The sequence below is a fragment of the Rhinolophus hipposideros genome (genome assembly GCF_964194185.1).
Source record: "Rhinolophus hipposideros genome assembly, chromosome: 11".
Classification (NCBI taxonomy): Eukaryota; Metazoa; Chordata; class Mammalia; order Chiroptera; family Rhinolophidae; genus Rhinolophus; species Rhinolophus hipposideros.
This window is the reverse complement of record NC_138057.1, coordinates 65,831,441-66,085,274: the sequence shown is the minus strand read 5'-3', so window position 1 is coordinate 66,085,274 and position 253,834 is coordinate 65,831,441. Positions and strand designations below refer to the sequence as shown.

Here is a 253,834-nt window from a genome sequence, read left to right as displayed (position 1 = left end):
AAATTCAGTGCTAGAAGGTCATTTCTGATAACCTCAGGGATAATCTCATTAAGCTCTGAGGTTCCAAAACTAAGAGAGGGGAAGTACTTGTCCAGTGTCGCTCAGGCTGGAACCTGGATAGCCACTTCCCAAGCCAGGCTTCCATTGGTTCTTCTGATTCCACTCCTGAAATCCTCGTGTGCCTCCTCTCAGCCCCACACTCCCTGTGGATTTTAACTACATGGGTCAATTCAGCAGCCTGGGCAGGAAGGAGTGGGTGACCTTAGGGTGGGTTTTCATTTTTCTCCCAGGGAAGGGAGATGTCGGGAGCTCAAGGAGAGGCTGAGGACTGAATAACAGCTTTCGACCCCCAGGCCTCCTGAAGTTGCCAGCGCCTGGTTTCCCCCAGGATGGCTGAGAAGGCTATTGGCCCCACGGTACCCTCTGGGCCTCAGGACATTGTATGAAGGAGTGACTGACTGTCCAGGGTTCATCACATCAGCCAGTGATGCCCATCCCGGGCTTGGGCCGTGTCCTGGGCTGTACCACAGACTCTGTTTCCAGTCTGGTTAAGGTACGGGCACTTAGGAGGGACTCAGGAAAGATTGAAGGAGGGAAGGAGGGGATGGCTGAGTGGGTGGGCATTGGAACAGTGGGTGAGAAATGGCCATCGCAGTGTTAGAGCATCATGACCCAGGGGCTGGAGGGAACAAACGGCTGAAGGCTTGCTGGGCTCCTTGGGTAAGGACTGGCAGAGTCGTGCAGACGCAGCCACATATGGGCGTGCTGCTAGTGAAAGTAGCAAGCCCTGGCAGTGGGGGCCAAAGGGCTTTTTTGTTTGTTTTTGCGTTGGGTGACCAGGCACTAATCTCTTCCCCATCTCTGGGCCTCAGTTTCCTCACCTGTATGGTGGAATCAACTCCTGTCCTGCCCACGTCCCAAGGCTCTTCTTCAGCATCTAGTGTTAGGAAGGATGAGAAAGCATTAGAAAACCGAAAGGCTCAATGCAGAACCAGGGCCTCATTAGAAAGTCAGAACATGGGCTTAGTGAATTGCAATTAGTTGGTAATAAACTCCACTCCCGATTTAATTGTGCCCAGGTTATTAATTATCTCCGCAGGCTGCAACAGTGTGAGCACCAAGTGTGGTCATTAAAAGTCAGGTCTTTTGTGTGTTTGAATCTCTACCGGCACTTACCAGCTTTGTGATCATGGGCAAGTGGCTTAGAGTCTCTGGACCTCTGTCCCCCCCCCCCCCCCGTAAAATGAGGATGTCACACCAGCCTCACTGGGTTGTTGCGAGGGTCCACATGCCAGGCGTGGGCAACTGGCTCGACTCAGTAACTCATCCATCGTATGTTACTGTGCTTCTCCTGTGTGTCAGGGCCTGGGCACCGTAATGGTGAGAGCTTAACAGAGCTCCCAATTGTCAGAGGGACAAACCTAACATCTTATTCCAAGAGGCAGTCCCTGAGCAGGACCCATGGGGCCGAGACCTACAGGTTGCCTGGAAGTTAACAGGGAGAAGAAGTAGAGGTGCGTGATGAGGGGGTACACGACGCATTTGTCCCAGGAACAGCAAGGAGCCCTGTGTTGCAGGAGCCGCTGAGGGAGGGTGAGGATGGAGGGAGAAAAGGGGGGAGCAGCGGCCAGGCTATGGACTTTCATCTTTCCAGAGCAATGGGCAGCTTCTTTCTCGGACTGTTTTAAGCAGAAAGGGGCCATGTGTGGATGCCTCTGTTTTCGAAAGATCCCTTTGGTGCAGTGGGGGCAATGTACTGCAGAGACCAAGAGCTTTCCAGAAGAGGCTGTTGTAGGAGGCCATGTGGGATTGCAGAGATGGGGCAGAGTCTGGTGAGATTTAGGAAATAAAATCAACAGGAGTTGGTGAAGGACTGGTTATGTGAGGGAGAGGGAAGTGTCTGGGATGACAATCGGTTCTGGCTTGTGCACCTGGGTGGGTTTGGAGGATGGCCATATAATGAGCCCGGTGTTGGACATGATGCTTCGGTTAAGTAGAATTTGGCCGGTGGGTGGAGATGGTGTTCCAGGAGGGGCAACACACTAGCAGCGGCAGGGAGGAAGGTTGGTAAGGCTTGGGGAAGGCAAAGAGAAGACAGAGTACACGGGAAGCTGTTTTCCTTGGTGTTAGGCAGCTGCCCCTAAGCTGGGTTTGGGGTTATCCAGGGGCCACGGGCATGCCTGGCAGTGGCAGCCACCTGGCATTGATGGCAATGCTGCCTGGTTAACTAGGGAGGAAGAGGGAGGGAGTGACAAGGTGTTCAGGGGAGCCCACCCTGAGCACAATGACCCACATGGTCACCAGAGCTGGCAGGGAGGGCCTATTAGGGTTTGGTTGTGCTCCACCTTAGGCTGGGGGCTGTAGGTAGAGCCTCTCCACCCAGATGTGAGTAAAAGGCAGGGAGAGGTGGAGGGGTGTGGTGATTACAGGGATGAGGGCACCTGGTTCTAACCCTGGCTTTGCCAGATACCCACAGGCTGACCTTGGGAAAATTCATTCATTCATTCATTCATTCATTCATTCATTCATTCATTCATGTTCCAGGCCCTCACTCTGTACTTTGCAGGTGTTACCTCATTGGATCTTGGCAGCAGCCCTGTGCAGTGGTTACTCCTCTTATCCCTGTTTTCCAGATGAAGAAACTGAGGCTTAGAGAGGTGAAAGCTCAAAGGTCACAGAGCTAGCAAGAAGAGGGGCTGAGATTGGAACCCAGGTCTGCACTGACTCTAAGATTCATTTTTCTCTCTTGTACTGGTGGTTCCCAAACCTGGCTGCTCATCAGAGTTACCTGGAGGGCTTTTCGGACAATACAGGGGCCAACTTTTTTCCCTTCTCTTTTTGTTTCCTGAATCAGAATCCCCAGATCTTGAGTAAAGCCAGAGTTGGGAGACACACACGTGTGGGGACTGGACCCTGAGCCTGCCCCTCCACCCCGGCTCCTGCCTGTCCCCCTGGGTTCCCTCTGCTCTGGGTACATAGTCTTGCTGTTCTCAGAGAAAGCACCGCTGGTTCCCACCTTGCCCTTTGCACTTGCCCTTCCAGACTACTCTGCCACCAGCCCTTCCTGTGGCTTGTTCCTGTCCCTCTCATCCTTCCAGTTCCTTGATAGAATGTCATCTTCTCACAGAGACCTTTCTGGTCATCCCTACTCTCTCCCCAGTTTCCACCAGGGCTACACACCCCAGTCACCTGAGACACTTTAAAATCACTGATGCCCAGAGACCGATTCTGTTGGTCTGGGTGAGCCCGAGACATCGGTATGACCAAAAGCAGCCTGGGATATGGATCACTGCACCATCCTACCCTTTCTGTCTTGTTCACGACTCTCTGTGTTTGTTATTTGTGTCTCCACTAGAGTAGAGCCAGGACTTGGCCTGTCTTGTGCCCTGCCATAGTCCCAGCACCTTGAAAAGCACCCAGCACACAACAGGAACTCAGTAAGTACCTGTCAAATGAATGAATGGGATGAGGAGGGCTTGGGAAAAGGCAGCTTGGCCTCTGATGAGCCCTAGGAACAAAAGCGGAAATTTACCCAATCAGCCAATTCCCCACCTCCATGCTGCCAGGAAAATCCCACTGTAGCTACAGGCCCAGCTTACGGCAAAGACAGTGGGTGGTGTGGCAGGAATAGCTGCAACCTTGCTGAGGTCATGGGTTGCATATTGGCAGACAGGATAGTCAGAGCTGGGAGAGTGCCGAGCAAGTGCCATCCATTCTGAGCTCCCATTGTACAGATGGGCACTGAGGCCTTGTGAAAAAGGAGCCTCAGCTAAGGTCACACCCTAGAGGGGAGGGGCTGTGGAAAAAACTCTTAGCGGGTTGAAGCTGCTGGAAGCCTTCCAGGTTCAGCATGCTGAGTGACCCTGGCTAAGCCTCTGACCTTCTCTGGGCTTTAATCTCCTCAATCGTACTTGGGTTGAGATGGTCCCAAGACCTGACATCGGAAGTTTCCATGAGTCCTTTCCTGAGCAGCGCAGACCCGCAGTGGGCCTGCAAGGGGTTAAGCTCCTCCTGCTCACTCTCACTCTGCAGGCAGACAAACCCCCTCCTTCTGACAAACACTTGTAGGAAATAAGGCTGGGCGCTTCCTGCTTAGGCAAGGCGGCCTCAGCGGCAGCAGGGGCGGGGAGAGGTGGGGAGCAATGCTTGTCTGTGAGCAGCAGCTCCAGCGGGCAGAGCCGCCTGGAGGCGGGCCAGGGCGCCATGGAGGCAGGGGGCTCCCCAGGTTTGGAACAAAGACCTCACACGCAGGTCCTCTGAGCCTGAGCCAGCAGGATGGTGGAGCCCCAGAGAGGTAAGGGAGTGAAAGAGGGCGAGGAAGGCGGCCTCCTTCCCTCTGGGCAAGCCAGTCAAAGACACTCTGGGACAGTCCAGGGCGGCTGGACCAGCCCAGCCAGGAAGTTGCAGCTGCGGCAGCTGTATTACTTCTCCCCCAGCTTAGGGGAACCCGGCCCCCAGGCCAAGGGTGGATTTTAGGGGGATTTCCTCAAGCCTCGGGATGGTGGATTCCAGCCTGAACTCTGATTCTCATCTCTGGAACTTGGACAAGTGCTGGTCCCTCTCTGTGCCTGGGTGTCCTCATCTGTACGGGCAGAGTTAGTCCTCCAGGCTGCTAAGGGGCCTCCGACTTGAGGCACAGATGAGGAGCAGGCCAGCAGGCAACAGAGGGTGCCTCTGAAAGAGTGGCTCCTTCTGCCCCATAAGGGCACAGAGAGAAATGGGGGACGATCAGCAGACACAGCCCAGCTCTTCAGGCTGGGGACTAGAGTCCCCAACAGCCAGGGTGCCTTTCCTCTTTCTCCTGGGCCTCGCTGCTGGAGAGAGCTGGGGGCCGGAGGGCGGGGGTACATCTGGAGAGGGGAGTGGCTGGTGCGTCTTCATGGGTCTAGTTTCTACACTGCTGGCAGGAACCTCTCAAAAATAACAGGTCTATGCCCAGCCAACTGGTCAAGGAGGGCAGCCAAGTTTGGGACTCTGACCCCAACAGCCCATCCTTCTTGAAGGAGCCAAGCCACTTGACATAGGGGGTCTCCTTTCCCCTTCCTTCTGCCCTCCTCTCAAGTGCAATGGACTTGGTTTCAGAATCACGGGCCCTGGGTTTGAATCCTGGGGCCGCACATCCTGGCTGCAACGTCTTGTGAGAGCCCACCACCTCTCTGTGGCTCTATTCCCAAATCGGGGAGATGTCAGTGAGGGAGCAGGATGGGCAACCCTCGAAAGCCCTGGCTGGATGGGAAGGGGCTTCAGAAGGCATGGGGAGGGGGAGGGGGGCTGCATGGCTGCCGCTGGCAAAGGAAAACTAGGGAGATGGAGCCATAAAGAGAAGGGTCCTCAGTTTCAGAGTGGCTGTGGGGATAGAGAAGCACTGAGTGGGGGTGGCCGGCCCACTCAGGAACTGGAGCAAGAGACCACAGGCTCTCATAGACCCTTGAGAGAGCCAGGGGTAGGGGTGAGGGGGGAGATGTACAAAAGGAGCAGGGGTGGTATGGGGGGGTTGGTGCTGCCTTGGGGGGCTAGTTTCTGCTGGGCTGGCAGCCCAGACCTTGACAGGACTTGGTGCTAACAGGGCTTTCCTGGACTCAGCCCCCAGCTCACATGGCTGGAGCCTTCACCCGACCCCACTGCCTTTTGGGAGCAGCTCTGCAGCCTTCATGGAGGCTGACTAGAGCAACCCTGCCTTGTGTCGGTGTTCAAGGACCCCTGCCCATAGCTCTTCATCAGGCTCCGTTCATGCTTTTAGACCTTTGCCTGCCTGTCCTGTTCCCTCGCCTGCAGTGCCCTCCCCCATTCTTCTCCCCCCAAACCCTCTTTGTGTCTCAAGCCCAGTTAAGGCTTCTTTCTTCAATAACCCTTCTGTACTATCCTCCTCCTCTTCCCCCACCTTCATTTGAAACTTGGGAATGCTTTTCCTCATTTCTGTATTCTTGTGTCTTATGCAGTGCTTGGCATACAGTAGCAGGTCACAGGTTTTTTTTAAGGTTAATTTGCACCCACTGGGTGCTCAATGTCTTTATTACTCTGAAATGGAAGCCCAGGGAGGAGGAAAGGGTTAGCATTTCTGAGGCTGTTGCCCTCAGAAGCCAATAAGCCAACCAGGAACCTCCAAGTTCATTTAGCCACCTGCCAGCCTGCCCCAACGCGGCAATACCCACTTGCTGTAGCAAGAGCCGGTGGCATTCTCTCCATTTTACAGCGAGGAACTCTTCAGCCCAGCCCGTCACCGCAGAGCAGCAGCACTGGCCCGGAACCTGGTCTCCGGACGCCTAGCCCGCTTCTCTTTCACAGCAGCCCAGTGAGTGCATGTCCTGGCCCAGCCTGAGGTTGGCATGCGGTTGGCACTCATATATGTTGTTGACTGACCAGTCCCACGCTCCGTGGCACCGAGGGCCGTGGCACGCGTGGAAGACAGAGGTCCTGCTCAGGATAGGCTCACAGATTTGGGGGCCTGGTGCGCATGTGCAAAACTCCAACCAGTGACCGCAGCTGCCTCCGACACCCGGCCTCCCTTGGTGAGATTTCTGTGAGGACTGACTCATCCCAGGGGACAGGATGTTCCTCTTTGTGCCCCAGAGGCCTCTGTGATTGGCAGGCTGTTCTATGGCACGGCTAGAAAAAGCCCTTTAAAAAATCACAAAACCACATGCCATCCCTGGCCCCTTCCTCCGGCAGTGGTTTCAGAAATAATGCAACGGCTCTTAGCACCTCTCACACCTGCCATAGTAGCAGGAGCCAGAAGGCCTAGCCAACCTAACGGGCGGGCCTTGCCTGGGGCACTGGTTTAAAATACAGATTCCTGGGTCTTATCCCAGAGTCACTAGGGTCTTATCCCAGAATCACTAATCTGGCTTTCTTAGGGTTGACCTAGGAATCTGAATTCGTAGAGGACTCTTAAGAGCCCTCAAGCTTAAGGCCCACTGGCAGGATTTCCAAGAGAGGTACAGCCCTCTCCCCCATTCCTCCCCAGGGTAGGGAAAAAGGATTAGAGTGGCCCTTCAAAACATTTAGTTTCTATTGTATCTTAAAAATCTTTTTTTGGATATATTGTTTCTAATACACATAATGTGTTAGCATGAGAATACATGTATATAAATTCTAGGAAATATATATTAGGTATGCCAGCAAGTATATATTTTTACTGATGAGTGGTGTGATTAAAACAAAAAAAATGGAGACCTTTGGGCCAGAACTGCCAGTTCTAAATCTTGTTCTGTGACTAAGCAGCTGGGTGATCTTGGCCAAGTCACTATTCCATGTTGAGTTTTGGTGTTCTCATCTGAAAAATAGGTTTCCTGTGACCCATTTAGCTGTTTGGGGTGAGGGCAGGTCGGGAACATGCAGGTGTAGCTTCTTGGGCAGGCTGGCAGGAGCAGGCACAGCATATGGTGCCACCATGGGGATACTCAGCGTAATGTGCAGGAAATTCTGGGCGAGAGAGGAATATGAAGGGAGGAGGATGAACCCCCGTCCAAGGAGCAAGGGTTGCAGCCAGAGTGGGGAGAATGTTCCTCCCTGCCCCAGCCCTTGAGCAGGCTGCAGCCTTTCTCCAGCTACATGGTCCCCGGGGTACTTTCTATGCAGACATAGTTCCCTTTTGACTTTTCTCAACAGTACAAATCAGGCTCTGACCAAGACCCAAGTGCTCCTGAGGCTGCCGGGACAAACAGCTGACTGGCCTCGAGGCCTGGAGTTACACTCCATTGTCTCCACGGCTTAGAGGGAGGAGCCTGGACCTGGGCCAAAAGGGGACCTTGTACCCCAGCCTTATCGTGGCTGACGTGTGGCTTCAGGCGAGGCCCCTCTGCTCTCTGGGCCTCTGTTTTCCCAGGTTTGGATGAGCTTCTGGAAGCCCCTCAAACTCCCTGTGTGGGACCATGTCAGCTTTGTGTTTCCAGAGCTCCGTGTGGTACTGGGCACAGAGGAGGTGCTTTAGGAGTGTGGCCCATAGCAGGAGAATGGGGAAGACGGAGGCAAGAGGAGAAGAGAGGGAGAGAAGGAAAAGAGGGAAAGGAAGTGAGGATAGAGCAGCCAGAGAGGAACTTTGAAGGCCCATCACCATGTGCTCTCCCATGTCTGGGACGCCCTTCAGATGCCTGAACAGGACCTGCAAGGGTCTGGCCACCACCTCTCCTTGCCCACACTCTCTGCCGTCAAAGCGCCCAGCTCCTGCCCCCCCATACCACAGCCTTCAGGAAACCACTTCCATGCCCTCCTCCTGCCGTCAGGCTTTGTACTCGCTGGTCCCCTTGTCTGAAATGCTTTCTTTTTAAAAAAACTGAGGTGAAATTCATATAATATAAAATTAACCATGTTAAAGTGAACAATTCAGTGGTGTCTTATATATTTATAATATTGTACAACCACCACCTCTATGGCTCCAAAACATTTTCATCTCCCCACAAGGAAAGCTGTGCCCGTGAAGCAGTCACTTCCCGGTCCCCTCTCCCTCAGTCCCGAGTGACCACCAATCTGCTTTCTCTCTCATGCATTTACCTATTCTGCATATTTCACATAAATGGACTCATACTGTACACGACCTTCTGTGTCTGGCTTCTTTCACGTAGCATAATGTTTTTGAGGTTCAGCCGTGTTGTAGCACGTGTCAGCACTTTATTGCTTTTTATGGCTGATTAATAGTACATTGTATGTGTACAGCACACATTGTTTACCCATTCATCGTTGATGGACGTTTGGGTTTCCACCTTTTGGCTATTTGGATAGTGCTGCCATGAACGTGTGTGTACATGTGTTTGTTTGAGTGCCTGTTTTCAATTATTTGAGGTACTGGAATGCTCTTTCACCATTGCCCCACTCCTGATCAGGATTCTTACCCAAGGGGGGGTCAGGAAGGTTCTCAGAGGAAGCGGCTTCTAAATGGGACCCTCTCTGACTTCCTAGGCCTGCACTGGACTCTTGCCACCACCCTCTTCCGCCATCATCCTTCCCCATTGCCCTAGGCCGGTGCCCTGCACCCACACACAGAGCCTGGCACAAGGTAACAATTGCTAGCACGCATCCAACCCCTGGCTCCTCACCCTGTATCTCAGGTAATTATACGCACTTTTGATGGAGAGACGAATTATTATCCCAGTTTTACTGATGAAGAAAATGAAAGCAGAGTGACTTGCCCAAGGTCGCAGAGCTTCAGGGGGATGGAGCCAGGAACTGAACCAGGGCTGTCTGATCCCAGAGTTCCTGCTGGTAACTTCTTGTTCTAAAGAAAGGAGGGGACTCAAGGATTAATGCTGTTCTTTGATTGTGTCCCCGACAGGCCTCAGGCAGGATGGCTGGCGCTGAGAGGAGCCAGTGGTGACTCTGGTGCCCATAGTGGCAGCTCCATCTCCTGAAGATGAAGTGGCCCAGGTGAAGCGCAGACCAGGCCTAATGGCCAGCTCAGGGACGGAGGTCCACTGGGCCCAGCCCGGCCTGGGGAAGGGGCCCCAGCGGCGGCGCTGGGCCTGGGCCGAGGAGGGAAAGGATGATGATGGGAGTGGACCACACAGCTGGGGAGAAGACAGACCCTTTCCCAATGCCACCAGCCCTGAGCTCCTGGAGGACTTCCGCCTGGCCCAGCAGCGCCTACAGCCACTGGAGTGGGGCCTGGAGCAACAGCCTGATGGGTGCCAGGATTCCGAATCAGGAGAGTCTACGGAAGAGGGTGAGAGTGACTCCCTCAAACCTCACAGTGCTTTCCCCCCATCATCCCACTTTCTGGTGGGAGGTGGGGAGTGGGAGGGAGTTTTAGCACAAAATTTAATTAAAATCTATGAAGTCAATAAAATTTTTTAAAGATTTAAATTATGTAAGTAATATTCTTCATTGCAGAAAAATCAGAAAGCGTGAGCAAAAAGAGGAAAACTAAAAATTACTTAATATCCAGGTGGCTCTTTTCCATATGTATATAGGCAAAGGTAATATGAATATGGAACAGTATTTTAGAAACTATATTGTAACCTGGGTTGTTTTTTTTTGTAATTTAATAGACATGAACATTTTTTTCAGCTCATGGAATATTCTTGCACAAGTCATTCCTAATGCCTGACTAGGAATTCCATGGTGTTCAGCCAGTCTCTTTCTGCTGGGCATTAGGTAGCTTCTGTTCTATTACAATTATAAATAATGCAGAGACGAATGTTATCAGCATATCTTTGTACATTTGATTTGATAATAACCTGGGTAATTTAAATTGCTTGGTCCAGGGGTTATGCCCATTTTTAAGATTTTGTAAGATCTCAGTTAACAATGGTATTGTTGGCATCCCCTGTTTTCCAAAGTAACTGTTCCCTCTGCATCGAGACCAACTTAGATTAGCCTCCTAGTTTGGCTTGGCAAGTCCCTTCTCCTCTCGGAATCTTGGTTTCCCCATCTGTGAAATGGGAGTAATAATACCATTGAGAATAGGAAGAGCTTGATGCGTGGTACCTATTGCTCTTTGAGTACAAATGAAAAATGCCCGTCTTAGGATTCTGCAATTCAGGCAGGCCCGTGAGTGGTACAAAAGGCATTAGGCTGGTAGTGGGTTGTGCCATGACCCAAAGTTCCTCATGTCAGGCTCGCCCACAGCTACCCTCTCGGGAGCCATTTCTGAGCTCTCCCTCAGGGAGTGGGATGCACTGGGATCAAAGGGCAGGGGCATCTCTTCCTGAGATCACATGGTAACTCCCTGCTATGATGTAACACCCGCTGGCATGTCCTGTGCCCTGTGTGCCACGTGCAGGGCTAGGCAGAGCCTGGGACTTGTCTCCTTCCCTCCTCACTATCCTCTGCCAGGTAGCGGGGACTAGCCTCCATTCTGAGTAAGGACAGCCAGAGAGGTCAGCTCCTTGCCCATGATTCCCAGTGAGGGATCAGAGGAGCCTGGATCGAATTCAGGGCCTCCTGGCTCTAAAGCCCACGCCCTTCATCCCACTGCATGAACCCTAGTAGCAGAAACTATCTTGCCTCCATGGCGGGGACCTGGGTTCTAGGTCCAGGACTGCTCTGAGCCACTGTGTGGTCTTTGGCAAGGTGCTTAACCTCTCTTGACTTCGAGTGTGCTGCTGTAAACCAGAGAGACTTGTTGAAGGAGATTTTAAGGAGTTGAGGGTTCTGGAGGAACCAAGGGCAGGGGAAAGAGCATAAGGGAGCAGGGAGTGATGGTTATGACAACGGTGCGTCTGGGCAGAGCAGGGAGTCTCTGCTTGGCGGTATGCAGACTGTCTCATGTAGCTTTGGCTCCATCCCAGAGGCTGACGGGATCTAGGACTGAGTAGGTGCTCAGTAAACATTGACTGCACGGATGACGCATCACTGGATGGATAAATGGGTCGGTGGGTGATGGATGGATGAGTGGCGGGGTGGATAGGTAGATGGGTGAGTTTGTGGTGGATGAGTGAGTGGATAGGTAAATGGATAGATGGGGTCGGTGGGTAATGGATGGATGAGTGGCTGGGTGGATAGGTAGATGGGTGAGTTTGTGGTGGATGGGTGAGTGGATAGGTAAATGGATAGATGGGGTCGGTGGGTAATGGATGGATGAGTGGCTGGGTGGATAGGTAGATGGGTGAGTTTGTGGTGGATGGGTGAATGGATAGGTAAATGGATAGATGGGGTCGGTGGGTAATGGATGGATGAGTGGCTGGGTGGATAGGTAGATGGGTGAGTTTGTGGTGGATGCGTGAGTGGATGGGTAAATGGATAGATGGGGTTAGTGGGTAATGGATGGATGAGTGGCTGGGTGGATAGGTAGATGGATCGATAGATGGGTGAGTGGGTGATGGATGGGTGAGTGGATGGGTGGGTGGATGGATGAATATTTCTTGAGCACCCACTATGTAATAAGTACAACTATCCATTTTCTGGGAACATTGCATACCTTATTGTCCTCCTTTCCCTTCCTTCTTTCTTTCCTTCCATTTAGTCCACAAGTATTGAGCAGCTACTCTGCAAATACAATAGTAAATGAAAACAGAGAGTGTCCCTACCCTCATGGAGCTTACCGTGTAGTGGGGGAGAAAATTTTTAATGATACAATCACATGAATAAGTGGAAAACTGCAGTTGGGATAAGTATTTCCGAGTAAAGGTATTCAATCCCGCGAAAGCCTATTAAGGGAGAATTGGACCTAGTAAGGAAGATCTGAGACTTCCTCGATGAGGTCAAGATTGAGCTAATGCCTGAAGGACAAATAGGAGTTAACTGGCCAAGGGAGGGAAAGAGGACCCTGGGAGAGGGATCAGCACGTGCGAGGCAGTGTGGTGGGAGAGGATGTGTGTGGCTAGAGCAGGGAGACACTGAGGGCGACCCTGGAGAGAGGTAGATCAGGAGAGCTCATGGGGGCTGGAGGCAGGGACCTTGGAACCATATTAAAGGTTCAGCTGTATCCTGGGAACAACAGGAAAATATTGATGAGTTTTCAGATGGGGGACGAGGAGATGACGAGGTAGCTACTGCAGAGGTCCAGGTGAGAGAGGATGTTGTCTGGGGCAGAGGTGGTGATAGTGGGCTTTAGAGCAGCAGGAGGTGAGTCTGACAGCTCTGTAGGAGGTGATGGTGATGGATTTGATTAAAGGGTTAGGGGGAGACAGATGGCAAAGTGCCTCCCAGATTTCTGGCTTGTGCAGCTGGATGGGATGGTGTTGCTATTTACTGAGACAGGAAACGTGGGGGACATCCAGGTTTGAGGTTTGAGTTTGGAGGACCTTTGAGACAACCAGAGGAGGTGTTAGGTAAGTACGTGGCCATGTGGGGGCTCACTGGGAGGGGTGAAATGACTTAGGCAACATTTCATGGTGAGTCCAGACCTGACATATACTAAGCAATGACCTGTCTTTCCAGAGTTTGAAGCAGAGGATGTGGACAGCCCAGAAAGTTCCAACTTGCCTCTCAGCTGGCTCCCCAAGCAGGATCCTGAACCGGACATGACAGAAGAGGAGCCAGATGTGGCCCTCAGAGATCATGAGGCTGAGGAAGCTGGAAAGAGCTCCCCAAAGTTGGGGGATGAGACTGGTCTCTGCTCTGGAAACAATGGAAGCACCAGCCCTATGGCTCTGGGGTGGGATCAGACCACACCTCGGGTGGCCTCTGACAAACAAGCCAGTGGAAACAAACTTCCAGAACATTCTGAGGTCAACCCAACTGTTGACCTCAGCCCTGCAAGGTCCTGGAGCAGTGGGACTGTCAGCCTCGACCACCCTAGTGAGAGTGTTGATTCTACCTGGGAAGGAGAGGCTGATGACCCCCAGCCCACTGCCCTAACAGAAACTTTACCACAGAGCCCCAGCCACCGCCTCCGACACTCAGATGACACAACTGGAGGGAGCGTCGCTCTGGCAACCCCCACGGAATTCCAGGACTCGTCAGCAACCCCAGCCCAGAGCCGGCAGTGTCCTGCACATAGATGGAGGAGAGAAACTACCAGCTTCTCCTGCCCTCAGCCCGGGGACCAAGCCTGGAAGCGGACACGGATATCACCTAAGGTGCTGCCTTCCCGCTTCACCGGTTCCATCAGCCCCCTGAACCCTCTGCCCAGACCAGCTCAGCAGGACAGGCCGCCACCCAGGCAGGGAGCCACTCTGGCTGGCCACTCATCTTCTGATGCCCCCAAGTACGGCCAGGGGCAGCTGAACTACCCGCTCCCTGATTTCTCCAAGGTGGGACCTCGGGTGAGGTTCCCTAAAGATGAGAGTTACCGCCCCCCGAAGTCTAGGAGCCACAGCAGGCAGCCTAGGGACCCTGTGAGGCCACTGATCTTCAAGTCACCTGCTGAGATTGTGCGGGAGGTGCTGTTGAGCAGTGAAGAAGCCTGTCTGGGAAAGGACCCACCTCCTTCCCACCCCATCACCAGGGTACCTCAAGAATTTCAGACGCCTGAACAAGCCACCAAGCTGGTCCATCAGCTCCAGGTAAGCTGGACTCATTTCTAAAGGTGTGTCACCAAGGCACCTGCTGGCCTGGGTGGTTTGGAAGCTGGTTGGAATGGGGGTGGGGGGGGCTCAGGCTGGGCCAGGAGCCCCAAGCCATGATGAGTCCCTAGCCCTTTGCTCAAAAAGAACAGTGATTGCTCTCATGCTACAAGGATAGTCCGTGTTTGTTTGTTTTTAACTTCTGCTGTGAAAACATTTGAAACATATACAAGAGCGAAAATCGTATAATGAGTCCTCCTGTCTCCGTCACCTGGCTTCCACCTCGATACCCATCATCCAGCCCCTGGCAACTTTCTCATCGATGGCTTCACCCTTTTCCCCACTTACCCTACTGGAGTGTTTTGAAACAAATTTCAGGCATCAGATCATAGGATTCAAAAATGTTTGAGAATGTATGTCTAAAGATAAGGATTCTATCTTAAACGTAACCACAATACCATCGTCATCCCTAAAAGTTAACACCCGTTCCTTAATATTACCCCATATGCAGTCAGTGTTCACATTGCCCTGTGTGTCTCATAAATGGCCTGTTCGTGTCAGTTGGTTTGAATCAGGATCCAAACACAGCTCACATATTGCATTTGGCCAATGTGTCTTTCAAGTCTCTCCCCCATCTTTTTTCTTCTTCATTTTTCTTCCGTGTAATTTATTTGTTGAGGAACCAGTTCTGTCCTGTAGAGTCTCCCATTTGCTAATACATTCTTTGGTGTCTCTTCTTATGTCCCATTGTCCTCTCTTTGTCCTGCATATTGTCAGTTTAGAGCGAGAGGTTTTTCCAGGTTGTAATCACCTGTTTATTTCCCCTGCGGGCCATGAGCACTGCGTGGGTAGGGAATATGGGCAACTGCACATCATGGGCGGTCCCTTCAGGAGGCGGGGGATGCCTGCTGCCCTCTCATCTGATGTGAGCGGCCACTGATGGGCATCGCCTTGATTCTGTCCTTCACGTGGGGTGACCGATGGTAGTATTCAATGCTCTCATTCCTTCTGCATTCTAGTTCCCATGGGACAGACGGGAGAAATGCTTGATGCCATCCTTTTAATTATCAGTTTTCAGAACAATGTGTCAGTTCCCTAGCATCCTTCAAAGCTGACCGGTGACATTTGTTTTTGCTTTTCCCCTGTAATGACTTGTTTTAGTGAAACTCTTCAGTGTTAAGGCAAATAGTGACTGAGTAGATGCAGCTATAATTTTCAAGTCTTCAATTTTTCTACCAAGGAGACCTTTGAGGATTCATTCATTCAGCCATTAAAAATTACCTATGAAGCACATACTACTTAAGCTGGAAATAGGGCAATGGGGAAGACAGATGTGGGCCACAGTGCCGAGAGATGCGCAGGGAATTTGGAAGCAAGTAGTTACAGTCCTCTGTGATGGGGTTTTGGAAGCAAGGTAAAGCAGCCCAGAAGCCCTCCTCCATGACTCACTGTCTGGGTTGGTGGAAGGGGACGGTGAATGAGTTGTCCTGTTACCTCTGACATTCCAGAATTTGACTGTGGAGGTCTGCGTTGCATGTGAGCCTGAAAAGATCTGCTCCGCTCCCATCACTGAGCTCTTTCACTTTGAGGAGCCCAGAAGCCCCTTTTGGCGGGCGGGTTCCCTATGAAGAGCCTCATAGCAAGGAGCCTGGGTGGGTAACTGCTTTGCTCTCCCTCTCCTGCAGGAGGACTACCACAAGCTCCTCACCAAGTATGCGGAGGCCGAGAACACCATTGACCAGCTGCGCCTGGGGGCCAAGGTACCTGGCTGGGCTGGCAGGGAGGTGTGGGCCCTGGCCCTTTGGAGATGACACTTTCCCATCGTCTTCGAGAGGGGCCACTGCCTCCTGCCGCATGAGACCCTAGGGATAGTGAAACTCGGTCCTTCCTTGTTTTATGACAATGTCACTCATTCTGTAACCTTGTGCGGTGGTCTCCTCGCTCAGTCCCCTTTACTGTTGGTGAGCTTTGACAACCTTGAATTCTAGAATCTAGGGTGCCCAGCAATTTTCACCAGAAGCTCTCTCCTTCTAAATGAGCTCTGGGTAAGATCCCCTGGGCTTGATTTCTGAATCCATGACTGATCAGCTCTGTGACCTTAAGGAAGTTACTCGGGCTCTCTGAGCCTCAAGGGAGTAGCACAGAATTTCTGCTCAGCCCCTGGTGCTTATTTCCTGGGCCTGATCCTTCCTGGATCACAACTTTGCCTTTCTTCTTCCCCACCATTCACTACAGCCTCTCCCCTCATCCCCTGACTGAATGGTGAATGAGTTGCCAAGTGTGTGGCAGGGGCAACGTGGAGGGGAAATCCATCCACCCCATAGAGCTGGCTGCCATCCTGCCCAGCCCCCACCCCAACTTGGGCAGAGGCTGTGAATTCTGCATATAAAATCTTCCCCTTTTCTGGGGTCAGGCAGGAAGTGAGACCTGTGGCAGCCCCTTGCGGCTTCCTGCCTTCCTCCCACCCTACTATTGCCCCATCAGGTAGCAGTGGAGGGAGGGGGTGGCAGCTGAGGTGCAGAGATGCAGACCCTTCCTCTCCCGTGCCTCCTCTCGCAGAACCCCCATGTGGGCCTGCCCCTGTAATGCTCCAGGACCCCTTCCCCTGCCACAATGCTGTTCTCAGCCATCTAGAAATGCCTCTGTGAAGTGTGGGCGGAGGCAGCCATGATGAGAAAATGGAAGGGGCCCTGTCCTAGGAACAGTTCTCTGCGTCCCCACGCTGGCCTCACACACACGCAGCTCCCTTCCCATCCCAACCTCCTTGGACACGTCTGCAAAGGGGGTGAACCCAACCTCCCTCCTGGAAGCCAACAGGATCCACCTGGCATCTTAAGTCTCTTTACATCTCTGAACTGCTGAGCAAGACTCAGGGGTAGAAGGGCCAGGGGAGTTGGGGAGGACAGTAGACGGAGCTTGGTGAGGCATCCTCTCCGGGGAAACCACATTCTCTGTGGCTGCAGACTCCTAGAATTTCTGAGGGTAAAGTAACTGTTCATCAGGCCTAAACCCTCAGCTCCCCTTCTTATAGAACGGGGAACTGGGACCCCAAGAGGGGCAGAGCCTGCTAAAGGTCATGGTCAGGGGCAGAGGCTTGAGGCATCTCCTCCCACCCTCCTTCCCTTCCTTCCTCCTTTACTCATTTAAAAGAATGAGTCAGTATGTGGGAAGCACAGACCTGGCACCTGGCAAGTTCTTTCTTAGAGACAGGCAATGTTATTATTATGAATAGTATTAATATAAAGGAGTTCATTGGGTGCCCATGTGCCTGGCATAGTATGGGCATGGGCCGGGGTGGATGGAGCAGAGCCGTAGTACCTCCTCTCATGGGTGCGTTCCCAACCCAGGGGGGACTCGGGTCTCCCGATATGCAGTCGCCTCAGCCAGGGTCCTGGCTGGAGATAGACCCCTGTCTCCTGTGTGAGGGGAGTGCAGAAGGGAAGGTGGGAGAGGCTGGGAGTGGTTCAGTGCCAGCTCACCCACTCCCACTTTCTGGAAAACTGACTCCTTGGCCGCGGCTTCTCCTCAAGAGAAGGGCAAGCACCGGTCATTTGAACTCTTCCAGAAGCAGGACAATACGCTCCTGGACCCCCAGGGTCACAGCCACCCTGGGGAGCAGTAAGGGTAGAGCTCACCATCCCCGCATGCTCAGGAGGACACGAAGCCCAGGTGGGGAGGGGACTCGCCCTGTCCCATGGGGCCTAGGGCTTCCAGCCAGGCTTCTCACTCTGCCCAGGGCTCTGTAGACTCGCAAGACCGTGGAGAGGCTTCCTGCTCAGAGCCCTTGTGAGGGAGGTGGAAGCTCCCTCACAAGAGAAGTTCCTGCTCCCTCAGGCTGAGCTGGTGGGAGTGATCTCCCTGGATCTGCTGAGCCCCTCACTCTGATCAGAGCCCCCTGGGGAGACTGGACCCACTTGGGAGAGGGCCAGGCTGGGGTGTTGCCCTGGGCACCCAGTGGGTAGCCAGCAACAGTGTGGGCCCACGGGAAAGAGACTGGCCTTTGCTGAGCAGTGAAACAGGGCCAGGCCCAGGCTAAGGACATACCATTGATCCTCTTCACAAGAGGAAACTGAGGCTCAACCAGGTGCAGTGGTGGCTCAACGTCCCACAGCTGGTAAGGGATTAAACGCTGAGGATCCAACCTAGGTCTGCTTGATTCTAAAGTGCTTGATTTCCCATGCCTGGGTGAGCCTGACGGGCCCTGGCACCGGGTCTGTGGCAGACACTTAGGGATGGGGCAGAATAATGATGTCATAGTGACAATAACAATACTCATGAGTGATGTTTACTGACCAGTCCTAAGTAATTTACTGTCGGGGAAACTGAGGCACGGAGCGGGTAAGTCATTTGCCCAAGATCACTCAATAAATAGGTGCCAGAGCTGGGGTTGAGCCTGGCAGTCTGGCTCCAAAGCCCACTATTTATACGAGTCTCCAGCACAACCAGACTCTGCAGGTTCTACAGCTGGGGAGTCCCGCTGCCTGGCCTGGGGGCACCACTGTATCCGGACTGGGTGGGGGCAGGGAGCCTGGGCTGGTCAGGAGTCACTTCTGGGCTCTATTCTCTACACCAGCTTAGAGTTTTTGGTGCCCTCACATATTCGCTGTGCTCGTCACCTCCCCCCAGCCTCAGTCCCCCACCTCAACTGCCTCTCAGCTGCTGGGGGATCTGTGAGGCTGAGGAGACTAGAAATTACCCCAGCAAGAACAGGGGGATGACATAAAACTGCCTTTCGTAGAGCGTATGTTCTGATGAGCCCTAGTTGGTCCAGAAAATCCTAGTGGAGGTGGGGAGGGGCGAGGGCGGGGAGACGGTGGGGAAAGGGTGGGGGAGGCAAGAGAGGTTTGTGTGTTCAGAGGAGCTGGGGAAACATTTCCTGTTCTCTCCACTCCCTCCCCCTCCTTGCCCCATTCATAAAGCCCATTAGCATTTTAAAGGCTGTGGGAAACCCATCTGTGCAGAGAAGAGTGAGTTTTTAACCCAAAGTTTCCCACACTCACTGATTAACCCCCTTGAGGGAGCTAGTCCAGCCTCAGGGAGCATCATGGATCATCCCTGCTTAAAAGGGGTACTGTGAAGCCAGGGGTGGGCCCAGGTATGTCAGCGGGGAGACAGCTCAGCAGCTGCCCGAAGCACCCCTCAGCTCCCCTCTTCAGGGCATCTGCACAAGGCTTTGGCCCCCCTGTTTCAAGATCCTCTAATTCCTGAAACAATGGGGGGCCCTCAGTGCTGGAAGCTGCTAGTTCCTGTTGCTCCCTAGGTTGGGCCTTGGTGGGCCTGGCTTGAGGCTGGGGGCAGGGACTGGAGGGGCGGGAAGAACACGGAGGGCTGGGCTTCCCCCAGACCTGGGTCACGTTGTTGGGAGAAGAGGGGTGCTGATGGGCAAGCCCCCACCAGCGGTGGGCCTGAGCAGATGGCTGAGGGGATTATTAAAATCCAGCTTTGTTCTCATCAGAGGCTGGGCCTGAAAGAGGAGGAGGCAGCTGGAGGCAGAGTGGGGGTATGGGGTTGGGGGGGTGTGCCCAAGCAATGCAGGGTCATTGTCCTTCACTTTGGAGCAGATTTTTCTGCCAGGACCAGGACATAAAGAGCAGCTGAAGCAGGGAGAGGCTGCCTGTCGGAGCTAGGGAGCTCCTTTCACCAGGCCCACCCTGAACTGCCCACTCCTAACCTGGGGGCAGCAGCAGGCGGTAAGATAACGCCTGACATCATAAGGAGCAGGGGGCACTAAGGCACCACCCACAGGGGCGTGGCTTTTCCAGGGACCTGACTCTGGGAGTGATGGCGGTGATGAATGCAATAGTGGTGGTGATGGGCATAATGGTGGTGATGGGGATAATGGTGATGATGATGGCGATGGTGATGGCAATGATGGATGTGAGGGTGGTGGCTGCTGTTTACTGAGCACTGCTTTGTATACAGAGCGGTGGTTGGTTAAGTCAGCGGCTCTAGGGCTCACAAGTAGAGGTTAATCCAGGCTCTGCAGCGCTCCCACGCTGAACTAGGGCTCAGCAAACTTTCTGTGCAGAGGGCCAGACAGTGAATATTTTCAGCTTTGTGGACCACACAGTCTCTATGGTAACCGCTCAACGAGGCAGTTGCCAGAAAGCAACTCGTAAACAAACGAGCGTGTCTGTGTTCCCTAAAATCTTATTCACAAAATCAGACCATAGTGTGCCAACGCTGCTCTAAACCACTGCATGGTATGTGGGTCTCTCTAATTCTGAGTGTTGGCCACCGGCCTGACTCCAGACTTCTGTCTCACACACCCGGATATCCACGGGAAACCCATCCTCAGTGATAGGGGTCTGCTACACCTGAGAGTGGTGCATTCACCTGTGGATTTACTCAATTCACTCAAACAGCCATTAATTGCTGATATTATTAATATATAGTTATTATTGGAAATGTTTTTATTGTCGTGGTGTGGAATTAACCCCTGGGCGTTCACAAAAGCTGAAAGCATTCATAGACTCCACAAAGTGGGAAAGCAAAGGAAGTTTTTATTAAAGTTAGGAAGAGAGAAATACTGGTAGACTCCTTTGTCAGGGCAGCCTGATAGCCAGCTGCATGTAACTCCAGGTTAGCTTTCTCTTCTAGAGGAAAGGGGGAGTCAGGCAGGTTTGAGGGCTGACATCCTTTCTGGGGTCTGCTCTGTTTGAAGACGATGTTGTCTTCAGACTCGGACTTGGCCATAGCGGCCTGGGACTTTAATGCATCACTTGTAAACACTGCAAGAAGTTGTAAATCGGATTCCAGTGTCTGGGCGCCTGAGGATTAAGAAATTGCTCTTTCCCAGGTTAGGATGTTGTTAATTTACGAGGTATGAGTTTACTTGAGAAAGGGAACAGAGTTCTTCCGTTAATCAGTGAGGGGAGAACAAAGAGAAAACAGATGAATATCAGGATGGAGCAAACAGCAAACAAACAAAGTCTAATTACAGGTGGCTGAGTAGTGAGCTATGCAGTGAGTTAAACTGCAAACTAGCTAAGTTTAACTGTGTTCTTGATTCCCTGAATTTCACCCTTACATTATTAGCAAATATTAATTATTATACCATTATAATATACTTGTTGTATGTTAAATATTATATTAATTATAATATTATGGTTATATTATAGCAAATATTATTAATACAATTCTTAATATAAAAACTATAGACTTTGAGGTCAAAGCCAAGTTATAATCCCAGGCCAAGGATTTATTGGCTGGAGGTTTTGAGTTAGTGACTTAACCTTTCTAAGTCTCAGCTTTCTCCTCTGTAAAATGGGGATGATAGTCCCTGCCCTGCCTCCCTTTTAGGACTACCATAAAGAGGAAATGAAATGTAAGCCCTTAGCCCAGTGTTTGGTCCCCACCCAAGGGCTCCATTAGAAGGTAGCATTTATGATTGCAGGCATGTTTGTTGAGTGCCTGAGTGATGGTGTCAATGAAGACGAAGCCTGTGGAGTGGGTTTGCCCCACCCCTGACTCGGCTCCGCCCCTGCCTCTTTCCCCGACAGGTGAACCTGTACTCCGACCCACCCCAACCCAGCCACAGCCTCCACACAGGGACCGTGCCCCAGGGGACCAAGGTCTTGTCCTTCACCATCCCACAGCCCCATTCTGTGGAGCGGTGGCCTGGCCCTACCGAGGCTCTACAGGCTTCTGAGGCCTCAGGTGAGTCTGGGACAGGACATGGCTGGAGGGCTCATTCTGCCTGTGATTCTGTTCTGGAGGCACTTGCTTCACCTGAGGTGGCACTGGCTTCAGGCTAGGGGAAGCAGGGAGGTGTGTGAGGCCCCTCTGTGGCCCCTTTGACTTGAAGAGGTCAAATGGAGATGTAAGAAGTGTCCTGCTTTAAGCCAGAGCATTCTGTGGGAAGTCCTCATTCTGCCGCTTAGCAGCTGGGGGATCTTGGGCGAGTATGACAAAGAGCGTTGTCACTGTGGAGCCCATATGGGAGCCAGGCCTTGTGCCCAGCCTAGCCACACATGATTTTAGTTAAGCCCCACGTCAGCCTGGAGCGATATGTGCTCCACTGACAGTTACAGAGACCAAGGCTCAGAGAGGTGAGCACATGCTGAAGGTCACACTGCTATAAGGGAGAGGCTGGGATTTGAACCTGCACCTTTCTGAGTTAGAACTCACTCTGTTGACTGGGGACCCGAGGCCTGGCTTGGCTCCAGCTGTGTGATCCAGGGCAGATCCCGACCTTGGTGTCTCCTGTAAATGGGGACAGCACTGCCCAGCCCAGCCACTCCCATGGGCCTGTGTGAAGACGGCCTGATTGTGAAATGACTGAGCTATAACTTCATGATGGAGGCAGTAGTTTTGAGGTGAGGCATCAGTCTCTCAGTCCCAGCAATGGCTGTTCTTCGCTCCAATGTTCAGTGGTTGTGTATTCCAGGGTGGTTGTCAGCTCGAGGAGACATGAGCCCCTCCTCGCCCACCAGTGCGCCCACCCCAGGGTGGCTTCCGGAGAACCTGGGCATCGCCCAGGACCAGCCCTCAGCAGAGCGGACCCAGGTGCTGACTTCTCAGGCCAGCCGGTTCCTGGCCAAGGTGAGTGGAACCCCAGCTTTGCCAGAAGAGACGTAAGTGACCTGGAGAAAGCAGAGCCTCTGCCTCCTTGGGTGAGAGGCTCTCTGACACTGCCCTGCCAGAGTTAACTTGCTCGTTTCAAAAACAGGAGCCTCTTCCCTGGTTTTAGAGGCCGCAGGGCTCCAGCTTCCTCTTTGTCACCAAGTGCTAGGTTTTACTTCCTTTTTATCATTGTGTCTCATCACACTCTCTCCAGTTGTGCTTGAAAGTGTCTCCTGGATCACTGGCCCCCAGGGGACAATCAGCTCTCTGAGGATTCTGGAAAGGTAATAAAACCTCCACTCAACCTTTCCTCTTCAGGATAAATCACCCCACTTTCTTAGTTTATTTCATTACAGAAACCAATTCTCAGTCAGTTCTCAAAGGGCCTTTATTTTTTCATCAAACAGTCCAAATAACTGTGAATTGTTTGCAGATCTGTTTATAACTACACATTTGGCCTTATTCCAAAAGTGCTTCAAAGTGGCTTTGAAAATACATGCATTATAACCACATTCTGCAGACGGAAGTGAGGAAACTGGGGCAAAGGGGAAGTAAGGGTAGAAAAAAAAATAAAATGAACTTAGGATGAAGTGAGTAAACTAAGTGTTCTGTTGGCCCCTGAACACTACCAGATTCATATTTGGCTTTGAGCTTCCCAGTTGTCAATGCAAAAAGGGAAATGAAGTACTTACATATCGCACCATGTTCAGAAAACAAATTTCCTTCAGAGAAACGCCAGCATTCTTTTCCTTTTTCTTTCTTTCTTTTGTTTTTGTAACAGCTTTATTGAGATGCAATTCATTCATTTAAAGTTATTATTTCAGTGTTTTCACTATATTCCCAGTCATGTACCCATCACCACTTTCTTAGTTCATTAGTTCACTGTCAATTTTAGAACATTTCATTAACCAGTAAGAAACTCCATACCCATTAAGTAGTCACTCCCCATTTCCCTTCCTCCAATCCCTGGAAGTTGCTCATCTACTTTCTGTCTCTATGGGTTTGCCTAGTCTGGACATTTCATATAATACGTATAATAATTGTCCTTTTGTGTCCGGTTTCCTTCACTTAGCGTAATGTTTTCTAGGCTCATCCATGTTGTAATAGCATGAACAAGTACTTCACTCCTTTTTATCACCACCATTCTGGGCCCTGGAGAGACATTTTTCTTTGTCCTGTGTGTTGTTAAATGAAGCAAAGCCAAGGTCATCACCCTGAGCAGGACCTGGGGCACCGACTGACCCCTAATGATCCAGGGCTTCGATATGGGAGCCAGCCACAGATCACACGGCTATTGAATGCTTGACCTATGGCCAGTCCAAATTGAGAGGTTCTCTAAGTGGAAAACACATACTGGATTTCAAGGACTTAGCATGGCAAAAAGAATATAAAATATTTCATTGATAATTTTTTATATTGAATTTATGTCAATAATATTTTAGGTTGATAAAATATATTATTAAAATTAATTCACCTGTTTCTGCATTTTTAACATGACTACTAGAAAATTTAAAATTAGATACGTAGCTTTCATTACATTTTTATTTTATGTTATCTAGATTATATACTATAATTATATAAATTTCTATATTACATTTCAGCACTGATCTAGAGCTTTCCTAGAAATGGTCCCCAAATTATCCTTTCCTTTTTTCTCCTAATTAAAAAAAAATTTTATAAAGGTGGTAGATAGATGTACATGGTAAATACCCTCACGTAGTACTAAGGTATATTCAGCGAAAAGCCTTTCTCCCACCCTTGCCCTTCTGTTCCATGGACAAATGTTCCACATGTACATATGCATTTATAGAAATAGTCACAAAAGTGTGTGTGCTATATAGTACCTTGACTTTTTTAATGTCCCAAATTTGAATATTTCTTTCTGAATAGGCAATAAATTCACCTTATTCAAAGTTCAAAGAGATATATAGTAGAAAATCTCCCTCCCATCCCCATCCCCCACCACCCAGTTCTCTTTCCCGGAAGCAATTAATGTTTCAGTTTCTTGCATCTTTCTAGAGAGTTTATCATATGTAAGCAGATGTATTTATATTTTTTTCTTCTTTATTCTCCACATCGTTTATGCACATGGTAGCATATTAGAAACACTGTCCTGTACCTCGATTTGATGCTGAAAAGCATGCCTTGGAGGCATTTATACACCAGAACATACACATGGGCTTTCCTCTTCTTGATGTCTGCACACTGGTCCACAGATAGGCATTTAAACTGTTACCTCTCCCACCCTACCCCCAATCATGATGTAATAAATATCCTTCCTCATAGGTCTTCATGCACATGAATGAGTGTGCTTTGCTGTCAATAAATTCCTGGAGGTTCCCCTTTAATTTTTCCCAAGGCTACCATGGCCGAGGTCAGTGGTGAAGTCAATTTCTGGCACACGCCTCTTCGTGCTTGGCAGAAAACCCACATCCTGAAGCAGGACCCAGCTCCTTGTGCCAAAGCATGAATGTAGCTGAGTACTTGAGTCTGCAGGACGCATCTTCCAGGGTCTGGATTAATAGAGTCTGTTTCCTTCTCCTCGCAATGTCCAGGTGGAGTCCTTTATGGGCCTGATGCAAGCAGGACGGCTGACGCCCCAGGATCAACTCAAGGTACCGCCCACTTCAGGAGATGACCTTGGAGCTGCCAGATAACTGCTGTCTCCCATCACAGAGTCTCTGAAGCTTCATTTGCTGCAAGGCAGGCCAGAGAATCCCAGACACAGTGTCTCCTTTTAGAACAAACAGCCTCTGCTTAGCTTCCCATGATAATGATTGTTATATCGCAATAGTTACCACTCGTTAAGCAATGGGGATGGCATGCCAGGTACAATGACAAGCTTTTGATGTACGTTATTTCATTTTATCATCTTAAAAACCCAGCAAGGCAGTTACAGTCATCACCCCCATTAAACTGGAATGGATCTGAATCCTGGAGAGGTAACTTGAAGGCCACGCAGCTAATAGGCGGCAGAGCCTGGACTCGGGTCTGTCTGATTCCCAAATCCAGACTCATAATTATTACCCTGCACAGCTTCCCACGGATTAGTCTGCTCTCAGCAACCAGAAAGAGGCCTTTTCTTTTTCATTTTCTCTATTGTCATAGTAATAGCCAAAAAATTAATAACTAGAGGGAAAAGTGGGGAGAGCCCTGAGCTAACATTATCGGCTTATTCCCTGTGGTATTTCTAGATCACTATCATCATATATAAACATGTAGATTTCTGCTGCATCAGCCAGGGTCCCGGGAAGGAGCAGATGGAGCTCCCAAAAGCTGGGAGTGGGGCGGTCAGTGAGGGGGCGGTTAGCAGGGGTGTGGCAGCATCAGGGGCCTGACAAGGAACGTGAAGCCCAGGGACCCACGCCTGCCTAGAGCCATCCCCTCCCCGGTCTCTCTTCTCTTGCCCTGTGACTTCTCAGACGCCATGAGAAGCCAGCTGGTAGGGAGTCCAGCTGACGCTGGAGGGCCTGGAGGGGCAAATACAACACACCTTTTTTATAGAAAATATTATGCTACATTTCCCTCTGTTATTGTATAGACGTCACGTGCATTTTCCAATTACAAACATGTGCTATGGATTATATTATCTCATGGAGCGGATGATTAAGGACTTTGAAAATTAAAACCATTCATTGTCTTTCCCTCTACCTGAATTCCTTCATATCCAGGGAGCAGTTGGAAGATCAAGTTTGCCTGGGGACTAGACTCTAGATTGCCGTTGGCTTGTCATCAGCATAGAGTGAATGAGATGGGATGATACTAAGCCAGGGATAATGATCCCACCTTCTGTAGTTTTAGGTAGTATCACATTTACTATGTGGGCTAAGCGTAATTGTTACGCCCATGAGGTCTGAAGCCACAGGGCCTGGGTTTAAATCTTGCTCACTAACTGTGTGACCACCACCAACTTAAATAGCCTCTCTGTGCCTCAGTTTCCTCCTCTCTAAATGAAGATGATAACATACCCCTCTCATTAGGATTATGTTGAAGGTTAAATGAATAATATAAAGTGCTTTAGCATACAGTCTCAATGTTCATCAATGATAATTATTTTTATCAGTCGTATGATGGTGACGATAACATCATTTGTTGTGATAGTCCAGAAGGATTTGGGAAGAGAATGACTCATGTTCCAAAACCCGCAATGATGCAAATCAAGAATGAGGACCCATGGTCTCTCCAGCACTGGGTCCTTACGGGGACATAGTGATAGCATAGTTGACACTACAACTGCCATGGAACATTGGGGTTCTTTTAGGTCTACCCAGGAAGGACATGGCGCTCTACGCCATGCCTCTGCCATGCCAGTCTGATGGCAGAGAGCTCGACCAGGTCAGGCAGACTTGGTCCCCACCTCAGCCTCCCAGAGACTTGGGGGCACGGAGGCCTCCGCAGACCCAGGATGAGTCACATGTCCTATGCATGGACTGTCTCATTCACTGTGTCTGCAGGGACAGAGTCCACGGGGGCTGGACACTCAGGTCTTCCTGGCCTGCTCTGGTTTCAGGGCTTCCAGCTGCTAAAGGCTGCCCACTCAGCCCTGGAGGAAGAATACCTGAAGGCCTGCAGGGAGCAACACCTGGTTGAGCAGCTTGCCGGCTCCAAAGGGACACCTGGGAAATTTGATCCTGGCAGGTACCTGCTGGGGAGGGAGGCCTGGGAGGACAGATGGGGCAGGCCCAGTTCCCTCAGTCACCAGCAGGGGCACACTTCGTCCTCATAATTTGCATGCTAAGGGAACAGGGAGACGTCCTATCCTAATTAGGCACATATCCAAATGGGGGAATACTAAATGCTGAGATTTGTGCCCCTCTGGACTCACTGCAATGAGAAGTGACTTTGGAGATAAGCGCTCAAACCTCTCATTGGAGAATGGGAAAGCTGAGGCCAGATCGGGAAGGGATTTACTCAAGGTCTCACAGCCTATTGGTGGCAGAGGGGACTTGGGCTGAGGCCTCCTGATTCCCAGTGGAGTCCATTTTCATCTTGTTTATTTCATGTTCTCCACATAATCCAAATGATGGCATTAAGTAGACCCTCCCTGGGCATTCTCGGGGGCCTCTACTCTGAAGCATAGCCTCCCAGACCCGCCTGATGTGGCTGCCATCCCTGTTCCCAGTGCTGATATTTTCCCATTCCAGAGAGCTGGAGGCAGAGATATTCCAGCTAGGAATTCGCCTCGAAGAACTGAAGGACCACATGGATCAGAACCAGCAGGAACCTCAGCGAGCTGGACCAGACTCACCTCTGGACAGCCCCTCGGCCACGCCCTCCCCCCACCAGCCAGCATGTCTGACCTCTCCCTCAGACCAGGCCCCCACGCCTGCCATCCGGACCCTCTGCCCTGAGGTACTTCTTTGCTCAATCATGTTGGTCTGTTCCTTCACTCATTTCTTCATTAATTGACTTCTCTACTACATATTTACGAAGTGCATACCATATACCAGGAATCATGACACATGGTGGGAATTCAGTGAGAAACAAAAAAATAGGCGGCTTCTACCCTCATGGAGTTTTCTGTCTATTTGAACTAATTACGTAGGTATTATAATTTTGGTCAGTGGTCTGAAGGAGAATTATGGCGCTCTATGAGAGGAGATAACAGGCTAACATAACTGAGTTTGGCCGGAACAGTAGGGGTCAGAGAAACTTTCCCGAGGAACTAATGTTTAAATGAGATCTGAAGGTAAGTAAGAATTACCAGGCGCAGAAGAGGGCGAATCGTCCAGCAGGAAAAACAGCCTATGGAAAGGGCTAGACGGTAGGAATGAGGGGCCAGTTGTCTGAGAGATGTGGCTCGAGAGGCAGGCAGGGGCCCCATGAAGCAGGGGCTGGCGGGCAACATTAAGCATTTGGTCTGAAAGTGCTATGTTTGTCAGCAGGACATGGTATAAGATTTTCAGGTAGGCCAGTCAGAGATGGGGAGGTGGCAGGTAGATGGAGAGATGAACGTGGACTTGAGAGAGATTAGAAGGCACATTTGACTGGACTTGGAAGGTTAGTGAGAGGGGAGGGAGCCAAGGATGACCTCCAGGCTTCTAGCTTTTGGTACTGGATGGATGTGGGGACTGTTCACGAAGACCAGAGACCCTGGACAAGGGCTGTCCACGGAGTGGGCTTTGTAGATTTTCTCCATCCCACATCACAGCCCATAAGAGATTATCATGATGTGTTTTGTTTGCAGTGGAGCAAGTACGGTGTAGAGCGGTCACACAGGTGACCCAGGTGGAGTCTCTGTGCCTTGTAGCCGGTGCTCCTTGCCATCTAGGCTGCAAAGATTTGTCTGTTGGGGATTGGAGCAAGAGAAACGGCTGCATATTGGGTGGGGCGGCGGCTGGCGGAGAGCTGGGTGCTGGTAGAATATCCATGACAGCTGACATCTTGGGGCCCAGTGATTAGGGGAAATTCTCTCCCACTGTGCCCTGCACCCCCAGAGGGTAGGAAAACTCTACCAGGCACTAACAGGTGAAAACCTGAGTGTACCATCTTGAGGGGAACCCTTGTTATCACATTTAAGGTGTTTTGGGGGGCTTGGTGTCCATACTGGAATTGAGGAGGTCAGGAGAGGTGCTTCTAGTAGGAAATCTGAGTTCAAATCTCTCCTCTGCTCCTCTCTTCTGTGTGGCTTTGGGCAAATCATTTGTGACTCAGTTACATGTCTGTAAAATGGGTCCTTATAACCGTAGATACTGGTGGCATTGTTGTGAAATGATGTCTGTACAGTGCCTGGCACATAGTAGGTGCTCCATCAGTGGCAGCCAGTATTGGCGATGACATGATCCAATTCCTACATTCTGCATACACATAAAAGAGTGGTAGAGTTGGTCCGTCTAACCTATTTTCTTAGTCTGTGGCTCCCAGCATGGGCCTGATGTGAGGTAGTTCCTTAGAAAGTGATGTTTATGTATCTGCTGACTCTGCCCCTCCTCCTTTCTGGCCCCCAGCCCGATGCCCCCAGCACTGGCCCCTGCGCATTGCACCTGAACGTGGAGGTGAGCCCTGCTGGTAGTGAGTCAGAGGACGGGCTGCTGGGCCTCCCGGTCCCACTCAGCCACAAGGAGCTGCAGGTGGAGCAAGACTTCCATGGGCTCCTGGAGCGGTGAGTGCTCACGAGCAGGGAGCCAGGGTATCTGGCCCAGTGGCTGGGTCTTGGCTGCCCCCACTGGGCAAAGGTCACTCCCCTCTGTGTGTCCTTCTGCAGGTACCTCAGTGTGAAGTCCCTCCCAGAAGCCATGAGGACAGAGGAGGAAGAGCAGGAGGAGGAGGAAGAGGAGCAGGGCCAAGCCATGGAAGTTGATGGGCCGGCTCCAGCTCCAGGGAAGGCAGAGACCACCAGGCTCCGCCCAACACAGCTCCCGGCACAGGCTGAGAGAAGTCGCAGGGTCCCCCTTGAGTATGTCCCTGAGCCTCCCCCACTTGTCCCACACCAACTCTGAAACTGCAAGGGTGGGAATTGTCTTAGTGAGCTAGACAGCTCTTCACAGTGTAGAAATGGCTTTCCTGGCCTGTAGCTCAGCGTCTCTCCAGAATGTGGAACGTATGCCATTGATAGACTTTGGGTTCTGTGGGATGTGATTTTCAGGAGGACAGAAGCAGCATTAAATAACATTATTCTCCTTGTCAGCCTCAGACCTTCTAAGTACATCAAGAAGGGAGTCTCGTTTAAATGCTATTACATCTTCAGTGCCTTTCTTTGTCTGCCTTTAAAGAAACAGAGAGAGAAAGAGAGAGAGAGAACGCAGGCCTCAGGCCCATAGTCTTTAGCAACAGGATCTATCTAGAATAAGAAGATATTGTTTTTGTGTTTCTTATATTTGTTTTCAAAGTTAGTTTCTATTTATAACACAAAATACTGGTCTTCTCTTTATAATAGTGACATAAAGTCTTTTTGAGGAGATTGAAGCTTATGGAAATGGCTGAAATAGGGAAGATGGTATGCAAATTTCTGAAGCTTGGGAAATGATGCTTTCTTTAAATGATGCTTTCTTTAGCTCATTTGTTTCCACACTATTTTTACTGTGGTGTCCTAGGTCAGTTTTGTTGGCATCACATTTTACAGTTGAGAAAAGTGAGGTTCAGAGAAAGGAAGTGCGTTGCCCGAGGTCACAGGGCAGGACCAGGGTGGCTCCCAGGGGTGTGTGACTCAGAGCTTGTGCCCTGGATTGCTTGGCTCCCAGGACAGGGCTGCCCGTCTCATGCCAGGGCTCTACGTGCCTCTCCTTCCCCGCCAGGGAGACTGTGGAGCAGATGGTATCCATGAAACCAGCAGCCTTCCGTGCACCCATGGCCAGAGATGGGCACCTGCGGGGCCTGGGCAAGGCTAAGGCAGCTCCTCCAGGCCCTGGCAGGCCACCCCACTCTCAGGGTATCAAGTCCACAGCATCCCACCAGAGCAGTCTGACCAGCCTGGAGGGAAGCGGCGTGTCTGAGCGCCTTCCACGGAAGTCTCTGCGCCAAGCTGGTGGCCCCCAGGTGGAGGTATGTGTCCGCGGGGGCATGGAATCAGAACCTCAGGGAGCTTTCTGCCTCTGGGCCTTTGTTCATGCCATTCCTTCTTGGAATGCCTACTCCCATCGCTGCCAGTCACAGTCCTGCTAACATACGGGGCTTATGCCCAATGCCACCTCTTTGCCATACCTTCCCCCGCACCCATCCTTCTACCAGCAGCTCTTGTTCCTCCTCTGAGAGCTTGTAGCCCATGGCCTGTCTTTCTCGGAGCCTGCTGAGCACAGCTGCGGCTAGTTCTTGACTCCATGCCCTGTTTGTGCCATTGGAGCAGCGATTTTTAAACTGTTACGGGGATCAAGATCACTATGGAAATGTGACTGAAGCTACGGATCCTCCCATAGGATAAAATGTATATATGCATGTGTACACACACACACACACACACTCACACACACGTAGTCCCAATGAGCTTGTGGTAAGGAATCTGCACTAGACCAGGAACTCTCTGAGGGCAGGTACCGTGTCGCTCGGTTTGTGTTCTTTGTGCTTTGCATGAGACCCGGTGTGCAGGAAGTGTGCACGTTTGATGGATTTCATTTTCCCGATTCACTGGGCATTTCTACAGTCACATAGGACCCCGGTGGCCCAGGCCCAGGCCAGACGACATGTGGAGATGAGCAGCCCCTTCCCGCAGGTGGGACTGCGTTCTTCTCCTCCTATTCCTCCGCTCAAGAAATCTGCAGTCTCGCTCCTTAGGACCCTGGCTCCCACTCTTCAGGGAGAGGGAACTTGCTCAGGGTCCTCTCAGGGTGTGGAGAGCCGGTTCTTATCCCGGTGCTCTGCTGGGGCCTGAGGGCCTGAGGACCCTCACTCCCTGGGCCTGGCGGTGGGGAGCTGAGCCAGCCTCCTAGTCCAGTCTACGAGCCTCTGGAATGTGATGCCAGGGCCAGGACTCTGGGAGATGGTCCCAGTCTGCCTCAGGCACATTCTTCAGACTTAAAGGGACATTGCCTCTTTCAGGAGCCCTGGATGACATCCCCTGAGACAGACAGTGGCTTTGTGGGCTCAGAAACCAGCAGAGCATCACCCCTCACCCAGACCCCAGAGCACCGGCTCGCCCACATCAGGTATCCTGGGGACCTCCCCCCATTTTCCCATCAGAGTCACAGACCTGGCATAGCCTGGGAATTGAAGTGCCTGTGAGCCCAGAACAGGGGTGGATGGTCTGGGCATTCTCAAAGCTCTCATTCATCCCCCCAGCGATGGTTCCTTTTCCCCATCTTATTGATAGAGGGGAACCGCAGCTCAGAGAGGGAAAGTGACTTGCCCAGTGTCATTCAGCCAATGAGCAACAGACTGGGAAATAAATATTTGTTGAGAAAATAAACTAGTGAATGGTGAATGAGTGAAAACTGGGAGGGTGGCGTGAGGTGAGCAGAAGATGAGGACAAAAGGCGGTCAGGGTGGCTACCTGGGGAAGAGGCAGCTGGACCCCAAAGGGAAGAGCAAGGGTGGCGGGGACTCAGGTGCAGCATGGAATGTTGGGACCACCATGAAGAGTGACGGCCTCTAAAGCCAGGTGAAGCCCCCTTGGGAGGCCTACATGGCAGCCCAGCGCTGCATGAGAAGAAATGATTGGAAATGCTATTTCCCTGTATATTTTCTAAAAATGAAATTGAGCTTTATACTTTTGCATGTATGGTGGGCAGGCGTAGATCTCTGCAGTTTATAAAGAAACGCATGCATAATAAGAGTGCATCTTCAGAAATATGGTCCTGTCCAGGTTGCAAAGTCCCAAAGTCAGGAACTCATTGGTCTAGGATGTGGAGAAGCTCGGAGGCTGTGGCTTCTCTTTGTGTGACCTCAGCGTGTCTCTCCCTTTGTGGTCCCCCAGCACCCCAGGGACATTAGCCCAGCCCTTCACTGCCTCTGTGCCCCGAGATGCAGCCTCCTACCCCCAGACCAGGGGTCTTCCGGTCCCCAGAAGAGCCTCTGAACCCAGCACACCCAGGAGCCGAGCCCAGAGGCACCCCTCCAGCCGAGACAGTCCGCTCCGACAGAGGGCACCTAACTTCTGTCTGCAGCGGACGCTGGCAGCTGAGACGGGTGAGTGGATGCGTCTGGGTTGGCTGGAACCTGGGCTGGACAGATTGCCTGGACTAAAAATTCAAACCAATGAAACACTTGTACTTTACCCTTTAGGATACAAAATATCATACAGGCTTGTTATAGACAAATTTGAAATTACAGATAGTGTGGACAAAAGAAAAAAATCATTGAAAACCATCACTGCTGACATTTTGGTGTAGAACCTGTGAGCTGCTTTCTCTGCCTGTGTGTGTGTGTGTGTGTGTGTGTGTGTGTGTGTGTGTGTGTGTGTGTGTGTTTACATAGACTTAAAACAGAAATGGGATCATATTATACATGACTGTTTGATGATCTCCTTATTTTTTCACTAAACATTGTATCATGAACACTTTCCATGTCTATAAAATCTATCTGTAATTTAGTTTTTTACCTTTAAAACAATGCATGTGAGCTTTTTATGGAAAGGAAACACACAGGAAAGAACAGCAACTTGGTCTGAACACAGACCAACAAACTCAACCTGATCACAGCCCCAAAACCCCCTGAAGCCCCTTCCGGTGGCTCCTACCCCTCCCAAAAGTAACCCCTGCTCTGACTTCTAACACCTCAGATTAACTTTGCCTCTTTTTAAGGTTCATTATTCTTGAAAAGTTTTAATTGATCTTTAATTTAAAGTTGTATTAATTATAGATTGGCATGCAGATGTAAGAAATAATACACTGAGCTCTCATGTGCCTGGCCTTCCTCCAGCTTCCTCCAAGGATAACAGCTTGGACAATTACAGTCCAGGGTCGTCACCAAATACTGACATGGACACAGCCAAGATACAGAGCCTTCCACACCACAGGACCCCTCACGTTGCCCCTTTGTAGACACACCCACTTCCCTCCCGCCCTCACCCCCTCCTTAGCTCCTGGCAACCACTCATCTGTTCACCGTTTCTATAATTTGTCATTTCAAGAATGTTATGTAAATGGAGTCATATGATATATAACGTTTGGGGATCGGCTTTTTCACTGCATAATTCTCTGGAGATTCATCTAGATTGTTCCCTGTATCTGTGCTTTGTTCCTTTATACACTGCTGAGTAGGATTCCAAGGGCTCGTTATTTTTAATGCACAGGTCACATTAGGGGTTTTTAAACCTCTGGTCCCCCATCCCTTCTGGAGGCTAAAGTGATAAACGCTCTCCCCCAAAACGCACTCAGGCCAAGGGGTGACTATAATTTCAGGGAGAGGTGCAGGCTCTGAAGCCAGTTCCGGAACATGGAGAGATGGATGACAGAGTCTGAGGGGCCCACGTGAGGAGCAATGAGCTCTTTGCAGGAGGCAGGTCCTGGAGACTTGGGTCTGATGCCAAAGTAGTGGACTGGGGGGGGCGTTCTAATCAGTAGTAGATTGGCAGGCCTAGCCTAGCACCCCAAACTCCCAGCCAAAGCCACATCTTCTGGTTTGGAGGTCAGTGGGTCATTGGCCTCATCAGGAACTTCCTACGTGACCTCAGCTGAGCACTGTCTCTTCACACCCCATCCTCCCACCCATACAAGTTCACACTTTAATGGTCTTCTCCTCATGAACTCACTTTGGTCTCTTTCTGCCTCCCTAGCTGTCCCTGGCTTGGAGTTGGAGGGGCGAAAGCGGACTTGTGAACAGCCTCCTCCCAGCACAAGCGTCAGCCCACACCCCACCCCGGCCCCTGCAGCTGCCGCTCTGCCCTACAGGTCAACAGAGACCATCGCCACCCTCCTCACCAGGACAGGGCGAGAGTAAGTCAGAATGCGTGGGCCCTGCAGTTTGAGGGTCATCATCAAGACGGGAGAGTGATGCCCGAGGCAGGCAGGGGCTTTCTCGGCACTCACGTATATCCAGTGGTGGCCGTGCTGGGGCCAGGCGGACCCAGGTGTCCTGCCAGCCAGTTCGGGGCTGTTTCTGTAGGACCTAATTGTTCTAGACTTTGAGGACACGTCTCCTACTAGTGGGAAATGACCTACAGGTTCACCTTTCTGGTGCTGAAACCTCCCTCCCTGCCCCCAACATTTCCAAGACTGGTCTGCACTTCCCATGTTTTCTACAGTTTATGCAGTTATTGTCTGAACTCAGAAGAGTGTTTTCAATTCTTTTCTTTTTAATCCAAGCACAGTTTTCCTACTAAGAAAGTTGCTCTTTCCTTGGTTGAACAGAAACATGAAAACATGTTGTTCAGCCCTCTTACCTCTCCTCTGAGTTGCTTCTGGCCAATAATCAGTCACGTGCCTTTGTTGGATTGGAACATCTGTCCCAGAATCCTAGAATGCATGGGGGAGACTGCTTTGCATGATCCGCGGACTGTGTGATCATGGGGCCCGTGTGTAAAATCAGGTCCAGCTGCTGGCGTTCGGCTTCCAGGTCTGAGTTTAGTAAGTGCACTCCTGCAGTCTTCCTGCGTCGGCGTAGGAATTAGAGGCTTATTTGCCTACAATATGCCTGGCCCTGGGAATACAATAGTGGACAAGACACAATCCTTAGCCTCATAAAGCTCACCATCTTGTAAGATGGACAAAGAAACAGGCAGTCACACCGCAAGTATAAGTACAGTGATGGCAGAGGCCCAAAGAACTGCTGACATGCAGAGAAGGGGTGTCTAGCCCAATCAGAGGCTTCAGGGAGGGCTCCCTGGAGGAAGCAGTATCTCAGCTGAGACCAGAGGAAGAGACATGGAAAAGTATCCCCAGCAAAGGGAACAGTATGTGCAAAAGACTCAAGGTGAGAGGGTGTCATCACCTTTCAGGAGTCAAATGTTTGTTCTAGCTGGATCCATGACTGTAAGGTGGTAGGTGTTGAGCAATAAAGGCAGGAAGGTCAGTGAGGAGACCTGGGGGAGGTCTTGGAGGGCCTCAAATGCCATGGTTAGAGGTTTGGACTGTGGCTCAACTCAGAGGTGTCACTGAATATTCATGAAGCGTACTCACCTGAGCACAGTGAGGGGGATTTTAAGCAGGGGAATGGTGTGGTCAGCTTTACATTTTAGAAAGAGTTCTCTAGCCACTATGAGGGTGGTAATGGGGGTTGGGAGACTGCTGAAAAGGCTACCTCACCCAGGGAGATGATGAGACCAATGGGGAAGGAATGGGGAATATGAATGCATTTAAGAAGAGATATTTGGGCATTGGGCCCACGGGGTTCAGTAGCCGGTTAACTTTAGGGGGTGCTCAGGGAAGGGAACGGGTCTAGAATGACTCGGATTTTCGGCTGATCATATAGTTGGATCTTGGTATAGAGATGAGGAACCCAAGAGGGGGAGTAAGTTTGCAGGAAAAGATCAATTTTAAGTGCCAGGTTGCAATTAGTCAGTAAAGAATTAAGTCAGGAAGCCTGAGATCCTGAGAGGGCAATTGACACCCAAGTGGGTTTTCCAAGTCCCAGGACCTCATTCAGAGTCCTTTGGCCTGGGACAGGAAGTCAGAGCTGCTCGAGGTCCTTATGCAGCATGGAGCCTCAGCCCTGCCTTCCAGGAGTTAACTGGTGACGGAGCTCTCGCTTTCCTACAGCCACCACTCTCACAGTTTGCCTTGGAAACCCCAACAAGCGTCTCCCTGGGGATTGCCAGGGAAACCAACTGCCCTTGGACGCACGCTGTGCTGGGGCATAGCTAGAGAGAAACCTCCTGCTCCTTCTGGCACACTCACCTGAGAGCTGATGTTTGCAAGAAGTGGTGCCAGGAGACACTCACCCACGAGTCCCAGGGCCACCAGGCAAGAGCTAAACCTGAGGGGAGCCCCCGCCCCAGAAGCTGGCCCCAACACCTACCATACAGCCCGGAGGACAGCCATGCTGAGCCAGACTCTGACGCTCTGTTGGGGTTGGAGTGGGAGGGTTTGTGTACAGGAACATCTGGATAGGACTGCCTGCCACAGTGCCAGCTACGCCCCAGAGGGAGACTAGAGATTCAGGGAGTGGTTGGAGAGAAATGCAAACAGCATTTACCCACTAGATGCTAGCAGCTCATTGAGATACCTTCCACTAAGAGGTTGGGCTGTGGTTGGGCTGTGGTTGGGGTTTTCACAGGGATTCCCAGCAACCTTGCAGATAGAGCCTTGCAGCTTCCGGCCTGCTCACATTCAGTTGGTGACAAGAAACACCAGGTTGTCTCCTTGTCCTCTGTCCATACACAGCCTTTTACTCCGCTCCCTCGTGGAGCCTGGGGTCCTGGTCAGTAACATCCCCTGAGCCTCTGTGAGGTCTAAGGGTCTCCGGGTTTGTGAGATGGGGAGGCCGGCTCCTTGCCTACTGATGGCTGACTATCTGGTTGGAGAGGCATCTTCTGCCAGGATCAGAGAGGTGGGCTTGAACAATGTAGGAAGTGTTTGGAGGAACTCAGGAGGGAAGGGCTGAGTCAGGGCAGAAATACCCCAAGTATTTAGGGGTTTCTACAGTCAGAAGTAGAGGAAGGGAGGGCAGCCCAGGGGCCCAGGCAGGTCAGACTTCAGATTTTAAAGGGGGAAATTAATCCCACTTATTCTGTACCCTCGTCTCTATCTTGAGAATTGGTCACTGGTGGTTCAGAACAGCCCCTCAGAGGCCCTGCATGTTAGGTTGGGTGAATCTCACAGGAAGTTCTGCTTTGTTCATCTAATGTGCAGGGATGTGAACTCAGAGAGGTTCAAGATACATAGTAAGAAAAGCGGACACGCAGGACGTTCTAGAATCAAGAGCTGAGTTGGACCCTGTGCCTGCTGGAAAGGGGCAAAGGCTGCTACTACATTGGGCAGCACTCTGGGGGGACGGAGGGGCGGTAGCTCCATTCTTTGTTTTGGCTCCACCCCACCCCAGCCAGGCCATCCGCGAGCTGCAAGAGGAGGTGTCCCGGCTCCGTCTGCGGCTGGAGGACAGCCTGCAGCAGCCACCCCAGGCCAGCCCGACCCGGCCCGCGTCTGCCTTCAACCGCCCTGCCCGGGCCCGGGACCGGCCAGCAGATTCCCCAGCCACCTGGGGCTCTCACTATGGCAGGTGGGTGACCCCAAAACTCCCCCCCTGTGCCCTGGTGGCAGCCACAGAAGACGGATGTGGCCAGCCGCTGTCTCTCCATGGGGACATAGACAGTCACATCCGTCTCTCACTTATTCACTCTTACATTTCTCTACTGTAATATTTGATGCATAAAAAATATGATACACATATGTGTTAATAATGAAGTATGATACAGTGAGTATCCCTGAACTCACCACCCAACTGAACAACTAGAATATTTTCAGCACTCTCACCCACTCACTCAGCAGACATTCATTCATGGTGATAGCTTATAAAATCAGCTAACTTTGAGGGGTTCTCTGGGAGGGCACTAGGTTAAGGGTTTTATGGACATTGTCTCATTAATCCTTCCAACAACCCTCTGAGGTAATTGCTCTTATTATCCCCATTTGACAGAAGAGGAAACTGAGGGTTAGAGAGGCTCAGAGCCATTTTCTGTGATTCTGACTCCAGGGTCTTTGGGTTGGACTTCCACGCCCTCTTCCTCCCATTAGGTTATAAGCATTTCTCTGGGTTGGCCTTCTCGCTGATTGTATCTAGAGGCTGCATAACACCTTCTCCAATGACATTAGCTCTCTCTCTCTTTTGCTAGTAAATCCACAGAGAGGTTGTCCAGTGAGCCAGGAGGGGCAGTGCAAGCTGTCCCCGTGGGGAGGCGGCGAGCCAGGTCCTCCTCTGTGCCTCGGGAGCTGCCCCGACTCTCCTTGAGTAAGTGACCACCTGCTAGGACTGATTTCTGGAGGCCTCAGTCTGGGTGGTGAGGGACCACAGCAACAGCCTTAGAGGAAACTGGGAGAAGGTTGCGTGTCTGCTTTAGGCAGTTGTGGTGCTGTGTAGCCCAGTGCACCTGTAATACCTACTGCATCTGTAAAGGCCTTGTATATATATATCATCTCACTTAATCGTTACTGCATGATAGGTCCTATTATCCACTGCCTGCAGATAAGGACACACGAGCCCAAAAGCGTAGGGGACTGGCCTAAAGGAACATGGCTCTGGAATCAATGGCCGGGTTCAGCCCTAGCTCATGCCTTCCTGGCTGTGTAACCTTGGCTGAGTTGTTTACTTGTCCTGTGTAGTAAAGGGGCAGCTAACAGTGTAGGAATAATAGTATGTGCCTCGGATTGCTGTGGGGGTGCTGTGACCCCACCCTCGCAGCCGCCTGCCCCTTCTCATGCCCCTCTCTTTCCATCTCAGGTTCCGATTCTGAGCCAACCTCCCCCCAGCTCTTCTCTGAGAAGAGTAGAACTACGAAGGACAGCCCACCAGCAGCTCAGGACAGAATGAAAGGAATGGGTAGTACCGGACGGCCAGACAGGGTCACCTTCCGGGGCCAGTACACAGGTGGGCCGGAAGGAAGGGCTGGGGTGGGCAGTCCCCAGGGGCGTTTCTTCTGTCATGAGAAGCCTTTTGCACTCAGTCATTCAAATGTTAATCATTTTTTGTGAGTTCTGTGATACAAAACAACATCAGGGAACGTTGCCTCTGTGAATGTCGGTGCATTTGTTCATTCATTCAGCAAACAATTTCTGATTGCCTCTCCTTCTCTAGGGCCCATGCTTCATTCTGGGGAAGCCCATTCAGCTAGTCAGTCATACAGAAGTTTACCAAGTCCCTGCTGTTTGCAGGACCTGTAGAGCCCCTCAAAGCACAGGGAGAAAACGCCACTGACCGCATGCACCCTAAGCCATTCGTATCCGAACCAGCAAGTCAGGTCTGGGGATGTGGCAGTGCTCTTTGTCATTGCTTATCATGTCTTCCTGGCCTGCTTCAAATCCTAAGTGAGCTTGGGTTTGCTGATTGCTTCTGTGTGTTGAGAACTAGGCAGCTGGTACCTAAGTAGGATCTGAGATGAAACAGGAGTCTGAGAGAGCTCACAATAAACAGACAGATCAATGTGTCTTTATGTACAAGTGTATAGGTACGTACACACTAATATATACATATTTATGCAGGTGTGTCACGTGCACGTGTGTGCGTGCATGCACAATAGTAAAAAGAGAGAGACTACTGAAACAATTTGGAGGAAGAGGAGAGGGCTCATTATATTAAATTCTCCTCAACTCTGCAGCCAAGCGGAGAGCTGACACTGACTGTTCTGTGTTGTTCCCAGGCCAGGAGTACCATGTTCTCACCCCCAAGTTTGTCCCAAGAGGCAGTGGCACCGTCTCCTGTCCCCACTGCCAGCCTGTTAGGACCGAGGATGCAGGTGAGGGATGGAAGCAGCCACTTCCATCAGCGAGGCTGCAACTTCTTCTCTCCGCAGAGGGTCCAGTCAGGCCAGATGTGGGCCTGCCCTGAGCTCAGGGGTGGGTCAAAACTATGCACAAGGGAATGGGATTTTCCCGGGCCTCTCAGGCCTCCCAAGGTGTCCTGCCCTCACCCCTGTTGCTCCAGGTGCTGCTGCCTAAAGCCACCTCCTTAACCTTGACATGGAGAAACCACGGACATGATTTAAGAAGTTCCTGAAAAGTCCTAATAGGAGGGTGCTGGGCAGCAGGGGGGCCGGAGGCAGTGATTATATCTTATCTCCACTCCACCCTCCCTCTACTCCTTGTCCTTTCCCTGAAACCCAACAGGGAAGAGTAGTGGGGAGAGCAGTGACCAGAGAACGTGGGCACCGCGTTCTAGTCTCAGTTCTACCACTGACTTGCTATGTGACCGGAGACAAGTTCTTTCACTTCCCTGAGCTTCAGTTTTCACGTCCATAAGGAAAGGGTTGGAGATGGTCTCTGAGACCCTTTCAAGCAATGATGATGATAATGATGCCGTCATTTATTAAGCCCCTACTGTATACAGGGCATCATGCTAAGGATTTACAATCTTTGCAACTCTATAAAGTAGGTTTTGCTCATTTTATTATTATGCCTGAGTGAGGAAGCTGAGGCTCAGAGATATTAAGTAACTTGCTCAAGGGCATGTAGCTTATAAGTAGTAGAGCCAGGATTTGAACCCAGGTCTTTGCGACTCCAGAGCCCTGGCACTTCACTATGTCCCTCTGACTTTACTAGAGTTCCAATAGTCCTCTCCATTCATTCATTCATTCATTCATTCACCACCTTTCCATACTGGGCCCTGAGACCTGTCCCCAAGGAACTCTCAGCTAAGTAGACAATGACAAAACAAAGTGGTCACAGCTGGGATGGGGGAGCATAAGGCGGGCTAAGCGGGGCATGTAACTCAGGTTGGTGAGTGGGAGGGTTTCTCAGAGGAAATGATGGCTGAGCTGAGGCCTAATGGAGAAGTAGACTGACCCTGAAAGTGACCCAGTGGTAGCATCGAGCATTTGCATGGGAAGAGAACAAGGGTGGCCACTCCCCTCCTGCTAACTGAGCAAGTTTAGGCCTCCACTGAGCACTCTGGTGCCTGGGGCCATTGTGGGACACTCCCACATGGAGAATGGACCATAGGCACAGGGCTGCAGTCAGGAGAGCTGTGCTTGGAATCAGGCAGAGGACAGCAGCTTCCCAGCTCTGAGACCTTGGTAAAATCTTCAACCTCTTGGGGCCTCGGTTTTCCCATCTGTAAAATGGGGGAGTGATAATGGTAGTTAGATTTGACAAAATAATGCATGAAGGCCCTGAGCAGAGGGCTCGGCTCATTAAATGTGGACTCACTCTCATGGTTGCCATCGATATTGTTGTCACCCAGATGGAGGCAGCTTGTTTCCTCTGCATGTTTCCTGAGGAAAGCTCAGTGCTGCAAGAGGCCTGCTTGGAAGGCTCCAGACCTGATGATTTAGGCATAATCCTCTCCTGATGTCTCTCCCTCTTTTTCCAGGTGGAGCTGTCACCAGGGACCCACTGGGACCGTCTCCCACTGATGCCCTGCGATGCCCCCTGTGTGGTCAAGTTGGGTCCCCCGCAGAGGCGGAAGGCCCAGACTCAGCCACCTCTGGTGAACAGATACTCACTCTCTTCCCTTAGCTCTTCTTGCTGGGGGTTGGGGGCCCGGGCAGTGTTAGCAGGGTAGCTGTTCTCCCGAGTCTGGGATGGAGCACACAGGACAGAGGGTTTGCTTCCCAAATCCAGGCACTCCTAGCATAGCTACCCCAGTGTCCAGCTCTAACAGAGCAGGGCCTTGGCAGACCCTCTGTTCTCTGCTAGATCTTCCCAAGTGGTCACACTGTGTCCCTCTGGCGTCCTTTTCCCTGGCAGGGGCAGAAAAGACCACCACAAGGAGAAGCGCACCTTCCGCTTCCAGCCCCAAGCAGAGGAGCAAGCGAGCGGGGTCGGCCCCCCGGCCGCCGCCTGGACTGTGGTATCTGGCTGTGCCTTCAGTACCAGCCTCTCCTGCGTTTGCCTACGTTTCCTCAGTGCCCGTCATGCCTTACCCATCAGCCACTGTGTAAGAACCTTCCGTCCCCACCCTCCTAGCCTCTGTCTAAATTGCTTAATAATTAGCGTTCGGACCTGTGTCAGGCATCTGAGAACCTGGGTACTGTCTATTCCCTTGTTTTCTCCCTCGTGTACAACTTGCAGAACGAGTTAGACACTCATGGAATCACTCAACAAACCCTGAATGCTCCCTGTGTACCAGGGAGAGTGCGCAGCCCTGGGGACCCAGCAGTGAAGGAGCCTGGCAGAGGGCCCTGCCATCTGAGTGTACAGCCTCGTGGGGGTCTAGAACCCTAACCATCTCCCATTTCCTTGTGGGTCTTCTCAGCAAGCAAGTAATGCACACTCACTTTTTAAAAAATACTCGATTTTCCAAACAGTTTTAGATTTATAGAGAAATCGAGCAGATAGTACAGAGTTCCCATGTAACTCCCCCAATACACGTACATATTCAGTTAACATCTCACATGAATATGGTACATTTGCACAATTAGTGAACCAATGTTAATACATTATTATTAACTACGGTCCATAGTTTATTCAGGCTTCTTTAGCTTTGATCTAAAGTCCTTTTTCTGCTTCAGGAGACCACATACCTTTAGCCGTCGTGTCCCCTTAGGCTTCTCTTGGCTGTGACAGTTTCTCAGACTTCCCTTGTTTCTGACGGCCTTGATAGTTTTGAGGAGGACTGGTCAGGGATATAGTAGGATGAGCACTTACTTTTTATGTGGATTTGGGTGTAACATCAGTCATGACAGAAAAGATACAGCAGTCGAGGAAGAAGTGGTTCTGGTTTTAGAGTCAGAGCTGCACTGTAATAGAATCCTGCCTGCTGCTTACTAGCACTGTGGCCTTTGTCAGGCTACTTCCTCCTGGAGCCTCAATTTCCCCATCTGTTAAATAGGATGATAGTCTCAGTCATGTCCAGTTGCGTGAGGATTAAGTGAGGTGTGGCAAGAAGCACATGAGACGCTGGTGGACTTGGTAGTGCTGGAACATGCTCATTGCTGAGTAAATGCCTGCCTCGTCATCACAGCAAGTGTAATATTGTCATTTGTGGGAAGAAAAGTGAGTAAAAGTGGCTTCAGCATGACTGGATTGTGCGGGGGGGGGGGGGGGAAGCCTGGTGCCTGGAATTAGGCGGTTTGTCTTGTCCCGGCCATTACCCCCAGTTCCATGCCTCAGTTTCCCTCACTATAAAATGAGTCGGTTGGGACACTTCTTCAATGGCGTGTTATCAGAGGCCTGTGTCTGTGGGCACTGAGGGGCCAGAGTCCGTGTGACGGCTGGCATTTGGTGGGAGCAGAAGCTCGAGGCACCAACCAGCCCCAGTCCCCTCTGAGGACTCTGGCCTACCGTCTGGCCTCTTGCCGCCCTCTCAGCTGAGTCGGGCAAGTCGTTGAGGAGTCTCCCCCCGCAGCAACTATGAGAGGTCATACTCACGCTCAGGCCTCTGGCCTATGCTCCGACTTACTGGGTGGGAAAGGTTTTGCCTGGAATTTGGTGACCCAGGATAAACTCTTGAGTGCCTATGGTAACCATGGGGCCTCTTTATTTCTGAGGCCGTTCTGTGTCCTTCTAGGCTCAGACCTGTGGACAGCACTCATCAGGTTGCTGTCCTCAGGCTAGGATGGGCCATGGCGGAGGAGAAGGGCCCTTTAGTGCCAGACAGACGTGGCCAGCAGTAGCTATATAGTCGTGGGCAGGTCACTTTGTTCCTCTGTGCCTCCGTGTTTTCCTCTGTGAAATGGGTTGTGATAGGGATTAAATGAACTAATGTATGGAAAGCCCATAGTACACCGAGGGTGGCCAGTAACCGTAGTGCTTCTAATGCTGCTAGAACTTGGCCTGCTGACGCCCTCAAGTTTCTCCAGCTACAGGTCTGAGCACGCTTAGTGCCTGAGCCTACGTGACCTTTAGAAAACTGAATTGGCCTGTGCCGCCACCTGGTGGTCTGCCCCCTTATAGCCACTGTACCAAAGGCTTTCTAGCCAGAAGGGTTGGTTGCATGGTTTTTGTTTTTGTAGCTTCTGTCCTAGGGGAAGTTTTGGGTAACTCTCAGGCCAAGCTGGTCATCAGATTATCAGAAGGTAGGGGTGGGTGGGAATCCTGTGATTACAACAGATAGTCCCTGAAGGGGGGAATTGGATTCAAGAAGCCCGTTTATTTGTTCATTTGGTTTGGGTGATATCTATCAGCATCTGCTGGGTGCTAATTAGCTCTGATGTAAATCCAGCACTGCCCCTTCCAGCTCTCCTACCCTGGGCCTCTATAGCTGACATTTACAAAGCACTTACCCTGGCCAGGCAGCTTACAGAGCTTTGTACCTGAATTTTCCTATTGGATCTACCCTGGCTGTTTTAGATGAGGAAAGGGAGCTCTTAAAAGGTGGAGAACCTGGCCAGGGTCCTGTGGCTGGCTAAGCAGAGTGACCAGGATTTGGTCATTCTTCTGCCTCACTCAGCTTCTTTGAGCTTCACTTTGCTCGTCTGTGAAATGAGGGTGGTAGTACTGACCGAATAAACGAGATAGTGCTGGTAAAGCACCTATCTCCGAACCTGGCACATGGGTTCCAAGGATGAGGAGCCTGGCCCCAGGCTAGGCACTGTGGTTAACTGTCTTGAGGAACAGCCAGGCGGTCTTCAAATTGCCTGTGCCATTTTACATTCCCACCAGCAGTGTATGAGGCTTCCAATCTCGCCACGTCCCCGCCAACACTCACCATCTGTCCTTTTTACCTTAGCCATCCCCATGGGTGTGAAGGGTGCGAATGGCATCTCCTGGGCTTTTGATTTGCATCTCCCTGGTGGTTCCTGATGCTGAGCCTCCTCTCAGGTGCTGTGTGGACATACGTACATCTCTGGAGGGACGCCTACCTATTCCAATCCTCGCAAAGCCCTGGTTTTCACACTGTACAATAATGCACATTAGAAAGTGAAGGGTCAGGAATAAGTTCAGAGTTTACAGTGTGTTCAGCAAGATGTCACTGAATGAGTCATGCCAAGCCCTCCTCAACTCATTCCTGCTTTATTTAGGTGAAGTGCTGCTTTAACCCCCTCTCTCCCAACACATTTTATTCCACAACACAGGGTCCACACACTTCTCTTGCCCAAGCCTGGTTTCCTTGAACCCTAAACTTAGTAGCCTTGGAAGAAGGCAGTGGTCACTTCTTGGAGAAATCATGCTTCATCTTATGGCTTGTCAACCCATTTCCCCCAGCACTTTAAAACAACACCTCACAGTCCTATAGGACCAGGCTGGGAAGGATACCTTACCACCTGCTGCATGAGATGAGTAAAACCAGATCCTCCAAATCCTGCAGAATCCTAATTATTATGATCCCGTTTCTCTAGTGCTCCCCTATATTACCTCTCCGAAGAAGGAAGTTTGCTACAGAGCTTGGGGTGATCCTAGTCTCCTCAAGCTCCAAGGAGACAGCAGGATCTGTGTTGTTCATTCACTATTGTAACCCCAGGGCCTGGCACTGGCTGGCACATAGTGTATGCTTAATAAATATTTGTGAAATGAATGGGAAGATTGAACTAACCATGTTGAAGCACCTGTTCTGGGTCAGGCACTCCCGTTTATCTTCTTTCATCCTTCTAACACATCTTTCAAAGTGGGTGTTTACTGTTCCCATGTTAGAGGTGAAGAAACAGACCCAGAGAGTAGGGGCCAGTGGCCTAGCTGGGGCTCAAAGTGGGGTTGACTCCAAACCCCACATTCCTTGGCTCCACCCAGCCCTGGCCGTGGTTAACGATGCACTTCCCTCTCTCCTCAGGTTCTATGCGTCTCCGAGAGGACCTACCTCAGCCCCCTCATCCCAGCCCGTTGCTGAGTGGCCCCCCACAGCCTCGTCCCGGCCAGCCAGAGGACACCGGCATTCCATCCAGCTGGACCTAGAGGACCTGGAGGAGCTCGACAAAGCCCTGAGCCGAGCCGTCCAGGCAGCCGAGAGTGTACGCTCCACCACCAAGCACATGAGCCGCTCCCTGTCGGCCAACCGGCGCCAGGTCCACGTCCTGAGGGGCTCCTGCCTCTTCTGACGGCATTTGCGGCTCAGAGACAGATGGCAGGGCATGTGGGCAGGTGTCCCCCAAGCCAGAGGTCTGCTGGAGCGATTCCTGAAGGCCACATAGATCCCTCACAAGGAGCTCTCTCCAGCACAGCCCCTGCCTGCTCAGTCTCAGACGCTCAGTGGAAGCGTCTGGTTTTCAAGAGAAGTAACTTCCTAGGGCACCAGCCCCTGAAGGAGGTTCTGGGACTGAGGCCGCCTCTGTCCAGATACACTCCCTGGGAGTCTCCCAGTCCTGTACTTGTCCACCTCCAGCTAATAATATGTATTTTATATACAGTGGATAAGTAGTGTTTTACACTGAGGCGTTTTCCTGGGCTTAGATCCTCCTTAGGAGGCCAGGTAACGGATGGGGCCAGGGTCTCTGGCACAATCTTGTCCATCTGCCTGTGACCAGCCACTTGGGAGTAGGCATCTCTGGAAGGACATGGCTGGGGACCTTTCTCTTTAGGCTGGTGGTAGGATAGTTTCGGACCACTGGAATATCTTAGGTTGCGAGCCCCAGGATGACACGTGTCCTCTTTTCCCATGGGCCTACTGGCATTGAGATGCCCCATGGAAGACCCAGGAAGCCGTCCACCACGGTCCCTCTCAGTACCTCATCCTAAGACCCCCACTATCTCCTGGGGATCCCTGTGGAATTTGGCTAGTGGCCAGCTACCTGCCAGGCCCGAGACAGCCTGAGGCCAGGCTGTCTCCTGCTCCCCCGCCCCATAGCAGCGTGTACCTCAGCTTTTCTGGAATGTGTGTGCATCAGTGATATGTGTATATCTGAGGCATTTAAAAATTCTATTTTCGTTATGAAAGCAAATGAAGAAGAATTGATCTTAAAAAAAAAAAAAAAGCAAAAAAAAGAAAAGCCATTACCAAAGCGCCCAGGTTTGTGATGACTTCTGGTTTCTAAAGTCAGGTTTCTTGGGTGGGACTTGTTGGGTGCACATTCCCAGACTCTGGTGGCATCTGTTTCTCCAACTTTCCTCCTCTATCCATCTCTGAACCATAAACCTCTCAATTGGAGGTGTCTGCACGGCGAGGCAATCTGGCCAAGCTCATTTTTATAAAGGCCAGAGGAATTACAAGACATACAGCAAACTGATATCTGCAAAAGCACAAGCCTGCAATCCTTCCTTTTAGGAGCAAACAGCAACAACAGTCACCATTTATGGCCGGCTCCACACCATGTACTCAGCAGCCTTCCAGCTTCCCACTGTGTCCCCACTTCATTGCTGAGGAGCCTGAGGTTTTGGCCCAAATTCACTGTGGTCTGACTCCAAAGTCCATACTCTGTTACTGATTTTCTCTGCCTAAATCTCCATGATTCCCCCACCCCACCCCTGACTCCTGCTTGTTCCTGTGGCTTTTTCGTCCATCTTCCCCACCTCTCATCTCACTTGCTTCTCCCTGCTCACCAGGGAGAAAGATGACATTTTAATTACTGTTTCATTTTCCAGCTGATCCTTCTCAGTAGAGTCTCAGTAGAGAAATGGCATCTTGCTGAAAGTAACTCTAAGATGGGTAGATGGCTTGTAAGTTCTAAGCCTCCAGGACTATACCCTTCTGGGTGCCAAGAGGCTGTCCCACAGATATCAAGATGGGAGGAGTCCCAAGGTGGGGGCCGGGACCATGTCCCCAGCCTAAGTGCCCTGGGCTCAGCTGTGGCTCCAGCTTTGAGCAAAGGACACTGAGTCTTGGGTCCCAGGAGCCTGACTCGAGGGCGTCAGCATTGAGCCTTGGGCCTGGGCACCCGGATCTGTGGTTATGGTCCTGTCTCCTGTCTCTTGTTGGCTTAGGCCCTCCCACAGGGAATTTTTCAAACAATTCAGCCCCAACTTTTCTGCCACCTCACATGGCCTGCTTCCCTCATGGGACCGTCAGTCATGAAGCCCTCGGGTCTGGAAGGAGGCCGGCCTAGCTCACTGAACTCCTGGCTTCAGGAGCTCAGTTCTCTCTATTCCACTATGTGAGCCTGCCTCAGATACAGCCGCATCTTGAGGGTTCCAAACACATTCGCGAGATTGCTGGTTTCTAGCGGCCAAGTACGCCCCTAGGTGTCTTAAGCTCCTTTTGCTGATGGACGGGCACCCTGAGAACACTCCATGGAGGCACACAACCCATCGGGGCCCAGGCGCCCTTGTCTTCCCCACCCTGGCCCACTTCCCCACCTCTTGCCAGGATGCTCACAGCAGCCTCTGCACCAGTCTTCCTGCCTCCGGTCTGACCCCTCCCAATCTCACCCTCAGATGGCCGTGGTGATGCCTGCAGTAAGGTCCTTTGTGCCTGGCACCACACACCTGAGTCCTCATTGCCCCTTATCCTCCTGAATTCCTACTTAGGTTTCCTCTGCCTCGATTTTTCTCAAACAGGTCTTCTCAGCTCCTTTGCTTGCAGCGGGAACAGCAGGTGCTTTCAAGCTCCTAATCTTTCTAGACTGGTTCAGATGCCCCTTCCAGGAAGCCTTCCCAGACTTCCCCGCTGCTAAGGAATCTTCCTCAGATGCTGGGCTCAAACACAGCTTAGTGCATACCGTCGTCCCTCCTAGTATGTGTGCTGGGTAATACAGCACAGGCTCTTCCAACCAGGGCAGTGGCTCATCCAGTGGTTGGCCAGGGCTCAACTCAGCATGCTTTTATGTGACTGAATAAATGAGTGTCAAGGGAATGAGCAACTGATAACCTGCCTGTTCCAAATGAGAAGCTTTATGGATGCAACTGAGGTACAAAGGGTGGGTGGGGGGCTGAGAATAGGTCCCAAAAGTTCCCGAACTCCTAACCCAATGCTACGTCTTCTGAGGACCCCTCATTTTCCTCCTTCCTTTGGACCTTTGGGATCCTTTTCCTTCTTCCTTTCCTCATCGTGTTGTTTATCCAGCGGCCCACACTGATCCTAGAAGACAATGGGAGAAGAAAGCACAACGATGGGGTAAGGGTAGGATGAGTTCTGGACTCTGGCACTGGCCCAACCATGGCTCCAACTCAAGCTCTGCCATTTCTGAGCTGGGTGTACTTGGGCAAGTCATTTCCCTCTCTGAGCATCAGCTCAACTCCAAGGGCTCAAACCCTTAAGAACAAGAGGAATTCACTGGGCACTTATGACCTGCCAAGCTCTTATGCTGCTCTGGAGTTCTCAGCACTATTTTCAGGTGATGAACCTAAGGCTCAGAGTGGCCATGTGTCCTGTCCAAGGTCCCCCAGCAGTAGTGGGAGGTGGCAGGCAGCAGCGGGTGACTCCAGTGCCTGTACGCATATTCCTAAGCCCTTTCCCGGAGTTCCTGGGAGCAGCCGGGGGTGGGCCACCTGTGCCACTGGGGATCACAGGAGATGATCTCAGGTGGCAGACACAGGGAGACATTTTTATTTCAATAATCGTGAAAGTATATCATGTATATCCCCACAGGGGTAACCAGCTCATCAGCTCTGTGATTTCAGATGTGGTCGCATAGGAGAAGACCAAGGAAAGCATCCCACTTAACACCGGTAAAGAAAAGTACTGAGATCAACAGGCAACTCTCAGTTACAGCAAAACCGGCACGGCAGGCCTGGACTTGCTGCAGTTTGAGTGACACTGGAAACCCCAATACCAGCTCCCGTCACACGGATGAGAGGCCTGGGTGTGGCAGGCAGCGGTGACTGATAATGCCCCATGAGTGTGTCTTCCCCAATCCCTACCACCTCACCTTGGCTATACTGTTCCCCTCCTGCCGGCTTTCCCAATCCTCCCCGCTTATTCCATACGTCCTCCCTGATTTCCCAATGGTGTCCCCCCTGGGCTCTCGTTCACTCCCTTGGACCTCTGTGAAGCTCAGCTGTCCCTGCACTGAGGTGGGCACATAAAAGCAGGATCTCCTGCCTCACTGTGCAGCCCTGGCTAGCAGCTTTCCTCTCTGGGCCTCTGGGGCTGCCCAAGGGGGGAGCACCCTCAGGTGGGCACTGCCCCGTCCTTGCACTCACCTTTTTCTGATCCACGTACACGATTTCCGACTTGTCCATGCCCATGCATATGACGTGTTCATGAAACTGTCTCTTTTGCTCCTCAGTCACCTCTGGCTTGTCAGCTGCCAGAAGGAGCAAGGGGGCCGGTGAGGATGCCAGAGGGGCCTAATGGGAGGCCAGGGAATGCTGAGGGTCTGAGGGCTCGGCCCAAGGAGCGGGTGGTCCTGGGGAGGAGGCCCGGGTAGGGTGGGAGTTTGGGGGTGGGCTGCCTACCGTAGAAGTTGAGGCCCATGTTCTGCTTGTCTTCTGGCAAAAAAGCAAGCATGAAGACGCTGGGGTCCTTGGTAAATATCAGGATGCCAAAATTTTCTCTTCCCATATCTGGAAGAGAAAGCTTCTAGGGTGAGACAATGGGGACGACCAATGGTTCCCTCCTCACTATGAGGAAACTGGTGTGCCCAGGGCCATACAGCCAACAAGTGAAGGCCAGGGGTTCACCTGGGTCATGTGTCCCTAGGTCTTACTGTGCACAAGGCCAAGTGCTGAACACTTATGTGAGTAGACTCGGAGGAACCTCATGAACTGTGGATGTCAGGGCCTTTCTGCCCATTTTACAGATGAGAAAAATGAGATCTGGAGAGTAGCCACAGGGCTCCTAGGTGGTGTCATTTCAATCATATTGGCATTTGTGTGTTCCTACTATGTACCCTCACTGGTGATGCTGGGGACATGGGGGAAGTCACTGCTAGTCCAACAGTCTGCTAACCTTAGCTCCCAGAGGATAAAGAGTGGTTGAGAGAGGGAGGCAGGACTGGAGCCAACCTTGAATCCTAGATCTAATTGCAAGATGTGTGACCTCAGAGGAACCACGTGACATATCTGTTTCCTCATTCTTCATTTCATCACTTTAATGTCCTCCTAGGGTTGTTTGTAAGTATTAAGTGGGTGAATTTATGTAAAGCAATTCAAACAGTGCCGGGCACACAGGAAGAGCTCCAAAATGTTAGCAGTTATTGATTATTTCAGTGTGTAGGTACTGTGCCCTCAGAGATATAAGAAATGGGCCTGTCCAATATTCTCTGTGCCCAAAACCCTCAGGGCATTAGCCACAGGTCCCCTCCTTTATGTGGCCCACCCACCATCTCACCATTCCACACAGCAGCCCTCCAATTGAGAGCTTACAGTATCTGGACAGGGTCCCATTTTCCTTCTGGATGTTCAGGTGGGTAGAGTTATAGACGCACTGGTCCTTACTAAAGCCAGACAGAAGAGGGGAGAAAACAGTAAGAAGGTCAAAGAGAAGGGGACAATCACAGTCATCGTGGGGTAAAAGTCAGGTGGCAACTTGAGTCAGCCCCTCCCCATTCCATGGATGAGAAAGATGAAGCCAGGAAGATGCAGGGGCTTCTCCAGGCCTCTGGCAGCTGGGAGTAGAAGCCGGAAGCGCAGGATAGGGTAGAGCTGGTGTGTCTGAATCTTACATTGTGGAGTACTGTCTGATCAGGACCGTGTCCTCCGTGTGGTTGGAGTCAAGGTAAAAGAAGGCCGACTGGTACGAGCTAGCCGACTGCTTATACTCGGGGTTGCGGTAAGCCCAGGCGACAAAAAACCACTTGCCAGAGATCTGGGGAGAAGCAGGAGTTGGTGATGCAGGCTGGCAGCTGAATCCTTGAGAGTAGCTTGGAGGACCCCGGGGCAGATCTCTTCCACCATTTGTGAAATGAGACTGAGCCCCCCACTGAGGCCTGGGCATGAGGGAGCTCACACTGAGGGTCAGGCATCACCGCCATGCCGCGGCCACCACCACCATGCCGCGGCCAACCCTTCTTGCCCAGTACAACACTGCCTCTGATGAGGAGCCTCGCAATGGGGCTTCCGAGTTGGGAGGCAGAAGAATGCCTCTGGAGGTTGGCCAGAACTTTACCCCAGGACCCAAGAGAAAAGAGCAGAGTCCCGTGAGGACGTTTTGCATAAGCCAGCAGGGCAAAGGGAAGCCCAGAGAGAGAAACAACTGCCCACAGTGCTCTGGGGCCCAAGCACCCACCTGGTCCAGGGAGGCATTGGTGATAGGCACCATGAAATTGACACACGACAAGCTCTGGGCATGCAGTAGAGGAAGGAGGCTCAGGACTGCCAAGGCCCAGGGCAGTGCCATGCTAAGACTAGGAGGTACCTAGAGCCAGGTGGCACTGGTAGCTGGAGGGTGCAGTGACTTTTATAATGAGCTGTGGGTGGGGCCCTGGAGACCTGCTCTGACACAATCCAGTAAACGATTGTGAAATGACAGGCACAAACCTTCCCTCCTTTCCCCAAAGCCAACTGTAGGTAAAGCCTCCAAGCCCAGACCTAACTTGGGTCCCTGACCTTGGTACAAAGGTCAGAAGTTCTGGCTGTTCAAAGCCAAGCTGGATGAGGGCTGGAGTGATATTAGTTAATGCTTGTAGATTTCAATAGTGGGGTTTCTAGCAAGCACTCAGGTTTCCATCCAACTGCTGTCCCACGGAGCACCAACTTGAGAGGGACCCAGCCATAAATCAAATGCTGAAGGCAACTTAGAGAGTTCCCAGGTTAGCGTGAGGTACAGGGGGTGATGGGTTTGGAAACGGGTGTACTGGTGGGGTCAGGGCAAACGTGGAATCAGTTCCAATTGAGTGTGGTAACAACTGAGAAAGAGCAAAAGTCCAGAATGTCTCCAGCCCATTTCTGGAGTCAGGGACATTTCCAAAAAAAGGGGCCATTATATTGACTGTCTATTTCCAGCAAATGTATTACTTGAACCATCTCCCAACAAGTAAAACAGGAAATTATCTCTGTGTCGTCTTCACTGCCTGCTATTTGAGCAGGGAACGTACCTCTCTTTTCACCAGTGTATCCCCAATCCTGGAACAGTGCGCAGCACATAGTAAGCACTGAGGAAATTCTGTGGAATGAATAATTCCATTGTCCACTTGCATTTCTACATTTCTAAAAATCTTTTTTTTCCATTTATTTTATTTTTTGACATTCAATATAATTTTACATTAGTTTCAGGTGTACATCATACTGGGTAGAAATGCATATAATTTCTACAAAGTGATCCCCCTGACTAGGACCCACCTGGCATATACATAGTTTTTACCACATTATTAAATATGTTCCCTATGTCTTACTGTACATCCCCATGACAATTTTATAAATACCAATTTGTATTTCTTAATCCCTTCACCGTTTTCACCCTGCCCCAACTGCCCTCCTATCTATCACCCCATAGATCTAGTACCCATCTAGTACCCATCTAGTACCCAAGTTGATAGTAACAATCAACTTGTACTTTTTAATCCCTTCCCCTTTGTCACCCACCCCAACCCCCCTTCCATCTGGCAACCATCAAAATGTTCTCTGTATCTCTGAGTTTGTTTCTGTTTCATCTTTTTGCTTTTTTTTTCTTTAAAGTACACTTATAAGTGAAATCATCTGACATTTGTCTTTTGCTGTCTGACTTATCACACTCAGCACAATACCTCTAGGTCCATCCATGTTATCACAGATGGCAAGATTTCATTCTTTGTTAAAGCTGAGTAATATTCCATTATGTTCCACCTCTTCTTTATCCATTCACCCACTCAGGGACACCCAAGTTGCCTGCATATTTTGGCTATTGTAATAATGCTGCATATTTGGCTATTGTAAATAATGCTGCAATGAACATATGATGAGCACGTACCCTCAAAGTAGCATTTTGAGTTTCTTCAGATAAAACCCACAAATTGGATTACTAAGTCCTTCTGCGTCTCTTGTTATAGACTTTGTTTTAAAGTCCATTTTGTCTGGCATTAGTATTGCTGCCCCAACAGTTTTCGTTTGTTCATTTGTTAGTTTCCATTTTCATGAAATATCTTTTTCCATTCTTTTACTGTGTATGTCTGTCGATCTGAAGTGAGTCTCTTGAAGGCAGCATATGCACGGGTCTTCTTTTCTTATCCACTCAACCCTCCTATGTCTTTTGAGTGGAACATTTAATCCATTTACATGAAAGTAATTGTTTTGCTATGTAGTTATTGCTATTTATTATTAATATTCTTTACGTGCTTTTGTTTATGTTTTCCTTTTGTCTTAGAGAGTCTTTCTAAGATTCCTTGTAATACTGGTTTGGTGGTGATGAACTCTTTTAGCTTTTTCACGTCTGGGAAGTTCTTTATCTGTCTTTCAATCTAAATGGTAGCTTTGCTGGGTAGAGTGATCTTTGTTGTAGGTCCTTGGTTTTCATCACTTTGAATATTTCCTGCCAATCCCTTCTGTCCTGCACAGTTTCTGTTGAGAAATCAGCTGACAGTCTTGTGGGAGCTTCCTTGCAGGTAACTAACTGCTTTTCTCTTGCAGCTTTTAAGATTCTCTTTGTCTTCAAAATTTGGCATTTTAATTATGATGTATCTTGGTGTGGCCCCTTTGGTTCATCTAGTTTGGGACTCTCTGCACTTCCTGGGGTTGTATATTTATTTACTTCACCAAGTCAGGGAAGTTTTCTGTCATATTATCAAATAGGTATTCAATTCCTTGCTGTCTCTCTTCTCTTTCTGCTACCCCTATGATGTGTATGTTGGTATGCATAGTGTTGTCCCAGAGACCCCTTAAACTCTCCTCATTTTTTTAGATACTATTTTTGGATACTTTATTTTTATTTTATTTTGTTGGGGAAGGGGAACAGGACTTTGTTGGGGAACAGAACTTTTTTCCTAGACAAGTTGTTGTCCTTTCAATCTTAGTTGTGGAGGCGCTAATCAGCTCCAGATCCAGTTATCGTTGCTAGTTGCAGGGGGCACAGCCCACCATCCTTCGCAGAAGTCAAACCGGCAACCTTCTGGTTGAGAGGACATCCTCTAACCAACTGAGACATCTGGGAGCTCAGCTCAAGGTGCGTTTTCAATCTAAGTTGCAGAAGGTGCTGCCCACTATCCCTTGTGGGATTCGAGGAATCGAACCGGCGACCTTGTGGTTGAGAGCCCATGCTCCAGCCAACTGAGCCATCCAGGAGCTCAGTGGCAGCTCATCTCAAGGTGCCCTGTTCAATCTTAGTTGCAGGGGGCTCTGCCCTCCATCCCTTGCGGCACTCGAGGAGTTGAACCGGCAACCTTGTGGTTGAGAGCCCACTGGCCCATGTGGGAATAGAACCGGCAGCCTTCGGAGTTAGGAGCAAGTAGCTCCAACTGCCTGAGCCACCAGTTAGGCCCCTTGGATACTTTCATTGGATACTGTTCTGATGGCCAGCAGGCTGTCTGGCCAAGCCCCATTTATGGAGGCCATAGGTGTTTCGAGACATACAGCAAAATGGTGTCTACAAAGGCACGAGCCTGCATTCCTTCCTTTTAGGAGCAAACAGCAACAATATCTGCCATTTATGGCCAGCTCCACACCAAGCACTCAGCAGCCCTCCAGGTTCCCCCTGTGTCCCCACTTCATTGCTGAGGAGCCTGAGGTTCCGGCCCAAATTCACTGTGGTCTGACTCCAAAGTCCATACTCTGTTACGGATTTCCTCTACCTAAATTTCCATGATTCCCCCACCCCACCCCTGACCTCTGCTTCTTCCTGTCGCTTTTTTGTCCATCTTCCCCACCTCTCGTCTCACTTGCTTCTCCCTGCTCACCAGGTAGAAAAATGGCATGTTAGTTACTGTTTCATTTTCCAGCTGATCCTTCTCAGGAGTCTCAGTAGAGAAATGGCCTCTTGCTGAAAGTAACACTCAGATGGGTAGATGGCTTGTAAGTTCTAAGCCTCCGGGACTATACCCTTCTGGGTGCCAAGAGGCTGTCCCATAGATATCAAGATGGAAAGGGAGGAGTCCCAGGTGGGGTCCAGGACAGTGTCCCCAGCCTCAGTGCCCTGGGCTGAGCCGTGGCTCCAGTTTTGAGCAAAGGACACTGAGTCTTGGGTCCCTGGAGCCTGATGCGAGGGCGTCAGCATTGAGCCATAGGCCTGGGCACCTGGAGCTGTTGTTATGGTCCTGTCTCCTGTCGTGGGAGGTGGCTTAGGCCACTCCCACAGGGAATTTTTCAAACAATTCAGCCCCAACGTTTCTGCCACCTCACATGGCCTGCTTCCCTCACGTGACCGTCAATCATGAAGCCCTCGATTCTGGAAGGAGGCCGACCTAGCTCGCTGGACTCCTGGCTTCAGGAGCTCAGTTCTCTCTATTCCACTACGTGAGCCTGCCTCAGATACAGCTGCATATTGAGGGCTCCAAACACATTTGCAAGATTGCTGGCTTCTAGCGGCCAAGCTCGCCCTTATGTGTCTTAAGCTCCTTTTGCTGTTGGATGGGCATCCTGAGAACACTCCATGGAGACAAACAGCCTTTCTGGCCCAGGCTCCTTCGTCTTCCCCACCCTGGCCCACTTCCTCACCTCTTGCCAGAATGCTCACAGCAGCCTCTGCACCAGTCTTCCTGCCTCCGGTCTGACCCCTCCCAATCTCCCCCTCAGATGGACGTGGTGATGCCTGCAGTAAGGTCCTTTGTGCCTGGCACCACACACCTGAGTCCTCACTGCCCCTATCCACCTGAATTCCTACTTAGGTTTCCTCTGCCTCGCTGTTTCTCAAACAGGTCTTCTCAGCTCCTTTGCTTGCAGCGGGAACAGCGGGTGCGATCAAGCTCCTAATCTTTCTAGACTGGTTCAGATGCCCCTTCCAGGAAGCCTTCCCAGACTTCCCCCCTGCTAAGGAACCTTCCTCAGATGCTGGGCTCAAACACAGCTCAGTGCATACCGTCGTCCCTCCTAGCATGTGTGCTGGGTAATACAGCAGAGGCTCTTCCAACCAGGGCAGTGGCTCATCCAGTGGTTAGCCAGGGCTCAACTCAGCAGGCTTTAATGTGAATGAATAAATGAGTGTCAAGGGAATGAGCAACTGATAATCCGCCTTTCCAAATGAGAAGCTTTATGGATGCAACTGAGGTACAAAGGGTGGGTGGGGGGCTGAGGATAGTTCCCAAAAATTCCCGAGCTCGTAACCCAATGCTACGTCTTCTGAGGACCCCTCATTTTCCTCCTTCCTTTGGACCTTTGGGATCTTTTTCCTTCTTCCTTTCCTCGTCGTGTTGTTTATGCAGCGGCCCACACTGATCCTAGAAGACAATGGGAGAAGAAAGCACAACGATGGGGTAAGGGTAGGATGAATTCTGGGCTGTGGCACTGGCCCAACCATGGCTCCAACTCAAGCTCTGCCATTATCAGCTGGGTGTCCTTGGGCAAGTCATTTCCCTCTCTGAGCTTCGGCTTAGTCACCTCTACGGCCTCAAACCCTTAAGAACAAGAGGAATTCACTGGGCACTTATGACCTGCCAAGCACTTATGCTGCTCTGGAGTTCCCAGCACTATTTTCAGGTGATGAACCTAAGGCTCAGAGTGGCCATGTGTCCTGTCCAAGGTCCCCCAGCAGTAGTGGGAGGTGGCAGGCAGCAGCGGGTGACTCCAGTGCCTGTACGCATATTCCTAAGCCCTTTCCCGGAGTTCCTGGGAGCAGCCGGGGGTGGGCCACCTGTGCCACTGGGGATCACAGGAGATGATCTCAGGTGGCAGACACAGGGAGACATTTTTATTTCAATAATCGTGAAAGTATATCATGTATATCCCCACAGGGGTAACCAGCTCATCAGCTCTGTGATTTCAGATGTGGTCGCATAGGAGAAGACCAAGGAAAGCATCCCACTTAACACCGGTAAAGAAAAGTACTGAGATCAACAGGCAACTCTCAGTTACAGCAAAACCGGCACGGCAGGCCTGGACTTGCTGCAGTTTGAGTGACACTGGAGACCCCAAAACCAGCTCCCGTCACACGGATGAGAGGCCTGGGTGTGGCAGGCAGCGGTGACTGATAATGCCCCATGAGTGTGTCTTCCCCAATCCCTACCACCTCACCTTGGCTATACTGTTCCCCTCCTGCCGGCTTTCCCAATCCTCCCCGCTTATTCCATACGTGCTCCCTGATTTCCCAATGGTGTCCCCCCTGGGCTCTCGTTCACTCCCTTGGACCTCTGTGAAGCTCAGCTGTCCCTGCACTGAGGTGGGCACATAAAAGCAGGATCTCCTGCCTCACTGTGCAGCCCTGGCTAGCAGCTTTCCTCTCTGGGCCTCTGGGGCTGCCCAAGGGGGGAGCACCCTCAGGTGGGCACTGCCCCGTCCTTGCACTCACCTTTTTCTGATCCACGTACACGATTTCCGACTTGTCCATGCCCATGCATATGACGTGTTCATGAAACTGTCTCTTTTGCTCCTCAGTCACCTCTGGCTTGTCAGCTGCCAGAAGGAGCAAGGGGGCCGGTGAGGATGCCAGAGGGGCCTAATGGGAGGCCAGGGAATGCTGAGGGTCTGAGGGCTCGGCCCAAGGAGCGGGTGGTCCTGGGGAGGAGGCCCGGGTAGGGTGGGAGTTTGGGGGTGGGCTGCCTACCGTAGAAGTTGAGGCCCATGTTCTGCTTGTCTTCTGGCAAAAAAGCAAGCATGAAGACGCTGGGGTCCTTGGTAAATATCAGGATGCCAAAATTTTCTCTTCCCATATCTGGAAGAGAAAGCTTCTAGGGTGAGACAATGGGGACGACCAATGGTTCCCTCCTCACTATGAGGAAACTGGTGTGCCCAGGGCCATACAGCCAACAAGTGAAGGCCAGGGGTTCACCTGGGTCATGTGTCCCTAGGTCTTACTGTGCACAAGGCCAAGTGCTGAACACTTATGTGAGTAGACTCGGAGGAACCTCATGAACTGTGGATGTCAGGGCCTTTCTGCCCATTTTACAGATGAGAAAAATGAGATCTGGAGAGTAGCCACAGGGCTCCTAGGTGGTGTCATTTCAATCATATTGGCATTTGTGTGTTCCTACTATGTACCCTCACTGGTGATGCTGGGGACATGGGGGAAGTCACTGCTAGTCCAACAGTCTGCTAACCTTAGCTCCCAGAGGATAAAGAGTGGTTGAGAGAGGGAGGCAGGACTGGAGCCAACCTTGAATCCTAGATCTAATTGCAAGATGTGTGACCTCAGAGGAACCACGTGACATATCTGTTTCCTCATTCTTCATTTCATCACTTTAATGTCCTCCTAGGGTTGTTTGTAAGTATTAAGTGGGTGAATTTATGTAAAGCAATTCAAACAGTGCCGGGCACACAGGAAGAGCTCCAAAATGTTAGCAGTTATTGATTATTTCAGTGTGTAGGTACTGTGCCCTCAGAGATATAAGAAATGGGCCTGTCCAATATTCTCTGTGCCCAAAACCCTCAGGGCATTAGCCACAGGTCCCCTCCTTTATGTGGCCCACCCACCATCTCACCATTCCACACAGCAGCCCTCCAATTGAGAGCTTACAGTATCTGGACAGGGTCCCATTTTCCTTCTGGATGTTCAGGTGGGTAGAGTTATAGACGCACTGGTCCTTACTAAAGCCAGACAGAAGAGGGGAGAAAACAGTAAGAAGGTCAAAGAGAAGGGGACAATCACAGTCATCGTGGGGTAAAAGTCAGGTGGCAACTTGAGTCAGCCCCTCCCCATTCCATGGATGAGAAAGATGAAGCCAGGAAGATGCAGGGGCTTCTCCAGGCCTCTGGCAGCTGGGAGTAGAAGCCGGAAGCGCAGGATAGGGTAGAGCTGGTGTGTCTGAATCTTACATTGTGGAGTACTGTCTGATCAGGACCGTGTCCTCCGTGTGGTTGGAGTCAAGGTAAAAGAAGGCCGACTGGTACGAGCTAGCCGACTGCTTATACTCGGGGTTGCGGTAAGCCCAGGCGACAAAAAACCACTTGCCAGAGATCTGGGGAGAAGCAGGAGTTGGTGATGCAGGCTGGCAGCTGAATCCTTGAGAGTAGCTTGGAGGACCCCGGGGCAGATCTCTTCCACCATTTGTGAAATGAGACTGAGCCCCCCACTGAGGCCTGGGCATGAGGGAGCTCACACTGAGGGTCAGGCATCACCGCCATGCCGCGGCCACCACCACCATGCCGCGGCCAACCCTTCTTGCCCAGTACAACACTGCCTCTGATGAGGAGCCTCGCAATGGGGCTTCCGAGTTGGGAGGCAGAAGAATGCCTCTGGAGGTTGGCCAGAACTTTACCCCAGGACCCAAGAGAAAAGAGCAGAGTCCCGTGAGGACGTTTTGCATAAGCCAGCAGGGCAAAGGGAAGCCCAGAGAGAGAAACAACTGCCCACAGTGCTCTGGGGCCCAAGCACCCACCTGGTCCAGGGAGGCATTGGTGATAGGCACCATGAAATTGACACACGACAAGCTCTGGGCATGCAGTAGAGGAAGGAGGCTCAGGACTGCCAAGGCCCAGGGCAGTGCCATGCTAAGACTAGGAGGTACCTAGAGCCAGGTGGCACTGGTAGCTGGAGGGTGCAGTGACTTTTATAATGAGCTGTGGGTGGGGCCCTGGAGACCTGCTCTGACACAATCCAGTAAACGATTGTGAAATGACAGGCACAAACCTTCCCTCCTTTCCCCAAAGCCAACTGTAGGTAAAGCCTCCAAGCCCAGACCTAACTTGGGTCCCTGACCTTGGTACAAAGGTCAGAAGTTCTGGCTGTTCAAAGCCAAGCTGGATGAGGGCTGGAGTGATATTAGTTAATGCTTGTAGATTTCAATAGTGGGGTTTCTAGCAAGCACTCAGGTTTCCATCCAACTGCTGTCCCACGGAGCACCAACTTGAGAGGGACCCAGCCATAAATCAAATGCTGAAGGCAACTTAGAGAGTTCCCAGGTTAGCGTGAGGTACAGCGGGTGATGGGTTTGGAAACGGGTGTACTGGTGGGGTCAGGGCAAACGTGGAATCAGTTCCAATTGAGTGTGGTAACAACTGAGAAAGAGCAAAAGTCCAGAATGTCTCCAGCCCATTTCTGGAGTCAGGGACATTTCCAAAAAAAGGGGCCATTATATTGACTGTCTATTTCCAGCAAATGTATTACTTGAACCATCTCCCAACAAGTAAAACAGGAAATTATCTCTGTGTCGTCTTCACTGCCTGCTATTTGAGCAGGGAACGTACCTCTCTTTTCACCAGTGTATCCCCAATCCTGGAACAGTGCGCAGCACATAGTAAGCACTGAGGAAATTCTGTGGAATGAATAATTCCATTGTCCACTTGCATTTCTACATTTCTAAAAATCTTTTTTTTCCATTTATTTTATTTTTTGACATTCAATATAATTTTACATTAGTTTCAGGTGTACATCATACTGGGTAGAAATGCATATAATTTCTACAAAGTGATTCCCCTGACTAGGACCCACCTGGCATATACATAGTTTTTACCACATTATTAAATATGTTCCCTATGTCTTACTGTACATCCCCATGACAATTTTATAAATACCAATTTGTATTTCTTAATCCCTTCACCGTTTTCACCCTGCCCCAACTGCCCTCCTATCTATCACCCCATAGATCTAGTACCCATCTAGTACCCATCTAGTACCCAAGTTGATAGTAACAATCAACTTGTACTTTTTAATCCCTTCCCCTTTGTCACCCACCCCAACCCCCCTTCCATCTGGCAACCATCAAAATGTTCTCTGTATCTCTGAGTTTGTTTCTGTTTCATCTTTTTGCTTTTTTTTTCTTTAAAGTACACTTATAAGTGAAATCATCTGACATTTGTCTTTTGCTGTCTGACTTATCACACTCAGCACAATACCTCTAGGTCCATCCATGTTATCACAGATGGCAAGATTTCATTCTTTGTTAAAGCTGAGTAATATTCCATTATGTTCCACCTCTTCTTTATCCATTCACCCACTCAGGGACACCCAAGTTGCCTGCATATTTTGGCTATTGTAATAATGCTGCATATTTGGCTATTGTAAATAATGCTGCAATGAACATATGATGAGCACGTACCCTCAAAGTAGCATTTTGAGTTTCTTCAGATAAAACCCACAAATTGGATTACTAAGTCCTTCTGCGTCTCTTGTTATAGACTTTGTTTTAAAGTCCATTTTGTCTGGCATTAGTATTGCTGCCCCAACAGTTTTCGTTTGTTCATTTGTTAGTTTCCATTTTCATGAAATATCTTTTTCCATTCTTTTACTGTGTATGTCTGTCGATCTGAAGTGAGTCTCTTGAAGGCAGCATATGCACGGGTCTTCTTTTCTTATCCACTCAACCCTCCTATGTCTTTTGAGTGGAACATTTAATCCATTTACATGAAAGTAATTGTTTTGCTATGTAGTTATTGCTATTTATTATTAATATTCTTTACGTGCTTTTGTTTATGTTTTCCTTTTGTCTTAGAGAGTCTTTCTAAGATTCCTTGTAATACTGGTTTGGTGGTGATGAACTCTTTTAGCTTTTTCACGTCTGGGAAGTTCTTTATCTGTCTTTCAATCTAAATGGTAGCTTTGCTGGGTAGAGTGATCTTTGTTGTAGGTCCTTGGTTTTCATCACTTTGAATATTTCCTGCCAATCCCTTCTGTCCTGCACAGTTTCTGTTGAGAAATCAGCTGACAGTCTTGTGGGAGCTTCCTTGCAGGTAACTAACTGCTTTTCTCTTGCAGCTTTTAAGATTCTCTTTGTCTTCAAAATTTGGCATTTTAATTATGATGTATCTTGGTGTGGCCCCTTTGGTTCATCTAGTTTGGGACTCTCTGCACTTCCTGGGGTTGTATATTTATTTACTTCACCAAGTCAGGGAAGTTTTCTGTCATATTATCAAATAGGTATTCAATTCCTTGCTGTCTCTCTTCTCTTTCTGCTACCCCTATGATGTGTATGTTGGTATGCATAGTGTTGTCCCAGAGACCCCTTAAACTCTCCTCATTTTTTTAGATACTATTTTTGGATACTTTATTTTTATTTTATTTTGTTGGGGAAGGGGAACAGGACTTTGTTGGGGAACAGAACTTTTTTCCTAGACAAGTTGTTGTCCTTTCAATCTTAGTTGTGGAGGCGCTAATCAGCTCCAGATCCAGTTATCGTTGCTAGTTGCAGGGGGCACAGCCCACCATCCTTCGCAGAAGTCAAACCGGCAACCTTCTGGTTGAGAGGACATCCTCTAACCAACTGAGACATCTGGGAGCTCAGCTCAAGGTGCGTTTTCAATCTAAGTTGCAGAAGGTGCTGCCCACTATCCCTTGTGGGATTCGAGGAATCGAACCGGCGACCTTGTGGTTGAGAGCCCATGCTCCAGCCAACTGAGCCATCCAGGAGCTCAGTGGCAGCTCATCTCAAGGTGCCCTGTTCAATCTTAGTTGCAGGGGGCTCTGCCCTCCATCCCTTGCGGCACTCGAGGAGTTGAACCGGCAACCTTGTGGTTGAGAGCCCACTGGCCCATGTGGGAATAGAACCGGCAGCCTTCGGAGTTAGGAGCAAGTAGCTCCAACTGCCTGAGCCACCAGTTAGGCCCCTTGGATACTTTCATTGGATACTGTTCTGATGGCCAGCAGGCTGTCTGGCCAAGCCCCATTTATGGAGGCCATAGGTGTTTCGAGACATACAGCAAAATGGTGTCTACAAAGGCACGAGCCTGCATTCCTTCCTTTTAGGAGCAAACAGCAACAATATCTGCCATTTATGGCCAGCTCCACACCAAGCACTCAGCAGCCCTCCAGGTTCCCCCTGTGTCCCCACTTCATTGCTGAGGAGCCTGAGGTTCCGGCCCAAATTCACTGTGGTCTGACTCCAAAGTCCATACTCTGTTACGGATTTCCTCTACCTAAATTTCCATGATTCCCCCACCCCACCCCTGACCTCTGCTTCTTCCTGTCGCTTTTTTGTCCATCTTCCCCACCTCTCGTCTCACTTGCTTCTCCCTGCTCACCAGGTAGAAAAATGGCATGTTAGTTACTGTTTCATTTTCCAGCTGATCCTTCTCAGGAGTCTCAGTAGAGAAATGGCCTCTTGCTGAAAGTAACACTCAGATGGGTAGATGGCTTGTAAGTTCTAAGCCTCCGGGACTATACCCTTCTGGGTGCCAAGAGGCTGTCCCATAGATATCAAGATGGAAAGGGAGGAGTCCCAGGTGGGGTCCAGGACAGTGTCCCCAGCCTCAGTGCCCTGGGCTGAGCCGTGGCTCCAGTTTTGAGCAAAGGACACTGAGTCTTGGGTCCCTGGAGCCTGATGCGAGGGCGTCAGCATTGAGCCATAGGCCTGGGCACCTGGAGCTGTCGTTATGGTCCTGTCTCCTGTCGTGGGAGGTGGCTTAGGCCACTCCCACAGGGAATTTTTCAAACAATTCAGCCCCAACGTTTCTGCCACCTCACATGGCCTGCTTCCCTCACGTGACCGTCAATCATGAAGCCCTCGATTCTGGAAGGAGGCCGACCTAGCTCGCTGGACTCCTGGCTTCAGGAGCTCAGTTCTCTCTATTCCACTACGTGAGCCTGCCTCAGATACAGCTGCATATTGAGGGCTCCAAACACATTTGCAAGATTGCTGGCTTCTAGCGGCCAAGCTCGCCCTTATGTGTCTTAAGCTCCTTTTGCTGTTGGATGGGCAACCTGAGAACACTCCATGGAGACAAACAGCCTTTCTGGCCCAGGCTCCTTCGTCTTCCCCACCCTGGCCCACTTCCTCACCTCTTGCCAGAATGCTCACAGCAGCCTCTGCACCAGTCTTCCTGCCTCCGGTCTGACCCCTCCCAATCTCCCCCTCAGATGGCCGTGGTGATGCCTGCAGTAAGGTCCTTTGTGCCTGGCACCACACACCTGAGTCCTCACTGCCCCTATCCACCTGAATTCCTACTTAGGTTTCCTCTGCCTCGCTGTTTCTCAAACAGGTCTTCTCAGCTCCTTTGCTTGCAGCGGGAACAGCGGGTGCGATCAAGCTCCTAATCTTTCTAGACTGGTTCAGATGCCCCTTCCAGGAAGCCTTCCCAGACTTCCCCCCTGCTAAGGAACCTTCCTCAGATGCTGGGCTCAAACACAGCTCAGTGCATACCGTCGTCCCTCCTAGTATGTGTGCTGGGTAATACAGCAGAGGCTCTTCCAACCAGGGCAGGGGCTCATCCAGTGGTTGGCCAGGGCTCAACTCAGCATGCTTTTATGTGACTGAATAAATGAGTGTCAAGGGAATGAGCAACTGATAACCTGCCTGTTCCAAATGAGAAGCTTTATGGATGCAACTGAGGTACAAAGGGTGGGTGGGGGGTTGAGGATGGGTCCCAAAAGTTCCCGAACTCCTAACCCAATGCTACGTCTTCTGAGGACCCCTCATTTTCTCCTTCCTTTGGACCTTTGGAATCTTTTTCCTTCTTCCTTTCCTCATCGTGTTGTTTATCCAGCGGCCCACACTGATCCTAGAAGACAATGGGAGAAGAAAGCACAACGATGGGGTAAGGGTAGGATGAGTTCTGGATTCTGGCACTGGCCCAACCATGGCTCCAACTCAAGCTCTGCCATTATCAGCTGGGTGTCCTTGGGCAAGTCATTTCCCTCTCTGAGCTTTGGCTTAGTCACCTCTACGGCCTCAAACCCTTAAGAACAAGAGGAATTCACTGGTCACTTATGACCCGCCAAGCCCTTATGCTGCTCTGGAGTTCCCAGCACTATTTTCAGGTGATGAACCTAAGGCTCAGAGTGGCCATGTGTCCTGTCCAAGGTCCCCCAGCAGTAGTGGGAGGTGGCAGGCAGCAGCGGGTGACTCCAGTGCCTGTACGCATATTCCTAAGCCCTTTCCCGGAGTTCCTGGGAGCAGCCGGGGGTGGGCCACCTGTGCCACTGGGGATCACAGGAGATGATCTCAGGTGGCAGACACAGGGAGACATTTTTATTTCAATAATCGTGAAAGTATATCATGTATATCCCCACAGGGGTAACCAGCTCATCAGCTCTGTGATTTCAGATGTGGTCGCATAGGAGAAGACCAAGGAAAGCATCCCACTTAACACCGGTAAAGAAAAGTACTGAGATCAACAGGCAACTCTCAGTTACAGCAAAACCGGCACGGCAGGCCTGGACTTGCTGCAGTTTGAGTGACACTGGAGACCCCAATACCAGCTCCCGTCACACGGATGAGAGGCCTGGGTGTGGCAGGCAGCGGTGACTGATAATGCCCCATGAGTGTGTCTTCCCCACGTCCCTACCACCTCATCTTGGCTATACTGTTCCCCTCCTGCCGGCTTTCCCAATCCTCCCCGCTTATTCCATACGTCCTCCCTGATTTCCCAATGGTGTCCCCCCTGGGCTCTCGTTCACTCCCTTGGACCTCTGTGAAGCTCAGCTGTCCCTGCACTGAGGTGGGCGCGTAAAGAGGATCTCCTGCCTCACTGTGCAGCCCTGGCTAGCAGCTTTCCCTCTCTGGGCCTCTGGGGCTGCCCAAGGCGTGAGTACCCTCAGGTAGGCACTGCCCCGTCCTCCTTACACTCACCTTTTTCTGATCCATGTAGACGATTTCTGACTTGTCCATGCCCATACATATTACGTGTTCATGAAACTCTCTCATTTGCTCCTGAGTCAGTTCTGGCTTGTCAGCTATAAGAAGGAGCAAGGAGGCTGGTGAGGATGCCAGAGGGGCCTAATGGGAGGCCAGGGAATGCTGAGGGTCTGAGGGCTCGGCCCAAGGAGCGGGTGGTCCTGGGGAGGAGGCCCGGGTAGGGTGGGAGTTTGGGGGTGGGCTGCCTACCGTAGAAGGTGAGGCCCATGTTCTGCTTGTCTTCTGGCAAAAAAGCAAGCATGAAGATGCTGGGGTCCTTGGTTAATATCAGGATGCCAAAATTTTCTTTTCCCATATCTGGAAGAGAAAGCTTCTAGGGTGAGACCATGGGGACGACCAATGGTTCCCTCCTCACTATGAGGAAACTGGTGTGCCCAGGACCATACAGCCAACAAGTGAAGGCCAGGGGTTCAACTGGGTCACGTGTCCCTAGGTCTTACTGTGCACAAGGCCAAGTGCTGAACACTTATGTGAGTAGACTCGGAGGAACCTCATGAACTGTGGATGTCAGGGCCTTTCTGCCCATTTTACAGATGAGAAAAATGAGATCTGGAGAGTAGCCACAGGGCTCCTAGGTGGTGTCATTTCAATCATATTGGCATTTGTGTGTTCCTACTATGTACCCTCTCTGGTGATGGTGGGGACATGGGGGAAGTCACTGCTAGTCCAACAGTCTGCTAACCTTAGCTCCCAGAAGATAAACAGTGGTTGAGAGAGGGAGGCAGGACTGGAGCCAACCTTGAATCCTAGATCTAATTGCAAGATGTGTGACCTCAGAGGAACCACGTGACATCTCTGTTTCCTCATTTCCTCATCTCATCACTGTAATGTCTTCCTAGGGTTGTTTGTAAGTATTAAGTGGGTGAATTTATGTAAAGCAATTCAAACAGTGCCTGGCACACAGGAAGAGCTCCAAAATGCTAGCAGTTATTGATTATTTCAGTGTGTAGATACTGTGCCCTCAGAGATATAAGAAATGGGCCTGTCCAGTGTTCTCTGTGCCCAAAACCCTCAGGGCATTAGCCCCAGGTCCCGTCCTTTATGTGGCCCACCCACCACCTCACCATTCCACACAGCAGCCCTCCCCCTGAGAACTTACAGTATCTGGACAGGGTCCCATTTTCCTTCTGGACGTTCAGGTGGGTAGAGTTATAGACGCACTGGTCCTTACTAAAGCCAGACAGAAGAGGGGAGAAAACAGTAAGAAGGTCAAAGAGAAGGGGACAATCACAGTCATCGTGGGGTAAGAGTCAGGTGGCAACTTGAGTCAGACCCTCCCCATTCCATGGTTGAGAAATATGAAGCCAGGAAGATGCAGGGGCTTCTCCAGGCCTCTGGCAGTTGGGAGTAGAAGCCGGAAGCACAGGATAGGGCAGAGCTGGTGTGTCTGAATCTTACATTGTGGAGTACTCTCTTGTCAGTATCATGTCCTCCGTGTGGTTGGAGTCAAGGTAAAAGAAGGCCGACTGGTACGAGCTAGCCAACTGCTTATACTTGGGGTTGCGGTAAGCCCAGGCGACAAAAAACCACTTGCCAGAGATCTGGGGAGAAGCAGGAGTTGGTGATGGAGGCTGGGAGCTGAATCCTTGAGAGTAGCTTGGAGGACCCTGGGGCAGATCTCTCCCACCATTTGCTACAAGGAGACTGAGCCCCCCACTAAGGAGTGGGCATGTGGGAGCTCACGCTGAGGGTCAGGCATCACCCCCATGCCGCAGCCACCCCTTCTTGCCCAGTACAACATTGCGTCTGATGAGGAGCCTCGCAATGGGGCTTCCGAGTTGGGAGGCAGAAGAATGCCTCTGGAGGTTGGCCAGAACTTTACCCCAGGACCCAAGAGAAAAGAGCAGAGTCAGGTAAGGACGTTCTGCATAAGCCAGCAGGGCAAAGGGAAGCCCAGAGAGAGAAACAACTGCCCACAGTGCTCTGGGGCCCAAACACCCACCTGGTCCAGGGAGGCATTGGTGATAGGCACCGTGAAATTGAGACACGACGAGCTCTGGGCATTCAGTAGAGGAAGGAGACTCAGGACTGCCAAGGCCCAGGGCAGTGCCATGCTAAGACTAGGAGGTACCTAGAGCCAGGTGGCACTGGTAGCTGGAGTGTGCAGTGACTTTTATAATGAGCTGTGGGTGGGGCCCTGGAGACCAGCTCTGACACAATCCAGTAAACGCTTGGGAAATGTCAGGCACAAACCTTCCCTCCTTTCCCCAAAGCTAGCTGTAGGTAAAGCCTCCAAGCCCAGGCCTAACTTGGGTCCCTGACCTTGGTACAAAGGTCAGAAGTTCTGGCTGTTCAAAGCCAAGCTGAATAAGGGCTGTTGTGATATTAGTTAATGCTTGTAGATTTCAATAGTGGGGTTTCTAAGCAAGCACTCAGGTTTTCATCCAACTTCTGTCCCACTGAGCACCGACTTGAGAGGGACCCAGCCATAAATCAAATGCTGAAGGCAACTTAGAGTTCCCAGGTTAGCGTGAGGTACAGGGGGCGATGGGTTTGGGAAGGGGTGTACGGGTGGGGTCAGGGCAAACATGGAATCAGTTCCAATTGAGTGTGGTAACAACTGAGAAAGAGCAAAAGTCCAGAATGTCTCCAGCGCATTCCTGGAGGCAGGGACATTTCTAAAAGATGGGGCCAGTAAATTGACTGTCTATTTCCAGCAAATATATTACTTGAGCCATCTCCCAACATGTAAAACAGGAAATTATCTCTGTGTTGTCTTCACTGCCTGCTATTTGAGCAGGGAACGTACCTCTCTGTTCCCCAGTGTATCCCCAATCCTGGAACAGTGTGCAGCACATAGTAAGCACTGAGGAAATTCTGTGGAAGGAATAATTCCACTGTTCTCTTGCATTTCTACATTTGTAAAAATCTTTTGTTATCATTTTATTTTATTTTTTGACATTCAATCTAATTTTATATTAGTTTCAGCTGTACATCATACTAGTTAGAAAAGTATATAATTTCTACAAAGTGATCCCCCTGACGAGGACCCACCTGGCATATACATAGTTTTTACCATAATATTAAATATGTTCCCTATGCCTTACTGTACATCCCCATGACTATTTTATAAATACCAATTTGTATTTCTTAATCCCTTCACCTTTTTCATCCTGTCCCCAACCGCCCTCCTGTCTATCACCCCATAGATCTAGTACCCATCTGACACCATACATAGTTATTAAAATATCACTGACTATACTCCTTATGCTATACCCTACATTCCCATGACTACTGAGTAACAATCAACTTGTACTTTTTAATCCTTTCCCCTATTTCACCCACCCCAACCCCCCTTCCATCTGGCAACCATCAAAATGTTCTCTGTATCTCTGAGTTTGTTTCTGTTTCATCTTTTTTCTTTTTTTTTCATTAGAGTACACTTATAAGTGAAAAAATCTGACATTTGTCTTTTGCTGTCTGACCTATCACTCTCAGTACAATACCCTCTAGGTCCATCCATGTTGTCACAGATGGCAAGATTCCATTCTTTTTTAAAGCTGAGTAATATTCCATTATGTTCCACCTCTTCTTTATCCATTCACCCACTCAGGGACACCCAAGTTGCCTGCATATCTTGGGTATTGTAAAAAATGCTGCAATGAACATATGATGAGCACGTACACGTACGCTCAAAGTAGCATTTTGAGTTTCTTCAGATAAACCCCACAAATTGGATTACTAAGTCCTTCTGCGTCTTTTTTTAGTCTTTGTTTTAAAGTTCATCTTGTCTGGCATTAGTATTGCTGCCCCAGCGTTTTTCGTTTGTTCATTTGTTTGTTTCCATTTTCATGCAATACCTTTTCCATCCCTTTACTGTGTATGTCTGTTGATCTGAAGTGAGTCTCTTGAAGGCAGCATATGCACGGGTCTTCTTTTCTTATCCACTCAGCCCTCCTATGTCTTTTGAGTGGAACATTTAATCCACTTACATTGAAAGTAATTGTTTTGCTATGTAGTTATTGCTATTTTATTATTCATATTTTTTACGTGCTTTTGTTTTTGTTTTCGTTTTGTCTTAGAGAGATCCCTCTAAGATTCCTTGTAATGCTGGTTTGGTGGTGATGAACTCTTTTAGCTTTTTCATGTCTGGGAAGTTTTTTATCTGTCTTTCTATTCTAAATGATAGCTTTGCTGGGCAGAGTGATCTTTTTTGTAGGTCCTTTCTTTTCATTACTTTGAATATTTCTTGCCAATCCCTTCTGGTCTGCAAAGTTTCTTTGAGAATTCAGCTGACAGTCTTGTGGGAGCTCCCTTCTAGGTAAGTAACTAACTGCTTTTCTCTTGCTGCTTTTAGGATTATCTTTGTCTTCAACCTTGACATTTTAATTATAGTGTATCTTGGTGTGGCACCTTTGGTTCGTCTTGTTTGAGACTCCCTGCACTTCCTGGGCCTGTATATCTATTTCCTTCTCCAAGTCAGGGAAGTTTTCTGTCATTATTTTTTCTAATAGGCTTTGAATTCCTTGCTGTCTCTCTTCTCTTTCTGCTACCCCTATGATGTGTATGTTGGTATGCTTAGTGTTGTCCCAGAGACCTCTTAAACTCTCCTCATTTTTTTGGATACTATTTTTGGATACTTTTATTGGATACTGTTCTGATTGGGTGTTTTATGCTACCTTATCTTCTAAATTGCTCATTTTATCTTCTGCTTCATCTAATCTACTGTTGATTCCCTCTAATGTATATTTTAATTATTGTAGTCTTTATTTCTGACTGGTTCTTTTTCATGTTTTCTATCTCTGTTTTTGTGTTTCCTGTCTCATTGTTGAAGTTCTCCCTGAGATCATTGAACATCCTTGTAACCATCGTTTGGAACTCTGCATCTGGTGAATTGCTTGTCTTCATTTTGTTGAGTTCTTTCTCTGGAGCTTTGTTTTGTTCTGTTATTTGGGAAATGTTTTACCTCTCTGTACCAATGATGATGTATTTGTTTCTATGTATTACATAGAGTTGCTATGTCTCCTGGTCTTAGTAGAATGGCCTTATTTAGTAGGTGTGCTGTGGGGCTCAGTGGTGCAGTCTTCCTGGTCACCTGAGCTACACACTCCAGGTGTGTCCCTCGTGTGGGTTGTGTGAGGCTTGGTTGCTGTTTACACATTAGTGGGAGGGATTGACCCTCAGGCTCATTGGTTGTGAGGACTGGCTGTGGCTACAATGGAGGAGTTTGGTACAGGGGTGACCCTACAGAGCAGGATCTGCCCCAGCAGACTTGTGATGCCTTCCCAATCCACTCCTTGGGTGTGTCATACTTGGAGGGGGCTGGGTGATGTTCCATCTCATTTTGAAGCTGGCCACTGGGCATCCTGCCCCAGGGACTCCTGGTAGGGGACTTGCTGCAGGTCAAGTTCAGCTGCAGTCCATGCTCCACCCAGGGCTACCCAGCAGGAGCCACAAAGCAATCTGCAGATGGCCACTGTTTCTACCATGCTTGAAAACACCTCAAGAGGCCAAGCTGTGAAACAAGGCCAGCTGCCACTAGTGCCAGGCTTAGGGCTGCTCAACCAGAGGTACGGGACATGCTGAAGTCAGATGCCACTTATCTGTGTTCTGCAAACCCTTTTGAGACCCTAGGAAAGTCTGCAGCATGAGCCAAGGCAAGTGGTTTGTGTGAAAAAGTCACTGAAAGTGGTTGGGTGTGCCCAAAAGTTTGGTGGGGTGGGGCCTCAGAATCACCAGGGCGTGGAGAGCAAATGGTGTCAGCCAGCTGGATAGAGACTCAGATATGGCAGCCCCTGCATCTGCACACCAGGGAGGGGGAGGGCTCAACAAAGAATCAATGGCTTCCACCAGCTCCTCTGTCTGGCAGAAAGCTGCCCCTCCAACATCTGTCCTGAAGCCTGACAACTCAGTTCCTCCACCCCCCCCCCGCCCCCGTATGTCCTTGTAGCCTCTCCAGCTGCTGCCCCAGCACTGGAGTTCAGAACCAGTGATTACATTGGTGAGTAAGTCCATACACGGTCCATTTAAGAGGAGGACCTGGGATTCCAGCCACCCTCTATCTCACTCAGCTGACGTCTCCGCTGGTTTTCACAGCCAGAATTTATAGGGGCTTCTCTCCTTGGCACTGGAACTCTGGGCTGGGGAGCCTGGTGTGGTGCTGGAACCCCTTGTTCCTTCAGGGAAGGACTTCCACAGCCAAGATGTCCCTCCCAATTTTTAATGGTCACACTCAGGTGTGGGACCAGCCCGTTCCGCATCTCTGCCCCTCCTACCAGTCTCGAGGTGGATTCTTCTGTATATCTATAGTTGTAGGGCTTTGGTTCAGCAAAATTTTAGGTGATTCTCAGTGATGGTTGTTTTGTAGTTTAGTTGTAATTTCGATGTGGTCATGAGAGAAGGTAAGCACAGCATTTACCTGCTCTGCCATCTTGACTGGAACTTCCTGATGGTGTCAAACCTTTATCCACACAAATAAATATGTTCAAAAAGTATTATTATGGTGTCCTCACAATTTTGTTTTCTTATTCACTTCATATAGTTTGAATAATTTTTCTGGTTTCTGTGCAGTCAGTAGTTGTAATTTTAAAGGGTGTATAACCTTTCATTCAGTTCCTAGGTTATAATTTACTTAATCATGTCTTCTCTTTATATCCATAGCATTTTATCTTATTTTTTCTAGGTTTATTGAGATATAATTGTCTAGCATTTTATATTGTGATTTTTCCTCTGATGATAGGTATCAGGGAATGACCAGATTGCTAAAAATTACCATTTAAGAGAAAGAAAAGCATATGTCATGTGTAAGACTTTAGCATTAGTCCAGATAGCCAAAAACCTAAACAATTCAAGTGTTACTCAACAGGAAAATAGAAAAACAAATTATAGAATTTTCATACAATGAAATATTACTTAACAATTAAAAAGAATGAACTACTGATACATGTAAAACATGAATGAATCTCAAATACATTATGCTGAGCAAAACAAGCCAGACTTAATAAAGCATATGCTGTATGATTCTGTAGGGGTTCAGAACGAGTCACCCCAAGATGTGCTCTTGTAGGGACAGAGTCCCAGAGAGCAGTTTCCAGGCTCTCGACCTCACATGGAAAGGTGCTGGCTTGGGTAGTAGATGGCCGTCAGCTGTTGCTGGTTGGCCATCAGCTGTAGCCAGTTGGCTGTTGGCCACTAAAATAACTGCTGTGGCTGAGCTAGAAGTGCGGATTGCAGCTAGCAAGTGGGTTGGTTGGCAGAGAAGTGGACGGCAGGTTGCAGATTGTGTGGATCCTGCTTCCTGTATCTCCAATCCAGCCCAGTGAGAATATAGTGGTATGACTCCCCTATCCATGGCTCTGTTGGTGTTCCTTTTTGTCCTCACCATATCCTGTGTTCTTGTGCAGGGAGTGGGCGCTGAGATCCTGCATGACACATGATGCAGCGAGCAGGGTATGGTGCTGGCCAGAATCCCCAGAGGGGTAATGAAGTAGTTCATACATATGAAAGCTCAGTTTCACAAGCAGGGTACGGTGTTGGCCAAAGCTCTCCGAAGGACAGTGGAGCAGTTTGTGTATATGAACACTCAGTCTCAGGAAGCCCACGAGGACCAGTGCTGGGAGCAGGAAACGCGATCTGCCTGGGAGAAATGTGACCCCTCGGTGAATTGGTGGTCCTCTAGAGCCTCTGGATGGCATGCTGTCCTATTGGCCATAGCAGGCGTCACCTGGTTTTTGGTGGTCTGCTGCTGCCGTAGGCTCCTAGAGTTGTGGACATCTTACACTGGGGCCACTACCCACTTGGACACCTGGTGTGGCAAGCAAGATTTCAGCCAGGTAAGAATGATGTCTGACTCTGGGCAGGCTGACATATGGCCCCCACACAGTGTGTGGTGCCCGGTGCCACTGTTCTTGGGAGCTGGACCCCCGTGGAGGGGTGGGAAGATGTGGATGGTTCTCCAACCAGCATAGGCTAGAGAAAACGTGGCTGTGTGGGCTGGGAGGTGCTTGCTGGGGTGGCCCAGATGCAGAACTTGTGGTCCCAGGAGGAAACGCTTGCTGAGTCCTCGGTGGAGAATGCGGGTGAGGTCATGGTCATCCCTCAACCCCAGGTTGGGGAGGACTTGGAGTCCTCACCCTGCGGAGAGGGCACACATTGTGAGGCCAATTCACAGCCCTGGTTAACGACTGTGGACTATGGGGAATGGCCTTCCATCCCTGATTTGATGGACCGCTTGACTGTTTGCTTGGGAATGTACTACCATGTAGTAGAACCGGCTGATGTTTGCTTCCTATGTCTGGCCCAGCCACCAGTGAGACTGGTGCAGGAAGACCCCTTGTTGGGTACAGGTGGATGTTTACTTCCTGTGTTTTGCATGGCTGCCAGAGAGACTGTAGTACAGAAAGACACCTTGTTGGGGTGCAGGCAGGTATTTTCTTCCTGTGTCTTGACCGGCCGCCGTCGAGAATATGTAAGTACCTTGGCTGTGAGCCACTGTTGTTCCAGCACAGTACCCTGAGAACCCTGGCTGTGCCCAGGAAGTCTGGCTGTGCCCAGAAAGACTGGTGGTGCCCTGATAAACCCTGGCTGTGCCCAGAAAGTAGGTGGATATTGTGGGACAACCCCTGGGACATTATTTGAACTGGACTGAAACTTCTTCTCATGAGCTGGGTTCCTGACATGGGGCCCCTTGCAGACAACGCTTGTTGCATAGACTGTGAGGCAAGACCCTGTAGGGATTGAGTGTGGGGACAGAGTCCCAGAGAGAAGTTTCCAGGCTCTCGGCCTCACATGGAAAGGTGCTGGCTTGGGTGGTAGATGGCCATCAACTGTGATTGGATGGCCATCAGCTGTGGCTAGTTGGCCATCAGCTGTAGCCAATTGGCCATTGGCCACTAATATAACTGCCATGGCTGAGCTAGCAAGCACGGATTGCAGCTAGCAAGTGGGTTGGTTGGCAGAAAAGTAGACGGTGGATTGCAGATCGTGTGGATCTTGCTTCCTGTGTCTCCAACCCAGCCACCAACAAGAATATAAGTGGTGTGACTCCCCTATCCATGGCTCTGTGGGTGTTCCTTTTTGGCCTCACCATATCCTGCATTCTTGGGGAGCAGAAGCTGTGACCCTGCATGACAGTCCCTCTGGCATGCACATTACTTTGAGCTGAAAACGATCAAGGCCCAGAAAGTTCAGGAAGAAGCTTTGGCCTTCCCCCTAACAACCTAAAAGAATTTAAGATGGAGGACCTGTTCCAGGAAGGGAGCTAGCCTCCTAGATAACTACAATTTAATATGAATCAGGTGTCATAGAGAGGGAGGAACTTACCAAGGTCCATTTGATCATCACTCTCTCTGTCTCATTGTTTCAAGATGGTGCCACAAACATTTGTTTACTAAATGTTAACTTTTTTCACCTCACTGTGAATTGTCTTACTTGCTTTTTTTTTTTTTTTTTTTTTCCCTACCCCCTTTTCCTTAGTCCAGCACGACATATATAACTCATTTTGCCTTACTGTCATTGTACTTTTTATGCTTGTGTGAATTCCCTATGTGCATATATTAATATTTGATCTTCTCCTGTTAATCTGCTGTATGTCATTGGAATTTACTCCACCAGCCAGAAAAACTAAGAGGGGAAAAAGGAAAGTTTCCTCACCCCAATAATTCCATTTATGTGAAGTTATAGAGCAGCTAACACTAATCTATAATGGTAGAAAAATCAGATCAGTGGTGACCTAGGGCAAGAAGGGCAATTTGACTGCAAAAGGGGACTGAGAGAACTTTCTGACGTAGGTGGCAATGTTCTGTATTTTCACTATGCTGATGGTTACACACTTAATATACATTTGTGAAAACTAGTTGAACTATAAACCAAAGATGTGTACATTTTATTGTATGCCAATTATACCACAATTAAGCTGAGTTTTTAAAAATTCTTCCCCCAAAAAGGGGAAACAAAAGCACAACAAATCAAAAAACGCTAACAATTTTAATGCTGACCCAGTTTGGCGATGTACAAATGAGCCTCTTTTCTCCATACCCTTGTCAGGACTGGAATTTCCTATTTTTTTTCTTTCTTTTTTGCCAGCTCAGTGTTTTGAATTTACATTGCTCTAAGGTTAGTCTTGAAAAAATGATTAGAGCTTTTCAGGAGGGAAGCGTGGGAGTGAGAGAGAGTGTGGCTGGAGCATGCAATGGCTTTGGAATGCTGGGGACTGATAGTGGAGAAGCGTGAGAGTCTGAATCTGCAGAGCGGGATTCATGCGAAGTAGTTTGCTGTGGACCCTGGGAATCCTGGGGAGGAACTGAAAGATTTTAAGGTGGGGCGAATAATCAGATTTGCTTTTCAGAAGGATCACTCTGCCTGCAGTGGAAAGGATGTAGGAAGGGCACGAATAGGGGAGTGGACTTGGGGAAGCAGTCAGTCAGAAGCTGTTGCAGTGGTCCAGGTGTGAGATGATGGCGACTGGGGACTGATTTGAGATAGTTTATTTCAAGGACAGGCTGAGTATTGTGTGGGAACAGCACCATCGTTAGACTTGGGATAACACATCCGCACCTCTGTCATGTCAGATTTGGTGCTTGGTACTGGCATAGCGTGACCTAACATCCTCCAGGGAACAAGTCTTTCCATCTTGTAAACGTCCTGAGACTTTGTGGACCATGCTACTGCTGATGTAGGAGATACTACTTCAAAGGTCAGGGAGGACTTAGGCGGGCTCAGAGGTACGAGAACACACAAATTAATTTTCTAATTCTTTCCTCTCAGCCTAAAGGTGTCAACCAAGCAGAAACGAATCAGGAGACTTTCCTGCAATTAAATGACAAACTTTTATTCAAGGGTCTTAAGATTTGCAACTCTGCAAAGACTACTCAGTAACACCTGGAGTGTTCCAAAGAAAACAGTTGAGAGTTCTTACGGTGAAAAGTACTGTATTTGAGAAGAATCAGTCCTGCATTTATAGGCTCTAGATTGGTCCAAGATGGTGATTTTCCAGATGCCAGGGGTAGTCCGGATATGTGAAGATTCTTTCCTGAGTCCTTCAGAGGGTTATCTATAGGATTTGTATCTATCTCCAGCCATTGCTGCACAACTGAAATTTCAAATTTCAAGTCCTCAAGCTAAAGTAAAACAAAATCTCTTCATGTTTCTGCTCATTCTGACTTAAGAAATTTTGTTAACTTGGCTATGGTGATTCCATTTTTGTTCTTTACTTTTTCTTCAAAGGCAATACATTCTTGCAATATCAACTCTTGTTTCCTAATAATACTGAGGCTTCATTTTTTTTTTTTCCTTTCCACAATGTGTGGTTGGGGAGGTCCTCTTGAGATAGAAAAAGGCAAAATTTGCAACAGCTGCACATGGTAGCTGAGAAACATTTTCCAATATTAAATCACTCATATTACTTTTAAATTTGTGTATAGGTAGATGTAATACGTATTAAGGATGAATCTGATTCTTGTTATCAGCAACTAGAGGTTGAATGCTGGCATTGAGAATAACTTTTAATTTAAAAAAAATTTGGAACAAGATTTAATCCAGTAATTAAATTTCCAAAATTAAAAATTTTAAAGTCAGCTTTATTTAAATAATTCTGATTTATAATGTTTAGGTATTTATACCAATGGTCTGTGGGTCTCCATTTATCCATATGCAGAAATGCTAGGGGTGTCTTTCATGGCAGAGGGGTGAACTGGGAAAGCCAAGCAAAGAACCCAGTTTGATCTTTCTTTTGTCCGAGATATTCAGCTCTGGCCTAAACCGCATACCTTTTGAAGCAAAACCACAGACAGTGAGTGTGATATAATAAGAAATATAAATAAATAAGAGGTGGTACATGTGTACAATGGAATATTACTCAGCCATAAAAAAGAACGAAATCTTGCCATGCGCAACAAGATGGATGAACCTAGAGGGTTTTGTACTGAGTGGAGTAAGACAGGCTACAGATAAATAGATACAGAGAACAAACTGATGGTTGCCAGATGGGAGGGGGTTAGAGGGCTGGGTGAATAAGGTGAAGGGATTAAGAAGTACAAATGATAAGTTACAAAATAATCATGGGGGTGTAAAGCATAGCATAAGGAATACAGTCAATAATATTGTAATAACTATGTATAGTGTCAGATGGGTACTAGATTTATCAGGATGATCACTTTATAAGTTACATAAATGTCTAATCATGTTGCACAACTGAAACTAATGTAATACTGTATGTCGACTGTAATTGAAAAATTTAGAAAATATTTGAAAAAAGAAAAAAGTTTCGTCTCTACCTCCATTTTCAGGTACACAACTCCTAAAACCCTTGGAATCTTCACAGTGGTAAGTGTCTCTTTTGTGTGCTAATGAGACGACAGGTGTCTGGGGTGTCCTGTGTAGGCTCATGATGAGGGCTGGTTACTGGGGGAACCAACCTTGTACTTAGAGGGTTGGAACTTTTACCCCGTGACCTTGGGGAGGGAACTGGAGCTGGAGATTGATTTGACCACTAACGAATGACCAATCATTAAGGCAGTCATGCCTACATAAGGAAGCTTTCATAAAACTCCTAAATGACAGGGACTGGAGAGCTTCCAGGTTGGAGAACGTGTGGAGGAGTTGGGTAGGTGGCCTGTTCAGAGAGGGCATGGAAGCTCTGTGCTCCTTCCACAAACCTTGCTCTACGCATCTCCTCTATCTGTTTCTGAGTTGTACCTTTTTATAGTACATTGGTAATCTAGTAAGTAAACTATTTTTTTCTTTCTGAGTCCTGTGAGTTGTTTTCGCAAATTGCCAAACTCAAAGAGAGGGTCATAGGAACCTCTCATTGATAGCAGATTTGTCCGAAGCACAGGGGACACGCTGGACTTGTGATTGGACTGCGCCCTGAACCTGTGGGATCTGATGCCAACTCCCATAAGTGCCATCGCTGAATTGATTTGTGGGACACCCAGTTGATATCTGGAGGGTCAGAGGATCGCTTGGTGTGGGAGAAAGTCCACACATTGGGTGGCCAGACTATTGTGAATAGAGAGAAACAAATTTTTGTCCTTACCGTGAGTAAATAAGTGCTTGTCTTCAGAAGGAGTGAGTGGTCCTCACCAGCCTCACTGTCACCAGGCTGCCCCTTGGGGGGGCCTCACTCTCCTCCCAAGAGGTTATCCAAATAGTTTCTTCAAGCATACCCAGCACTCATCTTGGCACGGTACACTTTTCTTCATCTTCTTAAATTTCAAGGATGCTTTACTACTTCTATGGACTGAGGTTCTGGGCAGTCATCCTTCCACCTGGCCCTGACACAATGTCAACAGAGGTTTAGCAAGAAAAAGAAAAGCCATCAGGGTGGTGGAGGATGGTGGTGAAGAGTTGTCCTGGGTCTATCCCTTGCTAGCTATGTAACCTTGAGCAAGTTACTTAACTTCTCTGTGCCTCAATTTTCCTACCTGTAAAATGGGGATAATAATAGTACACACTTTACTGGACTGTTACGAGGATTAAATCAGTTCACATTTATAAAGTGCTTGTTAAATGAAACAAACTTGCTTCTAAGGGTCTACCTCTTATAACCATCACCATCAGTTTAATGACAAGCTGGGGTGGGGAGGATCGGAAGACAGATTCCTACATTCCATAACGACTTCAGGGATTGCAGGTTACATGCACTTCTAAAGACATTAAAATGCAAAAATATGTCCATAGTAGGTGTAAGAAAATAGGATATTGTCCCCGTTAGATAGATGAGGAGACAGATGGTTCAGCGAGGTAAGGTAACATGGTGAAGAGGTAAGTCTTTGATAACCAGAGAAATACACCCATTTGAAAGGATTCATTTGCTGAGAAAGCCACTTTGTCCATTCTTCTTCATCAAGGCCACGGCTGAGCTCTGAGTCTGACGACTAATTTGTGGTCTTCTGCCTGAACAGTCATAGAAAATACATTGGCAGAGCAAACTGTCCTAATTAGGAACTTTGTGTTTGGCTGAGGAAATAGCCCCAAAGAAGAATTGCTTAAGTTCAGATCCTGTATTGTACTTTGGGGCAATGTATATAACCTCTTTGGATTTCAGTTCTCTCCTCCGAGGAGCCAGGTAATAACACGTCTCAGAGGGTTATGCATGAGCTGAAAACGTATTACATCCACGCAGCTCCCAGTTCGCAGACAGTGTGCAAGAAATTGTGGCCACGATTATTTTGAATGGTGTTCTTATTGTTCTTATAGTTCTCACATGAAACTATGAGTTTTACAGGTCAAAAAGCAGTTGAATATCATTCAGTTTCATACGGTTCACCCCACTGGTTTCGAACAGTAGTCCTATCTGTGGTTGGCAAGCAGGGAAGGACTCATCATCCCCACTTTACTGATAGGGAATGACGTGCCCAAAACCATGTCCCAGTCAGGAGGCTGGGACTTGAATCGCCTGCCAGCCTCTCCCCTTCTTGCTTGCCCCTCCTTCACTTTCCCAGCACCAGGTTGCTGGTCACTGTGACCTGTGACTGTCCATGGCTGGGGATTAATTCATTGTGGACAGAGCAAGCACAGGCTGGCCTGGGCTTCCCCTTGAAGTTGGCCGAGCCTGGGAAGTCCACCCTGGCTGTTTCCTAACACTTGGTTGTGCAACGAAAGATTGGGAACTGAAGGTGCTGCCTGCCTTCTGTCCCCTACCTGCTCCTGCTGGGAACAAGCTGACCCAGCTTCAGTGGCGCCACTGGCCAGATCACAGAGGTCCTCCTGGAATGCGGACTGGCTGAGACTTGCGAGTGTCACAGTTTTAACATAGCCGCTCTTCTCTTTTCCTCTGGTCCTTCTTCCTGCCTCTCTCTTCCCCTCCCATGTCTTCAAAGCCACGCAGATGCTGCTAATAGCTCTGGAGTTCTGACGATGGCTCAGACTTCTTTCCTGTGCTCTCAGGTCAGCCAGCTGCTTCCTGGACAGCTCCCCTCTAGCACCTCATCTCAACCCAAACCCAACTTGGCCAACCCAACCCGTGCTCTCCCGTGCAAGCCTGTGGCTAGTCCTAGTCCTAGCGCAGTGCCCAGGCCTCCCTACAGCACCTGCTGTAGCTCCCTTTGAACTACTTACTGTTCCCCAAGTATGCAGTGCCACCTGCGCTTCCAGGCCTTGGCAGCTGCTGTTCCCCCAGGGCCCTGCCCCATCTGGTAAAACACGCTATTCATTCTCACTCCGCTCAGCTTGTGATGATTAACTTTATGGGACAACTTAACTGGGCAGGGGGGTACCCAGATATTTGGTTAAACCTTCTGGGTGTGTCTGTGCGGGTGTTTTGGATGACATGAAAATTTAAATGGTACACTGCGCAAAGCAGACTGCCCACCCAAGTGTGGGTGGCCTCATCCAATCCATTAAAGACCGGAATGGAATTAAAAGGCTGAGCAAGAGAGAATTCCTCCTTTTCTTGCCTTTGGGCATGAACTGAAACATCATTTCTTGCTGGGTCTCGAGTCTGCCAGCCTTCAGACTAGAACTAGCCCATCAGTTCTCCTGGGTCTTTCCAACTCTCTGCCGATCTTAGGACTTGCCAGCCATCACACTCACGTGAGTCAATTCCTAATAACAAGTTTCTTTACACACACACACACACACACACACACACACACACACACACCCTATTGGTTCTGTTTCTCTGGAGACTGCCCCTGCTGAAATTGCATCAGCTGTGTATTGTTTTTGTTCCCCCACACTTGGCCTCTGGCACCCCACTTTCCTAACCCTAACCACACAAGTTCCAACTCTGCCAGCTGCCTCCACCAGTCTCAAAGCCCCTCAAATACACTGTGTATGAACAGGGCGCAGCACAGAGGAGACGCTGCTGATACATTGAGGCAATGAAGATGAGAGTCCACACGAGTAATAGTTTAACAAGTCTGAGGGCCTTCAGTATGCTGTACACTGTGGCTGCAGCACAGAACTAATAGTTTAACAAGTCTGAGGGCCTTCAGTATGCTGTACACTGTGGCTGCAGCACAGAACAAGGTATATCCTCTGCCTTCACAGAGCTTTCAATGGGAAAACAGACATTTAAGTGACTGAACTTTCCTACCTGTAAAATGGGAAGCATAATCAGACAACTGGGCAAACTCTTTGGGGGTGACAGACCTCAGGAAATGGGCCATTCTGTCTTAAATGCATTTCTAATTAATTGTCAGTCAAAGAACGGAAAAGAAAATCCTGTCTCATTTTCAAGTTTTTTTCCTGTGTTGGAAAACCATTTCCCAGCTTTAGGAAATAGTGCAGAGCCCTGATTTGGGACTTGAGCAGACACTAGAATCTCCAGGGAGGCTGTTAAAACAGATTGCTGGGCCCCACCCTTAGGGTTTGTGATTCAGTAGGTTAGGGCAGGGGCAGAAAATACGCATTATAACCAGCTCCCAGGTGCTGCTGGTTCTGCCAATCCCAGGGGCCACACTGAGAGCCACTGGTCTAATGCACACAACAGGGCCACCAAGTCTTGGGTGTGAATCTCAGCTGTGCCATGGCCTTAACAGGTGACCCAGGCACTTCCCTGCATTCAGCTGCCCTTAATGAAAAATGGGAGGGTGTCATGCAGGGACTCAGCTCCCACTCCCCACACCAGAACGCAGGACATGGTGAGGCCAAATAGGAACACCCACGAAGCCATGGATAAGGGACTCTTTCCACTATATTCTCATTAGCAGCTGGGTTGGAGACATAGGAAGCAGGCTCCACGTGATGCGTAATCCCCCATTCTCTTCTCTGCCAACCAACCAACCAACCCCCTTGCTGGCTGCAATCCGCCTCCTGCTTTTCTGCCAACCAACCAACCTCCTAGCATAGCCACAGCAGTTATATTAGTGGCTAATGGCTAACCAGTAACTGCTGATGGCCATCTGATTACAGCCGATGGCCATCTAATAACTGAGCCAGCACCTTTCCACGTGAGGCCGAGAGCCTGGAAACCGCTCTCTGGGATTCTGTCCCCACAGAGGGTGTACCTGGGATGTGGGAGTCTCCAAGCCCTTCCAGACCACGAATCCTAGGCTCTGTGGACTTGGAGCCACTGAGGAAAGCCGCTCCTGGCGCTCACTGCTTGGGGTAGGTGCCAGGGTGGGAGGGTAGAGAAGACCCAGCTGCATGTAAACTGCTGACCTGGAAACGTACAACTAGTTTTGAAAACATAAAATCCCAGATATGAACTCAGCTGCCTGTGATTTGTTCTTTCTCCTAGATAAGGGCAGAGCAGTTCTGATTGATCCAAGGCCCCTGAAAAGGAAGAACAAGCTAAGGAAGGAAACTCTGAACCAAGGGTCAGGAGATACGCGGTCCAGGTCTGGCAAGTATGAGTATATCCCAAATATTGAAAGGGACACACTTACGCTAAAAACATACTTATTGTTTATCTGAAATTCAAATTGATCTGGGTGTCCTACACTTTTATTTGCTAAATCTGGCTGTCTCCCAGGTGCTCTCTCACTGCTTTCAAGGCAGGTGTTGTTGTGGCCTCTTTCAAGAATCTCACAGGTAACAATTACTCATATTGAAGCACTGTTCACAATTGTCAAAAGCTGAAGCAACCCAAATGTCCATCCATGGATGAATGGATAAACAAAATATGGTCTAGCTGTACAATGGAAAATTAGTCAGTCACAAAAAGGAACGAAGTACTGAGGCATGCTACAACGATGAACCTTGAAAACATTACGCTAAATGAAAGCAGTCAGTCCCAAAAGGTCATTTTCTGTATGAGTCCATTTATATGAAATAGCCACAGTGGGCAAAGCCATAGACAGAAAGCAGATCAGTGGTTTTCCAGTGGGGAGGGGGAAGGAGTGGGGAGTGACTACTTCATGGGTTTCCTTTTGGGATGATGAAAATGTTCTAGAACTAAATAATGGTGATGGTTGCACAACATTGTGAGTAAATATCATTAATGGTAAGCTTTATGTTACATATAATTTTCCACACTAAAAAAAAAATTGCTCATGTTAACCTCAATATACCTACTCGCTGTACGTTATGGGTCGACTTGTGTCTCCCAAAAAGATATGTTGACATCCTAACTAACCACATCACCTGTGAAAGTGGCCTTACTTGGAAATAGTAGATGGCAGATGTAATGAAGTTAGGAGGTCATTAGAGTGGGCCTTCATCCAATATGACTGCTGTCCTTATACGAAGATGTGAATACAGAGACACACAGGGAGAATGTCATGTGACTACAGAAGCAGAGATTGAGGGGCTGACCTGCAAGAAAGGAATGCCTAGGGCCCCAGGAAGCTGCATGCGGTAAGGAACCTCCCTTAGAGGCTTCAGAGGGAGCAGGGCCCTGTCAATACTTTAATTTCAAACTTCTGGCCTCCAGAACTGGAAGAGAATGTATTTCTGTTGTTTTAAGCGACCAGGTTTGTGGTACTGTTACAGCAGTCCTAAGAAACAAAGACATTATGGGACCTGGACTCCCTCACTTTTAGTGCCACCTCCCCACACACTAAGGTGCCATATCTCTCTCCCTGCCCTCCCCACCTCCCTGGGGGATGCAGCAGAAGCAAGGCTCCTCCCCCTGCCCTCCAGCCCTGCCAGAAAGCTCCCTCCGGGCTTTTCAAAGAAGCACACAGCCACAAGTGTGTCATTCCATTGCCTCAGTTTTAAATATTTATTTAAAATCCAGAAGGGAAAAGAAGAAATGGAACCCACTGGGGTTTTAACACACTGACATGTGGACAGAGACATAAACGAGGACAGCAGGAAAAAAATCCAAGAACGAGACAGAGGCCAGGTTGAGACTGGCAGCGTGGGGAAACCGAGTACTGAGATGAGGCCTGAACTGCTACAAAAATGCCCTTCCATGGGGAGCATCGGGCTGGGGCCAGAGGGCTAGGGATAAAGGAAGTGTCTGGTGGGGAGTGTAGGCCAGAGTGAGGTATTAAATAATGAAAATCAAATCCAATTCCCAAAGAGACACGACTTTAGGGGAAAAAAAGACAAAGAGACTTTCACATAAAATTACCCCTTCTATAAAAATAATTCCATAGTTAAAATAACCTCAAAATCCAACTTGGGTGCTGACTGGTTCACTGATATAGGACAATTCAGGTGACACTGAATATCCCTATCATGCTGAATTTCAAGATTCCCATAATTATTCTTTCTCCTCAGTCGACATTTACACTTGGAGCTAACGGTGCTGTTTCTATAGCATTTAATGACAACAAAAAAGCAAGAGTGATGACTCCATCTTGAAAGAGAAGGGAGGACCTTAGTGGATGGCATGTGGTTTCATGAGATGGTTCCATATTTATATTCCACCTGCAAGACCAGCTCTGACCCATTGCCAATCTCGTAACTGGTTTTTTCAAGGTCAAGGCTTCTCCCAGGATTCTCCAGTCTAGATTGCATCCTCCAAGACAAGACTAGCTCCCCTCCAGGACCATGAAAGGCTAAGTCAAATTCCTTCATGCTCAGGCCTCCCCTTGCCTTTAGAGGACAAACATTTCAAAGTCCATAAGTTAAAAGGTACATCTTTCTACTTCTGTTTCTGGTAGGTTTTTTTGTCGTTTTTTTTTTTTTTTTTGCTTTTTTTTTTTTTTTTCCTTTTTCCTTTCCCCACCCTCCTTAGCAGATTACCTGATGAGCACAAGGGTGATGCTAAGAAAAAAATTTTAAATTTCCCAAACTTGGTCATTTGGAGAAGAGAGACAAATGTGGAGGATAGCCCACATCAAACTGTTTCTTCAAAGTCTGTGGCAAAAATGGTAGCACCTTCAGAATCTTAAATAGGGATTTTTTTTTTCCTTAAAAAAAATCACATATACTACGAGACAATTGCGAGCACCAGCGATTTCACAGTGGGAGGTAGCAAACGTGGGCGCCCCCAGCCCCGAGGATCTCTATTGCTTCCCACCCCGGCTGCTCTTTCTCACCCTCTCCCAGGTGAAAAAAATAGTAACGCACCTTCTTTGTGTTTGTTTAAATAAAATATATATACTTCTTTCTTTCCTTTTCTCCTTTTTTTCATGTCTCCTCTCTAATATTGCACATCAAAGCTCCCTGGCAGGGACCAGCTGATGAGATGCCCCTTCCCTCAAGCTGGCTGGAACCGTGGGGCTCTTTGGGCAGGAAGCTGGGGAGGGAAGGAGGTGGCCGCACAGCTGGGAGACAGGCCACGGGGCTCAGGCAGGTTGCAGGCCCAGCTTTCTCTATCTGGCTCTTTGGTTGGTCTTTGGAGCTGTGCTGGGATCAGTTGTTCCCAAGGACACCCCGTTCCCTGCTACCCCCCAGCCACTTCTACTGAAAAGACAACAGCTGGGGCCTGCCCTAGGATCCTTGGGCAGGTAAGCTGCCTCTCCTGGGCCCATCTGCCCCTAAGTACCCTCCCTTTGCCTGCACCTCCTCCTCTTCCCTCCCCCACGAGGCCTAGAGGAGCCAAGGGGTCAGAGGTTAGAGGAAGCATGCAGGTCCAACTTCTAGGCGGTACTGCTTCCCTGATGAGGCAGGAGGGAGGTTGTCCACGCTGACAATGGGCAGCTGCTGGGGGTCCTGGGTGCGGAAGGTGAAGAGCGTCTGACGCCAGCGGCCATCCTGGACCTGAGGGTAGAAGAAAAAGGGGACACATGTATCCATTATGGTCCTCATCATATGTCACGTGCATTTCCCCATCATCTTTGCTCACAGTTTTTAATGGCCACATGGTATTTCGCCATAGCAATGGCCTGTATTTGTCCATTTAGATTGCTTCTACTATTTTTATTCTTATGAGTAATGCTGTAATGAATATCATTATACTAAGCTTTTGTGCACATTCTTAATTATTTTCCTAGAACAAATTCTAGAAATAGATTTGTTGGATCAAAGGATATGTACATTTCACACACACAAACACAAGGTGTGATAAAAAACTACGATGAATGTTTAAATTAAAAAAAAAGTATTATAGTGAAAGACACATTGACATTAATACCCCTCAAAATACTCCCCCTCGCTTTGAATACACTTATCCCATCATTCTTGCCACTTCCTGAGGAAGTTCTGAAGTCCTTTTTTATGAGTGTCTTTAGTTGTGCTGTCGTGGCTGCCTCGATGTCCTGAATCAATTGAAAACGTTTTCCTTTCATGGTCATTTTGACTTTGGGGAAAAGCCAGAAGTCGCACGGTGTCAGATCCAGTGAATAAGGTGGATGAGGACACACCATAATGTTTTTATTTATCAGAAATTGCTGTACCAGAAGTGATGTGTGACATGGAGCATTGTCATGATGGAAGATGAAGTAAAGACACAGAAAAGAACTTCCAGAACCGCTTCAGAAAGTGGCAAGAACGATGGGATAAGTGTGCTTGAAGTGAGGGGGAGTATTTTGAGGGGGATTAATGGCAACGTGTCTTTTACTGTAATAAATGTTTAAAATTTAAATATTCACCATATCTTTTGATCACATCTTGTATCTATCTATCTATCTATCTATCTATCTATCTATCTATCTATCTATCTATAGATATATATCTACTGTCCTGAAAGCCTCTACCAATTAATTTTTTCAAAATAATTTTCTGTAAAAATGTTGCTTTCCCCACATCCTCACTAACATTACCTATTACCAGTCTTGTTTAATCTTGTGAAACTGTTTTGGTTTTTTTTGACAACTTTCTGTCTCCCTATCCCCTGACAACCCACCCTGTTTTAGGCATTTGAAAATAACCAAAAATGTTAAGAAAAGCAATTAGCCTGCCCAGTAGAAATATATCCTCTTATAAGCAGACTTGCAAATAAGTACAGTAGCTATCTGCTTGTAGAATTTTTACCAGCCCAGATCTTCCCTTAGAAGTTTCCCAGAGAGGAAAGTGAATAAAGGCAAGTTTATAAAACTGTTATAATAAAATTATTACACAAAAATAAAAATTATATGTATCATGCTAATATGGCATAAAATTGTTATATACAGTTTTATAATAAAAACGCTTTTTCCACTTGTCTGTGTGCGAGAGGCTCCAAGAGTTACCTTGCAGCCATCCATTGACACTTCCGGCCTGAACTGACCCCCAGCTTCAAAGATCTGCCCGTTCCAGGCCCGGAAGCGCACAGCCCGCTTGGTTGGGGTCTTCCCCGTGCCTTCCTGCCACACTGTCATGTTAAGGCAGTGGATGGTGATGTGCTGTGTCACCTCAGAGCTTAGCAGGTGCAGAAAATTCATCTGGACCCGGCTGATGGCAAACTCGACCTGTGAAGGAGACACAGCAGTGAGGTAGGATCAGGCCTGGCTCCTCAGAGCTCTCAGAATTCCTTACCTCTCTCTGGAGCATTTGCCAGTCATGCTCCCAGATATGCGCACACTTAAAAGACAGGGAAATTGAGGTCTGTGTGAGCTGGTCCACAGCCCAGGACTAACAAGGAAAGGAAGGAGTCAAGGCTCCTGACTCCAGAGCCAGAACTGCATCCGAGGGTCCTGATGCAATCTGAGGCACAACCCCTCTCTCCATTGCAGGGCGGTGGGGTCTGTGGAGCTGAGCTGGGATCTAGAGGCCCAGAGAAGATCTCCCCATCCTTTCTGAGTCCCAAGATCCCCGGGGAATGGAGTGGAGTGGGGTGGGGAAATGGCAGACCGGAGAAACAATCGGACTGGATTTATGGCTTCAGTGGTTGCAGTGTGAGCTCTGAAGGTTGGGTTTTCTCTATTTTTGTAATGCAAGTACCTGACTTAAGCTTTGATCCCATCCACTTCGAAGATGGTCACCTCTGATAAACACATTGCCAGCCACACAACTGCATAAAGAGCCAGACCACTTCCCCTACTGAGGCTCTTTTGTTTCAGAGATCTTGGTGGCTTTCCATAATTGATCATTTGGGCCACTTGTCGTTTCTCCTCCTGAGCTTTAAATTCACCAATAGTGTGAGTCCATAGAACCCCAGGCCTCCGCATATTCTCTCTGTCTCTCTCTCTGTCTCTCTCTCTCTCTCTCTCTCTCTCTCTCTCTCTCTCTCTCCCCCTCTCCTCCATCCTTCCCTCCCTCCTCATGTGGGAAAGCGTGTGTGGCTCCAGGTGTGTTGTGTAATTTCCAGGTCCTGGAAGTAATAAACTTTATTTTTCCAAAGTTTCCTGATGGTCATTGCCAAAAGGCATCTTGAAATCATAAGAACCACAAGGGCTGGTCCAACCACAACACTGGTTATTGATAGACTGAGACTGGTACAAAACAGTGGTTCATTATTCCCAGTGGGGATGGTGACTCAGATGGGAGGTCACACTGCCAACCTAGGTGCCAACTCTAGCTTCATCCCTCTGCCAGATGGATTTGCCATGTGGCCCCCAAATTGCAGAGTCAGAGAGGAAAGGGCCTGCTGGACCATGAGCTCCGGCTGTGGAGCCAGTAGCAAGGCTGCCATGTTTCCTGCGAATCCCAGCGTCTGGCTCAGTGCCTGGCACATGGTAGGGACTCAATTTGGTGACCAGCTGGCTTGCCTAGAGATTCTCAAACTCTGGGTCTGAGATGGTTAGCACAAGACACCCCTGGAACCTTCCCAGGGGGCTGGTGGGATGGGATGCAAGATGCTGTGGGTCCCTGCCTCCCCTGTAGCCATTTCTCACTGTAGCACGGGTCATCCTGTGTATAGGACTTGCTGCAAGTACAGCCCCACAATGCACAAAGGGTACCCAGGGTGGGGGCATGGTCACACCCCATTGCCACCACCTGCGTTGGCTAGTTGTGGAGTCACCCTGAGCCACCCCAAATTCTCATCCCAGAGACAGGCACCTGGGAAGCGGGTAGTGAACATCTACTTAATATGTGCACACACAATTCCGGCCACATGTCTCAGGGGAGCCTCGTGCTGACTTATTTCGTGCTGATGGCTCACGGTTCTCCACACCAGCCCCGCCTGGCCAACTACACTGTTCTAGGTATTTGGCAGGAAGTTCTATTTGAAGAAAGAACCACGAGCATCATACAACTCAAAAGGGTTTGGAAACCACAGATTTAGAACAATTTATACATGAGGAAACTGAGGTTCAGAAAGAGGAGATGACTTTCCCAACACCATGTGGCAAGACCAAAACCTGGTGGGCTGCGGCCCAGGGCAACGTGGGGGTAGAGAGGGCCGGCTGGTGGGGGACAGGGAGCAAGCCAGTACCTTGGAGGCCGTGATGGGCTTGAGACACGTCTGTCCACCATGTGTGAAGTTGCAGGAGACTTCGATGGTGTCGGACGAGCAGCCAAGGTTTGGATCCACCCAGTAGGTACCTGCAGGCAGCAGGGGTGGGGTGGGGTGGGGGTGCACGTATGTGGGGCAGAGCCCAGGGCTCAGCTCTGCAGGTGGGCCCTGCACCCTGTGACCTGACGAGACCCAGTTGTGCATGAAGTCAAGGGAGGTGAAGCAGAAAAGGGATCCTGTGAGTCACAGATCTCTGAGCCGAGCTCACAGCTGGCAGAGCCCCCGGAGCGGCAGACAACTGAACACTTGACCTATTGCTACTGGGAAACTTCCACTTTACAGAGGGGACAACTGAGGTTGAGAGGCTGAGCCGCTTGCCCAAGGGATTTGGGGATTATTTCGTGGGATGGCTTCTCCACCTAGGCTGGTGATCCTCCTAGGGTAGGGAGGGCCAGGAGTCAGGGTTTCCAGCCCATCAGCCAGGACGCTCTGCGGGCATCTGGTTTGCCCATCGGACTTCCAAGGGAGCCAAAGTCCCCATAGCTGAAAGAGTGGAACAATTCACCACTCATCCACTTTCTTGGGCAGCAGAGGAAGAGGGGCAGTGAGGTGGTTTGCCCCAGCTCACAGACTGGTCAGCGGCAGGGCTGACATTCAAACCCAGGTCTGTCTGTCTCCCGAGCTGCGGTCCTTCTGTGGTACCACGTCAACTCACAGGGAGAGAAGAGAGTTGCATGAGGTGCAGAGCACTGCCCCTTTTGGTCCCCATCCTCTCCTAGCCACGGGGGCCTTTTTCTGTCAAAGCTCTTGTCTCATTGCACTGAAATGGCCGCCTCAGCTTGCATATCTGTGGGCTCTGGAAAGGCAGAACCACTCCTTGGTGTTTCCCCCTACATCCCCACGTCCCAGAAAGCACAAGGCCTGGCATATTGGGACTCAGTGACTGTTGAGTGAATGACTACCCATGTACCTATCTCTCCGAGGACAGAAACGGCCAGGGTGAGCGAAGGCTCAAAGGTTCCATCTCCCCCAGCAACCCCTGGAACCCCTCTTGCCCTACCCCACCCTCCTCTGGGGGCAGTAGGCCCTTTTTTCAGACCCACAGACCCTCATACCATCTGCCATTTTCTGCTCACAGTCCATGAGATCCCGGCAGACCCGGGCGGGGTTCTCTTTGGTGCCCAGGGGCGTCTTAATGCTCTGGATGAGGTTGCTGAGGTAGTGTAAGGTTTTAAAGATCTCCCCTCCCTGCTCCAGCACCAGCCGGTCCGGATGGCTGTAAACCTGTCATGAAGATAGAGGGGAGCCATCAGCCCCCTGAGGTCCTGCCCAGGCCCAAGGTCTGAGCCCCCACAGCCTCCGTGTTCTTGATACTTGGGAGACATCTCTGGGTCTGCAGGGCCCTGGTTAGAGCAGGGGTTGGGTCTCCCTCTGCTTAACAGAAACTGGGGGACAGGGACAGACAAGTGTGGTACTACCATGAAGGACTAGAGGCTTGAGAGGAGTGGAGGGTCAGCCTGGTCTCTGGTGTAGGATAGGCGGACCTTCATGAGCGAGGCAGACAAGGTGTGTAGAACACGGGAATGGCCCCAAATGCTTCCAGAAGGCATTGTTGAGAGCTGACAGGGCATCAGCTTTTCTTGGCATCCAGCTCAGGGCACAAGTAGAAATGTCTGAGCTGAGGGCAGGGTAACTTCCCCATCATGGGATGGAGGCAAGGACACTCGCAGCAGGGGCTCGACTAGAGAACACCTGAGGGCCTTCTCAGCCTGGAGTCTTGGAGCTGAGTTGACCACAGGCGAAGGTCTTAGCAGAGCCCTGTGGTATGACCATGAGCTTCCTGCTCCTGGTGGACAGTGGGACTGAACCATAGGCTGCTGTGGGCGCTGGGCCAGGCGAGCATGTCTTCCCGACTCAGGCCAGCAAGAACTCTGATACCCTGAGAGGGCTTTGGAGGAAAGCAAAGGGGCTCAGGGACTGGTCTCGTGACCTTGAACTTGTTGCCATGCACTTGAGCCTCAGCTACAGCCCTACCTCATCTACGGCTGTGATGCCCTCAAGGGCTATGAAACGCTCGGTGCAGGCCATGTGGAGGGCACTGACCACACATGAGCCATTTTTTCCATTTCCTCTTGGCAGTACCTCTGCTCTCAGTGCTCCATTAGTGTCCATCCACGTCTGGAAAGCTGCCCCAAGGTCATCTTGTTGCTGTGCAGGGAGAAGACAGGGTGTGTATCTTGGCCCCCCCAGGCCCACCAAGCAGGAGTGCCAGGGTCTGAACACAAGCTCTCTCACCCCCACCTGCCCTGCGGAAAACATGGCCGAGTCCCATGCCCTCTGTGGAACTCTGTCCCTCCCCCTCTTGCAAACAGAGTCAGAGCTGGTGGCCCTTCCACTCCCTACCTCAAACGTTTCGGTAGCTCTCCAAGGCTCTGTGCACAAGACCCACTACCGTATTTCTAAGCTCCTAAGTGCCATGCTCTATCTAGCCATGGGGTCTTTGCACATGCTGCTCCTATCACCTAGAACACTCTTCCTCCTTCCAGTGCTCCATCTGGCTAGTTCCTCTTCCAGTGGTTCTCCGCCAGGGGCAATGTTGCCTCCCAGAGGACCACGGGTAATATCTGGAGACATTCTTGGCTGTCACAGCCGGAGGAGGGAGTGCTCCTGGAATCTAGTGGGTAGGAGCCAGGGAGGCTGCTAAATAAGCAGCAATACACAGGACAGCCACTCCCAGCAAAGAATCATCTGGTCCCAAAGGTCAGGAGGGCTGCCATTGAGAAACCCGTCCTGCTCATCATCTAGATGTCAGCTGTGGTGGGAACTCCTTCCTGATGCTTCTGGCCCCCGGCTGGGCGCGGCCCCCTTTCTCTATACTCCCACAGCCCCCAGTTTCTCGGTTGGCTTGCATTGTAATATCTACCATCCCTCACAGTAGGCTTCTCAGAAGCATAGCTGTAGTCTCGCCGTGAAAATAGTGAGGGGCCAACTCTGACAGTGAGTAAAACCCAGGATTGGGGTCCAGAGCTGGGACTCTGACGGTGCACTTCTCAAGTTCGAATCCAAGCCTTGCTATGTATTAACTGCATAATCTAGGGCAAGTGGTTTAACTGCTCTGCCTCAGTTCTCTCATCTTGAAAACGGGCTTGAGAATAAAACTGATAATGAACTAGTGAGAGGAATAAATGGAGTTAATATATGAAAAGCAGTTTTCATGGTGTCTAGCATACAATAAGCACTCAATAGATTAAAAAAATTCAAAATCCTCTAATTTTCCTTGCTTTAGCGGGAAAGGGTTTTTTTCCTGGATCTCTTTACTTTTGCTTATCTGGCTTCCTTATTGATGAAAAAGACCAGGGGAAAGGTAGAGGAGAGGCCAGGTTATCCCCTTTTTGTGGACGATGCAGGAGGGCCAGTGAGAAGCTGAGGTGACAAGAGCAGAGATTCCAAGTGGCTCCAAGGGTTCCTGCTACACTCATTCCTTCTCCTTGGCCACTTCCTGGGACGCTGGCAGGGCCTGGTTCTAACAGCCAATCAGCACAGTGATAAAATGAGGAAGGACTCATCATAGGGCTTGGGAGGGGCCATGCTTTCAGACCACAGTACCCACAGGGAGGAACACAGGGGCCCAGTGTCCACCCTCTTTGGACTCAGAATCTGATGTGGAAGAATCCTCAGCAATCAGCTGACCTGCAGCGAGTATATGAACGGGACCCAGGAGCCTGGCTGTTGGGAGTGTATTCCTGGGTTCACAATCCAGGGCACAACCCAGCTCAAACCTGGGTTTCCTGCCTCCTGGCTCAGGGTTCTTTCTGGTGTTTCAGTGTCCAGGGTCCAATGTGGAGTGACAAAAGGACATGGGCATCCCCAGGCCCCGCTTCAGGTTCTAGCCACCATGGCCAGAGAGGGTTCAGCTGCCAAACTACCCCCTCCCCAGGTCTTACCCAACTGGACAAAAGAGAATGTTCTCCAACTTACAAAGTGGATAGGGCTCCCTGGAGGACCCTGCAAAAGAAGAGTGTGGGTCACTATTTGATGGGGACTAGATGCCAGAGTCCTGGGGGCTGCCAGGAGATTAGAGGCGCTCTCGGGGCATGAGAGGACCTTCCAAGCTGGACTCTGCTCTCCTAGAGGCCTGATCCTGCCAGGGTGGGTCTATACCGTGCTAGACGTCTGTATACTACAAGAAGCATATGAGTCCTCTAAGGTCAGGACCAAAACACGTGTCAACAGGCAACGCCTTGGGTCTCCTTCAAAGGAACCCTGCCTCCTGCACAGAGCTCAATGGGCACCAAGCTCACAGTTACCTACCGGTGGGCCAGGTTGCCCTCTGGGGCCGGGAGGACCCTGGAGGAAGAGGAGAACAGTGAGGCCCCGGTCAAAGGCCTTCATCACCCCCCACCCTAGGCCTCCTGGAGCAGACCTAAGACCCAGGGATGATGGTGACCCTGGCATAGATGGGTGCAGATGGGTACAGAGTGCCCGCCTCCCCACTCCCCCTGCCACCAGCCCTCGTACCCCAGCCCACTCACCCTCGGACCTTGCCATCCCTGGAGGAAGACAGAAGCAGGGAGAGAGAGTTAGGGGACCAAGACTGAGCCATGCTCACCCACATGGAATTCTCCTTCCTCCACCCCCTGTAGCACTGCCCCCCAACCCATCCACTTACCAAGTTCCCTTGGCTACCTTTGTCACCCTTCGGACCCTGCAATAAACCATGGCCCAGTGAGAGAGGGCTCAGAAGGAAGCCTCATTTCTCAGATGGGTAAACTGAGGCTCAGGCTAGCCCTGGGTCACAAAGACAATCAGGCGCCAGGAAGGGGAACCAGCAGTCTTTGGCCAACCTCCCGCACATACCGGGCGTCCTGAAGGTCCCAGGATTCCAAGAGGCCCAATGATGCCCTCCTTTCCCTAAAGGAGAGAGAAACATTTGTGTGTCCTTGTCCCAGGGCCTGGGGAATAGTCACAGGGACAGGAGGGTAGAGGGCAGCCTGAGTGTCCCAAGGGAACAGAATGGAGACCTCCCCAGCCCCTCTTATGTTTCTCGGGGTGGGCTACAAGAGTGGAGGGGGGAGAGAGCAGGTGAAAGAGAGGAAGGATGGCAGCCCAGCTGGCAGGAATAGCACAGGCAAAGGTGTGGAAGTGGGAGGGAAGACGATGGGCAGAGGGGGGCTCAGGACTGAAGGAGCAGGAAGAGGAGGAGGACAGGCATCCCCCTGGCAATGGCTGGCCAGCCTTGGACCTGGGCTGACTGTCCCACTGGGACAGAGAGGGCGCAGACTCACCATCAAGCCAGGAGGCCCTCGCGGGCCCTGGATGCCTTTGAAGCCAATGTCTCCAGGAGGGCCCTGCAGGAGGCAGAGGAAGGCTGTCTGTGCCCAGTGGCTACGGGCAGAGGCCCCCGCAGCTCCCTCACTCCTGGGGTCTGGCCAATCTTTGGCCTCCCTGTCAAGAGAGGCCTTGCTGGAGAGGCCCCAGGAACAGTAACAAATGTCCACAATTATTTAGCAGGTACAAGTGTGTAGGTTCTGTGCTATGCGGTGTGTGTCTCTGGTGTTACTTGTGACAACAATCCTCTACTGCTCTTATGCCTATTTTATAGATGAGGAAACTGAGGCCTGGAGAGACCAAGTGACTTGCCTGAGGCACATAGCAGGTAAATGGTGGAACTGGGCTTAGACCCTGGGTTGGCTAGAATGTGGAAAAGATGCTCATGCTTGATTCTGGCTATGTGCCAACCCACACTGTAAGTGCTTGAGAAATATTTGTTGAATAAATAAATTAATAAATGAACAAGTAGCTGGATGGATGGGACCCCAACAGGAACAGTGTGGATGGGAATCTGTACCTTAGGTCCAAAGAGGCCAGCCATTCCTGGGAAGCCCATCTCTCCAGAGTCACCCTGTGGGGAGAACAGGAAGAGATGGGATGAGTGGGGCCAGAACAAGGGTGCCTGGCCAGTCACCCAGGACCCCTGGGCCTGCCTTCTCCCAGGGACATCAGCTACTCTATCACAAGATGATCAAATGAGTATGAACAATTTGATGAACAAACTCGATGCCAGTTCAGCCTGGGCTCTCAGAGGGCAGGAACCTGTGCCCTCTGTCAGATGAGAAAGCACAGACCAGCTCAGGGATTCTGCAAGGAGTACTCTAGAACACTCAGTATCTCCTGTCCCAGGTCTTCAAGGAAAAGAATGAAAGGACCCATAAATCTGCCCAACCCATCTCAAAAGCATTATTAAGGAATGATCCCCTAGAAGTAACCCCATTAGCTGAGGGCCTGCTATGTACCAGGCGCTTTACATGTACTACCCACCACACATGCAGGTTCCCATATCAGTCTGGGGAAGCACAATATGCCCTGCTCACAGATGAGAAACTGAGGCTCAGAGACAGCAGGAACTTGCTCAAAGCCACACAGCCATTCTGTTGCGCAGTGTGCTAGATCCAGATGGGAACGATCCCAGGAGCCTACATACTATGGTAGATGTATGCTTAACTTTTAAAGAAACTGCCCGACTGTTTTCCAAAGTGTTCATACCAATTTTCATTCCTACTAAGAGAGTATGAGAGTTCCAGTTGATCCACATCTTTGCCAACAAAATTTAAAAATTTTCATCAATCTATTAGGTTGGTGCAAAGGTAATTGCGGTTTAAAAGGCTAAAAAAAAAATGCAAAAACCACAATTACTTTTGCACCAACCTAATACTAGGTGTGCAGTAGTTAGTGTCTCATTGTGGTTTCAGTGAGCATTTACCTCATGAGTACTGTATCGATCTTCTTTTCATGTACTTATCTGCCATCTGTATATCTTTTTTGAAGTGTCTACCAAATCTTTTGCCCAATTTTTTTAAAATCGGGCTGCTTTTCTTATTACTGAGTTTTGCAAGTTCTTTATACATTCTAGACATAAGTCCTTTACCAAACATGAGTTGTACTTTCTCCTAGTATGTGACTCGTCTTTTTATTCTCTTAACAGTGTCTTTTGAGGGGCAAAAGTTTCTAATTTTGATGAAGTCCAATTGATCAAATTTTCTTTTATGGGCTATGCTTTTGGTGTGACATGTAAGAAATCTTCGTATAACCCAAGGTCTCAACGATTTTCTTCTACGCTTTTTTTCCTAGAAGTTTTATCACGTTAGGTTTTACATTTGGGATATGATTCATGGTGAGTTAATCATTGTACATGGTATGAGGTATGCAATTGTTCCAGCACCATTTGCTAGAAAAGACTGTTCTGTATTCACTGAATTGCTTTTGCGCCTTTGTCAAAAATCAGTTGTCCATATATGTGTGAATATATTTCTGGACTCTCTATTCTGTTCCTTTGATCTGTTAGTTTGTTTATGGCTCTACCATACCTTGCTGATTACTGTAGCCTTCTAATAAGTCTTGAAATCAACTGCTGTTCATCTCCCAACTTTGCTCTTTTTTTTCCAAGTTGTTTTCATAATTCTAGGTCTTTTGTATTTCCAAATGAACTTCAGAATCGGCTTATTATTTTCTTCAAGAAAAGCCCAATGGGATTTTGACTGGGATTGTACTGAATCCATAAACCAACTTGACAAAAATCGACATCTTAATAATATTGAGTCTTTTGAGCAATGAACACAGTAAATACCTCCATTTATTTAGGTCTTCCTCAATTTATCTCAGCAACGCTTTATAGTTTTCAATGTACATGTCTTGTATCTATCAGATACCTCTAAGTACTTTATATTTTTGTGCTATTGTAAACAGTATTTAGATTTTTAGATTTCAAAATTCCAATTGCTTGTTGCTAGCGTATAGAAATACATTCATCTGTGCATACTGAGCTGGTATCCTGCCGTTTTGCTAAACTCATTTATTCTAGTAGCTTTACTGTAGCTGCCATTGGATTTTTCTACATAGATAATCATTTCATTGACAAATGAAAAGTTTCACTTCTTCCTTTTTGATATGAATGTCTTTTATTTATTTTTCTTTCCTTACTGCATTAGCTAGAACTGCCAATACACTGTTGACTAGAAGTGTTGAGAAGAGATATCTTTGATTTGTTTTTGCTCTTTGGGTGTGGAGGAGAGGCTGTTCCATGACACGACTGCTGCCAGACCCTAAGCTGGACTGGGGTCAGACACGGGGGATTGCTTCCCACAAACCCCCTTTAGAGACTGTCTGATAGTGATTGATGTTCATTCTGACATAAATCAGTACCCCTACCATGCTTCCCACTTCATGCTGGTTCCTGGAATAGGCTGTTGTCCTCACCTGGTCAAGCATGTACAGTAATTTCTCATACCTGGTAGCATTCACGTACTAGTACCTGTGACTATTCCCCTGTTTATCCTATATAACACTTTGGTAGTACAGGTATCCATTTAGACTTGTAGCTGCCCAAAACAGGCCTCATATTAAGTTTCTCTTAAGCAACTCTATTAATCACCAGACTGGAGTGGCTAGCTGCTTTCTTCAGTTTTTCCCTGCCCTCTGCTTACAGAGTTGGATTTCCAATTCCGGGAATTTTCCCTGGGTCTTTGTGTATTAACATTGGGAGAAAACATTCAGTCACTCACTATTAAGTATGATGTTAACTGTAGGTTTTTCATGGATGCCTTTTATTAAGTTGAGAAAGTTCTATACCAAATTTGTTGAGAGTTTTTTTTAATCAGAATGGAATTGCATTTTGTCAAATGCTTTTCCTGCATCTACTGAGATGATTCAATTGTTTTTCTTTTTAGTTTGTTAATATGGTGATTATACTGATTTATTTTCAAATGTTGTACCATCCTTGCATTCTCAGGATAAACGTCACTTAATGTAGATATACTATCCTTTTTACACAGTCTTAAATTAGTTTTTCTAAAATTGTTCTAATAAGTTTTATATCTACTGTATTTCCTTGAAAATAAGACCTAGCTGGACAATCAGCTCTAATGCATCTTTTGAAACAAAAATTAATATAAGACCTGGTCTTATTTTACTATAATTTTTTACTATATTATTTTACTATAAGCCCGGGTCTTTAATATAATATAATATAATGTAATGTAATGTAATGTAACGTAATATAATATATAATAAATATAATATAATAAATATAATAATATAATACAGGGTCTTATTTTAATTTTTGCTCCAAAAGACGCATTAGAGTTGATTGTCTGGCTAGGTCTTATTTCTGGGGAAACATGGTATATTTATGAGGTATATTCGTCTGTAGTTTTCTTTTCTTGTAATGTCTTTGACATCAGGGTAATGCTAGCTTTATAGAATGTGTTGAGAAGTATTCCCTCCTCTTCAATTTTCTGGAAGAGTTTATGTGAGTAGGCATTATTTCTTCCAGAAGTATTTACTAAATTCACCAGGGTTTTCTTTGTGAGAACCTTTTCAACTATAGGTTCAATTTCTCTCGTGGTCATAAGGCTTTTTATCTGGTTGTGACCCAACTCTCCTCATTCTGAGGTGACCACACAGATCTCATTTCTCAGCTTCCTCCCACTCACTCCACTCAGGGGAGGCAGGATGCTATCTGGTGCCCTGAGAGAGTATTGCTCTGCCCTAGTCACAGAGCAGGCAGGTGGCTTCTGGGTCTGTGTGCACACATGTGTGAACACGAGTATCTGTGTGTGCATATGAGCGTGTGAACATGTTTATTTCCTGGGGTTCACTCACCGGCTGGCCTTTGGATCCAGGCTCCCCTTGGTTCCCAGGAAACCCTGTTCCGCCCTCTGTCCCTCGTTTGCCGGGGGGACCCAGCTGCCCAGGTAACCCTCTTTCACCCTTAAAGAAACACACCGAAATGTCCAGTCAAAGGGGGAAATGGTTCTGGGGGAGGGGTGCCTAGGAGAGACAGACAGTGATTCCATAGGTTCAGCTGAGATCTCAGGACGCCAGGTTCAAATAAGACCTGGTGGGGCCTCAAAACTTCAGCCTCCTTAAAAGGAACGCCTCTTTCCTTACTCTGGTATTTAAGATCCCCCTTCTTCACTCTCCCACACTGCCTCTCCTTTTAATTGTTTCTTCCCAACAGACCATGCCGTTCCCAGCTCCACACCTCTACTCATGCTGTTTCTCCTGCTAGAATGCCACCTCCCCTTTCCTCTTGAAATCCTCCGTGGGCCAAGGCCACCTCTCCCTCTGCCTGCTGTCCTGACAGAGGGTTCCAGCCTCTCCCCAACTAAACCTCGAGTTCAGGAATGGCAAGAGCCATGTCTGATTCATTCATCTCAATCTTCCTTCAGTATCTCGCTCTGGGCTCAGACTGACTGATGGTTGCCTCCCCCACCATGTGGCTCAAGAAAGCTTTCTAAAAAGACGCCGTGCAGAGGGTCGCAGTGGCAACCAACATCTACTGTTCCACAAAAGCCCACCAGAGGGCGCCCAAGGACAGCTCAACAATCAATGGAGGGATGAGGGCCTGGTAAGGGGCAGTATTTATGGCACCTGGACAAACTATCCTTTAAGTCAGGTTCAAGCTTGGGACAAGAACCCCTCAGGAAGGTCAACAATATGGACTCCATTTTCACACATGCCCTGGGACATGGGTGCCCACGTCGGCATTGTAGTCAATACCATTCCAGTTAGTACCAAGGCAGAAAGGGTGAAGGGTGGCTAGGTAGATTAACAAGTGTCTGACCTTAAATCCTGGGGGCCCCTGTGCTCCAGGTAAGCCGGCCACACCTGGATTTCCTCTCTTGCCAGCAGGACCCATGAGGCCAGGGTCCCCATCGTCTCCTTGCTCCCCCTGTAAAGAAAGAGAGCAAAGGACGGTCTCTCGTGTTTCAGGAAATGCAGCCAAGGAGGCAGGATGGCTCAAAGCCTGGGTGGACTCTAGATGGAGCTGGAGACCGGGAGGTCTAGCTCCAGGATGGAGGTCATACCGCCTGTGACCAGCCGGCAAGAACAGCCGAGGACTTGCAAATAGGGAAGGGGAGGGATCTTAACAACCAGAAGCTCATCCACCGGGCAGGAGACGACTTTCTGGGTACTACGATGGACCAGAGACAGTCAGGAGGGCCACACGCCGAGGTCCTAAGGATGAGGCGACTGCTCACACAGGGAACTTCTGGGAATGTTGGTTCTGCCCCATTCAAGTTTCCAAACCTGCTCCCTCTGGCCCTTGGCCCATGGCAGCACATCCCTGCCCCCATCTCAAATGGAGACGCCATCTGTTAACCCCGAGTCCTGCTCACCTGCTGGCCTGCTTGACCGTCCCTGCCAGGAAGCCCATCTGGTCCAGCGACACCCTCAGGGCCCTGTCTCCCCACCACGCCCCGGGGCCCTGGCAGCCCCTGCAGGCCCTGGGGATACACAAGAAGCTAGTAAGGACTCCTTGGGAGGGCAGGGTAGTGGGCGGGAGAGGAGCAGCTGCGAGTTACTTACCTGGATCCCCCTCCGTCCTGGCGCCCCAGCCTTGCCTTGCTTTCCCTTTGGTCCCTGAAAAACCAAGGGGCACATGAGAGAGGCTGCCTGGAGAAGGAACCCTAGGAGCTCTAGAATTGAGAGGTATTGAGAAGATCATGGGCCCCTATGCGGCTGGGCCCTGCTCCTCCACCTTTAGGGCCTCAATATCTGAATCTGCCAATGGGCCCAAGCGCCTTGGCCTGGAAGCCCAGGGGCACAGCTGGCCTTGGAACCTACCAGTGTCACTGACCCCGCTCTGGGCTGGTCCCTCACTGGCTCCCCTGCTGCAGAGGCTCTCGGCATTGGCAGTGTCCTTGTGGGAGCTGGAGCCCACGGCTGACTGGTCCATTTGATCCTCCCTGGGGTTCCTTCTCTTTCTCACCCCCCCCCCCAGCTGTGTCTCCCCTTGCTGTGTGCTTGGGCCAGTCTTTCCCCTTCCAGGCCCTCAGTCTCCCTTGTGGACACCCGGCCCTCTTACCTCTTCCCCTTTCGATCCTTTGGGTCCCGGCCGCCCCCGGGGTCCCGGATGCCCCTGCAAACCAAGGTGAGATGACGCAAGGCAGCCCCAGGATTCTCTCCCGGGGAGGGTGGCCAGTCTCCGCCTGGAGGGGGAGGGGTGGGGAGGGGTTTGGGGGTGCAGGCTCTGGGGGTGCCCCCAGGGTCAGGGCAGGAGAAACCAGAGTGGGCTGCCCCAGGCCCTCATGCAGGGAGGGTCTCTTTAAACTCTAAAAGGCCCAGTTCTTTAATTCCCCCACAGCTGCTCCACCCTCTTCAGGGCAGGAGGGGGACAGGACACGAAGTAGCACTCACGGGTCGGCCCTGCTGGCCTGGATTTCCACGGAGGCCTTGTACACCCTCCTGTCCCTAGAAGCCAAGGACAGACTGGTGAGGGGGCCCATCTTGCAGAGGGCTGGGGGCCAGGTCAACGTCCACCCTGGAAGAGCCCTGGGGAGCCCTTGCTCTTTCTAGCCACGTGTCATTGTCCCCAAACCTCAGCTTCCTCATCTGCAAAATGGGTGAAATAATGACCCCACCCGCGAGGACAGAGGGGAGGTAAAGAGCCTGGTGAGGGCCCAGTGCTCATTCAGTGGCTTGTGTCCTGTTTCTGTCCACTGCTTCTGCCAGGAGAGCCATACCGGGCCACAGGTGGGGAGACAGAGGCCTCAGAAGGAAGGGATCTCTCTCTCTCCCAACCTCATCCTCTCCCTGTCGCAGATCCTTCCCCTCTCAGCATGAATTACGCCCTGTTTTACAGGATTGTGCTTCAAGCCTGGACACTAATGGTGGGAGGAAGGGCTGTCTCCCAGTAAAGGCTGTTCTGATTCCAGGTTGCAGGGGCTTGGAGCTGAGGAATGCCCTCTTATAACACTCCCACTGCTGCCAGCAGGTAGGAGCTCTGATACTTACAGGGTATCCCGGGTCCCCTGGTTCCCCACGGTCTCCTCGATCACCCACAGGGCCCTGAATGACAAGGACAACAGCAAATATGGGCCACCAGGTACAGGGGCTATCTGACCTGGGCCTCGCAGGCCACACCCCCTGCAGGGCTCACAGCAACCTCACCCCTGCTCAGCCTCCCCTTCCCCACATAGCAGGAGTCTGGGCTCCACCTTGGCCTTGGTCTAGGGGACGGAATTTGGGGGAGCCTTACCCAATCTCCAGGTGGCCCGGGGGGCCCCTCAGCCTTGCCATCCTCACCCTGCTCCCCCTGTGGATACAGAAGCAGCTTTAGGACAAACCTCGTGTTTTTGGTTAATTTAGAAAATTCCAGACACTCCACACTGAGGCCCAAAGGGCTTTCATCAGAGACGAAGTCCAGCCTCTTTAGGGTTACAGACAGGGAGACTGAAACCAGAGAGGGAAGGGGCATAGGGTCCGAGCCAGACCTGGGTGTGGGACCAGGATTGTGGAACACAGAACAGTGTGATTTACCCTGCCCCAACTGGGCCCCCCCAGGCTGTGAGACCCATGTCACTCCAATAGAGACCCTGGTCACAGCCGGCTTTGCACAGGACCAGGTGCTCAAACCTTCAGTAGGTGACTTCCTGTCTCGGAGCTCTTCTTCTCAGCTATGAGATGGGGATGAAGTGGGGTGAAGGGAACAATGGTGAGACCCGTGAGGGAGTGTGGGGATTCCATGAAACGATGCAGAAGTCCCTGTGTGGCGCTTGGCATGGAGTGACAATAATTCTAACCGCTGGCATACAGGGGTACTGCCACGGGCTGGACGTAGAGACTCACTGAGTCTGCCCAACCACCTATGAAGCAGGCACACTATTATTATCCCCATTCTACAGATGAGGACACTGTGGCAGAGAGCTGATGTGAGATGCTCTGTTATTCAGAGTCCCTTTCTCTGACCCTTCTGGGAGAACGTGGGCCAAGAATCAGCTCGAGGCTGAACCTCCTACTCTTGATTGTAGCCCCAGAGAAGGCCCTGGGCTGCCCCAGGTTACATTCAGCAGGGGGCCAACGCAGGATCTTGTCCATTAGAGAGTTTCCTGCCTGTAAATGAGATTGTAACGCCTCAGCGCTGCTCTGAGGATCCGGGGAGGAAAGACACATTCAGCTCTCAGCCCGCTACTGCACAGAGTAGGGGCTCAGTAGACAGCCGTGAAAATCGCTGTTGGTAATAATAACAGCAGGGATGATGTGTGGCATGGAAGTAGTAAAAGTTTAGAGCAGATGTCCTTGGGCCATGGCAGGCCACCCTGGGCCCTGGTCCACCTGCAGGACAGGTGGCTGAACGTCATGTGCCAGCTGCAAGGAAGATACATGCGGAACTGCACGTGGCAGAACCTCGGGGCCCAGAATGTTCCAGCCCCAGACAATTGACCCCAGACAAATGTACCTCCTGTGGGCGTACCTTCTGGGCAGGGGGCTTAAGCCAGGCTACCCCTGAGCTACCTCACTGTCTGCAGGTATTGCAGGGGAAGCCTGAGAGACAGAAGAGAGGGGAGCCGTGCCTGGGGCTGGAGCCTGTCCCAGGCCCGAATCAGTCCCCAGGGCTGGCGGCTGCAGCACCTTGGCCCAGGGCCTCTGTGGCTCCTGTGGGCAGAGGCTGAAGATGGGAGGGACTTGGCCCCAGGCCTAGAACCAGTTGTATTGAGGAGGGTAGCCCAGGGAGTGGGGATTCCCTCCCTGCTCTATCCACTTTCTGTGGCTCTTTGTCCCGCCATGGAGGGAGGTAACTGGACTAGAGGCTTTGGGGATGGGGGCCGTGTTTACCTAGTATTTTCAATGTGCCACTTCATGAGGTATGCTTCATACATTGTCTCACAGAATCCTTACAGCACCCCTATGCCACTACGACTATTAGCCCCATTTTACAGATAAAGAAACTGAGGCCCAGAGAAAGAAGGTGTCTTAGCCAAGCCCACACAGGAATCAAGGGGCAGTCTGGGCCAAAAGCCGACTGTAGAGATTCCCCCCTCTTTACCCACATTGTGGCTGTGGTTTAAGGATGTATTTTTAGCACCAGAAAGCTGGTGGAGACCCTCCCGTCACCCTTCTCCTTGTTCCCAGAGTCTCATCCCATCTCCTCAATCCCTCTGGTCACCGCTTTTGTAGACACACACCCCACAAGGGATTTTCAAGCTGAACAGTGTATTCGTTCATCTAAGCATCTGTTTCCAGCTAGGGAAGTAGGGCCTGCATCAGACCGAGTCTGAATCCTGGTCCTGCCACCCTCCCACTATTCCTGAGCTAGTTCCTGAGCATCGTGGAGACTCAGTTTCCCCACCTGTCATGTGGGATACTGATACTTCTGTTGGGGTCATGGCGAGGATTAGGGAGAAATCCTAGGGAAAGAGCTTGCACATGATAGCCCTTGTGCTTTGAGGGGTCTCCTGGGAGCCTACTCTCTCCTCTGCCAGTACCACCCAGCTTGTGGTTGGTTATTCATTTGTGTGACTATTTTTATTTTTGTGCTCTTTAGGGCATTATTCCACAGCCTCCCGCTCAGGGCCAAGAACACACTAAATAAATCATTACAAATCCATAAATACCTTTTGCATAGCTGGATAAATGAGCAAACTAATAATACCATGTAAGTCAGAAAATGCATCTGGCTGACATATAGGTAATGTCATGCTTAGCCTTCCCAACGTACCCACCCACTTAACAGATGAGGCAATCGAGGCTCAGGGAATCCTGGGGCCCCACCTGAGGCCCTGGCAGACTTAGGGCAGATTTGGGGTTTGGGTCCCATTCTCAGCAGCCACAGGGACTATTTCTGGGGTTGCCGATGGCCCAGAAAGGAGGCTCCCCCTTTTTTACAGTCTGTGTTAACCCCTCCTGTACCAGTCCTGGCAGACTACAAAGGCCGAGGAGGGACTCTGCATACTGAATGGCACTTTCCGCAGCTTCCTGTGGGATGTCAGAGCCTGTGGCTCACTCTGATGGCAGATCTGTTCTTCTCTAAGAAGGAGAAATGGGCCAGCTGAACAGCAAGCCAGGCTAGGGTGATTCACTCACAGCGGGATGTAGTTAGTGGAGAGCTGACTCCGCAAAAGAAAGAAGGGTTGGGGAGGCCGGGGGCAAGGAGACAGGAGCAGCCGCCTGCAGAGAGATATTTCCAGCTGAGCCATCAGGAGAGGAGGGAGGAAAGGAAGGAGGGACTCAGAACCTCTAATGTAGGACTGAGAGATAAGCCCCGGGGCCAGCTGAGCACTGCCTTGGGATGGGACCCAGGCCTGATGCCTTGGACCTCTGGCCCCCTACATCTCCACCTGTGCAGTGGGGCAGAGTGCAGCAATCAGCAAGGTTCCTTCTAATAGCTCCTCTCCCCTACCGAATCTGGAGCCAAGGGGTGGGGAATGGACATGCCTGCCCTCTGCCTCGGTGGTTGCTTCCTGGCCATGAAATGCTGGTTCTCCTCACGCACCTCCCTAAGGCCTCCCCTGGCTCTGGCTGGGGCATTTCCTTCCCCAGCAAGGCTTCCATTCCCACGTTCATGTAGATGATGGAATTATACAGTGTTAGTCATTAGAAGACTGAAGTCCATTTCCCCTGCTGAACTAGAAACCCCAGGAGAGCAGGAACTGTGTCCGGTTTTGTTTTGGTGCCGGGCACAGAGACGATACCCAATACATCCATGTTGAATGGAAGTCTAATGGTTCCTGTGCCCTTGCTAGCCATGCTATGAGCAGGGGTGAGCCTGCCAGGAACTTTCCACACTGTCCCAGCCACAGTGCCCCAGGGGCTTGCTCCTGCCAGCCTGGATACCAGAGAGCAGCTGCTTCCCACAACTAAACACCCACCTTTTCACCCTTTGGTCCAGGAGGTCCAAGGGGTCCCACGATGCCTTTGTGTCCCTGCAGGAAACAAGAAGACAAGGCAGGAGGTGAGAGCATGGGGGTGCGAGGACTTGGCAGGGCCACGTGATGAAGCATAGGAAACTTGGAGATGGAGACACTGGGCTGTGTAACTGGGTCCTCGCTCTGCCCCGACTCGCTGTGTGACTCTGAGCAGGCCCCGTGCCTCTCTGGGACCTGCCCTCCCAGCTGTGTCATGTGGGTCCCAGATATACCTCTAAGGGGAGGGCCCACTTGGATGGTTGGTTGGGGACTCTACCTGCCCCGCCCTGGGACAAGATCTCAAGAGAGCCAGCTGTGTCCTCCGGGGCAGGGGCAGGGGCGGAATGCTTGCCTCAGCGGACTTTCCCAGGCTGTGGCCTGAACCGCACCAGTGGATTCCTCTGTGGGTTCCAGGCACCCACCCCCTTCCAGTTTCCACCTCTTTAGCCTTCTCTCTCTTCTGTTCTCTCCTCCTCCCCACCTGCCTACTGTATCTCTTTTAGTCATTGGATCCAACCATTAACTTAACAAGCTGTCAGGCCATGCACACACATTCTTTAACCTCCCCAAACCTCAGTTTCCCTTTCTGAGCAAGCCCCCTGCCTCTCTGAGGCCTGGTCTCCCAGATGTGTCATGTGCGTTTGGTTCACCTGCCCCTAATAGGGTGCTAACTTGCATGCAAAATGGGCGAAGGCCCTTCCCTTGCACGGAGGCGAGGACATAGGGCACCCACCACTGGAGGAAGGACTCATGAAGAACACAGAGAGGGGGGACCTCTCTCTGTCCACCCCAAGCCCACCTGGCCACCAGTGGTCCTTGTCCCCTACCCTTTGTGGGACTAGGGCTCCCTGGGGCAGGTGAGACCATGAATCTACAATGGCTCACGGGCTGCCCCCCAGGCTGAGAAGTGGTGGGGGCAGAGGACATAGGCCTGCAGGATAGAGTTTCAGAGAGATGGAGCGGTGAGATCTCCTTACATCGTAACCAGGCAGTCCCGGTTCTCCCTGGGTTCCCATCCGTCCTGGAGCACCCTACGAGAGGAGGAGACTGGCGTTGGTATGCAGTGTGGTTCTCACAGCATGGACTCAAGCTTGGTCTCGCTGCCAGGCTTCAGCCCAGTTCAGCCCAGCCGCGTGGCATGTCCACTCTACCCAGAACCCAGGCCAAAGGGAGAGATGGAGAGCAAGTGACATCATCCCCTCTCCCTTGGAGCTCCCCTCCTCCCCCTGCCCTTCCTTCTCCCGGCTCCAGTGGTTCATGAGAGCCCATGAGAGCCAGTTATTAAACAGAACAGCTATGAAAAATTAAATTACATGAACTGATAGTTAAAACAATTTTATCAAAAACAAAGATGCCAAATATTTAAAACTCACCCCTTCCTAATTATTTTACATTTTCTATGTATTACCTATGCTCAGGAGGTTATCAGGTCTATTCAATCTGTGTAGTAGAAATACGAGATAATGGAATGCTACTGTGTGTCTCCTCCCAACCTCGCATTCAGTGACGTCATGTTGGTAGCTTGAAATCAACCCTGGTGACAGCATTTCCACCACAGAAATGGGCAAGTGCCACAGAACAGCACAGCTGTTTACCAGCACACACTGGTAGCTCGGAGATGCTGAACCATCCTCGTCTGCCCTCTCCCTTGCTTCCCCCTGCAGCTGTCTCATCTCTCAGAGTCCCTCCCTTTAGGGCAGGCCAGCAATGGCCTGGGATCCCCTCTGAGTCACCCAGGAAGCTGCGGCCGAGTCACCATGGTCCTCACGAATCCACTTCCAGTGGGAAAACTTGTTCAATTAAACATAGGCCCAAGGGTCTGGTTCCCTTTCCTCACCCCCACAGCAGGGCTTGTTGACCTGGGTCTGCACGAGACACACAGACCCCTTCAAATAGCAAGCAATACTCCGTGTTGTGTGTGCTTTTCCAGGAGAGGGGCTGCAGCTTCTGCAGGTTCCCAAAGGGACCCATGATTCAGAAGAAGTGGAGGGGCAACGCACACCCAGGTGTTCAGCCAAAAGAGGGAAAGGCGATACCTCCCTTTCTGCCTTTGGGCCCCTCTGCTTCAGGCCTGACCCCACCCCACCCCACCCAGAGAGTTCTCACCGTTGGTCCCAGGCTGCCCCGGGACCCTTTAGGGCCTGGGGTGCCAGGGGGTCCGGGGTCTCCAGGGGTGCCCATCTCACCCAGCTGTCCTTGGTAGCCCTTGGCACCCTGCAGTATGAGGAAAGACAGGCTGTTACCAGGCCCCTGGAGGGAGGTGGGGGAGAGGGAGGAGGACACGGCTGCTCATGGCAGGAGGATCCTACCTTGGCCCCGGTCCGGCCCTTCTCGCCTTGCTTCCCTGGTTTTCCTTCAGGACCCTGGCGGGAGAAGAAGGGAAAGAGAAAGATGAGTAATGAGGGACAATGGAGGCAGGTCCGTGCAGCATTAGAGCCTAGCTCTGGAAGCTGACGGCCTGGGTTCAAAACTGATTCTGCACTGTTACCGGTGTGCCCTTGAGCAGGACCTAACTTCCTGTGATGGGCGTCTTTGTCTGCAAAGTGGGGACAGTGGTCATACTTGCCTCACAGCACTGAGGGTTCAACTTGGTGATACCGTAGCATGCTTACAGGTGCCTGGCCCGTAGGAAGTGCTGGAGAAATGGCGGTTGTCATGGTTACTGCTAGGCACTCAGACTGTCCCAATGGGAGTAGCTCGTCACTGAGCTCTCTCCATGTACCTGCTGTGCCTCGTTCCACCTCCCAGTGGAACAAATCAAACCAGCTCTTTAGTGCCAAGAACATAGATGTTCTTCTGAGCCTTAGGCCCGATTCAGACCCCCTCCTATAGATGGTGTCAGTAGAAGTGCCCAAAGGTGAAATGACTTGCCCAGGACCCCTTCTGGTCCATGGCAGGGCCCTGATTCCATTGCAGATCTGTCTGAGTCCCTGTCCAGGGCTCAGGGTGCCTGTTGGTCATGTGAGGCAGGCAGGATAGGAGCTCTAGGTCATCCCTCATCTCTGACATGCCGGGTGTCACTTCTGACAAGCCTTGAGCTCACATCCCACTGACAGGGTCCGCCTCTCTCAGGGGATGGGGTTGGAGGGGCTCCTCAGAGTGGGGCATTGTCCTGGGAAGGTCAGCTTCCCTCCCTCACTGTCCCATTGCGGTACCCAGGACACTTCCTCCTGCCTAAAAGGCATCCCCAAACACCCGCTCTCCCTGCCCTGCTCCAAGGGGGGCCAATCTGGCTTTGTCTCCACATTTGTCAGGGAAATTCAGGTCAGTGGGGGTGAGTGATGGCAAGTGTGCATGTGTGTATGTAAGAGAGATGAGAGAGCAAGAGAGGGAGAGAAGAGAGTCCCGACTCTCAGCCCCTCTGGGTTGGGATGTGGTAGGTAGGGCAGTCAGCATTTCTGGCTTGGAAAGAACATCCCAACTGCCCCCCAGAGGACAGTCCCTTCAAGGCCCAAACGTCAAAGGAATCTGGGAAGAACATCTATGTTCTTGGCACTAAAGAGCTGGTTTGATTCAATCCCTTTGGCTGCATTAACAGAGGCACATGCTGGAGGATGAAGGAGGTGATGGTTCCATTTTGGAACAGGCATTGTATTCGAAGAGGAGGCACTGACTAATTATGATGGAGGGGCAGGAAGGGCTAACCCAGATGGACTTGATTCCTGTCTGCAGATTTCAGCAGCTTCCCTGAGGATGGCCAGAGGATAGAACTTATAGGGAGGCTGACTTTGATTCAGCACAAGGAAGAAAGTCTGCTCAAAAGACAGAACATGGCAAAAGTGTATTGGAGATAACTATCCCAAAGGGAACTGCTGGTCAGACCACCCTGAGGCCCTCAGGAAGGAGGAGCAGTGGCCCTAGTAGGATCAAGCACAGACTGCCCTATATCCTGGTGCTGAAGTCCTCATGTGACCCTGGGACAAGTTTCTTACCTTCTCTGTGCCTCAGTTTCCCCACCTCTAACACAAAAGTCTTGAACTAACTTTGCACTGTCCAATACAGTGGCCCCTAGCCACACATGGCTGCTGAGCATTTGAAATGTGGCTACTGTGATGGAGGAAATGAATTCTTAATCCACTGCAATTTTAATTCACTTAAAACGAAATTTAAAAATGAACAATTCAGTTACCGCAACTCTTAAGTATGTTTGGAACAACTTGGGGTATGAATCTACATTTGCAACTGCATATTTTATGAAATCTAAATACAGACCAAGTTTTTCTAATGAAAATGTAGTATCTGAATTGAGATGTGCTGGAAGTATAAACTACACACTGGATTTCAAAGACTTAGTACAAAAATGCAAAATATCATATTAATGATTTTTATGTTGATTACATGTTGAAATGTGAGTATTTTGGATACACTGGGCTAAACAAAATGTTACTAAAATGAATTTAACCTGTATCTATTTACCTATTTAAAATATGACTATTAGAAAATTTTAAATGATATGCATAGCTTGTTTCTATTGGACATAGAGAATTTTAAATTATACACATAGCTCACATTCTGTTTTTATTGGACAGCAATGGACTTGACAATTGGTCTCTCAAGTTCTCTTGCTCCTCCAGTAATAAAACACTAACAATCATCACAGCCTCAACATATGGTTATCAACACATGGCCAGGCACTATGTCTACACTCTACTTCATATCTCATTCAATTCTCACTGTAGGGCTGGGGAGGAAGGGATTATTTATCCCATTTCAGAGCTAAAGAAACTGAGACTCAGCAGAGATGAAGTCACCGTCTACAGGCTACCCAGCCAGGTTAGACATGAGACATGGATCCCAGTTTCTGGGTACCCCTGGTCTAGGCTGGCCCTGCTTGGGGAATTGTGAAATCAGGATACAGGGCTGGTAGAATTTGCTGGTGGACTGAGGTGACTGCAATGGCTGATTCCTTGTCAGAAGGAGAAATGAGTCAGTGTCAAAGTATTCAGTACAGAACCAGAGAGACGGAGTCTCCCTCCAGACAGGGCCAGCAGCTGGCCTCTTGTTCTGATAGGCCCTCTGCAGCTGGGAGCGTCCCCCATGGTGTGGGAAATCCTGAGTAAGGGCTGGCACATCCAGTGGGGTGAGGCTATGGGGCCAGAATGAAGACTTTCGCTGGGCCCCCATCCATATAGATGTAATTCTGGAAAGTCCCTGATGGCTCATAAAATTCTATTTTTAAATACTCAACTGTTTCCAGGCCACAGAGTGGGAGATACTAGTTCTGCAGTCCTGATGCCAAAGAGACTCAAATACAGGGTTCTCACCACCTCTGTCACCCGACACACTCAGTCTGGCCCCAGTGAACCTCTTTCTAGTTCCAGTATATGAGAATTGGGAGTGACAGCAAAATATGGACATAACAATGTCCATAACACCACCACCACTAAAACCACCCACATCACCATGTCCTTTGTCACCACCACTGTCACTGCAATCACCACCATCAAGACTACCAGCATCATCACCACCATGGTCATCACTATGACTAACCACCATCACCACCACCACCACCACCACCACCACCGCCACCATCACCACCACCACCACCACCGCCACCATCACCACCATCACCACCACCGTTACCACCACCATCACCACCACCACCACCACCATCACCACCACCGTTACCACCACCATCATCACCATCATTATCACCATCACCACTACCACCACCATCACCACCACCGTTACCACTACCATCACCATCACCACCACCACCACCACCATCACCACCACCGTTACCACCACCATCACCATCACCACCACCACCACCAACAACACCATCATCACCATCATCACCATCACCACTACCACCACCATCACCACCACCGTTACCACCACCATCACCATCACCACCACCACCATCACCACCACCATTACCACCACCATCACCATCACCACCACCACCATCACCACCAACAACACCATCATCACCATCACCACTACCACCACCATCACCACCTTCGTTACCACCACCACCACCATCACCACCACCACCATCACCACCAACAACACCATCACCATCACCACCACCACCATCACCACCACCATCACCACCACCATTACCACCATCATCACCATCACCATCACCACCAATACCACCACCATCATAATCACTACTATCACTACTACCACCATCACCACCATCATCACCATCACCATTAGCTTCTAGTCATTTCCTCCTCCAAATCCATAAAGACAATCTGTTATATTTCTGGTATATTTCATAAAGTGCTTTTTTATCCAAAGTTTCATTGACTCTTCATAGATGAGAAAACCAAGGCTCAGAGAGAGACAGTGATTTTCTCAAGGTCATACAGAAAGTGGGTGCTTGAGCTGACCTCAACATTTGAACTCTGGGCCCAGGGTTATTTCTGCCATATGTTGTTGCCCATTCCATAGTCATGATACTCAAAAGCTCACTAAGAAAGGGTCCCTGGAACATTAAGACTCAAAGTGATCTCAGCACACATTCCTTCCAAATCCTTCATCACACCAAGGGCAGGGGGACCCAGAGAGGGTAAGAGCAAGTGAAAGGTCACACAGCAAGTTACTGATGGAGAATCAGGACCAGTGCCCCTCTTGTTGAATTCTCCCTACTAAATTCAGTGTGGCTGAATGTAGGGATTAGGTAGGATGAGGTCAGAAGGGGCCAAGTTTGTACAGGGCACAGCAGCCAGACTAAGGAGAGGAATGTTACTCAAGAGCCATGGGAGTGTTAGGCAGAGGAGGAGGAGGGACCATAGCACAAGACCCTTTTGTGGCAGCTACCAAAAGTCCTCCCACCGAATTGTCTGAACAGACACAAGTGTTATTTGCCCCCCGGGAGTCTCAAGTGCTGGCATGCAGCCATGCCCACTCACCCGGACACCAGTGATGCCAGGAGGGCCAGCGGGCCCATCCTCGCCCATCAGTCCCTCCTGGCCCTTCTCGCCACGCTCACCGTCAGGCCCTGGGTCACCCCTGTCTCCCTGGGTGGGAAGGGCAGGGGGAGAAGAGAGAGAGAAAGAATAAATTAGTCACCAAGCCTAGCCGAGGGCCAGAATTTCAGGGCTCCATTTAGATGTTCACAGCTGACCAATTCCTGGATTCCTTGACAGCTCTCCCAGCTGCCAAAAGGGTCGGGCTGGCATGGCCCCGCTGGCACGGGGAACAGCCTTGACATGGCGGTTTCTAGTGTCTGAACCTGGGCAGGAAGGGGATGGCTCAGAGAAGAGAGGACCCTGACCACACCCATCCCATGAGTTCATAGGAAGGGAGTACGTTTTGGGAGACTAGGGCTATTTCTTGCCAACGTAGACATATGGGGAGGACAAGAATCATAACAGGTTGAAATAAAGGAGGTTGAAAAGACTTCACCCAATTCTGCCTCCAGAACTAACTTTTTCCATTTTTCTGGGTAGCAGTTTCAACCTTTGCTCACATGAAAACAGTTTACATTAATAATAAGTAAGAAGTAATAGTTTCGATGGCTATGTACCAGGCTTAGAGCCGTGGAACAACAATTCCAAGGCGAGGAAGCTGGTTAGCAGTAAACAAAGCTTCACAGGCATAATCCAACCAGACTGCATGCTTCCATCATTTGTTGTTAATGTCTTACTCTCCTGAGCATGTTCTCCCATTGCTCTGTGTGGTTCTCATTCTCACTGGCTGCAGAACACCCCCTGTCAAGCGGGTGGCAGCTAGCTCTTAGATAGCACTTGCCACATCCGTGGAGGTGCATGGACTGCTGCCCTTGGGCCCTGTGGGCAGAACAAGTTCAAGGGGCATAGATGGCAGCGTCCATCAGGGTTGCCCCAGTGGGACCTGTGGCTGAGCTGCAGGTGGCTCCCCTGTGACTGTTCACAGAGGCCCTTGGGAGAGAGTGTGAAGTCCTGGGTACGAGGCAGGGGTGGGTTGGGGAGTAGGCTTGGAGAAGCAGAGTCTCTGCTAGTTTTGTTTCCCGGCGCCACACTTTACGAGAGACACTGATCAATTGGTGTGTGTCCAGGAGAAAGAGTGGGTTCCGAGGGCATGAAGCCAGAACGTGGGAACAGGACCCCTGAGAGCACGCACTGCAGGCCAGTCATTCTGGGGCCTGGGCTCAGGGGGCTGGTGTGGCAGGTTACTGGGGCACTTTCTAGCTCAGCCAGGGAGGACTTCCCAATAGAGGGGTCCAGAGATGACACAGATGAAAAAGGGAGATCCCAGCTGAGGTGTGGGCCAGTGCAGTGCAGATGTGGGCACCAGGAAAGGACTGGGCAGGTTGACTTCTGAGGTCCCTTCCCAGGGAGACTTTCCAATTCTAAGCATGGCCTGGCATGGAGACAAGGGTCTGGCCCTGATGGCCGTCTCACAGAGCCCCCTGGCTCCAGGATTAACCTTCTGGCCTGCCATTCCTGGCCACCTGGGGAATCCTGACATCCTAGGACATCAGCCAACGTTCTGAAGAGCCTTACAAGTTGTCTAGATCAACACTCTCAATTTACAGATGGGGAAACTGAGGCCCAGAGAGAGGCAGAGACTTCCCAACACCACATGTAAGTCAGTGGCAGAGCACGGGTTCTGGTTCCTTCTAATTTAAAGGTTCTGTGGTCAGGGGACAATACCTCCCTCACCCCCAGGGTTAGGCTGCCTAACTTCAAATCTTGCTCACACTTCTCAGTAGATGTGCGACCGTGGGCAAAGCCCCTCATTTGTAACATAAGCAGCAAGGTGTGACTGTGAGAATTGAAAGAGATGCTCCATGTAAACAGCTTAGCCCAACATCCAGCTCCCTGCTGGATAAAGGTTAGCTGTGACTAAGAGTTACTACCACCTGTTGTCACCATCAGCTAGTTGTCAGCAAACTCAGAGGAGATAATCAGCATAAAAGCACTGTATAAACAAACTAGAAAGTGTGGTATGTCTCCCAGAGGTTGTTTTCACCATGAAGGTTATTCTCCACAGACACGATAAAGAAAACAGGCGTTCAGGTACCACCCGTAGCTAAGAGGAACTGCAGTTTTGAGGAGAAGGGAAGCAGGGAGAAGTGGAGGGTGGGGATTGTCCCCAAAGCTGCCTGAGCAGGGTGGAGAACAGTGGGCGGGGGGGGGATGGGCGCTGGACAGGGCTCACCCTCACCCATCCTGTTCTCAATGGGAATCAGCTGGAAGTCAGCTCTCAGAGCTTTACGGGAACATGGTGCTTCCGGAAGAAAACTTAGGTCTCGGATGAGAGGACAGTCGGGGCACAGGTAGAAGCAGTTCCCAAACGCCCCTTCCTCCCCAGTGCCTGCACCAGAAGAGACTGCACGCTTACCTTCAGCCCATCGGGCCCTGCAGGGCCACTGTCACCTTCAAGGCCTGGCTCTCCCTGGAAAGGATAGTGGGAAAAGAAGAGGAGACGTTACTGGGGAGTGGGCCCCACGTGCTTTGACTTCCTTCCCCTCCCTGGAGCAGGACCCCCAACCTCTGATCTCCAGGCAGTGTGGTGGTCCTGGAGTATCTGTCACACACACAGTGGGTGGCTGAATTAGTGAATGAGCAGGAGAGTTGAGGCACCCACTCAGCTCCCAGAAAGGAGGGGCAGAACCTCAAGCAAAGCCTGCTGTCTGCAGGGCAGGCTGGGGTGGGAGCTGCATGAGGTCTCAAGTTAGAAAGTGTTGGTCATGCAGCCATTCTGGACACCCGTGGTTGGACTAGGCAGTGCAGCCTAGTGGTTGAGAAAGGTTTTGACATCAGGCAGACCTCATGCCCGCACTGGGCTTCCCATTCACTGGTGGTTTGACCACAAGCAAACTACCCAGCCCCCATGGGCATCTGTTTTCTCATCTGAAAATGGGGCTGATCCCACTTCCTATAAGGGGTCCTCCAAAGCACAGTATAAGCACCCACAAATGGTAGTCATTGGAGATATTATTTCTGGAATTAGAGTGAGCCCTCACTGAACTCCTTGGTGGAATCCCATTTTTCAGATGAGGAAAATGAGGCCAGCCTTCAGACTTTCTTACCAGCAAGTTTGGGAAAGATACCCAGACCCTGAGCCCCGTCCTGACCCTCAGCTAGTCTCCCTGCTTGCCCTTCTAGCTTCAGAGATGCCTCTGGGCTCCTCAGTTCTCTCAATGGCTGTCAAATTAAGTTTGGGTCATTCTCTGCTTTTAGAATTCAAAACCATTCAGCATCTGAGCTGGAAGAGGCCTAAGAAGCCATCAGATGCCGGGATGGCAAAGGCCTGACAGGTGTGTAGATTCCACCCATCTTGTGCCCATGGCAGACATCACTAATCGATCCACTAGAATGTGGCTCCATAAGGACAAGGCCTTCTGTTACTGTTGTGTCCCCAGTGTCTTGAGAAAAGTGCCTGGCACACAGTGGGCTCATCATTCTCTTTCCTACTGTGTCTAGATGGAGCCTCAGGATCCTCTTAACATGGTATTTCTAGAAGACTGTACTGACCAATTGTCATTGACACACAAGATTTGCCATCTCAAGGCTTCAAGCTCCGTACTCATCCTCTCTTGCCCTGTGACCTCCCTCTCATTCTGTGTCTTAACTCAATTTGGGGAGTCCCTGTCAACTATGCAGAAGAGGTAGTGTGTGGCATTGGGAAAAAGGAAAGATGAGAAGTGAGGAGACTTTGTTTGGGGGTTTGGTGCCCCCATGAACTGAGAACCACACTAATCCCCCTTATGCTTGGGCCTCACCTGCTCATCTGTAAGGTATTAGAGGATGCCTGCTCTGTATCCCTCACAGCTCCCCAGTGGTCCACATTCAGGCAGGGACCTTATCACTGTGCACAGAGCATAGAGGGGTGGACACAGAGGCATGCCAAGGCTTCTTAGAGAAAGACAAGCTTTGTAGATTTATTTTGGAAAAAGGGATGATAACCTTCTATGGAACAGTTTTCAGGGGTAATAATAGGTATTTTTCAAAAAAAGCACTTAGCTGTCAAATAAGTTTGGAGACCCTGGATTAATCCCAACGAAACCAATTTCTTGTGGAAGGCTTTCCCAGAGCCTTGAAAATGTTACCGTCAATGTGCAAGAGAGAACACTGAGCATTTAGTGAGTCCCGAACATTTTGAAACATTAAATGCTCTCCTTTAAAGAGCACCTCTACATTGTGGAAATTGCTGGCCCACCAAGAGAGACTGGATGAGTCTGTGGAGATCCATGATCTATTTCTGCAGGTGAGGAAACCGAGGTGCAGGGAGATTGAGTAAAGCCCTTCCCCCCACCCAAACACCCTGGGGGTGGCTTTCCAGGGAGAATAAATTTGCTTTGACTTACCCGCTGCCCAATGAGGCCCTGTTCCCCAGGGGTGCCCAGAGGCCCAAGATCACCCTAGGAGAAACCAAACACAAGTCCTTGGGGGTGGGTAGCGCCAACCCCAGCCCTCACCACCAGCTCTGATTTTGTGGCGGGAGCTAGTGAGCTGGGGCAGCTCCTTCCCAAGAACCAAAGAGAAATTATAAAATGCCAACTAGAGCCCCTTTTCCAAGTCAGCCCTGGCCATGTCGGGACCACGACCACCATCATCACAGCTCACACTTACATGGAGCTGTCCTAAAGGCAGCTGATCCTTGAACAATGCAGGGGGGTAGGGGCACAGTCAAAAGCTGCATATAACGACAATCACTAGGCATTCGCGGATTCTCAACCACGGAGCTGACCCTTGAACAACGCCGGTTAGAACTGCACTGGTCAATTGAAAAAAATCCGCATGTGTGAACGTGCATAGTTCTAACCCGTGTTGTTCAAGGGTCAACTGTACCTTTTTATTGCACATGTTTAATTGTCACCACCCAACAGGAAAGGTATCTTCTTTTACAAATGAAGAAACCAAGGGGCTGTGGGGTTAAGTAACTAGCCTGAGCTCATGGCTACTAAGTGATAGGTTCGGGATTCAAACCCGGGTAGTTTGGCTCCAGAGCGTTTCAGATGCAGAGATGGCAACTCTGGCTGGCCACCTCCTTTACTCTCCTTGAAAGTTTAAGCAAGAAACGCAACAAGGAAGAGGACCTAAATGAGCCAGAATCACTATCACCCACGTTCCACATTCCCAAGAGACCCCAAATGGGTCTTTCTCCTATAGGGATTTCCAAGCCACACTCCCTCCCTGCTGCTGTCTGGGGTACAAGGAGGAGGCAGAACTCTGAGGCCCCAGCTCTGCGCCGATCCGCAGCCCCACTTCTATCTGTTTGCTGCATTGTTTCAGCAAAGGATTCTGGAACTAAGCCAAGACTGATAATCCCAGGTCTGGTCCAACTCCCTCGGAATGGCTGGGAGACGCCAATGGGGGGTGATCTGCCTCAAGTCCCACAGCCCCTCCAGGGTTCCCCTAGGCCCTGCCTCAACAATGCCCCAGGCCACCAGCGTTGTTTCTCAGCTCCAGGGCCTATATAGGGAGCAACATCCTCTTCCAACAGTGGAGAGGAGAGGGGGCTCTCCCCAGAGAGCCCCCCGGCGCCTAGGTATCAATGGGCGCCTGTTTCCCAGCAGGTAATGAGGGGCACCACGGGTGCTGAAATGCAGATGGTATCGCGGGAGGCCAGGAGGTACTGCTGACCTAGCAAGGGGCAGGCGCAGGTGCCAGAGAAAACATTACTGGGGAGGGGCGGGGGTGAGGAATCTGGGCCAGCTGGGCCCTCTGCTGTGGCCATCACCAGGACCCACCCGCTCCCCAGCCAGGTGCACAGAGAACCTATTATCCTGGACATAAGAAAGGCTCATTTCTCTTCTGTGCGGAGGACGTGGCCACCAGCTGGGAGCTGGTTTTAGCAAGTCATTTTGCCCTTCTTTCATCCCACCTCACCTTCATCCCGGCTTCCCCAGGAAGGCCCGATTCTCCCACTGCACCCGGCGGCCCCTGAAAGAAAATGCTATTGGTTTTCCCTAGACCAAGGACTGGCCCCTGGTTGTAAGGGAGGAGATAACTGAGGCAGGCTCAGAGAGGGCAAGGGACATGCTGAGGTCACACAGCATGAGAGAGCTATCTCAGAGCTTGGAGCTGGGACTGGGGCGGGGGGGGGGGGGGTGTGACTGGGCCCAGACTGGGATACCCTGAGGCTGCTGAAGCCTTCTCCCTCCCCGAGAGTGTGGTTTACCACATTAGGAGCCCCTTGGCAAGCACAAGAAGGAAAATTTCATGATTTGTATAAGGCCAGGAGAGGAAGCCAGCAGATGCTGTGTCCAGGGCGGAGTGATTCCAGCCCTTCTCTCTGAGCCAGGCCAGGAAGACAAGGGCAGGAAGGGGTCCTACTTATAACCATTGGCATAAACTCTGCAGTTCAGTTTTCTCCTCTGGATAAAACAGAGGTGTCTGAAGCCCCTTCCAAGCTCCTTGCTACATATCCTTAAGAGGGCTGGTTCTGCAGTCAAACCTGGGCTGGGGTGAAGTCCCAGCAGTGTGGGGGCAGGGGCATTGCTGCTTTCCTTGGTGCCAAAAAAGAAGCACTGTCAACTCCCCCTGAAGTTCCTGGGACCCCTGTCTCCCACCTATTGCCCCTGGGACTGGGAGCCCAGCTCCTCACCATATGCCATTAGAGTACATCTACCTTCTCTGCCTTCAGTCTCTGCAGCATACAGGACATGACCACCTGCCCAGGCCAGGCCAGGGTCCCCTAGTCTCAGAGGAGCTGATACCTCCCCAGCAGCACCATGGAACAAATAACAGTCCTTCAGCACTCACCTTGCGACCCATCTCTCCTGGAGGGCCAATTGGTCCCTGGGGTCCCTGAGGGCCCTGGAAGACAGACAGACACACAGACAGTTGGGAGAAGCTAGCCTGGGCCCTATCTGGGGTCTGAGGCTTGATAATGCAGTCTGGAGGGGTGGGTGAGAGTGAGCAGCCACAAACCCTAGGCCTCTGCAGCCCATGCCCCTATCCTGGGCCATGCTGTCCCCTAGTTTCCCCTCCAGTCCATCTGTACACTCTCCTATTCATCTACCTGAAACTCAGTGAGGCCCTCTCCTGCTCAGGAATCTTCCAGCTCTGGAGCCCTGCTCACTCTGTTCCCTCTGCCTGGACACCATTCCACCTCGGATCCACCTCTGGAAACCCCCACCCTCACCCTGGTCAACCCACTGTTCAAAAGAGCATCTCTCCTTGGGCCTCAAGATGTGGGACTGAAGCGTGGCCCAAGGGGCAGGAGCCTCCCGTTGGGCACGTTTCTTCCTGAGCCCCAGGAGATTCTATCCTCTCCTCTCCATCTCCAAGAGCACCACTCCACAGCCTCCTTATGGGGCTCCCCGACACTTGGGCTGTGCCCCCAAACCCAAGCTTCCGGTGAGATCTGAAAGGCCTCCCCGTTTCAAACCCCTCAATGGCTCCCGTTGCCCTTAGGGTAAAATCTCTCTCCGTGGTGGGACCTCCTCCTGCCTGCCCCCTGTCCAGCTCTCTCCCCTCCAGCCACGATGGGCTCTGCAGTTCCCATTCAGTTTGTTAGTTTATTCTCTTTCTCCCTCCCACCAAAAACATCTCCCTTCACTTTTCACTGTGATAAGCACACCAGACATATTTTCTCATTTCATCTTCAGGACCAGATAGCAAGGGAGGGACCATTATTCCCATTTTACTGGCAAGAAAACTTAGGCTGGAGGGCAAGAACTCTTAGACTCAACCCAGAGTTCCAGAGCCCCCCCGCCAGCGTTCCCTCCACCATCCGAGGCCTGTCCCATCAGCCCCAGCACGGTCACTCTCCACCCTCTCTCCTTGTGTGAATACTGGCCCACACCCGCAGACGCACTAAGAGGCAAAGTGGGAGGAAGAGGGCAGTTACCGGTTCTCCTGGGAGGCCCTTGGTGCCTGGCGGGCCGGAAGGACCCGGAATGCCCTGCAGAGTTAAACAAAGGGGAGCTTAGTCCCTCTGTGGCCTTCTCCCCCACCTGTGCCCTTGGCCTCAGTCAAGCCATCACAGCACTGAGTGACGGATGGGGAGACTGAGTTCCAGGGGAAGAGACATTACCCAAGGGTCTTCAGTAAAGGGAGTAGGCAACTAGAACCTTTGGGATTTCCAGAGCAAGATGGGACTTGGCTAGAAGGGCTATTATCTCCCCACACAGCCCCATGGCATTTTAAGAACCAGTGCTACTTACGGGAAAGCCTCGAGCCCCCAAGTGCCCTCGCTCGCCAGCCGCACCCTAGAAGCACATTTGGGTTCATTAATGGCACACGTCACAAAGCAGGAAGTGGGAAGGGAGACTGGCAGCCATGGTGAGACATACCTGCTGCCCAGGCTGGCCCAGTCTGCCCTGCGGTCCTGGAGGTCCCTACAGGAAGCAAAGCCCTTGAAGGTGGGGAGGGTATTTGGGAGGCCCCTTCACAGAGAAGGGACCCACACTCCCATGGGAGATATAAGGAACCAGGGATCATGGCATCCACTCCTCTCCCCAGTATGCAGGTCGGAAAACTAAGACCCAGCAAAGGGAGTGGCTCGCCATAGTCACCAGGTGCTCTGGCAAGGATCAAGGACTCCGTGCTCCTGAGGGCAATAGAAACAGCCTCAGCTCTCAGAGACCCTGGAGGGCTTTGGCGGTCCCTGGAAGGGGCCAGAGGTCATAAGTGATTCCTCCTCACTCTCACACTCCCACCTCTGTTTCATTCACATGCTTTCTCTCACTTTCACTCTCAGTCTCAAAGCTCCTTCTCTCTCCCCTGCCCCCATGCGCAGGGCTGGTGGGGTGGAGTTAGGCAGAGGGCAAGAGGAGTGGCTAGATGAGCTCTCAGGCACTACCCTCCAGCCTCTCAGGGACTCCTGGCTGTCCGCCAGGGGCCTATTGCTGAGGGGATTGTGAGGCCTGGTTCCTGGATTCCTGACCCAGCATGGAAGGAGAGAAGAAAGGTAGGCCATGGGGATTTTACCTTCAGACCCCGGGACCCCTGCTCCCCAGCTGGTCCGTCTGGTCCTCGGGGGCCCTGGAATAGGAAAAAGGGACTAGCACAGTGGACAGCAGGGGTCTCCCTTGAATTGGGAACCAGGAGGCAGGGCTGCCCAGAGCCTTGGGCTCTGCACAAGCTTGGGGCTCCCTCCTCCTCCTACTTACCTGGGAAGGGGCTCCCTCCTCCTCCCACTAACTGTCACCCTGAGACGGGTCACCCCTGTGCAATGTGCCTGCTGAAATGGCTCTGCAGAGGGCTCACATGGGTGGTCTCAGCTACAGGCCCTAGTATTCTGGAATGGGGCCAGTGGTACATCTAAACCCTTTTTAAAGAGACCTTGGGGGACGGGGATCAGCCAGCCAACCCATTTCACAGACACGGAGACTGAGGGCCAGAGTACAGACACATGGGCAAGTCCCTATAGCCAGGTCTTCAGACTCTCCTCTCGCATGCTCTTCCCACTTGGGCAGAAATAGTTGTATGGACCACAGCCCTTGGGAAAACTGACAGAAAAGGACCCAGGGAGGATCTGAATATAGCCAGATGTGTGGAACAGTCCCCTCTCCAGCCAGATGTGCAAGCTAATCTGGTCCAGCTCACATGAGGAGGGGGCAGGAACAGGGCAGGAGTCAAGCAGCTGTTCCCCGGAGTTCTTGGATCAGGTCTGAGCCCTGAGACAGAATTCTTGATCTTTTGAGAGTTGGGAGGCCCCCAGGGCAGATGGAATCCCATCTGCCCCCAAAGATGAGAACATTGAGGCCAAGACAAGGAAAGTGACTCGTCTAGGCCTCTTAGCACATTAGCAGCTGATATCCCCTCCAGGGTTCCACCCAGTGTCCTATGTTTCCCCTCCATAGGATGGGACACAGATGGGATAGGGTCCCCTGGAAGAGGCCCTCATGAACAGTGTGGTGTCTGATCTGGAGGGGGTCAGAGGGGCTGTGTTGGGAAGACAACAAGGACCCCGTGAAGGAGACTGGCCCACACAGCCTGGCAGCAAGGGGACCAGCCACAAAAGGGGTCGGGGAACTGTCTGCGTGGAGGGAGGATGAGGGATGAGAAAACAACAAGGAGAGATCACTTAAAAACTGAATGAGGAAATTTTTAATTAATAATTGAGCCAGAAAAAGCAACACTTCCTCTTATCAGCTGCCTGGGGCTCTGGATACTTCAGCTCCACACTACAGCCTCAAACAGATCATCGCTGATTAAATAAACCAGAGCTGGAGACCAGTGGGCTGCAGCCAGGGCTTCCGCTGGGAGTCTTTGTTCCCAAGTGTCTCCAAGCCCGGAGCCCAGTGGGGATCCAACAGTGTGCACAGTGGTGCTCAGGAAATGTTGTGTCTCAGGGACAGCGACTGTTCCTCACTGAGCCTCAGTCATCTCATCTCAGAAATTCTGCCTCAAGGCAGGAAATCATCCCCGAAATCATCCCCACAAGAGGCTCAGCACCTGGCCTATATAGCAAGTGCTCGAGCAAACCTAGCTCTGCCAGAAGAGGCTGCAGGCTCCCCAGGGGCAGGGACACAGGGATGGCTCTGGGAATCTGGATGCCATTCCTTCCTCAGCACAGGCAGCTCATACTGTGCTGCGTACAACCGGCTGAGAGTTTTCACAGGTTCAAGATGAGGTTTGATTAGACGGGGTGGGTGCAACTTCTGGTTTTGCTGCCAGCTTGCTGTGTGACCCCAGGAAAGTCCCTATCCTTCTCTGGGCTTCAGTTGTAGGTGGATACTGTCAGACCATGGGTTAGACTTACCCCCTCCCCATCCCAATTCATGGACAGGGACCTGGTAGAGAGGGGCCAGACTGGGGTAGGGACATCCCAGGTCCTGGGAGTCAGGACAGAGGCTGAGCTGATCGGTGGGCTTCTGGGCCTTTCTGAGAAATCGCTCTGGCCCCTGGTCTCTGTCTCTAGCTGAGGCATAAACCTCCCTGGAAAGGGAGAGCTTTGGGAGTGGAGCAGAGGCCCAGGGATGTCGAGGGCTTGGTGTGAATCACATAGCACCCTTTTTATCCTAGGAATCACAGCTTTTCTTGGAGAAACGTTATGTGAGCTATAATAGTAACAACAGCAGCAGCAGCAGAGGCAGCAATAGGAGTGAACACTAGTCCCCTCATTTTACACATAAGCAAACTGCATATGGTCACATTGCTAGTAAGTGGAGGAGCCAGAATTTGAACCCGAGTCAGCCAAATGCTGATTTTCCCCCACCACTCCCTGCCATAGTTTAACAGTGTGAGAGTGAGCTCACCGTCACAGCAGTTGTACAGGTCAGGGCCTAGAAAAGCCTGCCAAGAAGGTTCTGCTCTGGGCAGGGTGTTGGAGAAGACAACGTCTAAAATCCCTGTTACTTGGAGGACTCTGCTGTCCCCTGAGAGCACCAGAGAGTTCAGGAAGCTGGGGCTGACTTAGGAGAGACAGTACCAACCTTTCCTGTCTGGAGGGAGGAGGACGCAGCGGGCCCTAGCCACCCTCCTGCCCTAGCTCCACTGTGCAGGGAGATAAGCGAGAGCAGCCACACACCCGCACCCTTGCTCTGGGCCACTCTGCAGCTTGTCCTGTGTCCTGCAGGACCCCCAATCCTGAGCCTTGCTTCCTCAGATGAACACGGACTGACCCACCCCACTGGAAGCAGGCCACTCCCCCAGGAAGTTGTTTGCAGTCATAGCTGGGGCTTGGTGGGGAGGAGACCCTGCCTGGGACAGAAAATCTGGCCAATCACAGCTCCTGTGAAAAATGGATGGGTGATTGAGAAAGCACATCCTACGCATGGCTGCCTATCAGGAGCGGACCATATGTGAGGAGCCAGTGAAGGGTTTTCATCCCCAGGGCCATCCGATGAGGCCGATTCTGTTGTGGGCCCATTTTACAGAGGAAAACGTGGGGAAGCCAGGGTTCGAGGTCATGCTGAGCTCTTAGCACCTCTCACTGGAGCAGAGTTCCACATCAGGCACTTGAATCTCTGAATCCTCCCTATTCCCTCAAAGGGGACAGTGGAGGGAGAGTGGAATGTCCCATGACCTTCGCCAACACCCTGCCCCAGCGTGCAGCCCTCCTGGCAGGCTGCTGTAGGCCCTGAGCAGCACCCCCCCCCTCGTCCTGGGGAGCTCACTCCCACACTGAGGAGCAGTGACTCGTAGGAGTGAAAAGAGTGGGCATCCAGCTGACTTGGCTTCAAATCCTGGCTCCTGACAACTTCCTCCTAAAGTCACTCACAAAACCTTAGAGAGGTTAAGAAACTGGACTGAGGTCCTAGAACTAGTAACTGGGAAGGTGGAGACTTGCTCCTATAACTGTCTGACCCCAGAGCCCTCAGTCTTTCAACTGGGGCCCGTGGACCCAGACCCTGTCAACAGCTCTACCAAGAGCAGAGGGCCTGGGGCCCCATCCGACCTCTGGTCTCAGCAGCTTAGTGCTCGTGCTGCCCAGGGTAGGGAGGTGGAGGAGTTGGCATGGGGGGATAGCAGGGCCCATCTGGGCACGGGCAGAGAAGCAGGCAGGGCCTTGTAGACCTCCAAGCCCCTCCTCCATGGCACATATGGAGAAGCTGAAGCCCACAGAGCAGCGAGGCCTTGCTAAGGTCATAGAGCAAACCAGGAAGTAGGGGGTGTAGCCCAGAAATGAGCTCTTGAGCAGCACAATGGATGCCTCTCTCGGTCCCCCAGCACCCTCAGTTACCCCTTCTGTGAAGTGGCCTTTGGTGGCCTTTTAGGCAGGGGACCCAGAGGGCAGATCCCACCGGTTTTACATTCCTGCCAAACCCAGCGTGGGGAGGGGCTCATGTTCCTGAAGCTTCCCTCCCAGCTCCAGAGACTTTGATGTGGTTGGGAGCCTGGGTTTCCTCAAGCAGGAGATACATTCTTCCAGCCACTGCTGGGAAGGGGTGGTGGAGACAGCTGGGGGGAGCTCAGTGAGTTGAGGGGTTCTTAAGCCTCATATCTGGAGGGGAGAGCCGGGCCTGGGCCCACAGAGCTCACCCTCCAGCTAATCTGACTTCCTGAGGCAGGAGGAAAAGTGCTCAGGGTCAAGGTGGAACCTGGCTGTCAACAGGCCTTGGTCCACGTGCAGAGGCCCAGGGCACAGTGCTGGGAGGGGCCCTCCCCAGCCAGAGGAATGCCTCTTAATCTTCCCTTTCCCAGGCCGACTGTGCAGGCCATCTGGTTCAGGGGAAAATTTTAAACCTCTTGAAATCCAGCCAAGAGGAGCATAACAATAACAGATCCCTGTATGGTGCTTGGATATCAGGCCTGAGCTGTCTGCACTACCTGTGCCTTCTTGTTTCCTTTTTACAAGGCTGCATGGCCTGGCACCTGTATACCAGCTGGGGGCAGGAAACCATTCCATCAGCCCTCTCTAGCTGTGCAACCTGAAGCAAGTGACTTAACTTCTCTGTGTCTCAGTCTCCTTATCTGTAAATAGAAATAAGAATAGCACCTACTTTATAGGGTAGTGCTGAAGATTAAATTAATTAATGTATGTGATAAGACAGTGCCTGGCACATAGTAAGTACTAGTGATTACCTCTGGCTACCGTGCTCAGCCCAGCCCTTGCTTAGAGCTCTGTGTGGGTACCCACTGCCCTTGGAGCATAGCCCCCAGGCCTACCTGTGGTGTTTGAAGTCCTGCTTGGCTTGACACCTGCTAATTCTTGGCCTCATCCTTCTCACCTCATCCCTCTGCTGCACCAATGGGATCCCTAAATATGCCACACCTTCTCTCACCTTAAGGCTTTCCCTCTGCCTGGAACCTAGCCTCAGATCAAGCCCTCTCCCTGAAGCCTTCCCCGGTAACCTGTCCAGGAGGTGCCTCCTCCAGGCTCCCAAGCTGCCTGCCTTCCACCATTAACATGCTGATGACCTTGTGCCGTCTGTTTGACCAACTTAATTGAGCCATAAGGGCAGGCAGGGGTCATGCCTGTCCTATTCTCTGTGATATATCTACAGAGCCTCCAACAGTAGCTGGCATATCATAGGTGCTACATAAAAGCTGACTGAATGGATGAGCAAACACACGAATTGACAAGGCACTAGTACCACAGAGCCTGTCTGTGCCCATTGGATGGCAAGGACTGGTACTCAGAAATGTGCTGGAAAAGATGGGTCGGGGTCCCATGGTGAGCCCGGAACCCTGCCTGGTGAAAGCCAAAGATCCCCGAGCTGGGCAGGGGGCAAGGTACAGGACGTGGCCTCTCTAGCAGGTGACCCCCGCCAGTGTCAGCCCCCAGGGGCTGGGCCCCACTTACCCGGCGTCCCTTTGCTCCCCTCATCCCTGGTGGGCCTCGAGATCCGGGAGGACCCTGTGGGGAGGAGAAAGTTTGGAGAAGCCCCTTTTTAGGGAGTCAGTGCAACACTGAGGGCTAGGAGCAGGGGGCAAAGCTTCCTGCCTGGGCCCCACAGCCCCAATTTCTTCCTCATATTGAAGAAATTGGCCCAATGGGAAAATCCATCCCATTAGGTGAAGCAGGGGATAAGCTGCAAACTTGAGCAGGAGTCTGCCCTGGGTTCGATGCGGATGGGCCTCAAGCCTTCCGAGGAATCAGTAGTGGGGGAGAGGCCTCCCTGGATGAACCACTTCATTCTTTATCTCAAATCAACAATCAGAAGCTCTATGACATTCCTGACAAAAGGTCTTCTCAAATTTCCTCTTTTCTCCTCCCATCAGCAAGGAGAAAGTGGACACTCAAGTCCTGTCCTCCACTCTGTCCCAAAATATCACCCGAAAGCGACCTGAAAGCCATCTAGAAACAGCCCTGGGGTAAGGAGGGAGAACCAGCCCTAAGGTGAGGGACGGGCATGAGGAAGGGAGGCTCTAAGGTTGGGGGAGAGAGGCTGGGCAGAGAAGTGGGGTGAGGGGGAGGCAAAGAGAAGGGAATGGGAAGAAGCCCAGTTTTCTCTGTTTGACGGAGGAATGACAGGAGGGATGACACGAGGCACAAGCGAGTGACAGGAAGGGAGGGAAAGAAAACATAGGGCTGGCTTTGTGCCTTGAATTCTCAGCACCTGGTCTAAGCGCAGGCCTATGACATGGATTTAGAAATCTGTTGAAGGAATGATGACTACACAAACAATTGAAGAGGACAGGAGGTCAGAAAGGAGAGAGAGAGGTGAGGAAAGTAAGCGAGCCATCTCCCTGCCTAGTTCCTCTCCGCGGTTCCAGCCCCAGTGCTACACATCAAGCTGTGCCTGCACCCTTTGGCCAGCCAGGACCCCTCTGACAGCTGCAGGAGCCTCCCAGCTCAGTGGCCGGTCTCAGACAAGGCATGCTCCTTCTACAAGAGGCAGCCTCAGCCCCCTCGGAATACCAGGGAGCGGCCTCAGGAAAAACTCCTGCTGCTCCCATTTCTTTCTCTCTCTATGGCCTTGAGGGGTGCAACCCTCAGACTGCTGCTGCTCAAGGGCTGATGTGAGGGGCTGGGTCCCAATATGACCCCTTGTCAGCAGAGCAAGCGGGGTGTGGACCTGGGCTTGGCCCAATAAAAAGGCAGATCCAACTCCTGGATGGTGGAGAACATGAAGACGGGGTGAGAAAGGGCCATATAATGGAGGGATCTCAGACTTCAGAAGGCATGCGATGCGTCACTGGGAAATTTCAGGAGCCAAGTCTCGACTTAGAGGCAGTAGAAGGGTGTGCTTAAACGAGCCAACTGTTTCACCGGAGACCTAGGTTCAAATCCCAGTCCTGCCACTTACTAATCCAGTGACCTTTGGCCTCTTTGGGCCTCAGTTTCATCATCTATAAAATGCGGACATGAACAGTCCCTGCTCCTAGAGTTGCTGAGAAGACGAAATAACCTGGAAGGTCCTCAGTAAAGGGCAGCTATGAGCTCTCTCCAAGAAGGAGGTCAGCAACCGAAGGTCTCAAGACCTGACTGTCCCCTTCCCCCAAGGCGTGGAGACAATAATCTTGGCTGACCTCAGTGGACTGTAGGAGAACATGGGTGCAAACACGACTGGAAAAGTGGGAAAATGCGTCAGGTGTGAACAGTATCATTAGAAATGTTTTTCTTTAGAGTAATTGTCTGACTAATGACAGTGGTAATTAGTGTATCTCACACACAGTAATAGTAATTTAGCAATTGTTATTACTATTACCATTCATTAAGCACTCGGCTTGAGCCAACCCACTGAACAGAGAGAAGCGCTGAGGAAATGGGGCGGAGGAGGTCTGGGGGGGCCATGGAGGCAGGGAATTCAGAGGAGGCCTGCACTTTCCTTCGGTGTGCTGCCCTGGATGTCCCCACTGTCTCCCATCTCCCACCAGCCTTCCATTTTGTCCCAGCAACTCCTTTCCAGGCTTTCTTCTTCCCACTGGACAGATGGGGAGACTGAGGCTCAAGGAGGCCAACGTCCCGGGGTGCAGGGGCTAGAATTTGATGATGGACCCTAGCACCCTTGAACTTGGGCTTCGGCCCTACCCTGAGCACCTCCCACTCTGACGGACTCCGATCACTCCACTTCCAGGAGCATCTGCTGGGCTCTCCGATACTCAGGTCCTGAGAACACGGGGCAGGGCGGCGGGACAGGAGCCTTTGGGTTGGGTGGCTTGGACCTTGGAATCCAAGCTGGGTACCTCAGCCCTCCAAACAACCCCTCCAGCCCCAGGCCACATGTGGCTTTTCCTCCTAATGAACCAGGAGGAAAAAATGGCACTGGGAGCCCAGAGTGCTGGCTTCTGATCTCAGCTCCGTACTGTGAGTATTTTCTACCTCCTCGAAAGGACTATTTGTGTGTGGGGGGGAGGGGGAGCAGGGAGATGGACAGAGCCTCCTGGTGCCTGACACCTCTGTGTTTGGATGATGGTTACCTGTATCCCCCCTGAGCTAGTCTCTCTGTCTCTCTCCTCAGCACCTAGCACTGCCCGATACATAGTAGGTGCTCAATAAAGTCTGTTAATGAGTGAGAGAATGTTTATACTTGGTACTCCCACTAGACAGTGAGAATTTTAAGAGCAGATCTATTTCTTACCATTTTTGCACCTTCAGGACTGAACCTAGGCCCAGCATGCAGTAGGTACATGGAAAAGTTTTGAAACTGAGTTGGCCTTGCCTCCCTAATTGGCACAGAGAACTGAAATGCGTGCACTTCGACCATCAAAGGCTTCCATACCCGCCTTCACCAGACCCCAGAAAGCCCCTCAGTCTGGCCTTTGGAGGGACCTGGGCAGCCTGAACTCATCATCATCCCCCAGCCCTGACCTGGGATCCTGCCTAGGCTGGTTCCCCTCCCCCAACGCCCATTCCACCTGCCTGAAGCCCACCCCTCCACCTTCCAGAGTGGGCCCCCAGCCCTGAGCCCTGGCCTTGGCTGAAGTGACTGCCCATTCCAGTGTCCATGTCCTCCATCAGCTGACGCAGAGGGGCCAGCCCTGGATGAGAGCCACCCCTCTCACCCCCCACAACACCCTTGGAGTAGTAGAAGGGATCCCTGAAATTGGGTGCTCCTGGCCACACCCCCTCAAGCCCTCCTTCCTCTCATGCCCCTCCCTGCCTTGGGATCCTCTGGAGTACCCTAGGTTCCTCAGTCATTACGAGAAGCCCAGCACCTGTGCCCTCAGCTCTGACCCTCAGCCCCTGTGTCCCCACTATTTCCCATCTTCTTCCCTATTTTCTCCAGAGCAGGTGTTACTTATATGTTGGGTCCTCTCTCTCCCCCATGTCAGAATAGGAACTCCTAAAGGGAGGGACAGCTTTCTGCTTGTGATGACTGCTTCCCCAGTTCCTGGAGCGGCCCCAGGTACGTATCATGCAGGAATGAATGAGCAAAGCCACAATGGTGCTAATGGGACCGAGAGGTTCCCATGTAGTGACATCTCTATGCAATAAACAGATCACATGGTTTCGTTAAACCCAAGCAATCACATTATCATGACCACGATTATTTTCTCTGTTTTTCAGATGAGCAAAATTTAGGCTCAGAGATTGCCTTGAAATGGAGCCAGAATGGTGGAGCTGGGATTCACAGCCAGGTCTGTCTGACTGTGAGGTCTGAGCTCCTCACCCTTACTTGACAGTGAGTTTGAGCTCAGGGAATATGAGGGCTTTGCTTACCTGGGGTCCAGGCTCTCCAGAGGTCCCAACACTACCTGGCGTTCCGGGATGACCCTACCCAGAGAGAAGAAAAAGAAGAAATTGGCGTTGGAAGGTGATTCTTCCTCCTTCGGTCCCACCTTGGCTCGCTCAGCCCCAGCCCAGGGACACCGGACAGCAGCCAGGCCTCTGGAGGGAGAAGGAGCAGAGTGTCCTGAACCCCTGGGGTAGGCAGAGGCAGGCAGAGGAGAGCAGCGTTGTCACCATGGCTGTGACAGGAGAGGGCTCCTTACCATTGACCCCTTGGGTCCAGGTGCGCCTGGGGGTCCCATCATGCCCCGGTCACCCTGTGATGGAGACAGCAATTTAGGGAGGTCGCTCTGTGGGGTGGCTCTGTGGGGAGCGGGCGCAGAGGGCCTCCCACAGGCCAAAGAGGGGCAGAGACTTGCCTGAGGTCTATAGAGTCTCCGCCCTGCTCATGACCACATCACCCAGGGCGGTGACAGGGGAGGGGGAGGGGTCTGGGACTTCACTCAGCAGAAGCCAAGACCCCTGGCAAGTCCTGGGAGGACGGAGCTCCACTGCAGCACGCCAACAGTGTGCTTCCCTCAGGCAAGGATGGTCCTGACCCAGGATGCGCTAATTACATGTGCCCTTTGATCTGGGCGCACATCACGTGGTCCTCATTAGGCCTGGTACCCCCTGGCGGGGCATGCTGAGGCACAGAGAGCAATGGGAGGAATTTCTCTCACTCTCCCCACCCCTGCCTAAACCAGGATGAGATACAGGGAAATCAGAGATGTAACTCATTCTACTCGACCCATCCAGACAGACCGGGCAGAGACAGCGGGGGCAGCAGACAGAGCCAGAAGGCAGGGGCTGTGGGTGTGAATCCTGGCTCTGTTTTTGTGAGGCCCTGTTTCTTGTATCATCCCGGCCAGCACATATTTATTGAGCATCTACTATGTGCCTAGCATGACACGCTAGACCTGGGAAATACATTGGTGAGGAGAAACGATAGACCCTGTTCGTATGAAGGGAGACACACAGAGTGTTGCGAGGAGATGGACACAAGTCAGCAAAACCAGATGCAAATTGGATAAGCGCAGCAAGGGAGTGGGTCTCGGGGCTAAGGCATTTCAACAGGGGCTATGACCCACCTACGTGTAGGGGTGTGGTGGGAAAGGCATCCCTAAGGAAGTCTAGCTTGACCTGAGAACTGAAGGATAATTAAGAGTCACCTAGGCAAAGAGGGCGCAAAGGGCAGGAGTGGGAAGAGGGCACCTGGCCGAAGGAAGGGCATGGGCAATTGTATGTAGGTGAGGAGGGACATGGAACATTTGAGCCATAAGGAAAGGCAGAATCGGCTTTGAGGTTGCACTGTAGTTATGCAAGACGTTGCTCCTGACACAGCAGGATAAAGGGCACGCTGGACCTTTCTGTACTGTTTTTCTTGCAATTTCTTATGAATCTATAAATATTTCAAAATAAAAGTTAAATTTAAAAAAATGATAAAAAGAGGGAGAGGAGGAGGAGGGGAAAGTGGAGGAGAAGGAGAAGGTGGTGGCCAGAGGGTTTGGGACACGGAGTGATGAGGAGGGTGGCACAGGATGAGCCTGGAAAGGCAGGTGGGGTCAGATGAGGGTGAGTGCTCCCTCTCTGTGGTCCTCAGTTTCCCCATCTATCCAATGGGAATAACATCAGCTCCCCCTGAGGGGCTGCCTGGGGATGAGATAAGCCCACACAAAGGAAACCAAGTACTCTCCAGGGCCTACGGTGGGAAACAGGAAGCCACAGCCTGTTGGTGAGCTGGGTGCCAGCACGAGGCACAGTGGCTTAGCAGGCAAAGTGTGGCCTTGGGTAATGAACCTGGTTTGAATCCCAGCTCTGTCACTTCCTATCTGGGTAACTTGAGTAAGTCACCTCCCCTCGTTGAGCCTCGGTTGATTATCTGGTCTATAAAACAAAGCTGCTGGGGGTTAACAAGGCGACCTAGAGAAATGTGCTCCTTTTTAAGAAACATGAATCTTTCACTCCCTTCTGTTGCCCACCCCTGTGCAGTCGTGAGGGGCCCAGACTACATGTGTCAGCTGGTCATCACACTGAAATCTAGCTGCACTTGAGGGTACTGACAGGAGGGCAGAGCCGAAGTCCCAAGGCATTCTGGGAAAGGGGACAAGGGCTCTTCGAAGGTCTGGATGCTAGGGCAGTGAGGAGAGGTCAGGAAAAAGAGGTCTGACACCCTCAGGATAACTGGCCCCTTCATCTTTTTAAACTCAGAAAACATAAGTTCTGTTTGCTTATATATTCCCCTCAACACCACTTACCTTTTCTCCCACGATTCCTGGCTCCCCGACAAGACCAATGAATCCCAGAAGTCCCTGTAAGGAACATTTAGGAAAGCAAGAGAAAGAAGGAAGCAACATGAATTCAGGGATGTGCAGCGTTTCAAAGGCAACTTCCCTGCAGCTTCCTTCCTCTGGAGCTCGTCTCCTGTGTCCCGTGCCCATGTCTGATAACGCAGCCGGCACAGGGCTGCCACTGAGGAGGGCTGCCTCTCTCCCGGCACTGTCCTGACTTCCCTCACTGCACCAGATGGTTCTGATTTTGAAGCCAAGTGGTGGGGCCGCTGCCAGCATCCCTGGGAGCGCCACACACTCTTCCCGTGCCAGAAGCAGGCTGGGAGGAGGCCACGTTTGGAGAGTGGTGGTTGAGGGGAGGCCCGGAAGCTGTGCTGGGAAGAGGCCTGCCTGTGAGAAATCTGTCCCCATCTTTCGGGGCTCTGGGGTTGCTTCAAAGATAGAAACAAACTTGCTGGCCTGGATAAAAATATCGTAACAGCCTTTGCCAAAAGACCTGATTGAAATCTGGGAAGAGGAGGAGGCCTTTTTACTGTCTTGTGAAAGCCTTCCCCTCCTTTCTGAAAGGGTGGACACACACACACACACACACACACACACACACACACACGGTGGTTCCTGTTGCTCATTGGGTGACAACTAGCCTCTGTGTTCCAGGGGTTCTTTTAGGTGGCTGCAGGCCTTGTCCTTGCCCTGAATAGGAAAACACACACACAGGGAGGGTAAAGAGCCTACAGGGGTCACCCGAGAAGGCAGCAATTCCTTGTCCAGACTCCACCTCTTCTCTGCTAAGGAAAATTTGAGTAGAGGGGCGTCTTGTGTGGGTCAGGGATGGGAAAATGCCTTTGGAAGAATCTGGGTTTGCAGCCAAGAGTTTCTGGGAGAATTAGGGAAGACTGAGGGACGAGTAGTTTTGTCCCATAAAGTGTGCTCCCTGTCCCAAACTGTATCCAGAAAGGAGTGAGACCTTGAACCTGATCAGAAACAGATCAGAAGTTGTGCGCTCAGGTAGTGATGCACCAGCCAGTCAATCATCTAAGGTGACAGAATGGCACCCAGTTCCAAAGCGTTAGCTCTGTGGGTCTCAGAGTCAATTCTAAAGTAGCAGCTTGGGCCAGGACCAGGCTGCTGCAGCCTGAGGTTTCAACTCTGGTCTGTGTGTCTCCAAAGCCCACGCACCTGTCCATCCACCCACGGCCTCCAAAACACATGGCTGTGAGCAGAGGACAGATCTCCCTGGAACTTGCCTCCACCACAGCACACAGAGGGTCCTGGCTTCCTGGCCTCAGAGACCCTTCGAGGTTGAAGTATGAGGTCCAAAGTATGAGGTCATGGCTAATAAGTCATAATAACCAAGTATTTGACTTTTGCAACAATTTACTTTAAAAAAAAATTAAAGCACTTTTCAGGTGATAGCAGTATGGATTAACAATGGCTGCCACTTACTTACTATGTGCCAAGCACTTTATCTACATCATTGTCAGTCTTTTGGTTTGTGGACCTAAACTCACAGAGCCTCTATAAGCCCCATCTGCAGAATGGGGACTTTCAGCAAAGGTCCCTGCCTACCTCCCGGAGTTGTTCTGAGTACTGGAGAGAATGCACAGCGCATGTAGGCACTCCATAAATGTTAGTTCCCTCCTATCCCATTCTAATTTATTTTAAAAGGGCACGGGGTTAAGACAGAGGCCTGAGCAACCCACATGGGAGCAGTCAGACATTTAGAGGATGCTGAGTAAAGGGAATAAAAGCTGCTCTGTTAAAAGTCCCCTGTCTGACTGGCCCAGGGAAACAGAAATTTCATAGCTACTTTAAATTTATGAGTTGTTGGGTCCTGGAAGGCAGGCAGGTCATAAACCTCAAACAAGAAGCCTAACAGGATCCTAATGAATAAGGGCCATACAGCAAGTGCCCCATTCCACCGCCCCCCACCCCTGGGACCCCCCTCAGGCACTGTCCTGGAACGTCCTGGCAGGCCTGTCCTGAGGGTGGAGCTGAGGCTGGCTGGGGAAGCCAGTGCCGGAGGCCCAGGGCTTCCACTTGGCAGGCTGGGTGGAGAAGCAGTTCTGACAGCCGTGTACATGGTTGGCTCCTCTCGGGCTGGCAAGAGGGCACGGGGGAGGGGGTGAGGCAGCACTGTCACCTACAGCGGGCATTGCACAGGCAGGATCTGGGTCCCTGATTCTGGGGAGGAGGCTGGCCTGGTCCTCAGTGTCTACAGATAAAGGGCCGCTATCTGCTATGGGAGTTTTTCTCCCTCCCTCCCTCCTCTCATGTGACATTCTGCTAGGCAATGGGAGGCAACTGGGAACAAGATAGTCCTGGGTCCTCTGTTGAACTAGACATCTCAAGGTTAGGTGTTCACATGCCTGGCTTCCTCCTGAACGGAGCTTCGTAAAGGCAAGACCCATGCCTTGAAATCATATCTTTGTGTCCCCAGCACCTAGGACAGGGCCTGGCAAGCTGGCTGCACTCTAACTCGCTCTCAGAAAGCAAGAGGTTCAAGGATTTTCCAGTCCCTCGGAGTAGTTCTGGGGAATCCTGCAGACCTGAGTGTCAGCCTTGGCTCTGACAGTTATGTAACTACCTGGGAGATCTTGGGCAAGTTACTTCACCTCTCAGCACCTTGGTCTCTACCTTTGTGAGACGGGGTAGTACCTACCACCACAGGGCTGCAGGGGAAATTGCAGGCAATGGCGTAGGAAGTGTTTGGCACAGAGCCTGGTACCTAACAGATGCCCAATAAATGTAGCCGATACTGTGATTATAATCTTTCCTGGGGATCCTCTGATTCTACTGTGAACAGGAAATGCCTGCCCCTTCCCACATCAGGAGGAGGCCAAGGGAACAGCTGGCTTGACCCGCCCCCCCCCCCCCCCCCCCCCCGTGTGCTTGGTGGCGGCCACAGGGCTCTAGCGCTGCCCCACAGCTCAGACAGATCTCTCTTTCTTGCTATGGTGCAAGCCGGAGGGTCTGCTGATCCAGTGGGCCTGGGGCTGCTCCAGACAGGCTTCCCACTCCTCCTGGCCCCAGCTCTGTCACCACCCTTCTTGGCAATCAAGCCCATTCTCCGCCATGAATCCCAGATGACCAAGTTGGACTAGGATTCAGGGGTTCTTAACCTTGGGTCCCTGTAAGTCTCTATGGATGGAATTCAGGAGTCCACGAAACTGAATGGAAAAACTACAACTTTTATTTTCATAAACCTCTAATTGAAATCTAGCATTTCCCTCAAATATGAGTGTAGGCAACAAATTCACAATACTTGTAACTGTCATAGATATTGACATGTCACATGACAATCATTGCTGTAGAGACTTCAAAACGTATCAAGGCTTGTCACCACTTTGAAACTGAGGTTATTATTAGACCTGCTGCTAGATCTCATTATTTAATGCATTAACCAAGAAGCATATCTATGAGTAGATCACATGTGAACATATTTTCGTAACTATATTTCGATATAGTTTATTTTCTTTGTAATTTTTTGTTTTGTATTTTCTGCATTTAAATGCTCTATTCTGACAAGGGGGCCCACAGGCTTCACCAGCCTGCCAAAGGGGTCCAAGGCCCCCTAACAAAAAAAGGTTAGGACCCCGGGACAGAGTGATTTCCAAGGACCCTCTGTATCCTGACATCCTAGGATTCCAAGTATCTATTTCCCGAGGGCCCTACCATCAGCATAACTATGAAATTAAATTTGCTGATCATACTGCCTTTTTTTTTTTTTTTTTCCAATCAGGAAATATATCCAGGCCGCAGCAATCCTTCCAAACTCCTGGGCTTCCCACAGAATGCGCTCGAATGACACTGGAAAGTTTTCAAAAATCCAGTCCTCCCCCTGCTTTAATTCCTTTCTTCCCTCCAACAGATGTTGCAGGCTGGTGAGGAAGCCCATCATGCATGACGCTCACGCCATTGATGGCGGGTCTCGATGGAGACAGATTCTTCTGTGTCCCCAGCATCATTCCCCCTTCTAGAGCAGCTCTTCATGGGGTTTGGGGGTTGGGGTCCTTCTATAATGCAGTGGAGGACACTGATAGCTTCCCACCTATCCACCCACCCAGCACTCAGCTGCTTCTCTCCAGCGCTGGGGCCCAAGACCTTGATAATGAAGGCTGTACTCCTCAAACCTCCTTTCTAAGGACTACTTGCAAACTCCTCTCTTCTTCAGACCTCAGCCTGGCTTCCCAACTAGCCAGAGCCACTGCTTTGAATTTCATTTCCTTTATAATTTAGGGGTGCTTGACCAAGAGCCCCTGGCCAGTGGCTATGCTTCTCTGGTCTCTGGCTTCCCCAACTGTAAATCGAGCACAGGCAGCGATTATTAGTTAAGGGCTCTTCCAGTTTTAATGCTCTGGGAGCAAAGCGACGTCACGTCTTTAAGCAAACACCCAGACACATCCGCAGAGCGAGGCAGTGGGGAATGGCCATTGTGACTATGATTCCCGGCTCTATCATTCCGTAACTTCACCTCCCTGACACTCAGTATGCATATCAATGAAAGAGGCAGATGACTGAGCCTACGTCGGGAGCTGGGATGGGAAAGAATGTACGGTACATGTGCAGTGCTTATCAAAGGGCTTGGCGCAGAGTAAAGGGAGCCATTATGCTCAGAGACCAGTGTGGACTTACCTGCTCACCTACAGGCCCCGGCCGTCCAGGATTGCCTGGCTCCCCCTGCAGAGAAACAGAGGGTGATCATTTGGGATGGGTATCAGGAGTCTAGGCCTGCTGGAGAATACCCAGATGACTGGCCTTAGTTCCCATTGGTGGGAATGGATGTGGAACCTCATCGCCAGAGTCTGGCTTTGGAGACTCCAAACCAATGTCAGGGACACCGGGACAGAATCTCTGGCCCTAGAGAGGACCCAAGTCATCCATATCCTCTGAGTGGCCCTTGGCAGATTACTTGGTCCCCTGATGTCTATATCACATGTGGGCCCTTCATCAACCCTTTGCTTTTTGTGGAGATGGAAACTAAAGCTCAGAGAAGTGAAGTGATCTGCTCAAGGTCACACAGCAAGCTAGAGGCGGGGCTAGAATTGGAACTTCAGTCTGACTGATTGAAATCCCCATTTTAGGCCACCTCACTGCAGGATGAGTATGGACCAGAGAGTCAGGACACATGGGTCCTTGATCCCAACACACCAGAGATCTGCCACCAGCTCCCAGGTGCCTTTGGTGAGTCTTGCCTCTGCTCTGGGCTCAGCCTCCTCAGCTTTATACAAGAGATCAGACTCATTTGTCTTCAAGGTTACTTCCAGCTCTCAAGCTTGGTGGTCTCTCGTGGCCCTGTCTGTCAGTTTTATCCCATGATGGAGTGGCTCCTGCTCCTTGGGCAGTCACAGCTGCCCTGGTCTCCCCACAGTGTGAACTGGAGAGAGGCGAACAGAACCGTGGGGTACATCTCCCCAGGCCATGTCACCGCACCCACCACGGAAACCCAACTGGTCGTATCTGAGGGAGAGAGGCCGAGACCTCAGAGGCAGGACATGGGCTCAGACTAGCCAGGACTTTGGCTCACAAATGGATGTGGCTGATTGCAACCCCAGTTCCAGCCTCATCCTCCCCCAGCTCCTCCCTCAGACCTCAGATCATACAACCCAGAGGAGCCCGACAGACACGGGGGCCATTTTTCCAGAGGGGAAGTGATGTGGATGACCTGGGACCCCAGCTCTACCCTAACCCTCTGTAAACTTGCTCATCTGTAAGCTTGGCCCAATAATCCCTGCTCAGGATGGCTAGGAAAATCCAGCCCCTCAAGGGGAGTCCCTGGAAAGCCGTGAAGCGAGGCCGACTCTGTGCTAAGCGTCCTCACTCTCCTACCCAGGTCAGTTCTTTATTCATAACTTAAAAACAAACCAACAAAAACCTGTTAACAAACGTAACACATATTTATTGTACATAATGGGGAAGTATAGGAGCCCAGAGAAGAAAATGGAAATCTCCTAGAATCCCCGCACCCAGAGATACCCCTGTCCACTTTCCAGCCTCTGCTCTGAGTACACAGGAACACACTGCAACCAGCTCCCGTACAGGCTCACACCATAAGGTTTCATTTTATAACCGCTCCCTGCCACCACCTCACACAGACTGTTGGCCCTCTTGTAAAATCTCCCACCAAACCATCTTTGGTGGCGGCATTGTATCCCATTATTTGAGCATGCTCCCCCTGAGGGCCATTTAGGTTAGGTCTATTTTTCTCTATTAACAATACTTGGTGACAAATGGGGACCACTTTTCCCCCATATCACATCTGGCTATGGAGTTCAGGGTTCATCCTGGATCTTCATAAGTTGGGTCCTCCTCTCTCCTCTTTGCCCCAAGTGTTCCTTCCTCCCTTTCCTCAGCCCAGTCACTCCCAGGTCTCCTCACCTTCAAGCCATCTGGGCCGGGCCTCCCGGGAAACCCCTTCCTGCCGGGTTGACCCTGCAACAGAGAGAGGAGTGAGAGGAGCTGGCAGGGCAGCATTGCGGGGTCCTAGGATCTGGCATGGGGGGCAGGGTAACGGGATGGGACACAGAGCTCTGATGTCACCAGGCCATCCTGGGGATGCAGGGAAGGTCTGTAACTGTATGACCTCAAGGGAAGTCACTCCTACCCAGCTGATCTCCTCGTTTGCAAATGGGGATAATGAAACCTGCTTTGAAGGAGTGAGGAAATGGAAGGCACTGGATGGAAGACAAAGTGCACAGTGGAGTGGAGAGTTTCTGCCAGTGGCCCTCCAAGTGTGGTCTTGAGACCATTGCAGGTCCCTGAGACCCTTTCAGGAGATTCATGTAGTCCCCATGACTATTCCCATAATAACACGAAGCTGTCGTTTGCCTGTGCCACTCTCACTCCCATGAATGTAAGTAGAGTTTCCCAGAGGCTACTTGACATGTGGGATGGTCACCAGATTGAATGCACAAGGAGATTGGAAGATCTAACCGACTTTGATTAAGCCAGACATTAAAGAGATTTGCAAAAATGGTAAAACAATGGCACTCTTTTGCATTAGCTTATCTTGCTTTGGAAAAATATAGCTATTGTTCATCAAACTATTGCTTTTGTTAACATGAAATGGGTTCATTATTCATTTTAAATGGATTAATAAATAATTTCCAATTTCTCAGTTTTAATGACTAATATTATGAGATGGAATCCACACAAAGAAAAACATGAGCGGGTCCTCAATCACTTTTAAGCATGTCAAGAAGTCCCTAGACAAAAAAATTCACGATCTGCTGGTTGATGCAATTGCTGGGATGAAGGTGGAGTTGGGAGAAGCACCTTCTGGAAACCCATTTAAGGGCAGTGATGAGGACACAGGAAGAGGTGCAAGGTAGCACGTCTCTGCCTCCTGGCTGTGAGATATTAAGCAAACCCCTCAGTCTATGAGCCTTGTTGGCCTCAAGTGAAACTTAAAAAAGTGCCTCTCACAAGGGAGACTCAAATGAAAAAGTGGAAGCAAAGCACCAGCACATTGTAGGTGGGCAGACAGAGGTGAGTTTCTTGCCTCTTGTCACTCTCCTTTGGGGTCTGTCCTAGTGCCCTCTCTGGCTGGCCCAAGTCCCCACTGATGACTTCTCTCAGAACACCAGCCGGCTGTTGCCGGGCTGCGCACAGATGGCTCTACTCCAACGAATCCCACCTCCCGCAGGCCAGCAACACTCACCTCCAAGCCAGGGGCCCCAGCTGGCCCCATGGGTCCCTCGTCTCCCTAGAGTCGGGAGACATGAGAAAGAATAAAAGAAGAACGTTAATCCAGTGGGACTCTTGGAAACGTGTCTTATAAGGAGGGAAAGGGTGGAAGGAAGAGAGCCCTCCTGGACCCAGGAAATGGCACATGTGGGTGCCCGGCCTGGCCCCACCCAGGGCAGAGGCGCTACCAGTCATGGTCTAGAGGCCAAGCCACACAGGGACTTCCTAATGAATGGGACCCTTGGTGTCAGCTGAATGGGATCAGCCTGGGTTCACGGCAGTGCGGGGCAGGAAAGTGAAACTCCATCATATGCTGTGGAAACAGATCCCAGTCTACGGCTCAGAGATATGGACTCTATTCTGAGCTCTGTCATTTACTCCCTGGCAGAGCTTAGTCTCACTGTGTCTCAGTTTCCCCATGGTGCAGGAGAGGATCATCCTGAAGTATAATGACCGGCTTAAGTTGTGTTCCTGGAGGACAGCAATGATTCACATATTTTTTTTTTTGATTCACGTATTTTTGAAGCCACCCCCCAAATATCACTCAGGATGGGTGTGTGCCCGGTGTCCAGTGGATGTGTGTGAATGAAGGGAGGGAAGAGGGCACGAGAGTGGAGAAATGGAGACATGAATGAATGTATGAGTGGATAAGTGAATCAATGGAGACATGAGCAAGTGGCAGGCATACTGAGGGTTTTCTTGAGCGGTAATGTGAGTGTAGATGGAAGCACATGGTGGGTGCCATTTTTCTCTTCTCTCCCTTCCCTTCTTACTTCTGGCTCATGGGAACTCTTCAGGCCCTCCTGCAGGCGCAGGCAGCTTCCAAACTGGTCCCTCTGGCATGCCAGGCCTGACCAAGGGGCCCCCTCCAGAGCTCCAGCTTCCAGGAAAACAGCCCCACGTGGCAGCTCCCATAGCCAGCATTGGGACCCCGCCAGACCCAGAATCAGCTGGATGTCTGCCTGTGGTCGTGGTAACACTGGGCCTCCTGCACCCTTACTCAGGGCTGTGTGTCATGGGGTCCTGGAGCCAAGGTGGGTGGGAGGGCCTCAATGCACAGGCAAAATCTGGGGCCAGCCCATGGAGTGCCCCACGGGTGCTCCAATAGGCCTGCATGATTTTGCCACTACCCTTCCTCATGTGTGAGTAAATAAGCAGATCAGATCATCTCTAAGCTACTTACTAGCTGTACACACCATGTGATTCTCTGAGGATGTCACACACAGCTCCCAGGAGCACATAAGTTAATAGCATATGTCATGGGCTTCGTGGGCTTTGGGCTCACACAGACCTGGGTTCGAGTCCTGACTCTGCCTGCCACTAACCATGGGACCTGATACAGTCTCTTCATCCATGAGTCTCAGGGCCTCACTTGTAAAATGGAGCTGACAATTCCTACCCTCACATATCCACGCCTGATAAACTGTGCCACTATGAGCAGAAGCAGTGGCAATGGGTCCAAGAAAGAAACCCCGGGGCAGTGGGGTAAAGTGGAGGGAGGGAATGAGCCACCTGCCAGGCCAGGGCGGAGAAGGCTGCTGGAAAGGTCAAGGGGGAGGGCTGTCAGGGATAAGCTGGAGGGTGAGTTTGATGCAGCTTTGGGCTGTGTCCTGACTGAGGCCCCTACCCCCAGCCTAGGCCTCCAGGACCTAGGACAGAGCAGGCTGGGAGTTGGGGGAGGATGGCCAGGGGCAGGGCCAGACGGTCTCACCTCGGGCCCCAGCTGTCCACGGGGTCCCGGCAGGCCTCGCGCTCCAGGCTTACCCTGGTGAAGAGGGAACAAAAAGGGGTCACAGAAGTGGCACCTTCATCTCCATCACAGGCTGGCATGAGCCCCCTTACTTCCCAGCCAATTAGCCAGTCCTGGAGGCCTGTGGCCTCTGCAGAGCTATCAGCTTCCTCAGCTGGAGACTCCCGAGGCAGGGACTCACCTTCACACCTTCGGGGCCGTTGTCCCCAGGGGGGCCGATGTCTCCCGGGAATCCCTAAGGGAAGGCAGAGAACAGGGGTCACCCGTGGGGGCTGTGAAGGGAAGTGCTAAGAGCATAGGTCTTGGGTGGAGGTGAACTGGGTTTCCATCCAATCCTGGGAGGGATGGGACCCTGGGCAGGTCAGTCCACTGCACTGATCCTGATTCTAAAACAGGAATGATGGTACCAGCCCTAAGCCTCAGAATTGCTGAAAAAATTAAATGAAACAATGCAGGAAACTTGCACACCCAAGGTCGTCTAACGCAGAACTTCCCAAGTATGGGGCCCAAAGCAGCCAGGGCCCAGACCTCCTGCTCTGAGAAGTGTCATCCTTTGAGTGCAGGGATCCTCCAAATATGTATGTGTATGTTCTGAGTTTCCTGTGACTTTGAAAGCCGTGAAAACACTGATCTAATTGCTCTCAAGTCCTCCGATTCAGAGCTGAAATCCCCACTCTATCCTGGCCAGGTATGGCCTCTGCCCCCCACCCCCAGTAGGGGCTCACTGCTCCCAGACCAGTCCTTCCCAGATGGGTGACTGGGTGGTGGAAGCTTCTCCCTAAAGTGAAGCAGAATTACCCTCTCTTCCCCATCAAGAACCTTGTGCTGTCTCTCAGAGCCCCACAAAGCACAGGGGGTCGCTCTTTCCACAGTGGTCTATGAACAATTTTAAGACTAGTTACTCCTTCCTCAGAGACCTGCCCTTCTCTGTTCCTTCCACAACTTCTGGTAGTCAGGGGCTAGGGCCCCCTGGATTAACTGCCTCCGAATGGTCATCACCAGGAAAACTATGCTTCTCTGGGTGTGGACTGACTAGCACAGGTAAAGATGGGAACAACCCCCTTCTTTGCTTTAGGTGTAATACCTCTGTTAATTCAGCCTACAACCCCATTCACTTTCGGAGCAGCCTCACGACTCCCTTAGTTTCCTGCGAGCTAGAATCCAAAGCCTTTTTATATGAATCCCTGAGATCAAAATACCCCTTCCCATCTTGCCTTCATAAGGTGGCTTTTTTCCCCCTTCTTCTTTTGACCCTTTGGTAATTCCCACGAAATTCCACCTCCAACATCCTCTCACCCTCTCACTGGCAAAGGCAAGAATGGTCCTGAATTTGGAACTAACACAGGTCGCTGAAGGCCCCTGTCTTTTTGTCCCAAAATGAGTGGCTGGAAATCCCATTCTGCCACCACTCACTGTGTGACCTCAGGAAAGTTCCTGAGCCTCTCTGGGCCACAGCTTCCTCATCTGTAAAATGATGACCATTAACACCCACTATACAGAGCTGTTCTAGGGTTAAAGAGAATACTGTGAGCAAAGCACTTGGCTCAGCGTCGGGTGCCTGGTAAGTGCTCAATAAAAGTCTGCATCCAAAATGATTTTGGGTCCCACGTCCTAGGAACACAAGTCTGCCTGGGATGGGCCCATCTCCAGGGAGAACTTGGCAATCAGGACACTGATCAAATTCTGGTGCTCACAGGATCAGGCCCACTGATGTGTGAAAGAGATAATTGGTGCTGGGGCTGGAAAGTTGGAGCTCCCACCCATGGTCTCTGGGAACAGAGGCAAAGACCCAGGAAGGCGCTGACATGCTCATCAGCTTCTGTCTTCAGCTGAGCAGAGCCATCTTCTGAGTCAGCCAATCCAAACAGCACACAAAGCTGGGAGAGGCAGACCCCAGATGGTTCCAGGGACCCAAGAAAGAGCCAAAGTAGACCTTACTTGCTGCAAGCAACAGTGACACCAAGGAAGTCACTTCCCTGCTCTGTGACTCCCTTTCCTCATGTGTAACCTGGTGGTAGTAATATCCCCCTCACATGGTGGTGGCGAGTTAACAAGTTCTCACCCGAAGCTGCTACACAGTGTCCTGGCACGAGGTGGAGCTTAATAACTGCGAGCGATCATGCTTTCCACCCCCACTGGCCAGGCTGCTGGGAAAACCCGGACTCACAGAAAAGTCTTTTTCCACAGTGACCAGGGTAAGGGATCAGGGCCATGGATGAGAGGCCAACTCCATTTGTCTAAAGATAGGATTGTGTCACGGCCAAAGTCAAAACAGCAGAAAGTCAGAACTTGTAGCTGTCAGGAAACAGTCTTTCATCTATCCGGGCATTACCAGGAGTGATCTTTGGAAGGATCTGGACACTGTAGCAGAGCCAGACTTTTGTCTCTGAGACCTGCAGAGGAGCAAGGCCCCAGGATAGAGTGTTGAGGGTGGATGGGAGCTCTGGCTGGGATGAGCTGAGACCCCCAGAGGGCCTGAGGATCTTAGACAGATAATGGCCCTGGCACTGCTCACTCTATTGTCCAGAGCCAGTGTCCAAATTAGAGAGTGGGGGGCAAAAAGTCGGGGGCAGAAGCTCACTGCCCTGCTCCATTGTTTATGATGCTAGGTGAGGAATATTCAGCATGTCGACGCTAATTCTCACACAGATCAGAAACTCACAGGTTCTACTACTCAATTAGAATTATGACATTAATTGCCATAGCCAGCCTTCATGATTTCTCATTCTCCACTGAAACACCAGAATTTTACATTTGCTTATTGCTTCTCATACTTGGGAGTGCTGAGCCCTGAACTTTTGCAGAGTGGGCGTGAGTGGCTAGAGAAGCCTCAGAGCTCAGAGGGGTTAGATGTCTCAATCCTCAGAGACAGAATGTGGGGAGCTCCCATTAAGGGTCCAGGCAGTAGAGCTCAGCGGCCTCTCCTGATATTTTTTTCTGGAAACTGTAAAGGTGGCCATGAAGCTGGAGAGGGTCTCTGAGGCCAGCATCTGCCTCATTGCCACTGACAGGGGACAGAGACAGAAAAGGAAAGATCGCTGATCAGAATTTCTGTGCTCAGCCCCAACTCTCATTTGCTGGGTGACCTCAGGCAAGTATCTCCCCCTCTCTGGGCCTTGGTTTCCCAGATAACACCCAGTCCCAGGTGCAGCCAGACACAGAGAAATAGGGCATCACCTACCTCGGGTCCCGGAGGCCCAGGAAACCCAAGGGATCCTTTGTCTCCAACTTTGCCCTGTGGAAGAGAAAAGGTTGGGAAGAAGGTAGGGGTAAGTGAGGGCTCACCTTCCACCAACCCTTCATGTTATTCCCCCTGGCTGTGGGTGGTTGGAAGAGCTCAAGGGTATATGAATGAAAGCTGCCTAGATAACTAGAAGGAGCCACTACTGTTCAAACCCTGCCTCTTACAATCACTGGCCATGAGATCCTGACAGTCACTTCACCTCATAGAACCTGTTTCCCCATCTGTAAAATGGGAGCAATAATAATTATCTAACCCCTGGGGTTATTGGCAGCCTTCAAAGAGATATAGTACAAGAAGGATCTGATACACAGTAATATTCAATAAATAAAGGATACCCACCGCTAGAGCCCGGGATTCTTGCCAGAGCTCTGCCAGTGACTGAGGCCTACCAGTGATGCTGGGTAAGTTCCTGCCCCTCTGGGCCTCAGTGTCCTTATCTGTAAAGTGGGTGAATCTCCATTCCTGTCCTGCCCTGCTGGCCAACCCAGGGCTGCTGCAGGAGAAAGTGAGCTCCTGGATGACTGTTTGGAGAGTTTGAGGCTTGGGAATCTCGGAACAGAAGGTACTTACCAGAGGCCCTGGCTTCCCCCGTGCACCTGGGAACCCTGGCAATCCCTGGCTCCCCTGGAAAAGACCCAATGCGGGCTGGTTTAGTGAGGAACAGACTAACCAGATTCACAGCTGCTTGGTCATCCTTGCCAGCCTGAAGCCTGGAGAACACCTGCCTTTGGGGAGGATGGGCTCCCCCTCACTTTACCTGCTTGCAGGGAAAAGCACCAGCTCTGCACCCTGTGGGCTGGGCCCCAAGGATGCAAAGCTGAAAGAGCTGCCCCTGTCCTCACCAGGTCATCCTGGAACCCGGGACCCTGGGGTTCCAACAGGCACTGAAGCACCCTTTATGCCCGGGGAAGTCTGGAGACTGGGGTCCAGCAGAAGCAGCCAGGCCTGCATGGCTGGCAACCCGGAGATACTGAGGCTGGGTCAGGACAGGCCAGCCAGGAGAGAGGGAGAGGAAGAGGGAGAGCTGGCCAACATCTGGGCCTCATTGACGGGTGGGGTGAGGTCCAGATGTGGCCACATGGTGCAGCACACAGGCAAAGAGAAGCCGGCCTCGGCAGGCTGCCTCGGTTCGTCAGTTACTAAGGCCAGTTACTCACTCACTCACTCACTCACTCACTCAAACAAGCCCTAAATGTTCACTCTTCTGTTCAGGACCTTGAGCCAAGCTGGGCCAGGGCAGTCTGGGGCTGGCCATATCCCTAGGGAACATGCTATCTGGCAGGGGGCTGAGCACAAGTCCCCATCAGGGGGACAAAGGTGCTGTCACAGGTGAGGGACACACCGGCTGCTTCAGGCCACTCAGAAAAGGAAATGGCCACGTCCCAAAAGGTGGCAAAAATGGCATCGAAGCAGGGTCCTAAAAGATGGGGCAGGGTTGGGCTGAACAGAGGCTGGGAAAAGGGTTTGCCAGGTGAGGCACCAGTGTGTGCAAAAAGCCTAGAGGGGCAGTGGGCAGTTAAGTGGGGCCGGGCATGAGGGACTGTAAGCATGAGGGACAGGAAAGTGTCAGAGGGGCCTACTCACTGGGGCCCTGGGGTGAGGAGCCAAGACTTCACTCTGGGAGCAATAGGGAGCCCTAGAGAGTTTGTGAGCACAGAACAGAGCTGTGCCCAGGAGAAAAATTTTGTGACAGTGAGGCAGACTGGGAGAAAAGAAGCTGGGGGCCTTGGAATAATTCAGGGGGTCTTTGTAAAGTCCAGGGAAGAGACAAAAGGGTGGACCAAGGACAGAGAAGACAAAAGTGTTTGAAAGGAAGCTATCTCACTGGTGGGTACTGGTCCATATTCAATAAATAAAGGATACCCACCGCTAGAGCGGTGGAAGGAAAGGAAACAAGGGCCAGAGAAGAGCAGAACAGGGGGCAAGGGAGAGTCTGCCGCAATTACCTTGTCTCCTTGGAATCCGGTATCTCCTGACACACCTGGAACCCCTTGTTCACCCTAAACACACACCAGCAAAGAAGGTTACGATGGAGACCAGTAGGTTCCAGAAGCCTCCCCGACCTGCAGACCCACTGGCAAGATACAGCTTTGCTGAGACTGTTCCCAAAGTTGATCTGACAAGCAGCAGCCTTGTTAGAGAAAAGGGCAGGTCCCCCAGGGGAGCCTGGGTGGGGAAGGCAGGCTCTAGCGGGGGGCACCCAGCCAGCCTATCTGAAGATTTGCCTGGGTTTACTCATATGGCTGAAAACTCTTAACAGAATCTAAACTGCCTAATGTCACCTGGCTTCTCCAGCAGAACTGACACTTGTGGATCAAAGGAACTGTTTCTTGACCCTTCAAGCTCTTCTTCATCAGCGGATGTCACACAGGGGCAAGTGTGGCCTGTAGAATGGTCCCACACTTCTGCGGTTTCTGAGAACTTGTATCTGTTACTCGATATTCCTCCCCACCAGACTGTGAGCTGTCATTTCTTCCTTCTGTGGGAGTTCTATGCCAGCAGTCAGCTTCCATCTACTTCTAATTAGCTGCTTTGAATCAGCTATAGCTTAAGAAATGAGAGCGCCTGGCTTGTTAACACTATGTGTAAACAGCAAGTTGACTGGTCTCGAGCTAGGCCTGTGTGTGTCTTTTCTAAGATGACGTATTGCATAGGCTTGTGACATCGATTCTGGCTGTCAGAAGTTCTCTTCTGCTCCCTTTGTTTTCAGGCGCGTCCTGGTAAATGAACTGTCGCAGAATGAGATCAGGAAGTGTTTGTCCTCAGAGCCAGAACCACCACACACAGCCCTCACCCTTTCCAGCTTTCCATCGGGGATGTTACCAACAGTACATTGGCCCCAGGACTCAGAAAACATTTATAGCCTTGGGTGCAGTTACAAGAATGGAGAGAAAAACCCAGGAAGAATGGAGACTCTTAGAGAACCCCCCCCGCGGAGCAGATAAGGCCATGATCTCCTTGGTAGAACAAAAGCCAGAATTAAAAAAAAAAAAAAAAAAATTAAATTTTTTTTAAACGTAATTTGGTTTTTCCAATTTGGAAAGTCCTGTATGACATTCCAGTTTTAGGAAATCAGGAACTTTTTTTTTATAATGTCCAAAGGAGGAGTGTGGGGGTAAAAAATGCTTTAACAGGCACCTAAGAAATCAGGACGATAGATTTGGAGAACGCTAAACCTGGAGCAGGAGTCTTGGTTTCAGAATGTGCCTCCACACAGTGAAAGGAAGCCAAGTGGTTGTAAGTGGGAATGAGGCCAGGCTGGGTTGTGGAAAATCTAATATCTAGGCAGGACGACCATGGAACATGAAGCAATGGCTCCGTCATCCCAGGGAAGGGCCCGGGGTAGGGGGAAGACGGGCTGATCAGAACCCCTCTTCTTGCGACATTAAGACCCCTATGCAGCCAAAGGGGCACAAAAGAGATTTCTTTTTCTTTTCCTTTCTTTTCTTTTTTTTTTCAGCCCTAAATACCTAATTTGATTTTCCTGAAAACTATGGGCAGGAAAATAATTTCTCTGCCTTCTTTTTCTTTTCCAGAGCTTTCACATCTCCAAATGTCCCAGGCACCACCAGTCAGCAAGCCAGCCGAGTTCTACATAACACATTTATTTCCATGTCCCTGAAGAAACAGTGAGCTGGAGGCCAGCTCTGCAGGAGAGCCTATAAAAAGATCACTGCCTAACACTCCCATTTCCCCCACTTTCTTTCTCCTTCGTCCATGACTTCAGCATTTCCAGAGTGCTGATGTCTCCAACCTCAGGGTAAACAGGTAGCTGTGGGGAAGCCCCCACCTCCAACAGAAAGTCCCTCCATCTTGAGGAGGACCGGAAGTGGGGTATCAGCAGCAAGTAGCACAGCATCCGAGGGCAGAGTTGAGGGGAGAGGCAGAGGGGACTGCAGCTGGAGGCTTGGGTGTGACAGTAGGGAATGGAAGAGGTAGAAAGGAACAGATAAAGGAGTGGGGTTAGCATCACACCCCTGGCTACCTACGAGTGAGGGGCAGGGGGCTAAGACAATCCGGGTGTGCCCATTTCAGCCCAGCAGTTCCAATTTTCTAAGAGTCCAGGAGCCCAATATATCATCAAGTGTCCTTTGACAAATCTCTTCTCCTTGTGTCTGCTTCCCCAGGTGTGAAATTCAAGCCCCGGAGGAGGTGGCCGTCAGACCTCAGTTGTGCACCTATTGAGGTGTGTGGAGGTGGGTGCCTGGGTTTGAATCCTGACGTTACTTACCAGCTGGGTGGCCTCAGGCAAGCTTCCTGTCTCCTAGGGGGCTGGAGGATGGACCAGTTAATCCTTACAGGGCACCCAGATGGTGCACAGCACCGGTACCTGACCCTACTTCTCAAGTTTAGGAGGAGTCGAGTTATCTGAAGACAGGTGCAGGAGCCTGGCCTCTCTCATCCCTCAGGCTTATGGCAACTTGGGTGCCACCCGAAAGCCTCCCACATGCCCTTTGGGGTGACTGGTTTATCAAGAGACTAAGGTGGGAGGGAAGGAAGACGGTCATAAGGCAGAGCACACATAGCACTGCCCCTCACCCCCATGTCCCAGTCACTCGGAAGCTACATGACCCAGGCCAGGTGCTGCCCACTCTGGGCCATGGGGACCCACCTACCCACTTTCAGCTCTGCTTTGGTACAGGGTGAGATAGTGGCAGGGCTGTACAGAGGATATGTGGCAACAGTGGCCTCGACGTGGCAGCAGGCAGAAAGCGGGGGGGGGGGGGGGGGCTCAGGGTCTGGTCCTGGCTTTCCTGTTGCATTTTCCGACCGCGTGCTCTCTGGGATGGTTTATACGGATTTGTTTCCTCCCATGCCTGGAGAGGTCTCTGGACCCCACATCATACCTGCCCTGGAGCCCATCACCTGAGCAACGTTCTGCCCTCCGTCCCCCACCTCCACCCTCTTCGTTCTGTGGCTTTGGACTCAAAGCCCAGACACTGGCCTCAGCTTTACTCTCCGAATTCAGACACCTGCCTTACCTTCCACCCTCAACAGTCCTCCATGCTCTATATGCCAAGGTCTGCATTTACCCAGAACCACCTGTCGGAGTGCAACCCAAAGTGACAAGGAAAAAGCTGGGAGCACAGATTTAGGGGGCCAGAGGAGACGGAGGAGGCATGCAGGGGAGTGGCCCTGGCGAGAAGTCAGCAGCAGCACCGAGGCAGAGGGGGGTTGCATGCAGATAAAACACAGTGCAATAAGGGAGTATTCAGATCACCTTATCACCTTTCAGTCCGGGCTCCCCCATGTTTCCCATCAGTCCCTGCAAGACAAAAGCCGGAGTCCATCTGTGAGGGAGGCTCAAAGCCACTGGTGTCAGGAGCCCTGGCTTACACTCACTGACTCGCTATGAGCCCCCATGCTAGATGCTCAAGCCCAAGGCTCAGTTTTCTCATCTATAAAAGGGGCAATGACGCCAGCTCCTAGTGCAATGGTGTGGACTGAAGGAGCATGAGAACAGGCAGTTGACACGTGAACCACAGCAAAGGACACATCCAGGGGGAAAGGGTTGATGGAGAGAGGTGGGCTTAATGAGCAGTATTACACACTCATTGGCCAAAATAGGGTCATCCCCGGAACGTGGTCCTAGCAGTCTTAGCTCATCCTTCTCCTGCAAGCCCATCCCACTCAGGGATGTACTGAGTTCACTGGTTTGCCATTATCGTTTCTATGCCCCTGGTGATGTCCCCACTGGACTTTCAGGGCCCAGAGGTTTAGAACCACATCAGACTCATGCTCAGCTTGAGGGTTGCTGTCTAACAAAGATGTCTGGCGTTAATGACGTAGAGATATGACTGGCTCTCAGGCCTGAGAAGACCCAAGCTCCTGACCTGCCTGCTTTCACCCCAGCATCCATCTGCAAGTCCCCCCACCCTGCCATCCCCCAATATTGTGCCAGGGCACTCTTCTATCTGGGCTGAAATCGGTCATGGGGTGCCTGGCTGGGACGAGGCCTGGGATCGGGGACAGCACTGTTTACCTTCATGCCCTTGGGTCCTGCGTAGCCAATTGGACCCAATGCTCCCATGTCGCCCTGGGAAGAGAAAGAAAAGAGACTGCTGTGAGAGGTGGCCGACAGGAGGCTGGCCTGGTAGGGGTGGTTCCCAAGGTCCCTGGGGTTGGACTTTCAAGGATGTAACCCTCCTGGATGGTTCTTGAAATTAGGAATATTCTTCAGTCTGTTTACTTCCACTGAAGTGCTGGAATAAATATGACATCAGTCTTTTCCCAAGGTCATGTCTTGATTGCTGCCCCTCCCCCACCACTTCTTTCCATCTCACATTAGACATTAGATCTTTCTATCCCACATTAGATTCTTTACATCCCATACTGGCTAAGGGACTCAGGGCTTTTCACTTGACTTCTTTGGACCTCAGTATCTGTAAATATCTATTAAAATAGGGCGATTGATCCTTCTCCCTGGGCAAGCTGCTAGAAGGGTTAAATAAGCATACACAGGGGCTCTGATTCCTCTAGCTTAGTGAGGGGGAGGCACTTTCTGCTGCCCAGAAGCTCAGCCATCTCCTGGGGAGGGCAGCAAGGAAAGAGGGGGCTGTTAATCACAGACACCCCAGAGTTGGAGACAGACCCAGTCAAACGGTAAGATGCTGGACTGCAGGTTGAAGACCTACTTTTAAATCAGCTCAGTCTGTCCCAGGTGAAAACAGCAAAGTTCCTAGAACCCGGAGAGCTGGGAAGCCGTGTAGGTCAAAGCCAGACCACCTGGTTTCATCTCTCCTGTGCCGCTCACTTATTGTGTGATTTTTTTTTGGGGGGGAGGGGAGGTGCGAATCCCTCCATGCCTCAGTTTCCTCATCTAACAAACGGGGGTTAATAGTCCTATGTACTTCCTGGAGTGGTTTTGAAGCGTTATGGACTTACATGTGTAAAGTACTTGGAACTGTCTGGAAGCATTTTGGGTTGTCACAACTGAGGAGGTGTTACTGGCATCTAGTGGCCAGAGGTCAGGGGTGCTAATAAATATTGTACAGTGGGAAGGCCAGCCTCCCACAACAAAGAATTATCTGGCTCGAAGTGTCGGTAGAGCTGAGGTGAGAAACCATGGTTTCTGGAGTGAAGTGACTGGATTTTCTCCGAACAAGCCCACCCTCTTTCTCTCAAATCTCCTCACTTCCTGTCCACCCCTATCACTCCTGCCTGCAGCCGCAGCCATAATATTAAGCCCACGCCCCGAGGAAGGGAGCCCCTGAAAATATTCTTTCTTCCCATTTCCATTCTGTGATGGATCAAGTGTCTGGCTGCTGTGTGAGTCAATCAATGTGTTTGACCTCTCTGGGCCTCAGTTTCCCACGTCCCTGCATCAGGCTCCATGGAGGCCCCGGGACAGTGCTCTGAAGCATTGGAGGAACAAAGAGCTCCCCAGGTAGCCAAGCTCGAGAACGGGTTCTTGTCAGAGCTGCCTGGAGACGTCTCGGAGGGAGGGCGAGCAGAGAATGAAAAATCACATTCCTGCCTGCCTCCTGCAAAAGGGCCAAGGGGCCTGTGCAGTGGAATGCCCCAAGGAGAGAGACAGAAGGAAGGTGCAGTGTTCAAAGATGGGGCATGGCTTGGCTGAGGCAATGCCAATTCTCATCTCCCAACCCACCTTGGAATGACTTCAGCCAGCTGAGGCAGACGCTGGGGTCTGGCCGTGGCCGTGCCATGAATTGGCTGTGTGATCTTGGGCAAAACACTTTCCCTCTCTGGACCTCAGGATCTTTGTATCATTGGATCAAACTAAACCTTCTAGTGGAGACTTTGAGAAGAAAATATGCTTTCAATTCTCATCAGGTTATCTCCTCATTGAGAAAGTGAGGTCTCAGCTTAACAGGTGCTAATAGTAATACAAACGACACTGGTTGCTTATGTTCTGTGCTAAGCGTCTGACATGGCTCAACTCAATTATTCCTCACACCAGTCCTTAAAGATCCGTCCTACTACCATCCCCATTTTACAGATGAGGAAACTGAGGCCTGGAGCAGTTAGGGCTTGAATAATTCAGAGCCGGGCAGAGCTGGAATTCATACCAGGCATTCCATCTCCAGAGCTTCTAGGCAATACTGAAGTGATGTTGGGAGAAAAGGGAGTGAAAGGAGTGAAGAAGCTGGGATCCCTGGTCAGGGAGAGGCCGGAGTCAGAGGACAAGCCAGCCCTTCAGAGAGCTGCACTTCAGCAGGCCACTTGGGTGACTTCTCTCTCCCTCTTTTCCTAGATGAAGGGAGTGAGGGGTGGCCCACCCCAAGTTCCCCGTGGTGCATAAATAAACAGAGCAGGCTCTGCTGGCACACTGGCTCCAACTGGGGCCCGGTGCGGGCAGAGAACCAGCAGCAGTTCCAGGAACACAGGCTCCTTCTTTCCTGCTCCAGGCTAAAGCAGCTTGTTGTGTGGGGACAGAATTCAATGCAGACCTGACGAATGCCTGTGTGGGGCCACGGGGAGCTGCAGCAGCTCCACACCCCGGCACACCCTCGTCACCTCTGCAGGCCTCTCCAGAGATCGGTGTGGGATTGGGGGCAGGGACAAGTATGGGCATCCAACCCCAAGGGACAAGGAATCAGGGACTCTGGCTGCAGGGGACACCGGGAGAAGGTGGTGTTCGCTTAGGGCAGCTCTTCCCCATGCTGGCAAGCCTCCCACGCTGGGCTATCAACACATTTGGGGGAAGAATAGACAAAACTCCAGGCCTTTCCCCACCCCCCATACTTCCCAAAGAGCACCCGTCTGCTCCATGCTAGACACCCTCGTGGGCATCCTGGCCAAGCGACATACAGAATGTTGTGCCCCCACAGGAAAGAATAATGAGCAATGCCCTTAATTTGGATCCTGTTTCCACTTTTGCCTACGCTCCCAGACACCGCTCTCCACTTTGCCCTCCTCTCCCTGGCTCCCACCAAGAACACAACCAACCACATCTGCAACCACTTACGGAGCTCCTACTGTGTGCCAGACACCACGCTTGATACCTCGAAGTTTCATCCGATCCTTGTTAGCAAGAGCTTCTGCTGTGCCAGGAGTGGTCTGGGCAGCTTGGGCACTCACCAACTGCTCATAGAAACCCCTATGAAGCCAGCACCATTCTTAGTCCCACTCCATTTTACAGATGAGAAAATCGAGGCTTAGAAAGAGGTGAAGCAACTTGCCCAAGACTAAGTAAAGGGTAGGGGACAGTGGCAGGATCAGAACCCAGGTCTGTCTGTCTGACCCTACGGCCCATGTTCACTGGCCCTGGATTGCCTCTGTTTACTCCAATAAATGACCCAAGGATGGCTTTCTGCTTTGCTATCACTCATAAGTACAGGGCCTCAGGACAGCCTTTAGATGCAGAAATAGACATGAGCTCTGCTCCTCCAATGAATGCCGTGGGACTTGCCAGGGACCCCTGAAAGAAAACCTGAGGTGCTTCCGCTGCCCACCCTTCATAGCAGAGGTGTTGGCAGCACCTCCCTCCCTCAAATGTCTCACCTTCCTGCCCTGCTGTCTCTCTTAAACTGTGACATTCTCAGCTACCGTTTCCTATACCCAGAGTGTTCTGCCCGGTGTTCACGTTAACACCTACTCGTCCTTCCGCCCACAACATCAGCTTCATTTCCCTGACTCCATAGGCCAGGTTAGGCCCCTGCTGTCAGGTCTCAGAGCTTGACTGGCTTTCACTCCTAGCCCTTTCCACGCTGATGACCATTTATGTATGTGCCTATGTGGCCACCGTGTGCCCCATGCCACAGAGAAGCCACTGAAGTGGCCTGATAAAAGGGTGAAAAAGAAACCTGCAGACTCACATTTACAAAACCTCTAGGGAAAAATCTTGCTGCAATGTTCCTTGGAACTGGCAACAAGCCTCTTTTCAGAAACTCTGCTGAGGGTCCCCAGCTTGGGGATGGGGACCTGGGGGCTATGGCCAGTCCTGGCTCCTGTGTGGTCTTATTAAGCACCATCTCTCACACAGGACAGCCCTTGGCACTACCAGTCCACATTCTCACGCATCTGCTGTCTCCATTCAGCACAGACGTGGTACGGAGCTGGCCATGTGTTGTAATGGTGAAGAGCATGAGCTGTGCACACAGGCCCAGGTCTAGCTTATTGGCTGTGTGACCTCAGACAGGTGCTCCAGCCTCTCTGAGCCTAGGTTTCCTTAAGTGTACAACGGTAATCCCACTCCCTACCTTCAGAGGTTTGCTGTGATAATAAAGTACTTAGCACAGGGTCCTGCACTTAAGGGTTTGATAGATATCAGTTAGTGGGGTGCCTGACCTTGCTTTACAGACAAGGAAACAAAGCCAGATGATCACTTAGTGACAGAATATGGTGCACTATACCCTATTTGCTGGGTGTTGGCAAGATCACATATTCTTTGGGTCTTAGTAAATGGAGGAGCCAAAATTCCCTCTGTGCCACTCAAAATTAAAAAGACAGAAATCTTCTTTGTTGAGCAGATTCTGGAATGAGGCACACTTTTCTTGAGGGCCAGCCAAAGGGTTTCAATTACTCAAAGGGGGCTGTTTCACGGCAGTCTCGCCTCAGAGGCTGCAGGAGGCCACACAGGCCTGGGTTGCAAGTCCCTAGCTGGTGACCTCGGGCCCCAGCCCCCCCATCTTGGTGACCAGCCTGCCGCAGCCCGCCTCCTGCCTCAAGTATCTCGAGACTCCCACAGCCTAATGTATGTCAAGCACACACAGAGCAGACAGACGCTCTGTAAATGTTAGTCTGTCCTCTCACGCCCTTCCTCCCGGCTGGGCTGCAAAGACCCCGGGGACCTGGGAAGTTCCGGGCTTCAGTCTGCATGCAAATTGCTTCAGCTGACTTGACAGAAGGCATTGAGTAAATCTGAATCTCCACTGAAATGATTATCAATATATGGAATTCCCATTTGCTCAGCTAAAAAGCCACATCCTCTGGAAAACCGAAGGTGATTCAGTCCATCTCCCCCCTTTAACTCCTGGTTAGAAAATTCCTTTTGTCTCCCACTCTTTGGGGAGGAGACTTTTGCCCCAGGCATAGAAGCTGCTGTTCCCCAAACCCCAGGGTGAGAATGGGTGCCGTGGGTTGGAGAGGACTCTGGCTTGGGGCACGGCAGTGACTTGGTGGGTTCAGGTCCAGCCCTGTGACCCATGAGGCAAAAGGAGAAAGGTAATGTCACCTTGGCAGCAAAGGGTGAGAGACACAGGGCAAGAGGGAGGCATGAGAAGGAACTCATCAGCTTTTTGGAAAAGGCTATCACGAGGGGGCACAGCATCTAAGAAGTGCTGCGATGCCTAGGGCTCAATCCTGGCTAAGAGCCCCTCGTAGGGGAGCAGGAAGAGGATTGGCCTGGATTAGGAGTTGGGAGACCTGGCCTCCTAACGTGTCTCCATCCTCTCCTGCCTTGTGTGTGACCTTGACCAAGGGCCTCAGTTTTCCCATTTGCCAAATGGGATTCTCCTAAGAAATACTGTGGATAGGGTTACCAGAATGAGCAAATAAAAATATAGACTGCCCAGTTAAATTTGAATGTCAGATAAACAATGAATGATATTTTAGTATAAATGTGTTCTAAATATTGCATCTGAAATTCAAATGTCACTGGGCGTCTTGTATTTTATCTGGCAAGGCTCACTGTGAAGAGAAAGGGGAGCACAGGTAGGCACGTGCTCTATAAAGAGTCAGGAGGGCCCAGGGCTGGGATAGCAGTCTCCAGAATCTGTGTGTATTCGGCCAAGCAATATTCTTGCCCCTCTCAGGAGCCAGCTTAGTGGATGCCAGGACAATGACAAATAGAAACATGTGCCAAGGATGACAGCCAGGATATGTAAACATCCCTTCAGAAAAGCTTTAGGGATCGGGATCATATAGCCGGAGTGAGCAGCCTTGGGAAGAACAGATAATGACCATCTTTACATCTGAAACAGCCGCTCCTAGGGCAGGGCGGTGGGCTCCATACAAAGGAAAGTGTGCAGAATGAGAGCTCTGTGAGAATGCACTGGGCTCCCAGAGGAGGGAGCAATGAGCACCAGGGTATTCGCATTGGAGTTCCGCGACCACATGACCACGATGCTCCAGAAAGGACCCTTGCTGAGCTTAAAGAAGATTAGACTAGAAGACTTGGGAAGTCCCCTGGAAGTCAGGTTCTCTAACTCACAGTGCACGGATTTCTTTTTTCCAAAGCACCTAGGTCAGTGCCCTGTACCAAACAAGGTGCTCAGTCAGCAAAGGACATCAGGGATGACAAATGTGATGACTCATGTGTTGACATGTCCACATCCCAAGCCAAGGCAGGCATCACTAATTTAGTTAGCATCCTCGCTAACTAAATTCCAGTGTGACTTGAAAATCTTTCTCAATGCAGCCATCTAGACAGTTGCTACCAGGCACGCAATATCTTATGTATGTGTGTAAAATCACCATCGACAACAACTATTATTACTATAACTAGTAGTTCTTGAGTGCTTACTGTGTACTAGGCACTTCACATGTAATAGTTTCTTTAAATTCTCAACCACACTCCTCCAAGTTAGGTACTAATAGTATCCCTCTTTTACAAATGAAATCGAGGTACAAAGAGGTGAAGAAATCTGCTCAGAATTGCAATTAAATGAGTGGGAGAGCTAGGATTTGAACCCAGGCGATCTGGTTCCAGGAACTGCCCTTCGCCATGAAACTGGACTGGACTGTGTGAATCTGTGGTCCTAACAGGAGTGGGCACAATGATTCCCTCTTACAGAGGGGGTCCCTGAGGTACAAGAAAGTAAGGCCATAACTGAAGACCACATGGCCAGAAGGAGGGGAGACCAGGGTTCAGACACAGGTTGATCCGACCCTCTATCTCCACCTGCTCAGGCTCTGCTTTCACCCACCTGAGCAGCACATCGCCACTGAGGGCCTCTGGGCCCTCTTCCCATAACTGGCCTCCCCAGAACAATGCGGCTGTCCCCCCTCCCACCCAGGGCCTTCTCCAGCCTCCCTCTAAACAGAATTTCTCAGCACAGTTGCTGGACTGGCTGAAGCTGGTAGTCCATTTGTCAGAACCGTCTGCTCGTGTCCCTCCACGGCCCCCCAGACTCAAACCCCATGAGGAATGAGCCAGAGGGACAGAGCAGAGGGGGCATCAGACCCTAGAGAAGCTTCTAGAGTCATTTCCCAGGCGCGGGCCTTTCAATGGCTTTTGGGGCTGGACCCAAGGTCAAGGCCCACCCTCTGAAGGCCCAACAGGGAACCCTAGTTTGAGCTAATAGAACCACGCCACGAGGCCTACCCCAACCTGGATGGAGTCAGAGGTCAGACTGCCTCTCACCTCCCTGTGTACAGACCTCTCTCCACCCCGGGCACATCAGTAGGTAAAAAACAGTAATTAATATAACAATACTTCCCCATTAAATTGCACACTTACTGAGTGTTAGACCCTGTGTCAAGAACTGTACGTGTGATGCCTCAAGTAATCCTCACGACCACCCAAGAGGATTTTATCATCCCCATTTTACAGATGACTAACTAGGCTCAGAGAGAATCAGTAACTTGTCCCAGGTCACACAGCCAGGATGCGGTAGAACTGGGACTTGAACTCGGGTGGTCTGGCTCCAAAGCCAATGCTCTGAAGAAAAGGATGGAGAAGACGGCCCAATGTGGCCCGGAGCCTCAGCTCCTCTGCCAGTCACTTCCTTCCTCTGGACCTGAAGCTCCTCACTTATTCAATGGGCATGCTATCACCTGCCTACACCTCCTCACAGAGCAATGAACAGGCAGCAGGTGTGAAAGGACACTGGCAGTCTCATGCGCCAAGCCCCCAACCCCATTTAACTCATGAAGGGCTCAGAGACAGTAGACAATGCACCTGAGGTCACACAGAATGGCTTTCCTCCCTCAGCCCCCTGCTCAGACTGGTCTGTACTGGTTCCCCAGCTCCTCCTGGGGTTTGGTAAGAGAGGGAGCTTTCCAGCAGGACTTAGCCTGCTCCCCATACCCTGCCTCCTGGCCCTCTCCCTCCCCAAATATCTGTGTACTTACAATGAGGCCGGGAACTCCTGGGGGCCCTGGCAGGCCCAGTTCCCCCTGCAATGGAGAGAGACCAAGGTGGTTAGTTGCCCTGTCTCCCTCTGGAGCCAGTCCCTCCACACCACCCTCCTCGCGGGTGCCTGATGGAATCCTTCAAGTTGACCATTCCTTGTTTTTGACCTGTGACACTCTTGAGTATGGCCTGAAGTTTGGACGAGACCCTTGCCTCCTCTGCCATCAGCTTTCCACATCTGCAAAATGGGGAGGTTGGATTTCCAAATCCGGTATCTTCCAATGGTGAGTGTGAAAGAATGGGCAGACTCCTGACACAGTAATAAAGATGTGCAGGATGCTTGACCCAGATCTCATTTCACCCCCACTTTACAGATGGCAAAACTGAGGTTTGAGAGGTTACGGGATTTGTCTAAGGTCAAATGTAAACAAATAACACAGTGGTGAAGGCTCCAAGCTGAGAGCCACTCGGCCAGCCTCCCACCCTCTCTCAGCCAGGAGGCAAGGGGGGGGGCCTTAGAAAATTGCCCCCACCACTGAAAGAAGGCTCACAGGTTTCCACCTCCCATGGCCCTGGGGGATATTGGCAATTCTCATTGATCATCACCGTTTCTAGAGTCCCCTATTTTTACTCATGCTTTTGCATTTTGAACTTGATCCAAACACCTCTACTTGTCTTTTCTGGTGCAAACAATTGAAGGTCCACTTTTAGAGCTGAGGAAAGACAAACTTGTCCACTGCCACACACCGCCACATCCGACTCTCAGGCAAGCTTGGGGCCTTCACCACTGTGTTGTTTGTTTACATTTGACCTTAGACAAATCCCGTAACCTCTCAAACCTCAGTTTTGCCATGGAAGCTCCTGGGGAGTAGGAACTGTGCCCCGTTATTACCTACTATTTGTGACCACTACATCCACTGAACACTTGTCATGGGCCGAACCCCTTGCCAGCCCTCTCTCATTTCATTCTCACTATAGTCCTCTGAGGACTATAATAATAATCTAATAATTATTAGACTCTAATAATATAATAATCCCCCTGATTTACAGAGAAGAACACTGAGATTCAGAGAGGTGAACTGGTTTGTCCAAATGCCACGCCTGGCAAGTGGTGCAGCAGGATTCAAACCCAGGTCCACCTGGCTCTGAGAACTTCAGCCTGCAAGGGAGCCCAGGAGTCAGCTTCAGATGGGTCAGGCTCAGGGAGCATCTATAGAATTGAAATGAGCACATAATCAAGTGCTCATTACAGATCCAGCAGCTACCTCTGCAGGAAGCACAGCTGGCACAGCTGCTCAGGAGGGAAGCCCCAAGGAGATATGGGGGAACATGGCAGTTGTCCCAAGGAGCTCTGGACATAGTCTGCACCCCCAGGTTTCCTTTCCCGCCAAGCTCAAGACTGGGACAGGAAGGGAAAGGCGGGCTCAGCTCCCCAGGGCAGGCTGACCTGGCTCCTCGATAGGCCTACGATTATTTACAAAATCTATAAACATGACTGTGCTAGAGATTTCTTTAGAACTCGGCTCTTCTCTCCTTAAAGGGCCTGCAAACCATCGGCTTCCCCAGGCCACTGCAGTCCCATAAATATTTCTGGCATTTTGTAAGATGGCAGTAGCCCTGGCTTCCCCAGTAGGGAGTGACCCATGACCCTTTCTAAATTCTTGGGAATGGGGTACAGCCTGGGACTTTGGGACCAAGGGCTCAGGGCCGAGGGGCTCTCCTGTGTCCTGAGGAGGGGGGACCACAGGGTATCCACAATAGGTAGGAGCCTGCAGTTCAGAGAAGACATACTATTCATCCAAGAGTATCCAGCTAGTAGGTGGCAGGGCTGGGATTTGACTCTGTCTGTCTGATCCCAAAGCTTGGGCTCCTAAAGCCTGCTGTGTGTTTGTTCTGAAACTTTTTCCTGTTCCCAAAGACTTGAAATACTTACAGGGTTTCCATCCAGTCCTGGTGGGCCTCTTTCCCCAAAGTCTCCAGGAAACCCCTGAGGGCACAAGAGAGAACAAATACCTATTAATGCTTACACCAGTGGGTGGCTTTGATCCAGATCCCCTCCCCCATTGGAGGAGAATGACACAGGACTAGTCCATGCAGTCTTAGTCCTTGGCTGTGGGATATGGGCAGGCAGTGGGATCCTGGGACACCCCGTGCCCTCAACAAACGCCCCACCTAAAGAATTTTTCAAGGACTGGCTGCTGTGGAGAGGCCCACGGCCAGTGAGCCCTCTTCTTATCTCCTCAGAGTCTCTGAAAAGAAATTGGTACCCAGCTCCCCAGCATGGAAATGCCAATCTCCCCATGTGAGGCCTGGTCCTGATGGAGTGGGGGGTCAAGAGCTGGGTCTAGGCCTAGACCAGCTCCAACTTGCTGAGAGTTATACCCATGGGGTCTGTTTCCCTACTGGTCAAAGAAGGGAAGACCGTGGGACATTTTCCAGCTCAGAGCTTCTATGATGGTGACATGCTCTTCAAAGGCCACCCTGCGGAATCATGGTCTCTATTTTACAGATAAAGAAAGTGAGAATCTGAAAGGTAAGTGTCAAGGTCATACAAGGTTACACCACTGGTGAACAGCAGCTTTGTCGCCACAGGTGAGTTTCTACAGCTCAGAGAGAGACCAGGATGCTCGCCCCAGGCAGGTCTGGCCTCTCACCCTGTCCCTGACGCCACTCCATAGTCTTTGGGGCGACTGGCAGCTGAAAAAACATCAGCGGTGGGGATGCCTCTGGCATTGCAGGGGGACAAATCCATTCTGCATCAAAAGGAACAAAAAGCCTTCAAGCTTGGAATTCAGGGAAAGCTGTTCTCCCCTCTCCTTGAATTCAAATCATTGCGTTTTGTTTTTGTTTTTTCGGGGAAATGTAATAAAAAACAAAGCACATATTTTTCTGACCAAGTGGATGCCTGAGCTGTTCAAACAGTAACGATTCTTCATGGAGGGTAATTTGTTTCTGGTTTCTCAGTCTACTGGAGGAAATCCAGTAGATTAAACCTAAAATCAAAACCCAAACCAATTGCGAAGTCTGTACTGGTTGAGATGCGACCGTGAAAGGTGTATGGGTCCAAGGCCTTTGTCTTACCCTGCCCACCAATCCTACTCCCCTCAAATCCCCCTGTCAGGAAGCCCTGTTGGATCAGAAGGGCAGGGGTTGACATTGACCCTCTAGGAGGTGGGGCTTCATTCAGACACCCAAAGGAGGAAATGAGGACATATTAAAGAGATTTGGATGAGGCCCGTCACTTTCCATGCAAAACTTCACTTGCCTTTGATATCCACCCTTGAGGGGAATGTTATTGGTCCCATTTAACAGATAGGGAAATTGAATCTTAGAGAGGAAATGTCTCTTGGCCAAGGCCAAGGAGCAAATCCAAGGCAGAGCTGAGCCTAGGTCCCACCTCTATGGACTCTGCCATGTTCACATGCGCTGCACATGGGCAAATCCTGGAATGCAGAAGCTGATAGAATGTGTGCCCAACTGGTTTCAGAGAGTGGCAGAGGTGTGTGTGTGTGTGTGTGTGTGTGTGTACACGCCCATGCACGTACACAGGCCCACTGCCAGATCAAGTCTTTGTGTGGGGGGTACATCTGACCCTACCTAAGATTCCTCTCCCCACATCCTTAGGTCTCGCCTGGCAAATTCCAACCTCATCCCAATCTAGCCCATTGTGTCATGCTGTAAGGTAGATCCCTCTCACCTTCTGGGGCAGGAGACAGCAGCCAGGGGAGCTATGGCCAGGGGAGCCTTCTGAAGGCATTGAGTTCCTGCCTCTGCTTTTGGAGGTTGGGGTTGGGGGCCTGGCAGGAGAGGAGGACAGTTACTCAGGGGCAAGGGAATGCTGTCCAGCTGGGCACCTGGGTGACTCTACATGGCCCACAAGGGGCAGGACTTGGGAAGTCCGTGCTCTGGTTTCCGATCCAGCCTCTGGAGACACCCTGGCTTGCCTCCAGGTTGGCTGTGTGACCTTGGACAGACCCTCACTGTCTGTCTTGCTCAGGCTGAGGGGCAGGGGGGGCAGGGTGAACTCTAAGAACCCCTCAGCTTGGCCCAACACCTAGACAAGGTCTGGGAGATAGGAGCCTATCCTATCCCCTTGGTGCATGAATGCCACCCAGCCCGGGGCAAGAGGGAGACCTTGACAGCATTCCCCAGGCTCTGGTCCTGGCTGCCATGCCCAATATATCCACACGCGGCAGCCACCAGGCAGGTCTCAAACCCATGGGTCTGCATTTAGAGGCCACTCCAAGCTCATTCAAGGACTTCTCTAAGTCCTAGCTGTCAGGCCAGCTGCCCCAGTGAGGCTTTGAAACCGAAGCAACCCCATACCAGCCTCTCTGAGCCTCAGTTTTCTCTGCTGTGCAATGGGGAGTACTGAGGGTGAGCTGAGACGTCACACAGGGGGAGCCGTTGCCGGCACATGGTGGCAGCAGCAAAGTGAGAGCACCACTCTGACGTACAAGCAAGGCAGAGACCACCGGAATGGTCAGATCCGCAAGGGAGGCACTTCTGCAGACAAAAGGCGGCCTGGGGATAGCCAGTGGGTGATGACAGTGAGATGATCACAATGACAGTAGCATGGAGCTCTAACAGCTCAGTGAGATAAGTCCTATTATTGGCCCCATTTTAGAGAGGAGGAGGCTGAGGTCCAGAGAGGTTAGAGAACTTGTCCAAAGTCACACAGCTAAGGAATAGCTGGGCTGGGATCTGAACCCAGGCAGTCTGACTCCAGCGCCTGTTCTCCTAGCTATGACTGGACACGGAATACACAGGATGGACTACAGCAAGCCTGGGGTCTCTCAAAGGGCTCATGAGAACCCTGTGCTAATGTACAAGAGGGAATGGCATGACTGACGCTGAGTACTCGTCCTGCTTGTGCAGGCTTGGTGGTCTCAGAACCGAGCCCCTATCTCTACCTTCACTCTCCCTTCCTTCAGAGGAGTCAAACGGATGTCCTCTAGGAATCTAGGATTTGTAATTAAGTGCACAACAGTTGGGGGGGGGGGAAGATAGGAGCTTTAAAAGTGCTGGAACAAATCTTTGATTGGAACAGTCACAAGTGGTCTGAGACAGAAAGACCCTAGCAGTTCCTGACATTCAGCACCTCATTGCCCCAGTGGGTAGACTGAAGCCCAGAACATAACCAAGGCTGCGTCACCCCACTAGCTTGCCTCATCCCTCTGCTACTCAGCACATATCCCATTTCCGACACTCGCCCCAGGGCCCCTGATGCTTTGCCCTGTGGTTCTCAGAGGCAGCCATCAAGCTGGACATGTGGCCTCACTTCCACCCTGCCTACTGCCCTCTGTCTGGCCACGCCTGCTTGTGCATGGTGTACGCTCCCAGCCCAGCCAGCAGCAGGACCTTCCTCCACGGGCTCAAGTTCCTGGCTGCAGCAGGCTGGCCCGAGGCCCCAGCAATGAGCTCGGCTCCCTGCCAGGGCCCCAGCCACGTGGTTTCGCCACTTCCCCAGGTCAGGCCCCGCTGGGGAACTGCACGCCTCGTACTTTGAGCAGAACAAGGCCCAGAAGGAGACAGACCCGAGTCCTGGGACAAGACTCCACATTCTCTCATGGCTATAGCAGTTCAGAAGAATAGAAGTGAAGACGGGGACCGCTCTCATCACCACGTCCATGGCAGGAGGCTGAGGGCTGAGGGGGCCTCTGAGGGCCGTCCCCTCCACTCCCCTGCCTCCAGGCACTGTCTGCCCCAAGAGTCTGCTCCAGAAAGTGGGCTGTAGGGGGAACATGTGCCCTCCACGATCAGAAGTCCTGCTAATGTCTCGAAGGCTCAGCTCCCTGGCCTGCAAAATGGTCAGCCTTGCCCAACTCACCTGCAGAGATGGGCTGAAGAAGACGTGAGATGCTTGTAATCCAGTCCCCGGCAAACTCAAGTGTTCCTTCACACGCTGGTTAGGGTTTGCGCCAACAGTGGGAATGCTTAACTTCTAGTAAGAGCCCGCAGAAGGATCTTGGAGACCTCTTTACAACGCTTAAATTCTCCAAAGTCAGGAAGTTCCTGCATAAGTCTCACCTGCACCTTTCCTACTGTACTGGAAGCAGCCCGTATTCTTTTCTAAAAGACGTGTACACTCCAGGTGGGCTGACGTGCAAAGACCCCTAGAAGTTCCCTGCACACTTTCCTCACGATGCTGTGTTTTCACCCTGCCCTTTTGAAATCTAAGGAAGCCACCCAAGAGCCACCTCAGGGAACAAGGAGGAGATAGGCAGGTAGAGTTCTCACCAGGATTCCAGAGTCACCAACAGCCCTGGAACAGCTGTAGCTCAAGTTGGGGACACTGGGTACCATGTCCTCAGCTCACAGAATGACCACAGCTAAAAACGTTCATCTGTTTTTGCTTCAGTTTCCCCACTTGGAAATATGAAATCTCTGTCAGTTTGCTCCCTGCTCCCCACAGTCTGAGAATGGGAAAGAGCTCTGAGCTTGAAACCAAAATGCAGCATGTTAGAAGCCCTGTCCTGCCCTGGATGGGTGTGCAGCTTTGGGTAAGTCCCAGGTGTCCCCAAGCCACACACCGAGGAAGTGAGAGCCTAGGGCTGGGCCTTCCCAGCTCTAAGCTCTAGGGTCTGCCCATCTGACTCACTACACAAGACCAACCTTGGCAGGTCTGGCCAGAGACCATGAAAGGAGCTGTGAGCAGTGGCTGACCTGGCCAGGCATTCCAGCAGCTTAATAGTGAATTCACAGAGTGACAAGTGTCCCCTGTGAGAGACCCTTGGTTAGGAGGCATGGCTTGGCCCCCAACTGTGAGTGTCATTGTGCCGTACCCCGAACAAGCCAGGGCAGCCTAGGAGAAACCCTTTCACCTCCAGCCAAGTTTGTAACATCTTACATCTAAACCTTTCCTCAGGAAACCACAACACACTTCCCTTTCCAGCCGGTGATGTGAGGCAGAGATGAGAACTGTAGGCTAAGCTTTCCTTTGGAGGTTAAAGATATGAGCAGAAAGAGAAGAAGAGAAGTGATGTGGGGAGTACTGTATACTAACAAGCCAGGGTTCTGGGTTCAAGTTCTGACTCTGCCACCGACTTACTGTGTGACCTTGGGCAACTTACTGGCCTCGCTGAGCTACGTCTGCTTATCTGCCTGACAAAGTGGTCGGTCCAGCTCCTCACTAAGCTTCCTGCAGCTCTGATATGCTCTTACCTCCACTGTCTCTCTCAGTTCCCATCAACAAGACTTACACATCCTCCTTCCAAACCTGACACTGAGTGTGGGCCTGAGGTGTCGCTTGCTGGAGAGAGATGGACTACAGCCAAAGTATCACCAGGCCTGCCAGAAATGAGGCCAGCTGCTATCTGGCATGAGGGAACTCAGCTCATTCTCCTGACATTTCTTCTTGTTAATAAGTGCCTAAAAATCACCTGGCCCCAAACTTGGACGAGAGGAAAACCCATCCAGAGAAAGAGCCCCCCAACCCCACCAGCCAGACCAATGGCTGGGGAACCCTGGCAATAGGGGGATGGCCCTAAAGACGACTCAGGGAGTGTGTGGGCCAAGGGCACAGCTCATTGGAGGCCCGGCAGAGACAAAGCCATGTCATATCAGCCACGGCTGAGATGAAGTCCTATTCCGTACATATTCAATCATATCCAATGCAGACCCTGCCCATTTGCTGGCCATGGCAGCTGGACCAGAGTCAAGAGGATTTTCATGGCCCTTGGGGGTACTGCACAGCCATAAGCCTGTTTGGCTGAAGGGAGGGAGTTTCCTCCCACCCACGTGACACCCCAATGCCGAGGAACACCCCCATCATGGAGCATGGAATCTTAGGAACTTAAAGATATGGAGCAAGGGAGCAGAGACGAGTGGTCAGTAATAGGGGTTTAAGTCCAGCAAGGCATTGGAAGGCTCTGGGCAAATGGCTTTAGCTGTCTAAGCCTCGGTTTCCTTATCTGAAAAACAGGTCTAATCAATTTCACCTCAAAGAATCAGTGGGAGAATCACATGTAGTTCAAATACCATGCAGGTAAAAGGGCTCAATAAATGCTGCTTTGGGAGAGGGGTCTATTTTGGCTACAGTGCTATCCTCAGTACCCGGCACGTAGTAGGTTCTCAATAAATATTTCGTTGAATGAGAAATGAATGAGTGGCCTTGCCTACACATAGATGGGAAAATGGTGCTGAGCACCTCAGACGCACGATGACTTCCTGGCCATGAGCAGGAGGCTTTCAGATCCAAGAAGAAAACAAGTACAGGGAGAAGGCAGATGAAGGGGCCACTGGAAGTAGGAGAGGGGAGATGGGAGGCTGTAGAGTACGGGTCAGCTGCAGCCCTGTTGACATTCCTTGTTGTGGCAGATGGAGAAGCCATGGCATGCCGAGGGTTTCACGAGTCTTGCCTCCTCCACGCTCAGGAGACTCCCAGAAGCCATGCTCTAAACAGCTACACTCTGGGGCAAGAGGGGAAAGTTCCGGCTGCGGCATTCTAACCCCACTTTGACTCTCAGAAACCATAAGACCTTGGCCAAGTCATTCACCCGCCAAGCCTCAATGTCCTCATCTATAAAGGGGCAATGCCGGGTCCTTTGGGAGGCTCCCAGGATGGAATCGGAGCAAATCCTCCACGGGTGGCTCTGGAGGTGGCCTCAACCTAGAGGGCTCTTCCCCAGAGAGCCACAGGGCTCCTATCCTCACCTCATTCAGGTGTCTCAAAAGGTGAGGAGGACTTCCTGGACCAATTCATTCAATAGCCCATACCCCAAATACTCACTATCCCCCTACCCTACTCTGTCTTAATACTCAGCATTACCTGGTAGTCAGTCATTCATTCTTCATTCCCCCATTCAATCATCGTCTGTCTGTCTGCCCATAAGAATGGAAACTTTGTCTCTTGTTCACTGCTCAGCACCAAGCACACTGCCTGACCCACAGGGCACACTCAAAATTCATTGAACGAATGAATGAATGAATGATGCATGAATGAAAGAATCTCCTTGTCCAAGGTCATCTGGACGGAGAAGCAGGTCCAAATGCCAGCCCAGCCCTTGGGGACTCCAGTCTTTGCCTGAAACCAGAGCATGAGGTGCTGCTCCTTGCCCAGAGCTAGGTATCAGTTGTTAGACTTCAGGGCACAGAGGGGCGGGCAGCCACACAGGGGTCTAGGTCTGAGGGTGAGATGCCCCGTCAGCTCCTTGCGCCAAGGACCTGGATCTTGCTTTTTTTATATCCCTCACTTGGCCCCAGAGGGCCCAGAGCCATACCATGCAACAGGTAAGGGAGGTGCCAGTGAACATGCAGTCAAGCCCAGAATCACAGACAACCCCCTTTTGGCCGCCCTTTGTGCTCCCAGCTCCCTCCCCGCTGCCTCTCAAGTTCTAGTGTCCCCACAATCCCTTCTCCATCAACCACAAGCAAAGGAGGCCCAGACTCAGAGCTGACGATGGTTCCAAGTCTAGGCATTGACTTGCAAGGCAGTGGCAGAGAGCTTTAAGCCACCAAGGGGGGAAGGTCCTGAAAGAAAGATACCTGTTACAGTCCTGGGACTCCCTCAGCCTGGCAGGGGACCCTGGACATATCATTCTGCCTCTCAGAGCCTCAGTTTCCCCTTGCAAATAATGAGATCATTGGAATGAATGATTTTTCCCCCCAGGCGAAAATTCCAGGGAATCCACTTTTATGGTATTATCACCCACCAGTGAACCTGAGCCATCACTGATATCAGAGGGCTCTGCAGATAACCGAGTGAGAATCCTGGCTCCACTGCTTACTCATTGGGAAACCATGGGCAAGTTACTTAATCTCTCTGTGCCTTGGCTTTCTCTTCCTCCCTTGCTGATGCCCAAACAATGGAAAAAACAATTGCCTACCATGACGGAGAGTCATGGACAAAGTGGGTGGATTGGGGGTTACTGGTGAGCCCTTCTTGTGGTCATGCCTGCTGTGGGTCTGCCCAGCACCCCACTGCCCTCTGGTCTTGTGTGTGCATGAGTGAAACTGGTGAGACCAAGACAATACAGACACTGAGTGCTCTGAATTAGGAGCCCCAACACACGGTCTAGCCAAGATCCCCCAGTCTGAGCAGGCCCTCCCCTCCCCGCATGGACACTAGTGACCCAGACAGCAGAAACCCTCCACCCCCACCCCACAGAAGTGCACTGCAGTGCCATTTGGTGCACACATACATAAACAGGCTCCATCCCAGGGGGCCAGAGCCCACGGGAGCTCCAGCCTCAGACAGGAAGCAGCCACTCAGTGTTCTGACAGCAGGACACAAGGCCCAGACAGCCCCACATGCCGGCCCACACACTCAAAGCAGAGCGATGGCCGAGCAGAGAGAAGCAAGTGGAGAATGCCCAGACCCAAGATGGACAGGGCAGCATGGCCAGTGGGAGGTCGGGTTCCCCCATAGAGTCTGCATAATAGACACGGAAAATCTTTACCGGCCTACCCATCTTGCCCCTCTTGCCAGGAACACCAGGCACGCCCTGTAGAGGAAGAGATGGGGAACAGGTCAAGACAGGATTTCAGCAGAGGACAACCAGCCCCAGAGCCACCCACAAGAGGAAATCACAGAGGGCCCAGCATTCAGGCCACATACACAGTAGATGCCAGTTAGGTGCACAGTGGATAGATGGTCCTTGCACTCTACAGGGTTGGGGGTCTGCATCGACCTGAGCTGGGGAGACGCCTAAGGAGAGCAGCCCATGTTCCTGGTATTCAGCAGGTGCTCAATAAGTGCTCCTCCTGCTTTCCTAAGATTCTCTATACTCAGCTTGTTGATGAGGTTCCAGTTGAGTTCCCACATACGGTCTCTGGCTGGGAGGGCATGAAGAGGAAGGTCCAGAGGCCTGTAGGTCATACAGTCTCTGTCATAATTACTCAACTCTGCTGAGAACAAAAGCAGCCGTAGACACTGCACACATAAATGAGCATGGCTGTGTTCAATGAAACTTTACCAAACCAGATGACAGATGGGATCTAGAACACAGGCTGTGGTTTGCAGACACTCGAGCTGAAACACTTCTCGTTTGCTGAAAGCCCTTCAGACGTTAGCTCCCCGTGCTCTCAGAACAGAGTCCCCGTCCTGACCGTGGCCCCTGAGGGCTGTATAACTGCCCAGGTGCTTGGTCAGCCGAGTCTCCTCCTCGTCCAACCTCACACTCAGCATTTGGACTATGCCGACTGCTAAACGTGCCAAGTTCTCGTACATCCTGACTCTGCACACTCTGTTCCCTATGTCTGGAAGGCATTGGCTTTGCCCTGTCCCCTTAGTGGACTCCTATTCAACTCAAGGGCACCTGTGCAGAAGGTATGCCATGACTTCTCCAGGCTGGCACCGGGCAGAGGGGATGGGTGGTGTGGGTAAGAGGTAAACAAAGAAAGCATACTCACGCGCTCTCCATCAGACCCTGGAAGGCCGAAGAGCCCTGGGAGTCCAATGTAGCCCTAGGAAAGAGCAGGTGGAGGGTTCAGAGGGGCCGAGTGGCGGGTGTGGCTGGCCCGACCTATCGCCTCCCCTTGCGGCCCTCCCACGCCCTGGCTCCTCTTCCTGGCTGACGGCAGCGGTAGTTCCAGTGGCTCCTCGACGACACAGGCCTTGAGGCAAGTGTATATGCCCATGGACTGCATGGTGCTGGCTTCCACGATGTAGTCCAAAGGCACATACCCTCACGCCAGGGAAGGGCGCGGGCGCTCGCGGGGAGAGGCCCGCCCCGCACCGGGGGCTCCGGGACCTGCGGGAAGGAAGCTCTCGGCCGGGTTAGATGCTAGAGTGGCCCCAAGTCCTACCCACCCCCCGGCACAGTGGCAGGCGGGCGCCTGTGGCTTACGCAGTGCCTCCTCGTAGGCCTTGCAGGCCCAGGACATGGGGCTCACATCTCCCCCTGGCCGTCTGACTGCCGGCAATAACAGCAGCTGCCACCCCAGCCTGCTGACGTCCTGACAAACACACGTGTGCCCCTGTATTCAACCCTTCCAAGGACCCTGCAGATTGGCTGTGAAACCCTTACTGGACAGACAACGGAAGCTAAGGTTCTGGAGATAAAGGGGTATAGCTCGTTAGGGGTGGAGTCCGCCACTCCAGAATACACCTCAGCCTCTGCCTGCCAGCCTCTATTCATGCTCTGCTCGCTACTCTCTTCCCACCCCCATGACTGCAGATCAAGTCCTTCCAAGCCCAGCTCTAGTGCTCTCTCCCCTGGCAAACAGCCTCGACGCCCTGAGCCAGAAGTTATCTCCTCCTTCTACCCCAGCACCATGTGTGCACCTCAGTTCATAGAATTTACCATTTTTTACACTGTATCTTCCCTCTCTGTGTCCATGTTTAATGTCCTCGTTTGCCCGGGAACGTCTCAAACAGCAGGGACCTAGCCCAGGGCTCCTGTCACTAACTGCACTCTCTAGATGTTTGTGGAATGACTTTAAAATAACTATAACATTTACTGCGCACAAACTATGTGTCAAGCCTGATTCTTAATGCTCCGCATGCATTAATACACTTCCTGCATCCTCACCACACCTCCAGAAAGTAGGTATTATTCGTCAGCCCCTGTAGAAGTGGAAACATGTAAGCCCAGAGAGGTGAAGTGACTCACCCAGGGTCACACAGCTAGAATATGGTAGAACTGATATTTGAATTCAAGTCATCTGACTCCCAGGCCAGGCGCCTAATCACCCTGCTCTATTGCCTCCCACAAACAAGCAACCAACTCAAGCTTACAACCATCTGTCCTTCCCTGGAAGGTCAAGAGGTCACAAAGACTCCTTCTCGGCACCCCGTGTGATAATACTTGTCATCTTAACAAGTGACATTTGCTGGGCCTTCCCAGCAGGGCTTATAACCCAGATTTACAGGTGACAAATGGGCTCAGAGAGGTCCAGCAACTTGCCCAAGATCCCACAGTTGGTTAATGACAGAGCATGTCTCAAACCCCAAAGCCTCACTCTGTCTACTTCATAAACATGAGGCCGATGATGGCAGGGTTGGGAGGACAGCTGGAGCAGCCCTTGTTCACTCAGGCTGCTCAGGGCTCTGTGACCCTGGAGAGGGGTATGCTGGGCCAGACCAGCTCCCTCCCCACATGTAGCCTCAAGCTGCCACCAGCATGGCAAACATCAAGCAGCCCCAGATGTCATTAGCCTGTCTCATGCCTCTTGTCCTGGCAGATCAGAGACCCTGGGGCTGAACTGAGAAGACCTTTTCCTGGGTTCAGGAGGCCCCCCTGGGGCCACAGCTAATGGAAACAGCTAGAGTAAGGGGGGAGGCTCAACATCGTAGGACAGGAACGTCTGGAGCCCCTGCATACCACCACCATCACCACCACCACCACCACCACCATCACCACCACCATTTCCTGGGGAACGTGCCTACCCACCCCCTTGCCCACCTCCCAGATACTCTCCTAACAGCCGCCTGTCAGCTCCTGGGATTAGGGCCGAGACTGTGGCCATAAATAGCTTTGGCTCAGGAGTGGAGGACACGTCGCAGTGACCTGGCCTGACCGAGGGCTGTGCGACCCACTTGCTGAGCATTGTGTGAGAGGCAATGAGCACAGCCCTGAAGAGCCCTGGGCCTCGTCCCAGCGCTACCTTAGCTGTGCAGTATAAACAGCTATCGGGTCCCAACCATTACCCAGCTTCCCTGGATGTAGAAGACAGAAATCTACCAGATCATTTCTTAGTCTTCAAAACTCCATTTACTTCCATTTAATTTGCCCAGAATCTTCGTCACCACCCCATAGCCCACTTGGGAGCCCCCACCTGGCAGCCCCTCCTCAGCACTACTTGCTTCCAAATTCCTAGTATCCCTATATCCATGCTATAGGTACAATGGATATTATTCCATTGTAAAGATGGGCAAACTGAGGCTGCTGGCTACTCAGAGTTTGCTCCAGGGGCCTTGAAGAAAGGGGAGGGCAGATACACCATCCACCTTCAGGCCTGAGCAACATTGATGCATCAGGCACCACTGCCTTCTCAAAAGGTTGATCCCCTCGCCCTCAGTCAGGAACAGGAGAGACGTCTCTGAGGATTCCAGTGACAGACCAAGTGGCCTGGCTTTGATTCCCAGCACTTGGGATGTGCTGGGGCACATGGCAAGCAAATCCCTGATTGTAGCAGCTGGACTGCTGCTGTGCCAACAGTAGATTATTTGCTGCCCAGTCTGCCCAGCCATGGGGACCGAGCCTGGCTCATGAGTTCCCCATCATCTGGCCCTCCTGCTGCCACTCTGCTCTCCGGTGGGAGAGCACTCAGGTGGGAGGGTCTCGGCCCCAGTCCCGCCACAGACACTGGCTGGAGGCCTTCCAGCCCTGATCGCTCTCAGGCCCACTGGAGGAACAGGTAATACCCACCCAGGGCCCCACCTGTATGGCACTTGCCAAGGCCCACTTACCCGGCTGCCTTTGGGGCCAGGGTCTCCTACAGGTCCAGGTAATCCCTGAAACATAAGAGACACAGAGGGGCAAGGACATATGGAGACATTCTACCTGCTGCCAATAACCCAGGGTGAGTCCTGTCTCCTTTGGGCCTCAGCTGCCCCTCTAGAATAGTAGTGGGTTAGACTCATGGTCTTCAAACTGAGCCACCAGCTACCCCAGTTCCCAGGGAGGTGGCTTAGGAGGAAGACTGGGTGGGAGGAGCCTCTGGAGCCCCACCCCTACCGCACCAGAGCTCCTCTTCTGTTCTCTTACTCAGCAGCCTTTCCCTACTGCCTTGGTCCAGCCCCCTGAACAGCCCTTTCTTCAGGGTCCACCTGGCAGGTACAGCTCCTTGTCCCCCAGCCCACTACCTCCCTCTCCCTGGGGGCACCTGTGGCTATCTCCACACCACATGGCCACAGAGCTTCCAGAAGCCATATACTGCACCTGCCTGCCAGGGTAACCTTTGGCCCCTGGACTGCCCTCAGGTCCCGGCCGCCCCTGCAAAGGAATGAAGAGAAACATGAGGACAGGAGAGACCCTGCCCAGCTCCAGGTCTGGGATGCAGTGGGGGACTGGGGCTTACAATAGACAAAGAGAAGGGAGGGAATGTGAGATGAAATGGGAGGAAGGGGAAGCCACTGGCCTGCTGGGCCCCTAAGCCCACCCCTCTGCGAAACCGGTCAGACCAGCTCAGGGGGACAAAACCCCCTGTGCTGGCAGCCCAGGAATAAGAAAGCACTGAGGAGGCCTGGCTGGCTCTCCCACGCTGGCAGCCGCTGCTGTTTGATTTGGGCCAGGGCAGCCAAAATTCCTGCAAACCCCGTGGCGGCGTGTATAATATCCCCTAACATCGCCGGGAACAGGCCAGCTATTCATGACTCTAACCGAAGCTGAGCAGCTCATGCCAATGCTGGGCCGGCGTGCACTCCAGCTCTTTCAAGCACATGTGGCTGGGGGAGAGGTGGGTGGGGTGGGGGCCCCAGCAGGATGGGACGCAGAACCGCCTGGCTCTGGGGCTTACTCATGGAGCAGGGCCCGGGGAGGAGGCCAGAGACAGGCAGGGGCTGGAGTGTGGGACAGCAAGCAGGGTGGGGCTGAGGCCGTGGCCCTCACCTGTTCTCCGGGGTGCCCCGCTGGTCCAGGATAGCCTTTGTGTCCCTGTGGGGGAAGGAGCCGCATCAGGCCAGGAAGACACATCTGGGCCTGTGGATCGCAGAGGCCCAGGCTCCCTGCCTGCCTTTTCAGCACTGCATGCACCATGGCAGGGAGGGTGTTCCATAAATACTTGCTGACTGGGTCCATGTATATCAGGGTTAGTGACTTCCTATGGTTTCCTCTCTGCTACGAGGGTTCTTAGACCAGGAGCATCAGAGGAGCTGTTCACTCCTTGGGCAGGGTTTCTGAGCTGAGCTGAGACATGGCAACTGTGATGGAGTGATGCTGTACCCTAATCATTCTTTCCAAATCCAGAGAGAGTGTGAGACCGTCAGAAGCCCGGGTAGAGGGATTTCTCAATGAGTGAGTGGACCGATTAGGACCTTAAGGTCTGCGATATGCTCAGTCACCCTGTGATGCTGGCACCTCCTGTCAGGATCTGTCCCTTCTGAGTAAACCCCTATCAGAAAAGATCTCACACATAATGACCAAATACATTAACCAAAATAGCTGCCTCCTTTCCTCTCATTGGTCCCAGCAACTATTCCAGGGGAACAGAAGCAACCCAACTGCCTGATGGAGAAGGAGTCTGGCAACAACTCAACGCCAACCTTGACCCTCTGTCTCTATGGCCAAACTACCACTGTCCAAGGCTAGGTTTATAGGTCAAGAGAATCAAAATGAGTGTGTGCTTTCAGATAGCACTGGGGACGACCCCTGAAACGTTTCATAAGAGTTAGGAGCTCTCCAAAGGGAAATCCCAGACTTCAAGCTTCTATCAGCTTAGGGCTGTTGTGAAATAAGACTGAGCAGAGAGCTTCCATATCAGACAGGGCGGCCACACTGATCTTGGTTACAGCCTCCTACACAAGGAGCCCTGGGCTTGGCTCAGATACCATGTATGACTTACTGGGCAACGCTGGGTAGGTTACCACCCTTCTTTCTCTGGACCTCAAATGAGGGCGTTAGAAGAACTCTGAGCCCTTTCAGCTCTGATGCTTGAGAATTAGAGTTCTAAGGCTTCCTCAGAGGGTGATACACAAGGCTCTAGAGTACACACACACACGATAACTGAAGACCCTTCTATGCATGGCTGCTTACCCAGGACAACACCTACATGACCTCCCGGAGCCCTTGCAGCAGACAGAAGAGGGGTGGGTAAGGATTATCATCTCCATTTTACAGAGGAGAAAACTGAGTCTCAGAGAACTAAACCACTTACTCCAAGTGCCATTTCTAAGGACCAGCAGTCTCCCACTCACCAAGGGTCCTTCTGACACCTGAGGCCACACAGAGAGCTTCGCAGACATCCTGGGCATGTGCAGATATGCACACACACAAACATATAGGCACACGTGCTCAGCACACCCACGAACCCCCAGGAAGCGAGCCTCTTAATTATAAACAGCAGAGTCGGTTTGACCTAGGAGATTTGGGGAGCTTACAAGCATTCTTTCTGCACCTACTCATGCCTCAGACAGCTAAGCGACATGAATGCATCTCAATCCAGGGCCGATGAGACGGATTCAACATGGCTGGGTGAGATTCTTTGACGTGCGGCGTGTGCTGTTTTCCCCAATAGGCAAACTGAGGCACAGGCCACAGCCAGCAGCAGGCATGCAACATGTTTCAGATTGCTCTGGACTCCTCTCCTGCTTCACTGTTGGCTGGCTGTTGACCTGGGGCCATTGATATCACCTTGGTAAGCCTCGGTTTCCGCTTTTGTAAACTGAGGATGTCAGGATTGGCACATGAATTGCATGATATAATGCGTGTAAAGCAGTTAGCACAGTGTCTGGCGTTGAATTCCAGGGACCTGTAAAGACTAGCTGCTATTATCATCATGATCTTCCTATTTCATTCATTCATTCAGCAAACATTTATTGAACTTTTATGCACCAGCACCACTCTACGTACGGGATGAACGAGAAGACAACATCCTTTGCCTTAATGGAGTTTAGACTCCAATTAAGGAGATATAAAGATAGTAAACATAAAGGACATAGTTTGAGGGAGGGGGAAATGGGGAGCAGTTGTTTTCATGGGTATAGAGTTTCAGGTTTACAAGATGAACAAGTTCTGGAGATCGGTTACACAATAATGTGAATATACTTAACACCACTGAACTGTACACTTAAACATGGTTAGGATACTAAATTTGATGTTTGCTTGTTTGTTTTACCATAATTCAAAATAAAATTTAAAAAAGAGGTACTATGTGGTCGTGACCAGTGCCTTGCAGAAAGGTGAGCAGAGTGAGAGGATGGAGAGCGGCAGAGCTGGGGAGGGTGTGACGGCAGGTGGGCAGGCATGGATGGTTGCTCTGAGTTGATAAATGAGGGGAGGGAGCTGGACATGGGGGCTGGCTCTCTGGACAAAGGCCTTCCAGGCAGAGGGAAGAGTAGGTGCAAAAGCCCTGAGGCAAGAACACTCTCGGGTGGGTTCGAGGAAGAATGAGGCCTACGTGACTGGAGCAGAAAGAATGAGGGGTGAGATAGAGAGGAGCGGGAGCAGTCAGAGCAGAAGCAGCAGAGCATGCTGGACAGTAACACGATGGAAACCACAGAGGGTTTTGAGCAGAGATGTGTCGTGATGTGACGCATGTAACTGCCATTATTTTCTTTCTCCACTTGGAGCTTGCAGATGAGGAAGAGGAAGCAATGTCTTTCCATGAAGAGATGAATCAAGCCTTGAACTCTAGGCTGTGTAACTCGACACAGGAGATTACCCTCTCTGAGTCTCACTCTGCCATCCTCTGCCTGCCACAAGGGGTTGCAGCAAAGAGCCAATGAAATAACGAGCAAGGGTCCCAAGAGAAGCATGAAAGGCGACCAGGGAGCCCCTGAGCATCACCCACTCCGTGGGCTTCCTGTGTAGCCATGAAGAAATCTGCTGGGAACCAATACTTCAGCAGTGAAGTGTGGCCAGTGAAATCCCAGGAGGAAATTTAAAGTAAACCCTTTACTCAGGACACAGCTAAAAGGAAACAAATGGTCACCAGGAACATGGACAGTGGCGTGCCCTATGCCTGGCTCAGCACTAAAGTCATAAATACATCAGCTCATCAGCCCCTTGGATTCAGCCTGGGGAGGAAGGAATTACTTGCCAGATGAGGAAACTGAGGCTCAGAGAGGTAAAGTGATTTTCCTGAGGCCACACAGCTTCCTAGGGGCAGTGCCAGGCTGTGACTCCAATCCCTGTATCCTTAATCACCAACTCATGGGATAAGACATACTGAGGCCTGCCTAGGAGACCCAGAGCCACCCAGGGAAAGACCCCTTACAGACCCACCTCCCCAGGACAGAGCGTGCAGATCACTACAGCATTTTGAGCAGAAGATGGTCACAGAACCCTGGAGTGTCTGAGTTGGGAGAGACCTAAGCCATCAACTTAACAACCTCCTTTCTCATCGAACAGACTGAGAAGCAGGCTCAGAGAATGGAAGGGACTTGCCCAAGGTTCCTTAGAAAGTTGTAGGCAAGCCTGGACTGGTTCCCCAGGACTTTAGACTTGCTGGGCTGGGCTTTGTCCAGAAGGCTGCGATTCCTAGGTCTTTCCCAACCAGTGGACCCTGAAGGGGCTTGAACATACATTTCTCCTGTTTGGACAGGAGCAGCTGACTGAGCCCAGCCATAGCGTTGGGTGGGGTGAGCAGGAGGTTTGAACGCTCCCTGGACATACCTTAACAGTGTTTACCAAACGAGGGCCAGCCAAATAGCTTCAAATGACAGGGCCCCACGACCTGGAAGATTCTAAACCATTATCTTCTCCCAGGGCCCAGCAATTATGGGGTGGGCACTGACCACAAGGTGGACCCATGGGCAGTGATTTCCCCGTGTGTGATCAGTGTCTGAGTGGCACTAGGGGAGATCAGATACTTCAGGAGAGCTCCAGGGCCCATGGAGTCTGCAAGGGGCCTCTAGCTGCCCAGCAGGCGGGTCTCCACAGGACCCGTGTTTATAATAGAGCTCGGTCTATATTTTGGTTTGGGAGCCAGATTAATCATTGCTTACAATGCACAAGGAGAAACCAGACATCACCTCACTGTTGCTGCAGACAGTCTCCCTGTTGGCTGGGATGCTATTTGAGATTTGGGCAGGGAGGGGAGGGGGGTCTTGTCCTTGCCTGAGGGTCGTGGGGACCCACATGTTCACCCAGACAAGGTCCTGGCTTCTCTTGCAGTAAAATGGAACTCACCATACTTACTTAGTGCTCCATGATACTTCCTTACCACCTTACAGCCCACGAGCCACATGGGATAGTCAACAGGACAGAGAGCCCCATTTAACAGAAAGGATCAGCGAAGATGAAACACATGCCGAGAGATAGGGTGGCCCATTACATGATACTGGGCAAGTTCCTGCCCCTCCTGGACCTTTATTTCCCCAGCTATCCTCTCAAAGCATCCTGTTGGCTCAGAAATGACAGCATTCTGAATGTGTGGCTTGTCCAAAAGCACAGTCCATCACAGCACAGCCAGGCATCTGATGCTAAACTCTGCTCAGTGGGTACCCGAGGCAGGTCAGGGCAGGAAGGTACAATTTCTGTATGGCTCATTCATTCATCCCATTGTTCATTCATTCAACAAAGGTTTGCTGAGCCCCAAAGATGAGCCAGACCCTGTGTGAGACATAAAGAGTACTCTGGTGAACAAAACAAACTCACTCCCTACCTCTAGAAGAGGTTATGGCTAGCAAACACATATTAAGTGGAATGAAGGAGAAGTACTGAGTGCTAAGAGAGTTTAGACAGCCAATCGAAGCAGGCGGCACTGAGGCCTGATGGAGGCGGCGGGCTGGAGAGCAGAGGGGAACTGGATCTCAGCAACGGCAGTAAGCATGCACCCCAGAAGCCCAGAGCAGCTCCACAGCAGGGGAGCCTAGAGAAGGTGCTCAGTAGGCACTCTGCATAGAACTGGGAGTGCTACATCCAGGTAGAACTGGGAGTTCTGCAGATCATCTCAGGCAGCCTTAATCATGCTCCCCGAAAATGTTCCCAGATTTCCCCCTCTTCCCTCCCATTTTATTACAACTTCTCACAGATGGTAGCCAACTCAGGTGGCATAGGGAGGACTCATGGTCAGAGTGAGGAACTCAGGAGGGAGCCAGGAAGAATGAGTACCACAGGGCAGATAGGATTGGATGGAGTGAGGGTTCCTACACAGCAGGGTTTCTCAGCACTGGCTCGGCTGCACTGTGGGCTGGGTAAGCGTTGTGGAGGGGCAACGGTCCTGTGCATTGTAGGATATTTAACAGCTTCTGTGGCTTCTACCCATTAGAACTTCTACCCATTAGAAGTTAGTAGCACCCCCCCGCACCCCACAGTTTCCCAGTTGTGACAACCAACAATGTTTCCAGACATTGCTAACTGTTCCTTGGGGTGCAAAACCACGGTTGAGAAGCACTGCTCTACAAGAGAAGGCAAGGTCAGACTAGGGACCGCACGAGACTCCGCCCTCCTAAGGTGCAGATGGGGTTGTGGCAAACTTCTTGGCTAGTGGAGATTAGTTAACCGTTATCTAAGCAGGATGATTGATGGGACGAGACAAGCAAGACCTTCACGGCTTCTGCTTCAAGATCATCATGATTATTCATTCATTGAACAAAGATGTACGCAGTACCTACCATGTGCCAGCCCTGTGTTAGGTCCTGGGGACGTCACATCTCACTTAACCCTCCCAACCACTCCATGAAGCAACTGAGGCTCAGCGAGGTAAGGTCACTTGCCCATTTACACAGCAGGAGAGGGATAGAGCTGGATTCATCCAGGTCTGTCTGACCTGGTCTATGCACCTGCCCAGCCCTCAGGAACTGGCTCAGCCAAAGCCCTTCAGCAGCATCGCAGATATTCGCCATGCAGGTGGGGAACCTCTTTTTTAATTGATGGGCCTGCTCTTTTTTAAGAAGCTGTTTCAATCAGTGCTGAGGAGAAAGGGCCTGAGGGTCAGAGACATAGGTTCAAACTCCTGATCTGCTGCTTAGTGAGCGTGAAAGGTATTTCCACTAAACCAGTGGTTCTCTGTCTTGGGTGCATATGACAATCTTGTGCCTGGGTCCCACTCAGACCAACTGAACCAGGATCTCTGTGGATCTCCCAAGCTTGTTCTAATGCACAGCAGAGCTGGGAACCACTGATGCAGATTTCACCCTTCATGAGGCCCCTCAATAATCTCATTTGCATTTAACACCAGTGTCGGCATAAAGGGGTGGGGGGTAGGTATATAGGTACATATTTGCTGAATGACTGACTGACTGAATGAATGAATGAATGAATGAGACCTATTTGGGCCTTGGCTTTCTTAGCTGTAAAGTGGGCACCACACTGCCTTACGTCCTGGAGGCTTTTGGAGGCTATTGTGAAGAAACAGTATGATGAGGGCTACTAACTCTTTATGCCACCTCTGATTTGCCACTATTTAATATGGGAACACTCCCAATCCAAGCCCTCTTTCTTTGCCTATTTTTTCCCATAGCCCTTTTCATCTTCTAACATATCTTATATTTATACTGTTTTTTAAAATGATCTGTCTCCCCCCACAAAAATAAAAGCTCTGAGGGGACAGGAATTTTGTCTATGTATTCAGCTCAGTGCCTGGCACATAGTAGGTGTTCAATCAACTCTGTTGAATAAAAGAATGAATAGAATTATTGGTGTCACTCTGAGGTGACACTGAAATTCAACATGCTGGTGAGCAAAGAGGAGGCTGACCTCACCTTTTGCCCACCGATGTCTCCTTTTTACCAAGGCTCCCACATGAGATGAGGCAGCAAAACCACCCAACAGAACAGGGCAAAGTGGTCACTATTGTCACTAGATAGCTGTGAAAGAGACTGCTTACAGTGATGATGCCAGGCATGGTTGCCGTCCCCATCAGTCCTCTCCCCTGAACCCCATCACTGAGCACCTGAGCTCCCCCCATGTTCTGCCCACTGCCCTCTGTGAGCAGGTGACACTGGTATGCTACCGACCAAACTCCTCCGTGTTTGCCTGGACCGGCGCAGAGGGACTCAGCGTAAATGGCTTTGCCAAATAGTCTTCCAGCCACAGGGAGGCTTTTCCTTAATTTAGACAAGACACACTTCCCTGCTCAGGTGAGCTGGTCCCTCTTGGTTGGGGGCTCTTGGCCTCCCTGGACATCTGCCAAAAGCAGGGGACTCTGGAACCCAGGCGGGAGCTGGTCCAGTCTGTTTTCCCATCTCCCACCACCTCTGATAGACTCCCACCGCCATGCAGAGCAAGACCACCACCGGCTGCTTTATGAGCCAGGGCTGGAAGGAGACTTTCCATTCACACCTCATCCATCAGAAAGTGCTAGAGCCCAGAGGGGAAGTGAGTGGGGAGAGGGCGTCCCTCTATGTTCTCTGAGCCAGAAAATTCCATGTTTCCCCAGCTCACAGGCAGTTACAGGCTCCAGTCTGGGTCTGGACTGTTTAGATTCAGAGTGTGGCCTGCTCTAACCATAGAGGGTGGAACAAAAAGGCGTGAGGGGGACGTGATGCTCCAAGTCCCCTGTGCCTTTGGGACCTTCAGAGCAGGGACAGGATGGAGCCAGGAAGCACCACAGCTGTGCAGATGAGAACCAGGTGGCCCAGAGACATGGCAGCTGTGGCCACAGCTGGGAGCCAGAGTAGAAGCTTAGGACATGGCCCTAGGCTGATGGATCTACTGGAAAATCCATCAGCAGTGGCAGATTTCCCTGCAAAAAGCAGTTGACCCCTCGCCTACATCATCCTCCCCCTGCTTCCTGAACACCTACTACATGTAGGCCCTACCACATCTACTACATGCCGGGCTAAGTAGGGAAGGCGGCAAACCAGATTTGCATGGCCTGGTTGGTGAGGCTGAACTCGGGGTGAGAATAACTAAGCTAAGATGGGCTAGGGGTCCTTGAGCAGAAAAGACGGTCCTGGCCTGATGGCTGAGGTTTCAGCAGGACTTCCTGGAGTGGGCACAACTAGAGCTAAGTCTGGGAAACTGGGAAGAAACCTAGGGGACGGAGACCCAGCATCTAGGAAAATGGCACACTTCCCCCTAAGGGCGGTTAGAGAACTCCCCCAGCGTGGCTGAAGTGGGGATGGGGGCGGGGGCAGCATGACAACAGCCCAGAAGGTAAAGAGAACTCATTTGCTTTACAGAGCATCCCTTCCCCTGCAGCGTACAGAGGAGGGACGAATGTTAGACTCAGAGAGGTTGTTGATTTGCCCAAGCTCATACAGCTAGGAAATAGTGGAACTGGGAGTGGAACCCAGGTCTGGCTGACCCCAGGACCCTCTCCCAATTTCTCTGCTCCAGGCTGACAGCCCCAGGCAGGGGAGTCACAGGAAGGGGGTTATTGTCTCCATGTCAGGTAGGAGGAGGTTCAGGCTCTGGGAGGGGATATGTAAGCCCAAGGCCTCTCAGCCAGTTAGAGAAAGAGCCGGGCCAATGTGGGCCCTACTGGCTCTGACGCTATTCCTTCCACCACCATGTGTACTCCTTGGATTGGATGGCCTCCCAGGCACGGCTGGACCCCTACAGGAAGGACAGCAAACCAGGGCCACTTTTCCTCACACCCATGAACCATGGTTGTGGGGGACATACTCCAAGCCAACATGCTGCCGGCGCCCAGGCAAGTACGGACCTCTCACCTCCTGCCAATCAAAGGAGCTGGCCTGGGGCTAGGGAGTGGAGGGCTCGGGGGCAGGCAGCTCATAGCTCTCCTGACGGATGACTCCACCTGCTAGGAAGCCCAGTACGCAAAGCAAAGCATCAAAACCAAGGTGTACCTTTCGTCCAGGAGGTCCTGGATTCCCAGGGAGCCCAGGCAAGCCCGCGTCGCCCTGCAAAACACAGACAAGGGGGTGAGCTGGAGGAATGGGAGCAGAGACACACTTAAATTGAAAGTGTGACCTTGCGGGGCCAGTTGTTTGTAAACAGGATTCGTGGAGGCCCAGAGACCTCAGAGAAGACTGGGAGCCTCTGAGGAAGGGAAGGGCAACCAAGTGGGCAGGAGAGCCTGCCCCTCCCCACTCAACCCAGCCACTCCATTTGATCTATTTTCTATATTGGACGTCAGCAGAGGTTCTCACTTGGGAAACAGGTCTTGCTGCTAAATATTTGAGAACCACTGTTTGTAAACCACTGTCCCAGAGGACATGCAATTCATTTGTCCCATGCTAATCAGCTCTTTCTCGCTGCATTCCTCATCCTTGCTGGGTATGGTGGTCACCAAAGAAGGCATTTCTGCCACCACCATGAGACCCAAGAACAGACAACCCAGGCACAAGAGAGAAGCCTGAGCCCCTGGACTTCAGCAGACCTGGGTACCAATCCTGCTCTGTACCTGAACAGCTGTGTGACCTCCAGCAAGCCACCTGCCTCTGGGCCCTCTATTGTCTCTTCTCCAAGTTGGGCCCACCTGCCCTGGCTTATAAGGCTCCAATGAGTGAGAGATGGGAGTGTATGTGAGCATTTACACCCAGTGTAACGAATGAAAACCTTATCAATGAGGATATGAAGGAATGAGACACCTGTGTCTCGGGGAAATCGAAGGGAGCTACCACTTCTATGTGCCCAAGCACATGAGGCTGGGTGGAGAAGCAGTGTTCTGCCTATCAGGAGGGCTCTTAGGCTGTATCCAGAAGGAAGCCAGGCAAACTGGAGCACTCCTTCCAGGAGTTGGAGGTCTGAGATGCAGGGGGACCTGACTGGGATTTCTGGGTTGCCCTATCCCCACTTGTCCTGCACTCCCTCCTGGCCCTTTGATTAGTTTATGGGCTGGATGCTTCAGGGATGGATGAAGTCCTTTGGCCTAAGTGTTTCCTCTTCCATAGGAGAACCTTCTGGTCTCATAGCCCTTTGGTGTTTGCAGAGCCCTGAATCTCTGGTCAGTTCCCTTGCTTCCTCCTAGACATTTACAGACCTGTCTCCTGGAATTAACAACCTCAGAGAGGACTTTGAATATCTTTGGAAGCTTCCGGGGCATGTGCTACCAAGAAGCTTCTGGATGCCGAGTGTCATTGAGCAGGTCCTGCAGAATGCCATATAGGGCATCATGCAAAAGGATACTCACCAAGAGTATATCCATAGGCAAAACCTGTCAATTTTATTGGCTGCAACCTCAGAAGAAGACAGCAGGAAATGGCTTTGGGTTTGGTGTAGGGAAAGTTGGAAGAGCTTCCAGGAAAAAAGCCAAACCGTATGTTGACCTTTCCAGACTTTCCCACCTCCCTGACTTTGTCATGCAGTGGTCTTTGTTAGAAGGGCTCGCCCCAGAGCCTGACGGTTTCCCTGCTGTCCACTCCCCTGCTGCCCTGACCTTTGGGGTCCCTGGAAACCTACCTTTGTCCCATCGTGGGCCTTTCCTGGTGAGAGCCCCGGGTCCCCTTTCTGTCCCTGAAACAAAAACAATTCCACTTTGGCTGCTGAGTCATCTAGAGAGCGTGTCTCCCCACAGACTCTGCCTTTCCCATGCTTCAATGCCCTCCCCACCATGTCCCTCCCCCACAGCTCCATTACTCCCTGGCTCTAACACCTTCCATAGCTCCCCATTAATTGCATGATGACAAAGTCCAAACTCCTCCTTTGGTGTCCCACGTGTTTGGTCATCTGGTCCCAGCCATCCTGACCAGACGTTGCTCTCCTTTCACCAGACAAACACACAGACAGAGTCCCTTCTGCCCTTTCCTGGACCACATCCCATTCCTCAGCCATGCCTTGTACTTTCCTACTGCCAGGCCCTTGCTCAGGCAGTCACTCCCACCTAGAAAACCATCCTCTAGTCATCATTAGCCAGACAATAAACATTCTTCAAGATGCAGCTTGAGTGTGTCCTCCCCAGTCTGGGTCCACATACAGCAGACGTGATCTTGCATGTGAGTGCTGCTAGGACTGCCTCCGGGCTTGTTCCCTTGGGGCTCTCAGAGAGCTTCTGAGACACACGTACCAGAGGCATGACCAATTCTTTTCAATTTTTCAGTAAGCTCACCTCACCGCTCTAATTACCCAGGGTCAGTAGAGCAACACACACTTATATGTGTGTACAGTCTGCAATATTCCTTACCTCACTAGACTCTCCCAATAGCCTGATGAAGTGGGCAAGGGAAGTGTTATTACCCCCATAACACATTCTGGGAAACTGAGGCCAGGGAAGGCATGGGACTGTCTGAGCCCCCAAGGTGACGTTTCGGCAGAGCTAAGACTAGAACCCTGACGATGAGTTAAAACTGGCAGTAAATGAGGGAGAAAATGACAAGCAGCAGGTCTCCGGTCAGCGACAAGCACCCCTTCTTTGTGCCTAGCATTTGGGAGTGTCCCATCACAAGGATTCTAGCTGCTAAGCGCATGGGGCTCAGAGAAAGGGCCCACAGACAGTTCACCAGCTGCATCTCCAACAGGGCTGAACAGTGCTCCTGGCTGCGGGCCCGCTCGTTGGACTCAACTTGGTGAAATTACTCAGGAAACAACCCTTTGAAAAGTACGTCCACCCTGATGTAACCTTCCAAGAGCCCTTGATCTCTGTTCCCCACCCACGCTCCCTCCCCCAGCTGGACCCTGAGTCATAAGTCCTGGGGTGAAGTCAGGGACTCACAGTGGGACCTCAGGCAGTCACTTCACTTCTCTGAGCTCCCGTTTCCTTACCTTTAAAATGGGAGCTGCGCACTACACACACATAGGCATGTACACACGTGCACACATGTGGGCACACACATGCATAAGGACACATGCACACACATGCATGGGTACATGCACATATATGCACACACAGGTACATGCACACTAATACATGCACATAGCGTTTGCATACACACTTACATGTGCACACAAATTGCCAGCTTCCCAGATTTCTTGGCAAAAAGCCAGTAAGATATAAGACGTGACAAATGGGAGAGGTGGTTTGGCCAACTTTAATTAATTCCCACTTGGTTAATCCTGACTCAGTCACTCTTCACAAGAAATCATTGCATTCTGAACTGGACAGGGCCTTAAAGAGGGAAAGGAACCGCCTTCCACTGCCCACTTACTCTGCACCCAATGCTGTGCCCGGCCCACCCTAGGCAGCAACTCCATTAGTCCTCTTAACACCCATTTGATGGAACTCAGGACCAAGAGCAGGGTTCAGACCAGGGTTCAGAGAGGCTGAGTCACAGTCTGGGGTGAAACATAGGTAAGAGGCAAGGTCCTACCAGGTCTGACTCACCCCTGGTCTGTCTGAGTTCACAGCTCTCATTTACAAATAAGCCTGGGTACTTCTGCCACACCCTCTAGCCTCTCCAGGCTGAAGGGCAACCCCTCCCGGCTAGAACTCCAACTCTCCTTCCACCCGAGCCCCTCAAGTCACTTCTTCAAAACCCGCCCTCAGGGATCTCACAGTCGCTGACCCTCACAGACGCTTTCCCACCCTGGACTGCTAACAAGCCTTTTATGTCCATGGTGCAAGGCCAGGCGCAGGGCTACCCAGGATTTCAGCAGCCAAAAAAGGACAGCAGCTTTCTCTACCCTACCCTTACCCACCTCGGTCTACAGCTGGTAAAGGAGCTGGGCCTAAAAAGCTTTCAGGGTGGGCCTCCATCTATCCTATTCTGTCATGTTATAAAAGGGGAAACTAAGATCCAAAGAGATGATGGTCTTGTTCCTTTGCAAGATAAGGATCCCGGGCATTTTGGTTGTTTATGGGTTTCTCTCTGCATTCTCAGCAGCAGCACAGTGCTTGGGAAGTATTCCTTGCCCAAGGACAACATCCATAAATACAGATCCTTATTGACCATCTACTAGAAGCCAAGTCGTATGATGACTATGGGGAATACCTCAGTGGAGAACAGGACACAGGGCTTGCCCATGGGGAACTGTCGAGGGAGAAACCAGAAGACAGGTAATGATAATAAGCACTACCATTTACTGCGTGCTCTTCTAAGCCCTCAACACATAAATCTATGAGGTAGCAACAATCGTTATTCCCATTTCACGGATGAGGAAACTAAGGCACAGAGAGGATAAATAACATGTCTGAGATCATAGAATTAGTAAAATGGATTTAGATTCAGGCAGTCTAGTTCCAGAGCCCAAGCTCTTTATATTTCAATATTCTGCAGGTGACACGTAGAGTCCAAGAGTAAGTGGGGAGAACTTGACCCAGACTGAGGGTAAATCCCTAATAGGACTTACAGCTAAGTTAAAGATGGAGGAAGACAAGGAAAGAGCCACTGAAGTTAAAGTTCAAGGAATGTTCCAGGTACCCTGGTCAGATGATGGTGTGACGTATGGGATGGAAAAGATATAATGTCTTCCCAGCCAGACTCCTACAAATTCCCCAGTAAGAGATATAAGGCATACATAAACTCTACTTAATTGTTTGTACCTTGCTGAGGACAAGAACCTGCTGGCCAGACCTCGCTCTCCAGCCACGAGTCTGTGTGACCTTGGACAAGCGCCTTTCCCTTTCTGTGTAGGGAACAGTAGACTCTGTCTGGACTAGTTAACAGAGCATTATGGAACTAGAAGATAGATGGGAAGGTAGATCTTAACCATAAACGTTATAAATGTAGCGGGAACGGGATCTATAAGCTCCTTTCCTGAAGGCGGGGTGGGGAGGTGGAGAGAATAGCAGGCTCTGGGTCAGTGAGGCCTAGAGAAGGGCTGAGGCAACGGAGGAACAAATCACAAAGGACTGGGAAATGCTGGGCCAGTCTCTGTGCAAGTTCTCTCTGACCCTGAACACCCAGCACAGGGCCTGGCCCAGAGGAGGCATCAAAAAATATTTCACAACTAAGCAAATGAATGAATGGAGTCCCCAGAGACAACTCTGGGTCAGATCTGGCCCCAGCCCTCGAATATCCTCTAAAGAGTGACTGGGTGTCTCATGATCACTTCTATTGCCTGTGTTTAGAAGTTCTGGCCCACGCAATAAGGCAGGAAAATAAGACCCCTACACTTTCGAGGAAAAGAAGACAAAAGTATGCCCTTCTTTGCAAACAATAGGAGTGACTGTCTAGAAAATCCATGAGAACTAATTGAAATAATGTTCGAATTAATAATTCTGTGAAGGGCATGGCTATAAAATAAACACAAAAAGGACAAAAATACAAAAGTCAACAGTTCTATTCAATAGCTGAGAGCCAGCTAGAAAAATATAATGAGGAAAATATTCCATTCATAACAGCAACAATAATATAAAATTTCTAAGTATAGGCTTAATAAGAACTGTGCAGGGCTTGTGCAATAAAAGCTATAAAAGTTTACTAAGAAACATTTAAAACACTGAACCAAATGGGAAGACTTAATATTTTAAAGATGCTAATTCTTCACAAATTAATATACACATTTAATACAATTCCAATAAAACCCCAAGAGAGTTTTTAAAAGGAAATTATTAAGACGGGCATAAATATATCTGACAGAATAAATAGACAGAAATACTTTGAAAGAACATGAGTTGGAAGACACACAGTATAAAGATAATAAATGTCATAATATAAAATAGTATTTTACTAACATAAAAAATACAAACAGCAATGAAACATTTGAAAGGCCTGAAATACACCCTGATCTATCATGTAGTAATCAGTGGAGGAAACGTTATGTAATAAATGGTTAACAATTGTAGGGAAAGTAAAATCAGAGCCCTACCTCATATCACCCCTCCCTTGAAGATTAATTCCAGATGGTTTAAAGCTTTTGTGTACAAATGATATTATGAAATGACTAGAAATATACGTGAATACCTATTATTATTAGTGCAAAAAAAAATAGATAACACTTCGATTTGTGAAAATCATCATGAATACTCTTTAACAGGTAAACAATAAACTGATTTGTAAGGTAGATGAAGTCTTAATAACTTTAATATATAAACATAAATAATGTTTTACAAATCAAGAACAAACGACAACATCCTATCCCCCAAAATAAACAAACCCATAAATGGTGGAATACAAATGGAAAGCACAGAAGAAAAGCACTCTCACAGATGATCAATGAAGTGAAGTGAAAACAATAAGGAATTATCTTTTTAAAATATCTTCCTCTAATTTGCAGCCTGAATCGTTTCAATCTTTCTAGACAGCAATTGTTAATAAAATAACAGCTAAACATTTATAACAGCACTTATGTGCAAGGATATTTTAAGTCACTCATATATATGTATGCATGCATGTATGTGTATACACACATATATCTATATCTATATACATGTTGATTAATATATATTGTTTAATCCACAGAGAAAGGTCAGAGAGCTGTGGAGCTGAATTGCGTTTTGGCTAAAAGTACGGGTTTTGAAATCAGACAGTAGAGGTTCAAATCTTGTTTCTGCCACATTTTAGAAATGTGACCCTGGACAAGTTACTCAGCCACTTTGGACCTTAGTTTTCTCATCTGTCAAATGGAGTAATGACACCTGCCCTGCAAAGTCCCACATGGGATACTAAAAATGCACGGCGTGCTGATCACTGGGCAAGGTCCCTGTAGCAGACTAGATGTCTTCTTGATACTTTCTAGACTTTTCCACATTTTCCTTAAAGAGCATGTCCTACTCAGAGGAAGGGGAAAGGACGGCTGGGGTGCAAGGCCTGGGAACCCTGTCAGGCTGTTTCCAGCTCAGCTCCCACCAGCTCTCCTAGCAGTCACCTAGGTCGCCCAGCGTGCCCTGTTCCACCTGCCTGTCCTGCCCCAGTGCCCAAGAGCCCATAACAACACTGAGCAATTCACTGCAAATTGAGTGGACCCCACCAGGGGTGGAACAGCTGGCTGCCAAGAAGACTGAGGCCAGGAGCTTCATCGCCCCACGTGGACAGTACTGGTTTTCTGGCATAGCTGGAGTCATGCCTGCCTCTGGCCCAGAACTCCTCATCGGCACCAGGGCCCTGCATTCCACCTGCCCGGCACCATGGGCCAACATTACATCCCTATCAGAGCAGCTCTACACCTCCCACTGGCCAGCCTCACCCTACTGGCCACCAGCCAGGCCCTGCTTCTCAAGCTACCTGAGTGGCCCTCCCAGACTTCATCTGATCATGTTGCCTTTGCTGAAAACCTTTGTATATATTTCTACTGCTCTCTGGACATAGTTCAAAAGTCTTACCACCACCCACAGGTCTGCTGCCCTCCCCAGCCTCCTCCTGCCCCTTTGCCCAGTCACCTGCAGCACTTTAGACCTCAGCTCAACCTTCCCACCCTCCAGGAAGACTGGCCTCACCTCCCAGACCAGATATGCGTGTTCCTGAGCAAACCTAGCCATTCAAAAAAGCAGCTGATTCTCACCATCTTGATGTACCTCATGACCTGGGAGAACTGAGACCTGTGCAAAGCGGAAGTCTCCAAAGAAGGCCCCTTCAAAAGTCTTACCACCACCCATCCTGGGAGCATGTCCTCCCAGGGGACAGTCCTGCTGCCATCTCCTAGACAGTGTCTTAAGCTGCCAGAGCCTCAGTTTCCCCATCTGTAAATGGGTACAGTATTTCCACCCATCTATTAGGTCTTTGCAGAGATCAAATGAGATAAGATACATAAAGGGCACGCATAGTACCCAGGACACTGTAAGGGTCCAATATATGGTAGGTTATTATCATCAGTGTTTGCCTTGTGAAAACACTTCCAGGCAGCTGCTGGGCACTGGGTACCTGAGGCCTCTGTGCTCGCCTTCCGAGGAAGAACCCCAGCCCAGCCCTGGCTGTGGAGTCATGGACCTACAGGGACTGAGGCCGGTGCGCCTGCATCAGCATTCTGGTGCCATAGATTGACATATCCAGGGCTACCTATGTATGACCTTTGTCCCAAACTGCCAGACAAGCTGGTGGACCAGAAGAGCTCTGCTCCAGGAGTCAGGACTGGCCTTTGGAGTCTGTTCATCCGTCACTCACTGCCTGACCTGGGACCAGTAGATTAATGGCTTTCCTTAAGTCACTGAACCTGGGGCCTGAGCCAATCAAAGCCTGGGGTGCTTTTCACTTGGTTACCCCACAGGTTGGGCTGGACGTCCCCCTACCCAGGAATCCCTCTGCCCTTCCTGGCCTGCCCCACGCTCTGTCACTGAGCTCTTGGCTTCCCTGACCTTGCACCTTCCCGCTCCTCCTCCTATTTCTCCAGCCATTCCTCAAGACTTCTCCCTGTGAGAAGTCTTGCTGGCCCGGCACTCCTCTTAGCATCCTTGCTTCTTGTTCCATGCACCGTCCTGGACAGCCCTGTTTTCTGCCCGAGCCCCCGGAGCAGACAGGAGCTCTGGGGCAGGACTTGCCCCACAGTCATCAGAGCACCAGCCACTCTGTGCTCTCAGCTGAAAGTTAAGTGGGGACTGCCCAGAAGGTTCTCTGTGCCGGCCACCCCTCAAGGCTCGATCTCCAGCTCAGAGCTCTCCTAAGTTTCCGAATGTCTGTCCAGGAATCATCTCTATCTGGCTGGGCGACAAGTTCCCAAATGCAGTGTCATCTTATTCCTTCTCCAGGGTTCCCAGGTTCAGTTACCCAGGCTAATGCTGGAAAGTTGCCACCTCTCACCTCTCGTCCATCATTGAGTCTTCTCTACCTCCACATTGTGAATGCACCCACCTCTCCGCCTCCCACAACTCAGTTAGCCCAGGCTAGCCTCATCTCTTCCCTGGATCACCAGGGCTCCCTGTTTCCACTCTGCCATCTCCAGACCATCCTCCACATGGCTTTCAGTGATCTTCCTCATACACGATCTTTCTGTGTCCCTCCCCTGCTAAAAACTTGACATGCCTCCCCAGGGTTCATCTGAGAACCCAGTAAACCTCACGTCACGAGTGGGACCTTCAAGGCCCTCCCTATTTAGCATCAAATGACCTTTTGTTCTACTCCCTTTGAGGGCTCTGGATTCCAGCTGCCCTCACACCCCCCCCACCCTGCCCCCACTCCCTCCCAACCGGAAGCTAAACTCCTAACTCTTCACTGTCCCCAGTCCAGCATGGAGCTTGGCACCTGAGAGATGCTGAGGGAATGCCTGTGGCGTGGTGTGAATCCTTGGTACCACTCTGCAAACCTCCCACCAGGAGCCGCTAGGAAGCACTCTAAACATGGCCCTATCTCTAGACCCCACGGCAAATACTCACTTTGGCTCCAGGAGGTCCGGGTAGGCCTGGATTTCCATAAGGCCCCGGAGGACCCTGAAAGGGAAAGGAAACAAAGAAGTGAGGGAAAATAGGGACCATTACACTTCCTATAGCAGTGCTGGCAGGTTCCTTCCATCGGCTGAGTCTTCCCTCTAGCCAACTCTGAGTAGTATTGTGATGGCAGCCCTCTTTTAAGGAGGATCCCCTGGATGCATTACCCCACTTTCATGCATTATCTCATTTTTATCCATTCACCCACAAGGTAGGTGCTGTCACTATTCCTATCTTGAATAGGAGAAAGCTGGTGTTCAAAAAAGTTTATAATTTTTCAGGTCACCCAGCTGCTAAGGGACAGAGCTACAGCTCAACCTCAGATGTGTGACATCAGAGCACAAGCCCTTAACAGCTAAATTTTACCGCCTTTCCACACTCTCTCCAGCTGGCTCCGTCAGCCCTTCCCAGCTGGCTTCCTCAGGCTCAAAGCACACGCAGCTATTTGCTTCCTTACTCCGTGCCTGCTACTTTCTCCTTTCATCACCTTTGCTGTTCCCATCATCTGTCGTGCCGTTCCCAACCATCCCCTACAGCTGAAACCCACCCCATCCTTCAAGATCTGGCTCAAATGCTACCTCCTCCAGGGAACCTTTGGGGACTCCTGCCTAAAAGAAACTCTCCACCCTTATGACTCCAGCGGGACTGTGGTATGACCCTTTGGAGTTGCGAGTTCAATGAAGGGAACGCTTGGCCTCTTCTGAAAAAAGGCACAGGCCTCCTATGGCCACAACACAGAGTCAGAGCTCGCCTTTGTATTCCTACAGGCTCTGAGCTTACAGCGTCCTCCAGGGTCCATGGAGCAGCCGGTAAGACTGGGCCCAGAGAGTCAAAGAGTCTTGGCCAACGTCACACAGTAGAGTAGTGGCCAAGCAAGGGCCAGAACAAGGGCCTCAAGGGCTTCAAGTCCAGGGCTGATTCATGGCATTGGGTTTTCCCAGGACATATCTGAATCTGCTACAACAGCTGGGTCCAGTTATGTCCACTTTCTCCAGCAAGGGCTCTGAATTACAGCCTTGCAGCCAAGTAGTATAAACAGAGCCCCAAGAATTGGGTAATTCCTGAGGGTCTTCGTCCAGTAGGAATAATCTGAGGCAGTGGGGATAGGGAGAGGCACCTCAAAATGCCCTGTGGTGCCCTCCGCTACACCAGCTTCCAGACGTAGTGCCCTTGTCCCTGGCCCTTCTTGACCCATCTGGCTAACTGTGTATTAACTTGCTGCCTTCCTCCCTCTCTGAGGCCAATTTTCCAGCTGCAGCCTGTCACTTTTCAACCCAGGCATCTCCCTCTTCCTCGATGCCTGAACTGAGGCCCTCCCCTTCTCTGAAAACATCTAGAAAGAACAGTGTTCAGAAGCTCACTCAGCCTGAGGTATTTATAACAGTGTCATGGGTGACTCTCCCTCTAAAATAATCAGCCATACAGCCCCTCCTAACTTCCCACCAAAAGTGTTGTCTGCTGACACAGGGCTGTAACCCAAAAGTGTCAAGACCTAGAACCACGTCTGCGCCTCCCCTCTGCCTGCCTCAGTCTCCCCATCTGTCCTATGAATGACTGGGACTCAGTGGTCTCTAAGGAATCTGGACAACCTCAGATTCCTAGGGTCTAATTTCAGAGCTCAGCCTGAATTAGGCAAAGTTCGGGCGGGGGTGTTTGAGGAGAGGCCCAACCAGCACCCCAGAACCAGGCATGGGCTATGAGAGTTTAAGGGTAGCCACTTCCCCCCAGCTACCCCAAAGATGGTGGGGCGGAGCACTCAGCTACCCCATTGGCAGCTCGTGAAGGTGGGGGCTTCCTGCTTCCCTGCCCCCACCTCCCCACCCCTCTCTAGCCACTGCCTTGTAGAGAAATGAAGCACATAGTTGAGTGGGAGCCAAGCAGACCAATTCTATAAATGTTGTAGCCCAGAAAGGCGGGTGGGGGAAGGGCCCAGGGATTCCCCAGTGTCCCTCGATGGGCAACGGGTGGCGGGAGTATATGGAGGTGGGAAGGGGCATGCCACTGACTTCAGGTGAGGTCCTCCCCCTGCCTGAGCCCCAGAGCCATCTGTGCAGAGAGGAACTGGGATTACTTAATCCCAGCATTCCATTATCTTTGGATTTTTATGATCTATGGAATTTCCAGTCTAGAAAACAGGATGATGCATGGGGGGGGAAAGGGGTGGGGAGGGGTGGCGGCCCACAAAGAGACTGAGATGGATGTCAGGACAGGCTTTCACTCACTCAGGAAATTTCAGAGCTGGGGGGAACCTTGAGAATGTCTTACCATGATCACATGTTTTACAGGTGGGGAAACTGAGGCCCAGAGAGGAGAAGGAATTTGGCTGAGACAACACAGCGTCTTGGTGGAAATGTTCTTGACTCACAGACCAAAACTCATCAGCAAACATTTGCTCAGCACCTGCTGCACACAGGGCACTCTGCTATCATCGGGTAAGCAAAAGAAGTTAGCAGGGCCTGTCTCTGGCCCGGAGGGGCTCAGCCGAGGAGACAAAAATTAGCACTTAGATGGTTAAGACCACAGGCTCTGCAGTCAGGCTGTCTGGGTTCAGTCTGGCTCTGGCATTTACTCTATGTTACACTTTACGCAAAGTTACCTACACTTTCTGAGCCTCAGTTTCTTCGCCTATAAAATAAGGATAATATGGGAACCTAGTTCTCAGGATGGCTGGGAAGATGGAATGAGATCATGCATGTGTAGCGCAGTAAACAGAGTTCAGCGGTTGATAGGAGTTTTAGAAATTGATCCGTGCCACGCAGAGGGGCAGAGAAAGTCCTGCAGGAGCTCCGCAAAGGAAGTGGTCATCAGCAAAGGAGCTGGCATTTGATCTGAGCTGTGGATGGAGGAGGACTACAGAAGAGGGTATGCCATTTGTAGAGGACGGCCTGAGCAACAGTCGGGGGCTGGAGGGCTCAGGCGTGCGGGAGCACAGGCCGAGGGCATGGCCCTGCCATGTGAGCTCAAAGGGCTTTATCCTGGTCCCAGAGCACAAGGCCCTGTGGCCAGCAGTGTCCCTGACACCTCTGTGGTCCCCAGCTCTGGGCATATGCTCCATGGAGATTCTGAAGCCAGGAGGAAATGCCACTGCAGACAGCAGATTCCAGAGCCCTGGGCCCAGGGAGCACTGGGCCAGGTCTGAAGGGGAGCTAGGGCTCGAGTAATTGCATAACCAGAACCATCCGCTGGGTTCAGAGCTAAAAATATGCCCCAGGCAGCTATCTCTGCCAGGGCCTCACCAGGCACCCAGCGTGGGAAAGGCTGATTCAGCCTGGGCACAGATGTTAGGCGCCGTGGGTCTGAGTCCCCTTGGGAAAAGGGCAGAGTTCCCTCTAAGAGGGAGGGGTCCCAGCATATAGTTAAGAGTCTGGGTTCCAGTCTTGGCTCTGCCATTTATTGAACGCTTGGTTTCTTCATCCCTAAAATGAGAATGATCATAAGTGATCATACTGACCCATGGGGGTTTCCCGCAGGAGCTGTTTTTCACCCAGAGACTCACACTAGCTCACACCAGCCACTGCAGCTTTGCCAAGCCACCCTTCAGCTTCTAGTTGAACTTCTCAGCACAGAGAGCTCACTCCCTCCCTGGCCTGGTCTGACCAGTTGCCTATGTCACCACCCCTACTCCAGGATGGTCCTGAAGAGATGGGAAGATGGATGTAAGGGTCATGTCTTTCTAAGTCAGTATTTTCCTGGACAAACACCAAGGCCCATCAGCTCAGAGATATGGTCTGCAAAAACCACTTCTCCACCCCAGGTTGTCTGCAGTGGACAACTGAGGCCCTGCGGGAGGTCATAGCTGTTCCATGTCTGGCCATACAATGCCTTTAAGATCCCTAAGTCCACGCCCATGGACGAAGTGGAAAATGAATGTCACAGAGGGGCAGGGAACAACTTGAGGAAGCATAGCAAAACTGGAACTGGAGGGCCAGCGGGATGCAGGCCAGAGAGCCAACCAAAGCTCCAAAGGATGGTGTGTGATCACTTACCCGAGGCCCCCGCATACCGGGGGCTCCAGGGAGCCCAGGCAGCCCAGGGGGACCCTGAAGAAAAAGCAAGACAGCGTCAGTGCCAAGTGGCAGTAGAGAATATGTTCAAGCATTCATTCAACAAACCTGTCTAGAGCTTGTTGGGGTAGCTGTGCATGGAACTCCCATGGCTAAAAAGAGGAGTTCCCTGAGATTCCTGCCTGAGGAACTTATGCTCTTTGGGGCTTTCAGGCCTTTGCAGCTGCTATTTCTCAGTCTCTGAAGCTCTCATCTTTTATTACTCAGCTAACTTAGTGTATCACCTCCTCCAGGAAGCCCTCCCTGATCTCTCCTCCAATTTGGGCCAAGTCCCGCTCTCTCCCTCTACTTTAAAGGCCTCTATATTATTCACCAAATTGTCTGCTTAGAAGCCTGTCTCTCGCACCAGACCATGGTCTCCTCAAAGGAAATAATGGAATATGAATCATCTCTCTCTCCCCAGGGCTCAGCCAAATATTTGATAAAATAAAATAGCAAGAGACCTCGGAGCTCAGCCAAGTTCTCTGCAGAGCCAGAGCAGAGAAAGGACTTGTCCAAGGTTACACCAAGCATCTTTGCACCACAGAAATGCAGTGTAGTATAAAGGGCACAAGCATCAGACAAGCCTGGGTTCAAATCCCAGTGCTGCCACTTACCAGCTGGGTTTGGGCAAGTTCCTCAACCATCCTGTGCCTATAAAATGGGGACAATAATACCTTCTTCGCAGTATTATGGGTAGGATGAAATGAGTGACAGTAAATGCGTAACACAGTGCCTCGTACGTAATCGTCACTCAAATGTTTCATCTATTCCAGTGGCCCAGCCTTTATCATCACTGCTCCCCAAGAATCTGTAACAGCCCCTTCATTTGTCTCCCGGCGCCCACCCTCTCCCTTCTCCAGTCCTCCACAGCCTGGTTCACCTTCCCAAGGCACTCTCCTGCTCAATAACATTTAATGGCTCCCCATTTCCCACAAGAGAATGGCCTAACCCTGCAATGTGGCATTCATGGAGCACCTGTCTGGCCTTACCTCTCTTCCCTTCACACAGGAAGGGAAGCAGACAAACAGACTTACTAAACTGTGGGCTGACCTTTGTTCAAATCTTGGTTTTGCCACTGAATAGTTGGAGACTTTGTGCAAGCCCTTCAGCCTGTCTGTTCTCCGCTGCTCCCCTTTACAATGGGTTCAATAGCTACTGTCCCATCTATCCCAAGGAGTAAATGACAATTAACCAAGTGCCTGATCTGAAGAACTGAACACAGAGCCTTAGAAGCCAGGCTTTCGAGGATGTGTGAGGCCTGGGGAATTCATTTGTTTCAAATAACCATCAATGAGATTCCAGGTTTCCTGCCCAGACTTAAAATCAGTGTTGAAAACCCAGTACAGTTTGGCTGGTAATTAATCCAGACCTCACGCTGGGCAGCCTCGGTTCACAGTTCTGGCCTGTGAACACCACGTGCTTGCTCTTCCATGAATAACAATCAGAAGAGAGATCCAGACAGACAGATATGGGTACCAGCCCCGGAGGGAGGGAGGGAGGGAGGGGCACTGCTGCGTGACCTCAGACAAGTCCCAGCTACCTCTGAGCTTCTGGTACCACTGGCCAAATAGGCGGTTGTCTTCCTTTCATCCAGAGCCTGAAAGGCTGGAGGGACAGTCTCTAGTCCTACGTCCAGTTCTGCAGGATTGGGATCCAGGTCCAATCGACTTCCTGCTCCTCCGCGGGGAGCAGAAGACTACAGTGTAAGACCGAGGCCCTGGGTTCACACTGGGCATCCCCACTGACTAGCTGTGTGGCTTTGGGCAAGTGACTTCCAGTCTCCAAGTCTTCATTCTTTAACTATGAAACAAGGATATAATAGCACCTCGCTGACAGATAACCTATAAAAAGTGCTAATTCTAGTGCCTGGCACACAGTGAATGTTCAAAAAGTTAGCTGTTGTGCCTGTTAAGCAAGCTGCTGGAAACTCCCCAGCTCTAGATTCTAACTCACCCTCCTCGACATCTGTTTTTCAGGAAGAGTAAAATATTTCCCTTCCTCGAAGGCCCTCCGTGGCCCTCTTCTTTCATGTGACCCAGAATTAAAGGGCAAAGCAGAGGCTAAAGCTAAGTATTATAGTAGGTATAGTTGTCATTCCTACGCCCATTTAATAGATGAGAAATCAAAGAGACGTTCAGCAAGAGCACAGTGATTTGCCCAAAGCTGCAGAGCTAACAGGCAGAGCCTGGATTCAGCCCAAGACCATTGGACTTGTTCTCCTACCCTGCGCAACTTCCACACAGAAACTCGTGGCCAGATGTATTCTGACTAGCTGCGCAACCTTGGATAACTCCTTTCCCTTCCGTGGGCATCTTTGAAATAAACATTCTGGAAGCTTCCCAACGTTGGCACTTCCTGAATTACAGGGTGGTAGCGACTTCCTCCTCTAGGTTATCGAGCAGGAGAAGAAAAGTGAGCTCATGCCCATCTCACAGAGAAGGAGGCCAAGGCCCAGAGGGGCGAGGGCTGGTGCAGGGCTCCAGGAAGGGACACTCTCTGTGGGTGTAGCTCCCTCATGGAAGATGGGAGGGCTGCCACTGCAGAGGCCTGGACACTCCCTCTTGGCATTTCTTCTGCCCCAGAAACGGGGACATCCAAGCTGGAGTCTGACCTCATCCACAACATCTGCAGAGCAGACTCTAAGTGCCAGCTGGGACCCATGGCTTGGCCTAGTGATGTCAGTCCATGGCCTGCCTCCTTGACATGGCAGCCCAGCCCCCAGCTGCAGGTCTAGCCAGCCCTCCTCGACCAACCTAAGCCAGGGCCGCCTAGCACCCAGCTGCAGCCACAGACCTGGCCCTTCCCCATTTAGTACTCACTTTGTTAGTGGGCGAGTGAGGGCAGGCACCCCCTCTTCCCTGATCTGAGACCCTGCCTGTTCTCCATGCAGTGGAAAAAAGCTGCCATTTCTTTCCAGGGCCCAACGCCTGAGCGGGTGACTCTGGAATGATTCACAAGGCCGGGGTGGGATTTTCCACTCCACGCTGCAAACAACGGGGCCTCTGAGAGGGCCCAGTGCTGAGGGGGAGGGAAGCAGGGGCCGAAAGACTGTCTGGGGGAGGTGGGTGAGGCCTGGGTTCAAGGCTCGTGCAAACAGAACCATGGAAACAACCAAGCCCCCACTCTGGGCTTCTCCCAAGGGTCCTGGCCTCTGATAGCCGGACCTAGGGAACCCCATTGCACGAAACAAGTCCACCCTTATGTCCAGCTGTAAGAGCCATCTGCCAAGCCTTGCAGAAAGAAGTAAGTCCTGGCTGGCATGGCTCCTGGTAGCAAGCAAGGAGAAGTTTCACAGGCCTAAAATCTGGGCGACTTGAGTCCAATCCTGAGTGTGCTGCTAACTGCCCACGTGACCCTTTGCAATGAATTTTCAGTCTCTGCACCTTTGCTCAGTGCCTGTAGCCTGATGGGGGGCAGGTAGGGGATCTCAAAGGGACCTCCCGTCTCTGACCACCTGAGCCCACAATTATTGCCAAGAATAGCCCACAGGATGCTGAGCCTTCCCCAGTCTCTCTCCTAGTGAAGGGCCTATTGGGACAGGGCTTCTTCATGGGGCCTTGGGCAAGTAACGTCATCTCCTGTGCCTTTGGGCATCCATTTGTCCAGCTGTAAAATGGGGATGTAATACTCATCTTCCAAGATAACGTGTGTGTGCTTGGTATTCTCCATTTGTCCCCGAGATCCACTCTGTGCCTTGGGAAGCTGACCTCTACAGGCTACATCCCCAGGCTTTCTTGCTCTCTGCTTCTGGCTGGGTTTGGCCAATGGGAGGCCACTGCAGAAGGAGAGAGTGGGCAGGGTATTTCTCTCCCTGCTCCCTCCCTGCTGTAAGGTAATTTGGCCCCAGCTCCTGTCATAGACCCCTGGTCAGGTGTTAACTCTCCTGGGTTCTGGTAATATCTTCCCCTACCCTTATACCTTTAAGTCGGACCCGAACCCTTGTGCTATGACAACCGCTGTTGATTCCTTTGATGCTGCCCGCAGCTCTGTAAATAGTCCCTTCCTTAAACTATCCTCAATTACCCTGTTCCTCTGAGAGGGCCCAGAGCTGGAGTCATTAGATACAGCACGCAAACTGCTTAGTACAGAGCCTGGCACACAGTAGGAGCTTAAAAGTGACATGATAAAGACAGAGCAAAACACTCCTCCATTCTCCTGGGTTCTAGGTGATACCGGTATAAGGGGTGAATTTCTCAAGATCTAGTCCCAGTTCCTAACTGCCAACAGTATGAAGATACTCCTGTGTCCACACCCTCCTGGTTTTCTTTGTGCAATAATGCCTGCACCTCAACCATCAGTCACAACAATCCACTGGGACTCAGGTTCTGAGGGTGCTTTACATCCCTCATCTCATTCAATCCACACAACAACCCTGGAAATGTAGATGATACCATATCCTCAATTTACAGAGGTAGAAACTGATGCTCAGAGAGGTTAAGCCACTTGTCAAAGGTCACACAGCACCTGACACCTACCAGGCACTTAATCAACTTTGTTGAAAGAAGGAAAGGATGGCTGGATAAGGGAATGGTTCAAACCCAGGTCATTCCAAATCTAAAGACTGTGGGCTTTTCCACTCTATGTGGCCTCCTTATCCCACCAGCAGCAGAGATCTGTGTAACCTCAAGGAGCCCTGCCTAGGAGTCAGAACAAGTTGTTTTTTGTAAGGATCAAATTCTTTCATTCACAGATAGTCACGGAGCATCTGCTCTGGGCCAGGCCCTCGGCCGGGTCTCCCCGAGGTGACGCCTGCAAACAGTACAAACCAGTGCAAATGCCAGCGGCCTGGTCATGAATAAAAAAGGCCTTGCCTTTCCTCCTCCCGGGTGTGGGGCTTCTGTGCAGCTTCTGTGCAGCTTCTGTGAACCGCAGTCTCCCTGCCCCTCCCCAGCCCGGGCCCAGCTCAGCTTTTCCATGCTCCCCCCGCTCCTGGGGCTCCCACAGAGCTCCCTTGCTCAGTGGTTACAACTCCTGGCAGGCTCAGGCCCAGAGCTCTGCCTCCGCCTCTGCCAGTCTATCTCGTGCCCCTCGAGAACCATGCAGAACCAGTCAGACACAGCCATGGCACCCCTCTCAGGCTTTGAAAGGTCCCACAGTCGTTTCTAAGGAGGGAGCGCTTCCAATACCGTGTCACAGAGCCCCAGGGAGAGGAAAAAAGTTCCCCATGTCACCCAGCAAGCTAGATCGCCAAGGCAGCCTTGGAGATCACCCAACTTGCTTCCTCACAAGAGCTGGGAGCTCCTATTGTCTTACATTCTGCAGAAACTGAGGCTGAAGCTGAGTCAGAGCCACAGAGCTAGTAAAGGGTGGGGTCAAGGTCTGCCAGTCCCTACCCTGAATTAAGCCCTGTGCCCTGGGCAGCATAGCTGCTGCTCTGCTGGGATTAGATTCTGAATGTATAGGGGGGTTGAGGGCAAATAAGAGAGGACAAAAGGAACACGCGTTCTTGTCACCGCTCAAAGATGCCACTTCAATTACATAATTTCTGGTATCTGGTGAAATACAAATGACAGGTTTGCCCCTGCCACACAAAAAACTGGACCTAGCTTCTGAAAGCTTCTGGGTTCCTACTGGAGTGAGGCTAGATTCTAAACTGAAGAAGGTTGAGATTAGGGGGGAGCCCAGGGCAGGAGACGGGATGCCCCCCAGGCAGACTGCCGTCTTTCCTCTTAACCCTCGGGCTGGAGGAGCAGGAAGAGCCATGGACATTGCTGGAAGTCAGGGACCCAGAGTTGCAGCCCAGGTCCTGCAAGAACATGCTGGATGCCGTTGGCCAAATCTTTGGTCCCTCTAACCCTTGCGCCCTCCTCTGTAGAGCTGGGATTAATACACACATCCTGCCCCTCCTGAACCAGTTCCTGTGAGGTCCGAAAAGGAAATGCCACACGTGGAAGTAACAATAAACATGATGGGGATAGAAACAGAAGATTCTGGACACTGAGCGCTTTCCTTGAGGCCAAGGACGGGGACTGACATACCTCTGAGACCCCCAGCCTCCTGGCTCTGAGTCCTAGGGTCTCAGAGTGGATACTCACAGGAGTGGGATGGCATACGCTGGAGTCTGGAGCTGGGGCGTAAAATTCACCTCTGCCTCCTACGTGCTGTGTCCCCTTGGGAAAATCCTGGCCCTCTCTGGGCACAGCCTCCAGACGCCGCACCTGCCCACTGAGGAAGGTTGAACTGAATGATGCCTAAGAATCCATCCACTGCACGGGTCGACTCCAGCACCTTCGATCACCGGGAAGCTCAAGGAGAACATCTGGAAGGAGGCCTCACCTCCTGCTGAACCACGTCACCAAACGCAGAGGGGAGTATGCAGCTTGGGGGTCCTCCAGACCCAAAGGCAGATTCTATACCCTAAAAACTGTTCCTGCTGCAGTTCTGCTGGCTCAGACCTGGCCATCCTCTCTCTACCCCACACACAGTTTGGGAGGCAGGGTTGGCCTCCTGCACTCAGCAGAGCAGAGACCGTGAACCTCACCACCCGCTGTCAGAGGCGGCGTTGCACCCTGTTTCAACCCCAAAGCCAGCACCCACACAGCTGGGAAAGCTGAGCAGTCAGGGCCCCAGGCACCTGGCGCCTGAGCCAGGCTGGGTAGCCTAGAGGGGTGTAAAGGGTTCCTCCTTCTTTCCTCTGCTCGCAGCTCTCTACCCTGCCAGTTGCAGAACACGGGGACTTGAGAACAACGTTGACTTAATTGCAAAGCAATGCATACGATTTCCATACGTTCTACAATATGGTTCTAATAAAAACAGGCCCTCAGTCCCCTTGGAGACAGGCTGAATAAATATTATTCCTAATGATTATTAAAACTCATTAAGTGTGTTTGTAAGGCCCGGGAATTCCCAGCATCTGCCACTGTCTCCACATTGGAGGGAGCCTAACGTCAAACACAGAGCCCAGAAGGGGGAAACCACACGGTGGTCACCGCCAAGGCAAGCGAACAGAGCAGAGGCCCCAGCTTTCTGGAAACTCCATCCCATCATTCCCCGCCCGGAGGAATTGGCCTCCGCTGCAGAAAGGTCGTTGCCCCTGGAGACAGTCTCTGGCAAGTTGGAGGCATTGACCCTGAGAATGTCTCCTACACGTGGAATGTTCTTTCTCCTTTCTTTGATTGCTTGGGTCCACCCTGACCCTCCTCACCCCAAACGCCACTACCAGGGACCACAGATCAAATGTCTACGGGACCCAGGCAGGGAAAGGACCATGCTGGAAGACCTATGTGGGAGATACGGGACCTGGCACAGACAGGAGCGGGCCAGTCCTGTCTAAAGAGGCAGCCCTGTCCTGCCACAGCCTGCAGGCCACTGCCTCTCTCTACCTTCCGGGAGGAGCTGTTCACCAGGTCTTCTATCAGAACACTTTTAAAATGTTAGTAAGTTATTAAATACTTTTAAACAATGCTGCCTGTGCCAAACAAAACACATTCAGGACTACCCATGTGCGGCCTTTGTCCGAAACTCCCAATCTGGTAGGCCAGAGGAACTCTGCTCTAGGAGTCAGGAGCTGGCCTTCAGAGCCCTGTATGACCTGGACCCAGTCAATTCATGCTTTTCCATAAGCCACTTGACCTTTATAGTTGGGTTAGCAAGGAATGACCGGGGGCCTGGGCCAACCAAAGCCCCAGGGTGCTTTTTACTTGGGGGGTGGCCACCAGACCTGAGTCTGGCTCAGTGGACCACAAATCCAGAGCAGAAGTGTACAATCATGAACACAGCAGAAGTGGAGGAATGGGAAACCTGGGTTCAAGTCAAGACTCTGCCTATAACCGGCTCCCTGCTCTAAGTTACTGCTCTTCCTCCACCCGGACCAGGAGTAACCACTTGACTTAATTGCCCCTGTCACCCACTCGAGCTCCAAGCAACATGCATCCTTCACCCAGTCTTACCGGCAAACCACAGTCTCCCTTGGGCCCCGGAGGTCCCATCAGCAGCGGGAAAGGCGTGGGTCCCACCAGGTGGAAGAATGAATAGCCACTGCTTGTAGGCCAGGGGCTGGAGGACAGGAACCGTGCTGGGGCCACTGGAGGGGCCGGGGTAGTCTGCCGGCTTGGCCGGGGTTGTCTGGGGCTGGGCCTGGTTGTCGGATCATTGAATGGGACATCCCTGGCTGCTTTCCCGGGTCTGAGGGGGACAGGCTTCCGGCGGCTATTCTTGGGTCTGGCTTTCTTTGTGGCTTCTGATCCAGTAGGTTTCTTGCTTCCGGTGGGGACTGAAGCAGGAGTGAGGGTGGAAGGCATTGCTGTGGCTAGTGGCCGAGCAGTCCTGGTAGAGCCAGGACTGGGGGCAGGTGATGGGGGCAGAACAGGGAGTTGAGGAAGTTTATGCATGTTGGTGCGGACATGGGCCGGCTCACGGGCATGACTGCTCATCTTGGCCTCAGTCTGGACCACGGGGGGAAAGGGCTTTTTAGAGGCACCTGCGGCAATGGGTAGGGGCCGGGCGCTGGGTGGTGGGGGTCTGGGCATTACGGGTTTCCTCTGGATGGGCTGCACTGTGGGATGGGTGACTTTGGCAGGAACTGGCTGGGAAATGGGTAGCACTGGCTTCTTGGTGGGTGGGGATAACTTCGTGAAGGAAGGTGCAGCTGCCTTCTGGGTGGGGTGGGGGCTTTTGACAGGGGTAATTGAAGGAGAAGGGGGTGAAGGTTTGATTGGGTGACTTTTGGGGATTTTGGTGGCTGTGCTCTTTCGTAATGGCTGGACAGGTTTAGTGGAGCTGGCAGGAGAGGCTGGGGGTTCAGGAGGAAACATTTCACTGGCTGACAGCTTGGCAGGTGGCCATGGGGTATGGGCTGGGTCCCCCACTGAGACATGCTTGTGAAAGTCTGTGGTGCTAGTCCGTAGGGGCTTGGTGGGTGTGGCAGGCACCACAGTCACGCTGGGCCCCCTGCCTGATGGCCGTGACCCCAGGGCTGGCATGGCAGTGGTCAGGTTCTCCAGGCCTAGCAGGGCAAGGTTGGTTTGGAAAGCATAGGGTGTGCCAGAGTCTCGGAGGAAAGGGGGTCCCAGCGGGGGCCGGTACATGTCAGCCTGTCCACACTGCTTTCTCAGGTGGGTACAGTAATTGTGAGCGACCTGCGTCACAGGGTAGATACTGAACTGGCACAGAGCACCTTCAAACTGAACTGCATGTGGACTCATCTTTCCCAAGAGGAAGGAGCCCTCAGGGTCAAGCACTGGGTCCCTGTGGAAAGCCAGTGGAACAGGCACCCGGCGCTCCCCACAGGCTGTCACCAGGGTGACTGTGCGGCCACGAAGCTCCAGGGCTAGGTGGTGCCAGCGCCCGTCATGCACATCGAGGTCAAAGGCCACAGAGCGTCGGGGCCCCAGATGGACAACTGTCTTGCCGGGGAGGAACTGCAGGCCCAGCTGCAGCTTATGCTTCTGGCTACGGACGGCGAAGAGGAAGGCATGGTTCACTCGATGGGAGCAGAGGCTCAGCACCAGCGCTAGCTCTGTGCCCAGGGCGGCAGGGATGACAGCTGTCGTGGGGGCCTGGAGCCGGGCCCGCTGTGTAACAATGAAGCCCGACTGGAACGGAATGACCCCTGGGGGAGAGGGACTTCGGCCACCTGCTGCCTTGGCCCAGCTGAGGCCCAGCCGCTGGAGGACATCCACATCTGGAGAGGGAAGGCAGAGGGGAAAGGGCATGGTCAGGGCCTGCTGCAGCCCCAGAGCCCTCTAGGTACACAGGTAGCTGAGGACAGTCCACCCACTGCTACCCGCTGCCCCATGGTTATGGCAGACAGCACAGAGTTGGAACCAATCCCTTGTCTGGCTGCATGATCTTGCATATAGTGGTAAAAAACACAGACTCTGGAGCCAAACTTTCTGAGTTCAAATCCCAGCTCCACCACCTACTAGCCCTGTGACTTTAGTGCCTTGGTTTTCCCCATCCATTAAATGGGATCACAGTAGCATCAAACACAGAAGGATATTGTGAGGATTAAATGAGCTAATACACTGGAAAAACGTGTCTGGCGCAACATAAGCATTTCCAAATGATAGATATTAATACTAAAAATAATGATAATCACCAAATGCTAGTGCTAAGAGTATTAGAGGCTGCCCAATGTGACCTGTTTCCCTTTCTCTCTGCCTCAATCTCCCCCAGGAAGCAGTCCTATAAGTGAAGGAGTAGGGTGACAAGAATGGATGTGTCACTGGAGCTTGGTGAGGATGTCCAGGGGGCCTGACTGGTTTTACCACCTTTAGGAACCCACCCAGTCCCCTGCCCACCCCCGAGGTCTCTGTTTGGCAGGAGCAGACTCCAGGGAGCTTCTACCTGCATGGAAGGGAAAGGGCATTTCCAATGACTACCCCCTCCCTTGTGGCTTTGGAGAAAGCAGAGGAAGTCATCAAGACACCCCTGCAACCTCTGTCCTCTGGCGAACCATGGTCTGGCCGGGTCATATCCGCCCAGTAATTACAGCGGCGGGGCTAGCCAGAGCAAGAGGAGGGCTTCCAGGGTGTTTATGGAAAGGGATCCTGACCTTGCCTCTCATGGGCCATTTCACCTCCTTCGGTCAGCTGAGCTGCCAGTGTCTGCAGAAGCTGGCTCTGAGCTCCATCTTTGCAGGCAAGAAGAGGCTGCCTCCGGAACTGAGGTCTGGGTCAAGTCTTCAGGCCGCCCCCCCCCCTGAGCTCAGCACCCCAGCGCCCAAGCGCGGAATGCTCTCTGCCTCATCACCCAGTGTGAGGGATGTGCACTGGGCTGACTGCAGCACTTAGCACTTAGTAGGCCCTCAGCTGACCACTGTGGGATAGATGAACAGATAGGTGGACAGACAGTCAGTCTGGGAGAAGCTGAGAACCTGGGTGTTGGCACACAGCAGCAGAGCGGTTCAATAGCAGGTTCTGAAAACAGAAGGCCAGACCAGACCCCCTGTGCGTCTGGAGCCTCAGTTCCCCCCGATGTAAAACGGGGCTACGAAGACTGCCTACATCCCAAGGTTGCTGGGAGATGAAATGGTGGTCTTCCTCACCTCCTCACCCATGCCCTGCACCAGGTACTTCTACCCAAGTCTCCCCCTGACTCCCGGGCCTCAGTTTCCCTGCCAGTAAGACAAGGGAAACAGGCCATAAAGTGCTATCGCTGTTCTGAGGACTCTGTAGCATGCTCCTATTTCAGTTGCTTGGATTGAAGACCCTTATTCCTCTGTAGGACCCAAGGGCCTTCATTTCACTTCCAATTCCTCCTTTTCCCCACCTCTGTCTGCCCCCAGGTCCAAAGCTAAAATAATCCACTGCTTAAGGATTCTCTGAGTAGTAGTGTATTTTGCTCTAATCACGTAAAACCCCTTTATTATCACAACGTACTACTCACTACAAACAACTTAAAACAGAGAAACCACTTGTTAGGGAAGAGGTAAGGGCAGGAAGACATCTGTTGTCTCACCTCAGCAGCCCCCAGGAGGCCCCCAGCAGGCACACATCTCTCCCTGCATACTGCAGCTTACAGCCCCTTGCACTTGCCCAGGGGAAATGACAAGTGGCCAGGCCAGGTGGAACCGATGAGGTTTCCCTTATCATCCTCTCCAGGACGGTTTCAAAGCTGACACCAGCCAATCTCCAGGCCTCTCCTGCAGAGTGTTGGCAGCTCAGTGGCAAAGCCCCAAAACTCTGACACCTGTAGCTGGCAGAGGTGGTCACTGCTGAGCTTCTGGGAGTCTCTGACCACTATGGGCCCCACAGCAGATAGAGAAGGCCTGTTCTTGCCCAAACTCTCCAGGTAAATAAGTTAATTAACAACAGTAACTAATATTTATTGAGCACTTACTATGTACCAAGTACTTTACATGCATTATCTTGCTTGATTCTCTCAATCATCTATGAAGCAGGTGCTGTCTATTATCCCCACTTTATAGATAGATGAGGGTCAGAAAAGTTAGCTATAATAACTTGCCCAAGGTCATGCAGCTTATAATAAAAGTCACAGCTGGGGTGTAAACCCTGACTGCCTGGCTCCAGGGTCTTTGTTCTTAGCCACCATACTACTCTGAGCCCCTCAGGCTGGTTGGAACGCAGGATGGAGACACATCCAGAATCCCATCAGGGATGAGGAACTGGGGACAGGGGAGTGAATGCAGCGCAACACCAAGGACGCAGCCAGCTGGCCACAGCCAGATCCCTTTATTACATAAACCTGGCTCCACACATCTCCAGCCTCTCCCCAACCCCCAGTGCCTGACTCAGGACTCTGGACAGCTGTTCACCTACTTTGTGGGGGAAATAGCAAGCTCGGAAAATATGACATTTGCACAAAATGTTGCCAGGCAGCAGGAGTCTCTTCCGGGCATGGCCCTCCCCTCCCAGGGGCCCAAACCCTGCCTAGTGCAGGGTCAAGCCACAGGGGTCTGGGAGTGCCCCCGCTGCCTACCCTGCCTACCCGGCACACAGCAGAGGGTGTGGAAGAGGGGGAGGGGCGGCTATTTTAAGAGGCGTTGTGGCTGCTTGACAAACAGATGTGGGAGAGGTTTCAGTTTCAAGGGGCAGCTGTGTAGCCAGCCCACCGCTGCCCTGGCCCCCTGGACAGCTCCTCGGGGATAGTAGGGAAAAGCAGGATGTCACGGGAAGGGGAGAGCAGGTCACAGTCTTGGGCACTGAGAGTTGCAGCCTCCATGCCTCCTCTCACAGTTGTCCCAGGAAAAATAGAGAGGACTGAGGCTTACTGGCCCAAAGTGACTTACTCAGATTGTGCCCTGGAGAGGAACGAAAGCACCCCCTTTCCACATTTCTATACTGAACCCTTCCTACCCCTTACAAAACATCAAACATGATTGTTTCAAGCCTAGGGAGAATTTGCCAATGACTGGCTCCATTCTACTGATGAGAAAACCAAGGCATTGAGTTCCAAATAGGGGCATGGATGTCTCCTACCCCTGCCCTCTCAGATCCCTTCTGTCCTGCCTTGTCTCCCCCTGGACAAAGAGAAGAAAGAATTACCTTCAGGAGCTCCTTGGGTGGAGGCCAGGTAACAGGCAAATGAGACCAAGGTCCAGGTGAAGAGAAACCCCCTAGAGACCAGGAGACACAAGCAAAGGCGGCATCATCTTCCACCCCTTGGCCCAGATCCGGCTGGGGAGTTGGGAGTGGATCACCCAGCCCCAGTCCCACCCCAGTCTTGCCCATGGGAGGTGGGAGGCAAGGCATGGGCTCTAGGACCCCATCAGAACAGTCCATGCTCCTGGGTCTCCAGGCACAACCTCTTAGGGCAGGAGCTGCTTATGTGGTACAAATACAACCTCACTTTATACGGAATGATAAGCTAAGGTCACAGGGCAGGAAACAGTGGGCAGGAAGACTTGCATTGGGAGACCCAGGGTCCAGCTCAAAATCTGCTGTCAACTCATTGGGCAACCAGGGGCCAGCCCCCGCCGCTCGCTGGGCCTCAATCTCTCCATCTGTACTATGGCCTCATGATCTTCAGGCCCAATGGGTGGCAGAGTCAGGGCTGAATGGTCTGTGGGAAGACCAGTCTGGCTTGCTTGGATGACAGATGTCCTCAAAAGGCAGGAGAGATGAAAACTCACTCTCCAGGCCCAAGGCAGGAAGAGAAGACCGCTTAACCAGGACCAATGCATGCTAAGAAAGCTGCCTAGCTGGCTTTATGCTGATGGAAAATGGGAGTGAAGAGAGATGATGGGGAGTCAGGCAGACTCAGGTGTAAACCTGGCCCCATGGCTTACCACCTGTGTGAACCTGGATGAGTCACTCAGCCTCCCTGAGCCTGTCTCCTCCTCTGCAACATGGCTGACACTCCCTATCTTGCAGACAAGACGTGGAGACTAAATGAGCTCATGCATGTCAAGGGCTTGGCGTGCTGCCAGCCACACAAGTGCTCCTTCGACTGTTCCTGCTGCCCCTACATTCTGGGGACCGGAAGAGTTAATGCTCTGCTCAGAGGCTCCTGCCAACATGGGCAGAGGCAGTGATCCAATTTCACCTTCCTGTGGGAGCAGCCACTGGTGACACCTGAAGCCATCTGGGGCATCTGATCCTCGAGCAGGCAAAGGGGAGGGCGGCACGTGGCCAGAGATGGCTGGCCAGGATGCAGTCAGAGAGACCTGTGATGGGCAGGTGGGGAGGGCTAAGGCTGGGACACAAAGGCCCAGGATGGACCTCCAAGAGGAAAGCTAGGATGGAGTGCTTTGGAGGAATCGCATAATCCAGGAAACCCATCTGCTGGGCTTGATGTCTGGAGCCCCAGGTTCTTCTCAGCTCCGTGGGTGACTTGGAAAATGGAAAACAAGCTCACACCCACTGATTGAATAGCAGTGTAATTGCAATTAGGATCAATAGTCATCCTGACCTGCATGACTCCACAGTGGTGGAAGACACTGGCCGTTACCTCCCCACAGCCATTCTCCTTTCGGCTTGTTCAAGGAGACATGAACTTCAGAGGATATTGGATGAATCTGAATAAGTCTAAGCCAATCCTGGGAGTTTCATCTGCCATGCCAGTGATGGGTTTGGGCATTCACATGTGACCCAAATGTGGCCAATGAGATGTGAGGGAGGCCTATCAGGGCCCCTGGGACAGTGTTTCAAAGGGACAGAGAGAAGGTTTTCTTCCAGCCTTTTCATGTTGTTGAGTGAGGTGCACAGCCATTTTGCGCACATGAGGTAATAAGCCCCATGAGCATGTGAGGATGGCAGAATGAAAAACTCATGGGTGTTAGATGACACTTGAGATACTGAATTAGCCAACCCTATGACTGCATTTCCTTTGGCCCTCTTGATATGGGAGGTAATAACTCCCCTCACTCTTTAAGCCAATATTATGCGGGGTCTTCAGTTACTTAGAACATAAGGCAAACTAGCAGAAACGAGGCTCAGATGCGGATGGTGAATCCTCGACAGCTTTCTCCAGCCTCTGGGCCTTTGCACATGCTGCTCCTATTATCTAGACACCACTCTTTAGCCTGGTCAGTTTCAGCTTGGGTGTCACCTCCCATAGCCCACTGCACAGAGCTTACTGCAGCAGGTTTCTTGTATGTGGCCACTGTCTATTTTCTTGTTTCCCTTTCTAGTCCAAGTCCCTGAAGGGACCACATCTGTCTTGTTCACTCTTATGTTCCCAGCATCTGGCAGGCATGAAGTGAATGTTTAATGTGTTTTGTAGAAGAGATGAGTATTACCTGGTATTGTAGGACTTTCAAAAGTGTCTTCCCAAAGCCTTAACTCTAGCAGTCCCGCCCTACCTCTGCTTTTTTCCAGGGTTGCTCCTGGATAATCCTTGGTCCCTCCTCATCCTCTCCAAACCTGCTGCCACTGCTGTGAAAATGCCTTTAGCACGGGGCCAGTCCTCCCTGCCTCCATGGGCCTCACCTCCAGCTCAGCACCAGCAATGACTAAAGGTCAGAGTGCCTAGCTGCCCTGCGGTTACCTGGGGAGAAAAGCACAGGCTGACCTTCCGGCATGACCTGCCCGCTTGAAGCAAATGGCAGCCTCAACAGCTCTGAAAAGAAATCACAGGCAGCTTTGACTTGACAAAAACTTAGGGAGGCTTAAGGAGGGCAAGTACTTCTTCCAAGTCACCATGGTAGGCTCTGAGGTCCTAATTTCTTTAGTACTATTTCCCACATTCACCAGGTAGACACTACAGGAAACTGTGACCAGATATATTGGGGAAGAACTGTCTCCTGCTTCCCAGCTGTGACAGTTCCTAAAACACAGCTGCAGACCAAAGGCTCTGAGAAGTCCTGCAATAAAGAAGTTGACTGCACTTTCTGTCATTCAGCAATCCCGAACTTAGACGACCAGGGAGGGAATGTGTTGTTCCTGAGAACGTCCCCTCAGAAGGAACTGCTTCTCACTTTCCAGTGTTGCAGCAACCTCACTAGTTTCTGTTCCATTTCTCTTCCCAGCCCTTTCCAGACACCAGCCTTCACTCCTTGAGTCTCACTGTGTTATGTTACATCTACCTTTATTAGAATGCTTCCCAAGCTGCTAAGGACAGGCCAGGTGGAGTGAAGAAGGCACAAGAACCACACACGTCGTTCTCGGTCAATTTTTCTTGCGTGTGGTTATGCCAAGGTGACTACTTTGTAGAGAATAAGAGGATAACTTAGGGAGAAATATTTTTAATCCCAAAGTTCAGGAGAAAGAAGACTCGGAGTGGGGATGGGATCAGAATCTCCTTTTCAATTAAGCTTCCTAACATCATGGTTTCTAACTTAAGAATTTCAGCCCTGAAGGCCTGTTACAAAAGTATTTGTCCCCCATTCATTCACCTCAAAAAATGCCACTGACAGCCTAAGACCTGGATTCTGTGTGTACTTGACCCAAAAACTTCCAAACTACAGTATGGCGTTATAAAGTGGGAGAAAGCCCTTTGGGTTCAGCTAGAGGCCAGATATCCCCTCATTGTAGGGATGGGCAACTAAGGCTTAGAAAGAAGAAGGGACACAGCATGTCAGTGACCCACATCTGACTCCACTACTTAACAGACAGTCCTTTTCACTTGACTTGCCTCCCATGGAGAAGAAACTGGAGACTTACAGGGACTTCCTACTTGCCCGAGACCAGAGTCCCAGCCTTCACCAACAGGAACAGAGATGCAGCCTGGGGAGCCAACAAGCCATCTCAGTGAGCTCCAGGCCTGGAAAGTTGGCTCCCAGAAGGAGGCCCTGCCGATCCTTTTGCTCCCGTTCCAATCCTGTTTAGGCTACTGCTAATAATGTTTAGTGCCTGCTCTGGCTCACGGCTTTGTTCTTCCAGACTTCTGTTTTCACCGCTGACTCGTGGGCCTTGGCTCAGTGAACCCAGGGCTCCAGAATGTCGGGAAGACCAGAGCACAGGGGCCAGAGAGGGCAGGAGGCAGCCGAAACCAGAGCCATGCATTAGGCGTCTGACCTTGGAAACACAGCCTGGCCACACAGCCCTCCAGGAAGGGAACCTAGGCGTTCCTTTCCCGAGAAAGGCTCTCTGCCAGTATACCAAGTGTGGCTACTCCTGGACCACTAGGTTGCCAGAACCCCTAGTTGGTTTGCATGGTTTTTCCTTCATCCTTGTTATATGGGAACACACAGAATTTTGGAGACCCACACCAGCTTGAACACACACTGAGAGCTCAGAGCTGAGACCCAGGGTGCTGAAACACAAGGAAAAGGACTCATAGGACTCCAGCCGTGGCTGTGCACCCCTGGGGTAAGCTGGGAGGGAAGCCGCCCACAAGACACAGAACAGCAAAGAGGAGTGGAGCTCTCCCATCTGCCTCCGTGGACTAGCCAGGCCCCATGTGGCCAGACAGTCACACCCAGCCTCCCTTCTTCACACCTTACACCTCTTCCACGGGAACACAAACAGGTCATCTGTCTGGACAGGATGCAGCCCAGAATTTTCCAGTTGACTCACACATCCATTCAAGATGAAGTGAATAATAATACAAATAACAGCTGCCGTTTACTGAGCACTTACTACCAGCCAGGCGCTGTTCTAAGCCCCTTACAAGCACCGTCCATTAACCCTCACATAACCCTGCTAGCGGGGAATGAAGATGTCCATATTGGGGATGAGAAAAACGAGGAGCAGAGAGGCAAGTGGCTTGTCCAAGCTTGCCGGGCAGAATCAGGATTCTCACCGTCTGATGGCAGGGCTGTCTCTGCCCTGCAACCTGCCTGCCGCTGGTGTGCGTGCTCCACCACCAACTGATATGGCACTTTAGTGGTCTGTGGAGAGGTGTGGAAGGGCACAGCTAGACGACACGCAGGGGTCAGAGGGCACAGGACCTGGGGCCCTGCCTTGGTGAGGGAGGCAGTGAGACAGAAGGCAGAGGCTGAGCCTCAAAGCAGCATGACTGCCCATTTGTCCAAAGCTTGGGCCCCACTCTGGGGTGCTCGCCTGGCACTACTTTTCTACCCAACCGCTGGCATCTGCCCTGGCACAGGGTCTTCTGGAGAAAATGAGTCAGCCATGTGCTTACTGGTACCGTGTGTGTGTGTGTGTGTGTGTGTGTGTGTGTGTGTGTTGTGGTGGGGGGTGGGGGATCTCAGCCAGTCAGCTTTTTCCAAGACATGAGAAGGAAGGAGGGGGTATCATCCCCCATTCCAGCTCTGAGAGGCAGGGCATGGTGGGTGGGGTGGAGCTACAGCCAAGACCAGCCCCTTGGGAGTGTCCTCCGGTCTTGGGGGCAAGATGGAAAGCCAGCAAGTTCTGTGCTTTCCTGGGCAGTATGCATGAGCCCATAATCCATAGGCCCCAGGGGCTGCTCCCATCCTCATCCCCTCCTACACACACCCACACACAGAGACTCGGTCTTGCAAGCCATCACTCTCTTACAACTCCTACTCCACAGGCTGGGACGCAGAGCCTCTGGGTCCCAGTTCTGCCTAAGCCCCTCCTTGGAATTCCCTGCCCCTCTCTGGCCCTGAGCTTCTGCATCTGTGTGTACAATGAGGGGTTCCACTGGGTGACCTCCCAGGGCCCTTTCTGCTGTGACATGCTGGCTCTCACTTTTTCTTTTACACGCAGAAAAGAGAAAGGAACTGAGACCCTCCCCCTCCACGCCAGACGAGCAGGGAAACACTGAGACACACAGACCCAAACAGACTGAACACACACGCGAAGATTTCCAGAAACCAAGGACGTGCAAGACACTCAGCAGCAGAAGCCAAGACCAGGAGACCTAGAAACTTGGGGACAGTTTCATAAGAACAGCCAGAAACGGAGACCTACAGGTCTCTGGACCTGTGGACACCGACACCGGAACACACGGAGACAGCCAGAAATGGAGACCCCTCCTCTTCCAAGTATCCAAAAGCTCCCCTCCGCCCTGCTGCGGGCCGCCCCAGGAGCCACCACTCAGCCCAGCCCTGACCCCAGCCTGGCGCTGCACGGACCCTTCCCAGCTCGGCTCCCGCCTCCGCGCCATCGGGCTGCCTGGCCAGGCGAGGCAGGGCCGGGCAGGGCCAGGCGGGGCAGGGCGAGCAGTGATCGCCCACCCTGGCCGGTCGGGGGCGCAGTCTGCGTTAACCCCTGGCGCCCGGCCTCGCAGGGGCCCAGGACAGGGCAGGACGCTGCCGTCCAGCTGGAAGCGCACCGCGCGGCGGGGAGCCCCAGCCCGCCCGGAGGCTGGAGCAGCAGGAAGCTGGGGAGGGGGCAGCCCCTCGCTCGTACTCACCCCCCGCGCGCCGCTGCCGCCGTCGTGCCTCGGGCCCCCTGCGCTGACCCCACTCCCATGGCGGGCCCTTACTTCATGCTCCCGAGCCCGGGGGGCAAGTGTGGGCGCGCCCCATGGGGACGCCGGCCCCCCGCCCCACCGCGCCAGGCCGGCTCAGAGCGCGCGGTCCCCGCAGCCCCAGCGCAGCCCCGCGCCCAGGGGCGCCCCAGCAGCCAGGCAGCGCAGCCCGGACCCTGCGGGCGCCCGTGCCAGGCCCATGGTCCCAGGAGTACCGGCGCTGCGCTGGCCCTGCCTCGCTCTTTTTCTGCTTCCACCGACAAGAAGCAGGAGAAAAAGAGATGATCAAACTTTTGGAGGCGGGCTGCTGGCGGTCCCCGGAGACAGAGCAAGGCCGGGCGAGGGCGCGCAGAAGGCGGTGGAAGCTGCCTCCCCGCTGGCCTGGGGGAGGAGAGGAAAAGGAAGGATTTGGGGGAAATGAAGGCGATTTAAAGACTCGGCCCGCGGTGGCTCTCCACCTTCTCTCCTCCCCGCACTGGGCCGCCCTCTGCTGCCCCCTGCTGCCCCCTGCCGGCGGCAGCCGGGGACACACCTTCGGCCGGCCCAGGACAGCCCAGCCGAGACATCCCCCACCCGCCGTGGAAAGGTGGGGAAACTGAGCTATACGGAGAGGAACGAGTTGGCCACTGCTGCGGGGCGGGATGATCCCCGTTCAGTGATTCGGGATTTCTGGCTGGTGAGAATTCAGGACTTCTGGCTTGCGAGGTCCCCGAGTTGGGAGGCAGACATAGAGGGAGAGAGGGGACAAATAACACAGCTGAAAGGAACTCTGAGTTCCAGGGACAGATCTGGGACCAGGACTCAGTGTCCAGACTCCCATGACAACGACAACTAGTGTCTTACCACACACACACACGCACACACACACGTATTTTCCTCTCGGATTCAGAGAGCCCAGGATAACAGATTCCTGGGCACCTACCGTAGTGGGTGGGCTTGTTAAATGTTTTTCGCCCTCCTCATGCTTCCCTCTCCATTCGATAAGAAATGGGAGCTTACCCACCATCCTCACCCCCTCAAGAGTCCACCGAAGAGCCTCCCTGAGATCCCACACTGGAGCACAGAGCTGCACACTTTGACCCGGCTGCAAACACTGGCAAATTAGCACACCCACACCCCAGTTGGAGCCCGGGCACTAGAAGCCCCCTCGCCTCAGCCTACACCTCCAGGACCTGCTCACGGGTGCACACACGTACCCCAAACTCAGACACACGCTCCCACTCATTCACATGCAAGCCCAGCCACTCACTCCTCCTAAACTCATACAAACACACTCCGGGGTGTCTGGACTCAGTTGCGCTCTGGACGCCACACACGAAGACACATGCACACTAGTGCTGACACGCTCACAAATGCACACTAGCCTAGCCAGATCCCCCCAACGTACACAGCCCTGCACACACCTCTCCTACACACCTTCGCCCTGCCTGGCTCATACACCCCATGTACACACCCCCAAGTGCACACATGCACACCCCCACTCACACACAGTTCTTGGCTAGTACGCAAGCACAAGCCGTTCTCACTCCCCGCATGTGTACCCCCTCCCCATACGCACACACCTTTATGCACACACACCGGTACCCCCAGTGCTCCAGGAGCCCCGGGGCACTTACTGGGTCCCTAGGTGCGAGGCTGGACGGTCGGTCCTTCCTCGGGCTCCTAACGGCATTTGTATTCATGGGTCCCGCCGCCCCGGGCGCGGGCGCGGGGGTGCTGGGTCCCCTTCCCTAAACTGGGCGCGGGCGCTCAGAGCGCAGCGGCACCGGGAGGGGCATGAGCGCGCGGGGCTGCGCCGCGGGCCGGGTCCGCCTGCGCTCGAACTTCGGCCGCTCTGCGTCCTCTGACTCCGGCACGGGCTCCGGGTGCGGGGGGCGGCTCATAGGTGCTGGGGCCGCGGCGCCCGCCGGGCCTTTTGAAGTCTCCGCTAGGGGCGGGGAGGGGGCGCTGAAGGCGGCCTTTTAAACAGTGGCTGCACGCGGGCTCAGTGGAGCAAGGTGTCTGGTTTCAGCAAACTTTAGGAAAGGTCCCAAGCTGAAGGGGGGGAGCCAAGCAAGGGGGAAAAAAAAAAAAAAAGAAGCCGCATAGCTGTGCTCTGCTTCCTGCAGGGGGCAGAGCACCCAGAGCTGCCAGGAGGGAGGCCCAGCGAGGTGCTGGGGAACCCACAGGCTGCTGGATGGTATGAGCAGCCCCACCTCTACACCCCCACCTTGAACCAGAGTTCTCAACCTCCACGTGGACAAGGGAGTGCAGGAACACCTCAAAACTTCACAAATCGCACATGTTTGAGCACTCTTCGGCGTGAGGGGCCATGGATTTTCCACAGGTTTTCAGAAGCCCGTGGTTCTGGAAAGCTGAGAACTCCCAGTCTAATCATAGTTGACATTTTTTGAGCTGCATGCTTTGTGCTAGGCGGATCCTGTCCTTATTTACATTTTTCGTTCACCGTGGATTTTTTTTCTGCATTAATTTTGACATTTTTAGAGTATTGCATTAAAATATTATATATCTTGATCAGTTAGGGGTTTTATGGCACCGCCTTAAATATAAAACTCCTTTGCATATGGTGGGTTTTGGGGGTCCCCTAGTATTTTGCATTCTCACCAACCTCAGCGTACCCAGGTAAGCACTGTGCTAAGTGTCACCTTTGATGGGAGGCTTGTCATCTCCATTTACAGATGGGAAAGCCCGGAGTCTGAAGGGTTAAGTAACTGGCCTGAGATCACTAACTGGCAAGTGGTGGAGGTGAGATGTGAACTCCCCTAGTCTGATTCCTGTCGTCTGCAGCTGAGCATGAAGATCCCAATCTTAACTTTTAAGGGGTTCTGAGCAGATCCTTGCCAGTCTGCCCAGCTTCATGTCCTGCCTCTGGGCTCCACTCTCTCTGATGCTTGGACCCAGGCCCTCGACAAACTGGGATACTTCAAGGCCTTGTCTGTGCTGTTTCTTCCAGGGTTCTCCCTCTCCCCCAATCCTGTTTTCTGCCTGATCACAGCCTCTCTGTCCTTCTAGGTGCAGTTCAAAGCTCTGCCCACACCCATATTGTAGCACACATCACATGGTGTTGTCATTGTCAGATCTCTGTGTTCCCACAACCAGCGTGGAGGCTGGGACAACAATAGAGACTCAAACCATTAATAATTTAAATGAATTTCTTTCAACTCCTATAGCATGCAAACCCCAGTACAAAGCTAGGGGAAGAGTGTCTGCCACTATGGGAGTGAAGACAAAGAACCTTGCACATGGTCCTCTTTCTGAGCACTCACACATTTGTAATGCGGACAGAAGATATGCACAGCAGTCTTCGGGCAGGGAAGAGAGCCTGAATGGGAGACATCAGACATGGCCATGTCACAGAGAATCTCCTGCAATCACATAAAGATAACACAAGGAGAATGTGATAGATGCTATCAGAGACATGCGAATAAATTGAATTGTCAAGCACACCGAGGAAGCAAGAGAAACCAGGGAAGGCTCCTAGGAGGAGGTGGCTTTGGCTCCTAAAGGGTGTGTTGGATACATATGCGACTATGGAGGAAAACAGCTCAAGTGGAAGAGTCACATAAAAGGCCAGGAGCGTGGGAATAGATTTCAGGAAGGTTTTGAAGGAGGAGTGAGGGGAGCCCAAATGGAGAAGCAATTTAATTCTACCCACTGCACCGTGTGGGTGATGTCCTGTCACTGTCCACTAAGTCATCTCCAGGCAAGGGGATACATTTCCTCAAAGGTCAGTGGCTGAGCACAAGGCCTTTCCAACTCTCACTCCCAAATCTGAGTTGCAGTGGTGGGCCCCAAGGAGCCCTGCGCCACTAATGACAACCCAACAGAGTCATGGGAAAGCCGTCAGAGCCCTTAAAGATTAATGGTGTTCCCTTCCAGAGCCTTGCTCTCCATCTGTAAAATAGGTGCCTCAAACGGGATAATCTGCATGGGCCCTTTGAGCTTGGGAAGACGAGAGTGTTGTTCACCAATAACTCTAACTTAGTAGATTACTGAGGGCTAGCTGCGTTTTGCTAGGTTAGGAGGGAAACAAGGCTTACAGCCTTCCAGGAGCTCATGGTCAGCTGGAAGGAGAAGACATGAACACTGATAAGAATTCTTGGGAAGAGACCTTGTTTCCTGCCTCTGCTGCCTCTTCACGCTCAATCTTCCTGCCGAGGAGTTTCCTGGCATAGTGCCAGTGGCTGGGCACGAACAGTTCTGGATACAAGTTCCTGGCTTGGAAGGGACTCAGGGGCCACATAGCTTACTTCCTGCCCAGGTAGATCAGCCATGGACCCATTGCTTTCTGTGGCACATCTGCCTTGAGAGAAACCGTTAATCTCAATAGCCTCAATGGTGGACACATAGTAGGTATTCAATAAATGTTTATGGATGAATCACTAGTGAAGTCTCAGCCTGCGGAACACAGGGTTGCACATGGCCAAGGTATCAATCCCCATCGATTTATCCACCGCATTTTTCTGAGAATGCTCTGTGTGCCAGGCTGTGCTTCCTTGCTTTCAAAGTGCTGTGGTCTGCTGGACGAAGCCAATAAGGAGACAGACAGATAACACAGGTCAGGAAGTCCTGCCTCAAGTCATACTTGTTTAACTGGTGCTACAGAACCGGGATGAGAACTTAGATCCCAGTCTTAGCCTTTACAGTCTTAGACTGAGTCTTGGTCCCAACCTTCCCCAGTGCCCTCCCAGCACTGCTGGGCACACCCGGACAGCTCTTACTGTCATATTTGGGCCCCGCGTGGTGTGGAGCAGAGGATGAGTGCACACAATACATGCTAATAATAGAGTCACTCATTACCTGGTCTTCTGGCCAATTGGGAGATGCGACCATGCATCAGACCCTGAACTGGGCACTGATCACAAGCAAATAGAAGCTGTAGCCCCTGCTGTGAGCAGTTGCCATGTTGACTTTCTGGGACCAGCATGAAGTACAGTGCTTGGCACATCGGAAGTACTCCATAAATGCTGAGTGAAAGACGGAATGAGTGAATGAAGGGATGAATATATGAATGAGAGTAAAGTTTGCCAGATTAGACCAGGTTGGCTCCCCCTGCTACCTGCTTCCTCTCTTATATCATGACCCTCACCAATGAACACAGATTTGTTAGGCGCATGCCATGGGGCGGGCCCAAACTTAGGTGCTGTAGATATCCTATCCATGCCAGTCTGGTCCCTCTCTCCAGGGGAGGTGGCTGGAGCCATAACAACTGGCTGCTATCATGGCTTGCCTGTCTCCTAGAGCTTGGGCTCTGCCTGTGGAGCCAGGTCACACTGGCCTGGCAGCTGCCAAGAGCTCATAGACAATCATTCCAATCATTCCACCAAGAGGAATGAAGGATGAGGCCAGGGAACCTCCTGGGCCACTATCCAGGAGAGCCCATCCTCTGGGCACATGATCCCATTGTCTGGACACCCCAGATCATGTCCCTGAGGTTTTCTCTCCACTCCCCGGTCTGGCTTTATTTCCTCAGGGCTGGGCCCGGTGGCCGAGGACTGTGAGATATACAAAGTCTACTTTGTAGGGGCTGATAACTGACCCTAAATGTGGGGGCACCAAAAGAAATTCAGGCCTGGAAGAGACCCTAGAGTCATCTGACCCAATTTCCTCATTTTACAGGTGGGAATACTGAGGCTCAGAGACAGGATATATGATTTTCTCAAGGTCACACTGAGTCAGTGCACGGCCTGGGGTGAGAAGCTGGGGCCTCCCACACTAATGTCTAACTACCTATAAGACCCGGTCTTATTTTCGGGGAAACATGGTATAGAGAGTCAAATCTATCTCCTCACTCTTCGATTCATTCAGCCAACCTTGGAAGAATTAGACCCATTTTCCAGATGTGAGAACTATGGCAAATTAAGATCACTAGACTGTCTCTGATGGTATGTCTGGAACCACTGGCTGTACCAAACAGGCCATTAATGTTGAGTTCTGAGACACTCCTGCAGCTAAGAGTGGAGACAAAGCAGTTGATGAGCTAGGAGAGTTTCAGGCCTTCATGCTTGTGACCACCTCTTTCTGGAAAGTCCCTCTTCACAGGATGCCCCCTCAGATTCTCACAGCTGTACCACACACAGCCCTTATCCTGCCTGGTTCTTAGCATAATATTTCCCATCAGGTTATAGATTTGTCTCATGTACCTGCTCCACTGGAGCTCCTCAAAGGCATGGCTCTGTCCTGGGACCCACCCAGTGGTAGCACACAGTAGGCTCTCAGTAAGTGATGGATGAAGGAGAAAGGAAGGGAATAAGGGGCAAAGGATGGAGGGAAGACAGGAGGGAGTAGAGGCAGAGCTGGGGGCTGGTCGACCATTATCCTAGGATATCCCCACAACAGAGGCAGACACTATTGTTTCATCCTTGCTAACAGAATTCTGTCTCCACCCACTATCTTCCAAGCGGCTTCATCCTTTCGTGGAGACTGTGTCCCTCCCAAGCCTCAGGTATTGAATCCTACTTGGAATAAGCCCACCCTGGTGGTCCTTCCCCAGGCCAGTGAGTAGTTTGAGTGTAGACCTAAGCTATAATCCAGCTACTGAGATGTGAGAGGAATTATATATCCCAGGGCCTTCTGAGAAAGTTCTCCTCACCTTTATCAGTAGACACAGACCAGCAACATACCCCACTTCTTCTCTTGGAACATTGTTGGGTGAGGATGTGTGGCTTGGCGAGGCTGTACCCATCTTCCCACAGTGAGTGACAAGCCCTAGGTCCATGGCCAACAGGCTGAGGGTGGCAGAGAGGAAAGGCAGAAAGAAACCAGGGCCTTCCAGACATGATTGAGACGCTAAATCAGCCATGCCTGGATGGCCCTTTCTCAAAACAACAGTGCCCCTTAATGCTAGTTAGGTCTTCTCTCACTGGCGCTGAAAGCATCCTGGTGGATGGAGCAGAGGAAGAGGAACTTTGCTCTGTGTGAGACAGATCAGTAGATGACAATAACAAAGACAGTAGTAATCCCCTTCCATCACATAGCACACGACTTTCCTGTCAGCCTCTCAAGTTTCCCCATCAGACAGGATACATTATTCATCTTTAATTTAAAGATGAAGACCCAACTTCCAAAAGGGAAGAGTCTTGCTAAGTTCACCCAGCAGGAAGGTGACAGAACTGGGGCTAGAACTGTGGTGCTAAGTGCTCATTACAATGTAGCCTCATGTATGTTGTGATGGGGTCATGGGGAAGTCCCTTAACAGTCCAAGGAGTGGTCTGTCAGAGGCAGCTGGTGAGGGACCCCCAAGTGAATTTCAGAGTTGAAAATTTGTCCAGTCCAGTGCTTGATTCCACCACATCCTTAGCAAACTTCTAGGTGGAGAGACAGCTGTAGGCAGCCATCATTCCCCCTCCACTAGCTGAAATCCACACTGCAAGATCTTGGCCGCCTCCTTCCCCCATTCCCAGACCATGTGGTGTAATACATTCCTGCTTGCAGGGAGTTCCAGGAAAAGCTGGCCAATGCAAATGCCCTTAGCTGCTTCTCCTTGTCACAAAGTGAGGACAGAAGAGTCACACACTACTCTGCCTTCCATCCAAGAAACCAGTTCTGCAAAGAGCTCTTCAGCTGCGTCTCCAAATATCACCGTGCCAAAGCCTCTTTACAATGGCTACTGAGAACAGCAACTCCAAAATCAGCTAAAACCTGACTCTGTGGCTGAAATCGCTCTGGAAGTAACAACCCCACCCCTCGAAGGCATCCTTTCGCCAGGCTTAGCATTCTCATGTCCTCTAATCACTATTCATCTGACACCTGTTTCAGGTTTTCCAGCATTATCTCTTCCAAAGGCATTGCGGCTTTTCAGTACCCAACTGCTACCAAGTGACCACAGCAAAGCTCAAGGGTTCAGATGGCATCTGACTAGCACAGAACTGAGCAGGACTATCACCTCTCCCCATGCATGTTCTATGCTCCTGTTAATGCAGCCTGAGTGCACATTAGCTTTTTTTTGGCTAATGTGCACAACTAAGTTGATGACCATCAAGAATTCCTAAGATTTTCCCATGTGCCTCCTCTGGGGCAGTAAAGTTGTGTCCCCCTGAGCGAAGCCCTTGTTAAGTATGGTCCATCTTTTCAACTTATCTGAATTGTTACTTGTTAAATATGCTTATCTTGTTTTTGTTTAAGTACCTATGATGGTAAGACACTGACCACTTGTACTGATGACCATACTGATGAATAATGCTTTGTACCCAGGGGTCTGAGGCATTTCAGCATGGTTAGTACCATGTGTCAGCATTGCTGATGGATAACAAAGAGATTAATGATTTGTACTTGGTCTTGGTGAAACCCCCGGAAATCTCTGCCATTGGAGCTGGCTTCCTAGCAGGAATACGCCTGTGTGAACCAGCTGGGATAAGAAACCCCTGATGAAACTCCATTTTTTTTTTTAAACCTGATGGTTTTTTGTTGTTGTTGTTGTTGTTGTTGTTTTTAAGATTTTATTGGGGAAGGAGAACAGAACTTTATTGGGGGACAGTGTGTACTTCCAGGACTTTTTTCCAAGTCAAGTTGTTGTCCTTTCAATCATAGTTGTGGAGGGTGCCGTTCAGCTTCAAGCTGTGTCCTTTCAGTCTTAGTTGTGGAGGGCGCAGCTCAGCTCCAGGTCCAGTTGCCGTTGCTAGTTGCAGGGGGCACAGCCCACCATCCTTTGTAGGAGTCGAATGGGCAACCTTGTGGTTGAGAGGATGCCCTCCAACCAACCGAGCCATCCGGGAGCTCAGGGGCAGCTCAGCTCAAGGTGCTGTGTTCAATCTTAGTTGCAGGGGGCGGAGCCCACCATCCCTTGCAGGACTCGAGGAATCGAACTGGCAGCCTTGTGGTTGAGAGCCCACTGGCCCATGTGGGAATCGAACTGGCAGCCTTTGGCATTAGGAGCGTGGAGCTCTAACCGCCTGAGCCACCGGGCCAGCCCGAGACTCCATTTTGATCTCCCCGGTTTTGAGGTGTTCTGTGCACAAGTCGGTGGTTCCTGATCTGCGAGAGCACATGCACCCTGGTTTGTCACTTCAAAGGGAGGACAATTGGAGCTCATGCCATCCTCTCCAGACCGCTTGCTTTAAGGCAGCCTTTGGCTGAGAAGGATAGTCTCACCTTAGTGAGGTTGCTACATTATACCATTTTCCTGCAAAGAACTATTAGATGTATAAGCATTGTCACTTGGAGTGGCTCTTCTTTAGCAATTAAACCTTGTCTAACTGCTGTCACTCATGCAGGACCATATCACAGGCAGGTAAAAGGGGGATGGTGATAACTGCTTTAATAGGTCATCGAAGATGGGCGGTTACCACTCCTTTCTCTCAGGGATGGGCAATTTATTCATTGATAGGTACTTCTTCCATATTTTCTGCACTTTTTCAACCACATTCTAGATATCTGGAAATGGTTATCATTTTATATGACCCCCAAGCCTGCCCAACACCTGAGGCTAGCTGCAGGGGCTGGTCAAATTGACACCCCTGGGCTCATGTCACAGCTCCACTGTGGGGCCTTGGGGACTTTCTTTTCCCTTCTGAGACTGTTTCCTCATCTGTGAACTTGGGCTAACTAACATGGCACCTCCGTGGTGCACCACTGCCATCTCATACCTGAGCCAGGAGTCTGGACACTGTAACAGCAGGGTACGTCCTTCTCCCTTAGATCTGCAGTCTTATCCGAGGCCAGAGACCCAGCTCTGGCTCAAGCTCAGGGCATCACTTGGTGCTGTAACCTTCTCTGCCTTCTGGAAACTTCCTTCTTCTGCAGCAACACACATTCCAGCTGCACTCAGTTCTTTATAGTTTCCTAAAAACGATACAGTAAAGGCCTCACTTCACATCGTCAATAGGACTTGAAGTAAAATGACATATAACAAAACCCATTTTACCATAGGCTAATTGATATAAAAAGCACCTCATCAACGTTGTGATAAAATGGCATTGACCCAAACCGTGTTATTCAAGGACCTGCTCTATCCTGTGCCCCACGCCTCTGGTGCTTTGCACATGGACTTCCTTCTTTCAAGGGATGTTCTTTCTCTTCTTTTTCTAGATTGTTATTCTGCAAAATTTAGAAGGTATCTCCTTCTCCAGGAAACCTTTCTTGTATGCCCACCCCTGGTGCAGTCTGGAGTGCAGTCCATAATGGCATGCTGGTAAATATTCAACAACCAGCTCCCCAAAAGGGAGGGGAAAGCCTTGATTTTTAGCATCTGCCAGTGGCCATGGTGTAAATAGTTCCATCACGACCAATTTCAAGTTACCAACATGCTACCCCTGAGTATGCAGTTGGGTAGAGATGTGTAAGCTGATGTGAGTTAATTCCAGCCACCACTTGCTGGATCAGATGTTTGCCTTTTCTGTCCCACAGCAGCCCCCAATAACATAGTGACAGGCTAAGCCATATTGGAGCCTGGGGCAAAAGGCAAAATCTGTGATACTGTTCCTATCTTCATTCAAAAGTTTTATCTTTTGTTCATCCATTACCTTTCGTGTTAATTTTGATTTTTTTTTTTTAAAAATATTGCTGTAAATTTTATTTATCTTGATTACGGAGGGTTTTTTTTAGCACCACATTAAATTTTGTTCCTGAGATAAAGGCCTCACTCACCTCACCCTGTCCTGGCCCTGACATAATATCTCATATCACACTGCAATAATTACCATTGATACAGCTGTCTCGCCTACCACGCTGTGAATCTTGGGGACAGAAATTCATTTCTGCGTTCCTAAGACTTGGCACACAATAGGTGCTCAATGACTACTGTCCAGCAAGAGAGTGGATGAATAGATGGATGGACCAATTGCTCAGTTCCTTTGCCCAGAAAATAACATGCTGATGAAATACATCCGCCACTCGTGCCTAGGGGCAGATTTTGAGTTTTTGAGTTTCCGTTCTTCCAACTCAACAAAGATTAACCCTGCTCTTGACCCGGGTGAGTCAGCCCCTGCACTGGGCATTTTCACCAGGGCCAATCTGCAGATGCCTCAGCCTCGGGCAGCGATGGAAGGAAGATGAATCTGAAAAGTGGAGACTGTGATACGACTAAGGGTGTGAAATCACAGAGAGGCAGCTGTCCCTCAGATCCCAGAAAGACTTTCTATCAGTTTGTGTCAACTACCTCAAGAAGTAGCAGAGTTTTTGTCTCTGGATGGATCCCAGGAGACTGCCGTTTGGCAGGGTCAATGGAAAAGAGATGCAAGCAGTAAATACCTCAGCATGACTTCCAGCTCTACAATTTGATGGGTTATCTGCCATCGGAAGGCACCAGAACTTGTTCCCGTGCCTGACCCCTTCCTGACCCCGGAGGTCTTCTGGGGATGCCCCTCATTGCCTTCTTAGGTATCCCACTGGATTGCAGTGCGGGTGGGGGTGGGAGTTAAAAGTTTCTGTTTCTGTAAGATTGGCCGTGGCTTCCATCTTTAAAGCAGATGATATATGCCATGCCCACCGCAAAGAGCCTCACACATATTAGTTCATTGATTACACACAAAACTCTCAGTTAACTTACAGATGGGAAACAGAGAATTTGGCAACTTCCCAAAGTCACATAGCCGGCAATTGATGAAACTGAAATTCTTACCTAGAATCACCTGATTCTGAGAGTCTATGATCTTAACCATATCTATGCACAGCAAAGGAATTTCTAAGAGACTTCTTTTGAGCAATCCTGTGAAAGTCAAGAATGAGGGTGGGAATGGGCAGATGTAGCCATTTTTGTTGTTCTGACCTGGCCTTGTCACCTGCTCCAGACATGCTCTCTGCTCTCCCAGTGCTTCCGCCACCATATTCCCCTTTCCACCAGACTCCAAAGAGGAGTTGCGTGTTCCCAAAAGGGAATTCGTCAGCTCAAAGACAATTGTAAATCCACATTTCGAGGGGGCAGGAGATGGGGAGGAAGTGAATAAGCAGTGGGCATTGATCACGTGCCAGCATCTATGTCCACGTTATCCATTCTTCTCATCCCAGGACTAGGAGCAGGTGCTTTTTCCGTCTCCATTTTAAAGGCCTGCATTGTCCAATATGGTAACCACTGGCCACATGTGGCGATTTAAATTTAAATTCCTTAAAATTAAAAAAAAATTAAAAATTCAGTTTCTCAGGCACACTAGCCACACTTCAAGTGTTCAATAGCCATATGCAGCTAGCGGCTACTGTATTGGACAATGCAGAAATAGAACATTTTCCTCCTTGAAGAAAGTTCTATTGGACAGCACCACATTGAGGAAGAATGCGGACTCTCAGAATGACTTGCTTGGAGCCACACAGCGAGTTGTAAACAGAACTGGGATGGGACCCATATTTCTCGCTTCCAAAGCCTCCAGTCCCAGAGCCTGGAATAAATTTGCCACCACCTGGCCCCAGAACAAGGAGGATTGTTTGCCTGGGATGGTAGGTCGACTTGGGAAACCAAATAAGAGATCAGAAGACTGTGGGTGAATACCAAAGTGGAGAAAAGGAGCCAGCTGTTCTTGAGGGTTATTTTTACCCTGCCCAGATATCCTAGGGGAGCTGCTCCCCTCCCCTTACAGCTATTTTTATCTCAAGAGCTGGAATCAGAATGTTGTCTCCTGTGGATGGATGGAAGGACCCACTGACACATCAGAATTCCAGCATCAGTACCTCCCTCCTGCTTGGCAACTTCCAAGCAGCTTTATATCCATTCTCTGATGCCATTCTCGTACCAGCACAGTCAATGGGGAGTGCAAGCTCCAAATGACAGATGCGACAGCGGGGGCGGGGTGTGTGTACAGTGATTTGCTTCAACAGCTTGTACGTGGTAGAGCTGGGATTTAAACCCAGGCTGAGACAGGGACCTTTTTTTTTGAGTGGGATGGCTTTTATATGAGGGGTATCGGCTGAGTGGTAGAAAAACAGCCTGAATTTGTTGCTGACCTCACCTCACCCCTTTCTAGATAAGTGAGCAAGTTGTTCAATATCTTTGAGGGGTTTTTTCCCTAGTCCATCATACAGAGAGTTCTAATCTTTTTCTGCTTCCTCCATGAACTTGCTGGGAATCTGGCCAGTGGGAAAGCTTTGGAAAAGTTGGAAAACACCCAATACCCAGAAAAGATGATTTATTACTGTCATCATCATCATCATTATTATCATCAACATCCTCTTCATAAGCTATGAAACCTATAACTGTATGCAGCCTCCATCTCTTCCTCCTCTTTGGGCCTCAGTTTCCCTGACTGAAACCTGAGCAGTTTGGCCCAGAGGATCTCCATGGGGCCTTCCTTCCAGCTCTGGTGTGCCATTTCTATGACCCATTCATTCAGTCAACAAGTGTTTATTGAGTTCGAGCAGGCTGACACGGTGGGGAAATGAAGGATAGCTTCTCCAGAAGGCTCTCTGCCCAGGCTGTTTCAGCCACATACGCAAATTTCCTTGTGTTTTCAAAAGGCAAATTATGGGAAACATGTTATTCACCATAACACACTCTCCCCATCTCTCAGGGAAAAAAAAAATCTCTTCAACCCCACCAAGAACTAAGCTAACAGAGGACAGAAACCCACCCTTGTTCCTTTGGGCAACTTTCCAGAAGCTCACATCCCTGTTGAAAAAGGGGAAATTGTATGTGACTGTGTCTCTCTGAGGTTGCTTGGACCTCATAAACAACCTGTGTTTGTCCCAGCTCCCTCTATCCTGAGGGGTCAGCCATAGCCAAGGAAAAAAACAGTTCTTTTCTGTGCCTGGCCATCCCCAGAGTGAGGAAAATTGTCCATAAATATTTTTATCTTCCTGGTCACCAAGGGAGCTGAGAGGAAGGCTTTGATTCTCCAAGCCCCTGGGCCACTCCCTTCCTCTGGGGACGCAGTGGTCAAAGCTGACCTGGGTGTCCCATCTCCCACCCCCAAATTATAGGCTGCTGCCCATGCCGCCTGGTCCCAGAAGGTGGTGGGATTACAGGCGGGACCACACTGTACACCATGGCAGGCCTCAGGGCTGCAGGAACAGCCTCTCCCAGCCAGCTGGTTTCCTGCCGGGACCTGGGTGGTCAAAGCAAAGGAAGGAGGGACCCAGAGATGGCACTGGGGACGGGGACAGGGCCCCAGGGCTGGGACAGAGAGAGACTCAAGGTCGCCATCTGGATCTTGAGCTTCCTTGATCATCAGGGCCCATGTAGAGGAAGTTCTGAGAGCATTACCAACCAGGAAGTGGTTTATGGTAAAGCAGATGCTTGGAGGTCAAAGGACTTTCACGTTCCGAGGAAAGAATGGCTAATGGTGAAATTTCAGACTCTGTGATAGCCACTGACAAAGGCATTGAGGGTCAGGGATACCAAGCCAGAACTCCTAAAATCATCTGTCCTTCCTTGTTATAATCTCCAACCCATCTGAAGCAGATTGCTACTTTCTGGAACTTTCTAGAAGGGAACACTGCCTCGGGGAGTATATCAGACATGAGAACCTCATAGGGTCATCCAAGTACAAGGTTCTGTGATTCTGTGATTCCTAGATCACTTGAGCCATAAAATTTTATGCCCAAAGCACTAGACTTCTAATGCCTTTTGATGCCAGGACTCTGAGGTTCTAAAATCCTAGAATGGCACCTGGCACCGACTTTCTGCTTGCATGATTCCAGGCTACGGAGCCTAAGACTTCAGTGATCCTTCAACTTCGTGACCTACTTCAGAGCAGACAAGGACCTTGCACAAGGAGGCATTCATTTTCAGCAGGGATTATGTGTGGAGCAGCCCCATGGGGCCAGCTGACTGCTCCTCCATCTTGATGGGCAGAATTCCATGACCCAGAGGCTACCTGAACCCAGCTTGCCTTCTGATCTTCTCCTGGCCATATTCACACTTGGCTCCCACTTAATCCTGCCGAGCCCCTCCTAGCTCACGTCACCAGGTATGGGCAAGGGTGCTGCAGCAGGCGGCTCCAATGTCCTGCATGCCCCAACAGCAACCATTCCCATAGGGCAGAGAGAAAGGGAGGCAGTACATATGTTTCCTCAGGGAGTATGTCTCCCAGGGACCCAGAATTGGAGAAACCAGAGAAGGTGGGCTTGTCCCTGCACCCAAGACTAACTTGTTTCACCCTGACTTACCTGACCAGCACCAGAATGACCATTTCTGGGTGATTGAAAGGTCCCATCAGCCTCAAGGTATTTTCTTCCATGGCCTCCCTTGTTGGAAATCCCATCTGTAGAAGATGCTTCTTTAGATGATGGTCTCTGGAAAGACTGTTTTAGCTGGAAGGAAAAGGAGATCCTTCATTCCTCTTTCATTGTCTTACTCATTTATTCAACATGCTCAAAGGCTAAATCTCAGTCCACAACACAGGATACAAGAAATGTGACTTCCCTTTATTTTCTTTAAATAAACTAAAATCCAACTGTGGGTCAACGTATGAACATGCTAGCAGGAAACTCAGTGTTGGTCATTACTGAGGCTCCCTTAGACACCCTTATCCTGGTTCTAGTGATGCAAAGGTCCTGGACTCTTATGCAGAATGACACATTCTGGGATGTCTTTCTGTCCTTCTGCTTTCATCTTTGGCCACTGGGGTGCCCATTGTCTGTGCCAGATGGCCCTTTACATCCAGTGACCTGAGGGCATGCTTTCGACATAGGAAGCTGGGACACCAATGTGTTGGGTCCAGCCTCCCTGGTGACACCGTGGACCATTCCTTTCGGGCTTTGTCTGTTTCCCACCAACCTAAGGACCCACCAACACCAACTTTCACCTCCTCCTTGCCTTCAGAAGCATTCACCTCTTCCTTTCCCTCTGAGACCCAGAGTCTCATCTCCTCACTGAGTTCACACAAGATTTAAATTCAAGCTGCCTCAGCTTTCAGCTCTTTCAAAAATACAGCGACCAGAACATCTTGAAAGCTGACCATCTGCTTGAACTGGGGACAAAGGAATAAGCCCACGGACCGTAGTGCAAATTAGCACATCACAATCTCATCGCCCCACACACATTTATTTGCATGTGATCTTGGAAGATTTATTGGAGCAGCTGGCTGGCCCCTTGCCAACAGACAGGAGTAGAAACCTAGAGAGTTGGGGCATGGCATAGGCATGGTTTGTATGGTCAGTGAAGAGGTGAGGTCTTAGCACTGAGGTCCTCTGGGAAATTAAAGCTGGGTGTGGCAATATTGGGAGGAAGGGGTTGGAAAGGAGATGGAGCATTTGTGGAGGCCTGATTGCCTCAGTGCTCCCAGGGTCCTTCCTGCAGCCCTGGGAAGGGTCCTGAGAACTGCTAGAAAGAAAGAACAGCTGTACTTTACGGAAGGCATCTGGCACCCATGCAAAAAGCACTGGGCTTGGAATCCGGAACCCTGACTTCTGGCCCTGGGTCTGCCGCAACTCACTGTGACACCTTAAACAAGTCCATTCCCCCAATGCCCATACCCAGGCCTTGGTTCTCCATCTGAAAATATGAGCATTGGGCTTCCCTTCCTGTAGGGCTAGGTCCTCATTTCCTGGTTCTGATGACTGCGTATATCTAACTGGGAGTCAGCATCACCCTTGTCTTTTGTCTCCTTCAAGCCTCTCCCACCATCTTGAATAGAGCTGTCCAAGGACTATTGTCTAAGTGGAATCTGATCTAGAATCACAGCTCAAGGATGGCTGGGGATGGGATGGAGCCCCAGCCTATCAGAAGTGGCTGCATCTCTATATACAACGGAATATTATTCAGCCATAAAAAGAAGGAAATCTAGGGGCCGGCCCGGTGGATCAGGCAGTTGGAGCTCCATGCTCCAAATGCCAAAGGCTGCCGGGTCGATTCCCACATGGGCCAATGGGCTCTCAACCACAAGGTTGCCAGTTCGACTCCTCGAGTCCCGCAAGGGATGGTGGGCAGCGCGCCCTGCAACTAAGATTGAACACGGCACCTTGAGCTGAGCTGCCGCTGAGCTCCTGTATGGCTCAGTTAATTGGAGCGTGTCCTCTCAACCACGAGGTTGCCTGTTCGACTCCCACAAGGGATGGTGGGCTGTGCCCCCTGCAACTAGCAACGGCAACTGGACCTGGAGCTGAGCTGCACCCTCCACAACTAAGACTGAAAGGACAACAACTTGAAGCTGAACGGCACCCTCCACAACTAAGATTGAAAGGACAACAACTTGACTTGGAAAAAACCCCAGAAGTACACACTGTTCCCAATAAAGTCCTGTTCCCCTTCCCCAATAAAATCTTTAAAAAAAAAAAAAGGAAAAAAGAAGGAAATCTTGTCATTTTCATTTGTGACAACATGAATGAAACTGAGGGCATTATGCTAAGTGAAATAAGTTGGACAGAGAAAGACAAATACTGTATGGCCTCACTTATACATGGAATCTAACAAAATCAAACTCATAGGCTGATAGTTGCCAGAGGCAGGGAGTGAGGAGTGGGGGAAATGGGTGAAGGTGGTCAAAAGGTACAAACCTCCAGTTCTAAGATAAATAAGATCTGGGGAGGTAATGTACAGAAGGATGACTATAGTTAACACCGTGCTGCATATTTGAGAGTTGCAAAGAGAGTAACTCTTAAAAGTTCTCATCACACACACAAAAATATTATAACTTTGGGAGGTAATAATGTTAATTGAAGTTGTTAAGATACATTCACAGAACTAATCATTATGTTCTATGTCTTAAACTTATTCAATGTCATATGACAATTATATCTCCATATAGACAAGAAAAAGAAGTGGCTGCATCTCCCGATTCCTTTCTCCCCAGCTGCAGAGACCAGGCTGGCAGCACGCCCACGCACATAAATCCACATGCATATACATATACATGTAACGTGGCCCCCTGGAGGATAATGAGCATTGCTGGGCAAGGAGGCCAACCAAGGAGACAACGCTGCCGAGCCTTGAAGGCCGCCCTCAAGGCATCTTGTCCGCCACCGGCAGCAAGACCCTCACAGTCCTGTCTAGCACAGCTTCACAGCCCTACCACTAACCCCTGACTGATCCTGAGCAGCCCAGCCACACAGGATCAGGCCCAGGTGTCGGCAGTCACAGGAGAGAAAGGAGAGAAAGAAGCAGAGAGAAAGAGATGGAGGTAGGAAAAGAGAGAGAACGTGAGAGAGACAGACAGAAAGAAAACCAGAAAGAGAAAGAGAGGCGGAGAAAGAGAATCCAGAGAGAAGATGGAGTTATACAGAAGACAGAGATAGATGAAGAAAGACAGATGGCACTGGGAGAAAGATGTTTTAAAGGCAGGAGAGACAGATCACGAGAAGGGGGGAGGGTTAGAGAAACTGAGAGACAAGTAGAGACACGGAAGGAGAAATGGAGACATGGGCCAAGAGGAGAGAAAGGAGGAGAATACATAACACATATACAGTCATGCACATGAAAACACACAGTCACCCACACAGCCACACAGTGACACACATGCACATGCCCACACAGGTACACACACAGTCACACATAGTCACACACATCAAGGACAGGCCAGGAGAGGAGCTGAACCTCTAGCCAGGAGAGCCCTTCACACCCAGCCAGAGCCTCAGTGACTCCCAGAGACCACTCAGAAGTCCCCAGACACTGCAGAGCCCAGTTAGCCCAGCTCACCTCACTAGAGTGTTTCTTCCCTGTACCTGCTGTATGCCCATCTCAAAGTAGTACAAGGTTGGTGGCCTCTCCAGAGAACTGCCCTTGGAGGTCAGGATCTGATACGCGGGTACAAAAGCCTGCCTGTAGCTGTTGTGAGATCTATCTGCAGAGCACAAATCCTCACTCCTTCCTCTTCCCTGTCCTGCTCTCCCAGCTGCCTGCACTCCCTTCCAGGTTTTACCAATAAACCACACACATCTGAATCTCTCTCTCTCTCATGCTTGTTTCTAGGGAACCTGGCCAACGACACTCACCTCTCAGCTTCAACTCTTTCTGAAAACATGAGTAATCAGACTTACTACTCAGGGTTATTCTGATAATTAAATGAAAGGTGATATGCAAATCACTTGATAAGGGGCCTGCTGGTATTAAGGAAGCCCTTGATAGGCCCTTCTTGTCATCACCATCATCATCATCACCATCATCATCATCACCATCACCATCACCATTATCATCACCATCATCACCATCATCATCACCATCATCATCACCATCATCATCACCACCATCACCTTCCTCACCATCATCATCATCATCATCCTCACCATCATCATCATCCCCATCCCCATCACCACCACCACCATCACCATCACCACCATGATCATAATCATCATCATCATAACCATCATCATCATAACCATCATCACATCACTATCATGTGATAGAGATGAAGACAATGATGATGATCATCATCATCATTGTCTTCATCACTATCACATGACCATTATCACCATCACCATCACCACCATGGTCATCATCATCATCACCATCATCATCATCACCATCACCATCGTCATCATCATCATCACCGACATCTATCACATGACCACTATCACATGACCATTATCACCATCACCATCACCACCATGGTCATAATCACCATCATCATCATCACCATCATCACCATCACCATCGTCATCATCATCATCACCGACATCTATCACATGACCATTATCACCATCACCATCACCACCGTGGTCACCACCATCATGACCATCATCACCACAACAGGGGGGCTGGGGAAGTGTGGAGACAGAGGTCAAGCGGGTCCTTCTCTTCAGTCCCCGCCTCCAGTACAGGCCTCTCCCACGTGCTCCCGGCCCACCTTATCCACTCCCTGCAGGTCCTCCCCAGGTATCTCATGGACACTGTAAACTCTACTGTCCCCTTCCCATACCCCAACTTGTTCTCTCTCCAGGGCTCCCCTCCCACCTGCTGCTCCCAAGGAGGGTAAACGCTTTGTCATTTATTGATCCTTCTAATGATAAGGATAGAGCCTGGAGGAGAGGTGATACTCAATACATTTGCTGAATGAATGAATGAATGGGAAACATCAACAAGGAAGGACATAACTTGCCTACGAACACAACAAGCATGGCGAAAATGAGTACAGATGAACCCAGGGCTCTCCTCTCAAAGCCTGCAATAGGCAAAGCAGGCAGCAGGAACTGCTGTGGGTCAGCCTGAGGCAGCGCCTGCCTCCATTCTGGGCTCTTTGAGTCTCTGGGAGCAGCACCTTCCCACCAATGTCCAGCCTCCCAAATTATGGAAATAGGGAGCCGCACCAGCAGGGGCCCAAGGATGCTCACGGGTTCTCCGAGGGAGCTGGTGACAGGCCCTGGGGAGCTTCCAGCCACTTCTGAGTCGTCTGCCCAGGCACTGGATATGCAGGCAGGTGCCCTGTGGGAGCGAGGCGTCTCCTGTCCTGCTGAAACTCACCTGACTGGGATCCAGAACTAGAGGACCCTGGGCCCCTTCCCATTGCCCAGATGGGAAGACAAGGGCACAGTGGGCTTGCCCACGGTGACCTGTGGGTTGGCGTAGTATCTTGTCCACCACATCTTCTGATGTCAGAAATAACAGTCGCTGTGATAACTGCTATTTGTTGAGCCCTTTCTCTACCCCAGGAACCATGCTGGGTTCTCTGGCCATGGATCAATTCCTATGTGTAGGACTTATTACCCCATTTTAAACATATGGTCTAGAAAGGCTGAGCAACTCACTCAAGCTCACACAGATTCAATTTCGGGCTGGCATGCCACAGGGTCCTGGCTGCTAACAGAGTCAGCTACGACACACTTCTCAGGCCTTCTGATTTGCCCCTTGCCCTGGGAGCCTGGGCACAGGTACCCAGTTGGTGCTGGGTGCAGAGGCTTTCCCTTCCACGGCCCTCACCCACCGGCCCTCAAAGCCCCTTTCATGGGCCTGTTTCACACCCCACTGGGGAGGCCAGACAAAACTGCTAGTGTTGGGATTATTTTTCTATTTCCAGATGGATCTGTTTGCTGGCTCCATCCAAGGCCTCCCACCACTGCATGGGGGCCAGGGGCGCAGCGCCAGGTTAATATTAGGAGGCAGCAGGAAAAAAAGGCAGCCCAATGCAGCTCCTCACAGAGTTCTGGGCTGTTCCATAACAGCAGCCTCTGAGGAATATTCCTGGGGCATTTAAGGGGTCCTGGCAACCAGGCGGGCCACGAGGAAGAAAGAATATTCTTTATTTTGTTTAAAAATTTTCAAGGAAGCTCTTGAGTGTCTCATTTTGGGCTGGGAGCCAGCACGGAGTCCCCAGGTGATCTGCAGAGCTGAGAATGGTATTTTAAAATTCACCAGGTATTCATTTTACCAACATTTACTGAGTACCTCCTATTGTCGGATAATGCATCACACCGAGAGAAAACAAAGGTTTCTACCCTCGCAGAGCCCGTGGTCTAGCAGGGAAATAGATGGCTGTTAGTCAGATAATTGCATATATGAGTGGACACTTAGTATTGCCACGAAGTGCCAAGGAAAAGAAGGCCCAGATACAGATGATGGCAGACTTTGACTTTTTAAAAACCCTCCAATCTAAATGCCTCATTTCAAAAGAAGAATAGTCCCAGAGAGAGACAGAGACCCTTGGGTACCCAAAAACGTTACTAGAGCTGGATCTGTATGCACCCACTTGGGTTGGGCCATGGCAGAACAGAATGGACGACAGTGGGATTCTGGCAGCCTTGCCCTTGATCTTGGTGGAATATGTGGACAAGACCAGGGTATAGGGAACTCACTGATCTCCACTGATCAAAGCCAAGTACGTGAGAAAGTTGTCTCCAAAGCTCATTAAATCTGTCTGTTAATGGACATGTAACTCAGTTACTATCACAAAAACTCCAATCCAGCACAAGGGGGGGAAATGTCCCACCCTCCCTTCATCCCCATGCCCAAACGAAAACAACAAATGTGACACACCAATATGTATCTAGGTGGGACACTGGGGCAGAGAGAGATGGGAGGTCCTCTGAGGCCCAGTGAAGTACATATGCTCCCAGCTGACCCCTGGGGGCATTTGAGTGATCCCCGGAAAGATGAACTCAGAGGTACCTTCCAAGCCCCCTTTGACTTTGTGATTCTCAGAGGCTTAGATGAAAAGAAGAGGGTCACTTGTTCAAAATGTACCAAGCCCCTGCTCTATGTTGGGGACCGTCTGGAGTTCTGGGATCCAAATAACTATCAAGACAGACCTGTTTTTAACCTCAAGGAGCTTACAGTCTGATGGGGAGACCTGCTTTTATTTGGTGAACAAACATCTGGTAGGCAAGCATTGATTCCTCTGACCTTATATTCCAGTTGGGGGAGACAGAAAATAAACAAGAAACCCATAAAGGTATAACACAAATTTATAAGTACTGTGAAGAAAAACAAAGACAGCTAAGTGGCGTGAGTATGAGAAAAATTAAGCTTGTTAAAGTTATCAATTGCTGTGTAAAAGATAACTGCAAGCTTATTGGCACAACACAGCCACCATTTTAATGCTGATGGTTCTGTGGGTCAGGAATGTGGGCAGACCACGGCTGGCTGGAAGGCCTGATCTCAGCCCCATGAGGCTGGGGCCTCAGCTGGGAAGACCCACACAGCTGTGCGTGACTCAAACAAGTTAAGGGCTGGAATCATCTGGAAGTATCTTCATTCATGTGTGGTAGGCAGAATAATGGCCCCAGATGTCTATACCCTAAGCCCCGCCCGGAACCTGTAAACATCCTATCTTACATGGTAAAAAGGACTTGCTAATGTGACTAAATGAAAGATTTTGAAGTGGAGAGATTATTCCGGATTATCCAGATGGGGCCAGTGCAATCACGAGAGTCTTTAAACAGGAAAGAGGGAGGCAGGAAAGTTGGAGAAAAAGATGTGATGATGGAAGTGGGGTCATAGTCACAGAGAGATTAGAAGATGCTACTCTGTTGACTTTGCGGATGGAGAAGGGGCCAGGAGCCAAGGAATGCAGACGGCCTCTAGAAGCTGGAAAAGGCAAGAGAATGGATTCTCCCCAAGAGACTCCAGAAAGAAGGCAGCCCGCCTGCACTTTGATTTTAGCCCAATGGGACTCATTTTGGACTTGCCCTCTAGAAGTGTAAGAGAATAAATTTGCCTTGTTTTCAGCCACTGAGTTTGTGATAATTTGCCACAGCAGCAATAGGAAGTTCGTACAATGTCTGGTGCCGTGGTTAGGATAATGAGCAACTGGGCTCATCCAGGTTAGCGGACCAGAGCACCCACATATGACCTCTCCACGTGGCTGGGGCTTCTCACAGCATGGTTGCCTCGGAGTAGTCGGACTTCCACAGTGGTTCAGGACTCCCAAACAAGTATTCCAGCAAAATTGTCAGGAGCCCCATAGCCTTTCACGACCCAGCCTCAGAAGTTCCATGGTGTCACTTCCACCGTACGCTACTGCTCAAAGCAGTCACAAACGCGCCCAGATTCATAGAGAGGGGACCGAGACTCCACTTCCTGCAAGGAGGAGGACCAGAAAATTTGCAGCCATCGTTTTTAAAATCATGACAAGGCTAATTGAGATAGGGCAGTTAGGGAGAGGGCCATCTAAGGAGTTAACATTTGAAGAGAGTCTGGATGAGGTGAGGGAGCAGAGCAGGGGCAGAGTATTCTGGGGGAGGAAACAGAAGTGCCAAACCAGAGGTGAGAATGAGGCAGGCAGATAACCAGACAGTTCCAGTCCCTGTAACAAGGGGCTCAAAGGGCTGTGGGAACCCAGCTGTGGACCCTGAACCCAACCTGTGAAGGTTCCAGAAGGAAGGGATGTGTGAGCAGAGGGCTGATGATTGCAGCTGCGACGGCTCACGCTGGAGGACTTGGCAACTCCTCTCATACGCTCCCCACTTCATAGAGGAGTGAGGACTGGTCTATGCACTTCTCACTCTGATCCTACTGGGCACTGGGAACCCCATGGGCCCAAGCTGATCTTGGTAAAGGCCTCTGCTTCCTGGGCTACAGGTCAGCTCTTTTTGTGTGCCCTGTGGCCTGCTTTTTCCTGGCAGATGTCCTTTCACAGCCTTCACCACATGAAATGTTACCTAATTAACGGAGGGCTAACAAGTGCACTTTCTCATTAAGGTAAAGAAAGCTAGTGGAAACAGAAGGAGGCAGTGTATTCACAGGGCGCCTGCCTCTGGAGCTGGAGCTGGATACCCATCAGGCCTGCCCAGCCACCCACCTTTCTGGACCCAATCAGAGCTTTCTTTCCTTTGCAGATGCAGCCGGGAAAGGGGGAGAAGGCCCCAGGTCCAGACAGTCAGGAGGGAGCAGGGGAAATCCTTTTTCTGGTCCCCAGGGTCAGCACAGGGATTCCAGCCCCAACACAGGATTTGACATGTAGAAGATGCTCAATAAATACTCCTTGAATAAGGGGGGAGAGAGAAAAAATAGCGTTTTTTTTTCTCTGACACACAACAAAGACGATTAAAACACAGGCTCATATTTCTACAGTCTTGGGTTCAAATCTTGATTCAGCCTTTTATTAACTTACTACAAGTCATTTTTACCTTTCTGAGCCTCAGTTTTCTCATCTGTAAAAGGGGATAATCATAGAAACCTTATAGAATTACTGGGTCGATTAAACAGGATGGTCTCCAAAAAAGGATGATGAAAATGATGATGGGTAACATGTCTAAGCCCAAAGCACATGCAAAGCACAGTTCTGAGACCACTCTAAGAATAAGGGTTTTCATCTTCACAGCTGAAGGAAGCATTTTACAAATGAGGAAACTGAGGAACAGAGAGGTTAAGCCAAAGGTCACATAGTTGAGAAGCCATATAGTGCGAATTCAAAGCCAGGCAATGTGGTGCCAAGCCTGTACTCTGGCATACAGTAGGAGCTCATTAAGGGGCAAGTCCTCTGCCCACTGTGTAACCGTCCTCTCTCTACTGGGTGGTGAGCACCCCAAAGATACGGGCTGCTTGTTTCTAACTCTGGGTACTGAGCACTGGGCTGCATCCCGAGGACTATTACCTGGATGGGTGTGGGACCAACAAAGATGTCACTCTTATCATGCCCTTTAATGGGATAAGAATGCTCTGAGTCCGGCTGCCTGTAGTTGAATCCTGGTGCCACCATTTACTGGCCCTGAGCCTCAGTTTCCCTAACTGTCAACCTGGAGAATCAGAGTGCCCATGTCACATGGCTTTGTGACTGAGGTCCAGTTGTATGCATATTAAGCTGAGCATACTAGTAGATGAGAGCTCAGTGGATGTTAGCTATTGTTACCATTATTATTTTGGTTCTTCTTCCATATTCCAGCCAGGTTTCCCCACAGAACCCTGGCTTTGCAAGGACCGGGCCAACCTCCCCGGCAAAGAACAGTTAACCAAGCTCTTTCTAGTGACAGGTAACCTAACTCCCAGCTCAGATACAAAGGTGGAGGCCAATGCAGAGGTGGGGCGGAATGCTAGATTGGCCCTGGGCCGCATGCTCCCTAGCAAAGTGGCCAGAGCTTTCACCCCAACTCTTTCTTCTCCCGCCTTCCAGAGCAGTGGTCATAGATATGGCGAAACAAGATCAGCCTCAAGCAGGACTGGGGTTGGGAGGGTGTTGGGAGCGGGCCGGTTGAGGGGGTGTAACACAAGCCCTCTCAATGTCCCTCCCAGGCAACATTGGATCTGCCCTTTGACTTCCCCAGAGGCCCAGAGAGGTTAAGGTCCTGGGCCAGTATCACACAGCTTATCTGGCAGCCAGTTGGACTTTCTGATCCTGGAGGTCCCTAATTCTAAAACTCTGTGACACCCCCACCTGAGCTCAGCCCAAGGTCACGTCTTGGGGAATGAGGGGCAATAATGGGGGTTCCTGGAGCTTTTCACATGGGTCTTGGACAGGGAGCTAGACCAGTCGCCAGTGTGGGGAGGGCGGGTAGCCGTCAGGCAGTAAGATCGGGTACCAGGCCCTGCTCCTTTGCTCCCCATGGAGGATCAGTTGCTTGGAGAAAGGGAGGAGGGCCAGGACTCCAGGGATGGAAGGCACTGGAAAGCCATTTTCCTAGTCAAGGCTGAGGCTCTCCCAGCCTCATTTCCTTTTCTCTCTCTGCCTTGTTTCTCTCTGGCCCTCTCTATTTGTGGTCTCTATTTCTCTGCCTCTCTTCTTCTGTTTCCCTTCTCTGTATAATTCCCTTTGTCTCTATATCCCGTCCCCCTGTTTTACTCCCTTTCTTTTCTTGTTAGTCTCTCCATGTATCTCTTTCTGTTTCTGCCCTTCTTTTTCTCTGACTGCATTCCTCTCTCCTGTCTACGTCTCTCCCTCTGTTTCTCCCTTGTTTCTGCCTCTGCTCCTCTCCCGCCTCTGCCTCCTACACTGTCTCCCCTCTGACCTATTTTATTCAACTCACCTGGAAGGAGATAATGGATCTGGGGTAGGAGAGTGACACAGCAGAGCTGGGAGGTCAGCCAAGCGGCCTGGAGGAGGGGAGAGCAGGACAAGCAGACAAGAGGCGACTACAAAGGTACAGGGAGGAGATGGCAAGGTCTGAGCCTCATGAAAGCGATGAGGTGGAGAGAACGGGGTGGCTGTGAGAAAGACTGCGAAAGAGGGAGGCTCAGTGATGCTGTGGGCTTGGGAGAAGGGCCAGCAATTGGGAACACTTCCAGGAGAAAGAGGAGGAAGGAGACTTCAGCAGGAGCATGCGCGAGGGAACCGCAGAGGCTGAACCACAGGGCTGGAGGGAAGGGGTGCAATGAGGAGGGTGACCTGGTCGGGGGCCAACTTGGGGAAAACCTTAAATGCCAACCAAGAACCTAAACTTCAGTCCCCATGGAAGTGGCTTTGAATGTGAATCTCGGGGATTCTCCCCTGACAAATACATATGCCTAATGGTTGGCACCCATGTCAAGGCTTCTGGGACCCTCTGAACTTCTTCCATGAGCCACAGATACCTCAGGATATGAAGGTGATTCCAGGCCCTTGAGAGCCACTGGGGTTTTGGAGCTGAGATGGCAGACTTGGAGCTGCACCTGTAGGAAGGTGAAGCTGAAGACGTGTGGCCCTAATTGTTGGGCAGAGCCTTCTAGCAACCTGGCCCACCAGGCCTAGGGCCTCTGAGAGTGTCCCTGCTTCCTAGAGACCTTGAAGGGCTCCAGGGACTCAGAGAAGAGGGTCTGAGTCCTGAGCCAGGGTGAATGCAGCTCAGGATGTCTGGGCTCAGAGGGAGGCGCTGAGGCCCTGTCCTTAGTGCTGTGAAGGACACTTAGACGGAGTGCCTGGACCTGCCCCAAGAGGACTGAGCCTTCATAGCCTTTTGGATGACCAGCCCGGGGGCCGGAGGCAGTAGCCCTGCCCTGCCAGGCCCAGCCTAGCCTAGTTCCTCCTTCCCACCCACCCTCCCACACACCCACCTCCTCTCCCGTGTGCCCTGCTTTGAATCTCTATCTACCTCCTCAGACAATGTCCGTTTAGGCAAGGAACAGCCCTAGTGTGGGTGCTACTTTCGCTCTGCCAGCTGGGCCAGCCTGAAGTCAACTGCAATAACCTTAGTCCGCTGGTTTAACATCCATTATACAGATGGGGAACCTGAGTCCTAGAGGGATGAGGCTTGCCAATTATTCTCCAGCAAGCTGGTGACTCAGGCAGGCCACCAGGCTCTTAACCCCAGAGCTCTTCTGTCTGTACTTAAAGGATAGTTCTCCAGCTCCTGCACATCACTCTGGTGCCCTGTTACCCCAAATGCCTGGGTCCCGTCCCAGTCACACCCTCCACTCAGGCTGCCCTGGCCAGTTGGAGCAGAACTCATTGCTGTTGCAGCGGTTACCGTTTGTTAAGTACCTACAATGTCCCATGCACTTGATGTCCTGCAATCCTCCTAATGGCCCACTGTGAAGAGGATACTGTTACCCAATTATGTAAGTGAGGAAGCTGAGTCTCAGAGAGCTTAAGGAACTGTCCTGTGATCACCCTATTAGTAACTGACAGAGCCAACATTAGGACTAGATGTGCCCAACTGCAAAACTTGGGTGTTTCTCCTATACCTTTCTCTTCCTGTCACACAAAAGGGGCACCAAAGTGGCTTGCCGAGAAGCTCAGGAGAGCCAGGGACCCATCTCTAAAACCAGATGTGCAGGCTCCTACCTGACTCCCAGAAGACCAGCCATGGGTCAGCTTTAACAGCTGAGGGTGTGTGGGGGGAGGGTGGCGCTCTCAGCTGCTCCCTTTCCTTTAGCAGAAGAACCACAGGAGAGCATGAGAGGCCCATGACCTGCTCTCCAGTGTTCCAGCTCTACCACTGACTTCCTGTGTGACCCTGGCCTCGTTACCTCCCCCTTCCAGCTGTGTCTCTGTCTCTCCCTCTCAACCTGCGGGAGTTGGGCTCCTGGCTCCCACAGGGCCATGGCTGCCTGAGTGCCTGCAATTCTTTGGCTGGAGGGAGATGTCTTAGTGCCCTCTGGGCAGAAGTTTGCCAAGCTACGGGTTTGGCATGCCATCTTTGCCTGCTCTGTTCGAGGGTGACTGTCTTATTCCAACAAGGAGCCACCTCAGGGTGGCCCACTCCAAACCCCAGTGACTCACTTATAGAGACGCAGGCAGGCGGGAGCTGTCTCTGTGGCTCTTGGCGTCCGGCAGAGCCCACGGGCCCATGAGCCCACGCTGGGTGGGAACTTGTGTCAACCACTGGCTCCTATAAATCGCAGGGCTAGGACAAGGTGGGACAGTCGGTGGCCTTTGGAGAGAAAGCTCAGCCTGTGTGCTCTGGGGAGGTGACCCGGGGGGACCCTGGGGCGCTGCTCAGGGGCATTAATGAGTGCTCCATCTGGTGCCATCCTCAACCACCAGCTGACGCTGACATAGCATTTCGGTGGGAGAGAGAGAGAGCGTGTGTTCCAAGGCTAGCAAAGGCTCAGTTTTTCCGATCCGGAAAAATCCGTTCAAAGAGAGGAAAATTGATGATGAGGAGCCGAAGATTGCCTGATTTATGTCGCCTTAGTCTGTGACTTAATGGTTCACAGAAGACTATCACCCTAATGTCTAACTGGGGAGACCAAGGCTCAAAGAAGGCTGGGCCCCGTGGAGAGGGCCATGGCAGGGAAGGAATAGAAATGTGATCTTTCACCTCCCAACCCAAAGGTCTGACCATTCTGCTATCCTGCCTCCCTCATCCAGGGGCCAGTTCTGCCTTTGGCCCCAGTGGAATGTCACCCTGATTCTCTGACCCTGATTTGGACTCACGAGCACCCCATCTCTGAGACCACAGCATCAACAGATATTATTAGGAGAGACTCCAGGCAGAGCAGCTAGAGCTCTGCCTTCAGAGGGTTTATCTTCCTCTTTAGAAGACAGGAGAGAGTTTAGAAGTGAAACTAGAAAAATAATAACCGATGCTTCGTTGGTACTTATTATGCATCAGGCATAGTTCTGTTCTAAAGGTTTTTCATGTATTAACTCATGTATTTAGTTCTCACAACAACCTATAAAACACTGTCAGCCCTGTTTTACAGATGAGGAAACTGAGGTCCCCTGAGGTTAAGTATCTTTTCCTCAGTCATACAGCTAGAATGTTGTGTAGAAAGGCAGCCTGGTTCTTGGTTCCACACCGCCAAAGAAGAGATTGTACGGCAAGTGTTAGCTCACGCTCTGTTCCGGCATCACCCTCTCTATTGGGAGCCAGTGTCAGAAAGAGCAGACAAGGGACCTGCCCTCAAGAAACTTGTCATTCTTCCTTCATTTATCCATCCATCATCCATCCATCCATCCATCCATCCATCCGTCCATCCATCATCCATCCATCCATCCATCCATCATTCATCCATCCTCCATCCATCCATCCATCCATCCATCCATCCTCTATCCATCCATCCATCCATCATTCATCCATCCTCCATCCATCCATCCATCCATCCATCCATCCATCCATCCATCCATCATTCATCATCCATCCTTCTGTGTCTGGTTTTACTCACTATTGTACTCCCATTCTCATCACAGTGCCTGGCGTATAACAAGCCCTGAACCAATGTATGCTGAAGGCATAAAGAAATGGAGACATATCTGGGCCCTGTCCAAGAGCTCTTGGTCTGAGTCCCACACCCTCTCCCCATCTCCATGCAATGGGTAGTAAACACTACCTTGCTCACCTCACAGGATTCTCTGAAGGCTCTGATGGTGAGGAGACACGTGCTTTGCAAACTGTAAAGGGCTATGAAGACATAGTCTGCACTGGGCTGCCGAGCTGCTGTGTAGGCGCCGAGGCCTGCAGAGCTGTGTCTCTCTCAGGTCTGGCTGGTGAGACCTGTCAGACACTTCCCCTCAGCCTGCCAAGAGGCCCAGAAAGGAAAGGAAATTGACATTTAATGAGCATCCACGATGTGCCAGGGCCTTCACACACTTTAACCCTCTCTTCTCTTTTTATACACAGATCATGTGAGGAGCCCAGAGAGGTGCATCATTTGCTCAAGGTCACACAGCCAGTGAGGAGCAGAGTCCAGCTTTGAACCCTGGTCTGTGAGCCCCAAAGCCTGTAGTTGTGACCATACCCAACACCACCTCCCCTTAAAGGGATGCTGCCGGCTTCCTGCTTTCCAAATCTCCTTAAGTCTCCAGTATTCAAGGTTACAGAGCAAGCCCCTGGCAGAGCCTTTTAAAAAGTGTTTCCATTTAGTTTTGCATTGATTATTTCCTTTCTGCTTTACAGGAATTTCTCCCCCCCCCCTTTTTATTTGCAAAGAAAAACCAACATAAATGTTCTCCCCACACACAGGTTAACCCTTGTCTGACAGGGGTGGATTCCCTGCAGCCATGTGGGGAGGAGATGGAAGGTCAGTTGCTTGTCAAGCTTCCTGCAGGGCCTCTTCGCAGACCCTCACGATAGTTCACACAACAGTGTGGCTGTGCTGCCTAATGTCATCCGTAGCAGAAGCCCCTGACTCCCAATTACCAGCTTCCTGTGACCCTCTGCACCAGGCAGCGTTCTGAGTCCCAAGTGGAAACCACCTCTTGAAACATAAAGCCGAAAACAGGCTTCCTGAAGACACTATCTTGTGCCACAGGCTGGGTCTGAAAAAGAAATGCCCACAGCCACGGTTCCTGGGCCACCCACCGAAAGCCTGGCACAGCGCTGGGCACTTCACCAACATCCCTTCACCGAGTCTTCTAAATGGGAGGGGCAAGTCTTGATGACCCCATTTTACAATAGAAGGGAAAGCGGAGGCTCAGAGAGGCAAAATCACCTGCCCAAGGCCATGCAGCTGGCCAGGGGAAAACTGGGCGTAAGAAAGGACCCTTGCTTATACGTTGCTTTAAGTCGAGGGCTAAAAATAAGACATTGTGCCTGTGAAATGACAAAGTGCCTCCTCTGTGCCAGACACCGTCCTCGGTCCTGGAGACCTGATCCAACAAGAAGTGGAAGCAAGTCTCAATTCTTCTAGACTTGCTGAATGATCTTGATTGGTCACTCTCCTTCTCTGAGCCCAGAATTTGCCCTATGTGAAATGAGTGGGTTGAATATCTCAGTCTTTATGCTCTTTCTTGTTTTGCTTGGGTAATAATTTGCAAAGTAGAATGTAGCAGGTGAGAGAAGATGACTGAGGTTTATGGGTAGCACTGTGTTATGGCTGAGAGTTACTAAAACGCCCTCCAGAGACCCCATACCAACACCACAAGGGGCAAAATTTCCTAAGGAGTTCAGGTATACTGGGGATGAAACGCCCCTGCAGCCTTGCCCCACTCCTGACCCGCACTACCGAGTGGGAAGCTAAAGAGAGGAGTCGCAAGCCCTGGGCCAGACACCACACAGGCACACAGGATCCTCTGAGCCCCCCTCTTCAGCAGCTCCTCCCCCAGCCCTTGTCTCTGGGCAGCCCATCACCCCAAGACCCAGCGCCCGGCACCCCCAGCCCAGCCCAGCCCCCTCAGCAAAGGCTCCTCCTGTATTTGGCTCCAGCACCAGCAGGTCAGCCATTTAAGGCTCCACCTCACCCCTTTAAATTCTATTTTTTCAAACCACATTCTTGAACTTGGCAGATAAGGTGGCAGTCCGACAAGAGCCCTATTTACTCGGAGAGCCGTGAATGGGCCCTTTATAACAAGCTTCATTAATATTTCTACCTATTGGCCAGCTCTCCGTTTCCTCCCCCTATACAAACAGATTCTCCACACAGAAAGACTTTTCAAATGCTCTTGTTGACTTTCCCCAAACAGGGAGGGCAGCCGGGCTGGCTGGGGTGTATGAGTGTGTGTGAGTGTGTGTACAGGGGAGGGGGCGGCCATGGGCTCACGCCCGCCTGGCCTGGTGCAGGAAGGAAAGAGGCCCGCTATTCACGGGCAGGGGTGGGCAGCCCGGGTGAGTTCAGGTATGCCGCCTCACAAAGGCACACTGAGCCCGGCCTGCGCCATGAATTCCAGAGTCCTGGCTGGAGGAGTCGGGCGGTCCCTTCTCAGCCCGTTGCCTGGCCAGGTGACCCTGGCCAAGTCCCTTACTCCCTCTGGGCCTTACTGTCCTCCTTCGTCAGTTGGGTCTACACCCTGCTCTTCAAAGTGTGGTCCATGCACCAGCAGCAGCGTCGCCCAAGAGCTTATAAGACATGCAGACTCTGTCCAGATTTGCTGAACCTGAATCTGCGTCTGAAGATTCTGGGTGATAGGTGTACACCACAAGGTTCCAGAAGCATCAGATCGATAGCACACACCCCTCCGCCAGGAACAGGGCTGTTCTATGGCTCAAAGGCCATCACAGACCTTGAACATCATTGAGATGGCAGCCACCAAGGCTGTTGTGCTCTCTACTTTGTGACCACAGGCCTGGCCCATGGTCGGGGCTCAGGAAATAAACAACCAGAAAAGTGCATTGTCAAAGTCTGGAAGCCTTGTGCTAATGACAGAAACTCTTCCTCTTTAGCAGATGATAAATTGTGAAGAACAACCTATTCCGTTGTTCAAAAGGTCACATGGCATCAGAAGGGACCTTCTAATATTGCAATGGATGGGTTGAGCTCCCTGTCTTTTGGAGACATGCAAGCAGAAAGTGGGAGACCTGTGAGGGAAATTGGAGAACGCACTGAGCCCCATGTGTGCCTCTGGGCTGAGGAAGAAACAGTGCGGAGACTGTGGCGTCATCACCGCGTTTGCTCACAGGGGGCATGGTGGCGCCTTTGGAGAGAGGCAGAGCCGAGTTTGGATGCTGATGACGCCCTCTAACAGTGAGAACATGGGCAAATACCTTCACTTCCCTTCCTTGTTCATGTGATAAATGTTTATCCTATGTGTCAGACCCTCTGCTGGACCTTGGGGACACAACGGTCAACAAAATAGCCTTTGTCCTTGCCCTCTCTGGGAAGAGAGACAACAACAACAACAATAAAATAAATACAAATGCCAAGGAGGAAACAGAGGAGGGTGACAGACAAGGTATGTGTATGGGGAAGGGGGAAACCTATTGGGGGAGTCAGGGAAGACATCACTGAAAGTTGGCTTTTTAAAATCAAGCCTGTAGACAGAGGGACCGGCCATGTGAGGAGCTAAAGGAAGGGCACTCCCAGCGGTGCGAACAGCATATGCAAAGGTCCTGAGGCAGGAAATACTTGGTGTTCTGAAAGGGGTCAGTGTGGCAATAGCATTCCTCATACAAGGGGAAGAGGGATGATAATTTCCAGCTTGCAGACCTGCTGAGAGGGAGGATGGCACAAAGGAGGTGCTTAGAATATAATGTGTTTGCTCTTGACTGATCTTCAGGCCCCTGTGACTGCGTCAGGCCCCTGTGACTGCGTCAGGCCCCTATCAGGATGGCTGTCTGCTCTTTCCATCTCTCAGGAACAGCAGGGGCAGTGCCTCAGTCTGGGCCCCAGCCCAGTACAGGGTCAGCTGAGCTGGAGGCAGTTGAATGAGCTGCCTGTGTGCATCTTGGCTACCTACATCTTACCTTTTTGGGGAGGGGGTGGCCTGCTCTCTCCTGGGACAACGGCCCAGCTTTGGCTAGCCTAGGCGGCTTGGACAGAAATCCCCGACCCCCTGCCTCGGTCTCAACAGCCAAAGGCCAGACCCTCTTGGGAGCACAGAGCCCTCTGGCCAGCCCACACCCCACTCCCTGGCCAGTCCTTAAGTACCAGGCTAGAAATAACCAGTTGTCTCCTCCCCTTGGGGCTGTGGGCTCGCCCACCACAGGGGCTGAGGAGGCGGGCAGAGTGGGCAGGGCTGTCCTAAGACAGGCCTCTTGGATTCTTCCAGCTGGTAGGCCCCTACTCTGAGGCATCAAGAGGTGGGGTGGGGGAGATTAGTTCCAATTCTGGATTTGCCATTGACTCGCAGGAGCCCTTCAAAAGCTGCCTTAACAATTTGAGCCTCAGTTTCCTTATCCATACAACGGAGTTGATCACTCCCTCAGAGGGTTGTTGTGAGAATGAAATAACATGAGAAATATGTGAGCTTTGTGAACTGTAAAGTGCAATGCACACAGAAGAGTTCGAGGGAGGGGTGAATAATTCACGTATTTAAGGTCATGAAAAGATAGTATTGGGGTGTAGTCCCAACTGTACCTCTGGGAAGATCACTGCGCTTCTGAGTCTCATTCCCCAACTGTAGTGTCTGAATCTTTCTGTGTACTGCAAAGGGTAGTTATTAGAATCCAGTTATTTCAAACAATATACGTATTGAACACCTACTGTGTGAATTGCTCACGGCATTCTAACATAGACATCTTGCAAACGGGTAGGTCCCCTTTCCTTTTTCAGCTTCAGGGAAGCCTTTCCTGGGGACTCAAGATAAGTGAAGGATGAACTCAGGAAACCAGACAAAGAGCAGACAAGGGGCAGGATTCTGGATCTCAGATTTGCCCCCATAGTCAGGTTGCTGGTCAAGATCCTGCTTCATTCTCTTAGTGTCCCTGTGACTTTGGGCAAATTACTTAGCTTCTCCAAGCCTCAGTTTCCCCATCTATAAAGTAGGGAGAATATTAATACCACAGAAGGCTGTTATGATTAAATGATATCAATTGATAGGTAATGCTTAGCTCAGTCTCTGACCCATTGTGTGTAAGCCATAATGCTTGCTATGAGAAATACCAGTAGTCGCAATGGTGTTAGTAGTCATAGTATTAGTAGTAGAAGAACTACCAGAAGTACTATTGGTTGCAGTAATAGTAGAAGTACTAACTGTACTAGTAAACAGTGGTAGCTATGGTAGTATTAGCAGACATGCTAATAGGATAGTATTAATATAGTGTCAGAGTGGACTTGTGTGGCAGGGGAGAGGTGACTAAGAGAATTCAGCTCCTTTTAATTCTGGGGAGGGGGGAGACTGGTCCAGTTGATGAAAATTGGAAAGGAGAGGGGTCAAGATAGATGGGTTGGCAAGAAAAAATGAAGGGTGCAGAGCCCTAGAAATGGGTGCTAATCAAACCTTTGCAGACTTAGTGAGAAAAAACGACTGTCTCAGGGATGGAATCTTGGGGTTGTGGGGGGCTGCGTCTCCCCCTCAACCTCTCCCAGGGCCCAGGGAGGCAGAAGTAGTGTTTGTTCCCAGAAATCCCAGAATCCTGGAGCAGGCAGGGTCTTAGCTACCTGTGGTCCCGTCCTCATTTGCATGTGGGAACACTGAGGCTCCGGGCGTGAGTGGAAGGGGGTTTCCACTGGATAACAGCAGAGAATGATGACTGGGCTGGGAGATGTGCTGCCGCTGCTCCCACAGGACCAGCTCCGAGGGCTTGGGCTCATGCGGAAGCCCCAGCTCTGCGTTCCAGGTCCTTAGCTGCCAGAGGGGCGAGTCAGCAGTGGGGCCTGGCACCCACCCAGGCCTCAGGAACTCAGTGTCCTCAGTTCTGATAGGATGGGTGGAGCTTCCTCGGAAGAGCTGGAATAATCACAAGGAGGGGGCAGCAGGGTATCCC

At 51.1% G+C, this 253,834-nt stretch overlaps 4 protein-coding genes across 6 annotated transcripts; 1 reads left to right on the top strand and 3 right to left on the bottom strand.

Annotated features, from left to right (window-relative positions):
* The first annotated feature begins 9,268 nt into the window (after positions 1-9,268).
* AKNA (AT-hook transcription factor) lies at positions 9,269-47,232 on the top strand. The gene is made up of 21 exons (XM_081066400.1): positions 9,269-9,655; positions 12,814-13,880; positions 15,566-15,640; positions 21,383-21,539; positions 22,270-22,424; positions 25,001-25,060; positions 26,956-27,083; positions 27,590-27,797; positions 29,393-29,547; positions 29,650-29,841; positions 30,680-30,926; positions 31,917-32,023; positions 32,791-33,002; positions 34,591-34,750; positions 37,794-37,970; positions 38,584-38,699; positions 39,189-39,335; positions 40,105-40,200; positions 41,772-41,888; positions 42,149-42,338; positions 46,110-47,232. Exons 1-21 carry the CDS (start codon positions 9,382-9,384, stop codon positions 46,372-46,374), a joined length of 4,305 nt encoding a protein of 1,434 aa, XP_080922526.1. The 5' UTR covers positions 9,269-9,381; the 3' UTR covers positions 46,375-47,232.
* A 1,967-nt stretch (positions 47,233-49,199) lies between these two features.
* LOC308504751 (alpha-1-acid glycoprotein 1-like) lies at positions 49,200-60,633 on the bottom strand (the record flags this gene model as incomplete). Its single annotated transcript, XM_081065963.1, has 6 exons — positions 49,200-49,286; positions 58,497-58,600; positions 58,752-58,859; positions 59,661-59,731; positions 59,960-60,102; positions 60,523-60,633. 6 exons carry the CDS (start codon positions 60,631-60,633, stop codon positions 49,200-49,202), a joined length of 624 nt encoding a protein of 207 aa, XP_080922089.1.
* A 4,825-nt stretch (positions 60,634-65,458) lies between these two features.
* On the bottom strand, positions 65,459-68,764 carry LOC308505050 (alpha-1-acid glycoprotein-like; the record flags this gene model as incomplete). The annotated part of the gene is made up of 6 exons (XM_081066705.1): positions 65,459-65,575; positions 66,646-66,749; positions 66,901-67,008; positions 67,811-67,881; positions 68,110-68,252; positions 68,654-68,764. The coding sequence occupies 6 exons, from the start codon at positions 68,762-68,764 to the stop codon at positions 65,459-65,461; spliced, it is 654 nt and encodes a 217-aa protein (XP_080922831.1).
* A 16,463-nt stretch (positions 68,765-85,227) lies between these two features.
* COL27A1 (collagen type XXVII alpha 1 chain) lies at positions 85,228-219,906 on the bottom strand. 3 transcript variants are annotated; one of them, XM_081067127.1, is made up of 61 exons: positions 219,787-219,906; positions 211,936-212,006; positions 206,878-208,610; positions 198,929-198,982; positions 194,892-194,945; positions 187,172-187,225; positions 185,617-185,670; positions 176,810-176,854; positions 176,141-176,194; positions 175,669-175,713; positions 172,668-172,721; positions 171,716-171,760; positions 163,249-163,302; positions 161,315-161,359; positions 153,321-153,374; positions 152,559-152,603; positions 149,284-149,337; positions 147,908-147,961; positions 147,275-147,328; positions 144,275-144,328; positions 144,055-144,108; positions 142,318-142,362; positions 141,036-141,089; positions 139,293-139,337; positions 134,625-134,678; positions 132,591-132,644; positions 132,319-132,372; positions 128,515-128,568; positions 123,252-123,305; positions 122,615-122,659; positions 122,486-122,530; positions 122,170-122,223; positions 121,080-121,133; positions 120,204-120,257; positions 118,679-118,732; positions 116,710-116,763; positions 114,294-114,401; positions 109,740-109,793; positions 109,537-109,644; positions 108,408-108,461; positions 107,395-107,448; positions 103,785-103,841; positions 103,541-103,594; positions 102,944-102,997; positions 102,612-102,665; positions 102,113-102,166; positions 101,923-102,030; positions 101,367-101,474; positions 100,403-100,510; positions 96,594-96,647; positions 96,031-96,093; positions 95,603-95,656; positions 95,415-95,450; positions 95,278-95,295; positions 95,057-95,092; positions 94,724-94,750; positions 92,888-92,953; positions 91,861-92,029; positions 90,725-90,834; positions 88,599-88,817; positions 85,228-87,189 (listed from the first exon to the last, which is right to left on the bottom strand). In XM_081067127.1, exons 1-61 carry the CDS (start codon positions 219,840-219,842, stop codon positions 87,043-87,045), a joined length of 5,535 nt encoding a protein of 1,844 aa, XP_080923253.1. In that variant the 5' UTR covers positions 219,843-219,906; the 3' UTR covers positions 85,228-87,042. The 3 variants fall into 3 exon arrangements, with proteins under 3 accessions (XP_080923253.1, XP_080923252.1, XP_080923254.1); XM_081067126.1 differs by lacking the exon at positions 219,787-219,906 and adding an exon at positions 218,114-218,565; XM_081067128.1 differs by lacking the exon at positions 219,787-219,906 and adding an exon at positions 218,114-218,565 and having other exon boundaries at positions 109,740-109,783; positions 114,374-114,401.
* Between the last annotated feature and the right edge of the window lie 33,928 nt (positions 219,907-253,834).

What these genes read in the sequence shown, in the direction of transcription:
- AKNA (XM_081066400.1), top strand. Translation starts at nt 9,382, where the DNA reads ATGGCCAGCTCAGGGACGGAGGTCCACTGGGCCCAGCCCGGCCTGGGG. An exon ending in AGCTGCGCCTGGGGGCCAAG is followed by an intron (nt 15,641 to 21,382) that starts GTACCTGGCTGG and finishes TTTCCCCGACAG; the next exon opens with GTGAACCTGTACTCCGACCC. An exon ending in TGGGGCTCTCACTATGGCAG is followed by an intron (nt 37,971 to 38,583) that starts GTGGGTGACCCC and finishes CTCTTTTGCTAG; the next exon opens with TAAATCCACAGAGAGGTTGT.
- COL27A1 (XM_081067126.1), bottom strand. Translation starts at nt 218,172, where the DNA reads ATGGGAGTGGGGTCAGCGCAGGGGGCCCGAGGCACGACGGCGGCAGCG. An exon ending in TGGGGGCTCGAGGCTTTCCC is followed by an intron (nt 122,224 to 122,485) that starts GTAAGTAGCACT and finishes TTAACTCTGCAG; the next exon opens with GGCATTCCGGGTCCTTCCGG. An exon ending in TGGGACCTTCAGGACGCCCG is followed by an intron (nt 95,451 to 95,602) that starts GTATGTGCGGGA and finishes GGTTTATTGCAG; the next exon opens with GGTCCGAAGGGTGACAAAGG.